Below are 288,358 nucleotides of genomic sequence, written 5' to 3'. Positions count from 1 at the left end.
TTTGAAAAAAAAATTGAGAAATCCAATTGGAAGCATGATAATGTAAGTTAGCGGTGTTTTTAGTCACTGGCCTTATTCATTCTTATTTATTTATGTATGTATTAATCATAGATTCTAGAAAACTGACTGGCTTAGAATTATTAGTTTTTAAAAACTGGAGTTAAAAGCGAATAAAAAATTTTTGTAATTTGGTAAAAAATGCAATTTTCTTCAGAATAGAAAGATTAGCATCAGGGATACGAAAAAATGTTTCAATATAAAATTGTAGGGTATATAGTTCCCAAGAATCTGGTTTTAAAAAAAAATTTCTACAGCAAAAATTGAGTGAATCGTAAATGAGTAAATCGAAAAACATTGATTTTTTCTATACAAAACTAACACTTTCGATGGCGAATAAATCGAAAATTATTAATTTTATCAAAAAAATGTATAGAACATTTTTTGCTTAGAATGAATGTTCTTATCAACTTTTGCGGTCAAAATATAATAAAAAATTTCCACCCCCAGATAGGGTGGCAACCACCCCATGGTAAAAGCGCCTTTCGGAATCATATAAATTTTGATCCTTGGACTCTCTACTACCTATTCTCAAATTTTCAAGCAAATTGATCCATTCTGTAAAAATTGCGAGGTGAAATGCTTCGGTTCCTGGCCTATATCGGAGATTATTTCGTCGGCTGTATGCAATAGTGGCTTAACTCAAAAATTGACAAAATTGAGTTAACATCACTCGAGGGCTAGAAAAAGCCTTATTTATGACCTGCAAAACTGGCACAATAATAATAGCAAAAATGTCCGTTAGACGTCACTAGTGCCACTATGACATGTTGTCGGTTGAAATAAATTGTTTCTTGCAGTACTGGCCCTTTTTAGTTGTGCAGTGGAAGTCGAACCGTATCGATATCAAGTTTCTCTGTAATACCGGCACTTTTAAATTGTGCCACTATAGCAGACAATTTTAGATATTTTCAAACTGTATCAGTGAGAATTTTAAAGTTGTGTCACATTAAATAAAAGGATTAATTCGAGTAGTGAAGTAAAAATAGCCCTGGAAGATGCTTATAATAACCATCATAAGGAGAAAAACTTAAGCCGGGAGCTAAAAACACTTGACAAAGATAATGTAACCAACTTTCAAAAAGTTGCTTGTTTTGACCTACAAGCTGCTCTACCGACACCGAAAAAAGACGTTTCCGCTTTCTATTATAAATCTAAGCTGTCAACATATCATTTCTCTATATGTCAACTTCAGAAAAAGGGGCTGGGAAATGTGCACATCTATGTTTGACACGAAGGAGAAGGCAGTAAAGGTGCCATAGAAATTGGTTCGTGCCTGCTGATGTATCTGGAACAGACATCTCTAAACATTGATTCTGACGATTTGAAATTCATATTTTACTCAGACAATTGTGGTGGTCAAGGAAAAAACAAGTACCTAATTTCAATGTATCAGTACGCTGTAACTCATTTCCAAATTTCTTCTATAACTCATCGCTATTTAATTGTCGGAAATACTCAAAATGAGGGTGACAGCCAAGGGCGGTCATAAGGGGGGCCATGGGGGCCATGGCCCCCCAAAGGTGGCAATGCACCTTAAATAAACTTGTCTAGTAACACAGGATAATGTTATGTTAATATATTTTAAATTATTTACTCTGTAAATTAATTATTTTGAATGGATTCACATACGGATTTTGAAATACCTAGATACTGCAATCTGTAATAATGATAATTAATCATAATGCCTGTCTCTTCAACTCTGGTTACGCCAATGCAAGTGCATCGCCTCCCGCGCGAATCCCGACACCGGCGACGTCCAGTGTAGAAACAGAAACATAAGAATGCCTATGTACATATTTTTTTATGGAAGTTATATCGTTGTGTATTGTGTAGAAATTTGAACGTTCTGAAGTATCTATCGTCTACCCGATATACACTATCGTATCGTAGTTATAGAGGTGACATAGGTGCAGTGCACTATATATATTGCCGGATTGTAATCATCATTTTATTCCAGGGTGACAGGTGAGTAAAAATCCATAGATAGGTTAGGAATAATTTTCTGTTTGCTAACGGAACGAATACATCAGCAATGAGTAAATAATACTCTGCAGTTTTCTCTCGTCCAGCGCAGATGTTCGCTATGTAGGATGCTATTTCGAAATACAAAAGTTAATAGATTCCGATCTGAACGAAAAGTGACTGCAAATTATTATTAGGCTCAAATTAAAAAACCTGGGCATATGCATCTCTCGTTTGGCTGGAATCACAAATGTTCTTTTTTTTTTCAGAGAATGAAGAGGGCAAACAATACGAATACGTTGAATTCGTATTTTTCTGTTGTTCCGAAGAAAGTAATTAAAGATGTGGGTGATAATGGGTCATCCCGGTCATCTTCCTCATCGTCTTCTCAACAGAATCTCGTAGCGCCAGAACGACTTACAACAGTATCAACATTACAAACATCAGTTAATAATGAAAATACTCTAAAGCAAGTCGCTGTAGAAAAGTCCAATGAAGTTAGTAACTACGACATTGGTCGAGTTGTTGATGGTTTGAGTGGTTTGGGAGACTTTCAAAAATATAATTATTTGAAAAATACGTGGGTTCCGGAAAAAAACTACTCATTTCCATTTTCTGAACATAACAAAAATAACAAGTTAGTTAAGCGGTACTTGAGGTACGATCATCTCCAAAAATATGACTGGATTGCGTTTTCGGACTTGAAGAAAGGACTTTTTTGTAAGCACTGTGCTATCTTCGCAAATTCAGGTGGTAAAAATAAAGCAACAAGTTTGCAAAGTTTGCTTACCACACCAGTTACAAAATTTGCAAAATTATTTGGAATGGATGGTGTGCTAGATAAACATAATACAAATCGATATCACATTGAAGCGGTTTTATCGAGCGATAATTTTATAAAATGTTACGAAAACCGATCTTTAGATATAAGAAATTTGATAGACAGTGCTCGAGCCAGGCAGATAGAGGATAATCGAAATCGGCTCAAACCAATCATTCGATCTATAATTTTTTTAGCCAAACAATGTATACCTTTCCGTGGCCATAGAGATGACGGGCCATTGTTAGAAGAAAGCAATGTGACAAATAATGAGGGAAACTTCCGAGAGCTTCTTCGATTCAGAATCGAAGCAGGAGACAAAACTTTAGAAGAGCATTTAAGAAACACGTCGCCACGTGCCACATATATTAGCAAAAGAACGCAAAATGAGTTGATTGAATGTTGTAAAGACGAAATTTTGTCTGTTATCGTGAAAAAAATTAGTGATGCTAAATATTACAGCATTATGTTTGACGAAACTACTGACATAGCACATGTTTCCCAAATGTCGATTGTTATTAGATACTTAGAAGGTAACAACGTGCGGGAGGATTTTGTGTCATTCATAGATTGTCATTCTGAGAACTATGAGCTCAGTCCCGATACGTTGGAACCGGTTTTGAATGGTACTATTTTAGGAAAATCAGTGATAAAACAAGTTCAAAAATTTCGTTTACCATTGAAAAATTGTGTAGGAATTTGTACAGACGGATGCAGCGTAATGACATCAAAACAACAAGGAGCCGTCCAAGAAATTCAAAAAGAAATGAATATAGCTGTACGATGTCCATGTTTCAATCATGCTTTAAATTTGAGTTTGTCGAAATCATCAAACGTTCAATGTGTGAGAAATGCTGTAGGGGTAATGAAGAAAATAATATCTTTTTTCAAAGCCTCTTCTAAACGCAATTATGTCCTCAAACAAACATTGGGTGATCAGCTCTCTGGATTGTGTGAAACGCGATGGGTAGAACGGCACGACTCCGTTCTGCAGTTTAAAGCATCGATTGAAAAAATTTTGCAAGCTTTGAATTTGATTTTCGAATGGAACGAAAGAGAATCTTCCAGTAAAGCTAGGACGCATATACTTGCGATCTCATCAAATTGCAGCTTTATTATCACTTTGTTTTGTCTAAATGAAGTACTCGCAATAACGTTACCTCTGAGCAAATTATTGCAAACAAAAAATTTGGCTATAAGCTCTACACAGAATGCTGTTCTAAAAACGCTGCTTGTTTTGAAAGACAAACGCAACAATGCAGAAACAAATTTCAATGCTTTGCTTAAAGAAATAATGCCATGTCTAGAAAATTTGAATATAGATTTATGTATTCCAAGAGTGAATAAATTCATGAAAAATCGACCTAATCCAGATATTCATTCCTCCACAGAATACTTTCGAATAACGATATATATTCCTTTACTTGAAAGTATCATTTCCGACATTGAGTGTCGTTTCCAGCAAGAAACCATGGATGTATTTAATCTGCAAATATATGTTCCTGCTATATTAATTCATTCAAATGAAGATGACATCCATTCCGACGTAGAAATTTTGATTGCAAAATATGGAAGTTTGTTTGAGACAGTTAGAGACGTGCTGAAGTCAACTTTTATTGCAGAGCTACATTTATGGAAAATGAGATGGAAACACAGCAAAGAATCGGAAATTCCGAGCGATGATCTAAATGCTCTCATACAATGTGATGAAATGATGTATCCAATCATTAATAAAATTTTAAAAATATTGTGTACTCTTCCAGTAAGTGTTGCATCTGCAGAGAGGAGTTTTTCAGGACTGAGAAGACTTAAGAGTTGGCTGAGGGCCAATATGGGTGAAGAACGGTTAACTGGCCTTGCACTAATGCATGTTATTGCATTGTTATTAACGAAGACAATATAATAGAACGTTTCGCTAAAAGTGGAGTGAGCCGAAACATAGAGTTCGTCATGTAGAGTATTAGTTTTTTGTTTATAATTTAATTTCATTCGAGTTATTGTTATTTTCTCTTTTCAATATATAAAACATCCCATTCTGCGTTTTGTGTCTGTATTGAAATTGAGAGCTAATATCTAATTGTACAAAATGCCCCCCCCCCCCTGAATTAAGATATATGACCGCCCTTGGTGACAGCTGCCACTCTTTGATAGAAAGAAATATCACGAAAGCTTTAAAAGGGGAGCCTATTTATCTACCGACTCACTACGCTATGCTAATTCGAACTGCTCGTTGCAAACAACCATTCGAAGTACACGAATTATTTCATAATGATTTTTTTTTAACCTGAAAAAGTTAAATGCTAAAGCAGCGACAATTTTCAATGAAGATGTACAAGGAAATACTTTTCATTTCAACGATATTTGTGAAATTCAGGTAAAAAAAGCTCTGGTACTCACTACTATTTTAAAACTTCATTTGCACAAGAGGAGTTCAGATCAGTTGATACCACTAAGAAAAAAACAAGAAAAGGTTTAGAAAGCATGGATATTATAGCACTAGAAAAGGCTTACACTGGCAGAGTGCCAATAACTGAAAAGAAGAAAAAAGACCTGATTAGCCTTTGTGAAGATAGTTCTCCACCAATTCACGCTGATTTCTACCGGCAGTTAAACCAGTTAAGTTTTAAGGCACTGCAGATAGGCACTAATCGGAATCCTGCTTATTCTTCTGAATGGTAGAAATCTAGTTTTACTTCCAATCTGTTTGCCAGTATTCGAGTAAAGAGTTTCTATAAGTGGTTTAGAACTACGACAACAAAGCTTAAAAGCAAGTAAAGCGGCGGGATCTCTTAATGATACAATCTGGAAGAACAAAACACCTAAGACAAGCCACAAAAGCAAGAATCTATAAAGCAGCAATTAGACCTATATTGACATAGGTACACGGCGAATACAAGACCTGGCACATCTAAAACGAGACGACTACTAGAAACAACAGAGATGAAAATACTTCGACGAATATCAGGGAAAAGTCTGTTGGATAGGGAGAGAAGCGAAAGCATAAGAAGAGCATAAAATGTAGAAGCCATAAATGCACGGGCGACAAAACGGGAACAGGAGTGGAACGAACACATTAGTAGAATGGCAGAGGATAGGATAGTACGAATAGTACTACATAAGTCACCAAATGGACGAAGAATTGGCAGACCAAGAAATAGATGGTGCGATAATTTAAACAATTTAGAAGGCTAATATTGAAGAAGAACAGGGTTTAAAGCATGCATGCAAGAAAAAAGAAGAAGAAGAAGATGAAGAAGAAGAGGGTTTAGAAAGCTAATGGGCTTTTAGTTTTTAATATCTCATTTTTTATGAAGCTGTATTGTAACCGAATTCTTCCATTTATTTGAAATAGACATAGGTTAAAAAGTATTTGGACTCGAGACATCAACAGTGGGCCTCCTAGTTTAATTGTCTCAATGACTACACCACCTTCCCATGGAGCTCTATAATTATTTTTTATATTTTCGAACGCATGTTGTTTATTCATTGATAATGAATATAGCATGACTATATACTAATAATATCTGATAAATTTTAAGAATCAATATTCCCATCCTCAAATATTTATCTTTTATGATCCCTTGAACTTTTCCGAGACCTGCAGTAAATTTCGAACACTCCGATTCAAAGTTTAAGATAGACCTAGCTATTTCTCCGACCGCAAAAAACAACTTTTTGCCGCGTTCCTTACGAATACAATCACTGCCGGGAAATTTCCAATTTAAAGAGACTACTTTAGATATCCCACAAAGGGGTGCATTGATTTTCGGTATCAGCTTTTGTTATCTATTGCAAAAGCAAATAAACGGAATTCTTAGAAAAGGTAAACTGTATAAGTGAGGTCAGGCATAAATTAGTCGAGAGAGAGTCTTTGGAAGATAAAAGTTCGCAGATAATTTTCTCGTTTTCTTAGTAATTTATGCATGGAAACTTCAAAAGCTCGACTGCTAACCACCTTGAAAACTACAATTTAATATTCATTAAGACACAACGTACCTACTCAAGAAAGCTAATCAGGTTTCAGTTCTGTATTTTTTGTATATTTTTTTTTAATTCAGACCCCAGCTAGCAAGATAACGTTACATTAACGTTAAATTTAGGTTTTTTTATATTGTTACGTAACAACTATCAAAAAATGACGTTACTGTTACGAAATTTTAATACGTATATTATACGTATGAATTTATTCTTTTCTGAAACGTGACTCTTTGGTAGGTTTTAATGCGTATTAATTTATTCGTCTCTAACACGTGGCTTTTTGGTAGGTATAGACACGTATAAGATCTTGTTTGAGATTGCAGCGCCATCGCGTATTTATTTCGAACCTTTCATTAATACCTAACCTTACATTTCCGAATTTCCGTGATTAAAATCGTGTTTGTTTTTATGGAGTATGGAGTTATGTCAAAAAAATCAAATTATTATTGTTGTGTGCTTCAATGTGATTCTTGGATAAAGCGTACTAATAGTAATTTATCGTTTCATTCTTTCCCTGAATAGGATAAACAAAATAGAATTCTATTTAATGACAGTTTAGTTGAAAAACGAAATGTATGGAAATATCTTCTAAAAATGGGGAAGCAGCCTAGTCCGTATATATGAAAGTGTGCAGTTTACGAATGAAGATTACTTCAAGGGTATGTTTATGTATTGTAATATAAAGTAGCTATTAATAATTTTGTCTCTTTCTCTCACATAAAAGTCAAATATATAATAAATGTTTATTTCAAATATTTAATAAATGTGTCAGTATCATGTATGTGGTTTTATTGACACAATAATTTTAAGTCCTATTTATAAATATCATTTATACCGAAAATTCTCCTAAAATGTGACGTTTTTGTGACGTTAAAAAGGTTACGTAGAAATAACGTAAAATTGTTACGTAACATCGCTGTGACTTTTATACGTATATTTTAGGTAAAATTTGATGTAACTTTTGGCGTAACTTCTCCCAAAATGTTGACGTTTGTTTGACGTTATATATACGAACACTGTTAGCTGGGACGTTAGACACACTTTGTTAACATGATATGAAAACGCCATTAAATCTCCTTAAAAAAATATTTTTACAATTCCACTGTGTTTACCTATGCCTGTAATATAATTTACAAATCTTCTTCTTCTTCTTCCTCTTTATAAGCAATTTTGTTTGTTCATTGGCGGATTGATACCTCTGCAAAACTGTCACTCCATCTTTTACGCGGTCGCCCGATATTTCTTTAACCAATTAGTGATATACCTATCTGTTGCTATTTTGACTACACGTGTCTCCCCCATTCTGCTTATGTTGTTTGTTATTTTTTTCTATTTATTGTTCATTCGTTTATACATTCTACGTTTAGTGCGGCAGATTCGTGCAAATACTATAAAAATTGTGCATTTAATGAGAGAAGCATATAATTTGGACCACAGATACTACACATATAAAGGTTCAAAAAATTTAGATACGAGATCATCTCAGATTTTACCTTTTACAAAAATGGCGGGCATTCAAAATGGCTACTATACATGTGGCTACATATTATGTGACTAATAGCACGATAACTTTTAAATAAAAAGTCCGACTTCAACCAAATTTTTTGGGTTCTTTTTTTGATGTATAGGATCGAGTTCCTGAACCGGAAGAATCGGTTTACTAGAAGTTGTGTTTTTCTGATTTTTTATGTAAAAATATGTTGTTTTTTTTTCAATTCTGTCACCCTGTATACTATATTAGTTTTTCAAAAAGATAATACCGGCGTTGAAAAGAGCGTAAAAATATTTTTTAGGAAATATTTTGAACTTTTTAGTTATGTTAATTGATGTATAGCTATGTGCTGCAGATTCGTGCAAATATTATAAAAATTATTGGGCATTTAAAGGTAGAAGCATATAATTTGGACCACATATACTACACATACAAAGGTTCAAATTTAGATACAAGGTCATCTCAGATTTTGTCTCTTACAAAAATGGCGGGCATTCAAAATGGCGACTATACATATGTGACTAATAGCACGATAACTTTTGAACGAAAAGTCCAATTTCAACCAAATTTCGTATATAGCTTCTCTTTTTAATGTATAAGATCGAGCTCTTGAACCGAAAGAATCGGTTCAACAGAAGTTGTGTTTTTCCTGATTTTTTATGTAAAAATATGTTGTTTATTTTTTCAATTCTTTCACCGTGTATATCTATTAATTTTTCAAAAAGGTAATACCGGTGTTGAAAAAAGCGTAAAAACATTTTTTAGGAAATGTTTCGAACTCTTTAGTTATATTAATTACTATTTAATAAATGCATAACGTATCTTGACATGTAGATACCTATGTGCGGCAGATTCGTGCAAATAATGATATAAGAATTATTGTACATTTAATGGTAGAAGCATATAATTTTGACCACACATACTACACACACAAAGACTCAAATTTAAATATGAGCCCATAGGTACACCTGGTTCCAAAAAAAACTGATACGACTCTTGACGAGTATTTTGTAGAAAATTGAGCAGTGTATTTTGAAGGATAAATACTTAATATTTACATACTGTCAATGTCACTGCCAAATCTTAAAATATGTCAGATAGCTTATTCTGTTCCACGGTTATTAGACTTTATTATTAATCTTTATTATTAATACTTCTCCGCAACTGAGGGTATCTTATCAACTGTATTGTTTTTAAACAATAGATGATAAAATAAAAATATTGACAGTTCAAAAATGTGAACATTATTGCATTGTGTGTGGCCTAAGTTTGGGCTGAAAACTGAAATGTATTACATTTTTATAAAATTTTGGAATATGTTTAATTACGTAGACCAATTTTAACAGTTGTTTTCAATACAGATTTGAATCATCTACAAATAGTTTCTAATGTCTTTTGATGTCAAATAATTAGGGAAGCTGGAATTCAACAGTTTAGAATTTTACATTGAGTTAATGCAAAATTGTGACGCATGTCAAAATTCTCAATGTATTTTAATTGTATTCATTTTTTTTCGAATCCTGAGAAAGCTAATAAATATTTTTGAAAAATTTAAACTCAGAATGAAAGACTACATTATTACCGAGGGCTGAAAGTCCCTGAAAACTTCTATAATATTTATTTTAATAAGTTACAGGGCTGAAAATAAAAAAAAGTGTGATATTTAATTTCAAATATTTCATTCAATAGAAACTGCTTGTTTATTCTAAGGGGCTTTCCGCCCTCGGTAATAATGTAATCTTTCATCCTGCGTTTAAATTTTTCTAAAATACTTATTAGTTTTTTCATGAATCAGTTGTTTGTTGTTTGTTTATTTTATTATTTGTCTGTCATAATAAATATGTCAGATCAATCAAATACACTGCTCAACATGATGAAATCTTACTAAGAGTCGTATCAGTTTTTTTAGGAACCGGCTGTACATGTGAACATACATTATACATTTAGTAAATGGTAATTAACGTAACTAAAATGTTCAAAATATTTCCTAAAAAATATTTTTAAACTCTTTTCAATGGCGGTATTACCTTTTTGAAAAATTAGTATATACAGGGTGAGAGAATGGAAAAAGAACAACATATTTTTACATAAAAAAAAACAGTAAAAACACCTCTGGTAAACCGATTCTTCCGGTTCCAGACCTCGATCTTATTTATCCAAAAAAAGAACCTTGGTGCCAAATTTGGTTAAAATCGGACTTTTCGTTCAAAAGTTATCGTGCTATTAGTCACATATGTATAGTCGCCATTTTTTGTAAAAGGAACAAAAACTGAGATGGCCTCATACCTAAATTTGAACCTTTGTAATTGTAGTATATGTGGTCCAAATTATCTGCTTCTATCATTAAATGCACACTAATTCTTATATTTGCACGAATCTGCCTCACATAAGTATGTACATGTGAAGATACGTTATGCTTTATTACATGGTAATTAACATAACTAAAAAGTTCAAAATATTTCCTAAAAAATATTTTTACGCTCTTTTCAATGGCGGTATTAACTTTTTGAAAAATAAATCCATACAGGGTGAAAGAGTAAAAAAAAACAATATATTTTTACAATAAAGCCAGGAAAAACACAACTTTTGGTAAACCGATTCACTCTGTTCAGACTTTGATCTTATACATCAAAAAAATAATCATATACCAAATTTGGTTGAAATCTGACTTCTCGTTCAAAAGTTATCGTGCTATTATATAGTCACATATGTATCGTCGCCATTTTAAATGCCCGCCATTTTTGTAAAAGGCAAAATCTGAGATGGCCTCATATCTAAATTTGAATCTTTATATGTGTTGTAAATATGTGGTCCAAATTATATACTTCTATCATTAAATGCACAATTGTTTCACATATATCGGCTGCACTAGTATTTTCTTCTAATGACTTCACTCCTCTTTCGATCTCTCAGCATATTGCATGTAATTCTTCTCAGTACCTACTCTCATCTCTGCCGTTTCCAGTAGTCTTTGTGTTATGGATGTATTAGGACTTATTTCTGATCCTGTCTTTATTGGTCTTACACTGACTTTATAAAACCTTGACTTCATGTCGGTGTTAAAACGTCGGTTTCGACGGTCTTGTCATATTATATATTATAGTGTTATTAAGGCATCCTGCCAGTCTATTTGAGTCTATTTGCTTTTTGTACTTGATTTATCACATCTTTGTCTCCGTATAGGTGGGCGGTGTAATTTCATGGAGTTTTATTTCCATTTGTTGTTTAATAGGTACTGTTGCCATCAATTTCTATTTTACCAGTGGTGTCATGGTGTGGGAACGCGTGGGAACGCCGTTCCCGCACTGGTTAAGAAAAGAAAAAAAATAATAGAGAATTTAGGTTTTGTAAACAAAAATTAGCAGTGCGTTCCGGCACTGCGTTCCCGCACTGCTAATTTTGCCATGACACCACTGTATTTTACATCTGATTGGTTCTTTACTGATTACTATTGTTTTAGTTTTCGGAGTTGCAATTGTCATATTGAATTATTGTGCGGTTATGTTAAATCTTTGGACTAATCTTTTTCAGACTATCTTTATCTTGGTTTATCAATATTGAGTCGTCTGCGTACCTAACAGAGTATTTTTACTTCTTTGTTTCCCCTTCTACAATTTACTCTTTGCTTCCCAGTCTCTCTCTCTCTCTCTCTCTCTCTCTCTCTCTCTCTCTCTCTCTCTCTGTGTGTGTCTTGTTTGCCTCTATCTCTCTCTGTCCAAATCCCTATGTCATTGACCCGCTCCCTCCCTCTCTTTAAGTTAAGTATATGCAAAAGAGTGTATATTTCAAAAAGCTGACGATTTGAGCCGTGCGTAAGGAAATGAGTCCCAAAGTTTCACAAGAAAAAAGCGAATATTTCGAGAAATAAATGACAGATCGAAAAACCAAAAGATATGTGCTCAATATTTTTTAAAAATCTATCAAATGATACCAAACACGACTTCCCACGAAGAGGGATAGGGGGTAAATTTAATATTTTAAATACGAATCCCGCGATATTTCGCGAAATGACATCAGATCGATAACTGTAAAATACACTTATTCAATATTTTTGAAAAATCTATTGAATGGCACCAAACTCGACCACCCGAGGAGGTGGGGTGTGGGGTTACTTTAAAATCTTAAATAGGAGTCCCCATTTTTTATTGCAGATTTGAATTCCTGACGTAAAAATAAGTAACTTTTATTCGAAACAGTTTTTAGAATTATGGATAGATGGCGTTATAATCGGAAAAAACGATTGTTGGAAATGGAAAATTAAATTAAAAAACGGCAATTATGTTTTGACCAAATGATTATTGTTAAAGGATATCACTTATTATCTTCCTATGCTGTAATTGTTTGACTTTTTTGTGGAATTTCTTCTTCTTTATGTCTTCATCCGCGATGAAGGTTGGCAATCATCACTGCTATTCTAACTTTTGACACTACAGTCCGAAATAGTTCAGTTGATCTGCATACAAACCAGGACATTTTTTCTTCTACTTACGCTGCACCTTCCTTGAATCTTTGTTTGAATTATTAATTTTAAGAATTCTTATTTGTCACCACGTTTTATGTGACCCAGATATTGCAGTTTTCTTATTTTGATGGAATCCAATATATCTTAATGTTGTTCTCTACGCTTCTTAGTACTTTTCATTGGTTATTCTGTCGGTCCAGGAGATTCTCAGCATACTTCCATAGGTTCACATTTCAAATGCTTCCATCCTATCGAGACATTGTTTATTAAGGGTCCATGTCTCCACAACATACAAAAGAATAGAAAATACATAACACTTTAGTACCTGTTTTCTAAGATTTAGGCTGAGGTCTCTGTCTCTACTACAAAATATTTGTTTCATATTATGGAATGCACTTAACAATGAATTAATAAAACTTAATTCCACAAAAATACTTATTAGTGACTTGTGAAAAAGTGACTTATCACTATTTGGCCATAAAAAATGAAAAATGCATTTTGATCATTGTGTGATAACAAAACTTATGATAATCTGAGCAGGCATCAACAAAAAAATTTAATTACCATTGAATAGCCAATGTTTTCACTCAAATTATACTCGTCGTGCATTTAGCAGCCTTTGACTAAACGAAAACGAATGTTGTTTTGATTATTTGTGCACAATAAACACAAAATGAGTAAATATGCAGTTAGCGCCGTCTGACCAAATGGTACAGCAATATTTTTTCTTATTCCAAAAGTTGTTTTTTACATTTTCAGTTATCCAATAAATAAAAGTTAATTTACACAATAAGGTTAAGTTTTATTCTAAACCTTAATTTTGCTACATTGGCAGCATGAATTTTGACAAAAATTGCATTAAAAATGTCGAGCGGGAATGCGTAGTTGCATAATCTCTCTTGCATAGCATTAAAATTGAATACTGTAAAAATAGCTAATTCCCAATCCATAATTAGATAGTGTCGACGCAATATCAAGGTTGTATGTTCATTTTTACAATAGTTATTAACATTTATTCAAAATTAAAAGTTTTTAGGCGTATTATTAGACGCTCTTATAGGTCATAAGAAGAACGAGAATAAATTTTATTAGACTTTTATAAGCAACAAAAAAATGGTACATTTTTGTTCATATTTTAAAAAGTCCATCGAACCCATTTCAGGAAACATTCAGGACGTTTTCGACATACTTTTTTTATCTTATTTCTCGATTTTCGATGTCAGACCGTATAGTGCTGTCGCCAGGGGGTACAAGGGCCTCCATTATTTAGATGGACTTACCCAAGTTTTTTTTTGTATTTTGACCCGTAGAACAAGATTTTTTTCGGTAACAGTTGATCCGGATGTCGATAAGATTGTTGTAAATTGTAAACAAAGAACTTGCAGAATTACTTAACAGCGATTTTTCGCAAAACAAAACATTTTTTTGTATTTTTGGATCATTCTAAGTAAAAAATGTTGTTACAAGGTTGTTTAGTAGGATGCACAGTTTTTGCATTTTTCGGGTTAAAAAATTGCAATTTTTGAACCCGAATAACTTTTGATTAACAAATAAAATAGCAATTCTGCTTACCGCATTTGAAGGTTCAAGTCAAATTATACCGGTTTTGATTATTCGCATTTCTCAAAATTATTTTTTTATTGTTAAACAAAGCTATAAACAAATAGTGTTTGAGAATTTTGACGCGTGCCAATGCATGCTACTTAGATATGCCTGTTTGCAGGTGGTTGTTTTTGTACCTACTCGTTCGATTTTAAATGAGAGATGCATTGAAAACATCACTCAAGCACCATGTGTTTATAGTCCAGGGCGCATCTGTTTTGAGATGGAAGTTGAGAGGTGACTCAAATTTTTTTGCAGAGATTGCTTGAAAATAAATCAAATAATAATATTTGAGTTATCCTCCCTCTCAAAAAGGTCCGGAACATTGTTTAAATAATCAAAATGTAAAAAATTGAAGGAAAAATTCGAATTTTTTCTTCGTTTTTTTATTATAACTTTAAAAGTATTCATTTCCGAGAAAAGTTGTACTGATATAAAAGTTGCGTAATTAAATTTCCTACAATATAGAATTGGTTAAAAATTTAAAAAATAGTCACTCTAGTTGCAAAATAGCAATAATTGCGAAAAAAACATACAAAAACAAGTATTCGCATTTTACGTTTTTCAACCATTTATGCTACACTTAGGACCTTCATATTTCACCCAGAAAAACTCTATGATACAGTTATATAATACTGTAAATTTCATTAAGATCGGTTCAATATATTTTGCAAAATAAATTTTGCAATCCAGCTTTCGCAAAAAAATTCATTTTTTCAAAATGTTACAGGACTGAAAATAAAGCAGATAGCAAGTTGAAATTTTTTTTGCTTATATAAGTGTACTGTACCTTTCATTTGCAATTTTCAAAATTAAAATCGATTAATTACCATGGCGTCAGAAAATTTTTGAAATAAACAATACATTTTGGTGCTGCGCGCAGGACAGCGGTATTCGATTCACTCAAGTTGATTTCCACCAAAATTTCTTCCAATCTTTATCTAATATATTATTTTCTTACTCTATATTTTGTTGTATTTTAATATTTTAATTCCACAAAAATCAAACTAATTTTATTATTGTTTGTGAAATATTGTTTAAACAATTGCATATGTTTAAAAATAATAAACTTTTATTATTTAAGTTAAAATATATGAACAAATAAAGTTTTTGCTAATAAAAGTGTTATTTCAAAGGATAGAGTATGTGTTTTTATTTTGCAATAAACAAATTTATTTATTTATATCGAAATGTGATATAATTTAAAATGTATCAATCATTATCAAAGGTCATTGGAATGCCCAATCAGAGCAAACTATCCGCTGTCCTGCGCGTAGCACCAATAATTAATGTTTATTTAAAAAAATTCCTGGCGCCGTGGTATTAATCGATTTTAATTCTTCAAAATTGCAAATGAAAGGTACAGTACACTTCTATATGTAAAAAAATTTTCAACTTGCTATCTGCTTTATTTTCAGTCCTGTAACATTTTGAAAAAATGAATTTTTTTTACGAAAGCTGGATTGCAAAATTTATTTTGCAAAATCTATTGAACCGATCTTAATGAAATTTACAGTATTGTTTTACTGTATCATAAAGTTTTTCAGGGTGAAATATGAAGGTCCTAAGTGTAGCATAAATGGTTGTAAAACGTAAAATGCGAATACTTGTTTTTGTATGTTTTCTTCACAATTATTGCTATTTTGCAACAAGGGTGGCTATTTTTTAAATTTCTAGCCAATTCTGTGTTATAGGAAATTTAATTACGCAACTTTTATGTCAGTACAACTTTTCTCGGAAATGAATACTTTTAAAGTTATAATCAAAAAACCAAGAAAAAAATCGAATTTTTCCTTAATTTTTTGAAATTTTGTTTATTTAAACAATGTTCCGGACCTTTCTGAGAGGGAGGATAACTCAAATATTATTATTTGGTTTATTTTGAAGCAATTTCTGCAAAAAAATTTGAGTCACCTCTCAACGTCCAAATGTACTAATATTTTTACAGATGCGCCCTGGTCTATTATAGCTTTGTTTGACAATAAAAAATCTTAATTTTAGCAATGCAAATAATCAAAATCGGTATAATGTGACTTGAACTTTCAAATCCTGCAAGCATAATAATTGCTATTTTATTTTTTAATCACCAATTATTCGGGTTCAAAAATTGCAATTTTTCGATTTTTTTAAAGTTTAACCGCCTTTATCTCGAAAACTACGCATCCTAAGAAAAAACTTGCGACAACATCGTTTGCTTGGAATGTCCCAAAAAAATACAAAAAAATGTTTTGTTTTGCGAAAAATCGCTGTTATGTAATTCTGCAAGTTCTTTGTTTATAACAATCTTATCTACATCCGAATCAACTGTTACCCAAAAAATTCGTGTTCTACGGGTCAAAATATATAAAAAAAATTGCTGTAAGTCCACCTAAATAAAGGAGGCCGTTGTTGGGAAGATTATGCCGATAATACAGTACCCCCTGGCGACAACACTACTAGTATATAGATGTATCCAAGACATGCTGTTTACTCTATTTTATTTGATAACTAAGTGCAACTCGTATAATTGTTTGTTATAAATGGTACCCCTCCGATAATATAGACAAAATGCCCTAACTCCCAGATTTAACTTTTTTTTTTTTAAATTTATTTATGTTCTATAATCTATGTCATGTGATTAAAAATAAGGTCATGAATAATTTTTTTAGCTGGGACGTAAATTTAAAGATTTTAATAAAGTCACAGGCATAGTTGAGGCTTTTAAAAAATACGTCTATTTTTGCTAAGGGCTATTTTTTTTAACTTTTTATATTTTATATTTTATCAAAAACTATAATTTCTAATTTATTATATTCCAGTAGCGCACTGGAATAACTGGTTTTTATGGTATTTTTTTGGAGATTGTCCCCATTTTACAGAGTTCAAAATAAATCAAATCAAGGTTGTTTTATACGTTATATACATTGTTAGTCCCCAAAAAACCCTCCACGTTTTGGGGAGTTTGAACATGTTTCTCTCAGTTTTGAACATGCTCAGGACTCAGTTACTTCAAATTATATACGTTACAGTTCAAGTTGATTATCCAGTTGGAGTTGACTTTTACTAGTTGGAGTCAACTCTAACGGCTGGTTTCAGTAAAAGTTGATTATAACCATAAAATGAAGATTTATATTCAACATTTACTAGTAAAAGTAGACTCCAACTAGGAAAAGTATACTCTTCCCAATACCATTTAGTAAAAGTTGATTCTGATTCACACAAACAGCCGATTCTAGAAATTAAATGTTACTGAATATGTTGAAATTAGTCTAGGAGTCTAGGCTGTATCGTCGCCCCCGTTAAGTAAATTACTCAGATTCGAATTTTTTGCACAAACTTACTCAAAAAGAGGTCCTTATAACAAATCTACTGGGTGCCAGGCAGTACCTTGATCGATAAATTATTTAAACAATTTTTTTTTAGACAAATTCACAAAAATAATTTTTTCACTTCGAATAATTTTTTTTAGATCATTTGGGTTATTCTGAGCAAAAAAAGGTATTTTGTGATTTTTCTCTAAAATTGATTGTTGTCGAGTTATACGCGATTTAAAATTTGAAAAATGCGAAAATAGCAATTTTCAAGGCTTAATAACTCAGTTAAAATCCATTAATATGAAAGTCAGAAAGTGACCAAATCAAAGTTTATAGCCCCCTCTACAAGATCCAGCAGAAATTTTTGTCACTATTTTATTACTAAGCTGTTATCTTTAATTATTAACAATGAGCGCTAAGTGCGTATTAGGCAGCCGTCAATGGTGAGTGCTAAAGAGATGCACCATTCCGGCCGTCCAATGGTGAATCTAACTCGCACTCACATTGACGGCCGCCTCAATACACGCTTAGCGCTCATTGTTGATAATTAAAAATAATATCTTATTAATGAAATAATGACAAAAATTTCTTCAGGATATTATAGAGGTAGTTTCTGACTTTCATAATATATAATATCGTATGGCATTTTTGCCTTTCGGACAGTTGCGACGCCAATTACATCTTTAACCCTGTTTCAAGTAGCTAGTGTCGATGTACACTAGCCCAGGAGGACCGACGGCTTTACGTGCTCTCCGAGGCACGGAGAGACGGCTCGTGTCATTATTGGAAATGAAAATGGTTTGTCTTTGGCAGGGCTCGAACCCACGTGCACTGGCGTATGAGGCCAGCGATTATGCCGTTACTCCACGGCCGCTCGCTCGACTTTCACAATAATTATCTTTAACCGAGTTATTAAACCTTGAAAATGGTTATTTTGGCGTTTTTCAAATTTTAAGTCGCTAATAACTCGACAACAGTCAATTTTAGAGAAAAAACGGCCCAAAAGATCTAAAAAAAATTGTACGAAGTGAAAAAATTATAAAAATATTGAATGGGTTGCATATGTGAGTTCATATTAAATGTAGTAATGAAACAAAGACTTACTCACAATCATTTAATTATACTTTGACGACCGGTTTCGATCTCTACATTATTCAGATCATCTTCAGGTCGGCGTTACAAGTAGTTAAATGATGCCGTTACAAGGAATGCGTTGCCACTTAGTTGTTAACATGTTAATACGTCCAACTTATGCTAATAGATTAGCTGGGAGAGGTATAGGGCAAACAGACATGTTACGTAGGTCAAAACAGTAAATTTTTGAAATTTAAATGGATCCTGAAGGTAGATGCGTGCTGTGAAACAAAGGATGTTGTGTGAGACAGGAGAAAGACAATGCTCGAGTGGATGTGTTTTAAATGTAGCTAAGTTTGAAATCACTTTATTGTAGACTCTTGTACTAATGTGATGGTCTTTGCTCGCCGATGTTTTGCGATATGGGCAGAGGTCAAAGTATGGGAAATGACAAATAGGAAAGAATTTAATTAAATTAAAATGTCTTGTTCCCGGTCAAAGGAGTAAGGGATGTCACAAATTTAGTAAAAATTGTAGGTGCCCTGAAATCTATGAAATGTATAGAATTATAAGAAGGCTAATTAGATGAAAAATGGTAAAAAATTGTAAAAAGAGGGTGGTTAAAAAACTGTAAAAAATAAAAATTGTAAAAAGATCATAAAGAGGCAAGGTTATTTTGTTTGAGTTATTGTATGATGGAATATGTTCAGAGAGAAAGTTAATGGTAGGGTGTAGGCACTTACTTGAGAATAGTTTTTAAAAATAAATAAATTAATTAACACATAACACATAGGATTTTAAAAACACACAGGCATAACAGTGATTGGTCCCTCTCAATAACAGAAAAACCATACTTTAATTAAAAAATTAAAATTAGTTGTTTACTGAATTAGGGGAAATGTAGTGCTACCTCCCTTCAAAAAATTTTTACCAATCACTGTTATGTCTGTGTGTTTTTAAAATCCTATGTGTTATGTGTTAATTTATTTATTTATTTTTAAAAACTATTCTCAAGTAAGTGCCTACACCCTACCATTAACTTTCTCTCTGAACATATTCCATCATACAATAACTCAAAACAAAATAACCTTGCCTCTTTATGATCTTTTTACAATTTTTATTTTTTACAGTTTTTTAACCACTCTCTTTTTACAATTTTTTACCATTTTTCATCTAATTAGCCTTCTTATAATTCTATACATTTCATAGATTTCAGGGCACCTACAATTTTTACTAAATTTGTGACATCCCTTACTCCTTTGACCGGGAACAAGACATTTTAATTTAATTAAATTCTTTCCTATTTGTCATTTCCCATACTTTGACCTCTGCCCATATCGCAAAACATCGGCGAGCAAAGACCATCACATTAGTACAAGAGTCTACAATAAAGTGATTTCAAACTTAGCTACATTTAAAACACATCCACTCGAGCATTGTCTTTCTCCTGTCTCACACAACATCCTTTGTTTCACAGCACGCATCTACCTTCAGGATCCATTTAAATTTCAAAAATTTACTGTGTTTTGACCTACGTAACATGTCTGTTTGCCCTATACCTCTCCCAGCTAATCTATTAGCATAAGTTGGACGTATTAACATGTTAACAACAAGTGGCAACGCATCCCTTGTAACGGCATCATTTAACTACTTGTAACGCCGACCTGAAGATGATCTGAATAATGTAGAGATCGAAACCGGTCGTCAAAGTATAATTAAATGATTGTGAGTAAGTCTTTGTTTCATTACTACATGAAAAAATTATTTTTGCGAATTTGTTTAAAATCATTGTTTATCGCCAAACGTCACTAAAATCATTCATTATTGTACTCATTTGCCCTCATTTTCGGTAGTAAAATAACACTTTGTTGTATTGAAAGAAGAATGTTACTTTACCTGCCGCGATTATTAATCAAATTAACCGAGATTGAATGTAAGTGGTGAATGGCAGCAATCGATTATTTATTTGAGTGAAATTAAAATTTATTTACTTTAATTATTAAAAATATTGTACAAAATTTATCTTATTATTAATAAAATGTATGTCAAAAAGTAAAATTCTGTAGTGTTTCGCAATTATATTCATACAAAATAAATCAAAACTTTACAGATTTAGTAATTAGGTAGGTATATAATATTGATAACTATCGATTAAACATCAAAACCGGCCATCATGCAAAAGTCATGTCATTACTGTCAAACGAATGTTTTATTTCGTCTAAAATTAAAAAAATTTCCTCAAAGTTGTAAGTAAGTGTTAATGTTTTTTATGATTGACGATACAATTTTGTACACACCACCTCAATACTCTTTATCGAACGAGTCTGTTGCTCGCTTCGCTTCCTCTGCTCGTAATATCAGACTCCTTCGATAAAGAGCCACTTTACTGATTTGGTACATAAATAACTATTAGTATGCCTATCATTAATATATCATTAATACATAAATAACTATTAAACAATTTTTCGACCGCGGTACCGCATGATACCCTGTGTATTTGTTATAAGGATTGTTATACGGATGTATTTCTTTCGAGTAAGTTTGTGCAAAAAATCAAATCAGAATAATTTACCTAACGGGGGAGACGTTACAGACTATACTAATAAGTAGTTGAAACTGTCAAAACAAAGAAACGCACACTCATCAAAAATGCACTTGAGATTCTCGTATAATCAACATTTACTGAATTGATCCAGGAAGAGTCAACTCCAACTAGTAAAAGTTGATTTAAATTTTTAAAATTAACTTTTACTGCTCGTTTCAGTTGGAGTTGACTCCAACTAGTTGGAGTCAACTCTAACTGAGAATCAACTTGAACTTATATAATCTATAAAAAAAATTAAAAAGATTAAAAATATAGTTCTTGACAAAATACACAAAATAAAAAAACAGACCTACAGCAATCTCCAAAACAAAGTTATACACTTAATAAAAATGCATTTTGAGGTTTTGGACTCTCAACCTACGGGTCTATAAAAAATATACATGTTTTCTCAACCATGCGTGTGAATTATTTGAACATTTTAAAATAATTGATTGCACCCCAACCAAAAAAAAAATAAAAAAGTGACGATTTTGTTGGTAGGGGATAGGAGGTCTAGTGGTACAATTGCACTGAGTCTTATTTTTAAATAAAATTGACCGTAAAAATGAAAAAAATTGAATTTTGGGAGTGAGGGCATTTTGACTATCTTAACATGGGGTACCCTTTTCCATCGTATATCTCCAACGGGTCATTTAAGTTATTTTTGCAAACTGAGATGTAAAAAACATGTGTAACCAAATTTATTTAAACTTAAACTTATTCAAAAGCACAGCTTATACAAAACAAATCATTTTAAACAAGTCAGAGGAACATTGCCACAAAACTTACAAACCAATGTTTTATAAAAACATAGGAAACCTAACATAAACCCTTTTACATAAAACGCAACAACCAATTTATCAAAATATAACTAAACAAACATTAAGTATAAAATCAAATGCACTTTTTTGTAACTGCAAATTCCTCGAAAACATATAGGTACATCTAAACATTTTTCTTAATAGCTTCATCAACTTCGTCAACGAAACCCTTGAATTTCTGCCACTGTTCCATGGTTAGCATGATTCCTTTTTTACCAGGTTTAAGTTCACCGTCAGCATTGTAGTACTCTCTAATATTAACATACCAGGTATTTTTGAACTCGCTCAATTTAACGAACTTATTTTTACCCAGACTCCAGGAATTCTCTTCTTCGCCTGATGACTTCGAAGACTTTGACTCAGGCTTTTTGGTCTTCTTTGCTGGAACATCCTAAAACAAGAAACTTTATTACTAAAATGATCAAATAGACATTTGAAATAGTTTTTAAAGCTTTCAGTTGTAGTACTAAGAAGTACCACAACTTTTCCTACAAATGATTTAATGAATAAATTGATATTTTTTTTAGTAGTTGTTCATTTGGTCAATTTAACACCTTGGCTGCGTTACGGGACAAACAGACCTCATATTAGATTAACGGTTGGCTGCGTCGACTTTCTGGTAATGCGCTGTTGCAAATGGGGTATATGGGACATAAATATGCCTAGTAACACACTTAATTTATAAATATCACTAAACGCAGCCAAGGTGTGGATATATCTTAGCATAATATATCAAAGTTTTTGGATTGAAGGCTGCATCTAACGGCAATATTCTTAATGTAATAGTTTATGAAAATTCTAAATAAGTGGTGGATTTAACGATTTCTTGATGGAAATTTACTTTACAATATTCTATTTTCTATTTATTTATTAACGGGATAAACCCAATACATACAAAATACAATAAAGCAGAGCTTTTGTCGTAATAATGAAAATATAAAATTTAGATACATGTAAAATTACAACTAAGTATAAAACATAAACATAAAACATAAACAAAATATAAAATATTTTTAAATGATGAAAACAACTGAATCAATTATAACAGTTAGGTACCATGTTTGGGAGTTAATATTAAGTTGACACACGTGAATAAATAATCTGGAGATAATACGATACATGAAACACAATTTAGTCAAGAACACTTCTTTTTTTAAATTAAATGCAATAAACAATATCTATAAAACAAAATGAGTAAACAAAACTAACGAAAAAAGAAACCCAAAGGATCATGAGTGTTGTTCACTTACAATTATTTTGGAAAATTTTTATAAATCCTCATCTCCTTTATCGGAGTGGGATAGTTTTTATAAAAATTATGAAATTCCTTTGGCTTACCGTGATTCACAAGCAGAGTCGCAGGAAACTCAACACGCCTAGGATTTCTGTTAAGATCAACAGATTGGAATGTTTCCGAACTAAAATTAGAGTTGAAAAAAGTAATCCCAAATTATCGCTACATACTCCAGGCTGTTGGTGAAAAAACGTGATATAACTCAGGAATTTTTGAAACCTATCAGATGTTGTAAAGGACGATGCCAGGAATAACTTATACTAAAATGTAACCAAAAATTTTGTGCGGTTTTTTATTATGACGATTTTCATTTGTTAAATTTACAATTTTTAAAGATTTTTAATTTTGCAGCTTAGGATATTCATTTTAGAGAAAAACTTTTAAATAGAAAATTGTAGAAAATTAAAAAACCTACAATTTGAGCTATGGCAAGTTTAATTTCGTTAATACGTTATTGCAAAACAGCCTGCGAAAGGTCCAAAATGGCCGTTTTTTTGAAATTGCCTTATTTATTGTAAAAATAGCTTTTATGTATTTTTTAAGGCTCTAAGATGAAGATCTTTCAATACTAAACATAAAAAAAATTTGTAGTGCCCGATTGGTGAACTTGTTTAGATATTATAATTTGTTTATCCAAAGAGGTCAAATGTCCAAGGCTATAACTTTTTGAAAAAAAATCGAACAGAGTTAATCCAAGATCCACTCCCCTTCTAAAGACTTATATTTTCATATTCTGATATAAATAAATGCGTATAACATTTTTCAACCTATTATTTCGGGTTTGAAAATAAGGGGGCATATTACGTTATAAACATTTAGAACTGAAGCCGCCCCTGTACACCCTATAAGTTTTTAACTTGCAGGTTATTGTTGCTGAAGACAAAATAAAGATTCAAAACTAAATAAAAATTTTCTATGACCAACTGAAGCCGAGATAATTGTTTTTGTTTTCTTAAATCGTAGTGACTTTATTTATAACAATTAAGAATTTATTTCACAGTCATTGACTAAAGAAAGACTTATATTATCTTAAATTAAAAATTATTTTAACCGAAAATTACATTTAATTATTAAAAATGATTTTTAAAGTGTAATGGAGATATATTTTTCGTTACGACTATGATTTATTGTGTCGGTTGCCCTTAGCAACGGCTAGCAACTTATAATACATTGTATCACGGTTTTTGCTTTAAATTTTAAAGCATCGCTTGGATTGACATGAAATTTGGCAAATACATAGATAACATGTTAAAGAATAAAAATGATATTGGGCCTCTGTGTGCTTTTGTCCTGGGGGTGAGTTTCACCCCTTATGAGGGGTAAAACCCCTTTTCACCCCTTTTTTTTACTGAAGTACTGTCAACTTTTAATGTAATTTTAGACAATTTTAATTATTGCTGACCTGTAAAAGTACATTTGTACATTATTACCAATAAATACTCTACTCTACTCTACTAAAAAAATATATGTTCAAAATAAGTTCGGAAATGGATAAAACGTCTAATTCTAAGCACTTTTCGTTCTATAGCATTTTTTTACCAAGTTAATACCTTTTGAGTAATTTTCGAGTAAATACCTTAATTTTTCAACAACAAAAAAAACACGTTTTTAGGCGGTTTTTGACAAATAACTCAAAAAAATAAGTGTTTTATTGAAAAAATGGGTTTTAATAAAAATATAGCAAATTAAAAATTGAAATAAATGATGTATGCATGAAATCTCTAGACCCAGTATAAACAAAGTTCTAGCTAATGAAAAATAGGTTCATATCCGTCAAATTTCAAAGTGAATTATTTCAACGTGAAATAATCAAAAAATCATGCACTTTTTGGAGAAAAAACATTTTTTAAAGTATTTAAAAAAATATGTATATCTGTTTTTAAAAAATGTTTATAGCATCAAAAGTAAGCAAGTTGCTCTGAAAATAAAGTTGATCCCTTTTTTTGGGTGAAAAAACTCGAAAGTCAACCCCCAATTAGCATCTTAAATCAAATTAAGCATTACCGCTTCACAAGTTACTTTGCTCATGTAATATTTATATGATATGTAAGTATCATCGGTTCAAAAGGGCTTATTTAAAAAAAAATTGGTTTTAAAGTAAATCTGTTTTAATTTTTAAGTTAAAAAAAATGTTTTTTTCTAAATAACTTAAAATTTATTAATGTGACCAAAAATTGCAAAGAGTAAAAAATTTAGTTTTTGCTGTTATGAATATTTTGGATTTTTTGCTTTTTTTTGGAAGGCAAAAATTGTTAACATATGACTGTTCTAAATTTGCATACACTCGTGATTATTGACTAGTTCAAGTCCTTTTAACTACTGCCCCTTCAAAAATAAGCACTTTGAACCGATGAAACTTACAGACATAAACGACACATACACGAGTAAAACAACATTGAAGTAAAATTGATTAATTTCATTTTTTATGCTAATTAGGGGGTGACTTTCCCGAGTTTTTTGACAAAAAAAAAGAGATCAACTTTATTTTCAGCGTAACTTGCTTACTTTTGATGCTATAAACTTTTTTTTCAAAACAAATATACTTACATATTTTTTTAAACCTTTAAAAAGTTGTAATGATTTTTCTCCAAAAAGTGCATGATTTTTTGGTTATTTCACGTTGAAATAATTCACTTTGAAATTTGACGGATATGAACCTCTTTTTCATTAGCTAGAACTTTGTTTCTACTGGGTCTAGAAATTTCATGCGTACACCATTTTTTTCAATTTTTAATTTGCTATATTTTTGTTAAAACTCTTTTTTTCAATAAAATACTTACTTTTTGAGTTATTTGTCAAAAACCGCCTAAAAACGTGTTTTTTTTTTGTTGAAAAATGAAGGTATTTACTCGAAAATAACTCGAAAGTTATTAACTTGGTGAAAAAATGCTATAGAAAAAAAGGTGCTTAGAATTAGACGTTTTATCCATTTCCGAACTTATTTTGAACATATATTTTTTTACCCCTCATAAGGGGTGAAACTAACCCCCAGGACAAAAGCACACAGAGGCGCAATATCATTTTTATTCTTTAACATGTTATCTATGTGTTTGCCAAATTTCATGTCAATCCAAGTGGTGCTTTAAAATTTAAAGCGAAAACCATGATTCAATGTATTATAAGTTGCTAGCCATTGCTAAGGGCAACCAACACAATAAATCACAGTCGAAACGAAAAATAAATCTCCACTGCATTTTAAAAATCATTTTTAATACTTAAATATAACTTTCGGTCAAAATAATTTTTATTTTAAGATAATATCAGTCTTTCTTTAGTCCATGACTGTGAAATAATTTCTTAATTGTTATAAATATAGTCACTACGAATAACGAAAACAAAAACAATTATCTCGGCTTCAGTTGGTCCTGGAATATTTTTATTTGGTTTTGAATCTTTATTTTGGCTTCAGCAATAATAATCTGCAAGTTAGAAACTCATAGGATGTACAGGGGCGGCTTCAGTTCTAAATGTTTATAACGAAGTTTGCCCCCTTATTTTCAAACCCGAAATAAGAGGTTGAAAAATGGTATACCCATTTATTTACATCAGAATATGAAAATATGTCTTTAGAAGGAGAGTGGATCTTGGATTAACTCTGTACGATTTTTTTTCAAAAAGTTATAGCCTTGGACATTTGACCTCTTGGGATAAACCAATTATAATATCTAAGCAACAAGTTCACAAATCGTTTTTATATTTAGTATTGAAAGATCTTCATTTTAAAGCCTTAAAAAATACATGAAAGTTATTTTTACAATAAATAACGCAATTGCAAAAAACGGCCATTTTGGACCTGTCGCAGGCTGTTTTGCAATAACATATTAACAAAATTAAACTTGCAATAGCTCAAATTGTAGGTTTTTTAATTTACTACAATTTTCTATTTAAAACTTTTTCTCTAAAATGAATATCCTAAGCTGCAAAATTAAATATCTTTAAAAATTGCAAATTTAACAAATGAAAATCGTCATAAATGAAAAACCGCACAAAATTTTCTGTTACATTTTAGTATAAGCTATGCCTGCCATCGTTCTTTATAACACCTGATAGGTTTCAAAAATTCCTGAATTATATCCTGAAATCGACCTATTTTTCACCCACAGCTTGGACTAACATATCGTGGGCGTTCTGGGAAAATCCACTAACTCCATTTCAAAAGCTTGGAAGCGTAAGGGCGAACTTACTATGATAACGTCATGGTAAGTTCGCCCTTACTGTTCCAAGCTTTTGAAATGGAGTTAGTGGATTTTCCCAGAACGCCCACGATATATACTTCCAAGTGGACAACATCTGACATACGAAAGTCTGTATTCTGCTGAGTTTGTTCCTTATAATAAAAGGTGAACAGTTAAAACAGTTGTTGTTTTAAAGAGTCTTAAAATCCTTGAAGTCATTTAGTTTTACTTTTATTTATTTTCCACAAAATACTGAATACAGTAGCACGCCGCGGTTTTACATCATTCCATGGAGTTAATACTTTTATTTTGCTGGGTATTAAGTGTAAACGACTGTTTAGCTCGGAGCTACGGAGGGACTTAATACACTTTAACGTTGCCTATCTTCGGAACCACATTAAATAGGATTTTATATCGTATCGCATATGAAAGATGTGAAGTGTGTTATGTAGAAAGTGAAATAATACAATTTTTCAAAAAAATGGAGTTAATACAGTTTAGCTCTGAGGTACAGAAATACACACACCGGCAAAATTAGCCGAACATGTTAAAAATGGGACATGTTTGATCTCTCGTATTTCATAAACCAGTGGTCCGATTTGAGTGATTCTTTTAGTACGTTATAGCCTTATTATTTAAGAATATCGGTGTAATAATATTGTTGCTAGACAGGTAAATACCATTTTATACCGAGTGTACCAATCATACTGTGTTGTTTTCTTAAAGTTTGGAACACCCTGTGGAATATTCTAGCATATGTAAAATATTAGAATTAATACTCGATTGTAGACTTCTTAACATTTTCCTTTTTGATTCATTTACTTATGTGAGATAATAAAAAAGTTATGTGCGTTAACAACTATCCATGTTTTTCATCAATAAATCCTCATATTAGGGGAGGAAAGTATACTAAATTTGCAGTTACTCGAGCGTTATGGGGACCTATTGGATTGTGAAGAGTATGTGCTAAAATCAGAAAATGGTTAAGTTAAGTTTTCCATAAAGTGGGGGACTTTTCATTTTTTAATTAAATTTTCAATTTGAAACAATCATTTTTCTCCGATTATAGCGCTATTTATCCATAATTTGAAAAAATATGTCGAATAAAAGTTGCTTATTTTTACGTAAAGAATCCAAATCTGCAATAAAAATTGGGGGCTCCTATTTAAAATTTTAAATTAAATCCCCTACCCCACCTCCGTGGGGGCTCGTGACACCCCACGGAGAGGGGTGGGGGGTAAATTAAAAATTATAAATACGAACCCTGCGATATTTTGCGAAATGAACATCAGATCGTAAAACTGCAAAATACACCTATTCAGTATTTTTCAAAAATCTACCGAATGGCATCAAACACGACCCTCCACGGAGGTGGGGTGGGGGGTTACATTAAAATATTAAATAGGAGCCCCCAATTTTTATTGCAGATTTGGATCCTTGACGTAAAAATAAGCAACTTTTATTCGCAACATTTTTTCCTATTATGGATAAACGGCGCTATAATCGGAAAAAACGATTGGTGGAAATGGAAAATTAAATTGAAAATGGAGAGTCCCACACTTTATGGAAAACTTAACTTTTTTTGATTGTAGCACCCACTCTTCACAATCCACTCCAGGTCCCAAGAACGCTCGAGCAATTGCAAATTTAGCATACTTTTCTCCCCTACTATAAGGATTTATTGATAAAAAACATGGTTAGTTGTTAAATCACATAACTTTTTTATTTTCCAACATAAGCAAATGAATCAAAAAAGAAAATGTTAAGAAAGCATAATTCTACAAAAGAGTTTTAATTTTAATATTTTATATATGCTGGAATATTCCACAGGGTGTTCCGAACTTTAAGAAAAAAACACGGTATGCTTGTTACACCCGGTATAAAATGACATTTACCTGTCTAGCAACAATATTATTACACCGATATTCTTAAATAATAAGGCTATAACATACTAAAAGAATCACTCAAATCGGACCACTGGTTTATGAAATACGAGACATCAAACATGTCCCATTTTTAACGTGTTCTGCTAATTTTGCCCGTGTGTGTAGAATAGTAAGGAAGGATGTAGAGGCATAAGTACTATATTGCTTGATAGTAATTACAACTTGTAAACAAGGTCGTTTTTCAAGCTTACATCACAAAAATATCCAAATATTAATCACAGAATGCGTAACATATATTATATCATGAACTAAACTATACAGGGACCGCAGACGTTCGGAAACAATTAGCGTCTCTTTGCAAAGACAATGACGTCGACTTTGCAAAGTAACAAGACATTTACTCAACACACACACTACACATTACTCCCCTGACTTAGTAATAAGTTATACAATTACGTGGCTAAAGGTTCTAGTTCTAAACCAAAGCCAGAATCAGAGAAAAAAAAAACTAAACTATACTGTGATCACTGGGAACTATCAAACAATTATTTACATAGTTCTCGGAAATTATTGCAAAAAGTTAACATAATATAGTTAGAACAGTGAATGAACTTAGGCTTGTACAACTAATATGAACAACTGAACAATAAAAATTTACAGAAAGGGTAGACCTTGAAAATGCCAATTTTTTTAATGACAGCCTGAAAAGTGGAAAAAAAACATTTTACTCTTATCTTTGGGGGAAACTAGTAAAAGTGCCCCAAAATCAAAAAATTTAATACAAAATAGATGCTGATAAACTTCAAAATATAATGTACTTAGTCACATCAAGACTAAATATGTATTAGAATCTATTTGAAACAATACTTACATCGTCTGGTCCGGAATCTGAATCGGAAGTATCTCTCTTTGGCTTATTTTTAGGCATTTTGAATAGATCGAATAATAGACAGTAAAATTAAATTTAAACAAAGCTTGTAACTAGAAAAACTAGATCGAAGCGAAAGTTAAGCCGGCTGCCACCTTTGAGATATTTTTCAGAAATGGAGGTTAGAAAATGACGGTTGCAACAAATGCAGCCAATATAGATACAGATGTCACTAATACCAACGTAACAACTTCCGACAACGACAAGCAGCTGCTCAGCTGTTGTTTTCCAGACACAGGGTCGGCCTAAATAATATTCTTGATACATTTTAAAAAAACTTGTTTGTTTTGAGTATTTATAAACTCTTCGCACCATCTTTTAAAAATAAATTAAAAGAATACGATATTCAAAATCATTCATAGATGACTACTTAATCAAAACTATTATAAATTCATTCAATTCTTATCATATAAAGGGTAGGTAGGGGAGAGTTGGACAAAACCGAGTAGGTTGATAAAACCGGGTACCCCTTAATTCTTCTAACTGTCTGCTGCTATCTATTAGACAATGTTAAAATTAGTGTCCCTTTACCACCAACCGTCGTGTGTATTCATTTCTACCTCATTTGAGTAATCTGTGCCGGAGCAGTAAGACCTCACCTGTTTTTTGATGCAGGAAACTCGATTTTTAAGGTAAGTTGATAGCTGCTTTCTCCTCTAATAAATAACTAATGGCCATTTCAAAATTTAATACATGTAACCTAGTATATTATGTACCTTTAATTTGGCCAAAAATTTTGAATATTATATCGTAATTTAAAAATTTAAATAAAATTTAATGTCTTGTTTACGAGTTTGACAAAACCGGGTAGTCCGAAAATCGACAAAGCCGGGTGCCCGATTTTATCAGACCTCTTGTTACTTCCAGTTTCTGCAGTATTTTTTTTGCTTTTAGTTAACTACAACGTGTGGCTTCTTCTGTTGAAGAAGCTAGTAAGAAAGCTAGTAGGAAACATTTAAAAAAATCTCCAGTCGTTAAAAATTAAAACTAAATGAACTGGACAAAAAAAGAAAAAACGTGGTAAAAAGGGCTGCACCAAAAACAAAATTTTGGAGAGTTTGGAGGAAGAAGATAATAATGACGATGTGTGTCTATATTACAATTAACTTTTTTCAAATTATAATGCGAAGGAAGGCTGGATAAAATGTGTGTCTTGCACCAAATGGGCTTATGACGCCTGTAGTGCCTATGATGATGTAAATGAAGTTTTTATTTGTGACTTCTGTTCATATATTTTCGATTTTTGTTCACATATTTTTAATAAATATTTTGTTTTCTGTTTGACAAAACCGGGTATTTTGCAATATTTTCATAAAAATAAAACAAATTAAAAATCTAAGAATATTCTTAAAAATTAGCATTGGCATATCAAACTTAAGTCATTTGAGAATATTTCAATCTGCAGCAAACATTTGCTACTCTCATATTATTATAGCAAAAGATACAGACGGTTTTTGGAGTGGTACCCGGTTTTGTCCAACTCTCCCCTACAGGGGAAAAACAAGCTAAGTAAAATTTTATGATTTTAAGAAAAAGCAATTTTAAAGTTCAAAACGTTACAAACACTAAAGTTTTTGGAGTCAGAATTTGTTTTTTACCATTATGTTTTTAAAATATCTGAGATCCAAGGTTAAAGACAGAGCATTAAAAAAAATTTTGATAGAAAAATCAAGAACCAATTTTTATAGTTTTGCTTAGCCCGTTTTTTGATGAATCTAGGTATAACAATTTTGTTTTTTTTTTTTAATAATTTTAGTAGTCTTTTGTTTCACAAACAGTTTTACGTCTACAAAATAGTGTAACAAAACTGAACTGAAAAAATTCTTCAGTACCTATTTAGTCGAGGAAATCAAGCATTTTGGCTCGCAATTTGTTCGTCCAGCACGGATTTACTTGAAATTTTCACAGAAGGTAGGGAATAGTCCAAGGATCATTTTCTATATCATGCCGCTGTACGCTAAAACCTTGGGGGTGGTTGCAACCCCATCTCGGGGGCGGAAATTTTTTATTACATTTAACTATGCAAATCGATGTAAAAAGTAATTCTAAGAAAAAAATGTTTTTTACATTTTCTTCGTAAAACTAATATTTTTAGAGTTATTCGCGCTTGAAAGTAACAGCAAAGTTTTTCGATGAAAAAATCGACTTTTTTAGAGGGTTTTTTGATAATACCTCGAAAAATACGCATTTAATCAAAAAAACTGTGAATATCAAAATTGTATCTTTTAGTAACACAAACCAAATTCTTTTTCTGTAATATTTTTAAGACCAATACAAACCAAGATACGGCATGTTAAAATTAGCTTTTTTCGTCAAATGCATAATTTGAAATATTCAAAGTAAAATAACGGAAAAACTTTGCATTTTTCGAGGAAAACCTAAATAATATTTTTTCAAGTATACAGTTAGGCCTTTCAAGAAATAATAATAAAAGTTTCTAGCCTGAAAATTAAGCGATTTATGATCAAAAAAAATGTCGGTACCTACTTTTCTCTATGAAAAAATCAGTGAAAACACAACACCCTAACTACCCTCTTAATTAAAAAATGGTCTTTACGTTTCTGTAATTCCTTTTACATTTGTATTGTAAATACACGCAAGAAGTTTGACCTATTTAAAAGGCCTAATTTTAGAAAAATTGGAGTTTAAAAAAAAAATAATTTTTTGTAATTTTCCATTTTTCACCTTTTACTTCAAAATATCTCAGAAAATACAGGAGATACGAAAAAAATGATGAATTACTAAATTATAGATTTTTTAATAACTAAACTTCGCTTGTACATAGATTTTTATTACAGTAAACAATTAGCGAGATATAGCTGTTTAAAACCTCTATTTACGATCAAATACCCCCTTATTCGAGCCTTTTAAACCCACCCTAATTAAAAAGTAAGGGATCTTACGGAATTTAGTTTACACAGTCTCATAACTCTTTAAAAATTCTACAAAGTCATTTTTGAAAAACTTTTTATCGCCAAAAATGAAGGAGCTATAACTATTTTTTTTCGAAAAATTAGGATAGCTTATGGATAATTTTCAATGTACATATGTATAATATCACAGAACCGGTTCGTATACTGGAAGATGACTAAAAAAACTATTTGTACCTATTTGTATTTGTATTTGTACATATTTGTAAATTCGTATTTTTGTGTAAAAAAATGTTTTTGTAATTCTTTAAATCAATTTTTTTTGTCTGTATAGATCTATTAAAATATCTACTTATAAAAACTGTAATGTTATTAAGGGTGGTTTTTAAGGGTTGAAATACTACGATATTATATCCTAAAGTATAAAACAATCATTATTTAACCAATCAAAACCAAATTTTACCCATATTAAAGTTTACAATGTTTTATATAATTTTCGATAATAAGGGGTAGTTTACACCCCTAAAAATAATAAACGCCCTTAAGCATGATATAGAATATGAAGTACAGGGTGAGATGATCCTAATCCAAAATTTTTATGTAAATCGATGCAAGCCGAAATTATTATTTTAGGATAAGTATATTTTATATATATAGCTCCAACAAGGGTGGTTTTAAGGGTTGAAATATTATGATAGTATATCTTAAAGTACAAAACAATCATTATATAACTAATTAGAACCAAATGTTGACAATATTAAAGTTTAAAATGTTATGTTATAATCTTTTACAATTAGGGGTAGTTTTCACCCTTAATAAACCAAAAGCGTAAAACGGCTCAATATAGAAAATGAACTAGAGGGTGTAATGAGCCTAATCCCAAATTTTTGTACAAATCGATGCTGGACGAAAAAATTGCGAGGTTTTGCCATTTTTTCAGCTTCATTTCCTCGACTAATTCTGGCATGCAGCCGATTACTTAAAATAAAATAAAAAACGTGACACGAATAGACGCGAGGAACCCGACTTAGTCCGTAATGGAATTCGTTAAGAAAATGAAAATTAATTGTGGCTTATGATATAGTGATATATTATTTATAAAATTTGTATTCCCTAAAAATATACGTTTGAGGGAAATTAAAAATTTTATAACTTCACATTTTGATGAGAATGAAAAATATTTATTTTACAACATTAAATTAATTATAAAATAACAAAATATGAAAAAAATATTTTTAAGAAACGCTTATCTTTAGTTACGAGTCACTAAAATTAAACATATTATAAAAAAATCAACTAAAAAGCAAAAAATAAAAAAAAAATAAAAATCATTCGTCAAAGAAAAGCGTGGTGCGTCTTCATCGAATAAACGGTTTGCGCACCACGCTTTTCTTTAACGAATGATTTTTTTAAATTTTTTTTATTTTTTGCTTTTTAGTTGATTTTGTTATAATATGTTTAATTTTAGTGGCTCGTAACTAAAGAAAAGCATTTCTTAAAAATATTTTTTTCATATTTTTGTATTTTTTACTTTTTAGTCTTACACTTTTCAAACATTAAAATATATCGTCATGTTTATTAAAATATGTATAAAACATGATGTACAAACATGAAAAGTAGTAGGAATGGGCAAAAAATTTGACACTTTATTGTTTATTTATGAAGCATAACGTAAACAATTAACGTAAAAAGTGAAATTATGTACAGTTCATATATAATTAGCTAAAATCTGTAAAAGTTTCAAGTTTCTTGTTATTGACTATTCGTGTATTGTTCCCACGAATACATATGTCTGCAAATTTTTAGTCATTTGCATTGAAGAAAAGGCAGTCAAATTAACGTCCAAAGATTTGACCCAAACGATTGAACTAAAGAAAAGCGTTTATAATTAATGAATACGACAAAACGAATTCTAATGGTAATTGTAGTACAAAACGTCTCTACCGGTGGTTTTTCTAAGACTACGATAAAAACACGAATTTTTTGAATTCGAGTTTTGGTTGAAGTTTTGTTTCTTATCGTATTGAAATTTGACACGAATAAACGCCGATTTATATATAAACAACTATATGAGCGTTCAAAATTTTAAACTTTATTGTTTACTAGCTGACCCGGTGAACTTCGTTGCACCTTAGATAATGTGTCATAATTAGATAATGTGTCATAACTTTAATTCTAGATCAATTGGTCGAACGCAATTGCTAGAGATCAATAACTCAAAATCAACTGCTCGAAAATGAATTGCTCGATATAAAAATTGATCGAAATAAAAATTGCTCGAATAAAAAAGAAAATTATATGTCCAAATATTTATTCACAATAATGCAAAATTTGTAGGTATATAAGAGAGGTACATTTAATAGGACAAATTATTTAATATTCTACGTATATAATCACAGATATTAATTTGTGGTTCATAATATGTAATTGTTTATTAAACGCAATAACCGATCAACACTATCTCTATATCTTCTATGATCATTTTGAGGTTGTTTGCCACTTATGGATACTCCCCACATAACAATTTCATGTTCTTAGTAGATTCATAGAACATACTTTTCAGAAAAAGTATATACTTAGAATATGCGTAATTACCATTGCGAATGTGCAGAGCATATACTGAGTATATACTACATTACAGTACTTAAACGTTCTATGTATATACTTAGAATGTACTACCGCACTTCTTTTCAGTATATACCAAGAACATACTTTTTAGAAGATTCTAAGGAGGTGCTATAAACCTTCTATTTATATACTTACTAGAATGTACTATCGCACATATTTTAGTATATGGGAAGAATATTCCAAGGAAGTGCTATATACCTTCTAGTTATATACTTAGAATGTACTATCGCACATATTTTTAGTATATGGGAAGAATATTCCAAGGAAGTGCTATATACCTTCTATGTATATACTTAGAATGTACTATCGCACATATTTTTAGTATATGGGAAGAATATTCCAAGGATGTGCTGTATTTCTCAGAAGTATGTTTTCAACATCACCCAATCTCATAATATAGGTTCTACCAAAGAATACTAACACACCCACAGGGTGTGTTAGTATTCTTTGGTTCTACTAATATATTATATTTACATATTCTAATTGCATATGAGAATGTAGTTATTACATTCTACAATATTACGTAAAAAGTAAGTATAAAATATATAAACTTTAGTTAGTTATATAGGTACCTATGTATAATAAATATTATATGGGTAAGTAGCCTATATATAAAATATAAGTAATATATTTAGTTACTATGTGCACATCAAAATAAAAATGCTGCTTATATAATTATATAATAGCCAAATATATTATAATATGTATGTAAATTACTAAAATTTATAGGTATCTATATACATTATACATACTTTTACTTACTAGGTATTTAGGAAATATTGAAGTACCAATATGAATTTATTATTTTCAAACTGCTTTTTATGTTCTTAAAAATGTTTTAGTCCTTGTAGCTAGAAATACTTGATCCTGCCTAACAGCGTAGACATAAATGCATAACTGTACTCTGTACTGGAAACTATTTTCATATTTTGCTCTTTTGTTACCTACCCCCTTCCCTTGTGCAGGTATAAAATGCAATGCAAGGGTCAGAATGACAATGAATGGCCGTTTCCGGATTCCCGAAAATTATTTTACTTATGGTATAAACTCAAATCAAAATGGTATATTCATTTCAACTGAAAACGAAACGAGAATTTCTCATTTTTCTTCACAATAGAATTAAGTTTTAAACTTTTTACCATACAATTAAAACGGTTTAAAAAAAATGAATTAGATAGTTCAGTAGTACCTACTAAAATACATAAATTTTATTAATTATTCTTAACGCGAAGTTGATAATCTATAGGCTCACATTATTCTTCTTCCTATAGGTACGTACGTACATACAGTATATTATTTTTTAGATATTTTAAAAGTATATACAAGTAGGTATGTGTTAAGTATATACTTTTGCATATACTTACGCATATACTAAGAATATTCGATTAAGGTATATTCTAAGAATAAACTTTTACGAACATTCCGAGATGCTACGTACCCGAATGTGCTCAGTATATTCGGTGCAAGAATATTCTTTGAGGCACATGCAAAGAACATGAAATTTAGAATGTTTTTTATGGTACATGCTATGCTTGTACTACGCATGTACTAAAAAGGATATACTTCGACGAATGTTGGTAGGATATGCTTAGAACATGATGCGAACATCATTGTTATGTGGGTCGTTCTCAGAGGCATCTTTCAGTGCATCACAGGTTTTCGATTTCTTTCTAACGCATTAAGTTGGAAGTGACAGAAAAATGGTACGTCCGTGATCACAGTTTGTTATAACATTTATTCTAGTTGTTGATAGATGGCGCTATAATCGAACAAAAAATGATGTAGGAATTATATATACGACTATAATCTGTACAATTTATAAGACTATACAAATCAAAGAAAATAACATTTTATAAATGCAATAAACACAATTGATTTGTTTTTATACCAAATTGCAAATTAAAGGGTTAAACTGCAATACCCTTTTCATATTTGGCTGATTACGATTCTGACAACTGTCACAATTAACTTAAATGTCAGATTATAATAAATGTTATAAATGTGTATTACCACGGACTTACCTTTTTTGCGGTTACTTGTGACATACTGAAAAATGCCTCTGAGAAGGACCACACTGTTCAATTTTTAGTTCATTTAAACTTTGTTCTTGTTCTAGAGCGGAAATAAATTTCTGCCGTTATTTTTCTTATATTTCCAAAGCTCAAACATATTTAAGATTTATAATAAAGATGTTTTCAGCATAAATTAATATACGATTATATATGTGGAATATCATATAATTTGTTCTATTATACTATCTTTCTTATGTCTATATTTTGTATTATTGTGAATAAATATTTTAGATATACAATTTTCTTTTTCATTCGAGCAATTAACTTTGAGTAAATGTGACCTTTCGGCAGTTGCTTTTCTCTGTAATAATTGTATAAACTCTAAAAAACGTAGGTGTTCTACAAAATATTTTATAGAAAAATTTTTGATCAACAATAGAGTTTGATTTTATGCTTCTGTATTTTGGTAAAATTTTAAAAGCATTAAAAAGACTAAACTGACGGACGGACCTATTGAGACAGAGAGCGAAGTGTTCTTGCGCTAGTTTTTTGGGGAAAAATTATTATTGTAGTAGAGATACACGCCTTCGCCAAAATTTTGATTATTATACCAGAGATGCGCCTCTATAAAGGCATCTGCCAAAATTTTGATTATTATACCAGAGACATGGTCCTTCGGCAAAATTTTGAAATATTTTTGGTACATTAAAAATAGTAATCGATAAATTAAAAACTTCATAATTTCACGGATGTTAGTACAATTTTCGCCCGTTCTTCTCGTGTGCTTAATGTCGTCTCTCGTGCTCTCGTGTTGTCCTACGGGCTCGTTTTGTTATCTCGGAAACTAATTGAGCTAGAGAGACGATTTATATACCGTTGGATAGCGAACTCATCACGGAGTATAACTGCCAAATTTCATAAAAATCGGTCTAGTAGTTTCGGAGGAGTATGGCAACAAATACTGAGAAAGAGAATTTTTTATATATATAGATGTTAAATATTTAAATGGCTATTAAAAAATAACGGTTGAAGATAAAAAAGTGAAAATTTAGGATTGTGTGTATATTTTGGTTCTACATCGTATAAAATTAAGAAAAAAAAAATTTGGCCAAAAAAATTTAAAATAATTTTGGGGGGGCAAGCCCCCTTTTCATTTAGGTAGAACGTTCCACTTCAGAAACCATCCCGGGTTCATGCACAACAACTTTGATTAAGGTCATCATACGATCAAATGCATAGTTTGCGAGTCTATACGGAACATACATACATACAAACATTCATTTTTATTTATATAGAAGAGGTAATATTTAGATGGCTATTAAAAATTAACGGTTGGAGATAAAAAAGTGAAAATTTAGGATTGTATGTATATTTTGGTTCTAAATCGTATAAAATTAAGAAAAGAATATTTGGCCAAAAAAATTTAAAATAATTTCGGGGGGCAAGCCCCCTTTTCACTTAGGTAGACCGTTCCACTTCAGAAACCATCCCGGGTTCATGCACAACAACTTTGATTAAGGTCATCATACGATCAAATGCATAGTTTGCGAGTCTATACGGAACATACATACATACAAACATTCATTTTTATTTATATAGAAGAGGTAATATTTAGATGGCTATTAAAAATTAACGGTTGGAGATAAAAAAGTGAAAATTTAGGATTGTATGTATATTTTGGTTCTACATCGTACAAAATTAAGAAAAAAAAATTTGGCCAAAAAAATTTAAAATAATTTTGGGGGGGCAAGCCCCCTTTTCACTTAGGTAGACCGTTCCACTTCAGAAACCATCCCGGGTTCATGCACAACAACTTTGATTAAGGTCATCATACGATCAAATGCATAGTTTGCAAGTCTATACGGAACATACATACATACAAACATTCATTTTTATTTATATAGAAGAGGTAATATTTAGATGGCTATTAAAAATTAACGGTTGGAGATAAAAAAGTGAAAATTTAGGATTGTATGTATATTTTGATTCTGCATCGTATACAATTAAGAAAAAAAGATTTGGCCAAAAAAATTTAAAATAATTTTGGGGGGGCAAGCCCCCTTTTCACTTAGGTAGACCGTTCCACTTCAGAAACCATCCCGGGTTCATGCACAACAACTTTGATTAAGGTCATCATACGATCAAATGCATAGTTTGCGAGTCTATACGGAACATACATACATACAAACATTCATTTTTATTTATATAGAAGAGGTAATATTTAGATGGCTATTAAAAATTAACAGTTGGAGATAAAAAAGTGAAAATTTAGGATTGTATGTATATTTTGGTTCTACATCGTATAAAATTAAGAAAAGAACATTTGGCCAAAAAAATTTAAAATAATTTCGGGGGGCAAGCCCCCTTTTCACTTAGGTAGACCGTTCCACTTCAGAAACCATCCCGGGTTCATGCACAACAACTTTGATTAAGGTCATCATACGATCAAATGCATAGTTTGCGAGTCTATACGGAACATACATACATACAAACATTCATTTTTATTTATATAGAAGAGGTAATATTTAGATGGCTATTAAAAATTAACGGTTGGAGATAAAAAAGTGAAAATTTAGGATTGTGTGTATATTTTGGTTGTACATCGTATAAAATTAAGAAAAAAAAATTTGGCCAAAAAAATTTAAAATAATTTTGGGGGGGCAAGCCCCTTTTCACTTAGGTAGAACGTTCCACTTCAGAAACCATCCCGGGTTCATGCACAACAACTTTGATTCAGGTCATCATACGATCAAATGCATAGTTTGCGAGTCTATACGGAACATACATACATACAAACATTCATTTTTATTTATATAGAAGAGGTAATATTTAGATGGCTATTAAAAATTAACAGTTTAAGATAAAAAAGTGAAAATTTAGGATTATATGTATATTTTGGTTCTACATCGTATAAAATTAAGAAAAAAAAATTTGGCCAAAAAAATTTAAAATAATTTTGGGGGGGCAAGCCCCCTTTTCACTTAGATAGACCGTTCCACTTCAGAAACCATTCCGGGTTCATACACAACAACTTTGATTAAGGTCATCATACGATCAAATGCATAGTTTGCGAGTCTATACGGAACATACATACATACAAACATCCATTTTTATTTATATAGAAGAGGTAATATTTAGATGGCTATTAAAAATTAACGGTTGGAGATAAAAAAGTGAAAATTTAGGATTGTATGTATATTTTGGTTCTACATCGTACAAAATTAAGAAAAAAAAATTTGGCCAAAAAAATTTAAAATAATTTTGGGGGGGCAAGCCCCCTTTTCACTTAGGTAGACCGTTCCACTTCAGAAACCATCCCGGGTTCATGCACAACAACTTTGATTAAGGTCATCATACGATCAAATGCATAGTTTGCAAGTCTATACGGAACATACATACATACAAACATTCATTTTTATTTATATAGAAGAGGTAATATTTAGATGGCTATTAAAAATTAACGGTTGGAGATAAAAAAGTGAAAATTTAGGATTGTATGTATATTTTGATTCTGCATCGTATAAAATTAAGAAAAAAAGATTTGGCCAAAAAAATTTAAAATAATTTTGGGGGGGCAAGCCCCCTTTTCACTTAGGTAGACCGTTCCACTTCAGAAACCATCCCGGGTTCATGCACAACAACTTTGATTAAGGTCATCATACGATCAAATGCATAGTTTGCGAGTCTATACGGAACATACATACATACAAACATTCATTTTTATTTATATAGAAGAGGTAATATTTAGATGGCTATTAAAAATTAACAGTTGGAGATAAAAAAGTGAAAATTTAGGATTGTATGTATATTTTGGTTCTACATCGTATAAAATTAAGAAAAGAACATTTGGCCAAAAAAATTTAAAATAATTTCGGGGGGCAAGCCCCCTTTTCACTTAGGTAGACCGTTCCACTTCAGAAACCATCCCGGGTTCATGCACAACAACTTTGATTAAGGTCATCATACGATCAAATGCATAGTTTGCGAGTCTATACGGAACATACATACATACAAACATTCATTTTTATTTATATAGAAGAGGTAATATTTAGATGGCTATTAAAAATTAACGGTTGGAGATAAAAAAGTGAAAATTTAGGATTGTGTGTATATTTTGGTTGTACATCGTATAAAATTAAGAAAAAAAAATTTGGCCAAAAAAATTTAAAATAATTTTGGGGGGGCAAGCCCCTTTTCACTTAGGTAGAACGTTCCACTTCAGAAACCATCCCGGGTTCATGCACAACAACTTTGATTCAGGTCATCATACGATCAAATGCATAGTTTGCGAGTCTATACGGAACATACATACATACAAACATTCATTTTTATTTATATAGAAGAGGTAATATTTAGATGGCTATTAAAAATTAACAGTTTAAGATAAAAAAGTGAAAATTTAGGATTATATGTATATTTTGGTTCTACATCGTATAAAATTAAGAAAAAAAAATTTGGCCAAAAAAATTTAAAATAATTTTGGGGGGGCAAGCCCCCTTTTCACTTAGATAGACCGTTCCACTTCAGAAACCATTCCGGGTTCATACACAACAACTTTGATTAAGGTCATCATACGATCAAATGCATAGTTTGCGAGTCTATACGGAACATACATACATACAAACATCCATTTTTATTTATATAGAAGAGGTAATATTTAGATGGCTATTAAAAATTAACGGTTGGAGATAAAAAAGTGAAAATTTAGGATTGTATGTATATTTTGGTTCCATATCGTATAAAATTAAGAAAAAAAAATTGGCCAAAAAAATTTAAAATAATTTTGGGGGGCAAGCCCCCTTTTCACTTAGGTAGACCGTTCCACTTCAGAAACCATCCCGGGTTCATGCACAACAACTTTGATTAAGGTCATCATACGATCAAATGCATAGTTTGCGAGTCTATACGGAACATACATACATACAAACATTCATTTTTATTTATATAGAAGAGGTAATATTTAGATGGCTATTAAAAATTAACGGTTGGAGATAAAAAAGTGAAAATTTAGGATTATATGTGTATTTTGGTTCCACATCGTATAAAATTAAGAAAAAAAAAAATTGGCCAAAAAAATTTAAAATAATTTTGGGGGGGCAAGACCCCTTTTCACTTAGGTAGACCGTTCCACTTCAGAAACCATCCCGGGTTCATGCACAACAACTTTGATTAAGGTCATCATACGATCAAATGCATAGTTTGCGAGTCTATACGGAACATACATACATACAAACATTCATTTTTATTTATATAGATTTATGAAGCATAACGTAAACAATTAACGTAAAAAGTGATATTATATATAGTTCATCATAATATATATCATTAGCTACAATCCGTAAAAGTTTCAAGTTTCTACATTGTAAAAAACAAGAGTACTTGAGTATTTTTCATTAAAATCGTTTTTTTTTTAACAATTAATAAACATACAATTTTTTTTATTGACTATTCGAGTATTGTTCCCGCGAATGCATATGTCTGCAAATTTTCATTCATTTGCAGTGAAGAAAAAGTCAGTCAAATTAACGTCTAAAGATTTGATGCAAACTATTGAAGTAAAGAAAAGCGTTTAATTAATATGATTTTTAAAGTATATGTCAATAATTTAATTTCATTTCAACTTCCAAATTCGTCTATTTCTTCTGCATCAACTTTCTTTTCTTCTTAGTCGAAGGAGGACAATTTTGGCAGCTAGTACCAGTGCAAGTACCGCAAGTTTGATTGCAATATAATCAAAGTTTGCGACACACGCAAGTTAAGCCACATCATTTTTTGCAATAGCAAAATATCATTTTAAGTACCTATAGTTCTTCTGATGCAGTAATATCCGTCAGTTTGTTTGGTACTAAGGTGCCATTAACTTTTATTTTTAATAAATATGTATTATACATATTATATTATTTTTATGCATGTGTTGTTACATGTGGTATTCCAGATATGTAAATAACAAAGGAGACACTGCATGTATAAAAGAATAAATACTCCAAAAACATCCCTCCGTAATTTTCTAACATTATCTCTAGAAATCTCTAGAAAAATGTATTTGGTTTTTTAGCAATAACTCGGTTTCGTTTTGAGCTTTTTGCATTCGCCCACACATTATTTTTTAGGGAATTTCATAAGTTATAAGAGCATGAGAGTTGCAATCTTTCTAGACCCATTTGTTCAGATAATTTTAATGTTAAGTTGCTAAAAATATGCTCCCTCTGCATTGAAATCATATTTTAAACGTTTAATTTTTAAGCTATGTGAGTTAAAAAAAACAAATTTTCCGTAAGAGATAAGCTAAATTGTCAGTCAGAACACTTTTTTTCATAAGTCCAATACTAGTGGAGTCAATGAAGGTTTTCACCTCCGATTTCGTTGAACCTTCATCGATTTTCATGAAAATTGGTAAGTATGTAGAGGATACCTTAAGAAACAAAGGTGACATGGTGCTAACTTGCGCTTTTACCCTGGGGGGGATGAAGCCACTTCTCGGGGGTGGAAATTATTTTATTAAAAATAATACCACTAATCGATAGAGGGACAAATTATAAGTAAAATTTGTTATATAAAGTTATTTCAATAAATCAATAGTTTTTGAGTTATTAAAGATCAAAAGTTTTGATTTTTCCTGAAAAAAATCCATGTTTTAAAGCAGTTTTTCATAAATAACTCAAAAACCATAAGTTTCTTCAAAAAAAGTTGTTATTACCAAAATCGAAGATAATATAAAAATAAATAAGCTCCCTATTCGAAAAATCCTTTATTACATATACAAAGTGAGTTATATGCAATTGAATGTATATTTTTTTTCCGCGAGTACTCAAATCTTAGTATTCAAGCTTAAATAACAGGAAAACGATGCACTTTGTTAACTATAGATATTAAACATTTTAATAAAGTACTTAAAGGTAACTATCAAAAAGCTATATAAGAAGTCGATAGCATCAAAATTAAGCAAGTTATGATGGAAATAAGAGGACCCTTTCAGATTTTTTAGGGAAGAATGAAAAATGAAACATAGGTACGTCATTTCCACAAAAATTAAAATTTATAGTAACCCATTTAAAACTTTATTTATTTTAACATGAGTAATAACTTCAACAATTTTGACCGGTTTAGAATGCATATTTTTGAAAAAAAAAATACGATTAAAAAAAATTAGAATTTTTCAAATTTTCGTGAATTTCATTTTCTGTTGATAATAACTCCAAAAATACTCGATATACTTAAAAAATGGCACAGAACAAAATTTTAGTTTTAACTTTATTTAAGCTTTTTCTTTTTTTAATATTTTTTACGACAAAAAATAACCGAGATAGAAACATTTAAAACCTAAATTTTACTGCGAGAACCATGTAACCGGGGCCTTTTCACCTTGTATTTAAAAAAAATAAAGGATTTAGAAAATTATGTTTAATACAGTGTTATAGAACTTTTACTTAGCTTTGTAATGGTTTTTGAATAAATCTCATATTTCAAAATTTAACGGAGTTATTTAAAAAAAAACCAATAACATTTTCTTTGAAAAAATTTTATAGTGGAGATTTTGTATGTATACAGGGCCACCCATATTGACAGGGTGAAACAAAATTGTCTTTTGTTTAATGGAACACCCTATATATTTTTACATTTTTGGATTCTCCTCTATGTTTTATTTCTTAAAATATCAGGTTTTGTCATGTTATACGAAGTAGTTTAAAAGATAATTACGTTTTTATTTTAAAATTTCATAGCAATATTCACCCCCTGTATAATTGTAGTGATTTGACATCAGAAAATCAATTTATGTTCAAGTGATTTTTAATATAATCTATTATTGTTAAAAATTATTAATCTAGCAAAACGTTTAATTTTAGCTAATACAGGGTTGGTCGAAACTGAATGAGTGTTTTCTCAAAGTTTGAGAGTATGAGTTTTCTCAAACGGAGCAGCCTGTAATGCCTGTAATGAGCATTGTAATGAAATGCTATTGTATGGCACTTTATTATTTCCCACCCTGCCAGTGAGAACTGAATTTATTTTTGAAATCCCTAACTTTATGTCTTTAATTATTTTAAATATTGTAAACGATTAAAAAACAATCAAATTAAATTGAAATGAATAACCAGTGTATATCTTCCACATTTACTTTATATTTAACGTAGCCTGTACCATAACATTGCACAGATTATTATCCCTGTATAGCAACGATAGACCATGAATGTGAATTCATACTTGAGAAATGTCCTATATCCAGTCTCACAAAAAAAAAGGGATTCCTCAAACATAATATATATGCAGACAAAATCAGCCAAAGTGATTTGCGATATCTAATTAAAGGCCCTACCAAGTTGGTTTTGTTGAATACAGCATGGAAGCACGACGATACTTTAGCGATAAGCGTATTTTTCGTAGTAGCTAGAGTATGTTGTTTTATATTATGTATTACCTATATTAAATTAGTTTTAGTATGTTTCGTTTATCTAAAAACATGTAAAATAAACAAAAATTCTGTTTTTGTTGTAGTTGTTTTTTCGTATAGATATTGTTTTATATTGTAGTAAATTGAATTTAGTTTTAGTATGTTCCGTTTGTTTGTAGAATTATATTCAATTAGATTTGCTCTAATTACTAAAATAAATAAATTTTCAATTATGTTTTATGTATTTGTGGAAAAGGAAACCTAGCATTAGCGGCCACATTTCTATAACGGCCAATTGTTTTCTATTTTTAGTGGCCGTTATTGTCAGGTTTTACTGTACCAATAATATTTTATTAAATTATGAAATATTATTTAAATAAAAAATTTATAAAATTGATAAAAGAAAGTTTGCTTAGAATTTACTCCTCTATCTAATTATGGGGTTATTTTTAATAAAATTGTGTTCACCCATGAGAAGGGGTAACATCCACCCCCAGGATAAAAGCGCAAGTTGGTACCACATAATTTTTGTTTCCTGAGGTATCCTCTAACTACTTACCAATTTTCATGAAAATTGATGGAGCTTCAACGAAATCAGGGGTGAAAACCTTCAGTGACTGCCTTTTTGGAAATATAAAAGATTAATTTTTTTCGTGATTGTCGATTTGCTAATTTTCTGATTTTTGGTTGCTATAAGGTTTAAAAAAATTAATAAAAATTATAAATCATGCACATAAATGTAAAAAAATATTTATTTTACTTAATTAAACGAGATTGCTTGAGCCAGAATGCTGAAATCTGCATTTTTATCATTAAAAAAAAAGGTGGATTTCACCCCTAAAATGCAGAAAGCGCAACTTGGTGCCATATCACTTTTGTTTTTGAAGTATCCTCTAACTAATCAACAATTTTCATGAAAATCGATGAAGGTTCAAAGAAATCGTGGGTGAAAACATTCAATGACTACACTTTCAGAAATATAGAAGAATAAGGTTTTCGTGATTTTCGACTTGTTAATTTTCGGATTTTTGGTTGCTATAAGGTTTGAAAAATTAAAAAAAATGTAATTCATGCACATAAATATAAAAAAATATTTATTTTTCTTAATTAAACGAGATTACTTGCGCCATAATGCGGAAATCTGCATTTTTTACAATTTAAAAGTAGGGGTGTATTACACCCCTAAAATGCAAAAGCGCAAGTTGATGCTATATATCTTTATTGCTTGAGGTATCCTCTAACTACTTACCGATTTTCATGAAAATCGATGAAGGTTCAACAAAATAGGAAGTGAAAACTTACAGTGACTGCACTTTCAGAAATCTAAAAAATAATTTTTAAAAAAGGGGTGTATTTCACCCCTAAAATGCAAAAAGCGCAAGTTGGCACTATATCACCTTTGTTTCTTGAGGTATCCTTTAACCAATCACCAATTTTTATGAAAATCGATGGAGGTTCAACGAAATCTGAGGTAATAACTCATATCCACCTTCATTGACTCCACTATACTAGTTTTTGAGATATTTTGAAGGAATAACATATTTTTTGAAAAATCGAAAAAATAAAAATTTACCCACACCAAGTTTTTTCAAAATGTAAGTGTTCTAAATAATTCAAACTTTTGGAACGTGTTGCTGGAAAAGAAATAAAGTTATTTTTATATGGACTACGGTTAATATTAATTTTGCCGCACATGGCATACATTTTACCGTCATTTTTATTATATAAATTCGAGGTACCTACTTGACTAAGTTTCATCATGATTTACTTAATTTTTATGTTAGAGGCTTTTGTCAAAGCTAGAGTTGCACAAGTTTGACTTGAATGTTTGAACTTGACTTGAGTTTGACTTAATTTCAAGTCAAACTCATGTAAATCCTTCTGGCAATTAATTCAAGTCAAGTCAAACTGGTCAATGGTTCAGGTTTGAAAATTCAAACTGTTTGTCAAACTAGTTTGAAAGAGTTTGAAAATTAATTTATTTAGTAGATATACTTTTCTTCGAGATAAAAATGATTAGTAATTTTTCAGGAACGCAACTCATAAATACTGTCAATATCATTTTAAAATCTTCTACTTTAAAATGTATAATATATGTCTGAATTGCCGATATAAATGAGTCAGATTAAATAAATTATTAAAAGAATTTTTTACTAAGCAACAACATTTTTGTTTAGTTTAGTGATGTTTTGTATTTTGACAACGACACCCGATTTGGGCGTCGAAACTGTTTGAAATGTGGTGCCTACGTCGAATGCATAGAATATCATGGATGGAGTAATGCTAGTTCGCCTCCATGTGGTGCACCCTGGGTAACGCTAAATGAACTAGCAAAAATTTGGCGGCATACGAACGAAAAACAAAAACAATATCCTGCCAACATCACAGATCACAAACAGAAATCTTATCTATACGTAAACATATGATGGGAACAAATAAAGGTTCTTCTCAGAACCAACTGACTAGAGATCTCGGACCGTGTATCCGAGTCTGTCACCTTAACATCGAGGGCATAAGCCAGGTAAAATGCCAAGTGTTGCAAAAAATCCTACACGATAACGACATTGACCTGTTTGCCATACAAGAGACCCATACTGAAGACAAAGTCCAGCTTGATTTAAGGGGAAAGATACCTGGCTACGATTTACTGGGAGCCACCTATGATAAACATTACGGCGTCGCAACCTACATTCGCTGCAATATAGAAAATGGTTTCCTACTTTCTGCTTCCAATGAAAATAATATACATGAAGTAGTCACCAAGATTGGAGATATTACCGTAGTTAACATATACAAACCTCCAGCCACTACATGGAACCCAGAAGTGCTAAAGACTCATCCACATCCTACTATATACATCGGCGACTTCAACAGCCACCACGAAATGTGGAAGTACACCACGAATGATGAAAATGGGGAGGCACTAGTAGAATGGTCCGAAGAGCAAAACACATATCTAGTTTTTGATGCCAAAAACAGAGGAACGTTTAAATCAGCTGCATGGAGAAAAGAATATAACCCAGACCTATGTTTTGTCTCAAAAGATACCAATGACAGACCAGTAACAACTGCGAGAAGTGTCCTTGCAGACTTCCCACATACTCAACATCGTCCGGTGCTTATCACCATCGGAATATCAATTCCAATAATTAGATCATATCCTCGACCCAGGTGGAATCTTAGAAAAGCAAACTGGAAGAAGTTCTCTGAACAACTAGACCGGACCTTGAGCTGGGTCCCTCCAACCAGCAAACATTATGAGAGGTTTGTGGGCGCAGTAATAAGCAATGCCAAGAAAACCATCCCTAGGGGGTATCGCAAAGAATATGTGCCTGGATGGACTGAAACATGTGAAGACTTATACACGAAGTTTCTCGAAAGTGGTGACCGAGAAATAGCCGATGAGCTATTACACAACATCGATACAGCTAGACGCCAAAAATGGACAAAGACTGTCGAAAACCTTGACTTCAAAAAATCAAGCCGGCAGGCATGGTCCTTGTTGCGGAAAATTGGAGGAGCTAACCAGCTGGAATCCAGAGAGTCTAAAATGTCTCCTAACAAGGTTGCCTCCCATATAGTATCTCTATCCAGAGCTCCACGAGATCGAACACATACTACCAACGTGAAAAGAGACTTAAGGGCATTAAAACAAATGAACAGAACGAACTCCGAATATTCAGCAAGAATACTTATTTCTGAAATCACACATGCGCTGAAAGAAATGAAATCAGGTAAATCACCAGGCTTTGATGGTATCCATCCAGAGTTCTTGATACACAGTGGTGCATACACGAAACAGTGGCTTGCAATGTTCTTTAATGATATACTTCAGTCAGGTAACATTCCTTTCTCACTTAAGCGAACAAAGATAATTGCAATTCCGAAACCGGGCAAATCAAACGATAAGCCAGAAAACTACCGCCCCATAGCTCTACTCAGCATGGTATATAAACTATTAGAAAAGCTTCTCCTCAACAGAATTAGTCACAGGATACTAGAAAATGTCCCCATTGAACAAGCTGGCTTCCGCCCTCATCGAAGCTGTACGGACCAAGTGCTGTCATTAACAACTTTTATAGAAGCTAGTTTTCAAAAGAAACAAAAGACAGCAACAGTATTTATAGATCTAACAGCAGCATATGATACTGTTTGGAGACAGGGATTAATATATAAACTGGCCCGCATTATCCCCTGCAGAAAGATAATTAACCTCATTGACAACATGCTGACCAACAGAGCCTTCCAGGTTATAATGGGAAAGGAGACGAGTAGACAGATGAAACTTAACAATGGTCTTCCACAGGGTTCTGTCCTTGCCCCTTTACTTTTCAGCCTCTATATTGCTGACATGCCTGAAACCGAATCTCGGAAGTTTGGATATGGTGACGACTGGACCCTTGCAACAAGCTACCAATCTTTAGAAACTACAGAAATCACTCTCACGAATGACTTATCCATCCTCAGCGAATACCTTAAGAAATGGAGACTACAGCCAAGTACTACAAAAACTGAAGTATCAGCTTTTCATCTAAACAACAAGTTGGCAAACAGAGAATTGCGAGTGTATTTTAATAACAAGCTGTTAAAACACAATAAATACCCGAAATACCTTGGGGTTACTCTAGACAGAACGCTCACATTCAGAGAACACCTGACGAAAACAGCAGCAAAATTGAAAACACGCAACAATATAATACAGAAACTCTGCGGCACTACATGGGGGTCCACAGCATCAACGTTAAGATCCTCTGCTCTTGGCCTGATATATCCGGTGGCAGAATACTGTGCTCCAGTGTGGCTAAATAGCAGGCATACCCACCTGGTCGACACCCAACTAAACCGTACTATGCGTATGATAACAGGCACAATTAAGCCCACCCCTACAATGTGGCTACCTACCCTTAGTAATATAGCACCACCCAACCTACGCCGCGAACATGCATTGGTTAAAGAATATAACAAAATAATGGACAGTCGCCAGCTTCTAGTCCACAACGACATCCCCGATATTCTTGGAAACCGTCTCCGATCCAGGTTACCCCCTCTACAATCTGCTCAAGCGCTGCAGCAATCCAACTTTGACTTAAATATCCGATGGAGAGAAGATTGGGAAAGTAGGACAGATCCGCATTACCATAGTCTACCGGACATCATAGGGAAACCTGGCGAATTTGAACGTCCCCGTAAGATTTGGGCAGCCCTTAATCGAATTCGAACAAACTGTGGAAGATGCGCCGACTCCCTCCACAGATGGGGTAAACTCCCCTCGCCTTCTTGTGACTGCGGCGCTGCAAGACAGACGATCAGTCACATTGTTCAGGACTTCCCACGCAGAGCATACACAGGCGACCCTATAGACTTTGTAATGGCAACCGAAGGGTCAATCGAATATATAAAAAAATTGGACATCTGTTTGTGATGCATTGCATAATGCATAAATCTAAATATATTCTGTGATATACTTAAGCCATACGCTAAATAAATAAAAATCATGGATGGACAGAGTCAGAAATGAGGAAGTACTAAGAAGTGCGAGTTTACAGGATAGGGAACTTTTTAATTATGTTAAAAGTAAGAAGACTACATACTTGGGGCACATATTACGAGGAGAACGATACACTTTTCAGTAACTGATACTCGACGGAAAGATAGAGGGTAAGAGAGGACTGGGACGTAAAAAGATGTCATGGCTGCGTAATAGCCAATGGACAGGGATCCACAGCTATGAAATGCTTCGCAATGCTGCTAAAAACAGAATTATGTAATCCTGACTATCTAACGTTTCACCTGACAAGACAATGTACGGTGGACGCCTACGCAGAAATGCACAGCATCTTAAGAAGAAGAAATATGAATTTATAATTGTCAGACATTTTTGCACGTTTTGTGTATCTCAAAATATTAGTTGATAATGACAGATTTATATAAAATATTAATAAATACAACTTATCGTCAAAATTTTCAACAAAATAAAAAATACCTGGATAACGTAGGTACATGATACTACGACAACCTGGTTGTCATAGTATCATGATAAATTATTTTTGTTTTAAATTAAATAATTATAGAATAGAGACAGGACAAAATGAAATTGAAGTCGTATCAAAATTTGTACTTATATTTAAGAAAATGACATATCTTTATTATTTTGTCATTTTTTCCCTTGCAGAACACACATTGCATTTTCTAAGCTATTATTGTATTAAAATTTCACTAACAAGAAACAGGACAATAAACTTGAACACAATGTGTGACTGGCCCATCTTAAATACATGTGCGGGCAATATGCATTCCCGCATTTGTCTAAACTTGGGTAAAAATGGGTACCTGCCAGTACTAAAAGGTTCTTTGATATTTTACATTATTTGTTGCTTTATTGTTGTAACTTCTAAAAAAATCCTACTATACTTTAATTTATTATGAAAACGAATTGGCAGAACGATTGGTCCAGAAATACACTTTGGTAGTTTTATATTTGATAGATGACTAATAAAACTATTACCATTAAGAGTATAAAGTACCTGGTATTGATAGTTAAAGGAATCGTTACAAATAGTCAAAAATAACTTTTCCACCTTCCTCTACCGACAGTACTATTTTCTGGACCTGATTGTAGGGAGCAAAGTTGTACTTTTCCTCCCTAGGGAGGAAAAGTAAAAGTGACGTCATGGTATTTCATTCATAGATTCTGATAGATGGCGCTAAACGAGTAAGTCGTGTTTATGTCGAGATCCGAGAATTTTTGATTTATTTGTAATTAATTGCATTCTGTTACCCTAATAGCACACGACGTCCAATGGACGTCCAAAATAGGTCCATTTTTGGTCCTAACGTCCATGGACTATAAATGGACGTCCTTTGGACGTCCCACGTTGGACGTCCTTCGGAAGGAATAAATATGGACGTCCTTTGGACGTCCGACTTTGGACGTCCTTCGGACGGAATAAAAATGGACGTCCTTTGGACGTCCGACTTTGGACGTCCTTCGGAAGGAATAAATATGGACGTCCTTTGGACGTCCTATGTTGGACGTCCTTCGGACGGAATAAAAATAGACGTCCTTTGGACGTCCGACGTTGGACGTCCTTCGGTGGACTAAATATGTACGTCCTTCGGACGTCCGATGTTGGACGTCCTTCGGGTGGAATAAATATGAACGTCCTTTGGACGTCCATATACTGGACGAAATACGGACGTTTTATGAACGCTTCCCTAATAGCACACGACGTCCAAAATAGGTCCATTTTTGGTCCTAACGTCCATGGACTATAAATGGACGTTCTTTGGACGTCCGGCGTTGGACGTCCTTCGGTGGACTAAATATGTACGTCCTTCGGACGTCCGACGTTGGACGTCCTTCGGTGGACTAAATATGTACGTCCTTCGGACGTCCTTCGGGTGGAATAAATATGAACGTCCTTTGGACGTCCGTACTGGACGAAATACGGACGTTTGCTGATCGTCTATATTGGACATATTATACGAATTACGGGATAAAATAGCAAAATAATTCAATAAAATATTTTATGTTAATAAAATAGTTTACATCGAAAAGATAATTATATTTAATTCAAAATTGCACAGTTTAATATTCTAAACATGTTTTTGTTTTTTTTTTTTGTAAAGTGTGAAAATCTTATTTGTAAATTATTTGTTACAATGTTTTATTATTCTAGTTACCAAGATCACATAAGTTTGCTAATTAATTCTAGTAAGCAAAAATATAATTTTTATCAATGTATCCGTACTACAAATGAATCTTAAGAGCATCTTTTTGAAGTTGAATATACGTGCTCAAAATAGGTCCAGTCTTAGTCCTAATGTCTATGGACTATAAATGGATGTCCTTTGGACGTCCGACGTTAGACGTACTTCGGGTGGAATAAATATGAATACGGTGGACTAAATATGTACGTCCTTCGGACGTCCGATGGTGGACGTCCGATGGTGGAATAAATACGAACGTCCTTTGGACGTCCGTACTGGACGAAATACGGACTTTTTGTGGACGTCTGAAAATCACCCCCACTACTTGGTTCCTCTGTTGACAAAACTATAGCGATAGGCGATAGATTTTCGATTCACCCACCGATATCAGTATCAGTTCGAAGTTGGAGAGTTGATCTCTCAGTCGTTGTCGTCGTTAGGGCTCCGCGTAGAGTTTTATTCATTAACCACTGATTTTCATAATGTAAGAAATTATATTATATACGAATTAAAGTGTAATATACTTATACATATACTATATATTACGTAAAACTATGAAGACGCTGTTTCACAACATAACACAGAGTCCGACCGCCTCATCGGGCCATTTAGAGCATCAATGCATAAGTCCATCCAATGGATTATTATGTGCCCCTTTGACATAGGCGCACAACATTTTAATCTACCACCCTGAGGATTCCTGCTCCTGGAGATTTTCTGAAGTGCCGAAACAGTCTATGTTCCTGATTCCTCGATCAGATGAGAAGTTTTCGGAGCCATCAACCCCAGACAGCTACTGGAGCTCCACGTTGCAGCCAGTCACTTCTTGGTAAGTGAACGCCAAAGAGGAAGCATTCAGACTCTGCTGCTACCACCGTCTGGACATAGCCTATCGATTCCTGATGGCCTAGAGGACAAACTCGCCGAGAATGGTGGACAAAACCACCAGCCAGGACAACTGGTATCCAAACATTGGTATTATTTACGTTTTTTATTACATTTACATATTTTTTCATGCTCTTTGATATATTTCTTATGCTTTCTGGTATATTTTTCATACATTTTTCAATCTTATGGGTGTTTGGTAAAGAATGGGCCATAGCTTAACCTTGGATTACTGAGCTTAAAATAGGTCGATTTAAGCTAACTTACTTTAGTACGAAAGATGATAATAACCGAAATACAGGGTGTCAAATTTAAACTTTTATTTTATTCTTGATTATTTCCTGGGCAATACATCATTTTTGGTGTTGAATTTAGATTTCTTGTCCCAAAAAACCCCCGCTTACCAAATTTCGTGATATTATCCCATGCTTGTTAGGAAATATTCAAGAATAAATAAAATAAAAGTTTAAATTTGACACCTTGTATTTCGGTTATTATCAACTTTAGTACTAATGTAAGTTAACTTAAATCGACCTATTTTACCCTCCGAAATCTAAGGTTAATCTATGGCCTATTCTTTACCAAACACTCTGTATAAGTACATAATTGCATTCTAGCCAATCTTTTTGATTTTCTATAAAGTATAGACTTCCTTGAATTTTTACTGCAATGTAACTTCTTGGATTTGAATTTAAAATTTATTGTTAAAGGAAATTTCCGCTAGCTCGGTGGCCCCTTTGTTCGTCTTACTACGGTTCTCTACCCAACGGTTCTTTTGTCAAACAGATTGGGTTGGTATGTACCTGGTAAGCAAAAGGTATTTATCTCAGTATTTTATAATCTATTTATAATATTGAAATATCTAAGCGAAGGCGGATGAAAAAAAATTAGACAAAAGTTGAATGATTATTATAATATTATAATATAATATTACACTATATAATAAGTATACATAGATAGAATATTTTCTTTTTAAGAAATTGTCCATTATCTCCAAATGAGCAAGGTGTCGATTTGAAATATAATATGTATAATATACAGCCCATTACGCACCACCTTAAAAATTGAGCATTTTTGATGTCTCGAATTTCCTAAACCAGTTGTCCCATCTAGGTGATTTTTTTTATAATATCCTCCTTAAGGTGATACAGTAGCGATCAACAGGTAGCAAAAACGCGTTCCAAGATTGCGGCTGTAATTTTGAATATTTTTTCGAGATATTTGGCACACGTATTCGTAATATAATAAAGAATGGCGGTACAGAGCCCAATTTGAAAAATATATTAATATGTGGAAATTACTCTGTAATTAAATACAATATTCAAAAAACAAGCCTGTACCGCCATTAAGAAGAACAAAAAATACACTTTCTTCAAATAAACTTTTTTATGCGATGCCTAGATTTTGTGTCATTTTGGAACTACTAAATTTTTTTATTTTATTAGTAGTTCCAAAATGACACAACATCTAGGCATTGGATAAAAAAGTTTATTTGAAGAAAGTGTATTTTTTTGTTCTTCTTAATGGCGGTACAGGCTCGTTTTTTTAATATTGTATTTAATTACAGAGTAATTTTCACATATTATTATATTTTTCAAATTGGGCTCTGTACCGCCATTCTTTATTATATTACGAATGCGTGTGCCAAATATCTCAAAAAATATTCAAAATTACAGCCGCAATCTTGGAACGCGTTTTCGCTACCTGTTGCTCGCTACTGTTTCCTCTTAAGCTTGTCATGCACGGGGAGCTATATACTGTAATATATATTATATCACATCGCTCTCTATAGTAATGAGTGAGCCTGCACACACGGAACCATTAGTTCCGTGTGCCACATCAATGAGGGTTGTTTGTCTCGTTAATTTATTGACTAATACGAGATCTGGTCTATTATGCGCCACTGTTTGGTCTGTGAGCACAGTGGGGTCCCAGTATAGCTTGTAGTTGCCATCCTCAAGCATACTCTCAGGGACGTATTGATAATATGGGAGATGGTCGGTTTGGAGATATGGTTTTATTATTATTATTATTATTAATTATTATTGTAGTACCATTTAAACACAACGTTTTAAAAACTTTTTTGCCTGTTATTGCTTTTTCGAAAAGTTAATTTTTATCGAAATATTTTGAATATTTGTCAAATCCACCACATATTTGTATATGGTTAAGTACCATTATGGAGACTTGGTAATATTATGCAAACTTATTTATGCTTTACATTTTTAGGTATATTTTGAACCATATTAAAAAAGAAGCCAGATCTCGATAAAACGTGCCTTATCGAAAAAAATACAAAGAGGCAAAAAAGTTTTAAAAACATTCTGTTTAACTAATGGTACCTCAGTAATAGTTTAATTGGAACGTACACATTCAAAATTACTGAATAGAGAATTGAAAACCCTTTCAACTGAGGTGCCACACAACCCCTATTCCCATTTAAAAAAATCATTGATTACGTCATCACGCTCAGATGGATGACATCACTAGTATGAAATATATGTCAAAAAGTTGTAATTTAAACACAAAAATCGACCTGTTTCCGGATTTTTCTCTATAGTCGTCCATTTTAGAGAAAATTAATTTATTCCATAATTTAGGACCTCTCTGTATATATTATATCACATCGCTCTCTATAGTAATGAGTGAGCCTGCACATACGGAACCATTTGTTTCCTGTCTGCAGGCTCACTCATTACTATAGAGAGCGATATGATATAATATACATATATTACAGCATAGCTCCCTGTGCATGACAAGCTTAAGGAGGTAACCTATAGCCTAGGCTATAATATTATAAAAAAATCACTTAGATGGGACAACAGGTTTAGGAAATACGAGACATCAAAAATACCCCATATTTAAGGTGGTGCGCTAATTTCTTGGAGAAGTGTATTGTAATTTAATGTAAATAATGTAATATCCAATAATTGTAATTTAATATAAGATGTAATATAAGTTTCTTAAAAAATATATTTTTTATTTCCCACAATACATTCTTCACAGGTCTAAATATCAACTATAGACGTCCACCGAACGTCCTCCCAGGACGTTAGATGGATGTTCGGCAGCAAGACATTGGACCAAACTGGGACGCCCTATGAAGGCCCAATTGACGTCCACCGAACGTCCCCTTGGACGTTAGGTGGACCTCCATTGGACGTTTGGCAAAGTGGAATTTGGACCAAAATTGGACGTCCTGTTAAGGTCCAATTCACGTCCCCTAGGACGTCCGATTAAGGTCCGATTTACGTCCGATTAAGGTCCAATTTACGTCCAATTAAGGTCCCATTTACGTCCGATTAAGGTCCAATTTACGTCCGATTAAAGTCCAATTTACGTCCGATTAAGGTCCAACTTACGTCCGATTAAGGTCCAATTTACGTCCGATTAAGGTCCAACTTACGTCCGATTAAGGTCCAATTTACGTCCGATTAAGGTCCAAGTTACGTCCGATTAAGGTCCGATTAAGGTCCAATTTACGTCCGATTAAGGTCTAATTTACGTCCGATTAAAGTCCAATTTACGTCCGATTAAGGTCCAATTTACGTCCGATTAAGGTCCAATTTACGTCCGATTAAGGTCCAATTTACGTCCGATTGAGGTCCAATTTACGTCCGATTAAGGTCCAATTTACGTCCGGTTAAGGTACAATTTACGTCCGATTAAGGTCCAATTTACGTCCCCTAGGACGTCCGATTAAGGTCCAATTTACGTCCGATTAAGGTCCAATATACGTCCCCTCGGACCTTAGATGGACGTCCAATGGACGTTCGGTAGCGCGACATTTGGACCAAAATAGGACGTATAAAGGACGTTCCTCGGACGAAAACGGACGTCCAATGGACGTCCCTAAAGTACGTGAAGGACGTCCAATGGACGTCCATTGGACGTCCTTGTGCTATTAGGGTAGTGGTTTTAAGTGTTAATCCCTGTACAAACGTGTGTTTGAGTAATAATATGCCGACCACAAGGAACAATCCTGAAATGGACAGCAAATCAATCGCTACACGTGTCGCGAAGCTTGAGGAATTCCTTCAAAAGGGCATAATGGATTTAAAATCGCAGATAACCAGCAGTAATACAGGTACGCATTTTACCCAGATCAATGAATTCGAGAAAAATGCTTTGGAATTGATAGATTCTATTAAAGAGGAGCTAAATAAAGTTCAAAAAATGGTGCTACAGAACCAATCCGATATAGAGTACTTAAAACAAGACAAACGAAATAAATCTCTTGTTATAATGGGCGTTAGTGAAAAAGAGAAAGAAGACCTTCCTGACGTTGTGGCGAACTTAATTGGCAATAAATTAAAAATAAATATTTCACCAACCAGTTTTGATTGTTGTTATCGACTAGGAAAAAAGCGGAGCAATGATAGGAGACCAAGACCAATTGCTGTGGTATTTATAAACAAGTGGTTAAAAGAACATGTGTTCAATCAAAAGAAGAATCTTAAAGGCTGTGGTGTGGTGTTTAGTGAGATGTTATCACCCAGTGGTCAGGAATTACTTAAAAAAGTTCGATCAACTTTTGGGGTAAAGAATTGCTGGACATTTCAAGGTAAAATCTATGCTTTTCAAAATGGTTCTAGGAAACTCATATCATCTGAAAATGACCTTTCGACATAGTAATTTATAAATGCAATTAATTAAACATTAAATTTACATGGGACAATTGCTCGGAGCTTGACAAATCTCAATCTGATTTGTTTATCTATTTATCTATTTGTTTATGTATTTTTGTATCTATGCTGTATTTAAAATAGTATTTTTCTAATTTAATTGATACATTGGGCATTAGTTGCTAATTTTTAAGTAGGTATTGTTACTGGCAGTTAAAGTTTGCTTTTTGTTTTATTTAGGTTCGTATACTTGTTTACATTTCAGAGATTTATTATTTACTACAATTAGTACAGGTAATTTGGGGAGATTTTTTGTTAATTATAATTTATAAGCAGCCACTGATACTATTTGTAAGAAATGTTATTTAAATATATAATATATGCATCCGATTTAAGCAAATCATGAATAATCTAAAATGTGCTCACATTAATTCTAGATCTTTAGTTGCTCATTTCAATGATGTAAAAAGGCTTGTTCTGGATAATGATTTGGACGTATTAGGTGTAAGTGAGACCTGGTTAAGTAGAGGTGTTTCTAATCATATTATTGATATTCCTGGTTATCAGTTTGTAAGAGTTGATAGAAATAGAAATACTACGGGTGGAGGTGTAGGAGTTTATTTAAAGAGTAATATAAATTATAACATTATACAATCAACAAATGAAATAGAACAGATAAGGTTAAAACTTTCGTTTAAAAATGAAACATTAGCAATCGGTGTGTGCTATAATCCCAATGAAATATTTTATAAAACTTTTTTCGACTCTTTTGAAACAGTTGTATCTTCAATATTGCCCTTAGTAGATCATATCCTGTGCTTGGGTGACTTTAATGTTGATCTATTAAACTTTAGCAATTATTCTACACAATTCGTTATTGATTTATTAAATGGACTTGGGTTAAAACAGCTGGTAAATCAAGCAACAAGAATAACAAAATCTACATCCACCCTACTGGATTATGTGATCACATCAAGTGAGGATAAAATAATTTCAGTTGAAATAAAACATATTCCTGAAATAAGTGATCATGAAATGATAATGTTAAAGGTAAGTTGTGAGGTTAAAACCAATAAAACAAAATTTATTACTGGTCGTAACTTTAAAAACTTAAATTATAATCAATTTAAATCTGATCTGGAGTCCATACCTTGGAGAAATATTTATGACCTCACAGATGTAGATAGTAAAGTAACTTTTTTGTTTGAAAATATTGTTACATTGCTTGATATTCATGTCCCAATTAGGACTTACAGGATTACAAAGAAATATGCTCCATGGCTGACTGATACGATTAGAGCTTTAATGCTGGATAGGGACAAAGCATTTTTAAGTTACAAAATTTATAAAAATATTGCACATTGGAATAACTACAAAAAATTACGTAATTTAGTATCAGCAGTCACTATAAAAGAAAAAAAATCATTTTTTAAAAATATTCATGTTAGATCTGCCAAAGATATGTGGAGCAATTTAAAATATTTGATAAATGACGATAAGCATGAGAAAAGTTTTGATGTAAGTAGCAAATGGAATATAAATGACATTAATAAACACTTTATTGAAGTTATACCAAAAATTAAAGAGGACTTAGATACAAAAATGTTTTATCAAAACAATGTTAAAACTTATTTTAACAAATTGCTTAATTTTAAACCAGTCTCTGAAACTGATATTTTATATATAATAAATAAGATAAAGAGTAAAGCTGTTGGACATGATGGTATTAACATATTAACATTACAGTTGTGTATTTCCTATCTTCTTCCGTATATCACGCATATTATCAACTTTTTTTTAAAACATTCTGTTTTTCCTAATAACTGGAAACGTGCGCATGTTATTCCATTACCTAAAACTAAAATTCCTAATAGTTTAAATGATCTTAGACCTGTAAGTGTTCTGCCAACATTATCCAAAATTCTAGAAAAGGTAATTGAAAATCAGTTAAGTACTCACTTAAATAAGAATAAAATTATTCCTTCTATACAGTCCGGTTTCAGGTCTGGGCATAGTTGTCTGTCTGCTTTAGTAAACATTACTGATGACATCTTCAAAGCTTATGATCAAAATAAAATATCAATTCTAATTCTTTTGGATTACTCGAAAGCCTTTGATACAATTAACCATGATTTATTATCCTATATTCTACAGTTCTCTGGGTTAGATGAAGGAGCAGTCGAGTTAATGAAATCTTATCTATCAAATAGATATCAAGCTGTAAAACTTCATCAAGAAATTTCTTCTTTTTTAGAACTTAACAATGGTGTTCCTCAAGGATCGATACTAGGTCCCATTTTATTCTCTGTGTATACATCAAATTTTCCTTCTGCTTTTTTGTCTTGCACTCAACACTACTATGCTGATGATACACAACTTTATATGTCATTTAATTTAGACGAGTGTGAACAAGCAGTTCATGCAATAAATTATGATTTATTAAATATGCAGATTTTTTCTCAAAATCATTGCCTAAAACTGAATGCGTCCAAAACTCAGGCTATTGTTTTTGGTAGATCCTCTCATCGAAAAATATTTTTAGAAACTTACTCAAATAAACTGCTTTTAGAAAATGGTAACTTAATTTTTAGCAAAAAGGTAAAAAACCTGGGGGTTTGGTTGGATGAAGACTTAAGATTTACACACCATGTTAGTCTTTGTTTACAAAGAGCATACGGGGTACTTAAGCTTCTATACCAAAGTCGTAATATATTAAACAGTGCTACCAAATCCTTGTTGTGTGAATCTTTAATTTTATCAAAATTAAATTATTGCGATGTGCTTTATAACTCATGCCTTACTGAGACTGATTCTAGGAGAATACAGAAATTACAAAACTCCTGTTTGCGATTAATTTTTGGAATTAGAAAGTATCAAAGTATTAGCCATACTTTTACTTTAAATAAGTGGTTAAACATGAAAGACCGCAGAAAACTTCATGCTTTATGTTTCTACCATAAGATTCTTCGGGAAGGGGTACCTCCTTACCTATACAATAGAATAACTTATAGAACTGATGTCCATAACCTTAATCTAAGACATAGGAACACTCTCTCTTTACCACGTCACGTAACGCATTTTTTCAAACGCTCATTTTCTTTTTCAATTGCGAGTCATTTGAATAATTTTGATTATGATATTCGTACATTATCCGGACATAGTTTTAAGGAAAAAATGTTTAAATATTTGTTATCTGAGCAGTAATGCCAAGCCTACGATTTTTAGAGTACCTAATTTGCATACTATCTAGTAGTATCAGTATATGTAAGTATATTTATATACAAAATATAGTTTTTCGCCCTTCTATTAGGAAATGGGGGTTAGGTGGAAGAGCAGCTGTACATTGCTGTCCTTCAATGATGTACAAGCTGAACCTCGCCCTACAGACCAATTAATATTTTTGTTTTGTTGTATAATTTTTGGAATACTAATAAAGACATTTATTATTATCCAGATTTAGCCACACGGCTCACACTCCCTCTAAGGGGAAAATTGACTCATCCCAGATACCTACGGTATCAAAAGGATTGAGCTCTGGTGGGACTCTTTCCGTGTTATCGAGCCCTAGGTGACTTGGTATGCAGGTGTATCTCCCAAAAACTTTCGTACACATCTGGCCGTTGCGAGTAGTACAGCTTTCTGCATGGTCTTGTAAAGATGTTCATTTAGACCCAGCCTTTTTATGCTTTCGAGGAGGTTCTTCGGAATTACTCCAGTAGTAGACATAACAATAGGTATCGCCTGGGTACTTTGCATTCTCCATTACCTTCGTATTTGAATTTCTAGATCTCTGTACTTGGCGATCTTTTCAGTGAATTTACTACGTAGATTATTGTTGTTAGGTATCGCTACATCAATTAGTGTTGTTTGTCTTGTTAATTTATTAACTAGTACGAGATCTGGTCTATTATGTGCCACTGTTTGGTCTGTGAGCACAGTGCGGTCCCAGTATAGCTTGTAGTTGCCATCCTCAAGCATACTCTCAGGGACGTATTGATAGTACGGGAGATGGTCCGTTTGGAGAAGTCCCAGCTTGATAGCTATCTCTTGATGAAGGATTTTTCCCACTGCGTCATGTCGTTCCTTGTATTCAGTTGCAGCGAATGCCTGGCAGCCCCCTGTAAGATGTTGGATGGTTTCTTGGGCTTGACATCCATATCGGCATCTGTCGTTTTGAACCTGAGGGTCTTTGATGATATATTTCAGGTAGTTTCTGGTTGGTATAACCTGATCCTGAATGGCCAGTAATGAACCCTCCGTTTCAGGGAACATCTTTCCTGATGTCAACCAGTAGTTCGACGCTATATTGTCGACATAATCTTGGCTGACCTCATTGGGATGTCGCCCGTGCAAAGGTTTACCCATCCAGGCGCGCACTTTTTCGTCCTTAGTAAGGTGGTTTATGCGCAGTTCTGCTTCCCTCAGTTTGATCGGTGTTGTGTCATCTACTTCGCAGATAGCGCGATGTAGAGTAGATGTCTCAGCCTGCATCTGAAAATAAGTTCTTAAATTAGCAATTTGTTTATCTAATTGCTCACCTATATCCATAAGTCCTCTTCCTCCTAAATACCGGGGTAATGTCGTTCGTTCTACTGCACTTTTAGGGTGGTGTTTTTGTGCCTTTGTGAGGTGTGTTCGTACTTTTCGCTGAAGATTTTCTATATCCGTTTTTGTCCACTTAACAATACCAAATGAATAGCTAAGCGCGGAACAAGCGTAGGTGTTTAGTGCTTTAAACAAATTTTTACTGTTAAGCTGTGAACGAAGCAGCTGTTTTACCCTTCTTATAAACTCAGTAGTTATCTCAGTTTTCATTTGCTTATGGTCAATTTTCCGCGCCTGCTTTACTCCAAGATATTTGTACATATCGTTGTCGCCCATGGCCACGATGTTCTGGCCATTTTGCATATCGAATCCACCGGGCTGTACCTTTCCTCTGACTATATTCAAAACACGGCACTTGTCTAGACCGAACTGCATACTAATATCATTAGAAAATGTTTCTACAGTTTTTAGCATCTCTTCTAGGTGTTCTCGAGTGGAAGCCATTAATTTCAAATCATCCATATACAACAGATGATTGAGCTTCGCTACCACAGTATTATTGCTTTTAATGCTAAAACCTGAGTCAGTGGAGTTTAATAGCTGGGAAAGGGGGTTCAAAGCTAAACAGAACCACAATGGACTCAACGAGTCTCCTTGAAATAATCCCCGGTTGATTGCGATATTTTCGGTTTCGATATTGTTTTCACCAGGTATTTGGAGGTGAATTTTAGTCTTCCAATCTCTCATTATATGCCTTAAAAAGGTCACTATGTTATCATCTACTTTGTATATTTTCAATACATCTATTAGCCATTCATGCGGTACTGAATCAAAGGCCTTTTTATAGTCAATAAAAGCAGTAAAAAGGTTCCTTTTTTTAGTGAATGCCTGGTTAGAAATGACTGAGTCGATGATAAGCTGTTCTTTGCAACCCATGGAACCCTTAGCGCATCCTTTCTGTTGAGGCGCTATGATATTGTTTAGAGCACAGTGTTGGTAGATACGCCGGGTTACACAGGATGTGACCAATTTATACAAAGTTGGAAGACAAGTAATTGGGCGGTACTTGGATGGATCTTGGGTGTTATTTTGATCCTTGGGTATTAAATAAGTAGTTCCCTGAGTTAGAAATGATGGTAATTCCTGCGGATTAGAAATAACATGATTAATTAATGTTGATAAGCACTCATGAATACTCCAAAACTTCTTAAGCCAGAAGTTCTGAACTCCGTCTGGTCCAGGAGATTTCCAGTTATGAAGCTCTTTGATGACATTTGAGACTTCTTCAGTCGTGAATGGTTCGTAGTTAGCAGTGACGTAGTGGTGACAGTTGTGCGTCGTATCTTCTATCCAGCCAGCATTGTTGTTAAAAGCAGCTGGTGTGGAAAGTTGATTTCCCCAAAACTCATGAATTTCTTCTTGGCTTGGGTAAGACTTGTCGACACTTTCTACGGTGGAATTGAGTTTTCGGTAGAACGCCTTCTCAGAGTTCTCAAAAAGTGCATTGTCACATTTTCGGTTGTTACTAACTTTATACCTTCTTAATCGTCCTGAATAGACGGAGAGTTTTTGTTTTAATGTATCCAGACACTGTTGGGCTGTGTTATTTTCTGGATCGTATCTCGAGTGTCTTGCAGTGCTCCGCATTATTTCTTCAGCTCTTTTAATGACTTTTCTACTTGTTACACCTCTTATATATTCTGTGACTTGACCAATATCCCTGCGCAGTAATTCAATTTTTCCGAGAAGTCTTTTTTCCCAGGGTGCAATTCTGTTACCAGTCCTTCCGTTATTAGTACCCCGTCGTGTTCTGATCTTAACGCCCATTACATTGGCAATTGCTGTAGCCGCACAGTAGATTAGCATATGCAGATACTCCAATGTGTGGGCTTCTACGACATAATTGGGTAGGACTTCAGTATTCACAATTTGTAACAGGGCACCTAGTTTCTTACAAGAGCTTATTCGTGGTAGCGGTGGTCTGCTAAGTGGATTTGTTCCATTAAACTCTTGTACGGCACGAGCCATTTCGTTTTCTAGACTATCGCGCAACTCGTTGTTTTCTTGCTGTGTATTGTCAGGTTGAGTTTCTAGTATGGGCATCTCAGGAATCTGCTCATCAAGGATTTCATTAGGGACTTGATCTAAAACTAGCTCTTGGTTATTAATCTCCCGTTCGACTTCACTTTTGATCGTATTGCGTCTAGTCTCTGGGATAAGGTTGTTTCTTACGATTACCCGGTATTGATCTGATACTCTTTGCTCCGATACTTGAATATCTGGGTACTCCCTGCAAAATTCGGCATACAGCTGTAGTCTGTAGCCGATCGTTTCTTGGCCGAGGTTTGTCACCTTATAATAGAAGCGCAAAATGCTTTCGTTAATGGACACAGTCCATTTCATGCGCTGCCTCGGTCGTCCCGCTTGAGTGAGCGCCGGCTGATGTTCCGGCGCAGCACCTTCAGCGAGTGGAGCTCTTGCTGTTGTTTGGCTCGCTTGTGGTTGTTGTTCTTGTTGTTGGGCTGTAGCTGTTTGTGTGACAGGGGCCCGCCTCCTCAACACCCTGCCACCGACGTCCCGCATGCTGTCACGTCCAGCGTCGGCTCCAGACGTGCCCTGGCGATCCCCAGGCAGCGGCCCTAAACATAAACTATTACTCTCCATTCTCATGGGTGTGCATTTTATACCTACTGCCAGGTGTCAGTTTTTGTTCCACGGCAAGTATTCCTGCTACTCTCTGGGTATTGGCGCTACGAATACCCAGAAAGCATCCCCCATTCGCAGGGGGCCGCGCCTGATAGAAGAACTGACATAAAACTCCCACAGGTTATTATTATTATTATCCAGATTTAGCCATACGGCTCACACTCCCTCTAAGGGGAAAATTGACTCATCCCAGATACCTACGGTATCAAAAGGATTGAGCTCTGGTGGGACTCTTTCCGTGTTATCGAGCCCTAGGTGACTTGGAATGCAGGTGTATCTCCCAGAAATTTTCGTACGCATCTGGCCGTCGCGAGTAGTACAGCTTTCTGCATTGTCTTATAAAGATGTTCATTCAGACCCAGCTTTTTTATGCTTTCGAGGAGGGTCTTCGGAATGACTCCAGTAGTAGACATAATAATCGGTATCGTCTGGGTACTTTGCATTCTCCATTGCCTCCGTATTTGAATTTCTAGATCTCTGTACTTGGCGATCTTTTCAGTAAATTTACTACGTAGATTATTGTTGTTAGGTATCGCCACATCAATTAGTGTTGTTTGTCTTGTTAATTTATTAACTAGTACAAGATCTGGTCTATTATGTGCCACTGTTTGGTCTGTGAGCACAGTGCGGTCCCAGTATAGCTTGTAGTTGCCATCCTCAAGCATACTCTCAGAGACGTATTGATAATACGGGAGATGCTCTGTTTGGAGAAGTCCCAGCTTGATAGCTATCTCTTGATGAAGGATTTTTCCCACTGCGTCATGCCGTTCCTTGTATTCAGTTGCAGCAAATGCCTGGCAGCCCCCTGTAAGATGTTGGATGGTTTCTTGGGCTTGACATCCATATCGGCATCTGTCGTTTTGAACCTGAGGGTCTTTGATGATATATTTCAGGTAATTTCTGGTTGGTATAACCTGATCCTGAATGGCCAGTAATGAACCCTCCGTCTCAGGGAACATCTTTCCTGATGTCAACCAGTAGTTCGACGCTATATTGTCGACATAATCTTGGCTGACCTCATTGGGATGTCGCCCGTGCAGAGGTTTACCCATCCAGGCGCGCACTTTTTCGTCCTTAGTAAGGTGGTTTGTGCGCATTTCTGGTTCCCTCAGTTTGATCGGTGTTGTGTCATCTACTGCGCAGATAGCGCGATGTAGAGTAGATGTCTCAGCCTGCATCTGAAAATAAGTTCTTAAATTAGCAATTTGTTTATCTAATTGCTCACCTATATCCATAAGTCCTCTTCCTCCTAGATTCCGTGGTAATGTTGTTCTTTCTACTGCACTTTTAGGATGGTGTTTTTGTGCCTTTCTGAGGTGTGTTCGTACTTTTCGCTGAAGAGCTTCTATATCTGTTTTTGTCCACTTAACAATACCAAATGAGTAGCTAAGCGCGGAACATGCGTAGGTGTTTAGTGCCTTAAACAAATTTCTACTGTTAAGGTGTGAGCGAAGCAGCTGTTTTACCCTTCGTATAAACTCAGTAGTTATCTCTGTTTTCATTTGTTTATGGTCAATTTTCCGCGCTTGCTTTACTCCAAGATATTTATACATATCGTTTTCACCCATGGCCTCGATGTTCTGGCCATTTTGCATATCGAATCCTCCGGGCTGTACTTTTCCTCTGACTATATTTAAAATACGACACTTATCTAGTCCGAAGTGCATATTAATATCATTAGAAAAAGTTTCTACAGTTTTTAGCATCTCGTCGAGTTGGTTTCGAGTGGAAGCCATTAATTTCAAATCATCCATGTACAATAAATGATTAAGCTTCGCCACCACATTGTTGTTATTTTTTATGCTAAAACCTGCATCTGAGGAGTTCAATAGCTGAGATAGTGGGTTCATAGCTAGACAGAACCACAGAGGACTCAACGAATCTCCTTGAAACAGGCCCCGGCTGATTACGATATTTTCAGTTTCGATGTTGCTTTCACCAGGTATTTGAAGGTGAATTCTAGTTTTCCACTCTGTCATTATATGTTGTAAAAAGGTCACTATATTATCATCGACTTTATATATTCTCAATATATCTATAAGCCATTCATGCGGCACTGAATCAAAGGCCTTCTTGTAATCAATAAAAGCAGTAAATAGATTCCTCTTTTTGGAATATGCTTGATTAGAAATGACTGAGTCGATGATAAGTTGTTCTTTGCAACCCATGGAACCCTTAGCGCATCCTTTCTGTTGAGGCTCTATGATATTGTTCAGAGCACAGTGTTGGTAGATACGCCGGGCTACACAGGATGTGACCAATTTATACAAAGTTGGAAGGCAAGTAATTGGGCGGTATTTTGCTGGATCTTCGGTGTTATTTTGATCCTTCGGTATTAAATAAGTGGTTCCCTGAGTTAGGAATGATGGTATATCCTGCGGATTAGAAATAACATGATTAATTAGTGTTGATAAGCATTCATGAGCACTCGAGAACTTTTTGAGCCAAAAGTTTTGAACTCCGTCTTGTCCAGGAGATTTCCAGTTATGAAGCTCTTTGATGATATTTGAGACTTCTTCAGTGGTGAAGGGTTCGTAGAGAGTAGTAGTGTAGTGTTGGCAGTTCTGTGCCGTATCTTCTATCCATCCAGCATTGTTGTTAAGAGCAGCTGGTGTGGAAAGTTGATTTTTCCAAAACTCATGAATTCCTTCTTGGCTTGGGTAAGACTTATCGAGATTTTCTACGGTGGAATTGAGTTTCCGATAGAACGCCTTCTCAGCAGTCTCAAAAAGGGCATTGTCGGATTTTCGGTTGTTACTCACTTTGTACCTTCTTAGTCGTCCTGAATAAACCGAGAGTCTTTGTTTTAATGTATCCAGGCACTGTTGGGCTGTGTTGTTTTCTGGATCGTATCTTGAGTGTCTTGCAGTATTCCGTATTATTTCTTCAGCTCTCCTGATGACTCTTGTACTTCTTACACCTCGTATATATTCTGTGACTTGACCAATATCCCTACGCAGCAATTCAATCTTTCCGAGCAGTCTTTTTTCCCAGGGTGCAATTCTGTTACCAGTCCTTCCGTTGTTAGTACCCCGTCGTGTTCTGATCTTAACGCCCATTACATTAGCAATTGCTGTTGCTGCACAGTAGATTAGCATGTGCAAATATTCTAATGTGTGGGCTTCTACGACATAATTGGGTAGGACTTCAGTGTTCACAATTTGTAACAGCGCCCCTAGTTTCTTACAAGAGTTTATCCGTGGTAGCGGTGGTCTGCTAAGTGGGTTAGTTCCATTAAACTCCTGTACAGCACGTGCCATTTCGCTTACTAGGTTATCATGTAGCTCGTTGTTTTCCTGCTCTGTATTGTCAGGTTGAGTTTCTTGTATGGCAAGCTCAGGAATCTGCTCATGAACTTCATTGGGGACTTGATCTTCAATTACAACATCGTTATTAATCTCCCGTTCGACTTCGCTTCTGATGATATTGCGTCTAGTCTCTGGGATAAGGTTGTTTCTTATAATTACCCGGTATTGGTCTGATACTCGTTGCTCCGATACTTGAATATCTGGGTACGTCCTGCAAAATTCGGCATACAGCTGTTGTCGGTAGCCGATTGTTTCTTGGCCGAGGTTTGTCACCTTGTAGTAGAAGCGCAAAATGTTTTCATTAATGGACACAGTCCATTTCATGCGCTGCCTCGGCCGTCCCGCTTGAGTGAGCGCCGGCTGATGATCCAGCGCAGCACCTTCGGCGGGTGGAGCTCTTGTTGTTGTTTGGCTCGCTTGTGGTTGTGGTTGTGGTTGGGCTGTAGCTGATTGTATGACAGGGGCCCGCCTCCTCAACACGCTGCCACCGACGTCCCGCATGCTGTCACGTCCAGCGCCGGCTCCAGACGTGCCCTGGCGATCCCCAGGCAGCGATCCTAAACATACATTATTATTCTCCATTATCATGGGTGTGCATTTTATACCTACTGCCAGGTGTCAGTTTTTGTTCCACGGCAAGTATCCCTGCTACTCTCTGGGTACTGGCGCTACGAATACCCAGAGAGCATCCCCCATTCGCAGGGGGCCGCGCCTGATAGAAGAACTGACAAAAACTCCCACAGGTTATTATTATTATTATTCCAGATTTAGCCATACGGCTCACACTCCCTCTAAGGGGAAAATTGACTCATCCCAGATACCTACGGTATCAAAAGGATTGAGCTCTGGTGGGACTCTTTCCGTGTTATCAAGCCCTAGGTGACTTGGTATGCAGGTGTATCTCCCAAAAATTTCCGTACACATCTGGCTGTTGCGAGTAGTACTGCTTTCTGCATGGTCTTATAAAGATGTTCATTCAGACCCAGCTTTTTTATGCTTTCGAGGAGGGTCTTCGGAATGACTCCAGTAGTAGACATGATAATCGGTATCGTCTGGGTACTTTGCATTCTCCATTGCCTTCGTATTTGAATTTCTAGATCTCTGTACTTGGCGATCTTTTCAGTGAATTTACTACGTAGATTATTGTTGTTAGGTATCGCCACATCAATTAGTGTTGTTTGTCTTGTTAATTTATTAACTAGTACGAGATCTGGTCTATTGTGTGCCACTGTTTGGTCTGTGAGCACAGTGCGGTCCCAGTATAGCTTGTAGTTGCCATCCTCAAGCATACTCTCAGGGACGTATTGATAATACGGGAGATGGTCCGTTTGGAGAAGTCCCAGCTTGATAGCTATCTCTTGATGAAGAATTTTTCCCACTGCGTCATGCCGTTCCTTGTATTCAGTTGCAGCAAATGCCTGGCAGCCCCCTGTAAGATGTTGGATGGATTCTTGGGCTTGACATCCATATCGGCATCTGTCGTTTTGAACCTGAGGGTCTTTGATGATATATTTCAGGTAATTTCTCGTTGGTATAACCTGATCCTGAATGGCCAGTAATGAACCTTCCGTTTCAGGGAACATCTTTCCTGATGTCAACCAGTAGTTCGACGCTATATTGTCGACGTAATCTTGGCTGACCTCATTTGGATGCCGCCCGTGCAGAGGTTTACCCATCCAGGCGCGCACTTTTTCGTCCTTAGTAAGGTGGTTTATGCGCATTTCTGGTTCCCTCAGTTTGATCGGTGTTGTGTCATCTACTGCGCAGATAGCGCGATGAAGAGTAGATGTCTCAGCCTGCATCTGAAAATAAGTTCTTAAATTAGCAATTTGTTTATCTAATTGCTCACCTATATCCATAAGTCCTCTTCCTCCTAGATTCCGTGGTAATGTTGTTCTTTCTACTGCACTTTTAGGATGGTGTTTTTGTGCCTTTGTGAGGTGTGTTCGCACTTTTCGCTGAAGAGCATCTATATCTGTTTTTGTCCACTTAACAATACCAAATGAGTAGCTAAGCGCGGAACATGCGTAGGTGTTTAGTGCCTTAAACAAATTTCTACTGTTAAGGTGTGAGCGAAGCAGCTGTTTTACCCTTCGTATAAACTCAGTAGTTATCTCTGTTTTCATTTGTTTATGGTCAATTTTCCGCGCCTGCTTTACTCCAAGATATTTATACATATCATTTTCACCCATGGCCTCGATGTTCTGGCCATTTTGCATATCGAATCCTAACGAATCTCCTTGAAACAGGCCCCGGCTGATTGCGATATTTTCAGTTTCGATGTTACTTTCACCAGGTATTTGAAGGTGAATTCTAGTTTTCCACTCTGTCATTATATGTTGTAAAAAGGTCACTATATTATCATCGACTTTATATATTCTCAATATATCTATAAGCCATTCATGCGGCACTGAATCAAAGGCCTTCTTGTAATCAATAAAAGCAGTAAATAGGTTCCTCTTTTTGGAATATGCTTGATTAGAAATGACTGAGTCGATGATAAGTTGTTCTTTGCAACCCATGGAACCCTTAGCGCATCCTTTCTGTTGAGGCTCTATGATATTGTTCAGAGCACAGTGTTGGTAGATACGCCGGGCTACACAGGATGTGACCAATTTATACAAAGTTGGAAGACAAGTAATTGGGCGATATTTTGCTGGATCTTGGGTGTTATTTTGATCCTTCGGTATTAAATAAGTGGTTCCCTGAGTTAGGAATGATGGTATATCCTGCGGATTAGAAATAACATGATTAATTAGTTACGTATTTTTTATGGGAAATAAGCCACAATTTTACTAAAAAATTAATTTATTAACGTTTCGAAGCCCAAATCGGGTTTCGTTGTCAAAATACAAAATACTATTGGTATATATATATATATATATATATATATATATATATATATATATACCAATATACAAAAAAAGTATATATATATATATATACCTCGTATATATATATATTTTGACAACGAAACCCGATTTGGGCTTCGAAACGTTAATAAATTAATTTTTTAGTAAAATTGTGGCTTATTTCCCATAAAAAATACGTAATTATAAAAATGCCACAAGGAAATAGCTTCAGAACAACATGATTAATTAGTGTTGATAAGCATTCATGAGTACTCCAAAACTTCTTGAGCCAAAAGTTTTGAACTCCGTCTGGTCCAGGAGATTTCCAGTTATGAAGCTCTTTGATGATATTTGAGACTTCTTCAGTGGTGAAGGGTTCGTAGAGAGTAGTAGTGTAGTGTTGGCAGTTCTGTGCCGTATCTTCTATCCATCCAGCATTGTGGTTAAGAGAAGCTGGTGTGGAAAGTTGATTTCCCCAAAACTCATGAATTTCTTCTTGGCTTGGGTAAGACTTATCGAGATTGTCTACGGTGGAATTGAGTTTTCGATAGAACGCCTTCTCAGCAGTCTCAAAAAGGGCATTGTCGGATTTTCGGTTGTTACTCACTTTGTACCTTCTTAGTCGTCCTGAATAAACTGAGAGTCTTTGTTTTAATGTATCTAGGCACTGTTGGGCTGTGTTGTTTTCTGGATCGAATCTTGAGTGTCTGGGAGTATTCCGTATTATTTCTTCAGCTCTTCTGATGGCTCTTGTACTTCTTACACCTCGTATATATTCTGTGACTTGACCAATATCCCTACGCAGTAATTCAATCTTTCCGAGCAGTCTTTTTTCCCAGGGTGCAATTCTGCTACCAGTCCTTCCGTTATTAGTACCCCGTCGTGTTCTGATCTTAATGCCCATTACATTAGCAATTGCTGTTGCTGCACAGTAGATTAGCATGTGCAGATACTCTAATGTGTGGGCTTCTACGACATAATTGGGTAGGACTTCAGTGTTCACAATTTGTAACAGCACACCAAGTCTCTTACAAGAGTTTATTCGTGGTAGCGGTGGTCTGCTAAGTGGGTTTGTTCCATTAAACTCTTGTACAGCACGTGCCATTTCGCTTACTAGGTTATCATGTAGCTCGTTGTTTTCCTGCTCTGTATTGTCAGGTTGAGTTTCTTGTATGGCAAGCTCAGGAATCTGCTCATGAACTTCATTGGGGACTTGATCTTCAATTACAACATTGTTATGAATCTCCCGTTCGACTTCGCTTCTGATGGTATTGCGTCTAGTCTCTGGGATAAGGTTGTTTCTTATAATTACCCGGTATTGGTCTGATACTCGTTGCTCCGATACTTGAATATCTGGGTACGTCCTGCAAAATTCGGCATACAGCTGTTGTCGGTAGCCGATTGTTTCTTGACCGAGGTTTGTCACCTTGTAGTAGAAGCGCAAAATATTTTCATTAATGGACACAGTCCATTTCATGCGCTGCCTTGGTCGTCCCGCTTGAGTGAGCGCCGGCTGATGATCCAGCGCAGCACCTTCGGCGGGTGGAGCTCTTGTTGTTATTTGGCTCGCTTGTGGTTGTGGTTGGGCTGTAGCTGATTGTATGACAGGGGCCCGCCTCCTCAACACCCTGCCACCGACGTCCCGCATGCTGTCACGTCCAGCGCCGGCTCCAGACGTGCCCTGGCGATCCCCAGGCAGCGATCCTAAACATAAATTATTATTCTCCATTCTCATGGGTGTGCATTTTATACCTACTGCCAGGTGTCAGTTTTTGTTCCACGGCAAGTATCCCTGCTACTCTCTGGGTATTGGCGCTACGAATACCCAGAAAGCATCCCCCATTCGCAGGGGGCCGCGCCTGATAGAAGAACTGACAAAAAACTCCCACAGGTTATTATTATTATCCAGATTTAGCCATACGGCTCACACTCCCTCTGAGGGGAAAATTGACTCATCCCAGATACCTACGGTATCAAAAGGATTGAGCTCTGGTGGGACTCTTTCCGTGTTATCGAGCCCTAGGTGACTTGGAATGCAGGTGTATCTCCCAAAAATTTTCTTACACTTCTGGCCGTCGCAAGTAGTACAGCTTTCTGCATGGTCTTATAAATATGTTCATTGAGACCCAGCTTTTTTATGCTTTCGAGAAGGGTCTTCGGAATGACTCCAGTAGTAGACATAACAATAGGTATCGTCTGGGTACTTTGCATTCTCCATTGTCTCCGTATTTGAATTTCCAGATCTCTATACTTGGCGATCTTTTCAGTAAATTTACTACGTAGATTATTGTTGTTAGGTATCGTCACATCAATTAGTGTTGTTTGTCTTGTTAATTTATTAACTAGTACGAGATCTGGTCTATTATGTGCCACTGTTTGGTCTGTGAGCACACTGCGGTCCCAGTATAGCTTGTAGTTGCCATCCTCAAGCATACTCTCAGGGACGTATTGATAATATGGGAGATGGTCCGTTTGGAGAAGTCCCAGCTTGTTAGCTATCTCTTGATGAAGGATTTTTCCCACTGCGTCATGCCGTTCCTTGTATTCAGTTGCAGCAAATGCCTGGCAGCCCCCTGTAATATGTTGGATGGTTTCTTGGGCTTGACATCCATATCGGCATCTGTCGTTTTGAATCTGAGGGTCTTTGACGATATATTTCAGGTAATTTCTGGTTGGTATAACCTGATCCTGAATGGCCAGTAATGAACCCTCCGTTTCAGGGAACATCTTTCCTGATGTCAACCAATAGTTCGACGCTGTATTGTCGACATAGTCTTGGCTGACCTCATTGGGATGTCGCCCGTGCAGAGGTTTACCCATCCAGGTGCGCAGTTTTTCGTCCTTAGTAAGGTGGTTTATGCGCATTTCTGGTTCCCTCAGTTTGATCGGTGTTGTGTCATCTACTGCGCAAATTGCGCGGTGTAGAGTAGATGTCTCAGCCTGCATCTGAAAATAAGTTCTTAAATTAGCAATCTGTTTATCTAATTGCTCACCTATATCCATAAGTCCTCTTCCTCCTAAATACCGGGGTAATGTCGTTCGTTCTACTGCACTTTTAGGGTGGTGTTTTTGTGCCTTTGTGAGGTGTGTTCGTACTTTTCGCTGAAGATTTTCTATATCCGTTTTTGTCCACTTAACAATACCAAATGAATAGCTAAGCGCGGAACAAGCGTAGGTGTTCAGTGCCTTAAACAAATTTTTACTGTTAAGCTGTGAACGAAGCAGTTGTTTTACCCTTCTTATAAACTCAGTTGTTATCTCAGTTTTCATTTGCTTATGGTCAATTTTCCGCGCCTGCTTTACTCCAAGATATTTGTACATATCGTTATCGCCCATGGCCTCGATGTTCTGGCCATTTTGCATATCGAATCCACCGGGCTGTACCTTTCCTCTGACTATATTCAAGGGTCTAGGACATTTCGGCGTCGCCGTTTCGGCGTGGCCATTTCGGCGTGGCCGTTTGGGCGTAGAGCCGTTTCGGCGTAGGCCGTTTCGGCGTCGGCCATTTCGGCGTCAGAGATTTTATTTTAGTTGACTAAATACCTACATTGGAGTCTATTAGTAAGACATTATTTTGAAAAAAATCTTTTAATATAGTTATTTAAATAGATACATTGGAGTCCATTGATCACAAAATTTTAATATTAATGGTAGATTTGTATATGTCAATTTTATACTTATGTGTGTGTGCTTGTTATTTAGCTCATAGTTAATGTAATATCTGTAATTGGCTTCTAGCTGTAGATATTATATATAAATAAATGAATAAACAAGATTTTGGAAAAATGAATATTTTATTTTAGTTATTATTTACATGTTATAATTAGATATGTGCTAGTCCAATTAAAAATCCTGAAACATTTATATTTACATACAAAACATTTATATTTAACCTACAAAACTTATTCACGAAATATTAATTAAAATAAAGTATTTACATGTTATAATTAGATATGTGCTAGTCCAATTAAAAATTCTGAAACATTTATACTTACATACAAGACATTTATATTTAACCTACAAAACTTATTCACGAAATATTAATTAAAATAAAGTACCTACTTACATATTATAATTATGTGCTAGTCCTCTTAAAAATTCTAAAACATCCCCGTTTGCATCAAAATTTCCCACAAGCCGTGAAATGCGATCATCTGCATCTCTGTATTTTCTTAATTTCAATGGTGGGAGATTACCTGCCACAAGTTGCTCGAAATAGACATCTCGACCTTTCTGCACCTGACGCAGGCCATCTATAAATTTCCATATGGTTGGATGATCTGCTCCCAATTCCATCTTGAGTCTTCTATGGGCGGCCTCAGCGTGATTATTTGTCCGGTCTTCTCCATCCAGAGTTCTCTGGTAGAGGTTCCACATCCTTTGGGGAAATAAACTTGGTCTTCTGCCATTTCCTCTTCTGTTCATACGTCCAATATAGTAGTCTTCAAACCAGTCTACAAGTGGTTGGTGTTCAGCAGATAGAGCTTCCGCTAGAACGGCAAAGGCATCATCTAAATGTTCGATAGGAACAAATGCTAATGCTGTCAACATTCTGCAATTTAAAGCGAATTGTGGATCAGCATTATACTCTCTCGTATATCCCATAGCAGCCACTTGTTTCTTCATATTTTGTGCCAAATGGAAAAAACATCCATTGATGTCGACGCCTGGAAAACAATCTTCCATTGCCTTAAATGCCGCCTGTTCGAAATCGCAATGGATTGCTCTGGGTTGCAAATTTGGTACAATTTGTCTGATCAATTCAAACATACGGGTATATGTGGATCTTGTTTTATTCGGCAGCATGGCATAAAATATTGGATGGACTCCATTATATTTTGTGGCCATAACTGTGTATACTTGTAAAAATAGAGATGGTGCTATAGCAAATGTACCGTCACCATACCACACATCTGAGGTCTGTAGATGTTGCAGCCACGATTCTCTCCCGAAAATCAAAATTCTTTGCAATCCTTCTCCATCATCTGCTAATAAAAAATTTTCTTCTACACCATCTTGTAACGTGTAAACACGATAAGACTCGGGAATTACTAACTCTTCAACAGTTGTCGGATTTGATGGGGCTGCATGAACTTCGTTACGTTTTCGTCTGATGAATTTTCTCATCGCGCCAGTGTTTGGGAGCCGACCATGACAAGCTTGACTTGTATTTCTCAGGCACTCATTGATTACCACTATTGTCCCTTCGTTTGTTTCTGTAGCACGCTTTTTCATTTTTGTAACAACTTGTGCTACTTCCACGTCCATCGCCGAGGAGTCGTGAGTGTGAACATTTACTTTCTTGATGACTTCACCATCTCTTGTATGTATTCTTGCTTTGCACGTTTGTTTCCTCTCACACCTCCAAAATTTTAGGGATTCATCGCTTTTACTAACAGCGTCAAAAACATACATGAAACCATCAGTGGTAAATTTCTCTCTTCCTCTGGTCGATAAAATTTTTCGTTCCATAGCTTAAAAATTCTTCGTCTGTATATCGTATAAATACTACTATGAAATATTATAAGACACTACATAAACTCTTAAACTGATCTCTGTTTATATAGCTGTACCCTCAATAATCCAACCAATCAAATCAATAATAGGTAGGTACCTACTTAAAATTTCCCTTAAGATTAAAAATCAACAAATTACTTGCATCTCTCGTTAATGACATTATAATGTAATTTTTGAAATCAACAACTAATTTAGTTTTCGAATATTTAAAATCAACAAATAACTTGCATCTCTCGTTAATGACATTATAATGTAATTTTTGAAATCAACAACTAATTGATACATGATAATGTCATTTGGAATTAACAGGTAATTTAGTTTTCGAGGAAATGTTAATAACATTATTATGTGATTTATAGAATTTTGTATTTAAATTTTCGAAGAAACTGCAATAAATATAGGGATAACTATTATTATACTAACTAATGGTAAATATTTTAAAAGCAGATTCCTTTCAAGAAAATATTGTATAATTTAATTTTTTTTAAAAATATACATTCTGCAAATATTTTTGCTTAAAAAAGATATTTTAACAATATTAAAATTCTCCGTCTATATACCATATAATGTATGTCTAATTAAAGTTGAAAAATGTCAGTTATCATCTAATTAGCTCTGGGACAATTAAGAGAACAGCAATTATTATTAATATGCATTAATAAAAAATCCAATATAGGTATTTGCAGAATAAAATATAACAAAATGTTTATAAAAGAAATATATTTAGTTTATTTTTCTACTTGACCATTAATGTTAAAATTGTGTGACCAATGAACTCCAATGTATTTAAATAACTATATTAAAAGATTTTTTTCCAAAAAATTGCCTGACCAATAAACCTCAATGTAGGTAATTAGTCAACTAAAATAAAATTTCTGACGCCGAAATGGCCGACGCCGAAACGGCCTACGCCGAAACGGCCTACGCCGAAACGGCTCTACGCCCAAACGGCCACGCCGAAATGGCCACGCCGAAACGGCGACGCCGAAACGTCCCATTCCGATATTCAAAACACGGCACTTGTCTAGACCGAACTGCATACTAATATCATTAGAGAATGTTTCTACAGTTTTTAGCATCTCTTCTAGGTGTTCTCGAGTGGAAGCCATTAATTTCAAATCATCCATATACAACAGATGATTGAGCTTCGCTACTACAGTATTATTGCTTTTAATGCTAAAACCTGAGTCAGTGGAGTTTAATAGTTGGGAAAGGGGGTTCAAAGCTAAACAGAACCACAGTGGACTCAACGAGTCTCCTTGAAACAGGCCCCGGTTGATTGCGATATTTTCGGTTTCGATATTGTTTTCACCAGGTATTTGGAGGTGAATTTTAGTCTTCCAATCTCTCATTATATGCCTTAAAAAGGTCACTATGTTATCATCGACTTTGTATATTTTCAATATATCTATTAGCCATTCATGCGGTACTGAATCAAAGGCCTTTTTATAGTCAATAAAAGCAGTAAAAAGGTTCCTTTTTTTAGTGAATGCCTGGTTAGAAATGACTGAGTCGATGATAAGCTGTTCTTTGCAACCCATGGAACCCTTAGCGCATCCTTTCTGTTGAGGCTCTATGATATTGTTTAGAGCACAGTGTTGGTAGATACGCCGGGTTACACAGGATGTGACCAATTTATACAAAGTTGGAAGAGAAGTAATTGGGCGGTACTTGGATGGATCTTGGGTGTTATTTTGATCCTTGGGTATTAAATAAGTAGTTCCCTGAGTTAGAAATGATGGTAATTCCTGCGGATTAGAAATAACATGATTAATTAATGTTGATAAGCACTCATGAATACTCCAAAACTTTTTAAGCCAAAAGTTCTGAACTCCGTCTTGTCCAGGAGATTTCCAGTTATGAAGCTCTTTGATGACATTTGGGACTTCTTCAATCGTGAATGGTTCGTAGTTAGCAGTGACGTAGTGGTGACAGTTGTGCGTCGTATCTTCTATCCAGCCAGCATTGTTGTTAAGAGCAGCTGGTGTGGAAAGTTGATTTCCCCAAAACTCATGAATTTCTTCTTGGCTTGGGTAAGACTTGTCGACACTTTCTACGGTGGAATTGAGTTTTCGGTAAAACGCCTTCTCAGAGTTCTCAAAAAGTGCATTGTCACATTTTCGGTTGTTACTAACTTTATACCTTCTTAATCGTCCTGAATAGACGCAGAGTTTTTGTTTTAATGTATCCAGACTCTGTTGAGCTGTGTTATTTTCTGGATCGTATCTCGAGTGTCTTGCAGTGCTCCGCATTATTTCTTCAGCTCTCTTAATGACTTTCTAGTTGTTACACCTCTTATATATTCTGTGACTTGACCAATATCCCTACGCAGTAATTCAATTTTTCCGAGAAGTCTTTTTTCCCAGGGTGCAATTCTGTTACCAGTCCTTCCGTTATTAGTACCCCGTCGTGTTCTGATCTTAACGCCCATTACATTGGCAATTGCTGTTGCTGCACAGTAGATTAGCATATGCAGATACTCCAATGTGTGGGCTTCTACGACATAATTGGGTAGGACTTCAGTATTCACAATTTGTAACAGCGCACCTAGTTTCTTACAAGAGTTTATTCGTGGTAGCGGTGGTCTGCTAAGTGGATTTGTTCCATTAAACTCTTGTACGGCACGAGCCATTTCGCTTTCTAGACTATCGCGCAACTCGTTGTTTTCCTGCTGTGTATTGTCAGGTTGAGTTTCTGGTATGGGAATCTCAGGAATCTGCTCATCAAGGATTTCATTAGGGACTTGATCTAAAACTAGCTCTTGGTTATTAATCTCCCGTTCGACTTCGCTTTTGATCGTATTGCGTCTAGTCTCTGGGATAAGGTTGTTTCTTATGATTACCCGGTATTGATCTGATACTCTTTGCTCCGATACTTGAATATCTGGGTACTCCCTGCAAAATTCGGCATACAGCTGTTGTCTGTAGCCGATCGTTTCTTGACCGAGGTTGATCACCTTATAATAGAAGCGCAAAATGCTTTCGTTGATGGACACAGTCCATTTCATGCGCTGCCTCGGTCGTCCCGCTTGAGTGAGCGCCGGCTGATGTTCCAGCGCAGCACCTTCAGCGAGTGGAGCTCTTGCTGTTGTTTGGCTCGCTTGTGGTTGTTGTTCTTGTTGTTGGGCTGTAGCTGTTTGTGTGACAGGGGCCCGCCTCCTCAACACCCTGCCACCGACGTCCCGCATGCTGTCACGTCCAGCGCCGGCTCCAGACGTGCCCTGGCGATCCCCAGGCAGCGATCCTAAACATAAACCATAGTTCTCCATATCAATGGGTGTGCATTTTATACCTACTGCCAGGTGTCAGTTTTTGTTCCACGGCAAGTATCCCTGCTACTCTCTGGGTACTGGCGCTACGAATACCCAGAAAGTATCACCCATTCGCAGGGGGCCGCGCCTGATAGAAGAACTGACAAAAAGCTCCCACAGGTTATTATTATTATTATTATATTATTATTATTATTATATTATATTATTATTATTATTATCCAGATTTAGCCATACGGCTCACACTCCCTCTGAGGGGAAAATTGACTCATCCCAGATACCTACGGTATCAAAAGGATTGAGCTCTGGTGGGACTCTTTCCGTGTTATCGAGCCCTAGGTGACTTGGAATGCAGGTGTATCTCCCAAAAATTTTCTTACACTTCTGGCCGTCGCAAGTAGTACAGCTTTCTGCATGGTCTTATAAATATGTTCATTGAGACCCAGCTTTTTTATGCTTTCGAGGAGGGTCTTCGGAATGACTCCAGTAGTAGACATAACAATAGGTATCGTCTGGGTACTTTGCATTCTCCATTGTCTCCGTATTTGAATTTCCAGATCTCTATACTTGGCGATCTTTTCAGTAAATTTACTACGTAGATTATTGTTGTTAGGTATCGCCACATCAATTAGTGTTGTTTGTCTGGTTAATTTATTAACTAGTACGAGATCTGGTCTATTATGTGCCACTGTTTGGTCTGTGAGCACACTGCGGTCCCAGTATAGCTTGTAGTTGCCATCCTCAAGCATACTCTCAGGAACGTATTGATAATATGGGAGATGGTCCGTTTGGAGAAGTCCCAGCTTGTTAGCTATCTCTTGATGAAGGATTTTTCCCACTGCGTCATGCCGTTCCTTGTATTCAGTTGCAGCAAATGCCTGGCAGCCCCCTGTAATATGTTGGATGGTTTCTTGGGCTTGACATCCATATCGGCATCTGTCGTTTTGAACCTGAGGGTCTTTGACGATATATTTCAGGTAATTTCTGGTTGGTATAACCTGATCCTGAATGGCCAATAATGAACCCTCCGTTTCAGGGAACATCTTTCCTGATGTCAACCAATAGTTCGACGCTGTATTGTCGACATAGTCTTGGCTAACCTCATTGGGATGTCGCCCGTGCAGAGGTTTACCCATCCAGGTGCGCAGTTTGTCGTCCTTAGTAAGGTGGTTTATGCGCATTTCTGGTTCCCTCAGTTTGATCGGTGTTGTGTCATCTACTGCGCAAATTGCGCGGTGTAGAGTAGATGTCTCAGCCTGCATCTGAAAATAAGTTCTTAAATTAGCAATCTGTTTATCTAATTGCTCACCTATATCCATAAGTCCTCTTCCTCCTAAATACCGGGGTAATGTCGTTCGTTCTACTGCACTTTTAGGGTGGTGTTTTTGTGCCTTTGTGAGGTGTGTTCGTACTTTTCGCTGAAGGTTTTCTATATCCGTTTTTGTCCACTTAACAATACCAAATGAATAGGTAAGCGCGGAACAAGCGTAGGTGTTCAGTGCCCTAAACAAATTTTTACTGTTAAGCTGTGAACGAAGCAGTTGTTTTACCCTTCTTATAAACTCAGTTGTTATCTCAGTTTTCATTTGCTTATGGTCAATTTTCCGCGCCTGCTTTACTCCAAGATATTTGTACATATCGTTATCGCCCATGGCCTCGATGTTCTGGCCATTTTGCATATCGAATCCACCGGGCTGTACCTTTCCTCTGACTATATTCAAAACACGGCACTTGTCTAGACCGAACTGCATACTAATATCATTAGAGAATGTTTCTACAGTTTTTAGCATCTCTTCTAGGTGTTCTCGAGTGGAAGCCATTAATTTCAAATCATCCATATACAACAGATGATTGAGCTTCGCTACTACAGTATTATTGCTTTTAATGCTAAAACCTGAGTCAGTGGAGTTTAATAGTTGGGAAAGGGGGTTCAAAGCTAAACAGAACCACAGTGGACTCAACGGGTCTCCTTGAAACAGGCCCCGGTTGATTGCGATATTTTCGGTTTCGATATTGTTTTCACCAGGTATTTGGAGGTGAATTTTAGTCTTCCAATCTCTCTTTATATGCCTTAAAAAGGTCACTATGTTATCATCGACTTTGTATATTTTCAATATATCTATTAGCCATTCATGCGGTACTGAATCAAAGGCCTTTTTATAGTCAATAAAAGCAGTAAAAAGGTTCCTTTTTTTAGTGAATGCCTGGTTAGAAATGACTGAGTCGATGATAAGCTGTTCTTTGCAACCCATGGAACCCTTAGCGCATCCTTTCTGTTGAGGCTCTATGATATTGTTTAGAGGACAGTGTTGGTAGATACGCCGGGTTACACAGGATGTGACCAATTTATACAAAGTTGGAAGACAAGTAATTGGGCGGTACTTGGATGGATCTTGGGTGTTATTTTGATCCTTGGGTATTAAATAAGTAGTTCCCTGAGTTAGAAATAATGGTAATTCCTGCGGATTAGAAATAACATGATTAATTAATGTTGATAAGCACTCATGAATACTCCAAAACTTTTTAAGCCAAAAGTTCTGAACTCCGTCTGGTCCAGGAGATTTCCAGTTATGAAGCTCTTTGATGACATTTGAGACTTCTTCAGTCGTGAATGGTTCGTAGTTAGCAGTGACGTAGTGGTGACAGTTGTGCCTCGTATCTTCTATCCAGCCAGCATTGTTGTTAAGAGCAGCTGGTGTGGAAAGTTGATTTCCCCCAAACTCATGAATTTCTTCTTGGCTTGGGTAAGACTTGTCGACACTTTCTACGGTGGAATTGAGTTTTCGGTAAAACGCCTTCTCAGAGTTCTCAAAAAGTGCATTATTATTATCAGATTTAGCCATACGGCTCACACTCCCTCTGAGGGGAAAATTGACTCATCCCAGATACCTACGGTATCAAAAGGATTGAGCTCTGGTGGGACTCTTTCCGTGTTATCGAGCCCTAGGTGACTTGGAATGCAGGTGTATCTCCCAAAAATTTTCTTACAATTCTGGCCGTCGCAAGTAGTACAGCTTTCTGCATGGTCTTATAAATATGTTCATTGAGACCCAGCTTTTTTATGCTTTCGAGGAGGGTCTTCGGAATGACTCCAGTAGTAGACATAACAATAGGTATCGTCTGCGTACTTTGCATTCTCCATTGTCTCCGTATTTGAATTTCCAGATCTCTATACTTGGCGATCTTTTCAGTAAATTTACTACGTAAATTATTGTTGTTAGGTATCGCCACATCAATTAGTGTTGTTTGTCTTGTTAATTTATTAACTAGTACGAGATCTGGTCTATTATGTGCCACTGTTTGGTCTGTGAGCACACTGCGGTCCCAGTATAGCTTGTAGTTGCCATCCTCAAGCATACTCTCAGGAACGTATTGATAATATGGGAGATGGTCCGTTTGGAGAAGTCCCAGCTTGTTAGCTATCTCTTGATGAAGGATTTTTCCCACTGCGTCATGCCGTTCCTTGTATTCAGTTGCAGCAAATGCCTGGCAGCCCCCTGTAATATGTTGGATGGTTTCTTGGGCTTGACATCCATATCGGCATCTGTCGTTTTGAACCTGAGGGTCTTTGACGATATATTTCAGGTAATTTCTGGTTGGTATAACCTGATCCTGAATGGCCAGTAATGAACCCTCCGTTTCAGGGAACATCTTTCCTGATGTCAACCAATAGTTCGACGCTATATTGTCGACATAGTCTTGGCTAACTTCATTGGGATGTCGCCCGTGCAGAGGTTTATCCATCCAGGTGCGCAGTTTTTCGTCCTTAGTAAGGTGGTTTATGCGCATTTCTGGTTCCCTCAATTTGACCGGTGTTGTGTCATCTACTGCGCAAATTGCGCGGTGTAGAGTAGATGTCTCAGCCTGCATCTGAAAATAAGTTCTTAAATTAGCAATCTGTTTATCTAATTGCTCACCTATATCCATAAGTCCTCTTCCTCCTAAATACCGGGGTAATGTCGTTCGTTCTACTGCACTTTTAGGGTGGTGTTTTTGTGCCTTTGTGAGGTGTGTTCGCACTTTTCGCTGAAGATTTTCTATATCCGTTTTTGTCCACTTAACAATACCAAATGAATAGCTAAGCGCGGAACAAGCGTAGGTGTTCAGTGCCTTAAACAAATTTTTACTGTTAAGCTGTGAACGAAGTAGCTGTTTTACCCTTCTTATAAACTCAGTAGTTATCTCAGTTTTCATTTGCTTATGGTCAATTTTCCGCGCCTGCTTTACTCCAAGATATTTGTACATATCGTTATCGCCCATGGCCTGGATGTTCTGGCCATTTTGCATATCGAATCCACCGGGCTGTACCTTTCCTCTGACTATATTCAAAACACGGCACTTGTCTAGACCGAACTGCATACTAATATCATTAGAGAATGTTTCTACAGTTTTTAGCATCTCTTCTAGGTGTTCTCGAGTGGAAGCCATTACTTTCAAATCATCCATATACAACAGATGATTGAGCTTCGCTACTACAGTATTATTGCTTTTAATGCTAAAACCTGAGTCAGTGGAGTTTAATAGCTGGGAAAGGGGGTTCAAAGCTAAACAGAACCACAGTGGACTCAACGAGTCTCCTTGAAACAGGCCCCGGTTGATTGCGATATTTTCGGTTTCAATATTTTTTTCACCAGGTATTTGGAGGTGAATTTTAGTCTTCCAATCTCTCATTATATGCCTTAAAAAGGTCACTATGTTATCATCGACTTTGTATATTTTCAAAATATCTATTAGCCATTCATGCGGTACTGAATCAAAGGCCTTTTTATAGTCAATAAAAGCAGTAAAAAGGTTCCTTTTTTTAGTGAATGCCTGGTTAGAAATGACTGAATCGATGATAAGCTGTTCTTTGCAGCCCATGGAACCCTTAGCGCATCCTTTCTGTTGAGGCTCTATGATATCGTTTAGAGCACAGTGTTGGTAGATACGCCGGGTTACACAGGATGTGACCAATTTATACAAAGTTGGAAGACAAGTAATTGGGCGGTACTTGGATGGATCTTGGGTGTTATTTTGATCCTTGGGTATTAAATAAGTAGCTCCCTGAGTTAGAAATGATGGTAATTCCTGCGGATTAGAAATAACATGATTAATTAACGTTGATAAGCACTCATGAATACTCCAAAACTTTTTAAGCCAGAAGTTCTGAACTCCGTCTGGTCCAGGAGATTTCCAGTTATGAAGCTCTTTGATGACATTTGAGACTTCTTCAGTCGTGAATGGTTCGTAGTTAGCAGTGACGTAGTGGTGACAGTTGTGCGTCGTATCTTCTATCCAGCCAGCATTGTTGTTAAAAGCAGCTGGCGTGGAAAGTTGATTTCCCCAAAACTCATGAATTTCTTCTTGGCTTGGGTAAGACTTGTCGACACTTTCTACGGTGGAATTGAGTTTTCGGTAAAACGCCTTCTCAGAGTTCTCAAAAAGTGCATTGTCACATTTTCGGTTGTTACTAACTTTATACCTTCTTAATCGTCCTGAATAGACGGAGAGTTTTTGTTTTAATGTATCCAGACACTGTTGGGCTGTGTTATTTTCTGGATCGTATCTCGAGTGTCTTGCAGTGATCCGCATTATTTCTTCAGCTCTCTTAATGACTTTTCTACTTGTTACACCTCTTATATATTCTGTGACTTGACCAATATCCCTACGCAGTAATTCAATTTTTCCGAGAAGTCTTTTTTCCCATGGTGCAATTCTGTTACCAGTCCTTCCGTTATTAGTACCCCGTCGTGTTCTGATCTTAACGCCCATTACATTGGCAATTGCTGTTGCTGCACAATAGATTAGCATATGCAGATATTCCAATGTGTGGGCTTCTACGACATAATTGGGTAGGACTTCAGTGTTCACAATTTGTAACAGCGCACCTAGTTTCTTACAAGAGTTTATTCGTGGTAGCGGTGGTCTGCTAAGTGGATTTGTTCCATTAAACTCTTGTAAGGCACGAGCCATTTCGTTTTCTAGACTATGGCGCCACTCGTTGTTTTCCTGCTGTGTATTGTCAGGTTGAGTTTCTGGTATGGGAATCTCAGGAATCTGCTCCTCAAGGATTTCATTAGGGATTTGATCTAAAACTAGCTCTTGGTTATTAATCTCCCGTTCGACTTCGCTTTTGATGGCATCGCGTCTAGTCTCTGGGATAAGATTATTTCTTATGATTACCCGGTATTGATCTGATACTCTTTGCTCCGATACTTGAATATCTGGGTACTCCCTGCAAAATTCGGCATACAGCTGTTGTCTGTAGCCGATCGTTTCTTGACCGAGGTTTGTCACCTTATAATAGAAGCGCAAAATGCTTTCATTGATGGACACAGTCCATTTCATGCGCTGCCTCGGTCGTCCCGCTTGAGTGAGCGCCGGCTGATGATCCAGCGCAGCACCTTCGGCGGGTGGAGCTCTTGTTGTTATTTGGCTCGCTTGTGGTTGTGGTTGGGCTGTAGCTGATTGTATGACAGGGGCCCGCCTCCTCAACACCCTGCCACCGACGTCCCGCATGCTGTCACGTCCAGCGCCGGCTCCAGACGTGCCCTGGCGATCCCCAGGCAGCGATCCTAAACACAAATTATTATTCTCCATTCTCATGGGTGTGCATTTTATACCTACTGCCAGGTGTCAGTTTTTGTTCCACGGCAAGTATTCCTGCTACTCTCTGGGTATTGGCGCTACGAATACCCAGAAAGCATCCCCCATTCGCAGGGGGCCGCGCCTGATAGAAGAACTGACAAAAAACTCCCACAGGTTATTATTATTATTATTATTATTATTATTAAATATAACTTATTGACGCCCTGTACACAGAGCCTATTTTACTTCAAATCAGGCCCGAGGTACTACACAATTTTCGGGCCCCTAAATATAATTTAATAATAATAACTTTTTTAAATGTATTAATTATTTAATAGAAATATAGTTGCACAAGAAAATAAAATTTATAATATTTACAACTAAACATTGTTTAAGGGGATAGGCTCAAACTTTCGGGTTCAACGCTATTTAAATGCATTCGTTCGTTTTCTCCGACATCTGAGAAAACTAATAAGTATTTTTGAAAAATTTAAACGCAGGATGAAAGATTACGTTACTACCGAGGGAAAAAAAGTCCCTGAAATCTTCGATAATGTTTATTTTAATAAGTTACAGGAGTGAAAAAAAGAGAAAATTGAGTGTGATTTTTAATTTTAAATACATATCTTATTCAAAAGAAACTTTTTATTTATTCTAAGGGACATTCGGCCCTCGGTAATAATGTAATCTTTCATTCTGCGTCTAAGTGTTTTTAAAATATTTATTAGTTTTTTGAGGATTCTAAAAATGAATGCATTTAAAGGGCATTTATCATTGCGTGTTCTTATAATGAAATAATTTTGAAAATTTGTTATGTTATTGTAATAAACATGTTTTGTTTGGTGATCTCTCCGGGCCCCATTCAAATACGGGCCCGAGGCAGGTGCCTCACGGGCCTAATGGTAAAATAGGCCCTGCCTGTACAATATCTATTTCCTATTACGTAAGTATCTATAAATTTTAACGTTTATTTATAAAACACCCTGTATTTTGCAGAATGGTAAAAAACAGTAAATTGTTATTTTGATTTAAGAATGTTTACATTAATAATTTAACTTATATTTGACAGTTGACAGTTATATTGTACCTACTTGTTAGTTTTAGTTCTAATAAATTTTGTTGGTTAGTTACATAAATAAATTACTTAAGTAAAAATGAAAAAATGACTTGTTATTTGAGGAAGGTGGAAAACCCATATGTATAACATGGAAGTAAAGTGCCTTTTCAACCCTTGAATGATTACTGGAGGAAAAGTAGCACTTTTCTCCCTTGTTATACAAATAGCTATTACGTCACTGCTAAATATATATTATTTGTACGCTTTTAAATCCATCTGGCTGGTGACTAAAACCGAATTAATGTCTGGTAGTGCACTTATTTTTGTACGTATACAAATAAAATAATATTACAATTACAGACCTACTAAAATAATTAATTGTTTAATTAAATTTTACCATTAAATATATTTTTCATAATTCATTTTTTACTTTCCTAAGTTGAAATTTTGAACAAGTACTTAAGACTTGCATATGAGTCACCTGTTGCAAGAAAGCGGAGGGTTAGCAGCATTCTTTCTTTAGCAGTAATTGATTTTTGTAAATTTGTATCATTTTTAGAAATGCTAGGTCCAATCAAATTCAACAAAATCTTCCATAGACATTCTACAAAAATTTGTAACTTGGCCTAAATTGTCAGTAATTAAATCACATAACAAGGCATCACCTCCTCCTTTTTATCCCTTTTGTAACAAACTCGAACACCACACTTTCTTCTTCGTTTTTTTTAAACTAGCAGCGCTAACGATTATATCTTCATCTGTATCCGACATTGGTTCGCTTCAATGTAAATGGTCCTAAAGGCTGTATGACACTATGCATTTTCTTGTATCATTTCTAATATCGTTTCTGATATCGTTTCTTGTATACATTTTCTTGTATCATATCTTGTACGTACATTTGTGCCCTGTATGACACTATGCAAGTTCTTGTATCGAAAACTGTATGAAATTCGGCACGTGATTGGTCGAAATTTTGTTTGTCACCCTGTCACGTTACATTGGTATGGTATGGTAGTACTGCGTCTACAGCTGATTTTAAGGATTTTATAAAATTTATAAACTTTTAAAAACAAATATTTTAATGTTATAATAACTAGAATTTTTACGTTGACTTGATTATTTGTGTTTTTTATTTTGTTTTGATATTTGTGCTAAAATATTTGCATTATAATTATCTTCAGTTTGATCCAAATTGGAACTATTGTATTTTCCTCTATTAAAAAATTATGCAATATGAAACCCAAAGTTATTCTAAATAAATGGTTATTAGTAGAACAGTAGTCCATACCAAACGGTATATTAAGTATCAATAAAATATTTATAAATAATACCTACAAAACACAAATAAATTCATCAAGATATAAATCATATGATCTCATTTTCAGCCGCCATTATGACATTTAGAAGTTTTACCAGCAGGTTTTACGTTTTTGCTCTCTGCGCAGAAATTGGCGCAGTTATTGTACAAGAATCTGTGCCTGACACAAATTCTTGTATCGTTTCTGATATCGTTTCTTGTATCTGTGTATGACACTATACATTTTTTTGACATATCAGAAACGATATTAGAAATGATACAAGAAAATACATAGTGTCATACAGCCTTAACACAGCATAGTAAATTTAAGATACACAGCATAGTAAATATAAGTATATATTAGATTAGTATATATTAGATTTTATTATGCTGTGTATAATTAGATTTTATTATGCTGTGGTCCTACTTTGTAGCGAACGAATAACCAAGCGAACACCTACGAATTCGTTCCTTCGTTCGTTCGTTCGTGTTCACTTTGATTTAAATGCACCTTCAGATGTTTTAAAGAACTAGTTCCACTATGTCATTTTTATAACACTGTTTTTATTTTTACATAATGTGCACTTTGCAATTTTCATTGTTTTGGAATCGCCTGCCGGAACATTAAATAAATCAGTATATTACCTACATATTTATTTTTCTTGTTAATTAATTCTGCCTCGTTTACAGATTTTTTTCTCTTAATTTTTGCAGTGCGGATATTTTCAAAATCAGACTCACTTTGTTCTGGTACGTATTCTGAGCGGAAAAAAGTTCAGGTTCAGACATTATTGCACAAAGCACACCTTTCAAAACTAACGTATTACAACAAACAAGCAAAGCATATGCTTCTAAATATAAATATAATATGTATAACTAATTTACGGAGTATTTAGCAGAGTACCTACTGGTTCAGATCTGTCCAAATAAGTCAACACAAAAGGCGGTATGCTCTCAATTAGAATTAAAAATAAACACGTTGCAAGATATTATGATATTCAAACTTCAAACTGTTTGAAGAAGTTTGATTTCAAATCAAACCTAAAGATATCGAAATCAAGTCAAGTCAAGTCAAGTTTGTTGAGTAAAATCAAACTAGTTGGACTTGATGCATCTCTAGTCAAAGCTTATTTTGAAGGTCTGAGAAAGTACTTTAAAAATGTTTATTAACATTTTCTATGAAAAGGTAATCATTTCCCGTTATTTGAGCTCAAATCTTTGCATTTTGAAATTATTCTTATATCTCTGAGATATAATATTTTTTCTGATGCTTCAATCGGTTGTTTATATCTAACCCTATCATAAGCCTTATTATAGTTTATAAAACACACGTACAGTTCTTGATTCATATCTAGACATCTTTGCGACAGGACATTAAGTGTGAATAGTGCCTCCCTTGTTCCTAGGCATTTACGGAATCCAAATTGTGAATCACTGATGTCTATATCTAGCACGATTTTCAGTGCGTGACTCATCAAACTTATTGTACGATAGTCAGAGCAACTCTTGGCATTAATCTTTTTTGGAAGTGTTACAAACGTTGATACCAGTCATTCATTTGGTATTATTCCAGTTGTAGGTATATATGATGTCCATTAACTCTACCAAAACATGAAGTTTGTCCTCCTCTATTAGTTTGAGATTCTCCTTTTAAATTTTCAAGGTTATAGTTTGTCTTTCCTTATCTTCGAAATAAGTTGCATAATGTATATTTTTTCCATATTTCTAGCTTCTGATCTGTTTATGTGACTATTTTTCCATTGCTGTCAAATAAATACATCAAACTTTTTTGTCTACTAATGCCAACGAGTTCTTTGATTGTTTTGTGTACATTGGAACGTTTAAGTTTTCTGCGTGTAGCATGAAATGGATAGCACCAAATTCTCGTCTTCTTGTGAATTTTTATCGACATCTGCGCGTAGAGGTGATGTGAATCCACATCAAATTAAGTTCCCAAACCATAATTAATGTCCTTCGCACTTTAAGACACTGTGTTTTTTTTTTAATCTTATACCTGTTCTGTGTAAGGGAGTGAACTATTATAAAGGTTTATTTTGCTGAAAAGGTTTACTGACATTATAAAAAGGTCATCCTTTTAATATTAGTCGGAGAGATAGAAGCGGATTTTGTGCGTGATAAGTAATATGGAAAAACTATGCGGGGGTATGTTGAATTAGTTGTTGTAACGTTGAGTGATACTCATCGTCACTTTATAATATGCATTTCAAAATATTTATTAGGAAAAGCAACTCCCAATAAGTATGCAACCAAATATACTTCAGCGTGTAGTAGGTATTGCCTAGATTTTAATAAGTATTTGGACAAAGTTGGTGACTTTTAGGGGAATTCGTAATCTAGAAGTTGGTCCGTGTGTCGATACGGCTTCCGGCTGACGTGTTTGTCATTGCTTCGGGGAGAGCAGGCCAGCACTTAATTTTCAACTCTTGTACAGAAGACATCTGATCTCCCGATCTCCGGTGGCCATTGCCAGAATTTACCTTTTAGTTGAAAAAGTTATAAGATTAATTTACGTTGGAGGAAGTTTTTATTTTGTTTTGGGTTTTGTGAAGAGTTTGAGGAGAAGAGTTTTTGTTTCCAATACTTTTTTGAAGAGCAATGGCCACTGGAGAAAAAGGAAATTAAGTCACCATTTTTGTTTTTGTTGGATATGGAATAAGCAATCAGTTTGGGGTTTCTTTTGGTGTGGATTGGGATTTTATGTTTTTTTGGAATCAACATTGATTTTTACCGGTACTAGTAAGTACCTCCTCATCGGACCATCCGTATTGTGGTTGAGTATCTCCCCAGGATTGGAAACCGGAGGATACCTACCTGGCTCTCCCATCGTCAACCTCTCAAGGAGTTTGGAGAAGCCTCCGTCCCTACTTTTGTAGAAGCGACAGGTTTTTATTATAAAATATACATTTTCAATTCTTTTAAATAACTGCTTGCAATATTAATATTTTTTCCAATAAATTAGAAATAACCTTAATAATAATATAAACTCAATTTTTCTAAAATCACCATTTGTAATATTCAATCATTTTTTTTCAACAAGTTTTATCGTTCACTGTTCGTACCACTCATTTAAAATAGTCCGGGAATTATAAACTATATGTTAAGGTGTTGTATACAATATCTACGGTTTTAATTCCTATTTAATAACCTTTATTTCAGTTCAACAGGTATGGTACTCAGGGTTATCACTTAGGTCAGATACGAGATTGTCAACCAATACTATAACCAATATCCATAATACATTTTTGTTTAAGTAAATAACTTGTGATTCCCAATAACTGTCTTGATCTAACTAATTAAGTTCTTTGTTTTAATTTTTATTGCGATCTCATTGTCGACAGGAGCGTACTTTTCTAGTACAACAGGTACTGATTAGCTAGTTTGTATAAAATTGTATATAGGGGTTATAGGTTTTTTTTCATTAAATTTGTTGGTTGTACATACTTATATGTTTTATTATCCTACCATTTTAAATAGTATTAGTTAGGTACAGCAATATAGGTCACGTGGAGAAGAATTTATAAAATCCTTCCCTGGCGCTCAACACTACTTCTGAATATTTTCTGGGTCAGTAGTTCCTTTTTTTTTTTTACATTTCTTTCCTTATTTTACTTTAGTTTCTTAACACTCTAGTACTTCATTAGGTACCGTCTTATTTCGGGCGTGCAAATACGGCCTGATCCTCTCCTGAGTCCACTTGATACAGTCTCTTAAATATCCAGCTAGCCTATTTCTGTAAAACTTAGTCATTTATTAAGCTACCCCATTCAAACAGAAAAATCATACGTTACAATTGGCGCCCAACGTGGGGCCCGATTTTCAGTAAGACAGTACCTTTCTGTATTTTGTTGCTTATTGTAAATTTTTCTAGTAAGTATCTTTCTGGTTCATAGTTGTATATTTTGTAATTATATAGAGATACATTTTTGATTCCTTTTGTACGTTATTTGTAAAATACACTAGTGCACTTGTATTGCTGTATTGGTACTATTTTAATTTATTTAAAATAATAATTGGAAATCGTGAGTAGGATAATATTTGAACAGGTATATTGGTTGACATTTCGGTCTGGTCGGTTTGGTGATACCTGGATATTTATTTTGAAAAATTTTGAATGATTTATTTTTTTTTGATATCTAGGTACATTACTATTTCTGATTTAGGTGCAGCCACAATATACTACAGTTAGCTAAATTTTTGCTTACCATACCTATATATAATTTATAAAGTTTCATTTTTTTTATATACATTTTCGTTTAAACAATTACTTAAATTATTTTAAATATCTACCCCAAATATATATCTCGGTTATATTTGGTTTGTCGGTTTGTTAGGTCGTTAGTTTAGCAGCTCGTCGGTAGAGCAGCTTGTTTAGTAGATTGTCGGTTAATTGGGTCGTTAGTTTGTTGGGTTGGGTTCGGTTTGTCGTTGTTGGGTTGGGTTTATTGGTACTAAATTTTTCCTACCACCATGTGTACCTTTCAGCCAGAGCATTTATTAGTTAAGGAGGTAGATTATGAGTTGAGGATAAGAGAAATAGAGGTTGAAGAATCCGCTAAATGTGATAAAAAACGCAGTCTATTGCGTGGTGCTCTTAAACAAGAGCAAGGAAATAGGAGTTTCCGGCAAATTTCAGCTGCATCTATTCCTTTCCTGGAACAACAACAGGGAATAAATGAGACAATTGAGGATCTTACTCAAAAGATATCCAATTTTAGAGGGACTGTCCATGATAGCATGTATTCTAGATACATTTCACGTCTTGCTCATATCTCTGGTCGTGTCCACTTATTATGTTGCTCAGATGAGGAGCAACAACTTTACAAACGCTCTATGTCCATTAGGATTCTCAGTCTAGAAGGTGAACTCGATTCTCGAGTAAATCCTCTAGCCACGTCCACTCCTGTTTCTTCGGTTCAAGCCTCTAACTCCTTGTTACATCCCAAGCCTGTGCAGGTACATAAGTGGGGAGTTTCGTTTTCTGGTGAAGGTCATTATGACCAAGTAATTTCATTTTTAGATAGGGTAGAATGTCTTCGTGTTTCGAGAGGTGTGAGTGAGGAAGATCTTTTTTCGGCTTCTGCCGAATTATTTACAGGCCATGCTTTTACGTGGTTTATGAACAACCGTGGTAGCTTTACCACTTGGACTGGTTTGGCTCAGAAACTAAAATCCGATTTTCTGCCTTATTCTTTCCAAACTGATCTCTTAGACGAGATCAAGAACCGCAAGCAGAAACCTGGAGAATCAGTGACTATGTTTATTAACACTATGTTGGGTATGTGTAGTCGTTTAGATACTCCTTTAACAGATAATGCAAAAATTAAGATAATTTTAAAATGTTTGCTACCTTTTTACCATGCCCAATTGGCACTTGTTGATATAGCCACTATCGAAGACCTGACAGATAAGTGTAAACGGTTAGAAGAAACTCTATCCTGGTCTTTTCATCCTCCTACAACATCTAATTCTGGTGCTGGATTTACCTCTCACTCCTCGAGAAATCGTTCTTGGCAATCTAGACCCTCTACACCGAATGTGTCTGTGACTACTCATTCCTTTTCTTGCTGGAATTGTCAGTCGATTGGTCACGCATTTCGGGATTGTTCCAGACCCCAAACCCGGATTTTCTGCCACGGTTGTGGTAAAGATAACACACTGAAACGAAATTGTTTTAAGTGTTCGGGAAACGAGCATGCAGAGGCTCGTACCCTGAGCGTTCCTCAAACAGCAGCCCCATCAGGGAATATGACCGCAGCTGTAGACGAAGCTTCAGGTCCAATACCCGCCAGCAGCTCAAACACACCCTCTCAGGAAGGAAGAAACACTTCCAACCGGAGACCAGCACGCAAACCGAAATCAGGGAAAAAGTAATTGTTGGTAACACTTTAGTTGACTCGTACGGTTCGCTTGATGGTAGATTATTCCCTCCAGTCTTAAACTGGAATTTTAGTAATAAGCATAATCAAGACGAGGAAACAGTTCCAAATTCTATACCAGGTTGTACGGTTGTAAATAATAAGAATATGTCTATGTTAATACCAGATAATTTTGAAAATAAATCAGATATTTTGGATTTTGATATAAATTCGTTATTAGTTAGGAAACATAATGATAACCGACCTTATCTTGAAATCGAAATTTTAGGACAATCTTGTTTAGCTCTATTAGATAGTGGCTCTAACATTTCTTTAATAGGTTCGTATTCGCTGAAATTGTTAGAAAACACTGATATTAATGTTATGCCTATTTCTTCTCTGCAAGTCTCTACCGCAAATGGTGCAGTCCAGTCAATTACAGGTAAATTTGACACAGAAATTGTAGTTGCCAATATTCGGAAAATGATTACATTTTATGTTATCCCTTCAGTTAAAAATTCTATAATTCTTGGCATGGATTTCTTAAATGCATTTAATAGTACATTAAACTGTACAGATTTTTCGTTGTTTATATCTTCCTTTAATGTCGCAACTGTAAGTGCCATTCGTGAGTTCTCTAGTTTGTCTAGCTTAGAACAAAACCAGTTAGAGAATATTATCTCTAAATTTTCTTCTCTCTCTTCCAAAGATAAATTAGGCCGTACACATTTAATATCTCATACTATCGAAGTGAACACTTCAACTCCGTTTAGACAATATCAATATCCCATACCTCAGGCATGGCAAGCAGATTTAGGTAAAGAAATTGATTCGATGCTCTCTCTAAACATTATCGAACGTTCAAATTCTTCATATTGTTCGCCGTTATGGATGACGAAGAAGAAGGATGGATCATTCCGAGTATGCTTTGATGGTCGCAAACTTAATAGTATCACTACTAATCGAGATGCTTATCCCATCCCTCTGATAGATATAATTCTGAGCAAACTTCAGAATGCCAAATATATCTCTTCGATCGATTTATCCAAAGCCTTCTTACAAATTCCGTTAAGCGAAGAGAGTAAGAAGTATACTGCTTTCGCTGTCAGTGGTAAAGGGTTATTTCAATTTGTCACAATGCCTTTCGGTCTAGTTTCAGCTCCACAAACAATGTGTCGTCTAATGGACTTGGTTATTGGTCCACAACTTGAACCATTTGTATTTTATTACTTAGATGACATTATAGTTGTTACTCCTGATTTTTCCTCACATATTGAGATATTAGAGAAGTTATTTTCACGCCTTAAAGAGGCTAATCTCACTGTTAATTTAGAGAAATGTAATTTTTGTCGTCCTAATTTGAAATTTCTAGGATATGTTGTTGATCATCAAGGTTTGAGAACAGACCCTGATAAAGTAACCGCTATTAAGGACTTCCCCATTCCTAAAACTACTACACAATTACGTAGGATCTTGGGCATGTGTGGGTACTATCGTCGATTTGTGCCTTCTTATTCTACTTTATTATCACCTCTTACTGACCTCCTTAAGAATAGGAAAATGGGCCAGACTATCACCTGGACTCCTGAAGCCGATGATGCTTTTCATCGCATTAAGGAAGCTCTTACCAGTGCTCCGGTCATGACTTCACCTGATTTCAGTGAACACTTCTACCTCATGACGGATTGTTCGAATACCGCTTCAGGTGGCGTACTCTTTCAGATGAAAGATGGTTCTGAACACCCCATAGCATATACTAGTAAGAAGCTTAATAAGGCTCAGAAAAATTATTCCACTACAGAGCGTGAACTCCTTGCTATTATTCATGGCTTGGAGGCTTTCCGTTACTATTTAGAAGGTCGTAAGTGTACCCTTATTACTGACCACAGTTCATTATTGTGGATGCATTCTATGCGTAACCCATCCCAACGTTTGTCTCGATGGATTTGTAAGTTGTCAGCCTTTGATTATAATATCGTCCATCGTAAGGCAAATGGTGTTGTAGTAGCTGATGCTTTGTCTCGAACGTTTGATGTCAATCTTCTTGACTTATCCACTTTAGTTCCGGATGCATGGTATCAGAAAATGGTGGAAAAGGTTACCCAAGAACCTGATCAGTATCCTGATTTTAAAGTGGAAAATAATATCCTTTATAAGCATGTTGTTAGTTCAGTAGAAGCTTTGTCTAATATGTCTGATTGGAAAATTGTCGTCCCAACAGCAAACAGGGATGAAATTCTTCGTACTTTTCATGATAATGTGACATCTGGTCATTTCGGTTCCTATAAAACATTTAGTAGGATAGCAGAATTATATTATTGGCCTGGCATGCGCAACTATATTAAGAGATATATATCTAGATGCAAAGTTTGTGCTACTTGCAAGCCAAGTACTATGCCACAAGCTGGATTAATGGGTACTTTTAGGAACATTGACTTCCCATGGCAGATGATATCCATGGATCTGATTGGACCATATCCTCGTAGTTACAATGGCTATACCTATTGTTTAGTAGTTGTGGACTACTTTACTAAATTTCCACTAGTTTTTCCTCTTCGGAATGCTACTGTCCCTGCCATTGTGAAATATTTGGAGGAACAAGTCTTTTTGTTGTTTGGTGTTCCCCAAATTGTGTCTTGTGACAATGGTCCTCAATTTGTGTCTAAGGCCTTTAAGGATCTTCTAACCAAGTACAAAGTTCAGAAGATCTTTTATAATGCTGCATACCATCCGCAAGCTAATCATAGTGAGCGAGTGAACCGCAGTATTGTAACAGCCCTTAGATCGTACACAGAGCTTGGGACCAGTATATCCACTCCATAGCTCAAGCCATAAGAACTTCGGTCCATGAAGTTACTCAATGTTCTCCAGCTTATCTGAATTTTGGTAGAAATATTGCTTTGTCTGGTGATTATTTTGGTTTAATTTCAGACAATTCCACAAATCTCCCTCAGATCTCTGAGAAACTTCATCGTTTAGATGATGTTCAGACTTTGCCCCCAATATTTGCAGACATCAGGAAGAAGTTGAAATCTTCTTACCTTAAGTCACAGAGTCAATACAATTTGAGGAAAAGAGATTTGCGATTCTTTGTTGGTGATCGGGTATTAAAACGTAATTTTGTTAAGTCAAGTAAAGGTGATGCTATTTCTGCCAAATTTTGTCAGAAATATGTCCCATGTGTTGTCAGTAAAGTAATCTCTCCTTTAATATATGAATTAAAAGATAGTTCGTCCAACCGAAAGCTTGGTCGATTTCATATAAAGGACTTATTACCAGATAATACTGTCAACGACTTAGCATCTTCGTCGTCAGAAGAAGAAGATTAACTTAACAATATTGATCAAGTTAATTCCTCTTTCTAAATTTCAGAAATACTCGATTGTGCAATGAATAGGTTAATGCTTGGATTTTGATTTTAGTCACCAGATAGGGACTCTATGTTTTATCTATTATAGTAATCTTTCTAGCTTTCCATATTCTATGTATCTGAGATTTTATTAGTTTATTATTGAGATTTAGCTTAATTTGGCTTATTATTGAACTGGTATGGAACTGTTAACACCTTGTATGTGATTATGCTTATATATGTCATCACTTATAGATTAGTGTATCTACATAATAGGTTTGGATTAGGATTATCTCGTTTTGTATTTGATTTTGTAGTTTCTACTGGAAAGTTATTTCAGTGCTTAGCATGATTCCTTGGTACATTAGCTTATTTTTGTCTAAAGAAGTTATTGTGATATTTGTTTGGGTAAATGCAATTTTAGTATACAGTGTGATTCCAAAGTTATACTTCATGTGTCCAAATTTTGATAAAGTTAATTGAGATTAAATTTATGATAAAGACTATGAAACCATTTCATTATTTATTGTAGTGAACATTTCTTAGGAAAGTGGTTTGCCTAGCTTGGCTATGCAAATACGTGGGTTCGAGACTTGTTGCTTATCGACTGTGCACCTGATAGGAAGCAGATTTCATTGCTCACAGTTGCCTAGTTCCAAGCCATACCTCAATTAGTTCAGATGCTGAATCTTTATGATAGAATGTTTAATCATCATTTTAATCATGCACTAGGCATTCTTATTCGATTTTCAGTTTACATTCATTCTGAAGAAACTTAGTCTTAACTTGTATGTTTATCTATCCTTCTTAAGCTTACTATTTTGTTTGTTCTGATAATAATGGTAACTTCTTAAAGATCAGTCCTATGAAAATGTAGCTTTTGCCTACACCAAGGAATTATTGTGTTCGAACATCAGCTTTCCTGGAAACTCATTATTTTTTGTTTGTATTTAAATTAGAGTCAGGATCAACATCCTATTGTCTGTGAGTAACTAGGGAACATTTTCTTAATCTGCAGTTTCTTTAGAAATTGATTTACTTGTTCTCTAGTATTTCCTTAATTGGATTTATTTATAAGAGTTATAATATATGACTTCTTGATTTATTTCATGTGTGATGACTTCGAAATATTGGTTAGCTTCTTCTGGCCATTCTTATCAATCTGTTGGCTATAGCTACAGTTAGAGAATCCCAGAATGAGCTAACTTCTGTTATGTCGACTATTCGATTAGGTACCTTTAGGAAGATCTTCCATGGTATCTGATACAATTCGGATGATCAGTTGAATTAGGTTCATGGTACCCAATATGTAATCATTATTAGCACATTTAGTGCTAGGTTGTAGCGTTGCTCAATTAAATCTGCCTGGTTGTTCCACTTTGGATATGCTTCAATATAAATCTGTTGTCCACTGTCGGATCAATTTAGGATAAAAGGCTTGCTACAATACTTTCTTTTCTTACCAATAACTCTTATATTTATTTTCATATATACTATGATCTATGTTGGCTTATTGCGAAATGGCTACGAAATCTACTAATTGTTCACTTTGGATATGCTCTATTTAAATCTGTTGTCCATCGATAGAACAATTTTGTATTACTCGTCCCATTCGACATTTTTTTTGAGATTAGGATTTATCTGAATTATGTACTTTAGAAACGGGTTATAATAACTCTTAGGTATGTATGTATGTTGATATGGCATGTGATGTATTCGCCATTTAAGCAACCCATTTACACGACTCATAATTTGCGGTTAGGTATAATCGATCGAGTCAGCTGTAAGTGTGAGTAAGTTAGTCGTTGTATAGGTTATATTGAGTTTGTATTCGAATATTGTTGTTATGGTGTTCTTGTTGACTATAATTTGGGGTTTTATTTAAATCTACTAAATCAACTTGAACACAATTTGGTCTTTAGGGTATATGTCACAGAGGACTGGTACTATGAGTTTGGACGGTGTCCAACGATAGGTTAGTTTATAGTAGTGTAGTATTCGTAGGTTCTTATTCTATTTTAGATATTTGTTTTGTTCACGCCTGTGTTGGATCCCACAGCGTGTGATTTTTCTCTGTGGATACTTGAGTTGAGTATCTATATGGGTATATATATATATATATATATATATATATATATATATATATATATATATATATATATATATATGTGTATGTGTATATATGTGTATATATATATATATGTATATGTATATATATATATTGATACATGTATCCATGTGACTTCCAAAGTAGATTCTCGTAATACGTTGTTACTTCATATATACCGTTATGACTTCCGATTTCGGAAGTCACAACGTTTTGCCTATATTTTTACGAATTTGGCTACTAGATGGTATCAGACGGCTTATATTAAAAATTTCGCTGGAAGTCATATCGTATCTAACATACTCATAAGATCAGATTTTAGTTCGACGGTATATCACCAGCGCTAGTGTCGCTCCCGTGCTACTATACAGGTTATGTACACAACGCGTAGCGTCTTCCGTATACCACACCGCTCGGTGTGACTTCCGTTTTTTGGCAACCCTGTGTAACGGTTTCCAGACATTTATCTGTTGTAGATTCGCGGTCCTAATCGTACTTAGTGTTTTGTGTGCCTTTTGTTTTTAAACATGAATAATAGCAGATCTGCTTTACTTTTAAAGTTAGCCTTAAATGAAGGTACAATAAGTGATTATATATCTCTATAATTATATATTTTCTGCACTTATTTTAATCTATAATATTTACTTACCTATTTACTTATATAAATTTATTTTTCTCGTGTTTTTGTTTACTTCCTTTTTTACAATGAACTTCTAATTTAATCTACACTCACCGGCGCGAAAAACGGGCACCCCAAAAAAATGGGTAACTTTTGAAGTCTCGTATCTCCCAAACCTGTTGTCCGATTTAAGTAATTTTTTTAATATGTTATAGCCTTATTCTTTAACAATATAGCTATGATAATATTGTTAATATACAGTTAAATTTTCATTGTATACCGGGTGTACCAATCAAACTGTTTTTTTTTTCTCAATTTTCACAACACCCTGTGGAATATTCTAGCCTTTATAAAATATTTAAATTAAAGCCTAACTATAGCTCCAGGTTTTATTAACATTCTGTTTTTTTATTCATTCGCTTACGTTGGATAATAAAAAAGTTAAGGACTTTAACAACTAGCCATGTTCTTTATCGATACAGGTGTTTCTAAATATAAGTGCGATAAATTTTAAGGGTTAATTTATGCATGAAAAAATAATGATCGTTTGGCAAAAGAATTTTATATTTGCAAGCATTTGCGGACATAGCTTTATCAAGTAAACGATCATTATTTTTTCATGCAGAATTACCTCTTAAAGTTTGTCGCACTTATTTAGAAACACCATGTGTTGATAAAGAACATGTTTAGTTGTTAAAGTCCCTAACTTTTTTATTATCCAACATAAGCGAATGAATAACAAACAGAACGTTAAGAAAACATGGGGCTATAGTTGGGTTTTAATTTCAATATTGTACAAAGGCTAGAATATTCCACAGGGTGTTCTGAAAATTGAAAAAAAAAACCAGTTTGATTGGTACGCCCAGTATACAATGATAATTTACCTGTCTAGAAACAATGTTATTACAGCGATATAGTTAAAGAATAAGGCATATTAAAGAAATATTTAAATCGGAGAATAGGTTTAGATAGATAGGAGATATAGTTAAAGAATAAGACGTATTAAAGAAATACTTAAATCGGAGAATAGGTTTAGGAGATACGAGCCATCAAAAATGACCCATTTTTGGGGTGCCCGTTTTTCGTGCCGGTGAATGTATCTATTAAATAATCTAAATTATTTTTAAAAATCTTATTAAAAGCTTAAATACAAGAAATGTAGGTAAATGTTCTCATTTAACGAAATTTCCGAAAATTGCGTATTTTTTTGACCCAAGTAGGCTGAAAAATCGATTTTATAGTTATTGTTATTTCGAAAGTAATAAAACGTGTAAAAATATACAAAAAAATTGAATGTACAATTACAATTGAATGGAATTAAATACACGAAAAAATGAATCAAGAGCGATAAAAAGTTTAAAGTAATAAATTCTAGTAATAATATGAAATACAGTAAACTCTCTCTTAAGGGGGTAGGCGCAAAATCTCGGTCCAATGCTATTTAAATGCATTCATTTTTAACGAATTCTGAGAAAACTAATAAATACTTTTTAAAACTTACACCCAGAATGAAAGATTATTATTGCGGAGGACCGAAAGTCCCTTAGAATAAACAAAAAGTTTCTTGATAATGAAATATTCGAAATTAAAAATCACACTAACTTTCTCTTGTTTTTTTATCCCGTTATCTTATTAAAATAAACATTATACAGGGTGTCCAGAAACTCTACCGACAAACGAAGACCGGAAATTCCTCAGATAATTTGAAGATAATTTAACCCAATTCACCTAGTAAGAAAACGCTTCCTAAGGGAGCTAGAGCTCTTTAAAGATGGCGTTTTGTAAATAGTTTTTTTTAATAGCTCCAGAACGCTTCTATTTATAAAAACTAAAACTCGTACGCCTATTTATCTTCCAAATATACATCGATTCCATTAATTGCGAATTTCTAGTACTGGTCATAGGCGTCCGTTTTGGGTAGGAAAACGGTTATTTTATCATATAACTTTTTTGTCTTTAACTCTTAAGCATTTCGGCCACTGGATTATTAAATTGTGAGGCATTATAGTACTAAATGGTACTCTTGCTTTAAGTCGGTAGGATGCACCGTTTTCTAGAAAAATTGATTTGAAAATTTTTCGTGTATTTAATTTGAAAAAAAAAATTCACAAGAAAACTATTTAGAAAAACGAAAACTGGTACGTTTATTTATCTTCCAGAAATAAATCGATTTCCTTAATTGCAAAATTCTATTACTGGTCATATGCGTCCGTTTTGGGTAGGTAAACGGTTGTTTTATCGCATACCTTTTTTGTCTTTAATTTTTAAGCATTTTTGACACTTGATGATTAAGTTATGAGGTATTCGAGTACTAAAACTTACTCTTACTTTAAGTAGGTAAAATACACCGTTTTTATATAAATTTCTTTTTCAAATTTTTTTAAAATTAAAAAAACGAAAAATTTTTAAATCGATTTTTCTAGAAAACGGTTCATCCTACTCAATTAAAGCAAGAGTACCTTTTAGTACTAGAATGCCTTACAATTTAATAAACCACTGTCAAAAATGCTTAAAAGTTAAAGACAAAAAAGTTATGCGATAAAATAACCGTTGCCCTACCCAAAACGGGCGCCTATGACCGATACTATAAATTTGTAATTAATGCAATCGATGTATCTCGGGTAGATAAATAAGCGTACCCGTTTTCGTTTTTCTAAATAGAAGCGTTCTGGAGATATTTAAGAAAAACTAATTGTAAGACGCCATCTTCAAAGAGCTCTAGCTCCCTTAGGAAGCATTTTCGGACTAGGTGAATTGGATTAAATTGTCTTATAATTATCTGAGGAATCTCCTGTTTTCGTTTGTCGGTAGAGTTTCTGGACACCCTGTATAAGTTTTCAGGGACTTTCGGCCCTCGGTAATAATGTAATATTCCATTCTGCGTTTAAATTTTTCAAAAATACTTATTAGTTTTCTCAGAATTCGAAAAAAATTAGTGCGTTTAATTAGCATTTTACCAAGATTTTGCGCCTATCTCCTTAACGCAGTGGCGGATCCAGGGGGGGGGCGATGGGGGCGATTGGCCCCCCCTCTCAATCCAAGTGATTTATGTTTTTTTAATTATAATATAAAGATTACAAGAACATTTATTTATTTTTTCAAATATATAATTAATTATACATGTCAAAATTACAATATTATATTATGAATTACATATAAATATATTTTATTAGTATGGGACTTGGCTAAAACGGGCCAGTGACGCCAGTGTATTTGGAAATGAGTAATTTATAATCCTTATAAATTAAGAATTAAAAATGATCACAATAAGCATATTTAAAAAATATGTAATCCTATATACTGTGAACGCAACATAAGCATCTCCACTCTCCAGGTACAATTATAAAATCGTTTGCAGATACATAACAGATTCGCCGAAAATCTCTCGAAAATTGCGCGCCTAGCAAAAACTATATTAATTCGCCGAAAATATAAATAATATGTTCACACGCCGATAGCTGACCACGAAAAAAGGAGACACTTAGTAATTATTAGTAATTAGTGCATTTTGGGTCTCGATGCAAGCAACATCTCTAATACTGATTCGTGCAGATCTTAGTTTGTAAATTGTTAGCGTGATTAATGGTATTTTGAGTTTATTCTTCTTTTTTTATATTAATATAGTTTGTGATTTACGAAGAGTTATAAGATGTCAAATAAACGAAAGGATTCACAAGCTTCTACCGAGAACTTAAAAAGAAAAAATTCAAATGTCGCAATATAACTGATTATTTTTTAAAAATCAACGTAATTTGGGTGATAATATTAATAGTAATGATGATAATAAATAAGTACAAGGTACATCTTATCAGATAGATCATACTATGAGACCTATTGATCTTGGATCAAATTTAAGTTCTGAGAGCATTCAAAACAAGTCATGCGATTTATGCAAGTCATGCAGTAAATACCAATTCTACTTTCGAGAGTTTTATGGAAAAAGGTATGTCATATGCATGAAAGTATAGAAAGTATACAGTGCTAGTCAAAAGTCCGTACCCCCCTCGTATCTTTTGAACGGTTATACCTATAATAGTGAAATTTGGAGGGAGGAAATAAACGGACGTAAGCTTCTTAACTAGTCATGACAGGTGACGTAATAGTGACAGATGACGTTACAGAGCCACTGTGACCGATAATTTTAAATGGGACCTTATGGGAAGTGATACCTCGTTTGAAAGGTATTAAAAATACCTATTCAGTCATACTATTTTTTGGGTTTTAGTTAATTTTAATTTTGGTGAATAAATTAAATAAATATTTATAATATTGTAGTTTCGCATTTAATTAATAAAAATTCAAATGTCCGCCTATGGTTTTTTTTGTCAAAAAAGTTGACGTTTTTTAATTCTCTAGTAGTTTTTACGTCAACGTCAACATATTTGACAAGTAACCATATGCGGAATTTTGAATTTTTATTAATTTATTTCATTTATTCATCAAAATTAGCTTGAACTCAAACAAAATTAGTATGACCGAATAGGTATTTTCAATACCTTTCAAACGAGGTATCACTTGCCATAAGGTCCCATTTAAAATTATCTGTGACAGTGGCGCTGTAAAGTCATCTGTCACTATTACGTCAGCTGTCATGACTAGTTAAGAAGCTTACGTCCGTTTATTTCCTCCCTCCCAATTTCACTATTATAGGTATAACCGTTCAAAAGATACGAGGGGGGGTATGGACTTTTGACTAGCACTGTATATTATATAAGTTTATTTATTTATATCACGTTGGACAGAAGTGAGTATTTCTCCACGAGTACGATAGATAGTCACTTATGTCGCGGCATGCAATCATCCACATATATAAAATTATGGTAATAAATTAAATTTTAAACTTCATATGGGAAAATACATCATGTGACACCTCATTTAAAAGCGTTTGAGATACTGATTACAAAAATATATAGGCAATACTTGTGCAAATTGTCGGTCCAATGCTTTTTAAATGCATTCATTTTTTTTATAATCCTGAGAAAACTAATAAGTATTTTTAAAAAATTTAAACGCAAAATGCAAGATTACCTTATTACCGAGGATCGAAAGTCCCTGAAAACTTCTATAATGTTTATTTTAAATTACAGGGGTGAAAAAAGAGAAAATTGAGTATGATTTTTAACACGTTGACGGACAGTGCGTCAAATGTATAAGCAACTGTTGTGACACTATATTGTATTTTGCAAAGTAGAATAGGGGAAAATGCAACGTCTATAGACGTTGTGTCACATTACATCAATGGAAATGAAACGTCTATAGACGTTCTGTACGTTAGCGTGTTAATTTCAAATATTTCATTCAAACGAAACTTTTTGTTTATTCTAATGGACTTTCGGCCCTGGGTAATAATGTAATATTTTATTCTGCGTTTAAATTTTTCAAAGATTCTCGTATAAGTTTTCTGAGGATCCGAAAAAAAAAATTAATGCGTTCAAAAAGCATTTGACCAAAATTTTGGGCATGTATTTGTTATACATGTTTGTAATCAGTATTTCAAACGATTTTAAATGAGGTGTCACATGATGTACTTTCCCATTACGAAATAAAATTAAAACTATTTCGACATGAATTTTTTTGCCTTGAAAAAAGTAAAGTATTTTGATTTTTTGAAAATTACATTCGGTTAATTCATTATTACATTTCCGAAACTACTGTAAATTGTTAACTTATAAAGTCTCATTTTGTAGGTTTTTTAAATTTTAATGATAATTCACTACATATATTTATTTTTATTTCGTCAATTTTATATATAGGGTGTCCCAACCCAAAAGTAGCGGAACCGTTGAATATTTCGCGAAATGAACGTCGGGTCGGAAAAATGAAAAATATGTGTTCAATGATTTTTAAAAATCTATCAAATAATACCAAATACGACCCCCTATGTGGGATGGGGGTAACTTTAAAATATTTAATGGAGACCCCCAGTTTTAATTGCAGATTTGGATTCCTTACGTAAAAGTAAGCAACTTTTATTCGAAACATTTTGTCGAATTCTGGATAGATGGCGCTATAATCGGAAAAACGATTTATCGTGATACCATGGGTAATTTATAGAAATTGTTTAATATCTATAGAAATACATTCTCAAATGAAAAATCAAAAAACACAAGTTAAATATTTTTCAAAATCCTATCGAATCGAATGCCACCAAACACGACACGATGTCAATCGATAGGTTTTTGAAAAATATTAAACACGTGTTTTTTAGTTTTTTCTTTGAAAGTGTATTTCTCGAGACAGACTATTTCTATATTATTCTATTTCTAGATCTAGAATAGAAAAAATGTCTCGAATAAAAGTTGCTTATTTTTACGTAAGGAATCCAAATCTGCAATAAAAACTGGGGGTATCCATTTACGATTTTAAATTGAGCCCCACCCCACCTCTAGGGGTTGGAGTAGGGGGTCGTATTTGGTGTCATTCGATAGATTTTTAAAAATTACTGAACAGCTATTTTTCAGTTCTTCGATCCGATTTTTATTTTAGCCAATCGGCCCCCCCTCTTAACAATGCTGGATCCGCCCCTGCCTTAACGAACACCTCCTCTATACGGACGGTATTTAAGACAAAACTCATTTGCCGATAACATTGAACCTGTACTCTTCAACGGACACTCCCTTAAAATGAAGTGTAAATGTGTAAATGAAAAAAAATACATAGGTATATTTTCCAAATATTTTAGAATACAAAACTACATATATTTTATCATTTAAAATTAATACAGAGATGTCAACGAGTGATATTTGATACTGTTTAATTTATCAGCAGTAGGCAATAAAAATATGTTTCTAAGTTTGATGTTTCTACTACATTCTTAACTGTTTAGCAAAATGTGGGATCCGTAATTAAAATATAATATGTGTGTCGGTCATTAAAAGAAACGTGACACCCTAACGTTGTTCTAATAATATTTAACATTGATATGTTGTGACTAAAAATTCTGCTTGAACGGAAATGTCTGCTTGAACATATCCAATAAAAATTTTATTTTCTTTTAAAAATGTTTGGGATTCAAGGGCGACTTGACTGTATGATAATAGTAGATTATACCACGAGTCAATAATGATGGCTATTATTCCCGAGGAATATTTACGAACCGAGCCGGCGTTAGCGGCGAGGGAGTAACATTCCGAGGGAATGAGAGCCATTATTGCGAGTAGTATACTCTACTTTATCTACGACAAATTAATTAATTTAAGATTTTTAATGAACAACTTTATTTGTTAAAAACATTAAAATTAGTAATAGTACAATTAATAAACTGAATTGGTTGAGAATCATCATTAACTTTAGTAGAGTTTTTAATACAAATATTTGGGATCTCGATTGCTGTAGAACAAGAAGATGGTACATTACTGTTTATCTCTTTAGCGATAGTATCTGCTGTAGTCCAGATCAACGTCATGGTTTATTCTCAACATAGATTTAATCATTGAATAGAATGACCATAATGAAGACGGTTTATATTTTGCACTTAATTCAGCGAAATAGGCCAGCAGAACATTTTCGGAACATGATTTCGCGTTGTTTCGAACACGCCATTCGTTGAAGGTTGCGTACGTTTTATTATAAATGGATTTCGATGTTTCAGGCATTAAGGTAGATGCTGTTGCTGTAGCTAGTTCTAGAATTTCTGGTGGTGTACAATTAAAAGATTCTTCATTTTCGTCCATCTCAACACAAACTGTCAAATATACTATTCGTTTGACAGTGACACTTTTTGAGGTTGATTATTTTGTTTCCGTGGTGAATTTTGTGATTGTTGTGCCAGAGGGATTAATAGCTATTAATCCCGCATTATTAATCCCTAAGGGATTATTATATGGCATTATATTGCAAACACCACAAGTATAATACATATATTATGTATCAGTCGTAGATAAAACAATAATTATACAAACAAAACAATTGTAATTATCAAGATTTTTGCTGTAAACTCGTGGAGAAATACATCAAATTAATAGAGCTCGGGAAATATGCACTTAAAAAAACCTTAAATTATGCAAAAAACAGTTGAATAATTGAAATATGCACTAAAATATTATGCTTTTATACATTTATAAAAAACGCAATGATTATTGGTGTATTGAAAGTAGGTATTTTATTTTACCTAGTCCAGGTTGTATCTTAGTCGATAGGAAAAATATTATGATTCGTTTTTTACGATCTTACCGAAATACATTCGAACCCGCTTATTGGAATAGCCTTCGTGCCAATCAAAAGTATTCCTATAACCGGGATATTCTAATAACCGATCATTGGTCGCTAGTAGAAACGTTTCCGGACCGCAAATTTCTATTCCTTGAACTGGGATATTCCTTTAAGAGGTATTCTAATAAGCGGGTTTGACTGCAGTATAGTTCATTAACGGTTTTTGCTCCAAATTTTAAAGAACGGATTGACGTGAAATTTAGCATACACATAGGTCACATGTCAAAGAAAAAATTGAAAAGAAAACTTTGCCCTGGGGGGCGAGTTTCTCCTCTTCTCGGAGGTGAAAAATATACGTTCAAAATAAGTTCGGAAATGGATAAACTGACTAATTCTAAGCAACTTTTGTTATATAGAATTTTTTCACTAAGTTAATACTTTTTGAGTTATTTGCGAGTCAATATGGCAATTTATCATCAAAAAAACACTTTTATACTGTTTTTTTGCCAATAACTCAAAAAGTAAGTATGTTATCGGGAAAAACATTAAAAATATAGCTTATAAAGTAACAAAATTGATGTACGTATGAACTTTTTAGAATCAGTAGAAGCAAAGTTGTAGCTAATGTAAAACAGGAAACAGGTTCATATTCGTCAAATTTAAAAACGAATAATTTCACGTGAAATAACCAAAAAATGATAGCAACCAAAAAATGATGCACTGTTCTGAGACAACTTATTACAACTTTTTTAAAGTTTTAAAAAAATATTTTTTATGTTTTCTAAAAAACTTTCTAGCATAAAAATTAAGCAAGTTACGCTCAAAATAAAGTAGGTCCTATTTTTGTTAAAAAAAATCGAAAAAGCACCCCTTAATTGGAATCTCATATGAAATTAATACTTACCGCTTCACAAGTTACTTAACTTATGTAATATTTATATGATCTGTATATCTTATATGATCGGCTCAAAGGGCTAATTTTTGAAAAAAATTGGTTTTAAAGTAAAATTTTTTGCAGAAAAAAATGCTGTTTCAAAATGACATATAATTTATTAGTGATACTAAAAATTACGAATAGTAAAAAATGTAGGTTTTGCTTTTCTGAATATTTAGGATTATGTGTTTTTCTTTGAGACAAATATTGGTTAAGATATGGCTGTTCAAAATTGGCTTACACAGTTGGTTAGTGACTAGTTCAATCCCTTTCAATTACATCCCCTTAAAATAAGCATTTTGAACCGATGAAGCTTACAGATCATATTTATAAACAATACATACACGAGTAAATCAACTTCTGAAGTGGTGACTATTAATTTCATTTCGGATGCTAATTAGGGGGTGAATTTTATAATTTTTTACAAAAAAAAGGATTTTCATTTTGAGCGTAACTTCCTTAATTTAATGCTAAAACTGTTTTAACCTTTTTTTAAACACTACAAAAAAGTTGTAATGAGTGTTCCCCAAAAAGTGCTTTAGTTTTTGACAGTTTACGTTGAAATATTCAATTTGGAATTTGGCGTGTATGAACCTATTTTTCATTAGTTACAACTCTTCTCTTACTGGGTCTAGGGATCTCATTCATAAGCACACCATTTTTTTTACTTTTTTATGGGCTATATTTTTCCTAAGAATGGTTTTTTCGATAAAATACTTACTTTTTGAGTTAATTGCCAAAAAAACCGTTAAAAAATATTGTTTTTTTTGTTGAAAAATAAACATATTTACTCGCAAATAACTCGAAAATAAGTGAAAAAATGCTATAGAACAAAAGTTGCCTAGAATTAGTCAGTTAATCCATTTCCGGACTTATTTTGAACGTATATTCTTTCATCCCGAGACGAGGTACAAGTCACCCCCATGGCAAAAGCACACATCGGCACAATAGCAATGTGCTTCTTTGACATGTTATCTATGTGTATGCCAAATTTCATGTCAATCTAAGCGGTTTCTTAAAATTTATGGGTTTTGCAATATTTTACCGTCAGCGAACGGACTAATAGTAGAGGATCCGATATAAGGCCGATCTGCATCGATCTATTTAATGGATAACGTGTGCGTGAAGTAACAATGTATTTTAAACGGGATTTACTTTTTCGCACTGTTTTTGACACACTTTCGTATAATCAAATATCCTTAACTTTAGCGTTGTCATGGTGATGACATAATGAGCAATAAATTACAAAAAAAAATTTGACAGTTTTGTGGTTTGAAAGAAATTAGAATGTTTAAATAAGTTCTAAAAATTGTAGAATAGGAATGAATTCCATTGATGGAGAGTTACAGTTATTTTATTTGTTTATCGTAGGTAAAATATTGTATGAAACTGTGCGTGAAGTACTTTTTGCGAACTTACGCGATGTATAGCACTCGCTCCGTTGTCGCTCGTGCTCTAAACATCACGTGCATTCGTAAAAAGCATACTTCACGAACTGTTTCATAAATAACTATTTTCATATATTAAAAAAAATGTTTCGACCCGGGTAGATATTATTCCAGATTTTCAGATTTCAGCACAGTGTTAGATGGTTGGGGCATATATGGAGAGCAGGTAGCGTAACAACTATAAACTCAATTTTACAATGGAAACCCGGAGTTAGAAGGAGACGCGGAGGAACTAGAATAAATGGTTACAGGAAGTAAAGGAAAATTTATATAGGGCAGGAATTAGAGACTAGCAGAAAAAGACAGAGGATAGAAAGAAATGGAGAAGCACAGTCAATAGTATCGAGTAGCAGACTGGGACTAATCTGCTCTAAAAAGATGGATCTAGATAGCTTTTTAGCGGCTCAACCCCACCTGGTGTATTTAGCCATTTAATTTTCTTATTACACATTATTATTGGTCCATCAAAAATTAAAAGGATGGTCCCTGTAATAAAATCTAAAATTTAAAATTTAATCAAGAAAATAATAAATATTAAAATTTCCTATACGTTCAAATTTATTTATTAAAATTTTTGATATAATTTTCATAAATAAATTACTTACTAATAACACTTTTTTAATTAATTCCAAAAAATCCATTTTGCAGCAATAATAAAATATTAGTATTTGTAAAATAAATATCAATTATATCATAAATAACACAGGTTTACAAAAAAAAACTAAATTTCGGACTATTTGAAGAAACCATATTACAAAGGGGTTTTTGGGGTGGCTGATCACGAATCCGGGGTCCGCTCACCCCTTTCACGCCAGGTAAAGGTCATTTCAAGGTTATTTCAAGGTCAAATCAAGATAAATCGACAGTCGCTCTGAGAAAGTATATTAGGGCGTTTTTGGTGTCGCTGATGACGAATCAGGAGTCCGCTGACCTCTATCACGTCTAGTTCAAGGTCAAATCAACATAAATCGACACAATCACTCTGAAAATATAGGGGTTTTGGAGTCACTGATCATGAAAACTGCGGTCCGTTGAGCTCTACCACGTAAGGTAAAGGTCATTTCAAGGCCAAATCAGGACAAGTCCACAAAACTGATTTGACTTTGAAATGACCTTTACCTGTCGCGGTTGAGCTCAACGGACCCCAGTTTTATGATCAGCGACCCCAAAAACCCCCTAATATACTTTTTCAGAGCGATCGTGTCGATTTATCTTGATTTGACCTCGAAATGACCTTGAGCTAGACGTGATAGAGCGTCAGCGGACACAAAATTCGTCATCAGCGACCACAAAAACCCCCTAATATACTTTTTCAGAGCGACTGTCGGTTTATCTTGATTTGACCTTGAGATGACCATTACCTGACGTGATAGAGGTCAGCGGACCCCGGATTCGTGACCAGCGACCCCAAAAACCCCCTAGTCATATGGTTTCGTCAAATATTCCGAAATGTATTTTTTTTGTAAACCTGTTTAATCAAAAGAATATCAATCTTTTAATTTAAATAGACAACTGTAAAACATAGAACTGCATTCACAACTGTATTCACAGTAAAAGTTTCAAAAGATCACACATTACGCTTAAAGTAAGAGGTAAATCAGCAGACGAGTCGTTGTGACTTCCAAAATATGACAACACCGCTGGAAGTGACAACGCACCTTGAACTACCCTATATATGGAAGCCATAACGTATGCTGTACGCTTCGGTATATACGTATATATATACAAAATTTATTTTGGTAAATCCTTTCCCCTCAATAGGTAGACCCATTTTATAAGCCCCCCTTTTACCAAATACACAATTTTTAAAAAATAATTCCTAGTAGAAAAGGTGGAAGTCGGACAGCCTCTTCTGTATACCGGAAGTCACAACTTAACGCGCATCAATATATATATATGTATAATAAAAAAAAATTGTTCATAAGATCAATTTTTTTTCTTACAAGTAATGGAGGAATGTAACGTTGAGTGATACTCATCGTCACTTTATAATATGCATTTCAAAATATTTATTAGGAAAAGCAACTCCCAATAAGTATGCAACCAAATATACTTCAGCGTGTAGTAGGTATTGCCTAGATTTTAATAAGTATTTGGACAAAGTTGGTGACTTTTAGGGGAATTCGTAATCTAGAAGTTGGTCCGTGTGTCGATACGGCTTCCGGCTGACGTGTTTGTCATTGCTTCGGGGAGAGCAGGCCAGCACTTAATTTTCAACTCTTGTACAGAAGACATCTGATCTCCCGATCTCCGGTGGCCATTGCCAGAATTTACCTTTTAGTTGAAAAAGTTATAAGATTAATTTACGTTGGAGGAAGTTTTTATTTTGTTTTGGGTTTTGTGAAGAGTTTGAGGAGAAGAGTTTTTGTTTCCAATACTTTTTTGAAGAGCAATGGCCACTGGAGAAAAAGGAAATTAAGTCACCATTTTTGTTTTTGTTGGATATGGAATAAGCAATCAGTTTGGGGTTTCTTTTGGTGTGGATTGGGATTTTATGTTTTTTTGGAATCAACATTGATTTTTACCGGTACTAGTAAGTACCTCCTCATCGGACCATCCGTATTGTGGTTGAGTATCTCCCCAGGATTGGAAACCGGAGGATACCTACCTGGCTCTCCCATCGTCAACCTCTCAAGGAGTTTGGAGAAGCCTCCGTCCCTACTTTTGTAGAAGCGACAGGTTTTTATTATAAAATATACATTTTCAATTCTTTTAAATAACTGCTTGCAATATTAATATTTTTTCCAATAAATTAGAAATAACCTTAATAATAATATAAACTCAATTTTTCTAAAATCACCATTTGTAATATTCAATCATTTTTTTTTCAACAAGTTTTATCGTTCACTGTTCGTACCACTCATTTAAAATAGTCCGGGAATTATAAACTATATGTTAAGGTGTTGTATACAATATCTACGGTTTTAATTCCTATTTAATAACCTTTATTTCAGTTCAACAGGTATGGTACTCAGGGTTATCACTTAGGTCAGATACGAGATTGTCAACAAATACTATAACCAATATCCATAATACATTTTTGTTTAAGTAAATAACTTGTGATTCCCAATAACTGTCTTGATCTAACTAATTAAGTTCTTTGTTTTAATTTTTATTGCGATCTCATTGTCGACAGGAGCGTACTTTTCTAGTACAACAGGTACTGATTAGCTAGTTTGTATAAAATTGTATATAGGGGTTATAGGTTTTTTTTCATTAAATTTGTTGGTTGTACATACTTATATGTTTTATTATCCTACCATTTTAAATAGTATTAGTTAGGTACAGCAATATAGGTCACGTGGAGAAGAATTTATAAAATCCTTCCCTGGCGCTCAACACTACTTCTGAATATTTTCTGGGTCAATAGTTCCTTTTTTTTTTACATTTCTTTCCTTATTTTACTTTAGTTTCTTAACACTCTAGTACTTCATTAGGTACCGTCTTATTTCGGGCGTGCAAATACGGCCTGATCCTCTCCTGAGTCCACTTGATACAGTCTCTTAAATATCCAGCTAGCCTATTTCTGTAAAACTTAGTCATTTATTAAGCTACCCCATTCAAACAGAAAAATCATACGTTACATTGTGTACATGACTTTACCCAACGGCCGGAAACCATAGTGGGAGACGAGGGTAGTTATAAGGGGTCAAAGTCGCGGTTTTTATTATTTTTTTGTGACACTCATGATCGAGACAGTGCACCAAAATTTGGAAATAAGTAGACCATGACATAACTAAGTAAAATCTCTAGGGACGGAAACCAGAGTGGGGGACGAGGGTATTTATAAGGGGTCAAATTCGCGGTTTTTATTATTTTTTTTGTGACGCATCACAACATTTGTCCCCCACGCAGCGTTCCGCCCCTGGAGATTTTACTTAGTAATGTCATGATCTACTTATTCCCAAATTTTGGTGCACTATCTCCGTCATGAGCGTCACAAAAAAAATAATTTAAACCGCGAATTTTACCCCTTATATCTACCCTCGTCACTCACTCTGGTTTCCGCCTCTGGGGATTTTACTTAGTTATATCATGGTCTACTTATTCCCAAACTTTGGTGCACTATCTCAATCACGAACGTCGCAAAAAATCCCTTATATTTTTTATATTCACTCCTGTCCCACCCCTTTGTCTGCCGCCCAAAGTGCCACCCCTGGATATTTCAGTTAGTTACGTCATGACCTACTTTTTCCCAAATTTTGATATCCGTCATGAGCGTCACAAAAAAATTAATAAAAACCGCGACCTTGATCCCTTATAACTACCCTCGTCCCCCACTCTGGTTTCCGGCTCTAGGGATTTTACTTAGTTATGTCATGGTCTACTTATTCCCAAATTTTGGTGCACTATCTCGATCATGAGCGTCACAAAAAATTTAATAAGGACCGCGACTTTGACCCATTATAACTACCCTCGTCCCCCACTATGGTTTCCGGCCGTTGGGTATCCCCTTATATCTTTTCCATATTACTTATAACGCACAAAATCAGCTCCCAGCTCTTAGACTATATGGTTCATTTTATGTCTTTATTGAGTAATTTTTATTTTAAATGGGTGATCATTTTTTAAACTATAGACATTTTCATTATGTATTTTTTTTGTGGAATTACTATAATATTTATAATTATAGAAACAAAAAAAGCTTTTTTTATTGTCGAATAGATGACGAAATATGAGCGTCAATTATCTATTTTAAATTTTTTTGAGCAATTATTCATTTTTTCTGTATAGTAAGTAGAGTCATTAGAAATTATAGTCATCTATTCTATGTCGTTTATTATCGGTCTGTGTTGTGTTGACCAAATAATATTAAGTCAATGTATTTGAAGTTTTCTTTTTTTTTTAGTCAACAATTTTATATAGTTATTTCTCTCTGTGTGTATTATGTAAATATTGAGTATTACCTTATTGAGAATACCTTATTGAGTATTTTAATAAATGTTACATTGAAATGTACGATGTTGCATTTTATTTCATTATTGTTTACAGCTCAAGACTAGAATATTGGTGTTTTGTCGTAGCAGTGTTGCTAATTTTTCTGTTGTTGTGTTATGTTTCGTTAATTATTCCTTTGAGGATTTAGAGGTAAAATCCCAGGCGCCCAATTTCGTTTGTATATTCAGTAATTCCGTTTTCTTAGAGTCCATGAGTCAAACCATCAGTTGTTAATGTTATCTATTTAACTTTTGTCTATCGTCGTTTCATTAGCTCTATTCGCATATTCGCATATCGTTCTTAATTCATTTAACATCTTTCTTTGCAACAGAAGCCCAACCCAAAGAACCACGCCCACATCTCTTCCGACTGAGCAACGTGGCCTTTGTGTTGTCAATGTAGGCGACTGGACCTTTCCATCTTCGGTCATTCCTTATTCCATCTAAGGATAATATCGTCCTAATCCTTCTGGTTCAGCCTTTATGACCTCTTGTCTTTCCAATCTTTGTTTGTGTAAAAAAGTGTCACTTTTTTTCACAAGACAACAAGTAGATATCCAAAGCAGGCCTCACTATCAAGATAGGGAAATCAATGTGTTAAAGAGAGAATTACCTTTTTAGTAAGAGTGAGATAAATGCCTTCGCTGTGACGTCATAACGTCACAGCGAAGGCATCTACCGTCATAGTTCAGCTATTATCCGCTAGATGCCGCCATTTTTAGTCCATTTCGACATTTTTAATTCAATTCGCCATTTTTAATCCAATTCGCCATTTTTAGTCCAATTTGCCTTGACACAGACACTACGTCGAAAACATCTACCGTCATAGTTCAGCTATTATCCACCATTTTTAGTCCAATTTATTTGCCTAAATTACTATACTAGTGCCTAAACGGCTTAATGTAGAGAGGCATGGAGTAAAGAAAGACATGGACAATAAATGTTGTAGGTATCTAGTGCCTAAATGGCTTAACGTAGAGAGACATAGACAATAAAAGTTGTAGGTATGTAGTACCTACCTAAACGGCTTAACGTAGAGAGGCATGAACAATAAAAGTTGTAAGGAGAGACATGGACAATAAAGGTTGTACTCTTTCTGTGACCTCACAGAAAGGTTATAATCTTCTTCTTCTTAAAGTGCCCTCTCCTCAATGGAGGTTGGCTTAAGTTGGCTACTTCAATTGCAAACTCTTTTCTGTCTTCAGCTGTTCTTATTAGCTGTTCAAAATTTAGCCCTGTCCATTGTCGGATATTTCTGAGCCACGATAGTCTTTTCCTTCCTAGTCCGCTCTTTCACTCGATGTTTCCCTTTACTATGTTGAGCATATTGGCACGTTATTTCTCAGTATGTGGCTTAAAGGTTATAATATAGACATTATTAAGAAATCTGGGCTGAAAGAAAAACTTTCATCTGTGATGAGCGACAATATATTTGAAGAAAGTGAAAAAAAGAGAAGTATATTAAACTGTGTAAAAATATTTAATTTCCTTAGCTAAGTGCTTTCGACATATGTGTCATCATCAAAGCTAATGGTCAAAGCACTACTTCAACCCGAAGTAGCCGGTACTTTTTTATATTCTTTGACCATTACCTCTGATGATGACACATATGTCGAAAGAACTTAGCTAAGAAAATTAAATATTTTTACACACTTTTCATTTCTTCATTCATTCAAGTGTGTACAAAACTTATCAGTCTTTCAACTGACAATATATGTCTTAGGTCGAGTGGAAGGATGGCTAAGCGCCCACTCATATTGAACTTAACCTTACGTCTTTGTTTCATTCCGTTCTCCCTTATAAGTATTTCGCTAATTTCTTTAAACCTTCATCTGGCATCTGGTGGTTGTTGACTTTCAGTCTAGTAGGTAACTACTACTTTATAGGGCACTAATGATTACCTCTTCAAATTTCTGAACTTTTTGGTTGAAGTTTATGGTTAATTCCCATTAAAGAGAGTAAACAATATTAAACTGTCAGAAGCAAATAGCCTCAGGAAAATATCTGGAACTTGTTTTACAATAACATACTTGACATTATGTTCCTGCTTTGGTTTGGACATTGTATTCCTTGGTTATTTTCTTCTTATACAAAACCAAATAAAACAAACAGAAATCTATTATATAAATTAATTTATTTACATTTAAAACAGGTAACAAATAACAAATAAACAATAAACACTCACACGAATATCAGTCAAAAGTTGTCTATAATTATTAGTATATACAAACAAATAAGAACAACAAACAAAACAACAAGAGCAATTGCAGATCATCCTAACCTCTACTATATAATTTCGAACAGTTTCCTAATGCCTATAAACCTTGGATAGACTTATATTTCAGTATCTTTTAGCATATTCTGTATATTTTCATAATTTTCAGTACAAGGTACCTATATATGGCTTTTAATTATTGAATGAGATTCTGGTACTGACTTCTATTGATTTTTATTCTGGTAATATCTTTTACGGAAAGACAGCTTTCGATTAAATTCGATTCGCGGCCACCACCATCGGCTGACCAAGGTTTCTGCTTTTCAGCATCTTCAGAGGCACCTGTGGTGCGGAATGGGACGTTTCGGCGTCGCCGTTTCGGCGTGGCCATTTCGGCGTGACCGTTTGGGCGTAGAGCCGTTTCGGCGTAGGCCGTTTCGGCGTAGGCCGTTTCGGCGTAGGCCGTTTCGGCGTCGGCCATTTCGGCGTCAGAAATTTTATTTTAGTTGACTAAATACCTACATTGAGGTTTATTGGTCAGGCAATTTTTTGGAAAAAAATCTTTTAATATAGTTATTTAAATACATTGGAGTTCATTGGTCACACAATTTTAACATTAATGGTCAAGTAGAAAAATAAACTAAATATATTTCTTTTATAAACATTTTGTTATATTTTATTCTGCAAATACCTATATTGGATTTTTTATTAATGCATATTAATAATAATTGCTGTTCTCTTAATTGTCCCAGAGCTAATTAGATGATAACTGACATTTTTCAACTTTAATTAGACATACATTATATGGTATATAGACGGAGAATTTTAATATTGTTAAAATATCTTTTTTAAGCAAAAATATTTGCAGAATGTATATTTTTAAAAAAAATTAAATTATACAATATTTTCTTGAAAGGAATCTGCTTTTAAAATATTTACCATTAGTTAGTATAATAATAGTTATCCCTATATTTATTGCAGTTTCTTCGAAAATTTAAATACAAAATTCTATAAATCACATAATAATGTTATTAACATTTCCTCGAAAACTAAATTACCTGTTAATTCCAAATGACATTATCATGTATCAATTAGTTGTTGATTTCAAAAATTACATTATAATGTCATTAACGAGAGATGCAAGTTATTTGTTGATTTTAAATATTCGAAAACTAAATTAGTTGTTGATTTCAAAAATTACATTATAATGTCATTAACGAGAGATGCAAGTAATTTGTTGATTTTTAATCTTAAGGGAAATTTTAAGTAGGTACCTACCTATTATTGATTTGATTGGTTGGATTATTGAGGGTACAGCTATATAAACAGAGATCAGTTTAAGAGTTTATGTAGTGTCTTATAATATTTCATAGTAGTATTTATACGATATACAGACGAAGAATTTTTAAGCTATGGAACGAAAAATTTTATCGACCAGAGGAAGAGAGAAATTTACCACTGATGGTTTCATGTATGTTTTTGACGCTGTTAGTAAAAGCGATGAATCCCTAAAATTTTGGAGGTGTGAGAGGAAACAAACGTGCAAAGCAAGAATACATACAAGAGATGGTGAAGTCATCAAGAAAGTAAATGTTCACACTCACGACTCCTCGGCGATGGACGTGGAAGTAGCACAAGTTGTTACAAAAATGAAAAAGCGTGCTACAGAAACAAACGAAGGGACAATAGTGGTAATCAATGAGTGCCTGAGAAATACAAGTCAAGCTTGTCATGGTCGGCTCCCAAACACTGGCGCGATGAGAAAATTCATCAGACGAAAACGTAACGAAGTTCATGCAGCCCCATCAAATCCGACAACTGTTGAAGAGTTAGTAATTCCCGAGTCTTATCGTGTTTACACGTTACAAGATGGTGTAGAAGAAAATTTTTTATTAGCAGATGATGGAGAAGGATTGCAAAGAATTTTGATTTTCGGGAGAGAATCGTGGCTGCAACATCTACAGACCTCAGATGTGTGGTATGGTGACGGTACATTTGCTATAGCACCATCTCTATTTTTACAAGTATACACAGTTATGGCCACAAAATATAATGGAGTCCATCCAATATTTTATGCCATGCTGCCGAATAAAACAAGATCCACATATACCCGTATGTTTGAATTGATCAGACAAATTGTACCAAATTTGCAACCCAGAGCAATCCATTGCGATTTCGAACAGGCGGAATTTAAGGCAATGGAAGATTGTTTTCCAGGCGTCGACATCAATGGATGTTTTTTCCATTTGGCACAAAATATGAAGAAACAAGTGGCTGCTATGGGATATACGAGAGAGTATAATGCTGATCCACAATTCGCTTTAAATTGCAGAATGTTGACAGCATTAGCATTTGTTCCTATCGAACATTTAGATGATGCCTTTGCCGTTCTAGCGGAAGCTCTACCTGCTGAACACCAACCACTTGTAGACTGGTTTGAAGACTACTATATTGGACGTATGAACAGAAGAGGAAATGGCAGAAGACCAAGTTTATTTCCCCAAAGGATGTGGAACCTCTACCAGAGAACTCTGGATGGAGAAGACCGGACAAATAATCACGCTGAGGCCGCCCATAGAAGACTCAAGATGGAATTGGGAGCAGATCATCCAACCATATGGAAATTTATAGATGGCCTGCGTCAGGTGCAGAAAGGTCGAGATGTCTATTTCGAGCAACTTGTGGCAGGTAATCTCCCACCATTGAAATTAAGAAAATACAGAGACGCAGATGATCGCATTTCACGGCTTGTGGGAAATTTTGATGCAAACGGGGATGTTTTAGAATTTTTAAGAGGACTAGCACATAATTATAATATGTAAGTAGGTACTTTATTTTAATTAATATTTCGTGAATAAGTTTTGTAGGTTAAATATAAATGTCTTGTATGTAAGTATAAATGTTTCAGAATTTTTAATTGGACTAGCACATATCTAATTATAACATGTAAATACTTTATTTTAATTAATATTTCGTGAATAAGTTTTGTAGGTTAAATATAAATGTTTTGTATGTAAATATAAATGTTTCAGGATTTTTAATTGGACTAGCACATATCTAATTATAACATGTAAATAATAACTAAAATAAAATATTCATTTTTCCAAAATCTTGTTTATTCATTTATTTATATATAATATCTACAGCTAGAAGCCAATTACAGATATTACATTAACTATGAGCTAAATAACAAGCACACACACATAAGTATAAAATTGACATATACAAATCTACCATTAATATTAAAATTTTGTGATCAATGGACTCCAATGTATCTATTTAAATAACTATATTAAAAGATTTTTTTCAAAATAATGTCTTACTAATAGACTCCAATGTAGGTATTTAGTCAACTAAAATAAAATCTCTGACGCCGAAATGGCCGACGCCGAAACGGCCTACGCCGAAACGGCTCTACGCCCAAACGGCCACGCCGAAATGGCCACGCCGAAACGGCGACGCCGAAATGTCCTAGACCCCCTGTGGTGTATCCCGAAGTGAACTGAATCCAGTTGTCGAACTATGTATATTAATAAAATATATTTTATTAATATCTTTTAGTTATTATACATAGGTACTATTATAATCTCTCATGTTTCCTTTAAACACAGAAAAAGAGAGAAAACGTTATTTTTGTTGATCAAGCCAGACAATTTACCTTGAAGTGTCAAGGTATTGTATTGTGATAAACATTTTTGTATACTTATTCATTTTTGTAGATACTTAATAATATTTTCATAAATCATGCATATGCAGAATTTTCTTAAGCATTTATATCGTTTTGATTCCATATTTGTACAATACCATAACTTTTTATAGAAATCAAATAGAAGTTGTTCCATACAAAAGCTTTCCGCCTTTTCCCAAATTTGACTAAATTTTGTACTCTCTATTTAAAACATAAGTACATGCCTTAAGTTGTATTGTCTGACCATTGTCTATTATTCTATCTGTGATGATGATCATGGTGATCTGGAGTTGGGAACCATTCCTGAATAATAACTGGTTTCCAGATTTCTTTCCAGTCTGGTAACCAAATGTCTTTCCAGTACGGAACCCATATTTGCTTCCACGCCTCTTTCCACTCAAGTTTTTTATCGGCAACCCAAATTTGCTTCTTTTCTGTCCTCCATATTTGTTTCCAAGCCTCTTTCCATTCAAGCTTTTTATCTTCTACCCAAATTTGCTTCTTTTCTGTTCTCCAAATTTGTTTCCACGCTTCTTTCCATTCCAATTTCTTGTCTGGTACCCAAATTTGTTTCTTAGCTGGCTTCCAGATCTGTTTCCAAGCTTCTTTCCATTCGAGTTTTTTCTTCGTTATCCAAATTTGTTTCTGTGCCGGTTTCCAATATTTTTTCCAAATCGGTTTCCAGATCATTTTTTTCTTCCATATATCATGGGCTATGATTTCTGCACCTTCGTGATCTTTTCCAAGATGATGTTTTCCAGGTACATGTTCCTTAACCCAAGCTGGAATCCATAGCTGTTTCCACGCTGGTACTTGAATTTCTTTCCATGCAGGTACTTGTATGTCCACCCATATTGGTTTCCATATTTTCTTCCAATCGGGGACTTTAATTTCTTTCCAAGCTGGAACGTGAATTGTCTTCCATACCGGTTTCCACACCCTCTTCCAATCTGGTACTTGGATTTCCTTCCAAGCAGGTACTTTTATGGGTTTCCATACAGGCTTCCAAATTTTTTTCCAATCGGGTACTTGAATCTCTTTCCATGCCGGTTTTTTCGTCGGAACCCATATCGGCTTCCAAATTTTTTTCCATTTCGGTTTCCAAACCTGCTTCTGACCTTTTTTCCAAACCTTTTTCCATCCCTTCTTCCACGTTACCTTCTTTTTCCAGTAACCAGGATCGTGATGATGATGATCGTCGTGGTGAACTTCGTGGTGTTCTTCGTGATGGACATCATGAACATGAACGTCATGATGATGTTCTTGAACGTCCTGATGTACGTCTTGAACGGTTTGATATTGAGTATTTTGATAATTGTCATAACCTCCTTGTCCTTGATAATCTCCCGGATGAAACGATTGGTCTACTTGAGGTGCACCATAGTTGTATCCTGGACCACTTACATCAGCGGGGCTATAGTCGTAGCCAACTTTCTTCTGTGCTGTCCTAAAAGAAACAATTTACTATTAGTTTATTGTTTTATAACACGAATAGTAAGAATTTACATATAATATAGATATATATCTAATGTATTTAGCAGGTATAAGACAATCCAACAATAGTAACACCCTGGTTAATACGAATGGTAAAATAATATCTGATATCAAGCAAACTAAACAAATGGAGAAAATACGTTCAAGAATTATTTAAGAACGACGCGACAGGACAAAGACACAACAAGATAGCATGAACGATTGCGAGGAACATGATATAGGTCCAAATATAACTATTTCCTATAATTTCCAAAACACCACAACAAGACATTTTAAACATACAAGGGGTGCCACTAGAAAAAGTTAAAAAATACAGATATCTTGGTACAATTATCAATGAAAATAACGAGTATACAGAAGGAAAAAAAAATGAGAATTGGACAAGCTAGAGTAACATTTAACAAGATGAGAAAAGTATTATGCAGTAGAGATTTTAGTTTGCAACTCAAAATAGAATATTACGATCTTATGTGTTTTCGGTGCTGCTGTATGGGGTGGAGGTCTGGACCTTAAAGAAAGAAATAAGGAATCGACTTGAAGCATTCGAGATGTGGACCTACCGAAGAATATTAAAAATAAGTTGGGTAGACCGAATAACAAATGTTGAGATCCTCTTCTCTTCTTCTTCAGGTGCCATCTCCGCTACGGAGGTTGGCAATTATCATAGCTATTTTAATTTTTGAGGCAGTAGCTCTAAATAGTTGTTTTGAGCTGCATCCAAACCATTCTCTCAGGTTTTTCAGCCATGAAATTCGTCTTCTTCCGATGCTTCTTCTGCCATCTACCTTTCCTTGCATTATGAGTCGCAGAGTGCCATACTTCTCGCCCCGCATCACATGTCCGAGATACTGTAGTTTTCTTTCATTAATTGTAAGTTCAACTTCCTTCTCTTTACCTATTCTTCTCAGTACTTCGTTGTTCGTAACTCTATCTTCCCAGGAAACCCTCATAATTCTTCTATATGTCCACATTTCAAAGGCGTTAAGTCGTCTCATTGTTTCTACATTTAACGTCCATGATTCCACTCCATAGTATAGTACACTGTATACGTAACATTTTGTTAGGCGTACTTTAAGAGCTAATGTTAAATCTTTGCTACATAGGACCTTTTTCATTTTCATAAAATTAGAACGTGCTTTTTCGATTCTGACTTTGATTGCTGCAGTGTAGTCATTATTTTCTGTTATAAGTGTTCCCAGGTAAGTGTACTTTTTAGACAAGGCGAAAACGGCGGGTTCGTTAAGAAAAATATTCCCATGAGATTTTTTTGCATAATTACATTCGTGAGACATCCGAGAATAAGGTTCAAGAAGTCGCCCACGTGAAAAGTGGGCCAAATTTTGTTTAACAATTTTTTTTAATCAAATTGCAAAAATCAGTATTTTTGGCCCGGACAATTTTTTTGTAGGTTTTTGGACCATTCTGGATAAAAAAGGTTTCTTATAATTTTTCACTAAAGTTGATCGTTTTCGAGCTATAAGCAATTTAAAATTGAAAAAAAAAACGAAAAATGGCGATTTTCAAGGCTTAATAACTCGGTTAAAAGTTATTATTATGAAAGTCAGAAAGTGACTAAATCAAAGTTTAATGCCCCCCCCCCCCTACAAGATCCCGAAGAAATTTTTGTCATTATTTTATTACTAAGTGCACTATTTTATTATGCACGTGGTAGCCGGCCGTAAATGCTTAGTGCGAGCGAGATGCCACTCCGGCAGTCCAATTGTGCATCTTACTTGCACTCACATTTACGGCCGCCTACCACGTGCATGGCGCTCAATATTATTACTTAAAAATAACAGCTTAGTAATAAAATAATTTTTTTTTATTTATTTAACATCCCAATTTATTTACAATCTGTAAAACAAGTTACAATGAGTAAATGTGTGACCACTAGTGTAGGTGACTTGGAGAAAATGATTCATTAATCATTTTCTTTACAAATATTTTACATAGATATAAAATTGTTTGTCTCTGGGAATTACGACACATATAACTAAAATCGCGATGGTAAATCACTAGGTGTATTTCGTCTAAGTCTTCGTCTGACTGCTTGTCTCATCAGGTTTCTGGCTAGTACATTTGGATGTTGTGTCAGTCTGTCTTCGTATTTCTGTGCGAAATTAGTAATTTCTTCTTTTACTGTTGCAATTTCTAGATCGCGTCTAATAAAATAATGACAAAAATTTCTTCGGGATCTTGTAGGGGGGGCATTAAACTTTGATTTAGTCACTTTCTGACTTTCACAATAATAACTTTTAACCGAGTTATTAAACCTTGAAAATCGCCATTTTTCGTTTTTTTCAATTTTAAATTGCTTATAACTCGAAAACGATTAACTTTAGAGAAAAATTATAAGAGAACTTTTTTATCCAGAATGGTCCAAAAAACCTACAAAAAAATTGTCCGGGCCAAAATATTGATTTTTGCAATTTGATTAAAAAAAATTGTTCAAAAATATTTGGCCCACTTTTCACGTGGGCGACTTCTTGAACCTTATTCTGGGATGTCTCACGAATTTAATTATGCAAAAAAATCTCATGGGAATATTTTTCCTAACGAACCCGCCGTTTTCTTCTTGTCTATTTTTACTCTTTCGATCTGTTGGCCCTCTACTATTAAGATTTCGTTAGTATTATGATTGTTTTTACTAATTTTCATAAATTTCGTCTTTTTGATATTAAGAGAGAGTCCGTACTCCCTACTACACCTTACTATTTTACTCATGAGTCTTTGCAGGTCTTGTAAACTATCGGCTATTATTACTGTATCATCTGCATATCTGATGTTTTTAACTAAGACTCCATTTACTTTTATGCCGACTGTTTCCTCTTCCAGAGTTTCTAGCATTACCTCTTCAGAATAAGCGTTAAATAATAGAGGTGATAGTATGCAGCCTTGCCTGACTCCTCTCTTTATTTCCATTTCTTCAGATGTTTCTTTTGAAACGAAACGATGTTTCTTTATGAAAAAGGAAATGGAAATCATGAATACGATTAAGATAAGAAAGTTACAATATCTCGGCCACGTTATGAGAGCGGATAAATATGTGTTGCTACAAACCATAATGCAGGGAAAAATACAGGGAAAACGAAGTATTAGAAGAAGACGCATCTCCTAGCTCAACAATCTGAGAAAGTGGTATAATTGCAGTTCCATCGACTTGTTCCGAGCTGCAATCTCAAAAGTGAGAATATCTGTGATGAGTACAAACCTCCTTAGAGGAGACGGTACCTAAAGCATTGACAAGAAAGCTCCCTGCATCCCAGGAAATATACACAGCAATGAATCGATATTCGAGAGGACGACCCCAGATGAGATGGGGAGACGACACTAAAAAGATAGGAGGAACGCACTGGAAACAGAAAGCACTAAACAGAAGCGAATGGAGGAAACTGGGGGAAGCCTATGTTCAAAATTGGACGAATTAAAGGGCAAAAGAAGAAGAATCGATATTACCTCATTGAGAAAGATTTTAGGCGAAATAAATATGAAGAAGATGGTTTTAGTCATATTTGCTATTAAAGCGAACAGCAGAAACAATTGAGAAAGTTTCGATCTATAGTGTTCCTCTGCCTGAAAAATTATTATTAGTACAATAAAAAGAAGAACATAAAGTTAACCATTCTGATATTTTTCTATTTTTATTAAAATTGATTTGGAACAAAATCGGACACTTGAAAACAAAGTAAAAGCGTATAGCGTATAGCATATAGCGACTGAATCCTAATCGGAGGTTGGATATCATCATCGCTAACTTCACTCTATCTGCCGCTGATCTGAAGAGTTATATAGAACCGCATTTAAACCAGTCCCTTAAATTATTTAACTAGGACAATCTCCTTCTCCTTTAATTTCTCCTCTTCTTATTCATTCTATAGTTCTTTTGGATCTTCTAGTTGTTTTTCAATGTTCTTTGTTCAATTGTCAACTGTTGTTATTGTTAAACTCTTGGTTTAGCGTTATCTTTTATGCTTGTATCGTCAAACCGAAGTACCTACGTTGTTTTTAGTTTTTGTCGCTGGATTCATTTTAGACTTAGTTTAATGTATGTGACAACGGGATGGTGATCAGATTCCAACATTTGCTTCTGAAAACGTAGGTACCATTTTGATGATATTCCGAAAGTGTTCACTTACAAGCATATAATCAATTTAATTTGTTGACGTTTCTGGCGTCCCTGGATTTACCACGAGGCCGACTAGTAGAAACAAAAGGGGGCCGCAGTGTTTTGTAAAAAAAACTTTTTTAGGAGGACGCATTTAGTCTGAGAGACAACGTTGATTCCTATGAAAAAAAGAGGAGAACAGTTATCTAAAAATGAAACCTTACTATATTCTTGAAATAAAAAACGCCCGAAAAGAAAAGCTCTCCCTGGCGAAGGCAAAGAAGATGAACCCAATGAACCCACTGAACCCCACTTTAATGGCAAAGAAGACTTAAAGAATTAATACATTCAATGTTGTAATTGACAGGCTTTATTCAGAATTGAATGAATGGTCCGAAGTTTATTTCAGTCTTAATGAAGAATTTGGATTTTTAAACAACTTATCGTCAATTTCCAATGAAGAAATCAGGGGAAAAGTTTCTATTTCGGCTAAAAAGTATCGAATCGACATAGATGATGACTTTGGAGAAGAGTGAGTACAGTTCAAAGGCTTTGTTGAAGGTATATTTGATGAAGAAAGAGAACCTCATGATAACAAGATTACCAAGCCTCCGAGGAATACACTTTTGGAGTATCTGAAACTCATTCATGAAAAACAGTTAACAACATTATTTCCGAATATGGACACGGTTTTGCTCATTGTACTATATGCATGATGACATATAACGCATCTGAAAAAAGATCATTCAGCATGTTGAAAAGAATCAAAAACTACTTGCGGAAACTCGATTCTAGATTGTCTAGTTTGGCTAGTTTTGTTTCAAATGCTGAGCTTTAGACTTAACGATTTGATTAAAGATTTTGCAGCAGCCAAAAAGCAGTGTTTAGAGTTTAGATATGAGATTTATTATGATTATGAAGTGGTGTGAGTGTTAATCACTAATCCAACTTTATCCAAATTAAGAACATGACATTGACCTTTTTCGGTATGAGAGAATAATGTGAAAATTGAACGATCCAGAAGTTTATTTGTTGTAATCTTAATATTTTTGTTTTTCAGTACCGTAGCCTATTACTAGTGCAGTTCACATTATTTTGTTTGTTCCCTTACTTACAATGTCTTTTCAACTCGGCTTTTTTATTCTTTTGTTGTCATCTGTACTTTTCCCTCAGCATGAAACAAATGATATTTAAGTTTGACAATTAACTGCAATACTAATTTAAAATATAATAATATCTTCTATCTTATTCTTAAGGTTCCTTCTCCATTACGGAAGGTTGGCTATAACTACAGCAACTTGCTCTCCATTTTGAGCGGTTCTTAGTATCGAATGTGTACCCATGCCTGTCCAGTCTCTTACGTTCTTCAGCCAGGAGCATTTTTTTCTTCCTGGACCTCTTCTTCCTTCCACTTTCCCTTCCATTATAAGTCGTAAAAAGTTATATCTTTCTCATTTGTAAATATGTCCTAGATAACTCGTTTTTCTCTTTTTTACAATATTTAGGAGTTCTCTCTTACTTAGTCCCCATTCTTCTCAGCACCCCGACCTCGTTGTTGGTCACATGCTTTGTCCAAGAGATCTTCAGCACCCTTCGAAAAACCCACATCTCAAAGGCTTCTATAAATATATAAATCTTTCTATACATTTTTTTTATTAGAAATTTCTATAAATATAGAAATTGTTGTAAGAGCTGCTTTTGGGATTTAGTTAGCCAAATTTGCAAACCAAGATTATTTAATTAGTGAATACATTTCAACCTATTTATGTACCGTCTTCAAATAGAACATTAGTGGCATTCTTATTCATTTATGTTATGCCTTGTATGTTGTACCAGTTTTAAAAAGTAAAATTAAAATAAACATTATAATATATTAATATGAAATGTGCTTTATGATTTAATTACATAATCGTGAAGTTCTCGGGAGCTTCTCGGGGTAATTTGGCCTAGGGCCGCAAGTATCCTAAATCCGGCACTGCTTGCTGCTATCATCAAATGGAGAAGACTATGATTACATAAATGAAATATGTATCATAAATAAGGTTGTCACTTACGGCTCCCAAACATGGGCTTTCACAAAGGAGAACATCGACAGAATATCCAAATCACAAAGAGCAATGGAATGACAAATGCTGGATATCGGTCTTAAGGACAAGAAAAGAAACTCATGGCCTAGAGAAAGAACAAAGGTGAACGATGTATGAAGACTGGTTGCAAAACTTAAATGGAACTTCGCGGGCCACAATCTGCGGCAAAAATGAAAGATGGAATAAGCGAATTCTACACTGGCGACCATGGGAACAGAAAAGAAAAAGATGAAGACCACAGATAAGTTGGACGGGCGACCTTAAGAGAACGGCAGGAAAGGACTGGAGGCAGATTGCCCAGAATAGAGACCAATGGAAATTAACAGGGGATGCCTATGCCCAGGAATGGGCCTTTAAGGCTGTTTAGATAAGTAGATAGACTAACAGGAATGAAAAAAACACTTCAAACTAGGCAACTAAGAGATGAAAGTGGTGCACTTATGACAGATATAAACCAGCAAATGCAGAGATGGACACAATATATAGCACAGCTTTTTGAAGACAAAGAGAGAACAGAAGCACCAAAAGAATTTAAAGATGACACTGAACCTGACATTATACGAGAAGAAGTCGAATATGCAATGAAACAAGCTAAAAGTGGTAAATCTTTCAGCCCTGATGAAGTTCCTATCGAATTACTCAAAATTGTGGATACTGAATCTATTGACCTTCTTTTGGATTTATATATTGTTATATTTCTATTTGATATGAAAATTAAATTTTGATAATTATAAACAAAGTTCAATTTAATATAAAATAATTTCAATTTTCTCAACCACGGGCATATAAATTTAAAACAACCTGTATACAACAAATTGTTATATGTAATTTTAAGAAGTGATTAGAATAAGCGTACGAAACTCGGAACAATGTGCTTAGATAAACAAAGTGAATGACGCGTACCATTATCGTTCTTCTCGGAAGGTCGATCATTAGCCTATGCTAAATAAAACTCAGTGAAATAGATGATAGTTCATTATCGTTTTTCGCGGAAGGTTTCGATCATTAGCCTATGCTAAATAAGACTCATTTGAAAGAGAGAATAGGTCATTAAAATTTGTAAATAGTTAGAAAGTATTTTAGAATGGGAATTAAATATTTTCTTTTGAAATCCATTAAGCATATTTAGAAAGATTAAAAATTGGTTTTGAGGAATATTACGAATGAGAGTTGGTGGTGGAAAATTGATTTGTGAATCTGGAAGGGATATTTAGAAAGTAGGGGAATGGATGACAAAGTGAGAGCAGAATGTTTTGAGCTGTCGAGAAGTGAAGTCGAGTAGTAGACGGTGGTGTACGGAGAGTGAGAAAGCCGGTGTAGTTCCGTGAGTGTGGAGTATCTATCGTGGAACGAGAAGTAGGCCAGGTCGAGAGTAAAAGAACCTCCTTGAGCCAAGAGTGTCCCGGTAGCTGATAGCAGTTTCGAGAAAGGTAGAACACAGCATCACGACAGACGCAGGAACGAGAGCTATTCGAGCTAGTTTTTCAAAGGAGAACATTACTGGAAGCCAGGACGAGATTTGATCGCAGCCAAGGATAGCAGGAAACGGGTCTTGTGTGAGGACATTTTCAGTTCACCAGGAAAAGGTCAGTCTCATTTGTTTGGACATGAATGTTTCGTATTAAATTCCACATAAAAAATTGAATAACACAATCAATAATATCAGAAAAGCTTCATCAAACTTAAATAGAGTTGTTCCTAATAACTCCTAATAGTTAAATGGTAATAAAAACTTTCAATTGAAAACCAAAAGGAAATAAGATTCCCATTTGTAAATGTTATGTTTAAGAATAATAAGAAATAGCAAATATTAAGCATTGATTGCCTTTTAAATAAAATAAAAAATATTTTAATTATAATTGTAACCCATATGTGTATTTTTTTTACTCTTTTCTTTTCTATCCCGATTAGGAACCATTAAGAAATATTTAGAAGCCACGGAAGTAAGTAATTAATTTATAATTCGCCCTGAGATTGAAAACATATTGATATTTGATCTGGTTAATTAATTAGATTAGTATTAATACATTGATTAAATTAAGTGACATATAAGAATATTATCTCATATCAATAATCAAGATCACATCAACTGTCGTCCAACGTGGAAAGCATTGTAAAGTATTTCTAGTGGCAAATTTGAAGGATAGAAAGAGTAAAGCCGGTATTTGAAAATTTATATGCCTGTGGTAAAAAGTGAGATACTTACATTTGATAACATAAAATTTTAGATCTCTTTAGGTACAAATTTTACATAACTGATTTAATAATTTATTTTTACGATATTTACATTTGATATATTTATTGACAATTTATAATATTTGGGTGAGAAAAAGTCGTCTTGGTAACATACTAGTAAAATTTCATATTTGGCGGGGACAGTACTTCTTGAAAACAAATGTCTGTGACAAGAAGCCAAAGCAAAGACAACAAAAAACAAAAAGAACATTCAGACCAAGAAGATATTTTAGACACGACAATCATGGCATCAGAACAGCAAGAATTATCAGGAATAGATAAACTATTACAACTGATGCAACTCCAGTCACAAAAACTGGATGACAATCAAAGAGAAACAAAACTAGCAATGGATGAAGCAAAAAGGACAATGGATAAAAATCAGGAAGAAACATCAAAAAAAATGGATGACAATCAACAGGAAACAAAACAAGCCATAGAAGAAAACAACAGAAATATAGAGAGTATTAAGAAGGAAATGGTTAAAAAAATAGAAGAGATTGCAGAAAAGAGCGAGAAACAGGAGTTAGAGATTAAAGAAATCAAAATCAAAATAAAGGAGATAACGAATTGCCAGAAAAAAGAAATGGAAAGTTTGGAAAACAAGTTGCAAAACGCTATTCAAGCAGACATAGAAGAAGTGGAAAGAAAGATTGCGAAAATCAATACTCAACAAAATGTCGGAGAAAGAAGAGAAATGGTTATACATAGCACAGATGACGTGAAGATAAGGTTTGGCGGGGACGTAAGAAGATTACACCCAGTGCCGTTCATAAATAGCCTGAAAAAGAAAATACAGCACATCGGAAATTTCGAAACAGCAAAAGAAACTATCAGAAACCATCTCAAATATGAAGCAAGCCTATGGTTCGATAGTAAAGAAGAAGAATTCGGCAATTGGCAACAATTTGAACAAAAATTTTTGAATTATTTCTGGGGAAAAGTCCAACAATTGGAAATTAACAAGGAATTGCAAAATGGGAAATACAATGATAGGATGGGTGTATCAGAAAGGACATATGCTTTGCAAATTTACAATAATGCAAAACATTTACAATATAATTACTCATCGGAACAATTAGTCGAACTGATTGCAAGACATTTCGAGGAAACGCTGGAAGACCATATCACATTGCAAAATTACAAAGACATAGATAGTTTATGCCAATTCCTACAAATAAGAGAATCACGTCTAAGAGAAAGAAAATCAAGAAGGTCGCGAGAAGATTACAGGCCCCGAGAAACACAAGATTACAGAGATAGAAATCAAAATAGGAGGGACTATACAAGACGAGATTTTAATCCCAGAAGGGAAAACGAAAATAGAGACAACGGAAGAGGAAATTATGAACAAAGAAATAGGCAATGGAATGAAGACAGAAATCGAGAATACCAGAATAGAAACACCACACGCTCAAATCAAGAAAACAGAAATAATGGTAGACAAAATGAACAGGGATATCGAGAAAACCGAAACAGATCCGACAGACCAAGAGAAAATAGAAGAGAAGTAAATAATACCCAGACAGATGAATATGACGGAGAGAGACATTATGACGAAAATATAAACAACGATGAGCAACCGGCGTCTTTTCACGACGGCGCTCACTAAAAACCAAAAATCAAACAGGAATCTTTTGTCACCCCAAGGAGTTTATTAAATTGGCAGGAAACAACGAAAAGAAAAATGGAGTTAATTTAAAATTTGTGGATGGATTTATCAACGAGAAACCAATTAAAATTATGATAGACACTGGATCTGAAATAACATTGGTCAACAGAAAACTAATAGAAGAAGTTAACTTAACAAATTTAATTTATAAAATACCTAGGGTAAATTTAGTGGGCGCAAACAAACGGACATTGGCAACTATAAATGAAGGCATACGAGTAATGGTACGACTGGGCAAGAATATGTATGCACTACAATGTGTAATAATGCCAAACATGTCACATGACATGATAGTAGGAGTGGACGAATTGGCAGAAAAACATGTAGTGATAGATTTTAAAAATAATACGATGAAACTAACAGAAGAAAAAGAAAAAGAACAGGACAAGGAACATGAGAAACAAAATACGGACGAATCAGGTAAAGAACAAACAGTGGAAATGAATTTGGCAGCGAAGCAAGGACAAAGAAAAAAAAGGAGAAAAGGTCAGAAAAAGATAAAAGAAAATGAAACCTGTGGCTCCTCAAAAGAAGAGTTGAGCCCAGAAGAAGAAAATTTGAGAGTATCAGAAACAAAGGAAACCTGGGATTCCTCAAAAGAAGAGACGAGCTCAGGAGAAGAAGAAATAAAGCAAAAAAATGAAAGCGAAAAAGATATGATCGAAACAGTGGCATTTGAAGAGGAGGCATATGAAAACGAGGATGCAGAATACACGATAAAAGTATGTGAAAAATCTGAGGAAAAAGACAGAAGATTAATATGGGAAAAAGGGAAAGACAACATAATAGCCGACACTCTAACACAGGATGAGGACACTGAAAATAAGGAAACAATTACTCTACAGGTGGGACTAATTAGAGTAATACAAGAAGAAGGGGTATAAGACGTAAATTAAAGTAAGGAAATATACAGGGAGTTGGTTTTGCCTCGAGAAAATTTATTTAAAAATGCAGATAAATTTTATCGAATACAAGGCGGGGATTTGTTATATTTCTATTTGATATGAAAATTAAATTTTGATAATTATAAACAAAGTTCAATTTAATATAAAATAATTTCAATTTTCTCAACCACGGGCATATAAATTTAAAACAACCTGTATACAACAAATTGTTATATGTAATTTTAAGAAGTGATTAGAATAAGCGTACGAAACTCGGAACAATGTGCTTAGATAAACAAAGTGAATGACGCGTACCATTATCGTTCTTCTCGGAAGGTCGATCATTAGCCTATGCTAAATAAAACTCAGTGAAATAGATGATAGTTCATTATCGTTTTTCGCGGAAGGTTTCGATCATTAGCCTATGCTAAATAAGACTCATTTGAAAGAGAGAATAGGTCATTAAAATTTGTAAATAGTTAGAAAGTATTTTAGAATGGGAATTAAATATTTTCTTTTGAAATCCATTAAGCATATTTAGAAAGATTAAAAATTGGTTTTGAGGAATATTACGAATGAGAGTTGGTGGTGGAAAATTGATTTGTGAATCTGGAAGGGATATTTAGAAAGTAGGGGAATGGATGACAAAGTGAGAGCAGAATGTTTTGAGCTGTCGAGAAGTGAAGTCGAGTAGTAGACGGTGGTGTACGGAGAGTGAGAAAGCCGGTGTAGTTCCGTGAGTGTGGAGTATCTATCGTGGAACGAGAAGTAGGCCAGGTCGAGAGTAAAAGAACCTCCTTGAGCCAAGAGTGTCCCGGTAGCTGATAGCAGTTTCGAGAAAGGTAGAACACAGCATCACGACAGACGCAGGAACGAGAGCTATTCGAGCTAGTTTTTCAAAGGAGAACATTACTGGAAGCCAGGACGAGGTTTGATCGCAGCCAAGGATAGCAGGAAACGGGTCTTGTGTGAGGACATTTTCAGTTCACCAGGAAAAGGTCAGTCTCATTTGTTTGGACATGAATGTATGGGTTTTTCGTATTAAATTCCACATAAAAAATTGAATAACACAATCAATAATATCAGAAAAGCTTCATCAAACTTAAATAGAGTTGTTCCTAATAACTCCTAATAGTTAAATGTTAATAAAAACTTTCAATTGAAAACCAAAAGGAAATAAGATTCCCATTTGTAAATGTTATGTTTAAGAATAATAAGAAATAGCAAATATTAAGCATTGATTGCCTTTTAAATAAAATAAAAAATATTTTAATTATAATTGTAACCCATATGTGTATTTTTTTTACTCTTTTCTTTTCTATCCCGATTAGGAACCATTAAGAAATATTTAGAAGCCACGGAAGTAAGTAATTAATTTATAATTCGCCCTGAGATTGAAAACATATTGATATTTGATCTGGTTAATTAATTAGATTAGTATTAATACATTGATTAAATTAAGTGACATATAAGAATATTATCTCATATCAATAATCAAGATCACATCAATATATATATATATATATATATATATATATATATATATATATATATATATATATATATATATATATATATATATATATATATATATATATATATATATATATATATAGTCTTTTAAGTCCCTTTTACTTTTCAGTGTCGGGACTAATGTCTATTCACGTGTGCACAAACTTTGACCATTGTTTTCTATCCTGTGCCAGTCTGCTTGCTTCTGCTACGGTTTTCCCTTTCTTTTGGATAATCTTCGCAATGGTTGTATCCCAGTTTTCTGATGGTCTTCCTCTGTTTCTTTTTTTCTGAATTCTTGCTTCCCATACTTTCCTTACTGGTATGTTTCTTCTCATTCTTTTCATGTGGTCCCACCAACTCAGCTGTTTTTCTTCGATGTATTCTAGGAGTGGTTTAGTTTTGAGCTCCGCTCGTATATCTATATTTCTTAGTCTGTCTCTTTTTGATACTCCTTTTACTCGTCTTAGGTATTTCATTTCCAGTGCCTGGATCTTACTCTTCATACTTCTTGTTAATACCCAAGACTCGCACCCGTATGTAAGTACTGGTCTGTATATCGTGTTGAAGACAGTTATTTTGGTTTTTCTGGATATTTCTTTTTTGTTTAAAAATTTGTTGTTAATTGCGTGGAATATTTTAGACGTTTTGTTAATCCTTTCTTCTATATCTTTGTGTTGTTTTCCGTTGTTTTCCACTGTTACTCCCAGGTATTGAAAGTAGTTTACCTGTTCTATTGTTTCTCCATTGATTTGTATGTTTAGTACGGGTTGTTCTTGTGCTACTACCATAATCTTTGTTTTGCGTGTGTTTATTTTCATCCCATGCCTATTTAATACCTCATTCCATGTTTGTAGATTATTTCTTAGATCTTCCTCTTTATCTGCCATGACAATTACATCATCAGCAAATGCACATTCTGATATTCCTATTCTTTCTAGGTTTCGGTAACCTACATGTAGCTTTTTTAATTGTGGTATACATTCTTTGATTATTTCGTCCATGAAGATGTTAAAGAGTGTAGGGCTCATGACTCCTCCTTGTCTTAAGCCTTCAGATGTTTTAAATTGTTGCGATTTCATATTTTTATGCATTATGTAATTCGTGTTTCTTTTATATAGACTTTTGATGACTTCTATTAGTTTTCTATCAACTCCTCTTCTAATTAGACTGTTCCATATGGTTTCTCTTTTCGCTCTGTCGAATGCTTTTTCTAGGTCGATGAAGGCCATGTACGCTTTGGTTTTAGTCAGTAGTGTTTTTTCTGTTATTTGCTTCACTGTGAATATGTGATCTTGCACCCCTCGTCCTTTCCGGAAACCACTCTGGGCTTCTTCTAGTGTCGTTTCTATTATATTCTTCAGCTTTTGTTCTAATACTGTTTCATATACTTTCAGTGCCGTACATAATAGTGTAATTCCTCTATAATTGTTACATTCTTTGATATCTCCTTTCTTATGTATGGGCAGTATTACTCCCATCTCCCAGTCCGACGGTATTTCTTCTTTCTTCCATGCCTCATTGCATATTTCTCTGAGCAATTTCCTACCTTCCAGTCCCATATACTTCAGCATTTCTGGTGTTATTCTATCATGTCCAGGAGATTTCCCATTTTTAAGTTTCTTTATTGCTGTTTCTATTTCTTCGTTTGTTATTTCATCTGTGTTTTCTTCCTGTTCTGTTCTTTCTTCATTTTCTTCGTTGTTCTCTTCTCTGTTTACTTCATTACTAGTTAGTAGTTCTTGAAAGTGTTGCTTCCATCGTTCCATTATTTCTTGATCGTCTGTTATTATTGTTCCATCTGTGTTTTTTATTCTTGTATCTCTTGTTGGTTTGTCTATTCTTATATTTTTCATTGTTCGATAGAAAAGTTTCTGATTTTCTTTACTGTTGTATTCCATCTGTTGTCCGAATTGTATCCAGGTCTTTTCTTTTTCTATTTTTATCATGTCTCTTACTTTCTTTCTTTCTTCTTTGTATCTATCGTAATTTTTCTCGGTTTTGTTCCCTAAGTACTTTTCCCACATTTTCTTCTTCATTTTTACATGCTTTTTGATTTCATCATTCCACCAGCTCGTTTGTTTAGTTTTGTTGTTTTTCCTGTACACCCCACACTCTTCTTTTGCCGTTTCAATTAATATATCTTTGAGTAGTTGCCATTTTTGTTCCAAATTGCTTACCTGTATTGATCTCATCAAGTTTGTTATTTTTAAGTTTGTCAGTTCTTCGTATTTTTGAGCTATTTGTTTGTCTCTAAGCTTATAGTTTTTAATTGTTTCGAACTCAATCTTTTTTCTATTTTCTGCTGCTCTAGTTTGGGGTTCTATCCTATGTTTTATTTTAGCTTCTAATAAGTAGTGGTCACTGCTTATTTCCGGTCCTCTTCTAACTCTTATGTCTTGGAGTGCCCTTCTATTATTGCGTTCTATCAGTATGTAGTCGATTATTGATTTTTCCGTTTCTCTTGGTCCTTGTCTTGTAAATTTATGAATATTTTTATGCTCATAATGTGTGTTTGTTACTATTAGGCTATTTAATTCACAAAATTCTATTAACCTTCTTCCATTGTTATTTCTCACCTCCTCACCATATTTTCCAATTACATCAGATGTCGACATATCTTTGGTTCCTACTCTACCATTAAAATCTCCAATAATAAATATATTTCCTTTACTGTTTTCTACGGCTATGTTGAGGTCTTCCCAGAATTTGTCCTTTATTTCCTTTTTCTCATTTTCATCTGGGCCATACACCGTGATTATGGTTAGGTTTTCTTCCCCTTCATCCTTCATCTCTACTGTAAGTATTCTTTCTGTCCAACTTTCCCATGTTTGTATGTGCTTTATTCTGTCTTTATGTATTACACATCCCACTCCCGCTGCTGCTCTTTTTTCGTTTGGCACACCGCTGTATATGAGAATATGTCCACCTTCCAAATACATTTCTCCATTGCCTTTCTTTTTGGTTTCTGTTATTCCTAGTATTTCTATTCTGTTTCTATCAAACTCATAGCTTAATTCTGCCTCTTTTCCATTTAGTCCTCTCACATTCCACGTTGCTAGTCTCCAAATTGTTTGTTTATTACTATTACCATTTTCATTTCCTGTTCTTTGCCTCGTCGTTTCCGTTGATGTCTTGCCATCTCTTTTCCATGTGGTTATTGTAGCCAGTTTTTTGTTTGCGTGTTATTGCTTCTTTGTTCTTGTATCAATTCATTATTTTTTGTACTCCATATCCATTTTTCTCCATTGATTATTAATTTTTGATATCCTATTTTTACTTTCTTGTTTTCTTCTCTCTTTTTTTCTGCAATTATTTTGAGTTTATTTTGGATTGCTCTTTCTTTTACAGTCAGATCATTATTTATATAAACCTGTTTGTGTTCTCCTCTCATTAGTAGTGTTTTATTTTTCATTATTTCCAATTTTTTTGGGAAGTTATCTACTTTGACCAAGTATGTTTTGTTCTTGATTTTTCTTACTTTTGCATTATTTATTGCAACTTTTAATTCCTTATCGACGAAGTTTTTGACATGGTCTTCCATTTCTTTTTCGTTAATATTTGGTATATCCAATCCGTTTATGATTATATTGTTTTCCTGTTTTCCCTATCATTCGTTTCTATTCTATTTTCTACTTCCTCTATGTAGTTCATTTTAGCTCGTATTTCCTTTATTTCGTTTTTCATCTGCAAATTTTCTTCTATTAGTCTTTTTATTTCATCCTTATACATCTGATTCATTTCTTTCACTTCTCTGATTAGATCTCTTGTTTCTTTCATCATTTCCTCTCCATTTTCGGCGATCAGTTCCTTTATGAATTCTTTAATTTCTATTATTTGTTCTTTTTGAAAACTCATATTTAATTGATAATGTTTTATTCAATAATTTACTATTGCTGAGTTTGTGTTGCATACGCTATCGGCGTACTTCACTCTTGTTTTGTAAGCATTATGTGTTGCCTACTCTATCGGCGTAATATATGTAACTATGTAATAATGTGTTCTGTGGTTACCGTTCAGTTTGTTTGCTCTATGCACACCAGGCGTAAGACATTTGACACACCTCAAAAGTGCGGATGTCAAAATATCTATTCCAATCTATCTATTCCAAAATAAATATTGGATTTATTTAACACCATATATATAACAGGTAGAATACCTAAAGAATGGCTCCAATCGACATTTATACTGCTACCCAAAAAAGCCAATGAAAAGGAGTGCAATGAATATCGCACCATAGCCTTAATGAGTCATGTCTTGAAATTGTTTTTAAAAGTGATTCACAATAGAATACATAAGAAATTAGACGAAGGCATAAGTGATATACAAATGGGATTTAGGAAAGGTCTGGGAACACGGGACGCACTGTTTGAAGTAAGTGTTCTTTCGCAGAGATGCCTAGATATGAATCAGGAAGTATATGCCTGTTTCATTGATTTTGAGAAGGCATTTGACAAAGTGCAGCATAATCGTCTCAAAGAAATTTTGTTAAATAAAAACATAGACAGTAGAGACATTAGAATTATATGTAACCTCTATTGGAATCAAGCAGCAAAAGTGAAAGTTGAAAATGAACTGACTGAAGATATCCAGATTCGCCGTGGGGTGCGCCAAGGGTGTATTTTATCACCATTGTTATTTAATTTATATAGTGAAGCCATCTCAGAATTAGCGTTGGCCGAAGTCAATGAGGGCCTAATAATAAACGGTGAGCCACTTAATAATATAAGATATGCTGACGATACCGTACTTCTAGCGGGAACACTGGAAGAATTGCAACACCTTGCTCAACAACTAAATATAGTTCATGGTATTTACAAAAGCACAAAACATCAGAGTTTGACTAGTACTGGATAATATAGAAATTGAGCAAATATCTTCGTACAAATACCTTGGAGCATGGATCACAGAAGACACTGATCAGACAAAAGAAATAAGATGCCGCATTGAAATTTCACGATCCATTTTTAACAGAATGAGGAAACTTTTCTGTAATCGCAATATCAATATAACGCTCTGGATAAGAATGCTTCGTTGTTATGTTTTCTCCACCCACTTGTATGGGGTTGAGGCATGGACACTAAAACAATCCAACATTAAAAACCTGGAAGCATTCGAAATGTGGTGTTATAGACGTATTCTGAAAATATCATGGACAGATCGTAAAACAAACGCACAAGTGCTCAAACAACTAGGAAAACAATGCGAAGTTTTAAATTCCATAAAAATCAGGAAGTTGGAATACTTGGCGCACATCATGAGAGGTGAAAAATACGAACTATTAAGGAATATAATGCAGGGCAAAATCAAAGGCAGAAGAAGCGTAGGAAGACGTAAAATCTCGTGGCTACGCAATTTCCGTGAATGGTTTGGATGCTGCTCAATTGAACTATTCCGGCGCGTAACCAACAAAATTATAATTGCCAGAATGATTTCCAATCTCCGATAGGAGCGGAACTTTAAGAAGAAGAAGATAAGTAGATATCATAAAGGAGGTAGATCAAATATGATGGAACACAAATGAAAAATTTATGGTGATCTGAAATTCGTTGCTGCTCTCTTAACCCTCGCAAGACCAACCTTTTAGTAGAAACATCGAGGACCAAGGAGGGTCAAAAAATGTCCACACATAAATTAATCAAAAACGTGCTTTTTTATTTAAACTAATTTAAAAATAACACTTTTATATTATTCCTAAACGTTAATGGAATAGTTAAAAGATACGAATTTATAATTCACCCGGAGTCTTCGGCTTCAGTGAAATTGGCATCATCGTCGGATACAGAAACATTTTTGACTTCTTGCTGTGCTTACCGCATACATACTTGCAGTTTGAACAAACTATGGTTATTTTTGCCCACTTATTGGCATTTTTTCTTTTAGATTTTGCTAATTTGACACATGAATGATATCGTCCCTTTCCATTTTGGGATGGTGTTGAAGGTATTCAAGGGGATTTTTTATAGTCCACTGTCAAGTTTTTATAAAAGTATGAGGAAATGAATTATATTATAGAAATGCTAATTATGCCATCTAATAAGACAGTAGTACGCCGACAATTACTAATTATTTGAGATTTTTAGGAACAAAGGTATTTAGAAAATCGGATGTAATGCAATGTTATGGATACTTTTTAACCCTCCTTGATCCTTCTAGGGTTAAGAATGCCGTTGGACTATACAATACGCTGTTGTTTTTTATGTTTGTATGGTGGAAGAGAGAGGAAGTCACATTACATGAAAGCAGACTAGCCTGCAAAAAATCTTAACCCGTTTCTTCAATTAGTAATATCTAAAACATTATCTCCTTAATTTAGAACTCTTGAAACATAGCCTAAAGCTGATAAACTAATGTTGTTATCATATTCGGTTTTCTCAACATAAAATTATTTAACTTTGTCTCATGAAGTGAAGAAAATCTAACAAAAATTTTTTCGTAGGACAGTGTAGTCTTTTGGAGCAGTATATTCAGAATAAGGAAGTTTTGATACAACATATTACAAAATAGCGTGTGTTAAACGTCTGTTGTCATCAGTTTCGCAAATATTTTAATATTTAAATATTTTAAATGTAAATATAATAAGTGACAATTAAAAATGTATGTCCCCATTTCACGCTTTACGATAAATCAAATTGGAATGTCTAGATTTTATTATAGTCCATGTTGTTAGGCCGCTCCCGTATGACGAAATTTCTGATTCGGTTTTTTTGCGGATTCCTTTTAAAAAATGTCCCGTTTAAACAAATCAGAAAGGTGCCTGGTGATTGTTTTTAAGCATAAAAAACAATTTTTTTAAACAAATTCAAAAAACCATCTTTTTTGATCCGAAAAATATTTTTTTTGGTTTTTGGGTAATTCAAAAAGGGAATCTCTTCATTTTTCTCAAAAGTTTATAGTTTTCGAGTTATAAGCGATTTAAAATCTGAAAAATACAAAAATGTGCATTTTCGAGGTTTGAAAACTCATGTGTAAATTCTTATTTTTGCGCTTGGTAAGTACCTAAATTGAAGTTTAAACATTAAATTTTAAAATTCTGACGAGTAATCTTGGCTTATTTCAATATAGAGCGCTGTTTTTAAATTGTTAATTGTGCGGGTCCACTCGAGTTTTAAGCCGCGTCGCACTATATAGTGTGACTTATACATATTATACGTACTTATGTGAAATATTTCCAACAAATGCTTGACGTTTATTAAAATTTATAATTTACTATTAAACATAGTTTTTTTAATAATTTATTTATTTATTCAATTAATTATTGCCAATGTGCTAATTAAATACGCCAATCATATAGTGCGACATAGACGCACCACATAGTGCGACGCAAGGCGCCGCGATTTGGTGACTTAAAAGTCGAGTGGAGGCGCATAATTAACAAATCGACGGTTAAACTACAAAACATAGTAAGTCGATTTTTAATCCATTATTACTTTTATACTTTGTTGTTTATACTTTACTTTTACATATCTTTTAAACTACGAAAGCTTGTAAGTCAATATTTAAATTTAATTGTACTAGCAACATCTACAAAAACGTCATAAGTAAGATTTTAAGTTACAATAACTCGTAAGTTGCATTTTTATGAGACAAAACCTCGTAAGTTTAATGATAGTTTAAGATTTTAAGTAACAAAACCTCGTAAGTCGCTCTTTGGCAGAAAAACAATATTACTGAATTTTACTTAATGGTAATGGAATTTTTACCTAAAAAGATCCCTACACACACAAAACGAATAAAGTGAATCTTACATAAAGAAGCCAAAATGTTTTTCGTCTCTCTTCGAAAGTTAGATAAAACTGACTTACGAGGTTTTGCAGTTTAACCTGTCGAAGTAAAAAAACGATGTTAATTGAAATAAGCTCCACTACTCGTCAGAATCCTGAAATAGAAGATTTAAACTTCAGTTTAGGTACACTTCAAAAATATTAACTTTTGAGATAAATGACAAGAGTCCTTTTTTGTTTAAAATGACTTAAAAAACCTAAAAACGGTGATCTTTTGAATTTAATTAAAATAGTTATTTTCCTAACTAGTGCGGAAAGTGATACTTTCACGCACGAGACTGCCGTTGACCCGAACGACGCGATAGCGGAGTTCGGGCAAGCAGTCGAGTGCGGGGAAAACACTTTCCGCATAAGTTAGGAACAATATTTTTTCTAGGGCCGTACGTTTGAAAAAAAGCCACAAAAAATAGAGTTATATCAATTTTTATTTAGAAGTGAAAATACACAAATTAATTCTTTGACAAGGTTGTCAAAACCAAACTTTCAATATAATGGGTTACCACGACGACGATATTGGTTTCCACGACGACAATTCAAAAGCATTGTAATTGTCTACTGATCTGACTTTTAAATATTATGTCAAAATAATTTTATTTCATCGAGTTATCATTAGTAATTGCACAAGAGCTCTAAAATTCTATAATAATTTTAGAGATCGAGTGCAATTTGTTGCGATTATTTCATGAATAAAACTGTTCAAAAACAAAATTTTATTGTAATTTATTTATGTAAGTACAAATTAGTACAATTAAACACACAGTTGTTATAGATATTTGGCGGTTGAAAGTCACCAGTTTTATAATTTTTAAAACATTAATTGTCATTAATGTCACTGAATGTATTTTTTCGTAGCAACGAAGGGCATCTGACGTAATATACTTGACGACGAGAAATTGTCAAAAATTATCAGTTTAATTCAGATTTCTGTAGCTTTCTATTGGTCAGAATCTCCTATGAATGATTATTAATCGCGATTATTTCATTCATAGGAGATTCTGACCAATAGAAAGCTACAGAAATCTGAATTAAATCGATAATTTTTGATAATCTCCCGTCGTTAAGTATATTACGTCAGATGCCCTTCGTTGCTACGAAAAAATACATTCAGTGGCATTAATGACAATGTTTTAAAAATTATAAAAGTGATGACTTTCAATCGTCAAATATTTATAAAAACTGTGTGTTTAATGGTACTTACATAAATAAATTACAATAAAATTTTGGTTTTGAACAGTTTTATTCATGAAATAATCGCAACAAATTGCACTTGACCTCTGAAATTAATATAGAATTTTTGCTCTCGTGACACTTTGACATAATTTCACTCGCCTTGTCAAAGTGTCAATCGGGAAAAATTCAATAATTTCAGAGCTCTTGTGCAATTACTACTGATAATTTCATTAAAACATGAACATAATAAGATAAATTTGAAATAAATTAGTATCTAAATATTAGTTTATTTTATGTATTATAATATATTATAATGCCATATTACGAGGTATTTTACTTTCCCGCACGCCGTGCGGGAAAGTGCATCTTTCAAAAACGAAATGCGTTCGTGAAAGTGGCTCTTTTAGCATGGTCGTAGAAAAAAAATTTTAAACAATGTCTGCCCAAAAATTTGTTTCGGCACCCTTCTGATTTGTTTAAAGGGGACATTTTTTAACAGGAATCCACAAAGAAACCGAAACAGAATTTTTTTCATAGGGAAGCGGCATTACAACATGGACTAAATAATAATTGGTAAAGTAGGCAGTAAATGTTATTAAAAATATACTCACTGTTTTTGTGTGGCAACTGCTTTTTGTTCGATGGGTACACTTTTTGAAACGGCGACAAAAGTTAGTGCCCAAACGGTTACCTGTAAGAAAATTAAAAACCAATTAAAATATATGTACATTTATAAATATTAAATGTTTGGTTTAAAATTAGAGACCTATAGCATCTTAACTTAAAAATCATATCTGCACAGAGTTACAGTCGTAGGTTTTGCAGGAGACATGAAACAATTAATGGCGCTCCATTTTTTATAAAAATCTTTACGTACTGTTGACAGATCTTTATTTCATCATCTTAAAAGAACAACACAAATTAGCTAAGTACCTAACTGATATATTTATGTTAACTAAAACATAAAACTAATAAGTATATTATATTCCAGTATAAAATCACGATATTGCGTTGAAGCGCCAATTTCCTAGTTTGACGATGAGCTAAGGAAAATGCTATAAAATCTTTCCACGGGAAAATAATTGCCAGCGTTATAAGGGATTACGACATTATATAAAAAGTTTAAAGGCACTGTCAATCAAAAATATCATTACCTAAAGAAAAAGCCTGGACCACTATGTATTATACAGTATTACAATTTGGAGAGTTTGAGTTAACAAATTAGCGAGAATGGTTTCCACAAATGATTTTATTCAAATCCAAAAATACACATATGAGTATGAGAACGTCTAACAAGAAAGACGGCTATTTCTATAGAAATAAGTTAATGCCGGAAGCATATTTACAGATGCTTGCGTGTGTAGACACCAGGGTGTTGAAATCAGTTAGGGTTTGGAGAAACGGTACATTTACAGATGCTAGCGCGTGATGACACCACGGTGTTTGAACCAGTTAGGGTTTGGAAAAACAGTACGTTTACAGATACTAGCGTGTGTTGACACTAGGGTGTTCAAATCAGTTAGGGTTTGTAAAAACAGTACATTTACAAATACTAACAGATTTGGACACCAGAGTGTTGAAACCAGCTAGCTTTTTTAGTGGTTATACATGCATAGATGCTAACGGTTATTGACTTTGATTTTATATACCTACTGTTGTGGAAAAATATTTAAGTGATTTAGGTATTAATAAATAATTAAACTTTATTGGGATATAAACAATAATGTATTAACACAAAAAACATATTAACATAAAAGATAATGTTGTTCTGAAGCTATGTGCTTGTGGCATTTTTATAATTAACTATTTAGATGGGAAATAAGCCACAATTAAATTAAAAAAAAAATAATTTTATTAACGGTTCGACGCCCAAATCGGGTGTCGTTGTCAAAATACAAAATACGTACTACTAAATTAAACAAAAATGTTGTTGTTTAGTAAAAAATACTTTAAAATGTATAATATATGTATGAATTGCCAATATAAATGAGTCAGATTAAAAAAATTATTAGTTGAATTTTTTACTAAGCAACAACATTTTTGTTTAATATACAGGGGGTGTTTGGTAAAGAATGGGCCATAGCTTAACCTCAGGTTCCTGAGGTTAAAATAGGCCGATTTAAATTAACTTACCTTAGTACAAAGTTTATAATAACCGAGATACAGGGTGTCAAAGTTAAACTTTTTTTTTATTTATTATTGAATATTTCCTGACAGATATGAGATAACCACATGAAATTTGGTATGTGGGGTTTTTTGGGTCGAGAAAACTAAATTCCCTACCAAAAATTATGTATTGCCCAGAGGGCGCCACATACGCCTTTCAGCACTTATTTATTACGTTAAATTTTTTTTATCCCTCACCAGAGTGAATTTAATTTAAAAAATTTTTTATCCCTCACCAAAATTATACAGAATAATTTTGACATTAACATTTTTATTCTCCTATTAGTTTTACTTAAAAAAGCTATACTTCTTTCAGCTCTCTAAACTCAACCGTTTTCGAGATAAACGCATTTTAAATCTGCGATACACCATCATTTTTAGCATAATATCATTGTAGTTACACCCGAAAAATAACTTAAAACCATAATAATTGTGCCAGTTCTCAAATTTATGGCATTGCATCGCAAATTCCATTTGAAGAAATTTGCGATACATTTTTGGATAATTTTATGGTTTTAAGTTATTTTTCTGATGTAACTACAATGATATTATGCTAAAAATTATGTTGCACCGCAGATTTAAAATGCTTTATCTCGTAAACGGTTGAGTTTAGGGAGATGAAAGAGGTATACCTTTTTTAAGTAAAACTAATAGGGGAATACAAATTTTAATGTCAAAATTATGCGGAGTGACGGATAAAAAAAATTGAACGTATTAAATGAGTGCTGAAAGGCGTATGTGGCGCCCTCTGGGCAACACATAACTTTTGGTAGGGAATTTAGTTTTCTCGTCCCGAAAAACCCTCACATACTAAATTTCGTGTTGATATCTCATGCCTGTCAGAAAATATTCAATAATAAATAAAAAAAAGTTTAACTTTGACACCCTGTATCTCGGTTATTATAAACGTTGTACTAAGGTAAGTTAGCTTAAATCGGCCTATTTTAACCTCAGGAACCTGAGGTTAAGCTATGGCCCATTCTTTATAAAACACCCTGTAGTAGTATTTTTTATTTTGACGACACCCGATTTGGGCATCGAAACGTTAATAAAATTTTTTTTTTCAATTTAATTGTGGCTTATTTCCCATCTAAATAGTTAATTATAAAAATTCCACAAGCAAATAGCTTGAGAGCAACATTATTTTTTATGTTGTTCTTTTGTCTTAATATATTATTGTTTATATCCCAACAACGTTTAATTATTTACTAATACCTAAATCACTTAAATATTTTTCCACGGCAGTAGGTATATAAAATCAAAGTCAATAGCCGTTAGCATTTATGCATGTATATTAATTACTAAAAAAGCTAGCTGGATTCAACACTTTGGTGTCCAAATCTGCTAGTATTTGTAACTGTACTGTTTTTCCAAACCCTAACTGATTTCAACACCCTAGTGTCAACACACGCTAGCGTCTGTAAACGTACTGTTTTTCCAAACCCTAACTGATTTCTACACCCTGGTGTCTACACGCGCTAGCATGTGTAAATGTACTGTTTTTCCAAACCCTAACTGATTTCAACACCCTGGTGTCTACACACGCAAGCATCTGTAAATATGCTTCCCGCATCTTTGACCTGGTCATGTATCTGACAAATTTTTTGACTTTTTGGATCTCTTTTATCTAACGGATTTTTTTATATATTAACAATCTGAAGCTAAAAATGCATCCTTAATGCAATCTCCCTCAACGCGCGTTAAACGCGTGTAGAAACCGATCTTGCGCCTCAGAGCGCACTATTAAAATGTCGATATTAATTGTGTTTTGAAACTCATTTGCATGCGTAGAAACGTAATTGCACACATGATATCGGAAAATATCGATATCAAGTGTGTTGCTAAAGCTCATTTGCATGAGTAGAAGTCGATTTACGATCGAAAAAGATTCGAAAAACACTTATTTTTCAACGTCCATCAAGTTAGCAGAACACAGTTATTATTATACCGCAATTAAATGTAAATAAAATTTATTGCTGTTTTTTTATTATCGCATGTTCTGCCAACTTGATATCAAGCTAGCGGAACAGTAGTTCAACAATTGATAAATCATCAATTAATTGAATACCAGAGTATTCTCATTGAAACACACTCAGTGATCAAAAGATCAAAGGTTAGTGGTTTAACGACCACTCGTACGAAATCAAACAGATGAAATTGTTTTTTGATTGGAATGTGTCTAAAGATATTCAACCTCTCATCTTTACTGATGAGCCCAGAGAGGTTGAAGAGGGCGAAACACATTTCTAAGAACTGGTGTTTGGATCTTTGATTCTATTCAAAAAAATTTTCCCAGTCCGAAGTGGTGGATGTGTGAATTGTTCGTAAGGGTATTTTTCCACATTCTCTATTTCATCTGTTTGATTAGGGTATTCTCTGATTTAAATGCAAATTTAATGTTCCAAGAAAAATTGTTTTGCTCTTTTTTTAAAGAAGTTATAGCTTGTTCTGCCAACTTGATTTCAAGCTAGCAGAACAGTAGTTCAACAATTGATATAATATTATCAAATAATTGAATACCAGAGTATTCTCTGAATTAAATGCAAATTTAATGTTCCAAGAAAAAATTCATGGTTCTTTTTTAAGTTATCGCATGTTATGTCAACTTGATTTCAAGCTAGCGGAACAGTAGTTCAAAAATTGATAAATCGTCAAATAAATGTAAACCAGAATATTCTGTGAATTAAATGCAAATTTAATGTTCCAAAAAAAGATTTACTGCTCTATTTTTTAAGTTAATGCATGTTCTACAAGCTTGATTTCAAACCAGCTACTTTCATTATTTTGAAGTTGTTCAAAATGATAGGTCCGGGAAGGCCGAAATTAATCTCAACAAAGTCATTGAGGTAATATTAAAATTGAAAAGTGAAATAGTGTTACCGGGTGATAAAGTTGTAACGTAGGTATATACACATGTCCTGGGAAAGGTATCGCAAGAGTTGGAAAGGAAAAAAAAGCTAAAATCCCTACATTCTTACGTGTGCAACAACACAGATTTCGTGTGAGATTTGTTAAATAAGAGAAAAACGCACAAAGACATGCAAACATATTTACAAAAATACGCATGTACATACGAGTACCTACCGAAGATGATGTGAATTGTACTGATTCAGATTATTCCAGTCATGGAAATAAAACAGTAAGACATATAACAATTTCAATGAAAATGACTTTGTTTGAGAGACTTGTCGTGAAGAAAACCTATAAAGGTCGTGGGGTACTAAGGTTGGAACCGGTTGTATGGGAACATGAAATATCTGAGCAATAAATTTTTTCTTGGAACATTAAATTTACATTTAATTCAGAGAATGCTCTGTATTTAATTATCTGTTCTGCTAGCTTGAAATCAAGTTGGCAGAACATGCGATAAAATAAGTTAAATAAGGGAAATAAATTTTTTCTTGGAACATTAAATTTTAATTTAATTCAGGGAATACTCTGGTATTCAATTATTTGATGATTTACCAATTTTTGAACTACTGTTCTGCTAGCTTGAAATCAAGTTAGCAGAAATGCGATAACTTTTTTAAAAAAGAGCAAAAAACTTTTTCTTGGAACATTAAATTTGCATTTTATTTACACTTAATTATGGTATATTAATAACTGTGTTCTGCTGACTTTGTTCTGCTAACTTGATCGACGTTAATTTTCAACCATTTTGAACTAATTTTAAAATATTTCGAGTTTTAATTATTATTATTAGGTAGATTAAAGTTTAGTGAATGCTATTTTTTTTTATTTCTCAAGGAAAAAATTTTACTCACAATCGGTTAGTAATTTATGGATTCCTAACCTTTGAAGTAATCAGGAAGCGACTTATTACTTACTTTACTTTCCCAGCTAGCCAGGAAATACTTTCCCGGCTAGCATCTGTCACTTTTCTACCTGCAAATGTCAATGTCATTTTTGATTAAAAGATGGTTTAGAAAGAAAAGAATCAACTCAACATTTATTTAATTAAGAAACAACAACAATAACAAAAAGAAAACTATTTGGAATTATAAATATTAATAGTTACATTTTTGTAAAATAAATACAATTTGATTATATGTACAATTAATGGCGTCGTGTATCGCCTAAATGTCAGATTCAACAAACTTGTTTTGTTACCTAGCAACGATCTCACAGGTTACTTAAAATAATTCATCTTATCACATAATGGAAATATATACAGATATTTGAAACGAAATTATTATTGGTAGATTGTGAGTATTAGAAATCCATAAACTACTAACCGATTGTGGGTAAAATAGTTTACTCACAATCGGTTAGTAATTTATGGATTTCTAACCTTTGAAGTAATCAGGAAGCGACTTACTACTTACTTTACTTTCCCAGCTAGCCGGGAAAGTACTTTCCCGGCTAGCATCTGTCACTTTTCTACCTGCAAATGTCAATGTCATTTTTGAATAAAAGATGGTTTAGAAAGAATAGAATCCACTCAACATTTATTTAATTAAGAAACAACAACAACATTAACAAAAAGAAAACTATTTGGAATTATAAATATTAATAGTTACATTGGAATTATGATTACTATTAACGGTTAAAGTAAGACCGTGTTGCTCAAAATTATGAGTGTCAGAAATAGATGATGACGCCGACGTTTCTGGATTTTCTACATGAGACAACATATTAGCAATTTTTATTTGTCCATGTAATGAATTCTCCACATATCCCTCTGCTATATATACATAATATGTACAATTAATGGCGTCGTGTATCGCCTAAATGTCAGATTCAACAAACTTGTTTTGTTACCTAGCGACGATCTCACAGGTTACTTAAAATAATTCATCTTATCACATAATGAAAATGGATACAGATATTTGAAACGAAATTATTATTGTAGATTGTGAGTATTAGAAATGCATAAACTACTAACCGATTGTGAGTAAAATAGTATACAAACCTCGCGGGAACTCATTCTAGCCTCGCATCTAGTATCATAAATAGAGTACTTTCCCGCTAGGTATGTAATATACTATTATTTGAAATTTGTTTTCTCTTTTAATTTACGAGCTAGAGCCTTATGGTAGGGGTGCCCAAGCGGGGATTTTTGCAGTTACTCGAGCGCGTCAGATTAATACATGGGGAGAAACCTTTTACCATGAAATTGTACCTCTACCATATATTGGCTCTTAATGCAGGAGAGTTCGTTAAGGGGGGGGGGCGAAAATAAAAACAAAACTCGAAATCGTCAGATTAAGATATGGTAAGTTAGGTACATGCAAAAGAGTGTATATTTCAAAAATCTGACGATTTGAGCGGGACGTAAGGAAATGGGTGTTCCAAGGTTTCACAAGAAAAAAGCGAATATTTCGCGAAATGAATGACAGATCGAAAAACTAAAACATACGTACCTACTCAATATTTTTCAAAAATCTATCGAATGATATCAAACACGACTTCCCACGGGGTGGAAGGTAAATTTAATATCTTAAATACGAATCCAGCGATATTTCGCGAAATGAACATTAGATCGAAAAACTGAAAAATACACGTATTCAATATTTTTTTGAAAAATCTATCAAATGGCACCAATCACGACCCCCCAACCCCCCCACGGAGATGTGGTGGGAGGTTACCTTAAATTATTAAATATGAGAACCCATTTTTTATTGCAGATTTGGATACCTTACGTAAAAATATTCGAGCCATTTTTTCGAATTATGGATAGATGGCGCTATAATCTAAAAAAACGATTGTTGGAAATGTCAAATTAAATTTAAAAATGGAAAGTCCCCAGTATAATGGAAAATTTTACTTAACTTTTTTTGGTTTTAGGATCTACTCTTCACAACCCAATAGGTCCCAAAGCGCTCGAGTGACTGCACATTTAGCATACTTTGTTCCCCTACCATTATAAACAATTTAATTGTTTATAACAATTCTTTGACGAGGCGTATCGAAGTCCACGCTCGAAATTCGTAATAAGCAGCCAAAAATATATTCTTGGGTGAACTCATCAGAGTCGAAAAGGCCACGGTGGTCAAGTTGGGTCCTACATTAGTTACTACATATTAAATACCATCTATTGGCAAGTAGAAAACTATAATTCTCTGAATAGGAACGTGTTTCGCATAACTGATACCATAACAGTAAATTAATATTATATCTAGTCACGATCACAACTAATACCGACACCGACCGGAAAAACCGGTAAGAAAATAAGGAAGGAAAACATTATGGACGTAACATTATCGACCAGACCAGTAAAAGTGAAAATATCGCCGTGTTTAAAGCCATTAAGAAGTCCTAAAACGAAACCCGCCTATAACTCGGCGCTCGGCTTGCCATACTCACTATAATCGTTTATAATGATATCATCTACATTCACTTACGGTATTAACAAGTTCATTGGCAAGCAACACTTTCACTCACGTGAAGTTACGAATTAAAAAACAAACGGTAACGCCGGATTTTCACCGTATGCGTAACTAAAAATTCCACAAATTTAGACGCAGATGCAGTTAGGAAAGAAATTAGCGGTTTGGTTATTTCACTTTTTTGTAGAGATGCGGTTATCTTTATGGCGTTTTCATGGGCTGTTGTGATAATTACCTTCTATGAATACAGTTTTTTTTATAATAATTTATGTACTCGAAAGATTCTATAGTCCATGTGTGAAGCCGCTTCCGTATGAAGAAATTTCTGATTATGTTTCTTTGGATATTCTTGTTCAAAAATTTGATATATACAGCGTGTCTACTTAAGTTGGAAACATATGGGAAACTTTTTTGTTATTCATTTTACGAAAAAAAGTTATTCTTTATAAAAAGTTCTGCATGCTCTAAAACCTAAGATTCAATCATAAGATATCAAATTTTGTCAATATTATACGAGGTAAGTCAAAAAATATAAACTTCGTTCAAGAGTAAAGCACCTTTATTTCTCTCAATTTCGAAAATTCTTATTATGAAAAGTTGTTTGGAAATAAAAACTAAGGTCAAATATGCAATTACATGCTTCTAATTGGAATAAAATATTTTCCAAATTTTTCTCAAATTTATTGATACTGAACTTCGTTTTTATTTATTACACATACGATAACTCTTTTATTATTACTTTTACGAAAGACGGTATTCTTTATAAAAAGCTCTGCACTCCCTAAGACCGAAGATGCAACCATCAGATATCACATTTTATTAATTTTATACGAGGTATGTCAAAAAATATGAATTTCACTCAAGAATAAAGTACCTTTATTTTTCAGAATATTGAAAATGGTTATTAAAAAAAGTTGTTTAGAATTAAAAACAATGTTTCAATATGCAATTACATCCTTCTAATTGAAATATTGTGAAATATAAAGGTACTATTATCTTGAGCGAATTTCATATTTTTTGACACACCTCGTACAAAATTAATAAAAGTTGATATATCATGGTTGTGTCCTAAATTTTAGACCATGCAGAGCTTTTTATGAAGAATAAGTTTTTTTCGTAAAATGGATAATAAAAGAGTTAATAATTAAAAACGATGTTGGGTACCTACCCATAAATTTGAGAAAAAATTTTATTTTTTTTTTTTCAATTAGAATCATGTAATTACATATTTGATCTGAGTTTTTAATTCCAAACAACTTTTTATAATAAGATTTTTCGATATTGAGAGAAATAAAGGTACTTTACCCTTGACCGAAATTCATATTTTTTGACATACCTCGTATAATATTGAGAAAATTTTATATCTGATGACTGAATATTAGGTTTTGGGGCATGCAGAACTTTTTATAAAGAATAACTTTTTTTCGTAAAATTAATAATAAAAAAGTTTCCCATATGTTTCCAACTTAAGTAGACACGCTGTATATATATATATATATATATATATATATATATATATATATATATATATATATATATATATATATATATATATATATATATATAAACAAATGAAATAGAGAATGCGGAAAAATCCCCTTACGAACAATTCACACATCCACTACTTCGGGCTATATATATATATATATATATATATAATGAGCGAGTCTTCTACAGCTGTCGCCGCTTCTCGCATCCTAATTTCCAGCGATTTCTGTCGAAGCAATCTTCAGTTTCTAAGTCTCTGGCGGTCATTGCATCTTCGACATCTTCTCTCCAGGATCGTCTTGGTCTACCTCGTTTTCTTCTTGTGGGTGGAGTCCATTTTTCTATTTTTTTCGGCCATCTATTTTCAGGCATTCTCTGAAGGTGTCCATACCAGTTAAGTCTTTTGGCTTCGATTGTGTCTATTATATCTAGATCGATTTCCATTTGTCTCCTAATATCTTCGTTTCTCACCCTATCAAGTCTAGTGAGTCGGCAACATCGTCTCCAATCGTTCATTTCCATCGCCTTGATTTTTGACTTGTTTCTTTGGTTGATTTCCCAGAGTTCAGCGCCGTACAACCCAATACTTTCTATTATTGTTTTATACATTCTTTTTTTATTTTCTTTTGTTATTTTATTACTCCACAATAGTCCGTGTAGCTGTCTGGTGGCTGATCTTGCTTGGCCAATCCTGGAATGTATTTCGTCGTTACTCCCTGCTTTTGAAGATATTTGGACTCCTAAGTATTTGAAGACTTCTGTTGGATTTATAGTTCCCATTTCAATTTGTAGGCGTTCTGGTGTTTCTCCTACAACTAAGTACTCGGTTTTTTGTATATTAATTGTAAGGCCCCACTTAGTGTACTCCTCTTCCAGTTTTCTGAGCATATAGTCTATATCACTCTCGTCTTCAGCTAGAATGGCTTGGTCGTCAGCGAAGTGTATTGTGTACAATCTATCGTCATCGATTGGGATGCCCATATTGCAGCACTTTCTTCTCCACAGTGAGAGTGCCTCACCCAAATACATTTTAAAGAGTGTAGGTGCTATGCAGCAGCTTTGCTTTAGACCCTTACTAATAGGAATTTCTCTCGTTAATTTGTTTCCAGTTTTAATGTTTACCGTCATACTTTTGTAAAGCTGTTGTACTGCTTGTATATTTTTTTTGCTTATTCCCTGCTCTTCCATTGCTATCCAGAGCATTGAAAGTGGTACACCATCGTATGCCTTTGTCAGATCAATAAAAACTATATGGGTGGAAAGGTTGTGGGCCAATCTTTTCTCAATAACTTGCTTTAGAGAAAATATGCTGTCCATACAGGATCTGCCTGCACGAAAGCCATTTTGTTCTTCTACATCTGTCATCTCTTTTTCAATTTTATTTTTTATTTGATATAAAAATTTGATTAAACCTTTAAGGATCTTTAAACAAATAAGAAATAATCAGAAATAAAAAATCATGGTTATGGTTATATCAAAGAAAAATATTAGAAACATCAATCTACAAGTAAATAATAATACGATAGAACGAGTTCAGAACTATAACTATTTAGGGACAAACATTAGTGAAACAAACGATTATACCAAAGAAATCCCAATTAGAATAGAAAAGGCTAGAAGTGCATTCACTAATATGAAACAAATATTATGTAGTAGAGACCTCAACCTAAATCTTAGAAAGCGAGTTCACCTGACTATAATCCTAAGAATCTTTCTTCGCCTATACACTCCCTTTTCCTTTATCCTGTTAGTGATGAAGAAAAAAAAGTATAATTAAAGATATCTCAAAGAATCCTCGGCTGGACTGGATGAGATCCCGTATTCTATGTTAACACATGTATCTCATAACATTTATAAACAATTGACATTTCTAGTAAACCTTTCATTTCAGGAAGGGATTTTTCCTCAAATTCTAAATACTGCTTTAGTTGTGCCTATACATAAAAAGGTGACAAATCAAAATTTGATAACTATCGAAGCCTATCACTTTTATCTGTGTTTTCAAAAATATATGAGAAGGCATTTCACACACGTCTCCTCTCGTATATTAACAAGCACAACATTATAGAAAAGTCTCAATTTGGTTTCCGTGAAGGTATAAGTGTGCAAGATGCACTACTAGCGCTATGCAATCATATTTTATCGAACTTTGATAAGGGTAATAAAGTTATCTGTTTGTTTTTTGACTTAGCACGAGCTTTTGAAACTGTAAATCATCCAATACTGCTGGAAAAACTTTATCATAGTGGTGTTAGAGGAACTGCGTTAAAGATCCACACCTTTTTATCGAACAGGTTTCAAAAAATTAAGGTCAATGTGAATGGAAATATAATATTTCTTCAGAAGAAAGTGTCCTCTCCGGAGTTCCACAGGGAAGTATCGTTGGCCCTCTTTTATTTTTGATTTTCGTCAATGATTTAAATCAAATGATAAACGATAGCTCAACATGTTTGGTTCGGAATCCATTAGAAATTATTTCTCATGCAATAAGCCTTCGAGTAGAAAACGTGGAACAGCAATCTGGCTGTTATGTCACTCAATTTGCTGACGATACCACAGTTGCACTAAATTCCAATAATTTTTTTCATGTAGTACAAAAAGCAAACTGTCTTGTAAAAAGTATGACTCATTACTGTTTAAATAATGCCCTAATCTTAAATGGATCAAAGACCAATATGGTAACCTTTTCACCTTCTACTATGCAGATGCAGATGAGTGCATTAGTAAAACTTGACAATGGGTCAGTGGTAAATAGCCACTCCACTAAGTTGTTATTTGTTTACCTGGATTCTAATTTGTCTTGGAGCTCTCACGTTGATTATGTAGTGGGAAGATTGTCTGTGCACTGTTATGTTCTATGGATACTTAGTAATTTTGTCTCCCTAGATATTTTAAAACTTTACTATTTTGCTCATGTACAGTCAATTTTGCAATATTGCTTAGTTGGTTGGGGAAATTGCTCGCGAATTAATGAGATGCTTGTTCTTCAAAAAAAAAATTATTCGTACCATGACGTTTAGAAGGCACTTGGATTCCTGTAGACCAGTTTTTAAACAATTAAATATTTTAACTGTAATTTCGCTGTATATTTTCAGTTGTGTTGTTTATGTAAAGTCACATAGATGCAATTTTATTTGCAGAAATGATGTTTTCTTAATGAATGGCTACAATTTTCGTTTCAGAAATGATTTGGTGATCCCTGTTCGCCAACATGCGTTCGTTTGTATAATAAATTACCTAATTATGTTAAAGAGTCAAATATTTATGTATTTAAGAGAACAGTTAAGGACTTACTTCTGGAAAACACTTTCTATTCGTTAGAGGAATACTTGCAGGCATCTTTTTAACAATTTGTATGTTTTTGTGTATATTTTATATGTTTTTCTGTTAACTGTTTTTATGTACTTATAGTTTTTACTGATTATAGATTGTATTTGACGCATTTCAATACTTGTAAAAGTCAGATTAAATAAAGAATATTGATTGATTGATTGAAAATGTTATGTATTTTCTGTTCTTGGTATGGTGTGGAGACATGGACTCTCAATAAACAATGCCTCAATAGATTGGAAGCATTTGAGATGTGGACGTATCGAAGAATGCTGAGAATCTCATGGACAGACAGAATAACCAATGAGGAAGTACTAAGGAGAATACAGAACAGCAGGGAGATACTGAATTCCATCAAAATAAGAAAACTTCAATACTTGGGTCATATAACACGTGGTGACAGACATGAACTCCTAAAATTAATTATGCAGGGAAAGATTCAAGGAAGGCGCCGTATAGGTAGGAGAAAAATGTCCTGGCTGAGAAATCTCAGAGAATGGTTTGGATGCAGCTCAACTGAACTCTTTCGGGCACTAGTTGGAGTGTCAAAAGTGAGAATAGCAATGATGATTGCCAACCTTCGTCGCGGGGATGGCACGTAAAGAAGAAGAAACAAATCAGAAGGGTGCCGGGCGAAAGTTTTGGACAGTTTGGTTGTTGGGCAAACAATTTGTTTAAACAAATTCCAAAAAAATCGTTTTTTTGTCCCGGAAAATATTTTTTTGGGTTATTCTTTTTTGGGCAGAAAAAGTCTTTGTTATTCCTCTGAAAAGTTGATAGTTTTTCAGTTAAAGGCGATTTAAAATCTGAAACATGCGGCGAAAATACGCATTTTCGAGGCCTGAAAACTCATACATAATATGTAAATTATTATTTTCGACGTTGCCAAGTGTCTTGAGGTTGCCAAGTGAATGAAGTTTAACATTCAATTTCAAGATTCTGATGAGTAATCGAGGCTTATTTTAATTTAGACCGTTGTTTTTTAATAATTAATAATTATGCGCATCCATTAGACTTTTAAGCCACCGCCTGTCGCTCTATATGGTGCGTCTCTATAGCACTTATACATATTATACGTACTTATGTGAAAAATTCTCAACAAATCATTGACATTTATTTAAATTTTAGTATTTATTCTTGACATATTAATAATTTTGTTAAATTTATTCCATTAATTATTGTCAATTTACTAATTAAATACGCCAATCATATAGTGCGACAAAGACACGCCATATAGAGCGACGCCTGGCAGCTTAAAAGTCGAGTTGACGCGCATAATAAACAATTAATTTAAAACAAAGATCTAAGTTAAAATTAACCGCGATTAGTAGACAGACTCTTGAAACTGAATGTTTAAACTTCAATAATTTAGACACTCGGCAACCTCAAAAATAAGAATTTATACAGGGTGTTTGTAAATAAGTATGACAAACTTTAAGGGGTAATTCTGCATGAAAAATAATGACATTTTGTTCTATATAAACGTAGGTCCGTAACTGCTCGTTTCCGAGATACGAGGCGTTGAAATTTGTTTTACAAACCGAAAATTTATGTATTGCTCTGAAACCGGTTGATATATGCAAATGAGATTTGTTGGGTTTTAACAGGTAGTTATTGCTCATTTTTTGACATACTATTAATAATTTTATATTTATCACTGTCGTGCATACGCGTAATGGTCTGAATTTTTTAAAGAATAAACTAGTATGCCCCTGAGATATTTCAAGTTAAAAATCATTTTTGAATTCCTCGTTCAATTTGTGACTAAAAATATATATTCCTTTTTTCAGATGGGGCGCCATTTTTATGCAAAAAAGTAAAATAACGTAACGCTTACAAAGTATTCGAAGTAAGTTTTTAAAACTTATTTCAAATACTTTGTAAGTGTCAAGATATTCTATTTTTTGCATAAAAACGGCACCTCTTTTGAAAAATAAGGCAAAAAAGCTGAAACGTTATATTCTGTGCTCTGATTGAGTAATTACAATGACTTGTCAACAATAATAATTGTTCAATATGTCGATTATTTTATTAATACGTCAATGGTTATGGGTAAACAAATGTGTATATTAGTTTTTATTGTTCTGAGGACACAGACCAAAGCAAGTTTATAATTTTATTGTAGTGACTTTTTAAATAGTTTTTAAAAGCAACAGGTAGGTACGTAATTGTAAATGTTACAGTATTGTAATAAAAGAATTACATAGGTACTTACCTACTTGGAAAATGGAAAATAGGTATTACCTACCGAAGTAGTAGGTAGTAGGTAATACTTTGATTGAAATAATTTGATTACCAACAAAATTTCTAGCAATCTTGATCTAATATATTGTTTTCTTACTCTATGTTTTGTTGTATTTTAATATTTTAATTCCACAAAAATCAAACTAATTTAATTAAATTCAGAACTGTCAAACAGTAAAACGTTCAGTTCGCCTATCTTCCCACATATGACAGATATGTGTGTAGATGGTTAAATGAGTAGAGGCTTCGAATACAAATCTAAGCGCGCTAAAATGCGCGGGTTCGAATCCCACTGCGAGTTTTTATTTTTGTATACATTTTATGATTATAAGTATATATTATATAATTTTTTTGTTCAGAAAATGCGTATTTAATTAAAATTTTTGTCAACAATTATTGTTCAGAAATCATTTCTTGTGGCATTTTTCAACGTGTTTGTGTGTGTGTTTTATTCTTTTATTCTTTTAATTCTTGCTATTGTTTTAATAAAAATTTTTGGAAAGTAGTAAGTATTAAAATTAGTTTAATATTTAAATAAAATATAAATAAACTGTTTAAAGTACATATGTATATCAATTTCGTTGAAATCACATAGAAGTAAAACTTCTTACGTGCGTACAAAGTACACACACATTCTTTTTTATCATAAATTAAACGAGATATTTAAAAATAATTTTTAATTTGAAATATCTCAGTGCCGTACTATTTTTTTTAAACAATTTAGACCATTACCCACATGCGCGGGTTTAATGATAAGTTTAAAATTATTAATTGTATGGTAAAATATGCGCAATAGCTACCTCTTAAAACCCACAAAACTTCATTTGCATATCTCAACCGGTTTCAGGGCAATAAATACATTTTTGGTTGGTAAGACTCTCAACACCCCATATCTCGGAAACGATGCATTTGCGGACATTATGTTTATCGAACAAAATGGCATTATTTTTTCATGCAGAATTACCCCTTTAAGTTTGTCATACTTTTAGAAACACTCTAAATAGGTGTGAGTTCAAGCCTCGAAAATGCGTAATTTCGCAGTTTTCAGATTTTAAATCGCTTATAACTTGAAAACTACCAGCTTTTGAGAAAAACGGCAAAGGACACGTTTATAAATAGACCAAAAAATTTAAAAATAAATGTTTTTCAGAGCAAAACATTGTGATTTTTTGAATTTGTTTAAAAACAGTTTAAACAATTTCTACCCAAAAGTTTCTCGTGGCACCCTTCAGACTTGTTTAAGGGGGACATTTTTAACAGGAATTCACAAAGAGACCGAATCAGAAAATTTTTCATACGGGAACAGCCTCACAACATGGACTAAAATTTAGACGATTCAGTTTCAAATTGGTTACGAAAGAAATTAGCGGTTTAGGTTATTTCACTTTTTTGTAGAGATGTGGTTATCTTTATGGCGTTTTCATGTGTTGTTGTGATAATTATCTTCTACGATTACAGTTTTTATATAATAATGATTTGTGTACTCGAAAGATTCTAGGAACCGAACTAATTGATGAATTTCTCTATAATTAGGTACTGATAATTAACTATCTTTCTCTATATTCTAAGAACATTTTGATGGCGAGAATTGTCACATGCATTATCACAGCTCTCGCAAAATTTAAGTTAAGAGTGTTCAAAAATGTAATAGGGTGTAAAGTGCTGTTTGCTCCAATATACCCCACGCAATGAAGCCCTAAACCTACCATCAACAAGATGAATCACTATGCAACTTTGAGAATTCGATTCGGGAAAGTGTCAGGAAAGTTTGTAAACAAAATTCATGTATTGTGAATAAGGAAAATGCATTTTCACAATTTATAGAAAATGAAAATTTTCGGCTGGATTCTTATTTGGTATTGGGCACTCGAAAGCATATATTTAAAAATCTTTTGCTACTTAGCCGAGCTGATGGAAGTTTGCTTCCTTTTTTGAATATATTTTTGTCAAAAAATTTTTTTGTATTAAGAAAGTGACATTTTGATGGATGATTTAATAGTAACAACTTTTGTACATGTACATCTAAGAAAAGTGCATATCTAGGTATAGTTCACCCTAATGTACCCTAGAAACTAATTTACCCCTTTCTCAAAAACGCACCCTTTTAAGTAATAGCACTCAGCGGTATTTTCATATTTGGGCGACTATTGAACCTATGAAACAATAAATCTAAACAACCAAAACAAAAAAAAGAAAAAGAAAAAGAAAAAGAAAAAGAAAAAGAAAAAGAAAAAGAAAAAGAAAAAGAAAAAGAAAAAGAAAAAGAAAAAGAAAAAGAAAAAGAAAAAGAAAAAGAAAAAGAAAGAGAAAAAGAAAAAGAAAAAGAAAAAGAAAAAGAAAAACAAAAAGAAAAAGAAAAAGAAAAAGAAAAAGAAAAAGAAAAAGAAAAAGAAAAAGAAAAGAAAAAGAAAAAGAAAAAGAAAAAGAAAAAGGAAAAGAAAAAGAAAAAGAAAAAGAAAAAGAAAAACAAAAAGAAACACAAAAAGAAAAAGAAAAAGATCTATAACGTCGTAGTGAAAAGCATTATAACATATAGCTGCGAAGTATGGCCTATGAAGGAAAAATCAAAACGAATGTTAGAGGTCAACGAAATGGATTTCTGGAGAAGAGCTGCAGGAAGATCAAGAAGAAAACATGTCACCAATGAACGGATACGAGAAATAATGAAGATCATACATACAATAAACGACGAAACCAACGAAATACAACTACGATAGTTTGGTCACGTACAAAGAAGGCACGAAGACAGAATCCCAAAAGAAGTACAAAACTGGAAACCGCAAGGTAGAAGAAGAAGTAGACCGAGGAAAAGTTGGCAGGCAGGAATAAACAAAGCCATAGATGAAAGAGGTCTGCAAGTAGATCAATGTGCGGACAGAGAGGAATGGCGAACGGGTATCGGAAGACGGAGAACGTTGTAAACATGAAATATGTAAACATGTAAACATGTATATATGAAACAATAAATCGATTTTTACGTTGTAGTTCCTCTTGGGCATCTTTTTTTGGACATAACCAACAGCCTATAAGAAGGACTAGTCTTTCTAGAGACCCGTGACCCGTCTTCTGTTTTTTTATCTTATATTCGTTGTATTTCGTTTCATTCATTTTGTATTCATTTCAGCGATGTCAGTATAATCTCTACTGTTATTGATACAACCCAATTGCATTAATTTTTTCCCAAACTCAAAGTAACACATCTCTATCGCATTTATCTGTTCCCACGTTAATTGACTGCATCTATTGTGTAGCTCGTGGCATGCTTTACCATTCAAGAACGTGATCCATTAGTTCCAATTAGTCGCTTCATTGAGTCATCAGAGCATTAAGCGTATCAATCTCACCTGTTGGCGGATAATTTGTTGTTACTTTTTTTTAGATACTTCAGCGATAAGTATCAATAATTGAATGAACGAACACGGTTGTTGACTACTAAATACTTAAAACAATTATTAATCTGCACTAATTACTACTTGTTATGATATAATTTTCTACGTAAAGTTTAATTGATCCTATATTTTTACTTAAATAAAAAATAAAAAAATATGAGGAAATGCTGATAACTAAATAGAAAGTCTTCTTTTTCTTTTTTTTTTGTACAGACATGACTCTGTCTGTTTTTTCAATGTGCCTCTAGTAAGTTGTCGTTTCATCGTTTTCCCACTGATCGTTTTCCTATTGGGGAACCGTCTCTCACCGTTCTTACTCTATTTGTTGTCATTCGGCTAATGTTGTCATTACATTTTATGAAGGTTACTCTTCTATTTTTTATCTAGTTATTAATGTTATTCACCTTGCATCTCTGTCGTACATTTGCACTTCTAGCTCTGTTCCATAGTGTCTTACCATCGATTTTTCGAAGGGATTTTTTCTCTGCTGTTTCTAGCATTCTTTTTAATCTCTCTGATTATTAGTCTGATGAGTGTTTTATAAATTCTGCCTCTTATTTCTTTTTCGATATTTTTTTTGTCCATATTGTTTCATGCAGGCCACCTTAGGCTCGATTTGATTTATGCACTTGATCTTAAACTTCTGTTTCGAGCTGTCCATAGCTAGATAATGTGATGCCTACTTATTATATATTTATAAATTCTATGACTTTTTCTATTATCTGACCCTCTAGCTCTAATTTACATCTAATAGTAGATTTGTTGTTATAACCATGCATTTGGTCGTTTTTGGGGAAATCAACATGTTCAATTTTCTGACGGTTATATTAACTTGGTCGACTTGGTGCAGCATACATTGTAAATCATCTTCACTTGAGAGATTAGTATTGCATGTCAGATTATTTTAATTTTTTTTCTCCCATTTGTTATTCTTGTTTAGTTCTTACTTTTTTTATTATTTATTTATCAGATTGAACAATAGTGTACTAAGGGAAATGCCCTATGTTATACCATTGCCAATTTCAATTGGGTCAGTTAGTTTTTCTCCTACTTTTACTTTTATTGTGTTGTTCTGTGGATAATTTTACCCTGTAAAATGCCTTCTTAAGGTCCACGGAACACAAATATACCGGTTTATTTTATTCTATTGTCTTCTCTTGAACCTGACTCGTTATAAATATAGCGTCCGTGCATGTTCTTCCCGGCCTAAAACCTTGTTCCTCTGTCTGCTAATATTATAATTTTATTGAGTTTGTTATCACTTTGGTTGTTAATTTTAATGTTGTAATTAATAAATTAATTCCTCTGTAATTCTCCGGGTCCCGGACAATTGCCCGAAAACAGTTTCCCGAAAGACAATTCCTCGAAAGCAATTCCCGGAATGGACAATTCACCGAATGGACAATTCACCGAATGGGCAATTCCTGAATGGACAATTGCCCGAATAGACAATTGGCAGATAAACAATTGCCCGAAAAGAGAATTGACCGAAAAATATATTTAAATAGTTATTGCTTTATATAAGTTATTACTGCTTAGATTGTGTTCGACCTAGCTATCCGTTAATTGATTTATTATTATAATATATATTTTTATTCCATGTTCCCTTCACACTTTACTTAGGCTTAGTACTTGCAGCGTACCGTTGGCATACCGTTGACAAATTGGAATAAACATCAAATTTGTCATTTTTTAAGATTTTTTATTTTTTTGAATTATTTTTGCAGTTTATTTTATTTTTGTTAATTTTTTTTAATTTTTTGAATTTTTTTGAGTTTATTTTAATTTTATTGATTTTTTAAAATTTATTTATGCACATGATCTTTATATTATGTATTTCCTATATACTAATACGATAAATTATGTGCTATTCACCGCAAGAATTCGTAAGTGTGCGCAGGGTCGTAATTGTTTACCAGACTTGCAATCCGCTCTGCACAATCTATGTATTTTTTACGTGTAGGAGGGCCCTCCAAGCCTCCTATATACTGTTCAATTTGAAGTTCATGTAAGCTCTGCTCCAGCTCAGTGCCTTTAATAAATCTCCGAATGTTTGGATCATTTGCGGAAATCTGTTGTTCAAACCCTCGATGCCATCCTTCTATGGAATTGTTTGTTTTTGGTAAACTTTCTTGGACCCCATCATAACAATTTCACAGATCATGTGAAAATAAGGTCAAACGACATTTTCTACCTCTTTGTGGACGCCCGATCCAGGTATCTTCAAAATAATCAATTACTGACTGGGCTTTTACTGTCAACACATCTTGATCGCAAATCGTTTCAAATACCTCCACTACGTCTGCAGTAGGAACGAATGATAAGGCCGCCAATAATTGGACCTTTAAAGCAAAATCTGAATCAGTTTCATATCTTCTTTTTAAACCGTCTGACTGGATTCTTCTAAAGAGACATTGAGTGAAATGGAAAAAGCACCCACGATGTCTTGAGTCGGGATATTCTTGTCTTATAGCACTTATCATACTTTGGATGTTTATTCCAAGTTCTAAACACGCCAGCGGTACAACTGTGAAGGGAACATCGAATAAAAAAATTGATATTATAATAATAGATTAATTAAGGACATAGCTAGGTCGAACACAATCTAAGTAGTAATATGTAACTATTTAAATAGCACGTATGTTACCGTATTAGTATATAGGGAAATAAAGCAATAACTATTTAAATATATTTTTCGGTCAATTCTCTTTTCGGGCAATTGTTTATCTGCCAATTGTCTATTCGGGTAATTGTCCATTCGGGGAATTGTCCATTCGGGGAATTGTCCATTCGGGGAATTGTACATTGGGGGAATTGTCCATTGGGGGAATTGTCCATTCAGGGAATTACTTTCGGGGATTTGTCTTTCGGGAAACTGTTTTCGGGCAATTGTCCAAGATCCTAATTCTCCGGGTCCGATTTTTCTCCCTTTTTTGTAGAGAAGTATTAGGATGCTTGACTTCCTTTCTTGTGGTATTCTGTTTTGTTCTATTATTTTCTGGATTAGTTTTAATAGATGTTTGGCCAAATCTTGTCCTCCATACTTTAGGAGTCCATTCGATATTCTCTCCTCTCTTGATGATTTTCTATTTATTAATTTCGTTTATGCTTCCTTTACCTCTGGTTCTTCAACGTTTATTTCTTCGTTTGATATCACTTCAGGTGTTGGCGGTTCATTATCGTCACCTTTTAGCAAATACAGATCGAAAGTCGTCTGCCTACGTTTACTTCAGAATGCGTTTCGTTTTTATTAGTTCGTTCATCTCTTTTTTGTCCTATGATCATTATTCATATTTCCTTTTGTGTTCCGTAGAAGTCGTGTTCCATTTGTTCTGAGAAGCTCTCCCTGTGTTCTCTTTTATTTGTCTGACTAAAGTATTCGTTCCATTTCTTATTCTTTTATAATGGTTGTATTACTGTTGTGTTTGTTTTGTTCTGTATTGTAAAAAGGCTTTCTTCTTTTTTTCACATTTTATCTTCACTTCCTAAAGGGGAAGAAAGACAGTAAATGTAACAGAATAAGTAATTATTATTCTTTTCCTTCTTCTTCCTCAGCATTTCCCTCTTCAGCGGTACCTTCCCTATTTTCCCTCTTCTTCTTAGCCACCCATTTCTATCCATCGTGTGTTCTTTACTTAAACCTTTCTCTCAAGTTCTCTGCCACACCAAGAAACCAAGAAATCAAGGGCGGCTATAGGGGCAAGACAGAAAAAGGAAGACAAAACAAAAAGTAATAGAGAAACGTATTACTAGAAATCTTGCTACTTATCTTGTCCTAATAGATTTCGAGATTGCATTTGACACAGGGCAAGACAGAACAAGTAGGGCAAAACAAAAAGTAATAGAGAAACGCATTGCTAGAAATCTTACTACTTATCTTGTTCTAATAGATTTCAAAATGGTATTCGACACAGTGCCATTAAAAAATCTATTTAAAGTTTTAATAAGAACGGGCCGAAAAATCTTATATCAGAGCTCTACACAACATCTATAAGAATTAATTAAATGTTGTTAAGACAAAAAATTCCTTTTCAGAACTAGTTTCAGTAACAAAATGTCTTTAACAGAGATGTTCCCTATCCCCTTGTTTATTTAAAATTTAAATTCAACAGGCATTACAATCACTATTACAATACAAGAAATGTTGAATCTTTACGAGTTCCTAAACACAGAACATCCAAATTTCAAAATAGCTTCAGATATATGGGACTGACCTTATACAACCATTTGCCAAGAACTGTGAAAGAAATACCACTTTCCACTAAATTTAAAAAAAATGTTAAAGATTTACTCTTAAGAAAAGCATATTATTCTATAAATGAATATCTGGAGGACAAACTGCAGTAGCTTCATATTTTACTTGTAGAGATGTTATTTTATATATTTTATGTTTTGTCAATTTTGTTACACTGTGAATATTGTATTATACACATTAATGTTTTTTTATTCGCTCCGAGCGTTAACAAAGTGTCAAAGCAAAATCGACCGACCTGCTCATGGTGGCGGTTTTTTGAAATTTTATAAGGACGCTTTGTGTATGTTTAAATGAGACATTTAAAAAAATGTCGTGTCACGCTAGTGATATTATGTATTAATATAAACAGAAAATAAAAACGCACTATAAATTCTTCACTTTCCAATATTGATTATCAGTTTGATTTTGTATGCATAACCTCACTATCGCAGTTTATGTCAATAAATATTTATTAACGAAAAAGAAAATATTTTGTTGCACTATAAATTACAGTATAAATTAATAACTAATGAATTCTAACAATTGTATTCGGTTATTATCACTACAAAATAAAATATTCAAGTTTAACAAAATAATCCCATAAGACTCAATGTTAAAACGTCCTTACAAAATCTGACAGCGTATCACGTGACTGTACGTAGAGGGGAGACGCACGGAGCCAATACTGAATTCTGTAGTGACGTATCCTATACATTTATTTTGAATGTCTTAAAGGATCAATAAAGTATGACTATGACTATGATTACAAAAATTGGAGCCAAAATCGGCAAGAGCTACCCGACGACATTATTCTTCGCTGAAATGATAGAGCTGAAACTGAAATAATAGAATCAAGACAGTTGATGTGTTATGGGCATATGAAGCGTAAAAGAGCATAGATGGCCAAGAAAAGCTTTTTATTAAACTCAATCAAATAGGAGAAAACGAGGAAGGCCATCAACATGGATTAACGGAATTATAATCTCAAGATCAAATAGCACAAAAATCCGTACCATCAGAGAACTACACTTCCCTCTATTCTACGTTGCGAATATAGAGGGGGTCACGGGGTCATGACCCCCCCCCCCCAAATATTCGGAAACTCACTTATCCTATTGGTGGTAAGACTAAAAGTGACCTTGCATCAGAGAAAAGTAATCACCCTCAAGATCCATGACCCCCCCCCCAAAAAAAATTTCTGGATCGACCTGTGATTATACAACAGAAAAAAAAAACACAATAAACCATAAAAACGTTGAGAGATTGTCATAAAATGAGAAGAAAGCAAATGAGATTTTGACTAGCTCTCGTAGACTGAAATGAACATGTTTGGCAGGTCTTTTAAATTATGTAAGTATAACTCCATTTCACATAAATCTATCCATTTAAATGCATCTAGAATACCAATTCACTTTCATTAGTAGTCTTTGTATATGTATGTATGTACATTATTTTTAGATCTCTGTTCAGATAATGATGAGTCGAGAAAGTGATTATCTTATTTTGAATCATTTTTACGGTTGGATTACTTTCTACTACAAAAAGAAAATACATAATTTTGACGGTTTTAAATCTTAGTGTGCGTTGTTCTTAAAATGTTTCGTTTTTTATTAGTGTTGTTTATTACTTAAGAAATATTTATAGTCCGATATAAAGTCGACCTGAACCGATATGTTTAATGGATAAAAATTATTTTATATGTAATTTAGTACGTTCAAGATTATAAAAAACAAGGCGTACACGATATAATTTTATCCTGACTATATTTAATTAATAATTACAAAAAATGACTTTTTTATATAAAAAAAAATAGTGTGTATTTTGTACGCACGTAAAAAGTTATAATTCTATTAAATGGTTTCAACGAAATAAATATGCTTTAAACAGTTTACTTTTACTTTATTTAAATATTAAACTAATTTTAATACTTACCATTTTCCAAAAATAAAAAAAGAATAGGAATGGTCCGAATTTGAACCCAAGACCTCTCTATCTCTAGCCGAATGCTATACCAATAACGCTACGAGCTTTCTATTTACATAGTACATAATGACAATTCACGGTAACAAACAGACAAAGTGAAGTATAATAAATATAAATGTTTTAATAATACTTATCACTTTTGAAGCACAGGAAAGAAATGCTAAAAGTCTAATAGATTACATCGTCATTCCTGCAGAAATGGATATTATCAAAAATATAAAAACAGAACAATTTGCAGAACTAAACACTCAACACAAGCTACTCGTAGCCGAAATGACTACAAAGAAAAAGCAATATATAGTCGATAAGTCATACACTAAGATAAATATTAAGAAGCTGAAAGAAGAAAAAGAGAAAAATGACTATAAACAAGATATATATGAGGAATTGCAAAGAATAGAGCTGGAAAGAGACCAATTGGATATGGAAGAAAGATGAAAAGTACTAAAAGACACACTATATATAAAACAGCAGAGAAAATTTGTGGAAAAAAGTCAATAAATAAATATCATAAGAACAGAGAATGGTGGAGTCAAGAAATAAAGAAAATAATAAAGGAAAAGAAGCAAGCCTGCAAAAAATATCAACAATGTAGAGATGAAAGTAACAAAGCAGAATACATGGAGAAACGTAATAGAGCAAAGATAGCAGTAATGGAAGCGAAAAAGCTGAGCTGGGAACAATTCGGAAAAGAATTGGAAGCAAATTACAAAACAGATAACAGAAAATTCTGGAATCGTATAAAGGGTTTAAGAGGGAAAAAGGTAGGGAACAGTATGAAATCAAAGATAAAAATAACCAATTGAAAATAGAGACTACAGAACAATACTACGAAGATAAATTCAAACACGAAGAAGTAGAAAGAAATGAAACAGGAAGAAATAGACCAGAACTGGACGAGGAAGAGGAACCAGAGAGTATAAGGAAGGAAGAACTGGAAGAAGCTATAAACAATATTAAACTTGGAAAAGCGGCAGGAGAGGACCAAATAGATCCAGAAATGATAAAATGGATAGGAGAAAAAGGAGAGGACTGGCTATTACAGATATGCAAGGAAGCATGGAGTACAGAGAAAATCCCAAATGACTGGAAGAAAAACCTAGTTCTACCAATATACAAAAAGGGACAACATAATGAATGCGAGAATTATAGAGCAATATGTTTGTCATCGGTCGCCTTCAAGGTGACGAGAATTATAGAGAAGCGTCTAAGATCAGTGATAGAGAAAGAATTGGAAGACGAACAGGCTGCATTCAGATCAAATCGTCAAACAAACGATAACGTCTACATTATAAGGAATATAATAGAGAGACAATGCCGTAAAGGGGATGCACTATTTCTTATGTTCGTTGATCTGAAGGCGGCATTTGATACGATAAACAGAGAAATAATGTGGAAAATATTGGAAAGCTATAATATACCAATAAAGATGATAAAATTCATAAAATCTATATATGTGGAAGTAGAAGGCCAAGTACAAATAAATGGAGAAAGATCAGGCAATTTTAAATGGGATAAGGGAATTAAACAAGGAGATGGACTAAGCCTTCTCTTGTTTATAATAGTCATGGATACTTTAATCAAAAATACCAAAGATCAAACAAGAAACCTTCAATGCATAGTAGGATATAAAAACTTAAATGCAATAAAGATCAACTCCCTTCTATACGCTGACGATATAGTTTTAATCACAGACACACTAGAAGAAATGCAGAAACTAATAGATATTTGGCAAAAAGAGATACAGAAATTAAGAAAGGAAATGAATCTCAACAAAACAAAACTTATGATAATAAATGAAGATGAGAAAAGAGAAAGGAATACTAATATAATAGTAAGGGAACAAGTAATAGAACACGTATCTACTTTTGAATATTTGAGAAATATAATAACAGATGATGGGAAAACGGACATGGCAATAAGTGATAAACTAAAGAAGGCAACTAACGTGTATTACTCTTTAAATAATTCAATTTTTGGAAAGTCAGAAATAAACAACAAAACTAAACTCCGAGTATATAACAGCATAGTAAATCCGATAATGACATATGGGGCGGAAACATGGATTGTGCAAAAGAAACATGAATCAGTGATAAACGCGACCGAGATGAAATATATGAGAAGAATAGCCGGAGTTACGAAGTTTGATAGATTCAGGAATGAAGATATAAGAAGAGAGCTGGAACAAGAACCGATAATGAGGAAGATCGAAAACAAACAATTAAGCTGGTTTGGACACATACAACGAATGGAGCAAAAAAAACTTACAAAGAAGATACATAAAGCCAAAATGGGAAACAAAAGAAAAAAGGGAAGGCCGAGGAAGACATGGATGGACCAGATCCAGGATATAGGTGAAAGGAGACACATGAGTATGAGGGATATGAAGAACCTGGCCACCAATAGAAGCGATTGAAAGAAATGGATAAAAGGCCCGACATCCGACGCCCTGAGGGGCACTAAGGATTATGAGAAAGAAGAAGATAATACTTATCTTACTCCCGAGGAAGACAAATCCAATGACACAAAAATTATAATAAATATATTTACTAAAAACACTAATATATTCTTTTCACGCCTTTTTTGCACTGATATATTTATACATATCTTGAAAGATTTAGCAACGCCATACTGTCTGTGTGCGCATGCGCGCAAAATAATAAAGAAGTATAACTTCAATAACAAATTCGGCCCGGGCAGATATTATTTTTTGGATCATTCGAAACAAAAAAGGTATTTTGTATTTTTTTCTTAAGCTGATCATTTTCGAGCTATTTATAAACAATTTAAAACTAAAAAAAAAAGGAAAAATGACGATTTTCAAGGCTCAACAAGACAAGTAAAAAATGTTATTTTTGTAACCATCAAGTACCTAAATTAAATTTCATATCTTCTTATATCAGGTCTCGATAGGACTTGTTGCCATGTTTTATTCTAAAATATTTTTTTTTATTGTGAATAAGGATGGTTCCTTATGGAAATAAATAAGTCCAACTGATCAATACTGATACAATAAGTCCAACTGATTCTTATCAAGAACTGATAGAATAAGGTTTGAACTTGAATTTAGGTACTTCGTAATTTCAAAAATTATATTTTTTAATTATGTTTTTGAGCCTTGAAAATCGTTGTCTTTAGTTCCTTTTTTAATTTTAAATTGTGTAAACTCGAAAACGATCATCAACGTACGAGAAAAATTACAAAAAACCTCTTTTGTTTCGAATGATCCAAAAAATCTAAAATAATACCTGTCCGGGACGAAAATTTTTTATTAAATTATAGTAAGGATCTTAGAGTATGGAAAATTTTTTACCCTCTCCCTGGAGTGACCGCAACGAGAACGAAACTGAAGCCAAAACCAAGTTAGTAGAACCAAACACGAGTGCCAGTGGCGTATCGCGTAGGCCAGAAGAAACTATATAAAACTACATAATTAAATAATATTGCTTTTAGTTCAATTTACTATTTTTATTAATTACACAATATTATGCATGGCTTACATAGAAGGATTGAAACAAATAACAGTATTTTAGTATGTTGAACTTTTATACCCACTCAAAATAAAACAGGATTAGGAATTAGGGGATGTGACGAAAGCAAACTTTTTGAATTATTGATTTATGATAGATATCTTTATTTCACATAGGTCGCAAAATTTCGGCTCCAATACTATATTTAAATAGGATTTATTTTTTCGAATTCTGAGAAAAAAGTTACAGGGGTGAAAAACTAAGAGACAATTTAGTGTGATTTTTATTTTCAAAGATCTCATTCAAAAGAAACTTTTTATTTATTCTGGGGGACTTTTAGCCCTCGGTAATAATTTAGTCCTTCATTCTGCGTTTAAATTTTTCAAAAGTATTACTTTTTTCAGTATAGGGCTTTTCATTCACAGTCATTTGTTTCGAGCTTCTGTCATGTGTCACATAATATTAATATATTTACGTCATACGTTATTGGTATATAACAATGATACAAACTAGAGACGTATGACGTAGATATATTAATATTATGTGACACATGACAGAAGCTCAAAACAAATGGCAATCGATAAAAAGCCCTATAGGGCTTTTCATTCACAGTCATTTGTTTCGAGCTTCTGTCGTGTGTTACATAATATTAATATATCTACGTCATACGTTATTGGTATATAACAATGATACAAACTAGAGACGTATGACGTAGATATATTAATATTATATGACACATGACAGAAGCTCGAAACAAATGGCAATCGATGAAAAGCCGTATAGTGCTTTTTATTCACAGTCATTTGTTTCGAGCTTCTGTCATGTGTCACATAATATTAATATATCTTCGACATACTTTATTGGTATATAACAATAATACAAACCAAAGACGTATGACGTAGATATATTAATATTATGTGACACATGACAGAAGCTCGAAACAAATGACAAACTATGAAAAGCCCTATTGGAAAAAAATGAACACCATGTCAGTGGTAATATTTTCCAAATTGAATATTCGCTATCTTTGTCGTACAACGCACTCAGTCGAACAGAATGTGCTGACAAGACAGCGGCAATTTTAGATATTTGACACGGCTTTAGGAATAATAATAACGTTTGATCCAAAATTATTGTCACCATAGGTGGCTCTCAACGACAGAGATAGATATACAGTGCATGTCTGTTCTTAATTCAGATATACTACTTTCCAGTTTACGTCAACTTTGCAGTGCACGTCAACTTAACAAGAAAAGTTAGGTTATGTAGAGATGTTGGTGGTGAACATATACAGCATCCTGTTTGATTTTATTTATTATTGTTACTTATAATTGTGTTAATTCTTTTTATTTTAGATTAAAGTTCTGTGTTAAAGGCTTTGACTGATTTTTTATGTTTTATAACGTTAATCAAAATTAATTGATAAAAATTCAGATTAAAACAAGACATACGTAATTTTTTGCACGGCTAGCTTTGATCCAATAATTGTGTATCGCTCGTTATCTTGAGTTGTTTATTAAATAATATTGATAGTGTATTGGCTAAAGAATTTAAGACGTGACATTAATAAAAAGTTATTTATTGTTTATTATTTATGGAAGATCCCAAGCAGAGACTACACCAGGATATATATTGTGATATAAGCATTTTGTTGTTAAAGATATTCAAAATTTATCTAAGCGTTCCATAGTAACAATATATTATTAAAAAAATCACTTTTCCTCTTTTCTCGATTAAGTATTATCTTTTATGGCATAGTATATAAATTATTATAATCACTGAATACATAGTTAGTGAAAAATTATCATATTAATTAATTGAATTAATAATTTAAGCGATGATACAAGTAACAGTTATCCAAGAACATTCAAAAGTCATCTCAAGTTAATGGTGACAATGTCATTGTCAAGTAATGTTTATGTACGTATCCATACCAGTGAAAACTTTACTACATATAATTTGCCGTGTAAAAAAAAGAAAAAGTAGAGATAGCCGTAAAATATTTGCGCCTGTGCTCTTAAATAATTTTTTGACATATAAACAAAATAAAATCAAGCAATAAAATGTTTAACAACAAAAAAAGTCAATATACGCTATTAATTCCATTTTCGAAGTTGCCACAATATATTTTAAATTTCATTTATTTCGTACCGTTTCGTACCTACACCACTGGTAAAATGGTGAATTTTTATGTTACTTTTAATTTTACATGTAAATTTTTCTCATTTTATAACTTAACCATGTAATTTTAATTATGTAATAAGGTACATTGAAGTGCTAATTTTCAAATTATTAACCATTTAAGAGGCAATATCTAAGAATATAGGAGTATTTATTGAATTTTCATCTACGCACACATAACACAAATATTTATTTACCTGTAAAATGTAATTCGCACTTATTTCCTGCTGCTGTCGCTTTTACAACCGTAAGCCGAACACATCACCACTATAAAGAGTTAAAAAAATTGCTAGTTTTCACTCAGAAATCGCACAAAAATCACTAATAAAACAAGTGATGTCAAATCTCAATGAGAACCAACCGTATTAAAATAAGGATTCACTTTCGTTCGAAAAACAGATTGCGTGTTAGATCTCCAGAGAGAGAAAAAATTTTCCATGCTCTAAGGTAAGGATAAAATTATATTGGGAACCCCTTGTTTTTTATCATCTTTAATGTACCAAATTATAATAGCAAATATTTTTTTTTCTACGAGCGTGCAAAAATGTCTACTTTCGCGCACGCATTTTAGTTTAGAAAGTTTCACTTTTCCGCACGCGTGTTACTTTTCCGCACGCGTGTTACTTTTCCGCACGCGGTTTTTACTTTTCCGCACGCGTGTTAATTTAGATATGTTAATATGGCCTTAAAGTAATTATAATACATGCAATAAACTAATATTTAGATATTATTTACTAATTTATTTCAAATATATCTTATTGTGTTCCTGTTTTAATGAAATTAACGCGACAATTCGATGAAATAAAATTATTTTGACATAATATTCGAAAGTCAAATCGGTAGACAATAACAGTCGTTTTGAATCATCGTCATGGAAACCAAGATCGTCGTCATGCTAACTAATTATATTGAAAGTTTGGTTTTGAGAACCTTGTCAAAGCATTAATTTGTGTATGTATTTTCATATTAATTAAATTAATTGATTAAGATTTGGTAATTTTTAAAGACTCTTAGAAAAAATATTGTTCGTAACTCTTACAGAAAGTCTCTTTTCCGCACTCGACTGCTTGCCGAACTCCCGCTTCGCGTCGTTCGGCAAACTGCAGTCGCGTGAGGAAAAGAATGACTTTCTGCACTTGTTAGGAAAATAACTATATCCAATAAACAGATCGGTGCAGGTCGAACTTAATATCGTACCTTATTGGTACAATTTGCTATTTTTATTGGGAATAAGCCACAATTTTACTTTAACATAACTTTATTTTGACATTTCGGTATCCGCTTCGGAAATGGTTCTCAACCATTCTTCAAAAACAAAACATTAATAAATTAAACAAATTTGTTGAAGTTGAAGCTGAACGAAGTTGAAGCTTCAGAACTTTACCACTAGTAAAAATGATTACGATGATAATGATAATGGTAGGTACCGTTTGTTTATGAGAAGTGTTCAAATAATTAATAGTGTAGGTAACAGAGGTTGAACCCCGCAAAATGGACACAAGTCCGGTTTTTTTTTCTGGTATATCAAGGGGTGCTTATTATGAGACTAACATTTTCTTAAAAAATTTCGTCCCGGAACCCCCCTTTTCATCCCTTTAAAGGAGGTAATTTGTGGTTTTTCGAAATGTAGCACTTCCTGTATGTTTTGCAAAAAATTTATTTAATAGTAAAATGAAGAGGACTATATTTCCTACTATTTATTTCCCCACAGCATATGTGTATCACCCACCGTTTAGCGGCAGTGGCGCCCCAAACTTGCCAAAAATTTTTAAAAAAGATGTTTTTAAAAAATATTTTCCCTAACTGTAATGAAAATTAAGAAAAATCCCTCCGGAAATTAATCACAAATAAGTGGCTGATTTTTTGGTATAGGTTTCATTTCAGGACAATTGCAAATTTTTTAATTACAGGGTGTTACATTTTAAAAAAAACCCCATTTTATACCATCTGAACCGCCTATGCTAGAGTAAAAAAACTTTTAGCGATTATCCATGTACTGGTGTTATTTACAAATTTGTATAATGCACTCACATATTTTCCCCGAAACCACCCCAAAAAAGGAGAACTAATAAAGAAAATAATCAAAAATTTATTTTGGGCCACCACTGTGGCTTTAGGGTGCAAAGAAAATAAAATGTGCATAGGTCATAATGTGTAGCAGACAGTGTTTTCTTTTATTTTCTATAAGCATGTTACCCATAAAATGAATAGGTGACGAAAAAAAAAACAAAAACTGCAGCCCGCCAAAGCATTTCTGAGGTGTACGGCGCCACTGTGCCGTAACGGTTAGGACCTTGTTTGTAGAGAAAATAGTGGTCTTTAATTCTGTATAAGTTTTGTTTTAAAAAAATGCATAGGTAATAAGAAAATCGTCAAAACATATTCTCCAGGGGATAGGGGTAGTTTCTGCAGTTTATTTTCGAGGATAGAGGTGGTTTCCGCAGGGATGTTGCAATAATCATATATATTTATGAAAAACCCCATTAATGGAGCATATGTTCATATGGGCCAAAAAGCAAAAAAAAATTTCAACCCTCTCTTTATTTATTATTTCTTTTTTGGCTACAGGGGTTGCAATAAGAAATCGATTTTGGTGTCCATGCATGGGTAATAAGAACGTGCACAAAATTATATATGAAGAATTTTAATAAAGGGCCTGGTGTGTGAATGATTCCAAGAAAATCGCTTTCTTTATTAATTCTTCTTTTTTTTGGGTGGTTCCGGAAAAAAATGGGGATGCATTCTAGAAATTTGTAAATAACACCAGTACATGGATAATCGCTGAAAGTTTTTTTCTCTAGCATAGGCGGTTCAGATGGTATAAAAAGGGATTTTTTAAAATGTAACACCCTGTAATTAAAAACGGGCAATTGCCCTTAAATGAAACCTATAACAAAAAATCAGCCACTTCTATGTGATTAACCTCCCTAGGGTTTCTTCTTAATTTTTATTACAGGTAGGGAAAAATAGTTTTTTCTAAAATATCTTTTTTAAAAACTTGTCAACTTTGGGGGCCACTCCCGCTAAACGGTAAGTGATAGACTAAATTTTTTGCAAAACGTACAGGAAGGGCTACGTTTCGCAAAAACCACAAATTACCCCTTTTAGAGGAATGAAAAGGGGGGTTCCGGGGCGAAATTTTTTAAGAAAAAGTTAGTCTTATAATAAGCACCCCTTAATATACCAGAATAAAAAATAAAACCGGACTTGTGTCCATTTTGCGAGGTTCAACCTATGTTTTCTACACTATAAGAAATACCAATCGCAGAAGAAAAATCCTGCAGAAAATCGGGCAGGTTGGAAAGATCCTAGGTGGCGTCTCCACCATACGATACACCTAGCTATACATTGGTTGTATGTACTGTATAAACTACAAATACCCAGAAGCATCAAACTTTTTCTTCTCCTCTAAACTCCTTTTACCGCTAGGGTTTTGGTTTTCTGATTGTGTGGGTGTCTAGTCACTTTTCCATTCTTTCTCGGTATCATTTTTATTTTTATTTATCCAGCTTTTTCTTGGCCATCATCTCTTTCGTTTCTTTACTCTTTTAGTTTTTAATATTCTCTTTGGCCATCATTCTAAAAGTTTCTAAAAATTAAATAATTCTTCTGTAACCACAGCTTACCTAAAATTACGCCAAACAATAATTCTGTGGCTTGGTTCTAAAAGGGACAATGTCAAATTTTTGTTTTTTTGTACAGCTCTGGTTTGAATTTAATATTGACCAAACTAAATGCAAAAAAATGGAATTGGCCATTTTAACACCAAGTCACATAATGTGGCTTAATGCTAAAAGGGCCAGTGTCAATTTTTTGCATTTTCTTTGGTCAATATTAAATTTAAAAGAAAGCTGTACAAAAAAACAAAAAATTGACATTGGCCCTTTTAGAACCAAGCCACAGAATTATCAAATGCTATATTTGGTAAGTGTTGTTTACATTGCACTGAGACCTGGACTCTGAAGGCTGATACGATAATCGCCTAGAGACATTTCAGATGTGGTTGCATAGAAGAATGCTTCGAATACACTTGACAACGATGCATGCTAACGAAATTGTGTTAAATGAAGTAAATTCCGTTCGTGAGCTGTTAAAAACTATTAAAATAAGAAAGAGGTTATACCTGCAGCATGCTTTTAGAGGAGACTGCTACAGAATCCTTTAACTTATTATGACAGGTAAAATCGGGGAGGACAGAATAATTTGAAGGAAGCGGAGGTCATATCTCAAGAACATTCACGATTGGACACTAATATGGCACCGAAAGAAAGAGAAGAAAAGTCTGCTTTATTTTCAGTCCTGCAACATTTTGAAAAAATGAATTTTTTTTGCGAAAGCTCAATTGCAAAATTTATTTTGCAAAATGTATTAAACCGATCTTAATGAAATTTACAGTTTTGTTTTATTGAAATATGAAGGTCCCAAGTGTAGCATAAATGGTTGAAAAGCGTAAAATGCGAATACTTGTTTTTTTATGGTTTTCTCGAAATTTTTGCTATTTTGCAACAAGGGTAACCATTTTTGAAATTTTTGACTAATCCTATATTGTAGGAAATTTAATTACACAACTTTTAGGTCAAAAAACGAAGAAAAAAATTGAATTTTTCTTTGATTTTTTGATATTTTGATTATTTAAACAATGTTCCGGACCTTTTCGAGTGGGAGGATAACTCAAATATTTATTATATGAGTTATTTTCAAGAAATTTCTGCAAAAAAATATGAGTTACCTATCAACATTCAAATGTACTAAAATTTGTACAGATGCGCCCTGGTCTAGAAAGACTTAGTGGTAGGGATGAGAAAAACCTACCGGTTGTAACCTGAAACCTGTTTTTTTCCTCAACAATAATCGGTTTCTCCGGTTGTTTTTTTGACCCGGTTATAACCGGTTTTTTCTTTTTAAAGTAATAACCGGTGAAAAACCGGTTAATGGAAAAAATACTGAATTTAGAGAAAAAATTGGAAAATTTTTCGCTCCCGCGCGTAAATGGGAAATTTTAAGCTGACTGAAACCGATTTTACAACACTGATGACTGATCTCTATACCGATATAGACTGATATCGATTCAATGATATCAATGTAAATGTAACCTATTATGTATTGGTTATGAATAAAAAAAACCAAACACCGGTTTATGGAATAACCGGTTTTTTGACTGGTTATAACCGCCAGGTTAAACCGTAGGTAGAAAAAACCGGTATAACCGAAAACCGGTGTTTTGTCAATAACCGCTATCCCTACTTAGTGGCCATCCACATGATTTCGCGAGTGAATTGTTAAACAGGGAACGTGAAATTCGTAGACTGAAGCGTTATAAACCAACAAGTAGATTTTAGAAAAATTATAGCTATTATAAATGTTTATTTATTTTATTAAGTACCATCTATACATTAGTTGGAATGGAAAGTTTTCATTGGAACTCTTATCTAAGTACATGTCCTATTTTAAGAAAGTCAAACCTTTAACTAATTGATTCTAACGGTACAGGTTGTTAAATAAAACGGAGTAATAAAAAAATATAAAAAAGTAATTAGTAATACACTACATATTATGTAATATATTTGCTTTTGTCATGAAATAAATGTAATAGAATGTATTATGATTTCTTTTTTCTTTTCTTATTCAACGCTTTTCTTTAGTTAAATCGTTTGGGTAAAATCTTTAGACGTTAATTTGACTGCCTTTTCTTCAATACAAATGAATGAACATTTGCAGACATATGCATTCGCGGGGACAATACACGAATAGTCAATAAAAATTTTTTTATAAATGTTAGGATATAAAGAGTCTAATGCTCATAATCTTATTGAAGGTTTTTATTTAAAAAGTTTGCGGGCGACCGGTTTCGGCGTTTACAATTTATACGCCATCATCAGACCCTTCAGCAACAGAACACGATATCAGTACAAGAAATATACAGTTTACAATGTGGTGTTAGATTGAAACATTGAGCCCAAGTGTCTTCCTCGATTTCAAACTCACATGAGTATCCAAATATGTAACTTAGTTGCCTAGGTGTTCTGATTTTTCTCTCACTAATCAAAAGTGGGTGTGAGAGAGGTCAAAAGTTGGTTATTTTAGTGCAATGCAATAAAAACACAAAAATATATGACAAAAAACAAAGTTGGTTCTTGACTGCACAGACGAAAAGAGACTAACAACACATATATCCCGATGTAAAAATAACTATGTCTTTTGTAAAAAATGATCTGACTGGATAATTTTTAATAATTCTTCCTAAATGTAATTAAAAGGATTTTGCCTTTTAATTGCACAATTGGCACTACATATGTAGTTATTTTTACATCGTGGTATATGTGTTGTTAGTTTTTTTTTCGTCTGTGCAGTCAAGAACCAACTTTGTTTTTTGTCATATATTTTTGTGTTTTTATTGCATTGCACTAAAATAAACAACTTTTGACCTCTCTCACACACACTTTTGATTAGTGAGAGAAAAATCAGAACACCTAGGCAACTAAGTTACATATTTGGATACTCATGTGAGTTTGAAATCGAGGAAGACACTTGGACTCAATGTTTCAATCTAACACCACATTGTACACGGTATAATATCATGTACTGATATCGTGTTCTGTTTCTGAAGGGCCAGATAATGGCGTATAAATTGTAAACGCCGAAACCGGTCGCCCGCAAACTGTTTAAAAAATAAAAACCTTCAATAAGATTATGAGCATTAGACTCTTTATATCCTAACATTTATATAATGTGCTCATATCAGCAATATGTTCCACCTTTTTTGTGTTTATTAATTGTTTAAATAAAAAATTCTCTTGTTTTTTACAATGTAGAAACTTGAAACTTTTAGAGCTTGTAGCTAATTATATGAACTATACATAATGTCACTTTTTACGTTAATTGTTTACGTTATGCTTCATAAATAAACTGCATTGAGCCGAGTGCGATCATTATACGGCTTGCGCATCGATGAACTGCATTCCGAGAAATTAACAGGGTCTACACCGTGCAATAGTAAAGCATTAGAAGAGATGGAAAGACTGCGAAAACTGTAATAGGTGTAAATAATGATTTTGATTTAAGAAATGTATGAATAAATTACAGAAAATGTACAATGTATGTATCAAACGTTGAAATTAATGCAAAAAATGTGTCTATCATATACATCCATTTATTAACATGACATATTTTAATGTTTGAAAAGTGTAAGACTAAAAAAGAAAAGTGTAAAAAATAAAAAAATATGAAGAAAATTTTTTTAAGAAACGCTTTTCTTTAGCTACGAGTGACTAAAATTAATAATATTATTAGAAAATCAACTAAAAAGCAAAAAAATTTAAAAAAAAAATCAAACTCGAAGGATTAGTCGAACAAAAACTGTTAGACAGATTAAATATACAAAAATCTCACACATTCGTTAAAAAATTTAAAAAAATCTAACACATTCGTTAAAGAAAAGCGTGGGGCGCGTGTTCATCAAATAAACGGTTTGAGGATAGATACTTTTTTTAATGCGAATCCATATAATATTGTGTGGGACAAAAAAATTGTCATAAAAGGGACAGTTTGAAAATAATAATGTGAAATACAAACGCTATAACTTGACTAAACTTGACTCATAATCTACAAGTACGACACTTATACTTTGTTATACATTTTGCAGTAAAAAAGTATCTATCCTCAAACCATTTATTCGATGAAGACACGCCCCACGCTTTTCTTTAACAAATGTGTTAGATTTTTTCAATTTTTTAACGAATGTGTGAGATTTTTGTATACTTAACCTGTCTAACAGTTTTTTTGAATACTCCTTCGAGTTTGAATCTTTTTATTTTTTGCTTTTTAGTTGATTTTTTTATAATAAATACTTTTAATTTTAGTCACTCGTAACTAAAGAAAAGCGTTTCTTATTTTTTTTTCATATTTTTTTATACTATTGTTAAATCAAATATTATAAGAGGACCACCATAAAACATATTCATTACCCAATTTTAATTTGTACGTAAAGCCGATATCAAGTTCTTACTCCTGTTCCTGCATACCATGGGATCACATTTGCATGAAACCCTTTTTCAGATTAACATACAGGGACCAATATTTCAACAACGGCCCTTGAAACCGAGTGGAATTATATAGAGATTTAATTTTATCACTTTTACATGTCGGATAAGGATTTCGCTTTGTTTTCGCATAATTTCACTCATGGAGTGATAATGCTTCTTTAAATTGAATTAAAAGGGGAACTGATATATTATCACAAAAATCTACAAAGTACAAAATATGTATGTTGGGAATGAGTGACAAATTGTGAAAAATATTTGATATGTAGACTTTCACCAGATGTTTTTTGAGTCAATAAACAAGTTTCGTTTGTTAACTATTGCTACAATACTCTAGCAATAAAACAAATAACACATACCACCAATAGAGAGATATGAAAAACAACATAAATTTTCAGATAAGAAGATTGTTGGCCTTTCGTGTTGAATTTTGGATTCTGTCCCCATCATCCCCCATCATAAATCCATATTTTTAATTCGTCTATATTTTATTTTTATTTTTAATGTCCTTTCGACGAATTAGAATAAAATAGACGATACGGAATATTTTGCCAATTTTAATCTCAGTTTAAGGAAATAGCTTATAATATAGCTATAGCTTAAGTAATTGTTGTTTTATTTTCTTATTCCGGGTCAGAATGGAATTTCCGGGTATGATGGAAGACAGAAGAAAGGCTAAATATAATAAGAATAACTACAACAAAATAAATAACGAAATAAAAAGGGCTATTAAAATAGCAAAAGAAAATTGGTTAAGCTCGAAATGTACAGAGATAGAGTCATTACAACAAAAACATGATTCGTTTAACCTCCATAAAAAGATCAAAGAAGCTGCAGGCTTATATAAACACAAGAACATTGGATTTCTGACAGATAATCAGGAAGCATAGTATTGAAAATAGAGCAAAAAAGGGATATTTGGATTAAATACGTGGATAAAACTTTTCAAGATATACAAAGTAGCACTGGCATCACAACAAACACCAATGGCGAATCTGGACCTCCACTTACAGTCGAAGAAGTAAAGTATGCCATCAAAAGTACCAAAGATGGTAAAGCAGTAGGCCCTGATAATTGTCATTCCGAATTCTTAAAACTTATGGACTACGACGGCATAAAATGGTTGACAAATGTATTTAAAAATATATATGACACAGGCATAATTCCCCAAAAATGGCTAGAATCTACTTTTATAAATCTCCAAAAAAAACCCAATGCGAGAAAGTGCAGACTATAGAATTATAAGCTATACGATACATTTACTTAAAACATTTCTAAAGGTCATTAACAAAAGAATATATACAAAGTGCGAGGAACAACTAACAAGAACACAATTCGGATTTCGTGATGCTCCGGGAACACGGAAAGCCCTTTTTGCTGTACAAGTGCTATTTCAGAGATGCAGGGATGTAAATTTTGATATATACGTATGCTTTATAGATTACCAGAAAGCATTTGACCGAGTAAAACATAACAAATTAATAACTCTAATGCAAGAAATTGGAATTGACAACAAAGATCTGAGAATTATCAGAAACATTTATTACAATCAAACGGCCAAATCAAAATAGAAGACCAGTTGACTGATAAAATTGCAATAGAACGAGGAGTACGACAGGGCTGTATTTTATCTCCACTAGTATTCAATATTTACTCTGAATGGATATTTAAAAAAGCTTTAGACGGTTGTGCGAAGGGAGTATTAATAAATCGTGAATGATTGAATAACATTAGATATGCAAATGACACCATAGTTTTTGCCGATAATCTGAATGATTTACAGATATTAACAAATGGTATAACCGAAGTCAGCAACAGATACGGACTAGCTCTATACACAAAGAAGACCAAATTTATGACAATTAGTAAAAAACCAATACTAAACGCTCAACTTAAAATCAACCAACAGAATATCGAAAGAGTTGAGCAATATACATATCTGGACACGAATTTAAATAGCCAATGGGACCACTCGACAGAAATTAAACAGCGAATAATAAAAGCGAAAGCAACATACGTTAGAATGAGACCCATTTTCAACAGTCGAGACATATCATTAAAAACAAAATACCGTCTGTTGAAATGCTACATATTCACAGTTCTGCTCTATGGAATGGAAGCGTGGACACTAACTGTTGCATCTATAAATCGACTCGAAGCTTTCGAAATGTGGTGTTATAGGCGTATCTTACGTATATCCTGGGTTGACCGAATTAATAATGTGGAAGCCTTGCGTAGAATGGGAAAAGAGTGTGAAATTCCCATAACCATCAAAATAAAAAAATTAGAATATCTAGGACATGTAATGAGAAATCAAGAACGTTACGGCGTTCTCCAACTGATTCTCAAAGGGAAGGAAAATGGTAAAAGAGGACAGGGAAGAAGACGCATTTCGTGGCTTCAAAATTTACGAAAGTGGTATAGCACGACTACCACTGAACTGTTCCGCGCTGCGGTAAACAAAGTCAAGATAGCCATGATGATCGCCAACATCCGGAACGGATAGGCACTTTAAGAAGAAGATTCCGAGTCAAGTCTGCAGTTAATTCCATAACTCTGGTATTTGCATTAATTTATCAACTTTATGGTGTTTCCATTTATGCTATTTTCTTACCCATTTTCTTTACCAATGAACGACAAGCATCATTAAGTGGATGTAAGACTTTCTGAATAATAACAAGCTAATAGAGTATTAGATTATCGTATTATTGTATGCTAGAAATTTGTGTTCTAATACTTTTTACCCCTTTAGGAACTTTTTCCAAAGTTTTCTTGAACAATGTCTGGTTTTTAATAAAGGTTAAACACAGCTTACCTTTGCCCCGTCAATTTGAGATCTTCATTATCTTAATTACTGTTTGGCAGAGAATATTATAGAAGAGCGCTTCTAAAATGCTGTCGAAAACATCAGAACATTTTCAGAAACTACATAAAGTTAAAACGAATTCAGCGACAAAAACCGAGATCTTACCACCTCGGAATAGATAATTAGGATAGTTTAAATACTTTGGCTCCTACATAACGGAGAATGGGATAATACATCGAGAAATTGTCCTCAAAATACAGGCTGGTTGGTATAACTGGAAGCGAATGCGTTTTTGAATGCGAATCAAAACCCTGTGATCGAAATATTGGGAAAGAGCTAAAAGAAACGATATACAAGAGTGTGGTGAGACCTGCGTTGGTGTACGGCGGTGAAGTGTGACCAATGAAGATTCAGAAAAAGAAGATGGAGGTAGCTCAAATAAAAATGTTACGGTTGATGCTGGTTAAGGGAACTGGAACAGAAACGACTTGATTAGAGAAAGGGCCAGGGTGACTACAGTTTCAAAAAATATTCAAGAGCAAAGACTGCAATAGTTTGGTCATGTTATACGTAGAAATTAAAAGTATGTAGAACTAAGAATAGAGCTGTTAGAAGTTGATAGAAGGGAGATGTAGGAAAACCGAGGAAAAGATGAAAGGACTCTGTGGCAGAGGACTAGAGAGAGAAAGATTTAGGTGAAAAAGACACGATGGACAGAAGTGAGTGGCGAGGAGGAGTAAGGAACAGCGAAAGACACTCATATCTATTCGCAGTAATTTGGTTACTTTACCAACACTGCCCTGATAAAATCAAGCAAATAGAGTGCATACTATATAGGCGAGCGGCAGCAACCCCTAAAATTACGTTATACCGACCACGAAAATCAACTTTAAGGTGAATGACCAATGTTATTTTTCGACCCATTATTTATGTTTTCGAGGTCGCTGAATCCGAATATGAAGTTTATTTTTATCTAGAATTGGTGGAACATGTTCCAAAATCAAATTTTATGCAAAAATGCGAAAAATCAATTTTGATGATTTTTCAATTTTACCTCGCTGTATCTTTGGTCGCTGTAAATATTTTTTTACTGTATCATCTTTGAAGTATTTAGATAACAATGAGATTTGTCCAAAATGTTTAAACAAATTAAAAGCGGAGTTGCTAATTTTTAAACGTTTCGTCGTCAGATTTCGTGTAAACAGGTTCATGTTTACTTAAAAAAGTTGAGAAACAAACTTTCTAGTTTATAATTTTAACCAACACAGCAATAAAATATATTTCATGAAGAAGTTTCTTGGAAAATTTTTATTCAACATATACGATAGGAAAAAATTATGTGACTTTATAGACGAGCGGCACACACCAAAAAGCGCTTATTTTTCGAGATACTAACCACGGGGTGGTGAATGGCTAATTTTCATCATATTTTATATTTTTGATCACGTTTTTTACGTTTAACTCGCTACAACTCTGTTCCATTTTAATATTTTTTTCTGAAATTTTTATAGTAGATATACAGGGTGTGGCAGATAAAAGTCCTATTAGAAATATCTCGAGAACTAAAGAAAACAGAATCATGAAAATTGGAATGAAGGGGTTTTGAAGAGTGATCTCTTTAATGAAAATATTTTTATCGATTTGCTACTTCCGGTTATACTGGAAGTGGCTTATAACTTCGTTTTTTTTTTTAAATGGAACATCCTGTATATTTTTACATTTTTGGATTCTCCTGGATGTCTTCTTTCTTAAAATATGAGGTTTTGTAATGTTATACAGGGTAGTTTAAAAGATAATTACGTTTTTTTTTTTCTTAATTTCCTAGCAATATTCACACCCTGTAGAATTGTAGTAGTTTGACATCAAAAACTCTATTTATGGTCGAATGATTTTTAATATAGTCTACTATTGTTAAAATTGTTAGTATAGCTAAATGTTGAATTGTACTATACAGGGTTGGTCGAAACTCGGAAAGGGTATTTTCTGAGTTTTCTTAAATGAAACACCCTATATTTTATTTTTGTAATGAAATGATTATTTTATGCTACTTTTTTATTTCTTAAGCATTCCCTATACCTAACTGCTTTAATTTGTGAGTTATTGATGATTCAAGCCAAACATTAATTTCAACAAAAAATACGTGAAATTTTTTTAGATTGGCCGTGAAAATATTTAATCACAAATAATTTTTCGGAAATAAATACATATTAATCTAGACTGACCTTTAAAATTGCCAATAATGGTTTAGCTATCAAAACACCTACGTAGTTAACATTCTTGGCGCGATTAACAATTAAGCACAAATTAAAGCATTTAGGTATAGGGAATGCTTAAAAAATAAAAAAAGTACCATAAAATGTCTTTTCATTGCAATACTAAAATACAGGGTGTTCCATTTAAGAAAATTCAGAAAATCCTCATTCCGAGTTTCGACCAACCCTGTATACTAAAATTTAACATTTGGCTATACTAATAATTTTTAATAATAGTAGACTATATTAAAAATCATTTTAACATAAATAAAGTTTTTGATATCCAACCACTACAATTCTACAGGGTGTGAAGATTGCTACGATATTAATAAAAAAAACGTAATTAGCTTTTAAACTACCCTGTATAACATTACAGAACCGCATATTTTAAGAAAGAAGACATCGAGTAGAATCTAGAAATGTAAAAATATACAGGGTGTTCTATTTAAAACAACGCAGTTTTAAGCAACTTCCGGTATAACCGGAAGTGGCAAATTGATGAAAATATTTTCATTAAATAGATCACCCTTCAAAACTCCTTCATTTCAATTTTCATTAATCTGTTGCCTTTAGTTCTCCAAATATTTCTAATAGGCCAGTTATCTGCCTCACTCTATATATCTCTTACTTTTCTGAAGACAATGGGGTCTGTTTCAATATTTCTCTCTTATTATAATAAAAGTTATGAATTGTTTAGTAAAAGGTTCAGATTCCTGAATTGCAAAATTTAATCGCAAAAGTTGAGTGACAATTTGAAATTTAGCTGTTTAATCAAGTTTATGTTAAAATACAAAGAGTACAAAGAATAAAATGTTGTATAGAAATAAAATGGCGCAACTTTTAATTTTAAGAAAAACGTGATTTCAATTTTTTCGTTAGGGTAAAATTGCGATTTTGACAATGTTCCGCCATCTAAAATTCGAAATAAACCTCATTTTCGTTTTCAGCACCATCAAAAACATAAAGTATGATCAAAATCAGCCATTCACCACACTGTGGTCAGTATCTCGAGAAATAAGCGTTTGGGGGGGGGAGAGTGCCACTCGTCTATAAAGTCACAACTTTTTTCTATTGCATATTTTGACTTGAAGTTTTTCAGAAAACTTCTTCATGACTTATGTTTTAATCATGTGTTGATTAAAATTATAAACTAAAAAGTTTGTTACCCAACTTTTTTAAGTAAACATGAAACTAACGAAATCTGACGACAAACTATTTAAAAATTAACAAATTCTCTTTTAATTTGTTTAAACATCTCGAACAAATCTCATTGTTATCTATCTAAATTCTTCAAATATGACACACTAAAATTTTCAAAAAGAAATATTTACATCGACCAAAGATACAGAGAGGTAAATATGAAAAATCATCAAAATTGATTTTTCGCATTTTTGCATAAAATTTGATTTTTGAACATGTTCTACCAATTCTAGATAAAAATAAACTTCAAATTCGGATTCAGGGACCTCGAAAATATAAAGAATGACCAAAATTTGAAACAGTGTTCGAGAAATCGAAATGCCTTTTTCAGATTTGGATTCGGGAGACAAAACTATATGATTATCCATCGGTAGATCGGCTAGAACGAACAGATTTTGCGAATTTATAAACGAAAACAAAATGTTCTTTGAAAATGTTTTAGGCGCTGTTTAGGGTGCCTAACCTTGATGTCATATTTTTATAATATAGACCACTCATCAGAGGCAAAAAACTTTAAAACCGTGGAATTTTGATAATCAACACCGATTTTAATGAAAATTTTGGGTTTAAGCTCTGTTGGCCCCTTTTCTTCAAAATCTACCCTATGCTGAACTGCGCTTTTGACCTGGGGGTAAAAACAACCCCTTCTAGGGGATGAAATTTTTTTTAATCAAAATAACTACGGAAATCGATAGAGTGACCAATTCTGAGTAAATTTTGTTCTATAATTTTTTTTTGCAAAATTGACACTATCCAAGTTACATATTAGCGATTGAAACTATGCATTTTTCATTTAACCTTTAACTACACGCGCTGGCGTATTTTGTACGCCAGATATAAGAATTCTACTGCAAATATATTTAAAAATTTAATTTTTGACCCTGTTTATTTCTCTAACCTATTACTGGAATGTGCATTACAATTTGGTTTTAGTTTTGTTATAATCGGCGTTCTGGGAAGATCGTAATTTACAGTTTATTATTTGTTGTTTCCGATGGTGGACAATATACGCCACGATTATATAAATATAAGTAGTAATATAAGTACATATTTCAATTGTTCTTTAGTCATTATGGCACAAAATATATTTTTCTTTATAAACAATACCTTTTCTCCTGTAAAAAATCACATTTCAAAAAATTTTTTATTAGTACTTTTATTTATCATGGAATCCAGTTATTCCATGATTCCAGTTATTAATCCCAATTGGCTTACTGAGAAGGAACTCCAAGTATTCACTTATGCCTAAGAAGGTTTATAACAAACAACTAAGTGTATTTTTTCAAAAATAGATAAATAAATCCGCTGTTTTTAAGTGTATTTTCTTGTGGCGTATAAAGTACGCCACGCGGGTAGTTATGTTATAACTTGATGCGCGGGTAGTTAAAGGTTAAAAAAACTCACGTTTTATAACCGTTTTTCATGAATAACAACATTTTAATTTTATAGAAAAAATCATTAAGAACAAAATTGTGGCTAATAAAAAAACAAAGAGACTCCCATCGGAAAGACCTATAGAAACTTCTTCATGAACTATATTTTATTGCTGTGTTGGTTAAAATTATAAACTAAAAAGTTTGTCACCCAACTTTTTTAAGTAAATATGAAACTAACAAAATGTGACGACAAACTGTTAAAAAATTAATAACTTCTCTTTTAATTTGTTTAAACATATCGGACAAATCTCATTGTTATCAAAATAAAGATGACACATTAAAATTTTCAAAAAGAAATATTTACATCGACCAAAGATACAGCGAGGTAAATATGAAAAATCATCAAAATTGATTTTTCGAATTTTTGCATAAAATTTTACTTTTGAACATGTTCCACCAATTCTATATAAAAATAAACTTCATATTCGGATTCAGCGACCTCGAAAACGTAAAGAATGACCAAAATTTGCCATTCACATAATATCATGGTCGCTTTCTCGATTTCAAAGCCTCAAATCAGGGGTGTGCCGCTCGTCTAATAAACTTGTACCATTATTAGTTAAATAACATTTTATCGGAGATTTGACGATGAGCTAAAATTGTACAGCTCGAAACCAGTTATAATAAATTGTAAGTATTTTTCATTTTACCTTTTGATTCACATTTGCAAATAATTAATCATTGAAACGTTTATGTTTATAGTCTAAACCAGAAGTTTCCATTAAGATTAACTAGAATTAATAATATGTATTACAGACTTTCCAATTAAATGGTACCGTAATAGCAATTTCTAAAGCTCATCGGTAGCAAATTCTACTTAATACTTATTGAAATTCATTTGCATTCGGTAACCCAATACCTGAAATAATTAATTATATTATTACGGCATATATAGAGTCATATAATTATGTATTAAATGTGAAAGTACTTTAATTTTGGACTATGCTGGGATTTAATCGAAGAAATATGTATTTATATTAAATATTCAATGCTTGACACAATACCGGCTAAACAGGAAACGGTTTGTAGATTTTTGGTTAATAAAGCTTATCGTAGTCCGTTCACTGACGGTAAAATATTGCAATGCCTATAAATTTTAAAGAACCACTTATATTAGATTGACATGAAATTTGGCATACACATAGGAAACATGTCAAAAAAGAAAAGTTATGTTATGCCGGTGTGTGCTTTTGTCATGTCAATATACCTTCAAAATAAAACCGGAAATGGAGAAACCGACTAAATCTAAGCAACCTTTGTTCTATAGTCTGTCTTTTTCCCTAATTAATACTTTTTTAGTTATTTGCGAGTAAATATGTTTTTTTGACCAGAAAAAAGGAACCAACTTTACCTATTTTGAGCGTAACTTGCATACTTTTGATGCCAGAAACTTTCTTAAAACACTAAAATAGTTATTTTCCTAACTAGTGCGGAAAGTGATGTGATATTTTCACGCACGAGACTGCCGTTGACCTATCGGGCAAGCAGTCGAGTGCGGGGAAGATACTTTCCGCATGAGTTAGGAACAATATTTTTTCTAGTGCCGTACGTTTGGAAAAAAGCCACAAAAAATAGAAGTGAAAATACACAAATTAATTCTTTGACAAGGTTGTCAAAACCAAACTTTCAATATAATGGGTTACCACGACGACGATATTGGTTTCCATGACGACGATTCAAAACCATTGTAATTGTCTACAGATCTGACTTTTAAATATTATGTCAAAATAATTTTATTTCATCGAATTATCAGCAGTAATTGCACAAGAGCTCTAAACTTCTATATTAATTTTAGAGATCGAGTGCAATTTGTTGCGATTATTTCATGAATAAAACTGTTCAAAACCAAAATTTTATTGTAATTTATTTATGTAAGTACAAATTAGTACAATTATTAAACACACAGTTGTTATAAATATTTGACGATTGAAAGTCATCATTTTATAATTTTTAAAACATTAATTTTCATTAATGTCACTGAATGTATTTTTTCATAGCAACGAAGGGCATCTGATGTAATATACTTGACGACGGGAAATTATCAAAAATTATCAGTAGTAATTGCACAAGAGCTCTAAAATTATTGAATTTTTCCCGAGTGTCACTTTGGCAGTTTTAATTTCACGAGCCGAAGGCGAGTGAAATTATGTCAAAGTGTCACGAGGGCAAAAATTCTATATTAATTTTAGAGTTCGAGTGCAATTTGTTGCGATTATTTCATGAATAAAACTGTTCAAAACCAAAATTTTATTGTAATTTATATATGTAAGTACCAATTAGTGAAATTAAACACACAGTTGTTATAAATATGTATTTGACGGTTGAAAGTCATCACTTTTATAATTTTTAAAACATTTGTCATTAATGTCACTGAATGTATTTTTTCATAGCAACGAAGGGCATCTGACGTAATATGCTTAACGACGGGAGATTATCAAAAATTATCACCTTAATTTGCATGTCTGTAGCTTTCTATTGGTCAGAATCTCCTATGAATGAAATAATCAGTTTAATTTTTATTTCTGTAGCTTTCTATTGGTCAGAATCTCCTATGAATGAAATAATCGCGCTAATTTCATTAAAACATGAACACAATAAGATAAATTTGAAATAAATTAGTAAATATGTAATATCTAAATATTAGTTTATTGCATGTATTTTAATATATTATAATGCCATATTACAAGGTATTTTACTTTCCCGCACGCCGTGCGGGAAAATTTACTTTCACGGACGCCGTGCGGGAAAATTTACATTCACGCACGCCGTGCGGGAAAGTGCAACTTTCGGAAACGAAATGCGTGCGTGAAAGTGGCTCTTTTAGCACGGTCGTAGAAAAAAAGTTTTTAAACACTAAAAAAAGTTGTAATGAGTTTTCCCAAAAAAGTGCATCGTTTTTGGTTATTTCACGTTGAAATGTTCGCTTTGAAATTTGACGAATATAAACCTATTTTTCATTAGCTACAACTTTGCTTTAACTGGATCTATAGAGTTCATGCATACAATGTTTTTTTTTTCACTTATTCATAGGCTATATTTTTACAAGAATGTTTTTTCGATTAAATATTTACTTTTTGAATTATTTTCAGAAACCGTATAAAAATGTGTTTTTTTTTTATTGAAAAATGAACATATTTACTTGCAAATAACTCGAAATAGTTATTTTCCTAACAAGTGCAGAAAGTCATTCTTTTCCTCACGCGACTGCAGTTTGCCGAACGACGCGAAGCGGGAGTTCGGCAAGCAGTCGAGTGCGGAAAAGAGACTTTCTGCAAGAGTTAGGAACAATATTTTTTCTAAGCGTCTTTAAAAAATTACCAAATCTTAATCAATTAATTTGATTAATATGAAAATACATACACAAATTAATTATTTGACAAGGTTGTCAAAACCAAACTTTCAATATAATTAGCATGAACGACTGTTATTGTCTACCGATTTGACTTTCGAATATTATGTCAAAATAATTTTATTTCATCGAATTGTCGCGTTAATTTCATTAAAACAGGAAAACAATAAGATATATTTTAAATAAATTAGTAAATAATATCTAAATATTAATTTATTGCATGTATTATAATTGCTTTAAGGCCATATTAACATATCTAAATTAACACGCGTGCGGAAAAGTAAAACGCGTGCGGAAAAGTAACACGCGTGTGGAAAAGTGAAACTTTCTAAACTAAAATGCGTGCGCGAAAGTAGACATTTTTGCACGCTCGTAGAAAAAGTATTAAGTGAAAAAATGCTATAGAACAAGATCTGCTTAGAATTAGTCAGTTTATCCATTTCCGGAGTTATTTTGAACGTATATTTTTTCAACCCCTAGAAGGGGTGAAACACCTCCAGGGCAAAAGCACACATCGGCACAATATCACTTTTCTTCTTTGACATATTACATATGTGTATGTCAAATATTTTATGTCAATCCAAGCGGCTCTTTAAAATTTGGACCAAAAACTGTGAGTCAATGGACTAGCGGTGATGCGCTCAAAGTTTTACCAAACATACTTTACAATGGATTATACAAGTGTGAACAAAAGTGGAGTATGACTCGTTTGGATTTAGATGCGGAATTTGGACAAGACAGGCATTTTTCTCTCCAAGAAGCATCACGACCAACAAAAATTTAAATACGAATAAATGCGTAGATTCTCCTCTTCTTTACGTGCCATATCACAATTGTTCGACGTTGGCGATCATCATTGTGCAGACTTCTCGGTCTTTTACCACACGAATAATTGTCTTGAATTTGTTATCTGAGTCCATTCATGAATATTTTGGAACATATACCAAGGTATGATGCCTATCGAAGCAGGTCATCCCCCAACACGTTGGACTGTCGATCTAAAACATTGCCATAGGAATTGGATGTAAGAGGCAAAATATCGAAACAGATGGAAAATTATTAGGGAGATCTATGTCTATTAGTGGAGAAGCGAAGATTGATGAAGAATTCTCTCTGTTTGTTGACCCTCCTTAGCACTTCCTCGTTAGTTTTTCCTTATATAGTTCATTTTCCTTAGAATCCACATCTTCCATTCATGAATTCGGTTCATGCTTGATATTTTTAGTGTACACGCTTCTGCTTCATATAGTAGTGCAGGTAAAGAGATATTATAATATGATAATTATTTAGAGATATTATATAGAGATATTATGATATTATAATATTTTATTCATATATATATATATATGCTTCATATAGAAGTAAAGAGAACTTTTTCAGTGAAAGTGAGAAAAACATCATATCTAGTCCACATACTGAGAAATAATAAGTACCAATATCCTCAACTAATGGTGATAGGAAAGATCGAGAGAAAGTAAGTAAGGTAAGTAAGGTATGCTTTATTGTCAAACAATTTTAACAATTTGTGGACAAAGCTTATACAAAATAAAAAATACAATAAAAAACAAAAAATAGTAAAAAACTACAAACAAAACAAAAACAGAAACAGACACCAAGTAAATGGCGTGAGTTATACTACTTAATATAATTTTACAGTTATTAAGTACACATTAAAAAATTAAAAATTTTGCAAACAATAAGTATACAACGTCAGAGCAAAAAGAAGGCAAACGAGGAAAAGGGAAAGGGAAAGTAAATCAAAAGTTCTATGCCGCTGCAAATATGTACACAAGTACTCGAAAGTAATAATCCTACAAGTCAATTTGCTGAATTCAAATCGTTTATAAAAAAGTCGTTCACTGTATAAAATGCTTTCTCCAGCAAATAAGCTTTCAAGGCCTTGCGAAAAGCGGGAAATGCTGCAATAGATTTGATGTTAGATGGCAGGTGATTGTACATTTTTCTCGAATTGTATAGTATAGAGCACTTAACCAGCTCAGACCGTGGGGTTGGCAGATAAAGATTATGATCCATGTTTCTAAGGGGATAGTTATGAGTGGGTCTCTCTGGACCTTCTGATGCATGTTTGCGGATTAAACAAACGGATTCAAAAACAAACAAAGAAGGAAGAGTTAATATTTTAAATTTTTTAAAGAATTCTTGGCAATGAACTCTGCTATTGAGTCTCAGGGAGTAACGAAGAGCTCTCTTTTGTAGTTTAAAAATACGCTCAAATTGAGTCGCACAACACGTACCCCAGAATGGAAGGGCGTACCGAAGATGAGACTCAAAAAGGGCATAATAAACGGTCCTAGATGTTGACAAATTCATTTCCGTAGCAACTGATCTTAGCGCAAAACAAGCAGAACTTAATTTTTTGTGTAAGGTATCAATGTGCAAGTTCCATTTTAGAGACTTATCCACAATAATCCCTAAGAACTTCACCGATTCAACTACCTCTAGACTGTTGTTATTAAGTACTAAAGGTTGCATCATACTGTTGTAAGGTAGGACTTTGGTTTTAGAAACGTTAAATAACAGGAGATTCGAATCGCACCACGATTTAATGGTGACTAGGTATGTAGCTATGGTATTGCGAAGATCCATAATATCCGTGTTACTCCAAGTAATACTAGTATCATCTGCAAAGAGACATATTTTACCTTTAATGTTCAGACTAGAGATGTCATTTATGTATATCAGAAACAATATAGGGCCTAGAACTGAACCCTGAGGTACCCCACATTCTAATGGCATGCAAGAAGACGTCTTCGTGTCAACCCTTACAAACTGACTTCTTTTATTAAGATATGATTTAAGCCATTTAAGAGCATTTCCCCTAAATCCATAGTGCTGTAATTTGTCAGTCAAGATGTTATGGTTTACACAATCGAATGCTTTAGAGAAATCACAGAAAATTGTTGCTGTAGAGTGATGGTTGTTTAGACTGGAGTAAACATGATCGAAAAGGAAGAACATAGCATCATTCGTGCATTTGTCACTCAGGAATCCAAATTGATGTGAAGTAAGCAATTTGTATTTCAACAGAAAAGATAAGATTCTTTTTTTTACCAGACTTTCAATTATCTTCGACAACGTGGGCAGGAGTGCAATAGGGCGATAATTCGAAGCAAGATCTTTATCGCCTCCTTTATGTATAGGAATAATTATCGCTGTCTTAAGGCAGCTTGGAAAAACTCCAGTTTCGAATGACCTGTTTATTAAGGTAGTAAGATGGTTTAAAGTGCAATCAGGTAGAGCAGAAAACATTTTAAGAGTGAGGCCATCAGTCCCAGATGACGATTTATTTTTAGAGAAAGAGAGGACTAGGAAGGAAAATACTATCATAACTAAGAAACATCTGACAATGGACAAGGCTAAATTTTGAACAGCTAATAACAACAGCAAACCAATGGATTCAATATCGACACATACCATCTTTTCGTAGATTTTAAAGCGGCCTATGATAGTGCCCTAAGAAATAAATTGTATGAAGCCATGGATGAATTCCACATCCTTGATAAACTGATAAGATTGGTTAAGGCTACAATGCGTAAAGTTGTTTGCAAAGTCGAAATACAGGGCGAACAATCACAGACTTTTGAAACAAATGTTGGGCTGCGACAGGGAGCTGCGCTGGCGTGTCTCCTCTTCAACATAGCTCTGGAAAAGGCGGTCAAAGATGCACGAATAGACAACAGAGGAAATATTTTTAATAAATTATCCCAAATTTTGGCATATGCAGATGACGTGGACCTAGTTTCCTGCACAACACGCAAACTAGAAGAAATGTATACCACCTTCTCAAATGCCTCAAAAAATATGGGTCTGAAAGTAAATGAGGAGAAAACTAAGATGTTGGCATGAACACCCAACAATAGAGCCAAAAACATCGGTCATCAATTCACTGTTGATAACTCTATCTTTGAAGTGGTGGACAAATTCACATACTTAGGCTCCCTGATCACCAAGGAGAACGTCGTGACGGAAGAAATCAAGCGAAGGATAATCCTAGCGAACAAATGCTATTTTGGACTGAGTAGACATATGAGAAGCAGAAACTTAAGCCAAAAAAACAAAAATAACCATATACAAAACCCTTATACAACTAGTGTTGACATATGGATAGGAGACATGGACCATCTTCAAGGCAGATGAAAACCTTCTACTTATATTTAAACGAAGGATCCTGAGATAAATATTCGGTGCCATCTGTGAAAATGGTATTTGGAGGAGGAGGTACAACTACGAGGTATACCACAGATAAGCATACATTTGGTGGTAACGACGTAGGAGCTCTCATAAGAATAGGAAGACTAAGTTGGTCAGGACATCTAGCAAGATCACAGCATAACAACCCTCCTAGAAGAATACTTATGTCACAACATGTGGGAAGTAGAAATAGGGGTAGGCCAAAACTTAGATGGAAAGATGGTGTAGATGAGGACGGGAGAAAAATAGGCGAAGCAAACTGGCAACGGTTGGCAATGGCTGGACTGACTGGACTATTAGACTTGGGAAGGTCGAGGCTCTTTCATAGGGCTGTAGCATCATTGATGATGATGATGAATAACAACAGCTGAAGGCAGAAGAGTTTGCAATTGTAGTAGCCAACCCCCATTGGGGAGAGGGCACTTTAAGAAGAAGTAAACAGAGACAGACTAAAACTAAATCAAAACTACATCTAGGAACAAACATGAATGCCTCAACAGAAAATAAGCACACATTTTCAAAAAAAAAATTTTAATAATTTATTTTAACTAAAGGCTTTAAATAAATGTGCAAAAACTAGGGAAATAGTGTAAAGTAAAGAATCAAATGCTCAACAAAAAATGATGCCGTTACGTAGCTTATTGCAGAATACATAAGTTTGTTTTTACATCCGTTATAACCGTTTAATCAGAATAACAAATAGTTTCAATGAAAGTCAATTTGCATTCAGAATTTTCCAGTCAGCTTTTACGTAACATGTGATTTGTTCTTTCTATTATGCCTCGATGACTTAATCGTGGGTGTTAAAATATATCTCCATATTCAGTGACTCAGTCATTTGCCTTCAGTTTATATTTGGCTTTGTTACATTAGTAACTATGTAGGTATATCATCCATAGATGTGAAAGGGAGAGTGGTTTCTCAACAAAGAAATGATGATGATGGTGCTATTGGTATCTACTACAAATTTCTTTTGTGTGATGAAATTTATATCTATTTAGGTATACTTACATAATTATTAAGGTAAAGTCACAATGTAAGCCTGAAAACCCTTTAAATGTAATAAATTTACACGTTGTAAAGAGTTGTAAAAAATTTACATGTTTATATGAAATTTAGTGCATAAAATCTTTAAAAATAATATTTGTTAAGAACTGAGGTTTTCTTTAATGGCGTAGACATTCATCATTCAGCAAGTCGCAGTCAGGTTAAGCTTATCACTAACTCAGCGGGGGAGCAGTGTGTGTGTTGAGTATATATTATCTTAAATACAATTATTAAACTTTTTATGCAAATCACAGATTCGTATTCAAATGAATACTGAGGTAATGCACATTTTGTTAACGCTAAGTACCAGTGTCATATTTATAGATCATTAAAATAAAACTTATAATGACGATTGAACAATAAATTATATGGCCGAGATTTATTCATGAATAATATATACAGTGAGGACGTTTGAGTTGGAATAAATTCATTATCTCGAGAATGGGTGAATTTGGCAAGAAATCCTGAGACAGGTCGATTTTTATTTTTAAATTGTGACTTTTTGGCATATATATCATATTAGTGACGTCATCCACCTGGGCGTGATAACGTAATCGATGATTTTTTTAAATAAGAGTAGGGGTTCTTTAATTAGCACTTTAGTAATATAAACAATTATAGTCGGTTCGCTAAACTCAGACGCAACTGGCTAGATATTTTAGTCGGTAATTTTTTTGTTTTTTGCCAATTTTGCAAAAATTGGCAAAATTACTAACTATTTAGTAATTATTAACTATTTAGTAATTATTTTTTGCCAATTTTACTAAAATTGGCAAAATTACCGACTAAAATATCTAGCCAGTTGCGTCTGAGTTTAGCGAACAGACTATACCTAATTATTTATACAGGAGGGCCAAAAAAACTTTTTATTCTTTTTAAATTTATTTACACAAAAAGAAGAATGTGAGCAATTTATTTTATTCAAAATACATTTTACTGCTACCAGGAAACCGGTAAAAACGTTTATTTCACAAATAAACATACTTAGTTCTTCACTTAAATTCAATGTTCAAACTGCTAAGAGACAGGTGGAATGCAGCTTTAACATTGAATTTAAGCGAAAACAATATTTATTTGTCAAATAAACATTTCTTTCTGTTTTCTGACAGCATTAAAATGTATTTTCAATTAAATGAATTACATACATTCTTCTTTTTGTCTCAATTAATTTAATTAAAAATTAATTTCTTTGGCACCCTGTATAAATAGTGATGTTTCCGTTTATATTACTGGATAGAGAATTAAATAACCTTTCAAATAAGCTATCACAAAACCCCTACTCTCAGTAAAAAAATTCATCGATTACTTACGTCATCACGCCCAGATGGATGACGTCACCAGTATGAAGTATATGCCAAAAAGTCAAAATTTAGAAATAAAAATCGACCTGTCTCAGGATTTTTCTCCATATTTGCCAAATTTTAAGATAATGAATTTATTCCAACTCAAACGTCCTCACTGTATCTATAGTTTACATTAAACATTAATCAACAACAATAATCTAGTAAACGAAAAAAGGACCGATATAAAACAGAGATTTATGATTAAATGTGTAAATCTAAACGAAATCTGCACATTTATCCGATGTTTGAATTTTTATTGTTGCGAGGATATTGGAGAAATGTTACAAAAGAAATTATAACTCAGTTTACTACATCCTAAAATATTTATGGAAATTTTTTCTTTAATTTTAAACAAATTCTTAAGGGTAAAAAGATTCAAATTCTTAGTGCTCTATAAATAGAACGCTGGCCTATAATGGGTTAATAACAGTCTTTGTATTTAAATTTATAATCATTAGCATAAGACCACGATTTCAAAGTTTGTTTCCTATCTTCCAGCATGCATAGATGTTAACAGACTCAAATCCGAACGAAAATAGTTATTTATGATAATATAAGTGTTAAAAGTATCTACAATTTTAAGGCACGCATTTGAAGGTTTGAAGAATGTGCGAAGCGAATTCTGCAATTTACATGAGTGCCTTAAAAATGTACTTTTAACAAGTACAGTAAGGTCTCGTTTTATGCGGTGGATACGTTCTACAGAAAAGCGCATATAAAGAAATCGCATTAAAAAAGACTTTACTTGCATTGAAAAAGTATGGATACGTACCGTAATTTTCTAAAATCACATAAAATCAAGACGTTTGTCCACCGAAATTTCAAATAAAATTAAAAAAAAAATAAGAAAAAATAGACTTAGGATGTTGAGATGGCAAAAACCTCTTCTAATGAAAAGTAAAACTTTACGACACTCACTTTAAACGTTTCAATCCAGAAATCAAAATGTGCTGCATATAAAGCCGCGTCCTCAGTGGTAATTTTTTACGTGCGTATTGAAATAAGGGTTTGTCGTAAAAATTTGCGTCGCGAATTTAACTGCTCGACCATCGAAAATTTGTTTATCGTTCGTTCACACTGCAAACCGTATGCGACGCAAATCCTTTTACCTTCGCTCAAAAACCGACGACCGATGGAGCATATGCGTTTTGTTGTTATGCGACGAACACGTCCTAGTTAGCACAATCTACCTCGAGGACGCAAATATTTGCGACGAACAGATGGTTCGTTGCAAATTTTTACGTGAGGACGCGGCTTTATACTGCAACTTGAAATCAACAAAATTTAAACTAGTCATTTATAAAAATGAACGAAGCACCGCTAAGAGAAAATTTAATTTCAAAACAACTACAGGTTATACCTTTCAATGTGAAACTCAGAATGATGTCATAGCAACATCATTTAACAAGTGGAATCCCCAAATCAAATTGCAAACGCTCATCTTACTGATATCTGGATGTGAATAGTTAATATCAATTATAATAGTTGTTAATAATAGAAATTTTTGAATGAAATACAAACCGCACAACTTCAAAATCGCATTAAAAAAATCCGCATATAAAAAGACCTTACTGTATATCATACAATATTTTTTTCTACAAACGCAAATTCTTTAATTGCGCAAATTGTACTATTAATATTAAGAGCACACAGTAGCGATCAACAGGTAGCAAAAAACGAGGTTCAAGATTGCGAAAGTTCTGCGAACTTTCAAAAGTGAGGCAACAGTGACACATAGGCGCGAAATGTTGCCAAGTCAGTGACGTTCGATTTCTTTTTATAAAAAAATCGATTTTTAGTAGTTCCAATGTGACACAAAATATAAGCACGGGATAAAAAAGTTTATTTGAAGAAAGTGTATTTTTTGTCTTTCTTAATGGCGGTACAGGCTTCTTTTTTCAATATTTTATTTAGTTATAGAGTAATTTCCACATATTAACACATTTCTGAAATTGGGCTCTGTACCGCCATTCTTTGTTATATTACGAATATGTGTGCCAAATATCTCGACAAAATATTCAAAATTAGAGCCGCAATCTTGGAACGCGTTTGTTGCTACCTGTTGATCGCTACTGTTTGCTCTTAATGTTAAATGAAATATAAATATTTTGACGTTTGCTTTCAAAATTTGACATTTCACTTTTAACTGCAGTGCGTTAAAAATTTTAAAGCACCCAGTGCTTTAAAGTGGCGTTTTTAAGACTCCTATGGAGTGCTAAAAATTGCATTTTTAACACGTTTGTAGAAAAAATATTTTATATATGCATATTTCGAAAATAAATAAAAACATGTTAAAACGGGATAGTTCCCGAGAGTTGGCTGAGATACCATATAGTTAAAAATCTTTAACATCGAAGTAAAAACTCCTGTGGTAGTTGATATGATTGAACTCAAATTTAAAAACCCAAATGGATTACATTAACATTCACAACGTTATCGTTGAACTTTGAGGTAATACTTGCTAAATAGCCTCCAGAAGCAAACAGTGGTTGGATTTAAAGTATTAATTCAATTTTAAAAAGTTGGAAAATTACCCGACTAAATGCCGATGGAAATTGATAATTTTCCAGGAGCACAAGGCCCCTACTCGAAAAGGAAGATTACCTACATGTATATCTTGGTCTACGAATGCCAGCCAACTCAAGGTTGAGTACCCCGAAGTTCCCGGAAGATTGTATGCCAAATCCGAAAACGTGTTGAACATTAAGATAAAAATCCATTTGGATTTTTATATTTTAATTCCTACTTAAAATTATATCGATTACAACAGGAGCTTTTACTTCGATGTTAAAGTTTAAAAAAAATGTTGTACTCCTAAAATAATATACATATTGTTAATACGTATATTATTGTTAAAATTCATTCAATGCACTATTTTTTTTAATGCTGACTTGCTATGTAATTATTTTGAGAAATGTCACCGCTCTTACATGTTTTTTAATGGTAATATATTGATTTCTATATTACACCAACAATGGAATCATTAAAAACATTCCGCTGATAATACGAGTCTATAGATTCTACTTTTCCATTCAATTAGACACAGTGAAGGACATTTTAATCGTTCGTAAAACAATTTACAATTATTTACTATTACTAATTAGAAGAATACTATTGTTGCCGTTGAAAGAAACGATAAAACATTTTCTAATTTTTCTACATACCAAAGAGCACCGATATTTCCTGCCTATTTAATTTTTTTCTCACATTAGATTAAAGAAAATGCAGTTGAGTATTTAGAAACTTAAAAAATGTCGTCATGTGTGGCAAGACGGGAAAAGCAATTATGTCTTTTTAAAGAGTCGAATGAAAACGAAAGTGATATACTGTAATTATTGTGTTATTGATCTTATTAAAGTATGCAGAGTCGTTAAAAAGGAAAACGATACTGAGACGCCTTAGAACGTGGTAAAATTATGGGTTTACTATAGTTTGCGCAATTGCTTAAGTTGGCAATGTGTTACCAACGAAAAATAATGACAGCGGTATTTAATATAATTAATAACATTATGTATAATTTAAAAATATTAAAGTCAGAATTTGGTATTCGTTTTTTGAAAGTAAATTAAATGTAAGACCAAATACTTACGATGTCGGGATAGTATCACGAGGTTTTTTCCTGGTTTTCCCTCGCGATTTACTATGGAATCTCTAACGCGAGAATTTTACTGTCATCGTTGCATTTGGTTGTCTTTTTAAAGACAGATCACGTGCTATGATTTTTTTGTGACGGATATTCTTGAGTTGGGATTGATTTCATGTAATCGAATGAACTATCTTTTAGTAAAGTCGTCCCAGGAACGCAACTCATAAATATTGGCGATATCATTTTAAAGTCTTCTACTTTAAAATAGAAGTCTAAAGTAGAAGACTCTAAAGTAGAAGACTTTAAAATGTATAATATACGTCTGAATTGCCAATATAAATGAGTCAGATTAAATAAATTATTAGGAGAATTTTTTTACTTAGCAACAACATTTTTGTTTATTTTAGTAGTATTTTGTATTTTGACAACGAAACCCGATTTGGGCTTCGAAACGTTAATAAAATCATTTTTTTTTTTGTAAAATTGTGGCTTATTTCCCATTAAAAGTAATTGAACTGAATTAATAATTAAGGCTCACAGTTATCCAAGATCATTCAAAAGCCATCTTTAAAGTTAATGATGACATTGTCAAGTAAAGTTTACATATCCATACCAGTGAGAATTTTACTACACGTAATTTGCCGTGTAAAGACAGAAAAAGTAGGGATAGCCGTAAAATAATTGCGAATTATGTACCATGTACCGATGGCCTTAAGGGCATAGGCGCAAAATGTCGCCTGTCAAAATGTTCAATGTGTTTTAAATGTATTCATTTTTTTCGAATCCCGAGAAAACTAATAAGTATTTTTGAAAAATTTAAACGCAGAATGAAAGATTGCGATATTACCGAGGACCGAATGTTCCTGAAAACTTCTATAATGTTTATTTGAATAAGTTACAGGGGTGAAAAAAAAAGAGAAAATTTAGTGTGACTTTTAATTTCAAATATCTCATTCAAAAGAAACGTTTTGGTTATTCTAAGGGACTTTTGGCCCTCGGTAATAATGCAATATTTCATTCTGCGTTTAAATTTTTCAAAGATGCTTATTAGTTTTCTCGGGATTCGAAAAAAATTAACACATTTAAAATGCATTGAACATTTTGTCAGGCGACATTTTGCGCCTATACCATTAACTGTAGATGTGGACAGTTTTACTACAGGCACAATTCACGACGTTGGTAAGTTTTGTGTAAAATCTCAATTTTTAATAATTTCTAATAATAATCATTTTGAATTTTCTAATTGTTTTAATTTTTGTTTTAATAATTATAACAGCTTTGAAAAATTGAAAAAAATAAGCGAAGTCGAATTGTGAGTTTTAGTAAATACAATAAAATTATTGTTATAAAATTTCACAGAATGGGTACACATTAAGGAATATTCAAATTGAAATAATTTTATTGCCTATTGCATTATATAGTAAATAGTAAAGACTGGTCGAGACAGCTTAAACTACTATACAGACTGAGTCTGTAATTTGTAACCAATTCAATATCTCAAATATTATTCGTTTTTTTTTTTTGAAAAATGCTCAGACCCGTCGATTAGTATTTCAAATTGTCCTTTTTGACATACAATAATAATGTATACAGGGTGTCCCAATTTAGAGATATGACGTCATCGTTTATTCTCTTAAATGGCAACACTGTCATTTTGATAGCTATGTTGATAGGGTGTGTAAAGTTATATATATATATATATATATATATATATATATATATATATATATATATATATATATATATATAATGTTCTTGAACTCCTAAGTGGAGCATAGAGCTTCAGTGAAAACGCGCCATCGGGTTCTATTTTGCGCTAGGACCTTCACCTCATTCCAAGACTTTCCTTGACTTCTTATCTCGTCCATGATGGATCTTCTCCAAGTTTGTGCTGGGCGACCTCTTTTTCTCTTTCCTTGGGGATTCCACTCTAGGGCATTTTTTGCAATACTGGAACTATCTTTTCGGAGTGTGTGACCTATCCACCCCCACTTTCTGTATTTGATTTCATTTTCTACCCTCTTTTGTTGGGTCAGGTGTAGCAGATCTTCGTTTCTGATGGTGTTTGGCCAGAAAATACGAACAATTCTTCGTAGACATTTGTTAACAAAGACCTGCAATTTGTCTGTAAGGTATTTTGTCACTTTCCAGGTTTCACATCCATAGAGTAGAACAGATATAACATTTGACTGGAATATTCGGATCTTTGTCCTTGTAGTATATTCTCCAGACCTCCAAACAGGGTTAAGCATGCTGAAAGCTTGTTGAGCTTTTCGTATCCTCATACGAATATCGTCTTCTGTACCTCCGCTTTCTGTTATGACACTTCCAAGGTACGTGAAGTTCTCCACATTTTCAATCTGCTTGTTGTCGATATTAAATAGCGTGTTGTTCCTTGCATTTATTCTCATCGACTTGGTTTTACCAATATTGATTTTTAAACCTATTTTATTGGCCTCAGTGGATAGTGTTTCCAATTGGTCGGCCACATCCTGGAACCTTTGTCCTAACAGGCAGATATCGTCGGCGTATTCCAGATCACTTAGGCGTGTGGTTAACGTCCATTGTATCCCTTTTGTGTCGAAGTCTAGTTTGGAGAGAACATAGTCCAGAGCTATGTTAAACAGAAACGGAGAAAGCACACATCCCTGTCTGACTCCAGTATCAAAATCTGTCAGCAAAATATCAAATTTTTATTCTCTACCATTTACAAGATAATAAAAAATAAAAAAGATATGTCTGTAATTTGGAATAAATTCAATAATTCAAATATTAATTGTTTTTTTGAAATTACAGACTCACTCTGTATATTATATTATAAGATTTATATCTTATATAATCTGAAAATTTGTAAAGCATTAAGGACATATTATATATTTTAGTATTACTCAAATTAGACGGAAATTATCTTGTCAATAGTACATTGTTTACCGGGTAGGAAAAGCTTAACATTCCTGGACGACTGTGAAGATTGCTAAGTCGAGGCGCAAGCCGAGACTTAGCAACACAGAGTCCAGGAATGTGGCTTTTCCTACGAGGTAAACATACTATTTTTCCGCAAATCGTTTAAAATTCGACAGATATTGATTGATTTAAAAAAAACGCGATAATTTTATTCCCAAATAAATGGTGCTTTGAAATTCCTAATAAAATTACTTGGGTTACTATGGAAACGTATTGAGGTTGAATTGTCAAACTTGACGCTTATAAATTTAATTGCTGGTGTTCACGAAAGTAAAATGATAAGTGATGATGAAATTTCCATTCCTGGGACTCCTCCAGAGCTGGTTGAGGCAGTGAATACTGCTTCATTAGAATTATTGCCAAAGAAATCAAGAGAAAAGTACGAAAATGCATACAGACGTTTTATGGATTATCGCATGAGTAAAAATACGAGTTCTTTCTCAGAAAATGTTGTAATGGCATACTTTCTAGACCTTTGTTTAAAGATGAAATCTTCAACATTATGGGCCAATTATTCAATGCTGAAGTCAACCCTTGCACTTAAACACAATGTAGATATATCTACATACTCAAAACTTCGTTCTTTATTGAAACGGCAAGCTCAAGGTTATAGGGCAAAGAAATCTAAGATTTTAACGAAGGAAGAAATTGAAAAATTTATCCAGGAAGCTCCAGATAAAGAAAATTTAATGATTAAGGTAATTTACAAGGTTTTAATAGCAATGTGTTTTCTATCATTTATGTAGAACACTAACAACTGTACGGAAATATCATTTCCTTACAGTAAGGAAATGACATTTCCTTACAGTAAGGAAGTCCTGACTTTTTCTTCAAGAAATTTTGACAGGAATGTCAAAATTTCCTGGCGATTTGCGGAAAAGCATATTGTTTATATTATGTCTATACTATAATAGTTATTTATTCATTCAGGTGCAAAAATAACAAATCTTATCGCATTACATGAAAGTTAGACGCTAAATCATAAGAGAGTTAACATCTGCATTTTACGCCTGGTATAATACAATTTTTTTTTCAAAAACTCGCCAAAAACACCATAAGTTTCAACAATTTTGCCATAAAAAATAAAAATAGAATATCAAGAAATAATCACGAACGTAGGGTCCGATGGGACTACCGCGGTTTTTAAAATGTTTTTGGTAAATAAACACTAATTTTGACAAAATAATCAAACGGCAAGGCTGTGCATATGTTACGGTTAGTATGATTAATTGGGAATTATTAATAATTACCGGTTACTATTAATACAAACCGAATAGCTAGGTAAAAGTAATAAATATGCCAGAATTTATCACATCGACCGGTAATTATTAATAAATCCCGGATTAGAACGGTAAATGTGATAAATTGCAATATTGTTACATGCGTAGAAGCTTGCGGAGTATAGGGATGTTTATTAGTCACTGTGACATACCCAAGTTAAATACGGCGCATAGCGCATACCGCAGTGTAGTTCCGTCGACGAAGATTGTGTACCGCATTCTGTAGTGTAGATTTTGTACCACAATCTGTAGTCGGAAGCAGCCACTGTGTAATACACTATTTAATGTATTAAATACATAAGGCTAAAGTAGGATTAAAAACATCCTTACCTCCTTGTACTTTATCCGAAATCAGAAGAAGATTGAGAAGCGACAATAGCAGAGCATTCTAACGACGCTGATGATGGAACAAAGCACCCTGGTGATATGGAACTCAACAGTTCAACCGAGGATTCCCAGTTAGCGAATATTGAAGATAAAGGTAACACTAACAGTCCAATCGAACATATTGCATGTGCGATAATTGCTGTCAATGAGGAAGACAATGCCAATATTGGCGTTAAAGAAAATGAGGAAGACGAAGATCATGGCACTGCAATTATTGACAAAACTTTAAAAGAAAATTCAGAAGACTCGGCAGCTTGCTAAACAGTCACTTATAAAAGAATCTGACAGAATGTTAAAACATTCTAATCACAGGCCGACATGATTTTTGGTGTTTTGAGCTTGACAAGTGTCCTTAGCTAATACGGGTACGCTGATTCTGAATATGAATTCGGTTTAAGCCCATCACGTCAAAATTTTTCACAAAATTAAAAAATCCTGTGAGATATTATGTACTAGCTCAAACAAGTACCTTATTGATATTTTGTAAATTGCATTAAAATTATTTCTTTAAAATACTTGATAGATCGATTGAAAATATTTTAATACAATATGTGAATTTTATTCGAATAGCAACACTGCCCATTAAGTCAAAATGTTTCACAAAATAAAAAAAAACCTTGAGATATTATATACTAGTGCAAACAAGTACCTCATTGATACCTCGTAAATTGAATTCCTCATTCCCCCACCTTTTCTTTACCCCATCCAACAGCAATCATCAGATGAAATTTAAAACGAAAAATCAGATGAAGACGAATTCAATCCTGATATAGACCAACCTCCAAAGTTCATCCAAGCTGAACTAAATGACTTAGTGAGAGACTTGGGCCTATCGAAGGCTGCTGCACAAATCTAAGAATCACGACTAAAGGATAAAAATGTATGGGCTCCAGGTACCATATTTTCATGGTATAGGCATCGCGAAAAAGATTTCGTGGAATATTTTTGTCAAGAGGGCTCACTGGTGTATTGTACTAATATTCCTGAAGTAGTCGAGAAACTGGGAGCTGATTACGATTCCATATCATGGCGGTTATTTATTTATTGTTCTAAGAGAAGTCTGAAAGGTGTCTTGTTGCACAATGATAATACTTATGCCTCAGTACCTGTTGCTCAGTCTGTGCATCCCAAAGAAACATAATATGAGAATCTTGAGCTGTTCCGAAATAAATTAAGGTATAATGGATATTGTTGGCATCTATATGGGATCTCAAAATAATATCCATGCTTTTGGGTCAGAAGTCTGGATTCACAAAGTATCCGTGTTTGGTGTGTGAGTGGGAGCACGAGCACGAAATATTTAGCTTATGTTAAGAAAGAATTGCCACAAAAAAATGTGCAGCGTGATACTCTAGTTGACCCAATGAGTTCCTTTTCCTCCTCTTCACATAAAGTTAGGATTGATGAAGTAGTTTGTCAAAGCTTTAAATAAATAAGGTGACTGCTTTAAATACCTGAGCGACAAGTTTTCTGCATTTTCTTAAGCTAAACTTTAAGAAAAAATTTTTGTAGGCCCTGAAATTCGAACCTTAAAATCGGACAGATTGTTCCAGAATACAATGGCCCAGGATCAATCTGAAGCATGGAGTTCTTTCGTAGCAGGCGTAGACCGTTTCCTTGGAAACAACAAGTCCACAAACTATAAACAAATTGTAGCCAACATGGTCGAAAATTATAAAAACTGGGATGCAATATGAGTGTCAAGCTTCATTTTCTGGACTCCCACGTTGACAGAAGAAGAGCAGGGAGAGAGGTTCCATCAACATATAAAGGAGATGGAAAGACATTACCAAGGAAGATGGGAAATAATAATTATGGCTGATTACTTCTGGACCTTGAAGAGGGACTCGACCACAAAAATTCATAAGAAAACTACAAAACGCAGTTTTCACGGAAAAAGAAAAACGATTTTTTTCAAAAAAACCAACGATTGTCTAACATAGGTTATACTGCATTGTTTGTGTATAAACAACTCAATTTTGCAGCGTAACTTTGTATTAAATAAAGTTTCAATAAATATTTAATCAGTATTTTTGGCAGTTTCTATGAAAAATTTCAAACACACTTTTCTTGAAAACCTGACGTGCTGGAAAAAAAACTAAGCACAGATTCGTGATCAGCAAATCCCATTTACTATAGGACACCTATCAAACTTAAAACACTTTTTCATGAAAATAAAAATGTAGGCTTGTGATAGATTCCCTATTGAAAAAGTAGGTCAAAGTGTTAGAGTGCGAATTCCAGAAAATGATAGAGCTAAAGTCGAGAGCCGAAACATTATTGCCATTATTATTTCTGTTATAGTCCTGTCGCCAGTAGGGGTACATCGGCCTCCTTAATTCAGATGGACTTACCCAAGTTTTCTTTATGTATTTTGACCCGTAGAACACGAATTTTTTGGGTAACAGTCGATCCGGATGTCGATAAGATTGTTATAAACAAAGAACTTGAGGAATCACATAACAGCGATTTTTCGCAAAACAAAACATGTTTTTGTATTCTTTCGGTCATTCTAAGCAAACAATTATTTTACAAGTTTTTTGGTAGGATGCATAGTTTTCGGCATAAACGGGGTTGAACTTTCAAAAAATCTAAAAATTGCAATTTTTGAACCCGAATAACTTTTGATTGAAAAATGAAATAGCAATTATGCTTACCGCATTTGAAAGTTCAAGTAAAATTCTATCGGTTTTGATTATTTTCATTGCTAGAAATTAATTTTTTTATTGTTAAACAAAGTTATCAACACATAGTGATTGAATGATGTTTTCAATGCATTTCTAATTTGAAATCGAACGAGTAGGCGCGCATACAGAATTTCTACGTACATTACGTCCATTAAAACGCATGCATTGGGCCCGGGAAACACTATGTGTTTATACCTTTATTTAACAAATAAAAACTTATTTTTTAGCAATGCAAACAATCAAAACCGATGGAACTTGACTTGATCTTTCAAATGCAGTAATCAGAATTGCTATTTTATTTTTTAATCAAAAGTTATTCCGGTTCAAAAATTGCACTTTTTCGATTTTTTGAAAGTTTAACCGCGTTTATCTCGAAAACTACGCGTCCTACGAAAAAACTTGTAAGATCATTTTTTGCTGAGAATCACCCAAAAAATAGAAAAAAATATTTTGTTTTGCGAAAAATCGCTGCTATGTAATTCCTCAAGTTCTTTGTTTATAACAATCTTATCGACATCCGGATCAACTGTTACCCAAAAAATTCGTGTTCTACGGGTCAAAATACATAAAAAAACTTGGGTAAGTCCATCTGAATTAAGGAGGCCGTTGTACCCCCCCTGGCGACAGGACTATTATAGATGAAAAGCTATACAAGCTAGGCAATAATCATGGTATTTTAAACCAACTTCATGCAAGAAACCAATTTACCACCTGCAAGGAAACACTTTTTCAGTAAATGAAGCGCCTGATACTGAAATAAGTCTCAGTGAATGCGTTCGTAAAGATTCGAATTTAGACAGTCAAGGATTCCGCCACTGCAATTGTAGTGGCCAATAATGCAATTAAAAATGCTGCAAACACAAAAAATTAAGCGTTTTTTGTAATTCTAAGTGCCACAACAGCCTTTCCTATAAAACAAGTAATTATACTAGTAACTTAAAGCCTAATGCGTTTGTATGAGTTTGTTTTTACTTATAAGGTATCTAGTTGAGTTTTTTTATTGATAAATTCTATTTAAGTGGTTAAGTTTATTATCAAATTTCATAAATATACAATAGTGAAGCCCAAAATGCGTTTTTATTACATTAACCAGAATTGTTAGGAAAGTATTAATAATAACCGGTAAATCTAATTATAAAGGCATTATTAATCACATTGACCAGCTGCTAAGGTTACTATTAATATTTATCGGTAATTATTAATACAGACCGGATTTATCACATCAACCGTAACATATACAAAATACTACAGTATAATATATAACACAGGCCTACAGTGTTTTTGGTGCCAAAGTGTTTAGAGCTGATTTTAGGTATATTTGGGGTGCTGATTCCGAATATGGCTTTAGTTTTGCCCTACCAGCTCTAGTTTTCAAGATAACGTAGGTCGTGCCAGCTATTATGCATTAAAATACAAATATGCTGATATGGATTTACTAAATTGGAATAAAAATCACACAATTAGAAAAAAAGTATAGTTTAAGGCATTTAACTACAATAAAACCATTTGTACAATGAAACAGATATACAATTAGTTTAGAGAAAAAAACTAACAAAATAGAAAAAAAACTTTACTTGACGTAACAATACAGTCTCCTGCGCGATTTCCTGGAATGAACTTTTAAACAGTTTTTTTCAGACTCCAGCAAAAACCTGCCATTATACGGGTGTCCCATCATCCTTGGTACGGGTCCTCCATGGTTTTTATGTCTTGGTGAAATTTCTCACCTTGCACTTCACTTGTGTCACCTAAGTTTTCAGAGAAACGGTTCAGGTGGCTGTAAACATAGTGGACTTTGATGCTTATATTACATCCGTAATTGGAAATTATTCAGCAAACGGTCTACCAGCTCAGCATAGTTTTCACTTTTGTGATTTCCCAGAAAATTTTTCATAATGTCCACAAGAAAGCCAAGCTTTTTTCTCTACCTCATTCATTGACCCCACAAAAGACGGATCTTTTGTAAGAATTCTGATCTGTGGTCCATCAAGGATACCAGTTTTAAGTTTTTCCGTACTTATCTAGGGGCAGCTTCCTTTCTATGTAGGTGAAGCATGGTCCATTAGAATCAAGTGCCTTAACGAATTGCTTCATAGGCCTAGCTTAATATGGAGGGGTGGTAACATTATTTTCTCTGGTTCGACTAAAGACTAGGCAATAATGTTCTTTCTTGCATAAATAAAGCATAATACATTGAGAACAACAAATATACCGAGGAAGAAGTTTAATTAACAATGTATATTCCTTTGAATAACATATTCTTCATTATCTCACATATTAAAACTACTAATTTCGGAATGTGCCATATCCATAAAAATAGAGCTGATACAAAAGAACGGAATCCATATTTCGATTTATCGCCCTTAATATAGTAAAAATCAGCTTAAAGATTCACGGCACCAAAACAAAAGTTTTTTTCTGTAGGCCTGTGTAATATATAACATTGGCCCGTAGAGTAACACATATAGTCCAGAAAGCCACTGCGCATCCGCTAGGAAAAATATTCTAATTCGGATTTTTTGCACAATCTTACTCAAAAAGGACTCCTTTTAACAAATTTGCATGTTGCCAGGACCAAAAGGTGGTGAAAAATTTTTTAAACGTTTTTTTTTTTTTTGTTTTTTTCCTAAAATTATTTTTTTTGCACGGAAAAAAGTTTTTTAGGTTTTTTGAATCATTCCAAATAGAAAAGGTCTTTAGTGATTTTCTCTAAAAATGATAGTTTTTGACATATAAGCGATTAAAAATTGAAAAATTGCGAAATCGGTCATTTTTAACCCTCAAAAACTATGTGAAAACTGAAAATTTAAATGTTGCCAAAGTAGGTAGATAGTCTTTAAACATCGATTGATGAAATCCCGAAGAGTTTTTGCAATACAATATTCAAAACTCCTTTGTTTTTTAATTGCTAATCAAGCGTGCGCGACACTATTTTCCACCGACAGTATGGTGCAAATGAAAGGAATAAATTCGTTATTTCGTTAACCGGCGACTTTAGGGAAAATCCCGAAACAGGTCGATTTTTATTTTTAAGTTATGATATTGTGGCATATATGGTATACTAGTGACGTCATCCATCTGGGCGTGATGACGTAATCTAAGATTTTTTTAAATAAGAATAGGGGTCGTGTGCTAGCTCATTTGAAAGGGTCTTCGATTTTCTATTCAGTAATATAAACATTTATATAATTATTTATACAGGGTGTCCTTCTACTTCTTTTTTTGTCAAATAATTTAATTTAATAAAAATTTTTTGGACACCCTGTATAACTAATTATGTAAATGTTTACATTACTGAATAGAGAATTGAAGACCCTTTCAAATGAGCTAGCACACGACCCCTATTCTCATTTAAAAAAATCTTCGATTACGTCATCACGCCCAGACGGATGACGTCACCAGTATACCATATATGCCACAATATCATAACTTAAAAATAAAAATCGACCTGTTTCGGGTTTTTCCTTGAAGTTGCCGGTTTACGAAATAACGAATTTATTCCTTTCATTTGCACCATACTGTATACACATGCAACGGTGTCGCGCACGCGTGATTAGAAATTAAAAAACAAAGGAGTTTTGAATACTGTATTGCAAAAATCTTTTCTAGATTTTATCAATCGATGTTTAAAGAATATCTACCTACCTTGGCAACATTCAAATTTTAAGTTTTTCACATAGTTTTTGAAGGTTAAAAATGGCCGATTTCGCAATTTTTCAATTTTTAATCGCTTATATGTCAAAAACTATCAACTTTAGAGAAAAGTCACTAAAGACCTTTTCTGTTTGGAATGATTCAGAAAACCTAAAAAAACTTTTTTCCGTGCAAAAAAAATAATTTTAGGAAAAAAACAAAAAAAAAAACGTTTAAAAAATTTTTGACCACCTTTTGGTCCTGGCAACATGCAAATTTGTTAAAAGGAGTCCTTTTTGAGTAAGATTGTGCAAAAAATCCGAATTAGAATATTTTTCCTAGCGGATGCGCAGTGGCTTTCTGGACTAATACGAAAATACGTCTATCGGGGAATGTGTTTAATGTTGCATTCTTGGTAATACATGTAGACTTTGATCTGAGATGTAAATCTTGGCTAGAATTCTTGTCGCTTCCGGAAAAAGCTCACGCAAAAACAAATCTAATTTATCATTCGTTCGAACATAATGTACCTAACTATCTGACTTAATTGTTTTTTTATTTATGTTCCGTGCTGTAAAACATTATTTTAAATTATGCGATTCTTTTATAATCGCCTTCTTACGCAATGTGGTAGAAGTGAAATTTGAAGTATTAATGAACCAATTAGTCTAAATTTCTGTACCGTGTTTAATATGAGCATTTACTTCGATTAATTTTAATATAGACGTTTAGTGACTTAAGTATGGTAGTATACTACTATAAATTAGTTGAAATACATGTATTTGAGTTGAAAATGAAGTGAATTTGTAATTAAAAATTTACTATACCGTATCGTCGAAGTAATTTAGACCAGTGATTCCCAACCGGGGGGCGATTGCCTCCCGGTGGGCGATTTGAGATTTTCAGGGGGGCGATAGAGCGAAGGGGCTATATGGAGGGCGACAGAGAAAAGGGGGCGATAAGGGGAGCGTTTAACATCCAGGAAACGAAAAATGGATAATTAAGAAAAAAAATACAATCGATATTTTCGATCAGATATCCATCGGATAATAAAAAGTAAATATGTATACACATCTCGTCTAGAAACAGAGGGCTATACATCATAATACAATTTAATTCTATAGGTATAGCCGCCTCGCAAATCGGCTAGCAAATTTAAACCGATTATAAGAAAATTTAGTTTGGCCAAATTGTGTGAAGGGAACACGGGAACACTAGAGGGGAAAAAGATAAATATGGCCAAAGCCAAGGGAATAGTCGGATCATTTCCCAACTTGAAATCTTCTTGTGGTGATTCTGAGGATTTTCACCGGCCTTCACCGTCAAACAATGAAAGAAGTTCATCTTCTTGTGCATGTTCTTCTCTTCAAGAGAGCGTGATTGACTTGAAACATTATGTTGAAATTGAAAATCTGTTTCGGTAGTGTTGGGGCAGTGTGGGTATGAAAGATTTTGGCCGCGGATAAAAGAAGTTTATCCAATCTTGTGGAATGCAATCAAATTACTATTACAATTAGCATTCCCCACAACATATCTAGTGGAGAAAGGTTTTAGTTATGTGTTTATATTGGAAAACAAACAAAGAAATAGGCCCGACATAATAGAAAGAGCGGATTTGAGGCTGCTATTAACCAACATTGAGCCTGACATAAACAAATTATGTGAGGGACACCAGACCCAAGGAAGCCATTAACAATTCTTTTAAATATAACCATTTATTATTTTACGAAATGTAAAAATAAATAAAATTTAATGGGGGGGGGCGATTGGAGTATTCACAACTGGTAAAACCTGTCTAAGGGGGCGATCATGGGAAAAAGGTTGGGAACCACTGATTTAGACCATGGAAGTGACGATTTTCCCAAGACGCTCTGTGAGTCTTTGATACGGGTATCTAACAACTTCTTCTTCAAGTTTCATCTTCGTTCCGAAGGTTGGCGATCATCAGAGCTATAAGTATTTTCGAAACTGCTGACCGACACAATTCGTTGTTGCTACAGCTATACCATTCCCTTAGATTCTTTAGCCAGGAGTTTCGTTTTCTTCCTATGGACCTTTTTCCTGCTATCTTCTCCTGCATAATTATTCGAAGCAGTTCATATCTTTCGCCTCTTGTAATGTGCCCAATATTGGAGTTTTCGTTTTTTGATCGTAAATATTACTTCCTTTTCTTGATTCATTCTTCTCAAGACCTCGACGTTTGTGACTCTCTCCGTCCATGATATTCTCAAGATTCTGCGGTACATCCACAGTTCAAATGCCTTTAATTTTTTGGTATCAATTTTTTTCAACGTCCATGACTCCATTCCGTAGAACAGCACAGAAAGTACGTAACATATCATCAGGCGAAGATTCATTTCAAGGCTCAAATCTCTTCCACAGAACACTCTCTTCATTTTAGTGAATATGGATCTGGCTTTTTCTATTCCTATTTTGATTTCTGCTGAGCTATCGTTGTCTTCATTTATAAAAGTGTCTAAATATTTGTATTTGCTAACTTGATCGATAATTTCATTGTGTAAATATAAATTTTGGACATTTCGTGTTGATTTCGATATTACCATAAATTTAGTTTTCTTTATGTTCAAAGATAGTCCATATTATTTGCTGCAGTCTGCTATCTTATTCACCAATATCTGTAGCTCTTCAAGTGTTTCTGCGATCAGAACGGTGTCCTCGGCAAATCTCAGATTGTTTAATCTAACACCATTTATTTTAATACCTATGGATTGCTCAGAGAGTGTTCTATTCATTACGTCTTCGGAATAGAGATTAAACAGGGTTGGTGACAGTATACACCCTTGTCTCACACCTCGCTTTATTTCAATTTCTTCAGTGGTATTATTCTCTACTCTCACTACTGCTTTCTGATTGTAGTATATATTTGCTATTAGTCGGATGTCTCGTTTATCTAAATTCTTTTCTGCCAGGAGTCTGATTAGATGATCATGCCGCCCTTTATCAAAGGCCTTGTTATAATCTATGAAACACATGAATACATTTTGATTTATGTCAAGACATCTTTGAGACAAACGTTCAGTGCAAACAACGCCTCTCTTGTTCCGAGTCCATTTCGGAATCCAAACTGGGTATCATTGATGTCCATTTCCAGTTTTCTGTGTACTCTAGTGTGTATAATTTTCAGGAATATTTTCAGTACATGGCTCATCAAACTGATTGTACGGTAATCACTACATTGTTTGGCATTCATATTTTTTGGTATAATAACAAAGGTGGATAAAAGCCATCCTTGTGGTACTTTTCCTGATGTATAAATGCTATTGAAAAGTTCAACTAAAATGTGGACCGAGTCTTCTTCTATCAGTTTGAGGATTTCCGTTGGTATTTCATCTGGACCTGGGGCTTTACAGTTTTTCAATCTTTTTAGTGCGTACGTTACTTCCTCTTCCGTTATTTCTGGACCTTCGTCTCCTTGTATGTTACTTAGTTTAGATTGTTGTCTATCATCTGAAAAGAGTTCTTCAACATAGTTTTTCCATGTCTTCAACTGTTCTTCTAGTTCTGTTATTATGTTTCCGTTGACATTATATAGGATATTTGGCTGCTTACGTTTTTGTGTACCTGCAAGTTCTTTCACTTTTTTATGTACATTAAAAATATCATGTTTTGCCTGCAATTGCTTTATTTCTTCACATTTTCTTTTATAAAAATCTTCCTTTGCTATTCATCTAACACTGCTATTGATAAATTTGATGATAACTATTATTAGTCTAAGATCCGAATCTAGGCCAACCTTCACCCATCTGCTTTCCGGGTGAAACATTTTTTTACTAAATTTCATACATAGACAAATATGCCTATCAAAATCTTGTCATAATTATCCTTAAAGGGGCGTAGGGTTTGAAATCAACATTTCAAGCACATGTTTGTGATTTTTTTAATTATTGTAAAATTATTTTATTTTTAAATTAAATAAGAATATTCAGTACAATTCATAGAATAATACAAATCAAAACTCAAGAAAAAATATTGAAAAATAAGCCAACGGTGGCATATTTTTAAAGACACCTCGAAAAACAACTGATCTGGCGGGGACATCAGAACTCATCATCGAATCATGCTAAACAAAAAATTCAAAAAGGTTTTATTAGCTTAGCTGTCGAAGTTTTTTAGTTTTTATCAATTTTTTACTTTTTGTTGTCATTCAGAAATCAAAACAACGATTTTTTTTATATTACATAATAACATATTTATTATTGTTAAAAAAAAATAAGCATAAAAAATATCTCGACAGCGTTACCTGATTAAATGCCTAAAGAAAATATATACAAAATTCCAGGTGGATCAATCAAGTAGTTTTAAGTTAGAATGTCTCTCGCCTTCGAAGAAATCAGTTTGAGAAAAACGTGTTTAAAGTATTGTCACTTTTACTTTCAATTTCCTTTCTGTCTGTCAAATCGTAATGTGATGCATACCGGAATATGTTTTTGAATCGCGAATTAATTTACAAAGAGAATGGAAACAGCTGTTGACCGTTACTCACTACGTTCAAGCTAAGCGCGCTGGCGCGAACCTGCTGTAAAACGAGTCGAAGGTAGGGATATAAAACACGCTGTATTTTCGGTAATTTTGCTCCAATGAATTTGAAATTTTCAGAGAGTATTATTGAGGCTATGTCCTTTTAGTTAAAATATTGAAAAAAATCGAAAATTTTAAAGTTTTCAAAGCGCCCTTAATTAAAAAAACTTTGTTTAACAAGTTTCACTCATTTGTAAATGTATCCAAAAAAATGTACCCATCAAATTTTATTAAAACCAAAAGTTTTGGAACTTTTGGTTTTAGACATTTCATGAGGTAACCCTGTCAAAATATTTTTTATTATATGCTTATTTTTTGTTTAACAATAATAAATACGTTCATTTTCACCCTTTTTGCAAAAAAAGTCGTTGCAAATCGTTGTTTTGACCCCTGAGCGATACCAAAAAATCAAAAATCGTTAAAACTAAAAAAAATCGCAACACCATTACTTCGAGAAACTCATAAGCTAATAAAATATTTTTGAATTTTTTGTTTAACATGATCCAAAGATGAGTTCTGATGTCCACCGCAAAATCCATGATTTTTTGAGGTGTCTTTAAAAATTTGTCACTGTTGGCTTATTTTTCTCTATTTTTCGGTATTATTCTATTTTTTTTATACGTTATGAATTTTTGCTAAATATGCTTATTTAATAATTTAAAAAGAAAATGATTCTACCATACTTTCAAAAAAATTCACAAAAATGTGCTTGAAATGTTGCTTTCAAACCCTAGGTACCAAACTAGGTAAAAATTATTAAAAATGGTGGAAAAGAAGTAAAACAAAGAATATGCAAATGAATAGAATGAATATAGATAGGTCCACGAAAAGATATCCGCAGAATGTAACAAGGGATTCATAGTGCCAATACCTAAGCAAGACGATCTTTCTCTGTGTACAAAGTAACAAGCTTTTACATTATTGAATGTCACATATACAATATTATCTACACTTCTAAAAATCAGGCTGCCAGTATATACAGAAAATACCATAATATGTGACTAAATTATAACCAGACCTTTGATTGACTAAAAACGATTACGATACGAAAGTGCTGGACCAAATAAGAACACCAAAAGACTTTTGAAGGTTTAGAAAGAAGATATAGAAATGAAAAGAGAACTATAGAAATATTACTTATAAAGAAAAACAAATGTTAAATATACTCAAAAGAAAAAATGTTAGAATGATTATCAGACCCAAAAGAGTCAACTAAAACGAAATAAGACCATTAATCAATTTTAAGCTAGGTAGGTACATACGTAAGGTAGAAATCTTTGTGAGAATAATAAAAGCGTAGAGGATTAAGAAAAAAAAACTGCAGTTCAAAGAAGATTAACGGACTTAGACACCAAGAGGAGAAAATCTAAAAGAGAGACCCAAGATACGATGATACGACCAAGATGAAAAATATTTAATAATACTGGAAATAAATAATCGGACACAGACACTACTGGCTGGAGCAGCTTGAAGGCAAGTGGTTGACAAGGCCAGAAATTATCAGAACTTGTAAGCAGATGTACCGAATGGAAAAGCCAATGGACTGATCCACCAGGACAAAGAGATCTGAAAAGTTCGTCAGAAGAGCTACAGTTGCTTCAGAAATGTTAGCTGTTAGCTTGTAAATAAACAACACAATGAAAATAAATAATTCTAATATCTGGGTGATGATTAGAGGAGATAGATTACAAATACTCGGATTAATGCAAATAAAGATAAGAGGGGCAAGATGGGGAGTATCATATTCTCTGCTTGGATCTTTCATAAATAATAAACAATAAATAACTTTTTATTAATTTCACGTCTTAAATTTATTATTTGTCAAACACACTATCAATATTATTTAATACACAACTCAAAATATTCCTGAAGCCGTGTCAAATACTTAGTAGTCTATCACTGTTTTGTCACCACATTTTGTTCGATTGAGTGCGTTGTATGACAAAGATAGCGAATGTTAGATTTGGAAAATATCACCGCGGACATGGTGTTAATTTTTTTGGGTCTTGGAAAACTAATAAATATTTTTGAAAACATCAATTGTAGAATAGAAGATTACATCATTACCGAGGGTAGAAAGTCCCTTATAATAAACAAAAAGTTTCTTTTGAACGAGATATTTGAAATTAAAAATCACACTCAATTTTCTCTTCCTTTTCACCCCTGTAACTTATTAATATAAACATTATATAAGTTTTCAGGGACTTTTTACCCTCGGTAATGATGTAATCTTTCGTGCTGCGTTTAAATTTTTTTAAAATACTTATTAGTTGAAGACCAGGATGAAACACAATTTGGCTTCAGAAATGGACTGGGAACCTGGGACGCACTCTTTGAACTAAATCTATTACTGCAGAAATGTCGAGATCAAAGGAAAGACGTCTTTGCTGTATTTATCGACTATGAGAAGGCCTTTGATCGAGTAAAACATCACAAATTAATTAAAATATTAAAGAATAAAGGAGTTGATAGTCAAGATGTACGATTAACTATTTAGATGAGAAATGAGCCACAATTAAATTGCAAAAATAATTGTATTAACGTTTTAAAATAATTTTAAAATAATTTTATTAAACTAAACCCGATTTGGGCTTCTAAACGTTAATAAAATTATTTTTTCAATTTAATTGTGGCGTATTTCCCGTCTAAATAGTTAATCATAAAAATGCCACAAGGAAATAGCTTCAGAACAACATCAAGATGTACGAATCATAGAAAAAGTATACTGGCGTCAAACAGCGACTGCATAAATGGTATAATATTAGACTAATAATAAGGAGAGACCGGTATAATATTCTTCAACTTATTATGATGGGTAAAATCGAAGGACGCAGAGGAATTGGTAGAAAGCAGGCCTCTTGGTTGAAGAATATCCGGGAGTGGACAGGAATAAAGAAAGAAGAACAACTATTTAGAATAGCTCGAAACAGACAGTTTCGCCATGTTAATCGCCAATGTCAAAGGGACTTGATAGGGTACGTTAAGAAAAAGACTTATTAGTTTTCTCAGTATTCGAAAAAAAAAATAAATGCATTTAAATAACTTTGTAGCCGAAAGTTTGAACCTATCTCCTTAATCGTGACTAAATCGTTCCCGTCATGTAACTTTATATCCAGACAGCAATGTATTTTGCATGTCTCTTTTCTTTAAAAAAATTCTCAAAGCTGCATAATATCTAAAATATTTTTCAGCAAACTGAAAAAACTTCTAATAGATTAATGTCAGTTATACATTAATACAGGTCATAGATGAACTGTTCGATGATGAAGAGGAGACCTGGAAAACATAGAACTTACTTCAGAAGAAATAGGTCCAGATATGTATCACAAAAGAAGAAATAGCACATGCATTAAGAACAATGAAGAACGGAAAAAGTCCTGTGCCTGACATGCTTCCTATCGAATTAATAAAAATTATAGATGAACAGCACATTGCTGTTCTAGTTATACTTTTGAACCAAATTTATAGCTCATGCATATTACCCAAAGAATGGTTAACGTCGATCTTTGTGTGTCTCCCCAAAAAGAAAAACGCAAGAGAATGCGCTTGATGTCCCATCAAACCATCAGCTTGATGTACCATGTGCTGAAGTTGCTACTGAAAGTCATCCATAACCGAATATATCATAAACTGGACATAGATTTTAATGATACACAATTTGGGTTTCGCAAAGGCCTAGGAACGCGTGAAGCTCTTTTCTCACTTAATATCCTAATACAAAGGTGCCTAGACGTCAATCAAGATATATATATGTCTGTTTTATTGACTATAATAAAGCTTTCGATAAAGTACGACATGAACAATTAATGAATGTCCTGAAATTAAAGAAGATAGACTACAATGACCTCAGGATCATATCTAATTTATACTATAAGCAGCGAGCAAAAGTACGTGTTAACGAACAGTTGTCAGAGGAAATTGAAATTAGACGTGGGGTGAGATAGGGATGCGTATTGTCGCCAGTTCTCTTTAATGACTACTCGGAAGAGATCCTCAAACCAGCCCTTGAGGGTGAAACAGCTGGAATACAGGTGAACGGAGTTCCCATGAACAACATTAGATATGCGGATGACACTGTCGTCTTAGCCGAAAATATTGAAGATCTTCAGAGACTAGTTAACAGAATAGCGACATATAGCCAAGAATACGGTCTAACAATGAACATCAAGCAAAATTTATGAGAATATCTAAAACTCAAAGAAATAACGAGAATCTCCTCATAAACGTAACCAACGTCGAACGAGTAGACCAATATGCATATCTTGGAACAATTATCAACTCCAGAAATGATTATTTCCAGGAGATTAAAATTAGAATAGAAAAGTCTAGAGCGAATTTTAACAAAATGAGAAAAGTGCTCTGCACAAGAGATCTTAGTTTAGAGCTAAGAGTAAGGTTGGCTAGGTGCTACGTTTTCTCGACTCTGTTGCGGCATCAATGAAAAAACTGAAATCATTCGAGATGTGGGTACCAAAAGAATTCTAAAAATATCATGGACAGAACACGTCACAAACAAAGAGGTTCTTAGAAAGATGAATAAAGAAATGGAAGTCTTAAATACAATCAAAACCAGAAAATTGGAATATCTCGGACATATATTACACGTGGAGAGAGATACAGCTTGCTCCAAGTCATCAAGGTAAAAATCAATTCAAATCAATTAAAAAAAAAACTGGCACTTGATTTAGTGAAACCGCAAAAGGAAAGTTGTTTGGAATGTTCGATGTGAACTTCCCGAAACTATTTGCAATGTACTAAAAATACATAATCCAATAAAAGTACCAACATGACCGGTTGCTACCACAGGTAGATGTCCATTTAGTCCCAGAAGCGAAGTTTACAATTCCAGAGTTAGCTGTGCCATATGAAAAAAATAATGTGTGTGTGTACTTTATACGCACGTAAGAAGTGATACTTCCATTATACGATTTCAAGGAAATCAATATATTTACTTTAAACAGTTTTTTGTATTGTATTTAAATATTAAACTAATTTTAGAAAGAACTAAAAGAATACCAAAAATAAAAAAAGGATATGAATTGTTCCGGATTTGAACGCAGGATCTCTCGATCTCTAGGCGAGTGCTCTACCGATGAGCTACCACCGTTGTGTATAATATAACACTTATATATTATCTTACTCCCGAAGAAGACAAATCCAAAGACACACAAATTATAATAAATATATTTACTAAAAACACTAATATATTTTTTTCATACCTTACTTGCGCTGATACATACATAACTTGAATGATTAGCAACGAACTCCATACTGTCCGTGTGCGCATGCGCCCAGAATAATAAAAATTTACTCTCAATCGCGCCTAAAGAAGTATAACTCCAAAAATTCATTTGTTTGCATAACAAAAAAAATATGCCCAACTTGTGGATAATAATATAATAAAATATTTTGGTATACAAAATAGACTCTTAACATGTTATCCTTACGATTGTTTTTGTCATACGTTCTATAATATACATATATAAATATTTTTAGGTCGATTTTATTTGGGGTACCTCCGTACCCCATGTATCAGATTGAGTTCAGAAAATAAGTGTAGCAATCCAGGGTTAATATTGATGAAAATCGAAAATAACATTTTTAGCGTCGCGTATAAGTGTTGAGAAATTATTTAAAGATATGTACATACAATCATAAAAATACAGCAAATAGACAGCAGTCAACAATAAAAAACAGTCACTAAATCGCTACTTTTTACCCTCGCATTACTCTTTTACGCCTCTAGGTTCATGAACCTCAAAAAACCCTTTAAATTACTCAGACTAACAGACTTTTGTTTTAGTGAGTTGAAAGGAAACGGCAACAAAAGACATTCCTTGCAAATGGCACCTATTATTCTAATTTTTGGTGTAAATTTTACAAAATGAGAATGCCACATTAATCTATTAAAAGTTTTTCAGTCTGCTGAAAAATATTTCAGATATTATGCAGCTTTAAGAATTTTTTAAAAGAAAAAAGACATGTAAAAGACATTGAAAGTTAAAAGAAAGTTACCTGACGGGAATAATTTAGTCACGATTAAGGGGATAGGCGCAAACTTTCGGCTCCAAAGCTATTTAAATGCATTCATTTTTTTTTCGAATACTGAGAAAACTAATAAGTATTTTTGAAAAATTTAAACGCAGAGCGAAAGATTACGAGGGTAAAAAGTCCCTGAAAACTTCTGTAATGTTTATCTTAATAAGTTGCAGGGGTGAAAATGAAGAGAAAATTGAGTGTGATTTTTAATTTCAAATATCTCGTTGAAAAGAAACTTTTTATTTATTCTAAGGCTACGGCTCCACGGGTGCAAAATTGACGCTAGCAGTAGCGGTAAAATTACGGCAGCAGCACAGCTGTAAAATCTTGGCTCCACGAGAACGACAATTTACAACATGCATAGCGCCGCATATTCGTTTGTAGTGGCTCCATGCAGGGTCGGCGATAACGGGGTTGCAATGGATGCACTGCAGGCGGGCGCTCCTATTTGAGGGGCTCCAAAATGAGCTTTTTCTGTATACATGTTAAACAAAATATTGTACTAATTAAAAAAAAACCGAAGGGCGTCTATGCTAATTTTGCAGACGGGACCTTATGCCCTGGCGCCGGGACCGACTCCACGAGCTTCAGTATGACGCGGCTACGCTCTGCGGCCAGTGGTATCTTCTTGTGCGTATTCATACCGATAATAATAATATAGTACTTATGGATAATCTATCATTTCAACAAAAAGTTGCTTTGATATTTAGTTCAGAGAAATAAGGGAAAAAAATATCGTGTTGGTGACACAACCCCCTCCAGGCCGAAACCAAATTTTTCGAGTAATATGGTCATCTACAATATTAACCTATATGTTTCCTGCAGCCGATTTTGATGATATACATAGTTATAAACAAATGAAAATCAAAAAACGGTAAATTTTCGCTTTTTTCGTCTATTACTAAAAAATTGGGCATTTTAAACAAATTTGAGAGTAATAAACTCATAAACCGTATAAAAAACTTCAATATGGCGTTCGCTGAATATGTCTATGTCTATCCTTATTGGTTGCTTAGAAAATTGCCAAATAAATCATAAATTTTGAGTTTTTATAAATATTCATAACTCATGTAAAAATTAACTTAGAACCTTCTTATTACACGGAATGCTGAGACTTATGGTGCTTAAATCATAACCTAAATTTCAAAGTAATTGGTCAAATAGTTTAAAAGTTATGTAATTTGTTTATCCAAAATTAATTTTTTTTGCAACACTGTAAGTCAGAAAATGATGAAGTTAGAGTAATATTTTGGATAGTTTATGAAAGAAGAAAATTTACAGTATTTATTTAATTTAAAAAAAATGACAAAAAATAATTATAAATATTGCAAAATAATTTTGCAAAAACATGTGAATTAAAAAAATGGGGGGGCTAACTTTGTCCCTAAATGTCCTAGAACAGTTGTTTTTCTTTCTAAATTTGTATAAAAATTCAGTCTTTCTAAATGTGAAAAAATAATTTTTCTACGGGTAACGGTTAAAAAGTTATTCTAATTGTTTATAAGTAAGCAAAAAATCGACATGTTTTTGCAAAATAATTTTACACTGTTTAAAATTATTTTTTGTCATTTATTTTTAATTAAGGTAATAGTATAAATGTTCTTCTTTCATAAACTGTCTGAAGTATTATTGTAACCTTGTAATTTTCTGACTTATAGTGTTGCAAAAAAAATAAATTTGGGATAAACAAATTAAATAACTTTTGAACTATTTGACCAATTGCTCTGAAATTTAAAATATAATTTAAGTACAAGAAGTCTCGGCATTCCGTGTAATAAGAAGATTCTAAGTTAATTTTTACCAAAGTTATGAATATTTATAAAAACTCAAAATTTATTATTTATTTTGCAATTTTCTAAGCAACCAATAAGGATGGACATATACAGCGAATGCCATATTGAAATTTTTTATACGATTTATGAGTTTCTTACTCTCAAATTTGTTTAAAGTGCTTAACTTTTTGCTAATAGACGAAAAAAGCGATAATTTACCGTTTTCCGATCTTCATTTGTTTATAACTATGTATATCATCAAAATCGGCTGCAGGAAACATATAGGTTAATAATATAGATGTCCATACTACTCAAAAAATTTGGTTTCGGCCTGGAGGGGGATGTGTCACGAGAAAAATCTTATTTCTCTGGACTAATTGGCATTGCGCCATCGACGGAGGCTTAAAAAGCAATGAAAATGGTGGATTCATCCTTTACTAGTATGTACATAGAAAGACAGAGGGAAAATTTGTTCTTTTACAGAACAAACTAAAAGAATATCCTGATAAGTTATAGCAAATAATATCCTATTACAGCATCAATGTTTAGAACTTTACGCGATCCTTCTTCAGGTGACAGGCATAAATTTGATTTTTTAAATGGGAACACATGTGACACCTCATTTAAAAGCTTTTGAAATACTGATTACAAAAATGTATAATACTTTAATCCTTTTTGAAAACGTAGGTGCAAAATTTTGATCGAATTCTTTTTAAATGCATTCATTTTTTTTGAATCCTAAGAAGACTAATAAGTATTTTTGAAAAATTTAAACGCAGAATTAACTATTACAGTATTATCGAGGGTCAAAAGCCCCGGAGAACTTCTACACTGTTTATTTTAATAAGTCACAGGGGTGAAAAAAGAGAAAATATAGTCTGATTTTTAATTTCAAATATATCATTTAAATGAAACTTCTTGTTTATTCTAAGGAATTTCAGCCCTTCGTATTAATGTAGTCTTTCATTCTGCGTTTAAATTTTTTAAAAATACTTATTGGTTTTCTCAGGATTTGAAAAAAATGAATGCGTTTAAAAAGACTTCGATCGAAATTTTGCGCCTACGGTCTCATATACTATTAAAGTATTATCCATTTTTGTAATCATTATTTCAAAAGCTCTTAAATGAGGTGTCACATGATGTACTTTCCCATTTAAAAAAATCAAAGTTATGCCTGTCACTTGAAGAGGGATCGCGTAAAGTTCGAAACATTTATACTATAATATACTATGATTATTTTAAAAATCGACCTGTCCCAGCGTTTTGCTTATGTGCTAAAATAAATAAGTTAATAAGGGAGTACCACTTATTCCAGCGCACTGTATGTATTACATTTTATATATATATATATATATATATATATATATATATATATATATATATATATATATATATATATATATATATATATCGGTTTTAAAACGTTCTCCTACGTCTTCCGATGCCTAATAGCCATTCACTTCGGTCCATCCAAAGGTCTTCATCGAATTCTCTTTCTCTCATTTCTCGATTTATGCCTTCTCTCCAACTAAGGCGGGGTCTTCCTCTTTTTCGTCTACCATGAGGGGTCCACGTTAGGATTTGTTTCGGGAGTCGTTCTTTGGACATTCTTTGTACGTGTCCATACCATCTAAGCTGTTTGGTACTAATGTCATCTACTATTGTGTGTTTCACATTCATTATTTCCCTAATTCTGTTGTTGGTTACCCTTTCTAATCTTGATTTTCCTGCTAAGCGCCTCCAGAAATCCATTTCTGTTGCTTCAAGTTTTCTCTTGTATCTTTCTTTTATTTGCCATACTTCACTGTTGTAAGTGATTATACTCTTAACAATTGTATTGTATATTCTATGTTTGTTGTTGTTTGATATTGACTGGTCCCACAGGATGCTATTGAGAAGGGTAATTGCTTTTCTTCCCTGGTTGTTTCTTTCTTCTATCGTCCGGTCTACGTTTCCTTCTTGTGTGATGGCCATACCCAGGTATTTATATGCGTCGCAATGTTTAATAATTTCGCCATTCCCCAGTGTAAGGTCCTGCTGTGTCCCACCGATACACATATATTCGGTCTTCTTTATGTTTATTTCCAAACTACCTTTTTTGTACTCCTCTATTAATTTCCTTGTCATATATTCTATATCATCGTAGTCTTGCGCTAGTACAAGTTGGTCGTCTGCAAATGACAAAGTGTATATTGTACTGTTGTTGATCGGTAATCCCATGTTTTTGCATTTGCGTTTCCAAAGTTTTAGAGTTTGCTCGAGGTAGATCTTAAATAATGTCGGTGAAAGGCAGCACCCTTGTTTTAGGCCTCTGCTAATTTGGAATCCTCTCGATAGCCTGCTTCCAACTTTCACCCTTGCTGCAGTTTTGGTATACAATTGTTTCGTCGCTGTTATTAAATTTGCGCTTATATTGGTTTTCTCTAATGCTTCCCATAGTTTGTTTTGTGGGATGCTATCATACATGCTATAATACATTTTATATTTGATTATCATAAATGCATAACCAATAAAATACTTACAAATTAAAAGCTATTACAAGGTAATTAGAAGGATTACGATGCCCGGGATTCAATTCAACCATCTAAATATTTTGACCCTTCTTAATTTAGATATATGGGACTCAATTTACCTACGCCCCTGTAAATTACTGTAAAAATAGGTCTGGACTTATCCATCTGCGACTTGACCTTGACGATGCGTCTTTTACCGATCTTGAGCGACAGTTTACAGCATCGTGGAGCCGCTCAGTATTATCGCTGTTGGTTTCATTTATCACTCTTCATTTTACCGCTACTGCTAGCGTCAATTTGCGCCCGTAGAGCCGTAGCCTAAGGGACTTTCTACCCTCGTAGATTACCCTCTACCCTCGTAGATTACGTAATTACGTAATCTTTTATTCTGCATTTAATGTTTTCAAAAATATTTATTAGTTTTTTCAGGACCCAAAAAAAAATTAACACCACGTCCGCGGTGATATTTTCCAAATCTAACATTCGCTATCTTTGTCATACAACGCACTCAGTCGAACAAAATGTGGTGACAAAACAGTACTACTAAATATTTGACACGGCTTCAGAAATATTTTGAGTTGTGTATTAAATAATATTGATAAATAATTGATTTAAGACGTGAAACTAATAAAAAGTTATCTATTGTTTATTATTTATTGAAGATCCAAGCAGAGAATACACCAGGATATATTCTGTGATCCAAGTATTTTGTTGTTAAAGATGTTCAAAATTGTAAGCGTTCCATAGTAACAATATATTATTAAAAATATAACTTTATCACGTTTCCTTTCTTCTCGATTAAGTATTAGTTTTTATTGTATAGTTTGTAAATTATTGTAATCACTGAATACATAGTTAGTGAAAAAATAATCATATTAATTAACTGAATTAATAATTTAAGCGATTATACAACTAACGATTATCCAAGAACATTCAAAAGCCATCTTTGACAATGTCATTGTCAAATAATGTTTACATCTCCATACTAGTGAGAATTTTACTACACGTAATTTGCCGTGTAAAGAATGAAAAAGTAGGGATAGCCGTAGTAAAATATTTGCGCCAACGCTCTTAAGAAAAGGAAACTTTTTGAAATCTGAATAATTATTCAAGTTCTAATTGGTTTATAAAGCAAATTACTGCTTACTGTCTTTATTATCAAGATGAGTACCCATTTTAAGATGACGGAAATATATTATCTTAAAACAAATACTAAGGAGATTGGACTACAAATAGATCTAAAATAAACAAAAACACTAACAAGGACAAGGACAATAGTAACGTAAAATGGAAACCAAATTAAAATAAAGAACAATAAAAAGGAACCACAGTAAAGGCAGTTCTAATAAAAAAAGAAGAAACATATGTCAACTGATGGTGGCGGCCCCTGAATCGAAATAAATCTCATTCTGTCTTTCCTTATTTCAGTTTACTCAGGTTTGAGTAGTAAGGAAGCAAAATTTTGTTTGATTTTTATTGGTCTTTGAATCGGTCTGTTTGTTTTAAAAATTGTAAAAACCTCAGATTATAGATTGTTACCAAGAATTCTGCATTCCGACCAATTTTTTCTTTTGTTTCAATAAAAAGCTTCACATATTTAGAAGCCTAACTCGATACGTAGGAAACAGAAGAAGATAAAATTTAAAACACAATAAAAATGTGTACAGAGCTTGTTTCTTATTAACTCAAATATTTTACTCTAAAACCGTTCACCGGAAGTCGCACATCAAGATATAAAAATCATTATTTTGATTAATAGTAATGTTATGTAAAGAGATATGGATGAGACGCAGCTGAGACAAAGTGCATGCTGCGACTCCTGACAGTTCAGATACACTTCAGATGTAGAATCAGCCAATATGCAAACGAAAATCAACCACGAAAAGAAATTATTGATCTGGGAAAAGAGATAAAGGGGAAGCTAACTGAATATGAAGGAAATGAAGAGAGAACACTAGAAGACCAGTCGAACCTAATATGTAGAAACACATTAACTGTAGCAAAATCGATACTAGGAACTAAAGAAAGGAGAGCTGACCAACGGTTTGGTGATGAGTGTTAGGCGGCAATTGAAGAATGAAATGAAGCACGTAAACGAGCACATATTTTACTAGACGAACTAGAGAGACAAAAATGGCATTTGATAACAAAAGACGAATAGCCTTAGCAGTGCATGCAACAGTTTGGATCCCAAATAAGAAGACAAATTACATTGCTTTCAACACGAGAATGTTGAGTATATCCAACTTCTTAATTGTCTTGAGACTTTTAATCAAATCTGTGCTGAGGAAATATTGATCTGATAAAGTCGAGGTTAAAAGCCTTTAAAAGTATTGAGTCTTTTAAATCAATTAAGTAAAAAAGCGGAAAGCAGAGAAACGTGAGTGATAGTGCATGTTGAATTTGTGTAATAAATTGCAAAGAGGTACTACTGAGCAGTGGCGGCTCGTCAGGGTCGGCAGGGTCGGCAGTGCCGACCCACACATTTATGGACACATTATAGATTTTTTAAATATTTGATTTAATCGGAGTTGATGATATTCGTTTCTGTGAAATAAAAAATATATCTGTGAGATAATACAGACTAAATTTTATTCATTGTTTTTAAAAGAATTCGATCCCGATACGTTAGTTAAGTGATCCCTGTGCGCTGTGCGTAAGAGACTTTTCAAATTAATGATCCTATAGCCATGCACCCGCACCCGATTGCGATTGTGTGAATTCTTATTATAAAGCCCGGCTCGGCATGCCGTCCCCAGATAGAAGATTTGCTTATAATAAGGAGCTATGGAATATTAGCCGATAGGCAACCAATTATACATTCCCCGTATTTATTTGAATGGCAAGTACGGCAGCGGGTACCTCTGCCGAGCGTTGAGAAAGGCACGTACGTAGCGTATTGCCTTGCTAGCGCGCCTGGGATTTACGTCGTTTAATTATTATTGATATTGTAATTCTTTTAAGTTGTTAGGAATTACCATGGGATGTACCGGACAGGATGCATCGGAGCATTCGTTAAATCAAGTTAATTATAGAGAACAAATAAAATTTTACTCGAAGAATATAGCAGCGTATCTAAAACAGCACAGAATGAAAGAATCAATTAGTAGTTACATTTTGATCCTTTTCGGTAGAAGTAGACGAAACTACTGATAGAGGTAACATGTCATTCACAAGTATCAATAATTGTTTTTCGATATGCGTTACGTCTAATATTTATGAGAGGTTGTTAGGTTTTCAGACGTGAGTAGAAGCCATAAGACAGAATATATTTTTGGTGTTTTAATTTAAAGGACAGATTCAAATTTTTTGATATCAAAAATAAATTGGTAAGGCAAATTTATGACGGGGCTGTCTTGATGTCCAGTGAATTGTATGGTCTCCGGACAAACGTTAAAACAATTGCACCAGGCAAAACTATTATTTACTCACTGTTATAAGTCATTGACCTCTTTGACTATTCAAAATTTAAAAGTTACGCCAAAGAATTTTCAAAATATCTATTAGACAAGTTCATTAAAAATTATCATTTTTTAATCAAATAAAATAAGAAAATGGATTAACAGTTTTATATTCTGATCCAAATATTTTCAGAAGGTGGAATAAGTTACAGACTATGTATAATTGTATATACTGCAATTCATTAGGTACAACAAACTGTTCCCGAAATTAATAAATTATTGTGCTCAAATGTGGGCAAATTCTGTCTCAAATGAACGGGATTTCTCTTGTCTCAAAAGAGTCAAAACTTATTGTCGAAACACCATGGAGAGAATGTCAAACTTGTCTCAAATGTCGATAGAAAAAAACTTTTAAAATCCCTCCAAAACAATAATAAATTTTACAATTACGTTATAACCCATTTTGCTACTTCGAAACAACATAGACTAGAGTTAATTTATAAACAGGTATAGTTTCTAAATTTATAGGAAAAAAACAAAAAAAACAAAAAAAAAATAAAAAAAACAAAAACCAAAGATCTCCTATGAAATTGAAGTCTTTGGAGACAAAGCCTTGCCGACCCTGTCCCTAAAGCCACGAGCCGCCACTGCTACTGAGGCTGTGGTTAGTTTCTTAGTAGTAAAGTAGGTTTTTAGAAAAATTGCTTATATGTATATATCAACGCTGATCAGATGGTAAAGTTATAAATATATTTTGCTATTTTGCTAATAATTTAAGATTTTTAATCAAACATTTAAAAACTGGAACAAGAAATGTAGACAGATGGGGTAAAAATTGAAGACAACTACGTATATTCATAGTCTGTTGTTTGCCTATAATCAAGTAATTTTAGCAGAAGACAAAGACAAATTTTATCTACATGATAAAAAAGCTGGGAGAAGAATTTATAAGTTTGAATTTGAAAATTAATGATGATAGAACGCAATACATGGTCATTGTAAACACTAATCAGATGAAACAGATATCATAAATAAAAATAAGAAAATAAGGACAATACCACGACAATAAAATTAAACTCGATTATACCCCCTCTGTGTCTCAGTAGTAAGAGCGCCTACCTTTGGATCAAAAGATCCGAATGGTCGTGAGTTCGAATCTCACCAGGGTAGAGAATTTTTCGTTTATTATAAATTAATAGATGAAAATAATTTCTATCCTTGTGGGATCTGTACTCACCGGAGGGACCGCAGACATTCGTATACAATTAGCGTCTCTTTGCAAAGACAATGACGTCGACTTTGCAAAGTAACAAGACACTTACTTAACACACACACTACACATTACACTAGGTACCTAACTGGAAAAATCCATACAGTACCATCACCATGCCAATGGCCATTAGTTGTTGAGGCATTAGCTAAATAAAAAAAAACCGATTATATGGATCGACGATATTACAAGCAAAACTAAAGACGAAATCTTTAACACAATAGTTAGGCGACGCAACGAAGCATTAAACCTATAAATTTTGTGCAGTAAGATGAATCATCATGCAACTTTTTGCATTCGATTCGAGAGAGTGTCAGGCAATTTTGTGAACTAAATTGATCTCCGGCAAAAATTTTTGTGTGCATAAGAAAATGCAATTTCAAAGTGCATCTCGAAGAGATGGAATATGAAAAATTTAGAACTCAGGAAATATTAACGGAAATGAGTTCAATTTTTATACTTGGGATTTTGGAGGTCACTGAACACGAATTTCATGACGACGATGGTCTCCGAGTACCTGGTGCCCAGGATGGAACTCGTTGCCTGGGACGATCGAATAATTTGCGGGACGATTGAATAATTCGCGAAATGAAGATTGGATCGAAAACTGAAAAATATTTAAAAATCTCATACAGAAGTAAAAACTTTAAGTTGTATACTGGTATAAAATCGTTTATTAAAAAACTTCATAAAATGTCATCAAAATGGATTGCAAAACGCTTTCATTCTAATTCAGAACATCTTCAGTGCATACTGCTGAGTAATTGGAAGTAGCACACTATTTAAATTGGTAACATCATGATATATGGTTTACATAATATAGTTTAAGAAATATGGTGACTACAAGACGATGTTAGTAGATTAAATTAAATACGTGCTCTAAGGGCAACATGTTTCCCTGCTCGAAAATACTAGGTTCTTGCCAGTTCAATGGGCACAGACCAACTGAGACCAACTGAGTTGGGTGGGGGGATAACTTTAAAATATTAAATGGAAACCCCCATTGGTTATTATAGATTTGTATTGCTCACGTAAAAATAAACCTTGTATTCGAGACATTTTTGAAATCGTTGAACCTATACTATGCAATGAACAATAAATTCATAAATAAAAATGAAATAACAAGTGTGTGTGTGTTCAAGTCAATATATAGGCCTGTATTAACCTTTCGTTGCGAGCCGTAGGTTCTAACAAAACGACAAAAGAGTAAAATACACACAGTAGAATTGAAATACCTGACACAAGTCCGAGGAGTTACCAAAAGAAATAGACTACGAAATACACAAATTAAGAAAAGTTTTGGAAATAGAGTCACACTTGTACTATATAGAAAGAAGACAACTCAGTTGGAGGGGTCACCTTCAGATAATGGAAAACACAAAATCGATGAAAGAAATTTGGCAGGCAAAGCAAAGAAAGCAAAAAGGTAGTCCACGAAAAGCATGCGATAGAACAATAGGAAACATATTCGAAATAAGGGGAGCAACATTCACATAAGCAAGGACGAAGGCCAGAAATAAGAAGGAATGGGTCAAATTTGTACATAATTTAAATATATAGCAGAATTTTAGTTAATATTAAGATTTAATTTGATATTAATATTGAGTTGGTTTTGTATTGTATTATAATGTATTGTCGCCCTACGGCACTATGTGATGAGGATGGGAGAGGATTTTTAAAAAAATGTTGTATATGAATTAAAATAATTTAGCGCCTTCTATTGAACACTTAATAGTCGAGGAAATGAAGCATTTTGGCTCGCAATTTTTTCGTCCAGCATGGATTTACTTGAAATTTTCACAGAAGGTAGGGAATAGTCCAAGGATCATTTTCTATATCATGCTGCTGTACGCTAAAACCTTGGGGGTAGTTGCCACCCCATCTCGGGGGTGGGAATTTTTTATTACATTTTAACCATGTAAATCGATGTAAAAAGTGATTTTAAGAAAAAAATATTTTTTACATTTTCTTCGTAAAACTAATATTTTTCGACGTAGAATGAAGTAAACACTTCTGTTGTATATAGGTATATTATAATAATAATATACCTATATACAACAGAAGTGTTTACTTCATTCTACGTTGTCTTAACAAAGGTATACAGCCAACTACAGGGTTTACCCTTTTAAAGTTTTAATATTTTTCGAGTTACTCGTGGTTGAAAGTAACAGTTTTTCGACGCAAAAATCGACTTTTTTAGAGGGTTTTTTGAGAATAACTCGAAAAATATGCATTTCATCAAAAAAACTGTAGATATCAAAATTGTATCTTTTAGTAACATAAACGAAACTATTTTTCTATAATATTTTTACGACCAATACAAACCGAGATACGGCATGTCAAAGGTTAGCTTTTTTCGTCAAATGCATAATTTGAAATAATCAAGGGCAAATAACGGGAAAACTTTGCATTTTTCCAGGAAACTTACATAATGTTTTTTCAATCATACAATAAGATCTTTCAAAAAAATAATAAAAAGTTTCTAGCATAAAAATTGAGCAACTTATGACCAAAATAGTCGGTACCTATTTTTTTCTACGAAAAAACAGTGAAAACAACCCCCTAACTACCCTTGTAACTAAAAGTTGGTCTTCGCCTTTCTGTAATTACTTTTATATTTATATTATCAATACACCCAAGAAGTTTGTCCTATTTAAAAGGCCTAATTTTAGAAAAATTGGAGTTTAAAGGAAAATTAATTTTTTACAATTTTGCATTTTTTATCATCTTCTTCAAAATATCTCCGAAAATATTGGAGACACAAAAGATATGATAGACTACTAAATTGTAGATTTTTTAATAGCTAAAATTTCCTTATGCACAGATTTTCATTACAGTGAACAGTTAGCGAGATATAGCTGTTTAAAACATCTATTTACGAGCAAACATCCTCTAATTCGAGCCCTTTAAACCCACCTCACTTAAAAATTAAGGGATCTAACGGAATTTAATTTACACAATCTTATTACTCTTCAAAAATCCTACAAAACTGTTACTGAAAAAACTTTTTATCGCCAAAAATGAAGGAGCTATGTTTATAAAACTATTTTTTTTTCGAAAAATTCGAATAGTCTCCTTAGAGAGCATTTTCAATGTACCTATATAATGCCACAGAGCCGGTTCCTATACTAGATCACTAAAAAACTATTTGTATGTGTATTTTTATATATTTGTAAATTCGTATTTTTGTGCAAATAAATGTTTTTGTAATTCTTTAATTCTACTTTTTTTTCTGTATAGATCTATTAAATTGTCTACTTATAAAAATTGCAATGTTATTAAGGGTGGTTTTTAAGAGTTGAAATATTATGATATTATATCCTAAAACATAAAACAATCATTATTTAACCAGTCAAAACCAAATTTTACCTATATTAAAGTTTACAATATTTTTATAAAATTTTTGACAATAAGGGTAGTTTACACCCCTAAAAATAATCAACGCCCTTGAGTATGATATAGAATATGAAGTACAGGGTAAGATGACCCTAACCCCAAATTTTTATGTAAATTGATGCAAGCCGAAATTATTCTTTTGGGATAAGTAAACTTGTCATATATAGCTCCAACAAGGGTGGTTTTAAGGGTTGAAATACCGTGATATTATATCTCAAAGCACAAAACAATCATTATGTAACTAATAAGAAGCAAATGTTGACAATATTAAAGTTTAAAATGTTATTTTATAATTTTCTACAATTAGGGGTGGTTTTCACCCTTAAAAAACCAAAAGCGTACAACGGCTCAATATAGAAAATGAACTAGAGGGTGAAATGAACCTAATCCCAAATTTTTGTACAAATCGATGCTGGACGAAAAAATTGCGAGGTTTTGCCATTTTTCCAGCTTCATTTCCTCGACTATAATAGCATACAGTAGCGATCAACAGATAGCAACAAACGCGGTCCAAGATTGCGGCTGTAATTGTGAATATTTTGTCGAGATATTTGGCAGGCATATTCGTGATATAATAAAGAATGGCGGTACAGAGCCCACTTTCAGAAATATGTTAGTATGTGGAAATTACTCTATAGCTAAATAAAATATTGCAAAAACGAGCCTGTACCGTCATTAAGAAAGACAAAAAATACACTTTCTTCAAATAAACTTTTTTTGTGTCATACTAAAAATCGATTTTTTATAACAAGAAATCGAACGTGACTGACACGGCAACATTTCGCGCCTATGAGTATAAAAATTATTATTTTTGATAGTATAAATGTCACTGTCAGTGTCGAATTAACAACGCACTGTTGCCTCACTATTGAAAGTTTACAGAACTTTCAAAAAACAAAAATATTGATGACGCGCTACTGTTTACTCTTAATTACATAACTGAATGAAGAAAAAATAATAAATTGATAACACTAACCACAAGGCTCCTGTAATTGGGCATCCTTAAAAGAGGAGCCTCCACGGGCTAAATCTGCAGTTATTCACTAAGAAACTAAATACAAACTATTTAGATAAGAACTAAGTGTCTATATATGCTTTCTTCGTTTGGTCGATGCAAGTGGGGTCCCTCTGCGAATTACTTTCTCCGACACCCTCACTCGCTTCATCGAGATGTTGCTTAAGACAAGGCCAAGGTACAAGACTTCTTCTGATGCTTCGGCCGTGGTGAAAACGGTGCGTGTCTATAGCCGTGATTATCGCTATTACAGTAGCGCATAACGAAGAAATCATAAAAAATACCAATAAAGCATACCAATTAAGTGTAATTATGAATCGTAGATATTTTGTTAGTTTGTTAACGAACCAAATAATAGAATGAAGTAATGTTTTTAAATTAATTATTAAATATTAATTATTTACGTGCATTTCTAACTTTTAACTACTTAAAAATACACTGCTGAAAAAAACTTGAGATATTCGAGACTAATAAATCTATAATTGGTGTCGTTGCAGATGCGGTCGTAGCATTTGCGATCACGGCTATTATCGTTGCATTTGCGGTCATACAAAAATATGTTGATTTTATCGTTGCATGTGCGGTCATTGCCTAATAAACAAATAAAATTTTTACCTTTTTCTACCACTATCACATGAATAATTCTATAACCAAATTTTTGTAAGATTTAAATAATATTTACTATAGACGTTGATAAGAGGAGAAAATGCTTACTAATAATTTTATTACGGCAAAAAGTATTTTGATATAAAAAAACATGCTTCTTTTGAAAGTTTAGTGAGATTGTGTGCACTATTTAAAAAAAAATTAAGATAGTTGATTTAATAAACCTTAGTGTCACATAAATAAAATATTAGCGAATTGATGATTATTTCTATATAAATTGGCTACCTTACTGTTTGTGTCAAATGTTAAAAAGTGTTATAAATTTAAAAATGGGAGTTCCTTCCCTAAGATGCTTTCATGTCTTTTTATATTTAATGTGTATTAGTTAAGTACAAACGTTTAAAAAAATCCTTCACATTTTATCCAGGCTTAGGACTGGCTATATAATGAATCATAGGCATGTTTAATTTTTTAATCTTTTTTTTAGCTTTTTTATCTATTTTTTCTGTTTTTATCTTTGTTTTTTTGTCATTTTTTTTATTATAATGTGTTTTTTTAGTGAAATTTTTGAATATTTTCCACGGACACCAAAAATGATTTTATATCACAAGAGCGCTGCAATAGTTCTGTTGCACTCTTTATCCTATTATCCAGTTGAATATACATTTTCTTTGGTTTCTTATTTTCTAGGTTTAAGTCCATTCTATTTAATATGAAATCAAAAATTCTGGTTCTTTTCTTAAATTTTTTATGAGAATGTATTTGTTTGGATGAGGTTTCTTTAACATTCTGTTTAACCGATTGTTCCATCCTTCCACGGCATTATTTGTTCGGTGTCGGAGGCCATGGCAGTGCCACATATTAATGCTAATCACTGGATTTTCTAGCCATTCTTTAACGAAGTAATCATAAAATTTTGTCAAATTTTCATCTTCCGGAGAATCAGATTGAATAATTAGCCACCCGTCTTCTATTTGCTCCAAAGGTAAGTATGCCAATGCATAACACATTCTTAAATGAAGTCTAACGTTATCGTCGTTAATGTATTGTGTTGTCAGTCCGATCGACTGAATGTTCCTCCAAAGCGACTGATTAAAATGGTAGTTGAATCCATGCAGTCTAACATCTGGGAAAACAGTTTTGAGAGCTTGAATAACAGCATCTTCAAAATCAAGCGTCACTGTTGTTGGTTTCCATCCGCCTAGTTTTTTGGTCAGTATTGTAAACAGCCTTCTATACGTTTTCATTTTTTTGTTTGGTAGAAGCGCATACAACACAGACACAATTCTTGTTTCGTCGTCAGTGCTGCCCATATCAACATGCATGGTAAACTGTTTGGAGGAGCTCTTAAATGTACCATCGACCAAAAAATCTGTTTTTGTTGCTAACGTTTCCTTTGCTTTCGAAGTCGAAAAACATAAAATTCTTTCTCCCTCTTCAGTGTCTCCAAAACACAAAAAACTTCATCTTCTAATGTCAACATTTCCAGTGGGATATCTATTTCAATAGACGACGCTGGTTCTGGTCCGACACCAGTTTGTAAATGTCTTGGACGAAAAAGTGTAGACTTACGTGCATACAAAGGAATTTCACTTACAAAATCGAGTCCTTTTGTAAATAGTTTTTCGAACTCTTCCCTGTAAATGTCTGGGGTTGGAGTGTCTTCTTCTCGAGCTCTCTTTTTTGAAATGTAAGTAGCCTTTTTTACTTCTAAGAGAGCTACATCGGGGACACAAATGTGTTGGTTGACTTCTAGTAATTCCGTCAGTTTTGTCTTCATCCTCCCTTTAGAGTTGTCGTGACGTTTTTTACACATACCCAAGTTACAACATCTTCCTTATTCTTCCTATGCTTTCGATACTGATATCCAGCATGAAGAGCAGAAGGTTTTCCCTTGGTGGTTTCAATCACTTCAAAATTTTCCATTATTAAAAGTTGTTACGTACTGCACTAAACAATTTCTCAAACTAACAATATACAAATAATATGAATTTGTTTTTATATTTAGATTTTGGTAATTCTCCCCCCAACCTTTATAATTAGGCAAATACAAACTTTCCAAAAATCCGTAATGATGGGATTATTGTGGTTTAGTCATTACTGTTTTCATTACCTATTGTTCGAAATATGTATAGATAAGCGGATTAAAATATTTCAATAGGGCCAACCGGGCTTGCTAATAACTCGGGTGGTTACTAATTTACGACGTTCTTACATTTCTAGCTTTTAAGTAAAATGTCTGATCGCAAGTGCAACGTTACCTGCCAAAATATTTTGGATTGACCGCTTTTGCAACGAAAATTACCTTGACCGCATATGCAACGACCGCATCTGAACCTATTTCTCTATAATTGATGGATTCGATCATTACTTGATGGAAATTCATTTTATTTAACAATAAAAAACACTGAAAACTTTGGTTTTTAATACTTCCACAAATTTATTATAACTTAGTGTAACTAGAGCCGGCACTGGCGAAGCGTCCATGTAACCATTGTTACCATTGGTAACAGTTAAAATTTGCAAATAAATATTTTATGACTACTATGAAATAATTCCATTTATATTTTTTAAAAATAGAAACATTTATTAATCGTATCTACCTAATTCAGTAAAATAGCCAACTAGAAGCACGAAAATATCAGCGAGTTTATGTAAAATCGGTTGCACGTTATTATAATACGCCCTCACCACAGTATAGAGAGGTTCCCTCTTTATACTGCCCTTACCGTGCGCCGCGCCTTTACCACTTCTGTGAGTGGCAACGATGGTAGGATATTTATATCGGTCAGGACTGGATCGTCTCTGAAAATTTTGCGGGCACGATGGCTCTGAAACCGCTGTGGATTAGTATTCGTGTTGCCAAATTTTAATTTGGTGACACGGCTAGGTAAGGGCCGGTAGGTACTTTAGCCGATTAGCTAACCGGGACATAAAGTAATATTCTATCGGGACAGAAAATACCGACCGTAAGAATATCAGACTTAATAAATGCAATTTTAATTATTATTATAATTATAAGTAATAATTATAATTCCATTTATGAAGTCTGTTATTCTTAGGGCCGGTATTTTTTCGATTAAACTCTGGTTAGTTAACCGTACCGGCCCATTGGATTCGATTATTGCATAATATGCATTATTAATTATTAGTTTATAACTTGTAACTGTACTTGCTTACTATACAGATAACATATCTATACCTTTTTATCCTATATAAATCATATTAATCGATTTTAATTACTTGTCGAAATATATTAATTAACAACAACATTATTATATGACATATAATAATATTGATTATACAGTACATTGTAGTGTATAGTCAATAAAATAAAAATTATTTAATATTTTAGGCTAAAAATGACAAATGAATGTACTAATTAGTAGGTATACTAATTATACAATTTGGATTTTTTAATAAAGTATAAAGGTGATATAATACATATTTTACCTAAAAACAACAAATATGTTTTTAGTTTGTAGATACTTTATATAATTTCTTAAATTTTTAATTTTTTAATTTTATTTCTGTATTTCATCTATTTTTATAATAGACCTGGATCGCGCGTACAAAAAAAAGGTTGATTAATAGCAAGCTGAAAATTCACGGTGTCTAGTCGGACAAACTTTGATGTATGGGAACACTGTATATATAAAAATATTTATAAAATACATTATATATATATATATATATATATATATATATATATATATATATAAAGTGTTATTTATCAGGTTATGCGGTCACAAAATGAAAACGATTCTATTTTCTTGAAAACTCTATATTTCGCCAATGGTTATTGGCTTCCTCAGGAGTACACTACAATTTTAATTAAAAATAATAAATAATTGAAAAATACTTACAAATAAATCAAAAACTTACAGAGCGAAATCGTTAAGATAAATGCCAACACATTATAGGATTAAATTTTGAAGAACTATTAACTATTTTGTTAGATATTATCGTTTTAATTTTTATTTAGAGGTAAACTTATGTAATTATTTTTTTTGACGTTATTATGAAGTTTTCAAAATATTGCAATAGATATTACTAAGGTTACTCGTGTCAGTTTTATAGTTAATAGAATTTGTACTTTGAATAATATGATACATCTCGAGAAATAGCCTATCTTTGTAATTTGTTAACGATTCTAATATTTTTACGTTTTCATAATCAAACTGGTGGCCTGTTTGTATAAAATGTTCGACAACAGCGCATGTGTTGTTTTTTCTTTTGCAGTCACTTTTATGTTGACTAATGCGTTGTTTTAACCACTGACTTGTTTGTCCAATATAACATCGCTGGCAACCTAAACACTGTAATTGATATATAACATTGCTGTTATACATGACTGGTGCCTATCTTTAATTTTAGAAAATATGGTTTTTGATTTTAGGTTGCTGTATTTGCTAATTTTTATATTTGGGTAGTTTTTAAACAGGGAAGTTAGTTGATTAGTTAAATTTGGAATATACGGAAGTTTTTTATATTTAATATCTTGTGGAGGATGATCTAATTGTCCATCATAAAATCGTGTGTTGAATATTAGTTGTTTTAAGATAGATTTAGGGTAACCGTTATTTAGAAACAATTGAAATAATTTGTTTTTGTTTTGGTATAAAAATTGTTCATCACTGATTTGTTCTATTCTATTTTTCATGGCAATAACGGTATTAAACTTTTGACTTTTAGGATGATTAGATGCAAAGTTTAAAAACCTTCCTGATGTTGTAGGCTTTTGATACCAGTCTAGAATAATATGATTGTTTGCTTTGCGGATGACTTTGCTGTCTAGAAACGGTACACTATTGTCTTTTTCGATTTCAACAGTAAACTGAATGTTTTGGTTAAATGAATTAAAAACTTGTAACGTTGTTTGTATATGATCTTGTGAGACAGCGCAAATTATATCATCAACATATTTATATAGGAAAGGTAGCTTAAAAGGCAAATTAGTGACAACTTCTGTTATTAAATGATCTATTGATAGGTATAAGCGGTCGTTCGGTTGATCGACGTTCGGATAATCGACGCTCTACTGTACATTTATTTTCTCAAGAATGGGGATTTTAGAGAGAAATCCCAAATTAGGTCCGATTTTTATTTTTAAATTATGATTTTTTGGCGTAGATTTATTTATCTAGTAGGTATGTAATGCTTTGATTTACATACTTAATTTGATTACCAACAAAAGTTCTACCAATCTTCATCTAATATATTGTTTTCTTACTGTTTTGTTATATTTTAATATTTTCTTCCACAAACTTTAAACTACATAATTTAATTATATTCAAAACAACTGTCAAACAGTAAAACGTTCAGTTACCCTATTTTTCCACATGACAAATAATGTGGAATTGGACGAGTGAGTCTAGGCTTCGCTTACGAATCAAAGCGGCACAAAATTCACGGGTTCGATTCCCGATGCAAGTTTTTATTTTTTTATTTTTTTATGCATTTTATGATTGTAAGTATATTTGTTATATAATTTTTTTTTCAGAAAATGCGTATTTAAAATTTTTGCCAACAATTATTATCGTTCAGAAATCATTTTTTCTTTGTGACATTTTTCAATGTGTTTGTGTGCGTTTTATTCTTTTATTTTTTTAAATTTGTGGTATTGTCTTAAAAATCACATAATATGTAGTAGAAGTATAACTTCTTACGTGCGTACAAAGTCCACACACATTCTTTTTTTAAATTAAGGGCACAAACAATATTATGCCATAAGTGGTTTCCATGATTTATATTTTCAAAATTTCACCCTCTTTTATTCATAATACACCCCCTACATTATATACTTAGTTGAAATGAAGTTGTTAACCAGCTTCCAAAAATATAAAAATATACAGGGTGCTCCATTAAAAATAAAGCTTGTGGATTTTGCTAGGCTTGCATGAATCACCCTGTACACTTAAATTTATGTTTCAAAAGTGCACATATATAAAAATTGACGGGTATCAACGTTTTTTATAATTTTTTGACACAATGACAGAAATAATTTTATTCCATAAGTTCCTTCCACACTGTATTTATATAGGTAATTCCATCATTATTCTGAAGCTATTTCTTTGTGATATTATTGTAATTAACTATTCTAACTGGGAAATAAGCCACAGTTTATCATTGTTATGGCACCAAAGCAATAAATATTAATAAAAATAGGCTGTCTATATTATATTTTTAAAAATGACTCAGCAACTCCACTTTCATCACACCGTAAAATCGTATTCGTCAATCTTTTTTCCTTTTTGCGTAACACCTTTTGGCGGTGTAAATATTTTTATTCACGTCCATTCTATTAGGTGGAGCTCGCATCTTGTTTTGGTTCTGCGTACACAATATTTGTAATCTACGTACCTATTAAATATCGGTTAACATAAATCTTGTGTAATATCTATTGATGAAACGAGAAACCAGTCCACTGACAGAATAATTATGAAGTTCTTGTTACGATGACGCTCCCCCCGAATTTTCAAAAGGGAACGCCAAACGTGCTGAAAACAGACGGTAATTAAACGCACCTCGGAATATATGACGCTTAAGTTTAATAACTATCATAAATTATGAATTATGATACTTATATTATGATACCTAAAGTATTAAAGGAGTATTGTTATAAAATATATTGCTTTATATAAGTTGTTATAGTCCATTGAAAAGTTACATTTTTTAGACCTTAGCGTGAATTTTTGAGAGGACGCAATTTTATTTTTTTTTTGTGTGTGTAGAGGTTTTGGTGTAAGCTTAAAAGCACACAGTAGCAGTCAACAGGTAGCAACAAACGCGGTCCAAGAAAGCGAAAGTTCTGCGAACTTTCAAAAGTGATGCAACAGTGCGTCGATAATTCGACACTGACAGTGACGTTTATACTATCAAAAACCATAGACTTATAATATTATCATAGACATAGTGTCAATCGGAGCGAAGTGACAACACCATCTTTTTTATTTGGATTAGTGCTGTTTCACTCTTACGTATAGTAAAGCTGCGCGACAGTTGTCCTTCCCTTCCGTGCCTATCCTCACACATAATGTCATTAGTTTCTCGATACAATGTGCTAGAAAGAGATACCGCAAACCAGTCCATGAGATCTTATCGTCAAGAAGCGCGGAGGGTAAGCCACTCTATGTTAATATATACCTCTATGTCAAAAACAATAATTTTTATACACATAGGCGCGAAATGTTGCCAAGTCAGTGACGTTCGATTTCTTGTTATAAAAAAATCGATTTTTAGTAGTTCCAATGTGACACAAAATCTAGGCACGGGATAAAAAAGTTTATTTGAAGAAAGTGTATTTTTTTGTCTTTCTTAATGGCCGTACAGGCTCCTTTTTTCAATATTTTATTTAGTTATAGAGTAATTTCCACATACTAACATATTTCTGAAATTGGGTTCTCTACCGCCATTCTTTATTATATTACGAATATATGTGCCAAATATCTCGACAAAATATTCAAAATTAGAGCCGCAATCTTGGAACGCGTTTGTTGCTACCTGTTGATCGCTACTGTTTGCTCATAAGTTCAAGTTTGTGGAGTCACTACCTTTGTCCCCCTTTCGCCATGTTGGAATAAGGGGTGCAAAGAGTCTTCGCGCTGTATCTCGTAAATAGCAACCCACTCTTCTTCTTCTTCAAGTGCCCTGTCCGTTGCGAACGTTAGCTATTAACATGGAAGTTCTGCTGATCTTGCTTACCTATATAGTCCAGGGCGCATCTGTTTTGAGATGGACGTTGAAAGGTGACTCATAATTTTTTGCAAAAATGGCTTGAAATTAACTCATATAATAATAATTGAGTTATCTTACCGCTAAAAAGGTCCGGAACATTGGTTAAATAATCAAAATGTCAAAAAATGAAGGAAAAATTCGATTTTTTTCTTAGTTTTTTGATTATAACTTTAAGAGTATTCATTTTCGAGAAAAGTTGTACTAAAATAAAAGTTGCGTAAAAAAATTTCTTACAATACAGAATTAGTTAAGAAATTTAAAAATTGTCCCCCTTGTTGCAAAATAGCAATAATTGCGAAAAAAACATAAAAAAAAACAAGTATTCTCATTTTACGTTTTCCAACCATTTGTGCTACACTTAGGACCTTAATATTTTACCCAGAAAAACCTTATGATAAAATAAAACAATACTGTAAATTTTATTAAGATCTGTTTAATAGATTTTACAAAATAAATTTTGCAATCCAGCTTTCGCAAAAAAAAATTCATTTTTTCAAAATATTGCTGGACTGAAAATAAAGCAGACAGCAAGTTGAAATTTTTTTTATATATAGAAGAATACTGTACCTTGCATTTGCATTAAAATCCATTAACTATCACGGCGTCAGGATTTTTTTTTAAATAAACATTAATTTTTGGTGCTACGCGCAGGGCAGCGGTGTTCGATTCACACAAGTAGATTTCCACCAAAATTTCTTCCAATATTTATCTAATATATTATTTTATTACCTACTCTATGTTTTGTTGTATTTTAATATTTTAATTCCACAAAAATCAAACTAATGTGATTATTGATTTAGGAAATATTGTATAAACAATAGGGAACTTGCACATTTTTTTTATTAGATAATAATGTTCAGTTTTGTTTAAAAATGAGATTTCCAAAATATCACAATTCAAAAACTCGTAATAACTTAGAAATACATATTTAAAGTCTTCAGCGGTATAAAATAGTTCAAACGGCACGTGACGTCACATAGTTTTGCATTAGTTTTTATTATGGTTATATTTCGCTGTGTCTAGGTACACGCTAACGTGTACGCAAATAAAAAAGTTAGGTAGACGCGAATTAAACTTCATCAAGCCAGTGACGTCATTATTTAGCTTGCGCAGTTACTATATATTTTGGTACATGCTATTTTGATATGTTTAGTGTTTGTTTGATGGAAACATATTTGTTAAGGGACGGGAAGCAGAACTATTCAGATGTTTCAAACTTAATTGTAATAAATCAATGTGTATATATAAAAGTATATATTTAGGTTAGCAAAATAATTATATGTATTTAGTTGACATGACATGTAGGTACAAAATATTGTTAAAATAATTTTTATACATAAGTGAATTATTATAATCAACTATTCTAAATGCAAAATAAGCCACAATTTAACTAAAAAAAATATTTTATTAACGTTTAGACGTCCAAATCGGATGTCATTGTCAAAATACAAAAATTAGTCAGATTAAATAAATTATTGGAAAAAATTGTTTACTAAGCAACAACATTTTTGTTTAATTTAATAATATTTTGTATTTTGACAACGACATTCGGTTTAGAAGTCGAAACGTTAATAAAATCAATTTTTTAGTTAAATTGTGGCTTAGTTCCCATTTAGAATAGTTGATTACAAAAATGCCACAAGGATAATAGCTTTAAAACAAGTTAATTATTATTGTGAAAGCTTTAGGTCTTCCTTTTATTTTAATCTTTTACGGTAATACTATTTCATTTCTAACTAAAAAATATATATTAATTTATAGTCTCTTATCTTTTGCGTACTGTTTTAAAATGTTCTTAAACTCATTAAAAGAACTAAATAATTGTCCGCACTCCGTAGTTAATTTAAAAACAAACACTAAACAAATAAAAAATAAGAAATCACTGACACTCGTAACTTTTTTATTTGCGTACACGTTAGCGTATACCTAGACACAACCTTATATTTAGGTATATTCTTCTTCTCATTCTATAGTTTATTGGCCTCCACCTACTTGGGTATTTGGCAAGCGCATCGTCGTGGAATAAGTCAAAAATATTTATATTCTAATGACATTTATCGTATGTCATTGTAATAATATATACCAGTTTGTTAAAATTGTAGTTTTATACTGTTTTTGAAGGAAAGGAACGAAGATTTACTATTGAAAATAAAACCATTTTGTAAAAGTACAAATTTTCTATGAATAGGTCAAACGATCAAAAACACTTGTAACGTCACATAAATGTATTTTCTACTGACGTTTATAACGTCTAATTTAAAATTTTGTTTACTTTATTGGAAAAATGTAAATGTAAAACCAAGTGACGTCACGATGCGTTTTGGACCACCTGTTTGAATTTGAATTTTTAATCGTCTTTAGGGGCCAAACGAAAGACAAACAAAACTTTTTTATCTTTGATACATGTTTTAAATTATGTTCTGTTGTGATTTATAACATTTTTTTCGAATTTAAAAATTTATGCAAGTTCCCTATTGCATATGTTTTGAAAATAATAAACTTTTTTCTCTAAGTTAAAATATATGAACAAAGGAAGTTTTTGCTAAAATTGTTATTTCAAAGGACAGAGCATGTATTTTTATTTTGCAATAAACAAATTTATCTATTTATATCGAAATTTACTAAAAATTAAAATTTATCAATCATTATCAAAGGTCATTGAAATGCCCAATCAGAGCAAACGTATCCGCTGTCCTGCGCGTAGCACCAAAATTAATGTTTATTTAAAAAAATTCCTGACGCACGCAATTCAAATTGCAAATGAAAGGTACAGTATTCTTCTATATGCAAAAAAATCAACTTGCTGCCTGCTTTATTTTCAATCCTGCAACATTTTGAAAAAATGAATTCTTTTTGCGAAAGCTGGATTGCAAAATTTATTTTGCAAATTCTATTGAACCGATTTTAATTAAATTTACAAAATTGTTTTATTATATTATAAAGTTTTTCAGGGTAAAATATGAAGGTTCTAAGTGTAGCATAAATGGTTGAAAAACGTAAAATGCGAATACTTGTTTTTTATGGTTTTTTCGAAATTATTGCTATTTTGCAACAAGGGTGACAATTTTTAAAATTTTTAACCAATCTTATATTATAGAAAATTTAATTACACAACTTTTATGTCAGTACAACTTTTCTCGGAAATGAATACTTTTAAAGTTATAATCAAAAAACGAAGAAAAAATCGAATTTTTCCTTAATTTTTTGACATTTTGATTATTTAAACAATGTTTCGGACCTTTTTGAGTAGGAGGATAACCCAAATATTATTATATGAGTTATTTTCAAACAACTTCTGCAAAAAAATATGAGTCACCTCCCAACATCCAAATGTAGGTACTAATATTTTTACAGATGCGCCTTGGTCTATACAGCACATAGTTCGACCGATGTGAGCCCGAACCACTTCCCCATATTTTGTTACCATACGAGTATCTTCTCTTGCCTGGCCTGGTTTACTGTCTATTTTCCCCTGAATAATCAATTGCAGTAAACGGTACTTATCGTGTCTCAATATGTGGCCTAGATATTATTCAAGTTTTTCTTGCTTGATTGTGCTCACGATTTCTTGCTCTTTTCCGATTCTGTGGATTACCTCTATGTTGGTGACATGTTCGGTCCAGGAGATACCAATAATGCGTCGGTACACCCTGGTACACCCACATTTCGAATGCTTCTAGTTTTTTAGTGAGCGTCTCTGTCAACGTACAGGCCTCCACACCATATTGGCTCCGTGCGTCTCCCCTCTATTTACAGAAATTTACAGTCACGTGACACGCTGTCAGTTTTATAAGGACGTTTTAGTATTGACTCTTATGGGATTATTTTGTTAAACTTGAATATTTTATTTTCTAGTGATAATAAACGAATACAAATTGTTAGAATAGGGCTTTTCATCGATTGTCATTTGTTTCGAGCTTCTGTCATGAGTCACATAATATTAATATATCTACGTCATACGTCTTTAGTTTGTATCATTGGTATGCCAATAACGTATGACGCAGATATATTAATATTATGTGACACATGACAGAAGCTCGAAACAAATGACTGTGAATAAAAAGCCCTATTCATTACATTCGGAAAAATGAAAGAATACCCATGAACGATCACATAAATCACTTATTTTGTATTTGCTGTCATTTTCTATAACAAACGTTTGTTATTTGTATAAAAAGACAGCAAATACAAAATAAGTGATTGATGTGATCGTTCATGGGTACCTATTCTTTCATTTTTCCGACTGTAGTTATTCTTTTATAATGTCATTTATAGTTCAACAAAAATATTTTTTGTCGTTAATAAAGATTTATTGACATAATTTGCGATAGTGAGGTTATATAGGACATACCGTATCATGACCGTATGCGTACTTTTTGAAGTCAATCGGATTTATCAGAGCTAAAAAGTGTATGTAATATATACAGAACTTATAAAAACGTAAATAATATTATTATATCATGTGTATATTGCCACATCCTTTGTATATATAGAAAAAGTTAACCTCACTTCATCCTTATAACAACGTTAATTAATTTTATTCTTTGATCTAATTTTTTTTGGGAACGATTAAAATAAAAGTATTTCACATCACTAGATTTCCATGTATTTTTACAGTGAACAACACAACAAATAACGTGATATGGCATTTTTTTAAATGTCCCATTTAAACATACAATAAAGCGTCCTTACAAAGATTCAAGCAACCGCCATCATGAGCAAGTCGGTCGATTTTGCTTTGACACTTTGTTAACGCTCGGAGCGAATAGTAAGATCGGAAAAATGTAGCATTTAACTAGACGTAGTTTTAGGGGAAGAGACAAATCTTTACCTATGGGGAGCTTTTTCATATTGTTAAATGCTGCTCTAGCTCGTTCTCTTCTCGCTTTAATTTATGTGCCCTGTTCCCATTTTGCATTTACGTTGGTGCCAAGGTATACTTATACAGTGCTAGTCAAAAGTCCGTACCCCCCTCGTATCTTTTGAACGGTTGTACCTATAATAGTGAACTTTGAAGAGAGGAAATAAACGGAGGAAAGCTTCTTAACTAGTCATGACAGGTGACGTTATAGTGACAGATGACTTTACAGCGCCCCTGTGACAGATAATTTTAAATGAGACCTTATGGCAAGTGACACCTCGTTTGAAAGGTATTGAAAATACCTATTCAGTCATACTAATTTTGTTTGAGTTTAAGCTAATTTTGATGAATAAATGAAATAAATATAAAATTTTAGTTTCGCATTTAATTAATAAAAATTCATAACTCAGCCTATGATTACTTGTCAAAAAGATTGACGTTGACGTAAAATCTACTAGAGAATTGAAAAACAACAACTTTTTTGACAAAAAAGCCATGGGCGGACATTTGAATTTTTATTAATTAAATGCGAAACTACAATATTATATTTATTTAATTTATTCACCAAAATCAAAATCAACTTTAACCCAAAAAAATTAGTATAACTGAATAGGTATTTTCAATACCTTATAAACGAGGCATCACTTGCCATAAGGTCCCATTTAAAATTATCGGTCACAGTGGCGCTGTAACGTCCTCTGTCACTATTACGTCACCTGTCATGACTAGTTAAGAAGCTTACGTCGCGTCCGTTTATTTCCTACCTCCAAATTTCAGTATTATAGGTATAGCCGTTCAAAAGATACGAAAGGGGGTACGGACTTTTGACTAGCACTGTATAAGCAACCCTACAGAAATTTTTTTAACTTGTTCTTGTTAGCAAATTAAATTTAACTTTATTTCTATTAATTTTTATCTTCTTCTTCTTCTTCATGCACCTTGTTCTTTCAAAAGGTTGATTACCATCATAGCATCATAGCATATCTTAATTTTATACACTGTCACTAAATAGTATGCTTGTATCAATACCATACCAATCTTGCAAGTTCTTAAACCATTGATTCGGTTCAGGAGCTAATTCAGTATCGGAGATGAATGTTTGCGGAAGAACAGTAGTTAAAATTGACGTCATTGCGGGTAATTCATCTTCGAATTTTTCGAATGTTTCGATTAATTTTGATATCTTCATAATGTTACTGTAGGCTTCACCAGAATAATTGAGGCACACTGCAGAGCACAGAAACATAATGATAACCGACCTTATCTTGAAATTGAAATATTAGGACAATCCTGCTAAGCTCTATTAGATAGTGGCTCGGCCATTTTTTCTTTAATAGGTTCTTATTCGTTGAAGTTGTTGGAAAATACTGATATTAATGTTATGCCTATTTCTTCTCTGCAAGTCACTACTACGGATGGTGCTATCCTTTTCGATAATCTAGAGTTTCCCTTGCATCTGCAGAAAATTAATTTCCGAAGTTCGGAGGGTGGGGGTGCTGGAGTTTTAAAAGTTTGAATTAGTATCCAAATTTTTTCATGCTTCTTCCAGCTCCAGTCTTCAGAAACTTAATAAGTATCATACATTATGAATTATTATACTTATTATATTACGATAAAGTATTAAAGGACTATTGTTATAAAATATACTACTTTGGATATAGGATTTAGCATGCTTTTTTGAGAGAACGCACTTCTTTTATTTTGATATATTGGCCGACTGCTAAGATGTGCAAAGGGTTTTCGCGCTCTATCTCATAAACTCACAACCCTACAATAATTTTTTGTCATTATCTGTAGGAAATTAAATTGTCTACAACTTTATTCCTATTATTATTCATCGTGAAATACAAAATTAAAATTAAAACACATATATGTGATAAAAAAATACCAGAATACACCACCAAGATAAAAGTTGGAAGCTTACAGGGTGACTGCACAAGACACCTATTCCAAAAAAGAATATCAGAAAGAAGTAGAAGCATATAACATAGAAAGTGACGGAGTCGGAGAAAGCTGGACAGTGTAAAATTAAGTCTAATACCTTAGCCTCGGCGAACGAAGTTTGTGGTAAAAGAAGTTCGTAGCTTCCAAGGTAGATTGTTTTGTACACAAGTAAAAGAAAAATGCAAAGACAAGAAAAGGGTTTACCAGAAATACATCTTAAGCAAGACACAACAGACATAAGATAATTACAAGACAAGAAGAAACGAAACACATTCACTTGCAGGAGAATAAAAAATGATCACTGAGAACATTTTTCGAAAGAAATGAAAGAAAGAACATGACTTTTGTAGTCTGCAAAAGGAAATATGGCGCTTTATAAGAGGTCAAAGAACGGAAGTAAAGGAACTTAGTAGAACCGAAACACATAGAAAACCATTTATGGATTGACTATCTAAAAATAGTCTAAGAGTTAGTGAACCCTCCGACTAACGGTCGTCCTGTAAGGCTAGAAATTTGTCTAGTGATAATTCATAGCACACCAAGGCTAAAAACCATGACCTGGCAGGCATCAGCGGTGCACGTGTATCTACTAGGTGAATCGAAAAGTGCAAATTTAGGGGGTAAAATAAACTTTCTTTAAATTTAAGTATGTGTTTGAGTAAGTCATTTAGAAGAAATGTGTACAATGACAGGCGATTCTGAAGAGCATAAGACCTTGCCAGGAGAGGGGAAAGATTAGTGGTTTTTCCTAAAATTATTCTTTTGGCATCGAACAAATTTTTTTTAGGTTTTTTGAATCATTCCAAACAGAAAAGGTCTTTAGTGATTTTTCTCTTAAGTTTTTGTTATATAAGCGATTGAAAATTTTGGAAATTGCGAAATCGGCCATTTTTAACCCTAAATCGGACATTTATCTAAAAATTTTAATGTTGCCAAGGTACGTAGATATTCTTTAAACATTGGTTGATGAAATCCCGAAGAGTTTTTTGCAATAAAATATCGAAAACCCCTTTGTTTTTTTAATTGCTAATCAAGCGGGCGCGATACTGTAGTAGGTATAAGTGAGGACGTTTGAGTTTGCATAAATTCATTATCTCGAGAATGGGCAAATTTCAAGAGAAATGCTCAGACAGGTCGATTTTTATTTTTGAATTAGGACTTTTTGGTATATATATAATACTAGTGACGTCATCCATCTGGGCGTGATGACGTAATCGATGATTTTTTTAAATAAGAGTAGGGGTTGTTTGATAGCTCATTTGAAAGGTTATTTAATTCTCTATTCAGTAATATAAACATTAACATAATTATTTATACAGAGTGTACAAAAAAAATTTTTCTTCTATTTTTCAAATTTAATCAAAGTTAATTTAATAAAAAAAAATTTTTGTACACCCTGTATAAATAACTATGTTAATGTTTATATTAGTGAACAGAGAATTAAATAGCCTTTCAAATGAGCTATCACACAACCCCTACTCTCATTTAAAAAAGTCATCGATTACGTCATCACGCTCAGATGGATGACGTCACTAGTATATTATATATATGCCAAAAAGTCCTAATTTAAAAATAAACATCGACCTGTCTGAGGATTGCTCTTGAAATTTGCCCATTCTTGAGATAATGAATTTATGCCAACTCAAACGTCCTCACTTATACTACAGTGTCGCGCCCGCTTGATTAGCAATTAAAAAACAAAGGCGTTTCCGATATTGTATTGCAAAAAACTCTTTGGGATTTCATCAATCAATGTTTAAAGAATATCTACCTACCTTGGCAACTTTGAAATTTTTAGATAAATGTCCGATTTAGGGTTAAAAATTGCCAATATCGCAATTTTCAAAATTTTCAATCGCTTATATAACAAAAACTATTAACTTAAGAGAAAAATCACTAAAGACCTTTTCTGTTTGGAATGTTTCAAAAAACCTAAAAAAAATTTGTTCGATGCAAAAAGAATAATTTTAGGAAAAACCCCTAATTTTTCCCCTCGCCTGGCAAGGTCTTATGCTCTTCAGAATCGCCTGTCATTGTACACATTTCTTCTAAACGACTTTCTCAAACACATACTTAAATTTAAACCTTACAGGTGAAAGTTTATTTTACCCCCTAAATTTGCACTTTTCGATTCACCTGGTAGATACACGTGCACCGCTGATGCCTGCCAGGTCATGGTTTTTAGCCTTGGTGTGCTATGAACTGGTGTGCTATCACTAGAAAAAATTCTAGCCTTACAGGACGACCGTTAGTCGGAGGGTTCACTAGCTCTTAGACTAAAAGCTTTACGCGCCATACATGAAATTACCATACATGAAGAAGTACACAGGAAGTTCTAAAAAACAGTTGAAAAACTGAAGAACAGAAAAGCTGCGGGTAAAGACAGGATACCAAACGAATTACTGAAATGTTGTGGAGCAGCTAAGACAGAACAATTAAGAACACCAATTAACAAAATTATAAGACACAATAAAATACCGGAAGAATAGAGAACGAGTGAACTAATTCTACTATTTATAAAAGGAGATAAAAACAGCTAAAAAACTAGAGGTATCTACTTGTTAAATACTCCCCTTAAACTTACAACTAAAATTTTACAAGAACTAATGAATCAGAGAAAATAAGAAAAGGAAAAGGAAAAAATTGACAATAGAGTTTTGGTACTGGAAGATCGTGTACAGATACAATATTCGTCATAAAGCAAATTACTGAGAAATCACTAGAGTATAAAGGACCGGCAATTCTATATCTGATTGACTAGAAAAAAACATTTGACAGAGTAAAACTCAAAGATGTAATCCATTTTCTGTATAATAGAAAAGTTTCCATAGATATCATAACAACTATTGAAAACATGTACAAAAACAACAAAATGGTAGTCAGACATAAACAACTTACACAACATATAGACATCTTCTTCTTTAAGTGCCATCTCCGCGACGGAGGTCGGTAATCATCATAGCTATTCGTATTTTAGAGACGGCTGCTCTAAAAAGTTCATTTGATGTACATCCGTACCACTCTCTCAGGTTGCGCAGCCACGATATTCTGCGTCTCCCTATGCTTTTCTTTCCTTGTATCTTTCCCTGCATAATCAATTGGAGCAAGCTGTATCTCTCTCCACGTGTAATATGTTCGAGATATTCCAATTTTCTTGTTTTTGTGGTATTTAGGATTTCCATTTCTTTATTCATCTTTCTCAGAACCTCTTTGTTTGTGACGTGTTCTGTCCACGATATTTTCAGAATTCTTCTGTACACCCACAGCTCGAATGATTCTAGTTTTTTTATTGATGCAGAATTCAAAGTCCAAGCTTCCATTCCATAAAACAAAGTCGAGAAAACGTAGCACCTAACTCTTAACCTAACTATTAGCTCCAACTTCAAATCTCTTGTGCAGAGCACTTTTCTCATTTTGTTAAAATTTGCTCTAGCCTTTTCTATTCTGATTTTGATTTCCTGTAAGTAATCTCCTGTGGAGTTGATCATTGTTCCAAGGTATGCATATTGGTCGACTCGTTCGATATTGGATCCGTTTATGAAGAGATTTTCGTTATTTCTTTGAGTTTTCGATATTCTCATAAACTTTGTCTTCTTGACATTCATTGTTAGCCCGTATTCTTGTCCAAACTCCGCAATTCTGGTCACCAGTCTCTGAAGATCCCCAATATTTTCAGCTAAGATGACAATGTCATCCGCATATCTAATGTTGTTAATGAGAACTCCATTTACCTTTATTTCAACTGTTTCACCCTCAAGAGCTTTTTTCAAGATCTCTTCCAAGTAGGCATTAAAAAGAATTGGCGACAACACGCATCCCTGTCTCACTCCACGTCTGATTTCAATTTCCTCTGACAGCTGGTCGTTAACACGTAGTTTTGTTCGTTGTTTATAGTATAAATTCGATATAATCCTGAGGTCATTGTAGTCCAACTTCTTTGATTCCAGGACATGCATTAATTGTTCATGTCGTACTTTTTCGAATGCTTTATTATAGTCAATAAAACACGCAGATATATCTTGATTGACGTCCAGGCCCCTTTGTATAAATATGTTGAGTGAAAAAAGAGCTTCACGAGTTCCCAGGCCTTTGCGAAACCCAAACTGCGTATCATTAATGTCTATGTCCAGTTTATGATATATATTCGGTTATGGATGACTTTCAGTAGCAACTTTAGCACATGGGACATCAAACTAATGGTGCGGTAGTCGCCACATTCTCTTGCGTTTTTCTTTTTAGGGAGGCAAATAAAGATCGACGTCAACCATTCTTTGGGTAATGTGCCTGAGCTATAAATTTTGTTCAAGAGTACCACTAAAACACCAATATGCTGCTCATCTATAATTTTTAAAAGGTCGATAGGAAGCATGTCAGGTTCTGGGCTTTTCCTGTTCTTCATTGTTTTAACGCATGTATTATTTCTTCTGCAATATCTGGATCTATTTCTCCTGAAATAAGTTCTATGTGTTCCAGGTACCCTCTTTCATCATCGAACAGTTCATCGATGTATTCTGTCCAACGTTGTACTTTCTCATCGGTCTCTGTTATAGCAACCCCGTGTCTATCCAATAGTGCATCAGTGAGATTTTGCTTTCTTAGTCCAGCCATTTCTTTGACTTTCTTTTTGGAAGTCCTCGTATGCAGTTCGTGTTGAAGACATTCTTTTACGTTGGGTATATAGACATAAGCAGCTGAATAAGGCAGGGAGACTCATTGAGCCCTAACCTCTTCAATTTAATCATGGATGAAATTATCAAAAGCGTCAACAAAGGAAGAGAATAGATAATGAGAAACAGAGAAGTAAAAATACTCTGTTACGCAGACGACGCAATATTGATAGCCCAAAATGAACATATCTGCAAAGATTAGTCCACCGATTTACCCATAGAGTAAAATAATTCAATGTGACAATCTCATCTCAGAAAACTAAAACAGTAGTAATCAGCAAAGAACCAATCAGATATAAAATAGAAATTGATGGCATCAGTATCGACCAAGTAATGAAAATAAAATACCTTGTTAGTACACTTTCCAACTACTGAGACCTGGATAAAGAAGTGCTAAATCAAGTACAAAAAGCAAATAGACCAGCAGGATGCCTTAAAAGCACTATATGGTGAAACCGACACATTAACGCTGAGATGAAATCAAGAATTTATAAAACCAGTGTAAGACCAATGATGACATATTCATCAGAGACAAGACAGCCCCAACACAAAGACTACTGGAAACGGCAGAGATGAGAGTAGCGAGAAGAATTACAGGAACTATGCTGAGAGATCGAATGAGTATTAGTGAAAACATTGGAAGAAAATATAACGTACAACGTACACACGAATAGACATTAAATAGAACAAAAGAATACAATAACTACATAAGCAGAATGGTGGAGACCCGTTTGGTCAGTTTAGCAAGAGATATATCGCCAATTGGTAGAAGAAGTATCGGCCGATCGAGAAAAAGATGGAGTTTAAGTTTATTAATTTATCTCGGTTTTACAAAAAAAACGAACCATTAGGCTTAGTTTTCTTTATACAGTGATGAACGCGCTAATGTAGCGCCGGTGTAATGTAATGGGGGTGTACGAGTGTGTTATAGGGGTAGCACCTTTTATTGGAACGACCACATCAAACGTCATCGACGGGAGATTGTTTTTTGATAACTGGTCCTCATAAGGCACTCAACTCTCACTTATGGCTCCACGTGCCACATCCCGGGCAACTGCATTGGTCTGCAAGCTAAACTAAATGAGGGTAGCCAGACATGGTGATAGGTTGGACAGTCGCAGCTGACTGTTAAAACACTGACCATGCGGCCAGAATGATAGCCACACAAACGGCATATATACAGCGGTGCAGAAGGCAAAGGGAAACCACTGCACTATTTTCCCAAGAGAATTTCTTCCCATAACGATGTCAATCTCAGTAAGTGAAGATGGAATGTGTATCGACCCGACTCACGCTCGGCGCCATCTCGGTTCCGGGTCGGATGGTGTGAAATTTGCTACCGGCTGCCAAGGTGTGAGGGACCAGGCACCTGGCAGAAATTGTGCGACTGAATCCAAATTTTCATTTAATTTAAGAAAATGTCAGCGAATTGGTACATGGAACGTCCAGGGACTGATCCAAAACCCTGGAAAGTTACACATAATTGAAAAAGAAATGGCAGACCACAATCTTTCGGTACTGGGACTGTCAGAAACTCACTGGAGAGGAAAAGGGCATTTTAAAACAATTTCTGGCAACGTCGTCTATTTTTCAGGCCCAGATAACAAAAGTACAAATGGAGGCGCAATAATTGTACCCTCTAAACTTAACGACTGCGTAATTGGATATAATACTATTGATGACAGGATAATATCCCTTAAAATGAGAATATCCACCAATACCCTACACCTTGTTCAGGTATACGCTCCTACAACAGCTGCACAAGAAGAAATCAACAGGTTCTATGGTCGTCTAGAAGAAACTGTTTGCGCTATTCCGAATCGTGAACTCGTCATAATTTTAGGAGATTTTAACGCCAAAGTGGGGTTATCTAATGAAAATATTGAAGGAGTGCTGGGCAAAAATGGACTGGGACAAAGAAATGAGAATGGCGACCGTCTAGTGGAGTTCTGTGTAGAACAACATCTTACAATTAAAAACACGTTATATCAACATCATCCACGGAGATTATACACATGGCGCAGCCCAGATAGACTGCATCCTAATAAGATCAAGATGGAAGTCGTCGTCCATCAACTGTAAAATATAGGTATCCTGGTGCAGACTGTGGAAGCGATCATAAACTCCTGGTATTGAACGTTCGACTTCATTTTAAAGTCCCCAAAAGAAGACCCCAGAGAAAAGTCATGTCTCTAAATCCATCAAAAATCAATGACTTCCAACAAAACCTAGAAGATGCTCTTTCTCTAGACCAAGTAAATAGTGATCCTGAGAGCACTTGGATCTATCTCAAAGATAAGGTAATCGAAGCTGCAAGAGACTGTAAGGCAGCGGTTTCCACTGGCCGTAAGCCATGGATATCCGATAATACGTGGACTGTGATTCAACGCAGAAAAGAACATAAAACTAGATACGGAACAAACGATGAATACAGAGCGTTATCGAGAGAAATCAGAAAACAGTGCCGCAAAGATAAAGCTGATTAGATCTCTCAAATATGCAGAGAGATAGAGGAGCATGACTGTCGAAATGAACCGAGGGACTTATTCCAGAAGATCAAACTCCTTACCAGAGAATTTAAACCTCAAACGTGGTCTGTAATAGATAAGGAAGGTAATTTAAAGACCGATACTGATGAAATATTGGAAACATGGCGAAACTACTGTGGCGAGCTATATAAAAATAACGAGGTATCAGCAGAAAATCAGTGGCCTTCTGACTACCCTAGAGAACCTACTGTCTTACTCGCTGAAGTCAAAGATGCAATTAAATCACTAAAGAGAAATAAATCCCCAGGCATTGATTCAATACCATGTGAAATACTACAGTTACTAGGTGACAAAGGATTACATATCATCCATTCTATCTGTGTCGCTGTTTGGAATTCAGGAAAATGGCCATCTGATTGGTATACCTCACTTTATATCCCACTACACAAAAAAGGAACTACTACAAGATGTGAAAACTACCGCACACTGTCACCAATAACACATGCTAGTAAAATCTTGTTGCATATCATCAAAAACAGATTAAAACCTATCTACATTAATTACCAAATACCTCAGGAACAAGCGGGGTTTGTAAAGGGTAAAGGTACAAGGGAACAAATCCTGAACCTGAGACAACTCATTAAAAATCTAGAGAATTTGAAGTACCTATGATTATATGCTTCGTTGGCTACCAAAAGGCATTTGATTGTGTAAACTGGATAAATCTGTGGTCAATTTTAATAGAAATGGGCGCACCAATGCACCTGGTGACACTTATTAAAAATCTGTACCAGTCTAATATAGCGACAGTACGACTAAATCAGAAGTTCTCAAACCAATTCAAGACCGAGAGAGGTGTTAGACAAGGATGCGTGTTGTCACCTGACTTATTTAACATTTATGGTGAACATGTCATGAGGATGGTTTTAGAAGGATGGGCCGGTGGAGTAACAGTAGCTGGTAGGAAAATCTCCAATTTACGATTTGTTGATGACACTACACTTATAGCAGCAAATGAGCAAGAAATGTTTGATCTTCTGCGAAGAGTTGAGTACGAAAGCAATAAAGTTGGTCTGAAAAGCAATAAAGCTAAGACAAAAATAATGGTAGTCGACAGATTTGACACTAATCAACTGACTAACATATTACAGGAATACCAGATAGTAAACACCTTTGTCTATCTCGGATCTAGTATAACTAACGATGGTAACTGTGAAGCAGAAGTTCGAAGACGTATTGGTATGGCAAAAAATGCGATGAGTCGCCTAACTAAAGTTTGGAAAGATAGATCTATCTCTCAAAATATCAAGATGAGACTGGTGAATGCACTTGTACTCTCAATATTTCTATACGGAGCAGAGACTTGGACTCTTCGCGCATGCGAGCGCCAAAAAATTGATGCCTTTGAGATGTGGTGCTGGAGAAGAATGCTGCGCATACCTTGGACAGCTCATAGGACAAACGTTTCCATTCTAAACCAACTCAATGTTAAAAAAAGGCTGTCCACAATATGTCTGCAACGAATTCTGCAATTCTTTAGTCACGTGGTTCGCAGAGGTGACGACAGTTTGGAGAGATTAATTGTTTCTGGAAACGTTCCGGGGAGAAGATCAAGAGGACGATCACCAACTAGATGGTCTGACCAAATAAAGCATTCAGCTGGAAACTTATTCTGCGAAGCTCTTAGAGCAGCTGAAGATAGAGACCAATGGAGAAACATTGTTAGGAATATTGGAAGAAATCACGATCCTCAGTAATGGGGAAACGACAGGAGAGAGAGATAACGCGCTAATAATTGGCAAAATAACGCAAAAGATGGAAAACCTATTAAATTGAGAGATAAAAAGAAATAAAACTAGTAGAGGTGTTAAATTTACCGATAGTAACCTATAAATTGGCATTGATTGTTTCCCACCTTTAGACGTATCAGAGAAGTATGTCAACTAAAACTGTCGCTGTGAAAGTGGTAATTATGCCTAATCCACAGACAATTTGCAGGCGAGAAAAAGAAAAAAAAAATAATACCTTCAAAAACACAAATAAATTCATCAAGACATAAATCATATGATCCCATTTTCAGCCGCCATTAGAAGATTTAGATGTTTTACCAGCAGGTATTACGTTTTTGCTCTTTGCGCACAAATTGGCGCAGTTCTTGTACAAGAATCTGTGTCTGACACAAATTCTTGTATCGTTTCTGATATCGTTTCTTGTATCTGTGTATGACACTATGCTTTTTTTGACATCTCAGAAACGATATCAGAAATGATAGAAGAAAATGCATATAGTGTCATACGGCGTTTATGTTGAATTATACTAACGGCATTATTGTTCTCAATTGTTGAGTATAACGGCATTATTGTTCTCATTGTACATTTGTTGTATCATTGTTGTCCATTCCATTTTCTCTTAGCATTTTGCATAGTTTCTGTATTGGTACTTTACCTAAGAGTTTTTCTTGGTCATTTTCTTTTTCTCATATAGGATTTTTTAGGTAGTATAAATATATTTATATTCTTGGAAAACTCGTCAAATACCTGATTATTGCGAAGTCCTGAGAAAAACTGATTTCTCTGAATTATTTGTCAGATTACCACAGAACATTTTTGTACCTATATTACGACTACTGTGTTGTTATACATTATGAAATTCAGTATAACTAAAATTTCTGACATCACTATCGAGTTTCTTATAAAAGTTATATCATTCACCATTCGTTACCAGTGCATTCGTTGATTTGATAACTATTCGCCCTATCAAAATCTTGTCAAAAATCTATATTTTCTAAAATATTTAATATTTATTATATTCAAAATCAAACTAAACTGTTTCAGTAGGTTAATGCGTATAATTAATACTAAACATTTATTTTAGGTTTTTCTGGCCACTCCTTATGTAATCGTTTAAATCATAAGAACTCGGACCGTTTATCATAATGACATAACGTTAACGTTCTTCATTGCCCGGCATCTTCCGTTTACATTTGTCTTAGGTTACGTCTAAAACTGCAATAAAAATATATCTCAAGCATTCGTCATTTTTTCAATTCAAGTTTTTTACTTTGAATTTATTATCAGGAAGCATGTGACATGTTTCGCACTTGCTGATTTCCTGATTGGATCTGCAAATGAATGAAAATTATGAATATTTATTTTTATATTGAAAGTATATTTTTATAATCAGTTACTACCATTTGGCATGTTAAATACTCATAAAACCGCGAAAAAAAAAGTAAAAATAAATAAATAAATATACATCTACTAGTGATTTTACTACTAGCGACGTAGGATCAAATCAATAGGGCTTTTCATCGATTGTCATTTGTTTCGAGCTTATGTCAGATGTTGTATAATCTGTGTATAATATTAATATACATAGATTATGCGACAAATGACAGAAGCTCGAAACAAATGACTGTGAATGAAAAGCCCTATTGCCAGCTGCAGTCACTTCACTCAATTTTTTCAAACTTCAAACAACAAACTTTAAAAAAAACGATAAAATCATTTATAAAAGGTATATTTGTTAAAATCCCTAAAAAGGGCTACATCACACAACAGAACAAGTTTTCGATCGGATGATATGTCAATCTAACATGCTAACCACCAAAATACAAAAATATGTGGGTAAAAACCCTTTACAATTGATCTTTTATGGGAAAATAGATAAATAATAGGCACTCTGTTGTCCTGAGACCGAGAAATCGGTCTCAAAGGCGGAGGGACCAGGAAATGGTCAACGGCATCAGGATGTAGAAGGCCAGGAGAAACCACTACATTAAAGATATCTCTAGTACAGCTTCCCATGACAGATAAGGAAACTATACATACATTTAATGATCATGGACTTCGAAATCCAAGATCCGGCAGGGGAGGAAAATCACAACCAGACCACGGGGCCTCTCAGGTCGTCAACACACGAAAACCCCGTGTCGTGGAAATCCACAAGATAGCTACGTGGAACGTAACAACTATGTTTGAAGGTGCAAAATTACAAAATATTCAGCTAGAAATGGCCAGACTAGACATTCCTATCCTAGGTATATGCGAGACTAAATGGCTAGGGTCAAACATATTTGAGAGTAATGGATACATTGTATACCACTCGGGAAAGACAGAAGGACCCAGACGTAACGGAGTCGCAATCATTGTTAAAGAAGAAATTCGTAACTGTATCCGAAATTTCGTCCCCTTCAATGATCGTATCATGATGATTCAGCTGCAAAATAAACTGCTGAATATTAATATAATACAAATCTATGCACCAACAGCTGACAAACCACATGAAGAAATTGAGCAATTCTACAGCGAAATTAAACAAATTCTCCGGATCACAAAAAAACATGAAGCTACAATTATTGTGGGAGACTTCAACTCAAAAGTTGGTGCCGAAATCACACAAGATATTATAACCGGAAAGTATGGACTTGGAGAAAAGAACGAAAGAGGGCAAAGACTAATACAGTTCTGCCAAGAAGAGAAATGCATTATAGCAAATACTTTGTTTCAGCAACCTAAAAGACGACTATATACCTGGAAATCTCCAGCTGATCAAGAGGGAAAGATAGTCAGAAATCAAATTAACTACATTATCATTAATAGAAGGTTTAGAAATAGTATTACATCTGAAAAAACATACCCAAGTGCAGACGCAGCAACTAACCATAATCTGCTCTGTGCTGGATTCAAACTAAAACTAAAAAGAATAAAAGCCCCAACAACGCAGAAGAAACCTAATACTCGACTCCTAAGAAATGCCGTAATAGCAGATGAGTTCGGAAATAAGATAAATCGTGAGATTAAAAAACAGTTAGAAAGATCTGAACAAGAAAATATCGGTCAAAATCTAGATATCATGAATTCCGCCATGGTCACCATAGCAAACGAAATTTTGAAACCAGAAAAAGACCCAATAAAGAAAAAGGATTGGATGACCGATAAAATACTAGACCTTATTCAACAAAGAAGAAATTTGAAAAACAAAGACGAGATTCGGTATAGAGAGATATATCGACAAATAAGATACGAGGTTAAGTGAGCAAAAGAGGACTGGATGGAACAAAGATGTCGTGAAATGGAAGAACTACAAAGAAAACATGACGAGTTTAATATACATAATAAGCTTAAAGAAATTACCTACACTCAGAGAAAAAGAACTCCTCACTTTATGAGAAACTCCAAAGGTAACATAATTCTCGACTTGGATGAAAAAAAGGAAGAATGGACTAACTATATAAAAGAGCTCTTCCTGGATACGAGGCCACCACTTAACACCACAAAGTATACGAATACTGGTCCTAGTATTTTAAAAGCGGAAGTAGAGAAAGCCATCAAACAGAGCAAAAATGGGAAATCTCCAGGCCCTGACCAAATACCATCAGACTGGCTCAAACTTCTGGATGACGACAATGTCTCACAATTAACAAACATTTATAACCATATATACGAGACTGGAATGATGCCACAGATATGGTTGGAGTCTACATTTATTCCACTCCCAAAAAAACCTAATACATCGTCATGTAAAGACTTTAGACTAATTAGTCTCATGAGCCACTCTCTCAAGCTACTTCTTAAGATAATTCTTAATAGAATCAAGCAGAAATGTGAAGAGACAATGGGAAACAAACAATTCGGTTTCAGAGAAGGATTGGGAACAAGGGAAGCTTTGTTCTCAATGTTAACATTACTTCAACGATCATGGGAAGTACAGAAACCAATTTACGTCTGCTTTATAGATTTTGAGAAGGCGTTTGATAGAGTTCAACATGATAGGTTGTTTGAATATCTAGAAATGATTGGAATAGATGATAAAGATATGAGACTTTTACAACATCTATATTGGAATCAAGAAGCTTCTATTCTGGTAGATGGCAAAGAAACAGACAAAATTTGCATTCAAAGAGGTGTCAGACAGGGTTGTGTGTTATCCCCAACTTTGTTTAACGTATACTCAGAAATAATTTTTAATGAAGCCTTGGAAGGACAATGTGGAGTTCGAATCGGGGGAGAAACTATTAACAACATCAGATATGCAGACGACACCGCGATCATGGCTGAAAATATCGAAGATCTTCAATTCCTTATTGATCGAGTCACTAGAGAATGCTCCAATAACGGACTTAACATAAATGCAACAAAGACAAAGTTACTTGTGGTTAGTAAACAAGACGTCGGCCCTATGCAACTAATTGTCAGTGATGAATCAATAACAAAAGTTAACCATTTAAAATACCTAGGATGTTGGATAAACGAGACACTAAATCCGGATGAAGAAATTAAAACTCGTATAGAAATTTCAAGAGGCGCATTTATGAAATTTAGATCTATTCTGAGCAACTCTCAGCTGAACTTACAACTAAGAATCAAGTTCCTAAAATGTTATGTGTGTCCTGTATTACTATATGGATGTGAAACCTGGATCATGAAGGTTAACATGATGAACAAATTAGAAGCCTTTGAGATGTGGTCGTATCGTAGAATGCTAAGAATATCTTGGGTTCAACGCATTTCAAACAGAGAAGTCTTAAACAGAGTAGGTCAAGGCGAAGGTGACTTAATGAAGATGATAGAAAAGAGAAAACTGAATATCTGGGGCATATAATGAGAGGTAGCAGATACAGGATGCTGCAGTTAATACTCAATGGAAAGATCGACGGAAAAAGAGGAATAGGTCGAAAGAAATATTCATGGCGCCGAAACCTTCGTCAATGGACTGGCTTATCAGCAGATCAATTGTTACATGCCGCACAAGATCGAGAACGATATCGGCAAATTGTTATGGAAGCTACCCACGCCTAAAAATTTGGGCACGATACTTAAAGAAGAAGAAGATAAATAATGTGAACTTACACATGGATGTCTAAAATATCCAATGTATTTTATGTTCAAGGTACCATTGAGCTCTAAATTGACTTGTTCACATGATGACTATATGGTAGCAAGTGAACAAGGCAATTTCGAGCTCAATGGTACTTAGAGCATAAAATACATGGGATATTTTTTGCCATGTGTAAGTCACATTATTCATAGATTCATAGGTATATATTCCCATGAAGGATCAATTGAATCGCTTATTGTATAAAGGGAACAAGTCCACTTCCGTACGAAATTAAAGTGAGATATACATTTTGTTAAACCAACGTCGACGGATCGATGAGTCTATAAAGGAAATTTGTATCTCTCACCGTACGCGAAATATCGCACGATAAAATTTTTGTTGAGCGTATAACTAGTCCGGAACTGATTACCTTTATACAATAATTCTTGTGGCGCGACCATCGTTTGTGGCACTGTCGCTTATTTTATTACTTAGGTTAGGTTATGTTAGTTAGTCTTACGATGTATTTTAGGTCTTGTTTTTAATAATAAACCTTTTTTATAAATAAATTAATAATTTAACTGTAGAGAAGCAGCACTATTTCGTCATTTATTCATTGATTATATAAAGGAATCAAGTCCCAGCATTTAAAAACGATTTTTTGACCTTAATCGTTTTCAAATCCAAGTTTGCTGTATCACTTGTCACTCTACTAGTCTCCTTCTACATTTCATCTGTAGAACAAAATTTGATAGATCATCAAGTTTCTAAACTAAATAGTTTTTTTCGTTTTTCTCAAAACGAAGTATTGTGGACTTATACCCTTTATACAATAAGCGCTTCAATTGTAAAGGATTTTTACCCACATATTTTTGTATTTTGGTGGTTAGCATGTTAGATTCACGTAAGCACTGATGATGATCGGTCATCTGATCGAAAACTAGTTCTGTTCTGTGATGTAGCCCTTTTTAGGGATTTTAGCAAATATACTTTTTATAAGGAATTTTATTGTTTTTGTAATATGAACTTTTTCCAACTACAGAAAAACTTTTTCCTCGTGGATTTTTAAACTTTCAAAAAGTTGAAAAATAAATTTTTAAAATAATAAATGTCTTGCACTTAAACCCAGTAAATATAAAGTAACATAAAGGTTTATAGTTATTAAGGTACCAAAGGTATAAGAATAATAACGCTTGAGTTCAATGGTGTGTATATCGTAGTTTCTTAGAGAATCAGCCTCTAAGAAACTACGACATATTAGTCTAACGTGCCTATTAGAATACCGATTATAGGAATATCACTATATTATATACACGGTGTAACGAAAATACAGGTCATAAATTTAATCACATATTCTGGGACCAAAAATAGTTTGATTGAACCTAACTTACCTTAGTACAAATGTGTATATAAAAAAAGTTACAACCCTTTGAAGTTACAAAATGAAAATCGATTTTTTCCAATATATCGAAAACTATTAAAGATTTTTTATTGAAAATGGACATATGGCATTCTTATGACAGTAGCATCTTAAGAAAAAATTATAGTGAAATTTGGACACCCTATAAAAATTTTATGGGGGTTTAGTTCCTTTAAGCCCCCCCCCCCAAACTTTTGTGTACGTTCCAATTAAATTATTATTGTAGTACCATTACTTAAACAAAATATTTTTAAAACATTTTTGGCTCTTAGTACTTTTTCGAAAAGTCAGTTTTTATCGAGATATTTTGAATATTTGTCAAATCCACCACATATTTGTATATGGTTAAGCACGATTATGGAGACTTGGTAATAATATAAAAATTTACGTATGATTTACATTTTTAGGTATATTTTGAACCGTATTAAAAAAGAAGTCATATCTCGATAAAAGTTGCCTTCTCGAAAAAATACAAAGAGGCAAAAAAGTTTTAAAAACATTTTGTTTAACTAATGGTATCGCAGTAATAGTTTAATTGGAGCGTACACAAACATTTGGGGGGTTTAAAGGAACAAAACCCCCATAAAATTTTTATGTAAACATATTAAAAAAGAAGCCGCAACTCGATAAAAACTGCCTTATCGAAAAAATACTAAGAGCCAAAAAAGTTTTAAAAATATTGAATTTAACTCATGGTACCACAATAATAATTTAATTGAAACGTACAGAAAAGTTTCGGGGGGTTTAAGGGAACAAAACCCCCATAAAATTTTTATGGGGAGCACAAATTTCACTATAATTTTTCTTTAAGATGCTCCTGCCATAAGAATGCCACGTATCCATTTTCAATAAAAAATCTCTAATAGTTTTCGATATATTCGAAAAAATCGATTTTCATTTTGTAACTTCAAAGGGCTATAACTTTTTTTGTGTGCATATTTGTACTAAGGTAAGTTAGGTTCATTCGAACTATTTTTGGTCCCAGAATATGTGATTTAATTTATGACCTGTATTTTTGTTACACCATGTATAATTTCGTTTTAGAGACAAAAATAAACTCATCTCGTTCCACATCAATCATACAAACGTGACGTATTTCCGTTTTATAATCGTAATAGCGTTCAATAAACGCTACCTGTATTCAAGACTGTATTTCTTCATTGTATGAAAGTCGAGAATTGTTGACAGTACTGATTTATCTGTATTTACTGAATTATAGGAGAAACTACTCGTCAACAAACATATAACACGATCTATAAATTGATATCTTTGTTTATTATCACATTTAACTTCTTTTAGGATGTACTACTGTGTTATTTAGTAAATATTATGTAAGGGTGAAGATGACGATGGTCAACATATATATGGGGTTGGAATAATCGTGTCTCCCCAATTACGTTAATATGTTACAAATGTGATACCTATTTCTGAAAAATTAATAATAATCCAACTGAATACTAGCCCCGTCAAATTAAATATATTACAAGTGTATGCCACCACGAGCGATAAGCCGGAAGAAGATCTAGAGCAATTCTATGAGTTGTTGATTAAACGACTTAAAAAAGAAGATATAACTATTATTATGGGTGACTTCAATGCGAAAATTGATAAAGGGAGAAGCGGTGGATTCATAGGTGATTTTGGTCTAGGACAGAGAAATGAAAGAGGAGACAGATTAACACTGTTTATAGAGGAAGAAGAATTTGCAATACCTAACACATTCTTCAAACTACCACCAAGACGTTTGTATACCTGGGTCTCCCCGCAAGATCAACCAGGAAACGTAATACGGAATCAAATTGACAACATAATGGTGAACAAGAGATTCCGTAATGGACGCCTATCAGTTAAGGGTTACCCTGGTGCTGACGTGTCATCAGATCATGTTCCTGTTTTTGGTAAATTTAGGGTTTAGATTCCAGAAGGTTGCAAAACTAAATACTAAAGACAGAGAATACTAAAAGATAAGAAAACAAAAGAGACAGTCGCACAGATACTTTCAGAGAAGCTAAGTAATATGGAGCAAACATATAATGCCGAAGAATCACTCCAAAATATATGTGAAACCTTCAACAACATCAGAGGAGAACATCTAATAGAAAAGAAAGAGATGAGAAAAAGTGGGATGAATGAGAATATACTACAACTTATGGAAGAAAGAAGAAAATCAAAAAACAACAAAATAATGTACAACACAATTCAGACACAAATAAGAATTGAAATAGGAAAGGCCAAAGAAAATTGGTTAAAATCACAGTGTGAAGAGATAGAGTCGTTAGAACAAAAACATGATACGTTTAACATGCATAAAAAGGTAAAACAAGCAGAAATCCAACACAGCTAGCAAATTGCGAGACCAACAAGGGAATATCATCACAGACAGAAATCAAGAAATCTTCATATGAACAAAATACATACAGGAACTCTTTGATGATACTAGATCCAAACAGCCTCCATCCTACATATGTGATGACCACTTACCAATTACACCAGATGAAGTGGAAAGAGCAATATCACAACTAAAAGATGGCAAAGCTCCTGAACCTGACAATGCATATGCTTCATATGAACAAAATACATACAGGAACTCTTTGATGATACTAGATCCAAACAGCCTCCATCCTACATATGGGATGACCACTTACCAATTACACCAGATGAAGTGGAAAGAGCAATATCACAACTAAAAGATGGCAAAGCTCCTGATCCTGAAAATGCATATGCTTCATATGAACAAAATACATACAGGAACTCTTTGATGATACTAGATCCAAACAACCTCCATCCTACATATGTGATGACCACTTACCAATCACACCAGATGAAGTGGAGAGAGCAATATCATAATTAAAAGATGGCAAAGTTCCTGAACCTGACAATGCATATGCTGAACTGATAAAACTATTTAACACCGACGGTACTCAAAGCTTATCCAAAATATTAACAACATATATATAAGCGGAGTAATACCAAGAACATGGTTGAAGTCGACGTTGTGACCTGGGTGTCAGTTTAGAAGGGAATTGCAGGAAATGAGGAAGCTGATAGCCTCTGAAAAGAAGGGGACAATACCATATTCCAAAGTCCAGAATCCTTCTGTGGACTACCAAAAAACCACATCAGAGAGGAACTCCGGACCAGGGAGCTCATTCAACTACAACTATACTGGTCTAACACACCAGGACAAAGGCAAGCAAAAAGGCTCATAAAAGTGAAGCCTACCTTCTCGAAATGAGTAAAAAAGATAAAAAGGGTCACTGGACTTCTCTCTGTTCACTGCCCTCTAAGATATCATCTCAAAAAAATGGTCAAATCAGATAGTGGCAACTGTCGTTTAAAGACTAAAATTTCTAGAAGAGGTCACCTTAACTCCCTCTGACATAGGAAACAAGTCACCGAGGATGCTAATCAACTTCATCGGAAGTATTGGCATCCTAGAGTTTAACTAGATTAAGGTATGCACAAAAGATCTTTATACGTCGAAATGCGGCGAGGCTCCATAGGCTTAACGACCTCACATAATCTAATCTAATCTAATATATCTGTGTTTATGAATTATAGGAAAAACTACTCGTCAACAAACATATTATAACACGATCTATAAAGTGATATCTTTGTTTATTATCATATTTAACTTCTTTTAGGATGTACTACTGCGATATTTTGTAAATATTATGTAAGGGTGATAAACTATTGTAAGCAAGATATCTGAAAAAATATAATTAATAAAATCCTAAAAGAGAGGTGGTTTTCCGAGAGATGCAAGAAAATAGATCTGCAAACAAATATAATAACTTCTACTTCTCTAAGTGCTGTCTCCCAATCGGAGGTTGGATACCATCATCACTATATTTACTCTAAATACCGCTGCTCTGAAGAATTCTATAGAACTAGGTACATTTATTCAAGTCCCTTAAATTTTTCAACCATGGCACTCTTTTTCTTGCTATACTCCTTCCTTCCTTATCTTTCTCTGTATTATCAGTTTTAACATTTCAAATCGCTGCTCCCTCATTACTTGTCACAGATATTGTAAGTAACAAAATTTTGTTTTTCAATTTATCTTAAATTAAATTAAATTAAATATCTAATTTATCTGTGTTTAAGACACAACAAACAACAGCTAACGCCAAGCTGCAAAAAGTGCAGCGGCTAGCTTGTCTGGGAATCACAGAGGCAATGTCAACCTGACCCACTGCAACTTTGGAGGCGATCCTGAACATTCCTCCCCTGCAGTTCTGCGCAAGGACGGAGACAGTAACCACCGCCTTAAAGATACGACAGACACAAATAATGAAACCTAGCGATCTAGTGGGCCATCTTAAAATCGTGGAAGAAGTTCCTTTGAATTATAAAGATAAGCCGACAGACGTCAGACGCCAGTCAAATTCGACTTCGAAAAACCATTTGAAATTTGAAGTGGTTATAAAAAACCACCAAATGGATGAAACAGTTGAATCGAAACTGGAGGAAGGTTCACTCGTATGGTATACGGGTGGATCTAAGATAGATGAAAGGGCGGGAGTGGGAGTTACTGAGCCGAATTTCAGGATATCTAAATCTCTTGGAAACGCCCCAACTATCTTTCAGGCAGAAATACATGCCAAACAGATTAGTGCCCAAGAATGTCTCAATCGAGACACGGGTAGGGCAAAAGTATTCATTTTATCAAACAGTCAAGCTGTCTTAAAGGCTCTAAAGTCATTTACTTGTGAGTCAAAGTTGGTTTGGGACTGTAAACAATCCCTTAAGAAGCTGGCGGAATGCAACAGAGTAACTTTGATGTGGGTGCCAGGTCACAAGGAAATTGCAGGAAATGAGGAAGCTGAGAGTCTCGCAAAATAAGGGGCCAATACCCCATTCCAAGGTCCAGAAACCTTCTATGAACTACCAAAAAGCCACATCACAGAGGAACTCCGGACCTGGGAACTCAATCAATTACAACTATACTGGTCTAACACATCAGGACAAGGGCAAGCAAAAAGGCTCATAAAAGTGTCACCTACTGCAACAAGCCGTCTTCTAGAAATGAGTAAAGAAGATATAAAAAGGGTCACTGGCCTTCTCACTGGTCACTGCTCTCACTTCTCACTGGTCATCTCAAAAAAATGGGCAAATCAGATAGTGAGAACTGTCGTTTCTGTTACAATGAAAAAGAAATGGTAGAACACATACTATGCAATTGCGAAGCACTGTTCTGTAAACGACTAACACTTCCTAGAAGAGGTCACCCTAACGCCCTCTGGCATAGGAAACAAGTCACCTAGGATGCTAATCAACTCCATCAGGAGTATTGGCATCCTAGAGCTTAACTAGGTTAAGGTATGCACAAAAGATCTTTATAGGTCGAAGTGTGGAGAGGCTCCTTAGACTTAACGACCTCACATAATCTAATCTAATTTAATATATCTGTGTTTACTGAATTATAGGAGAAACTACTCGCCAACAAAAATATTATGGTAGGGGAGCCCCAGCGGGGATTTTTGCAGTTACTCGAGCGCGTCAGATTAGCAAATGGGGAGAAACCTGGTACCCAGCAGATATACCTCTACCATACATTGGCTCTTAACACAGGGGAGTTCGTTAAGGGGGCCCGAAAAAAAATATATCCTTAAAAAAACTCGAAATTGTCAGATTAAGATAAGGTAAGTTAAATACATGCAAAAGAGTGTATATTTCAAAAATCTGACGATTTGAGCCGGACGTAAGGAAATGGGTGAGTCCCAAAATTTCATAAGAAAAAAGCGAATATTTCGCGAAATTAATGACAGATCGAAAAACTAAAAAACGTGTGCCTAATATTTTTTAAAAATCTATCGAATGATACCAAACAGGACTTCCCACGGAGAGGGGAGGGGGGGGGGGGGTAAATTTAATATTTTAAATACGAATCCCGCGATATTTCGCGAAATGAACATCAGATCGAAAAACTATGAAATACACCTATTCAATATTTTTGAAAAATCTATCGAATGGCACCAAACACGACCCCCCACGGTGGTGGGGTGGGGGGTTACTTTAAAATCTTAAATAGGAGCCCCATTTTTGTTGCAGATTTGGATTCCTTACTTAAAAATAAGTAACTCTTATTCGAAACATTTTTTCGAATTATGGATAGATTATAATCGGAAAAAACGATTGTTGGAAATGGAAAATTAAATTAAAAAATGGCAAGCGCCCACTAAAATGGAAAACTTTACTTAACTTTTTTTGGTTTTAGGACCTACTCTTCACAACCCAATAGGCCCCATAACGCTCGAGTGACTGCACATTTAGCATACTTTGCTCCCCTACTATTATAACACAATCTATAAACTGATATCTTTGTTTATTACCACATTTAACTTCCTTTCAGAAGAGTAGAATAAAACGACTACATGAGCCGAATGACAACAAACAGAGTAGTAAGGACGGCGACAGACGTTTCCCCAATAGGAAGACGATCCCCCAATAGGAAGACGATCAGTGGGAAGGCCACGAAAACGATGGAATGACAACTTACTGGAGGCACATTGAAAAACAGACAGTCATGTCTGCACAAAAAGGTGGAAAAAAAAGATAAAGAACTTCTTTTAGGATGTACTACGGTATTATTTTGTAAATATTATGTAAGGCCGTTATATTTTTTTGAACAAAAAAACTGAAAAAATATAATAAATTCTGGGAAACATCAGAAAGAAAATTCTAAAGATAAAAGAGAGGTGGTTTTCTTAGAGATGCAAGAAAATAGATCTGGAAACAAATATAATAACTTCTTTGTTTTTCTTCTTTTTTATTTTATCCCGGTTATTTATAGCGTCCTTCGCCTTCCCGTCCCAGTTTCCAGCTTTGTCGGTCGTTCCATTCGCCAGGGTGAAGATTCCTTTCCGACATTGCCTTCTGAATGCCGCCTAGTAAGGATTGTTTCGGCCTTCCTCTCTTCCTTCTTTCCCTTGGCGTCCATTTTAGAATTTGTTTTGGCAGTCTGTCGTCGTCCATTCTTTCTACATGGCCATACCAGATCAGTTGTCTCCTTTGAATTTCGTCTATGATGGTTGACTTGACTCCCATTATATTTCTGATTTCGTTTTTCTTCTTCTTCTTTAAGTATCGTCTCCCAATTAGAGGTTGAATATCCGCTGCTCTGAAGGATTCTATAGAACTGCATTTAAACCAGCCCCTTAAATTTTTCAACCATGACGCTCTCCTTCTTTCTATACTCCTTCCTCCTTTACTCCTTCTTCTTCTAATATTTCCCTGTATTATCAGTTTTAGCATTTCACATCGCTGTCCCCTCATTACGTGTCCCAGATATTGTAACTTTTTTATTTTTATTGTTCGATTTATATAATATAAATTCAATTTCTTGTTATAGATAATCGATTTTTAGTAGTTCCAATGTGACACGAAATCTAGGCATGGGATAAAAAAGTTTTTTTGAAGAAAGTGTATTTTTTGTTCTTCTTAAGGATCCCCCAAACCGACGCGAAACTTTTGCGAAGCGAATTTTCCGTTGCGGAACATTCGCAGGCGAAACGGTAGCGGACAAGGCTTTCCCACATTGGCGCGGAACCTGACGCGACTCGCGACTGTTCGCCGTACAAATATGAACAAATTATAATTTTAGGGCCGGTCTTTTCATCTCCGGATAACTTTTTTTTTATTTGTTTTTAAATACAATCTGTTAATCACAAAAAAGTAACAATAAGCATTTTTGTTGAACCAACAAATGTGAGAGGAGTTTTAGTCCAATGACTATCAACTCCTAGTAGGTTTATTACTAATAACTAACTCCTGATAACTAATTAACGATTCTACGATAACTACATAGTTACCGGGAGCACAATGGAAATAACGGCAACCGCATTGCTGACCAGCTATCTAGGAAGGCAGTAGGCCTAAGAGTTTAGGCCTGCTGATCTTTTTGGCTGGTTCATTACAACAATCGCGGAAATTGCCAAAATGTCACTCCCGCACGCAAACCATGAAAAAATGGGAACAAGGGCCTGGTCAGCATCAAAAAAGTACTTGAGAATGACCAGCAAAAACCTACGCTTGACAGTTGGTTTTTTAACTGATGTTATCTTTATTGATGTTATTATCTTTATTTCATAATCATTAATCAAATATTATTTCTGAGAATGGATGACTAGCAGTACCGGCGCTAAGGTATAAGGCGCCCGCCTTCAAAACTAGCATAGGCGACCTTCGGTTTCTTTTAAATTAGTATTTTGTATAGCACCAGCAGAAAAAAGCTCGTTTTTGGGCCCCTCAAACAGGGGCGCCCGCCTGCGCAGTGCATCCCTTGCAGTCCCGTTATCGCCGGCCCTGATGACTAGTTCATGAAAATTCATGCATTTTTACTAATTTAAAATATTCATTTTAATTCAATCATTTTCTCCTAATTCTAACCCTATACTATCCTAGATTTTATCCTTTTTTCTTATATTTTTCTAATCTTTACTTAAATCATATATTATAGGATATTGTTTCACAATATCAATGAGTTTTTCTGTAACAGCCATTTTAATTCACGCGAAACTACAACGGCAGCGGAAAAAACCGTGCATGCAGCGTTTCATGAAAACAACGCTGATCTACCGCGACCGCTGCGGATACCGCCCCAACTAGTGTGAACACGCTCATAAGTCGCCGTGCTTATCGATTCGACGCGACTCCGCGTAGGTTGCGGCTGCGAAAGTTTCGCGTTGGTTTGGGGGATCCTTTAACCTTCCGATGGCCAGCCTTTTTTTGTTACACGGATGACCAAGGGGGGGGGGAATGACCCCAGGTCAAAAATGTCAAAAATGACAATTAACAAAAAAATTAAGTTTTTTTTTTAATTTTTTTTTAAATTTCGTTATGGCATGGACTTTATGTCATTCAGCCAATCACAACATGAGTATTAGTGTCATGTGTAGTGTGTATGTTGAGTAAGTGTCTTGTTACTTTGCAAAGTCGACGTCATTAGCGTAAAACTACTTGGAATTACACATAATAGACGGTATTTTACTAAACATCAACTTCAGAATATATTTTTTATTCGTAAAATATAGGGAATTTTTTTTATTTTATTTAGAATGATATTAAAGTCAAATAAAAAAATAATTAGTTAAAAATTGAAAATACTTTTGAATTTATTAAAGAAAAACATACGCTGGGTCACAATTTCCCCCGCTTGGTCATCCGAAGGTTAATGGCGGTACAGGCTCGTTTTTGCAATATTTTATTTAATTATAGAGTCATTTCCACATACTAACATATTTCTCAAATTGGGCTCTGTACCGTCATTCTGTACTATACAGGGTAGCGAGAATGTATGGAAACATGGGTAATTTCTCGGAAACCGCTAAACCGATTTTTATAGATTTTGGTGGGTAAGGGTCTTTTAATGCCGCCAATATTATAGTGATAACTACTTTGTTGTCAAATCTTCCGTTTTTCTGGAAATCTAATGAACTTTCTTATTTTAAATAGAACAACCTGTATATTTTTACGTTTTAGTCCTTAAGAAATACTGATTATTTTTTATGTTATATTCCCTATACCTAAATGCCGTAGTCTCGGAGTTATTGGTACATTTATTAAAAAAAATTTAAACACATTATAAAAATTAATTTTTTCGGCCCGAGTAGACATTATTTTAGGTTCTTTGGAAACAAAAAAGGTGTTTCATAATTTTATTAAAGGTTTTTTAATTTTCTAGGTTTCAAAAACACAACTAAAAAATATTATTTTTGAAACTACGAAGTGCCTAAATTCAAGTACATACAAACCTTATTGTATCAGATACCGATAAGTGATTTGGTCTTATCTCATTTTAAAACATTGTTTTTTAGTTGTTAATGCAGCCCAATCGCCCGTCTCTCATATGCGCTTCATTAACAATTAAAAAAACATTGTTTTAGAATAAAACGTGCCAAAAATTCTTATAGGGAGCTGATAGAAGACAGATTGATCTTGAATTTAGGTACTTCGTAATTTTAAAAATTATTTTTTTCTTGTGTTTTTGAATCTTGAAAATCGTCATTTTTTCGATTTTTTTCAGTTTTAAATTGTAAACTCGGAAACAACTTAAAAGAAAATTACAAAAGACCTTTTTTGTTTACAATGATCCAAAGAATCTAAAATATTGTCTACCCGGGCCGAAAAAATTAAGTTTTATAATTTGTTTAAAACTTTTTTTTTTTAATAAATGTAGCAATAACTCCGAAATTACGGCATTTATGATTTATATATAGGGAATATAACATGAAAAATAGTCAGTATTTCTTAACGACTTCAAAACGTAAAAAATACACAGGGTGTTCCAATAAAATAAAAAAGTTCATTAGATTTCCAGCAAAATGGAAGATTTGACAACAATGTAATTACCACTATAATTTCGGCCGCGTTCTTCTTCTTGTAGTGCCTATCCGTTTCGGATGTTGGCGACCATCATGACAATCTGTACTTTGCACACTGCTGCTCTGAAAAGATTTGTAGTGGTGGTGTTGAACCACGTACGTAGATTTTTCAGCCACGAAATCCTTCGCCTTCCTGGTCCTCGCTTTCCCTCTACTTTTCCCTGTAAGACCAGTTGCAGCAGTCCATATTTTTCACTATTCCTCGTGATGTGACCGAGGTATTCGATTTTGGATGTTTTTATTTTGATTAACAGCTCTTTTTCTTTTTGCATTCTCAGCAAAACACCCTCATTAGTAATGTGGTCGGTATAAGATATCTTCAGGATTCGACGATAAAGCCACATGTCAAAAGCCTCAATTTTCTTGCAGGTGGCGTCTGTGAGAGTCCACGACTCAACTCCGTACAACAATATAGGAAAGATATAACGATATAACATCGTAGTAATCTGACTTTTATGGGTATCGACAAATCATGACATTTGAACAACTTTGCCATTTTTTGAAATGCAGATCTTGCTTTCTCTATCCTACATTTGATTTCTATATAATGTTCCCAATTTTCATTGACGTTCGTACCAAGGTAGGTATATGTCTTTACTCTTTCTATTTGTTGACCATTTACACTGACTCGTCCAAATTGCTGTTTGTTCTTAGAGATAATCATACATTTTGTTTTCTTAGTGTTTAGTGAAAGTCCGTATCTCTGTATTACTCACCAAAATCCATAAAAATCGTTCTAGCGGTTTCCGAGAAATTACCGTGTTTCCATACTCTCTCGCTACCCTGTATTACGGATATGTGTGTCAAATATCTCGACAAAATATTCAAAATTACAGCCGCAATCTTGGACCGCGTTTTCCGCTCGCTGATGTTGCCTCTTAAGTCCATATTGTAGTATAGAAATAGCCTAGAAATAACACAAGAACGAATGTTCTTAAAAATGTTAAAGGAGAAGGAGAAATTGTGTCAATGGACCAATTACATTTGACAACTATGCGTTAATATAGTGAGAACGTTTAGGTTGGAATAAATTCATTTTCTAGAGAATGGGCGATTTTGGAGATAATTCCCGAAACAGGTCGATTTTTATTTTTAAATTATGATTTTTTCATCCATTTACTCGTGATGACGTAATCGATGATTTTTTAAATGAGAATAGGGGTTGTGTGCTAGCCCATTTGAAAGAATATTCAATTATCTCCTCCTCCTCTATCTGTTCTCCTTCGTAAGGATGTAGTGGCGTCATGTAAGTCGTTTGACTATTTCTATCCAATTCTCTCTCCTGTGCGTGTTGTTTTGCTTCGGAGAACGAGTAACCACTCATGTCCCTTATTTGGTCCGACCATCGTAATGGAGATCTTCCTCTGGATCTTCTGCCCTCTACGTTGCCTTCAACTATCATTCGTTCCATGCCTTCCCTTCTTCTAGTTATATGTCCAAAATATCTCAGTATATTTTGGTTGATAGTTGTGCTGAGTCTAGTTTTTATGTTAAGTTCGGCTAATATTGAATTATTTGTGCGATGTGCGGTCCATGGTATGCGCAACATTCTCCGGTAGACCCACATTTCAAATGCCATTATACGTTTTGAATCTGCTTTTTTGATGGTCCAAGTCTCTGAAGCGTAGGTGGCGATAGGAAATATTAACGCTCGAACAAGGCGTAATTGTGTGTTTTTTGTAATGTCAGTATTCTTCCATATTTTTGTGAGTTTGGCTGTTGCCGATCTAGCCATTATGATGCGCCTACGGATCTCGTCTTCGCATCCTCCACTGTTAGTAATAACGGAGCCTAAGTAATTAAATTGTCTGAGCACTTCGTAACCTGCCAAGTCTCTTATCTCGAATGTCTCTTATAATTTGACGAATATTAAGAATGTGTTCTCTTGTTCCCCTACCTGGGACGAATCCGCATTGTTCTTGTGGAATTTGAGGTAATATAATGGATTTTAATCTTTCATTGATTATTGATTATTCAATTATCTATTCAGTATCTAATATAAACATTACCATAATTATTTATACAGTGTCCAAAAAAAACATTTTTTCTTAATTAATTAGACAGAAAAAGAAGAATTTAAGCAATTTATTTAATTCAAAATGCATTTTACTGCTGCCAGAAACAGGTAAAAAGGTTTTTCTACGGCCGTGCTAAAAGAGCCACTTTCACGCACGCATTTCGTTTCCGAAAGTTGCACTTTTCCGCACGGCTTGCGGGAAAGTAAAATACCTTGTAATATGGCATTATATTATATTATAATACATGCAATAAACTAATATTTAGATATTATTTACTAATTTATTTCAAATTTATCTTATTGTGTTCATGTTTTAATGAAATTAGCGCGATAATTCGTTGAAATAAAATTAATTTGACATAATATTTAAAAGTCAGATCAGTAGACAATTACAATGGTTTTGAATCGTCGTCATGGAAACCAATATCGTCGTCGTGGTAAGCCATTATATTGAAAGTTTGGTTTTGACAACCTTGTCAAAGAATTAATTTGTGTATTTTCACTTCTAAATAAAAATTGATATAACTTAATTTTTTGTGGCTTTTTTCCAAACGTAAGGCCCTAGAAAAAATATTGTTCCTAACTCATGCGGAAAGTGTCTTCCCGCACTCGGCTGCTTGCCCGAACTCCGCTATCGCGTCGTTCGGGTCAACGGCAGTCTCGTGCGTGAAAGTATCACTTTCCGCACTACTTAGGAAAATAACTATATTTCACAAATAAACATTGCTTTTCGCTTAAATTCAGTGTTCAAATTGCTAAAAGGCAGGTGGGTGGCAGCTTTAACATTGAATTTAAGCGAAAATAGTTATTTTTCTACGGCCGTGCTAAAAGAGCCACTTTCACGCACGCATTTCGTTTCCGAAAGTTGCACGTAAAATACCTTGTAATGTGGCATTATAATATATTATAATACATGCAATAAACTAATATTTAGATATATTATTTACTAATTTATTTTTATCTTATTGTGTTCATGTTTCAATGAAATTAGCGCGATTATTTCATTCATAGGAGATTCTGACCAATAGAAAGCTACAGAAATCTGAATTAAATCGATAATTTTTGATAATTTCCCGTCGTTAAGTATATTACGTCAGATGCCCTTCGTTGCTACGAAAAAATATATTCAGTGACATTAATGACAATTAATGTTTTAAAAATTATAAAAGTGATGACTTTCAATCGTCAAATATTTATAAAAACTGTGTGTTTAATGGTACTTACATAAATAAATTACAATAAAATTTTGGTTTTGAACAGTTTTATTCATGAAATAATCGCAACAAATTGCACTCGACCTCTGAAATTAATATAGAATTTCAGAGCTCTTGTGCAATTACTACTGATAATTCGATGAAATAAAATTATTTTAACATAATATTTAAAAGTCAGATCAGTAGACAATTACAATGGTTTTGAATCGTCGTCATGGAAACCGATATCGTCGTCGTGGTAACCAATTATATTGAAAGTTTGGTTTTGACAACCTTGTCAAAGAATTAATTTGTGTATTTTCAGTTCTAAATAAAAATTGATATGCTTTTTCTCATGAGGATCTTTCAGTGCGTCACAGTTTTTCGATTTCTTTCTTACGCGTTAAATTGTATGTGACAGAAAAAAACGAAAGTCGGTGATTACATTTCGTCGGTGACATTTATAACAATTATTCTAGTTGTCAATAGATGGCGCTATAATCGAAAATAATATAATTTGCGAATTATATAATATATCTACGAATATAATCTGAACAATTTATAAGACTATACAAATCAAAGAAAATACCATTTTATAAATGCAATAAACGCAATTGATTTGTTCTTATACCAAATTGCAAATAAAATGTGACAACTGTCAGATTTAACTAAAATGTCATGTCACTAAAATGTATATTATCACGGACTTACCTTTTTTCTATCATTTGTGACGCACTGAAAAATGCTCATGAAAAGAAGCATATAACTCTATTTTTTGTGGTATTTTTCCAAACATACGGCCCTAGAAAAAATATTGTTCCTAACTCATGCGGAAAGTGTCTTCCCCGCACTCGACTGCTTGCCCGAACTCCGCTGTCGCGTCGTTCGGGTCAATGGCAGTCTCATGCGTGAAAGTATCACTTTCCGCACCATAGGCGTAACCAGGGGGGGGGTTTTGGGGGTTGTAACCCCCCCCCATTGGGATGTACTTTGAGCTCTATAAGCTTAACACCATAGCCCTCAGAGACCTTCCAGTAGTTGTAACCCCCCCTTTCAGGTAGTTGTAACCCCCCCCCCCTTAGGATCATCCTGGTTACGCCTATGTTCCGCACTAGTTAGGAAAATAACTATTTCCTAACAAGTGCAGAAGGTCATACCTTACTGCACGCGACTGCAGTTTGCCGAACGACGCGAAGCGGGAGCTCGGCAAGCAGTCGAGTGCTGTTGCAGTATTACGTCCTACTTATATATACCTTATCTATGGTATTACGTATATCGTACATTTGAGGTTTGAATCCTGAACAGGCGAAGTGAGCGGATGTAAACGGGAATGGAAAACCACTCACGCACCCATGCCTGCTATGTATGGAGCTGAAATTTAAAGCAAGAGTACTTAGAGGAAACAGTAGCGATCAACAGGTAGCAAACACGTGTTCCAAGATTGCGGCTGTAATTTTGAATATTTCTTCGAGGTATTTGGCACACATATTCGTATAAAATAAGGAATGGCGGTACAGAGCCCAATTTGAAAAATATATTAAAATGTGGAAATTACTCAGTAATTAAATACAATATTAAAAAACGAGCCTGTACCGCCATTAAGAAGAACAAAAAAATACACTTTCTTCAAATAAACTTTTTTATCCGATGCCTAGATTTTGTGTCATTTTGGAACTACTAAAATTTTTGAAGATATTCTTCTTTAGCGGCGATTCGATTGAGGGTAAAATTGTACATCGATCTGCGCGCCTGCGCACACAGACAGCATGTAGTTCATTGCTAATCTTTCAAGATAGGTATGTATGTATCTGTAACCGTGCAAATAAGTCATTAAAAGAATATATTAGTGTTTTTAGTAAATGTATTATTTATTATAATTCTTGTGTTTTTGGATTTGTGTTTCTCTGTAGTAAAATAATAAAATATGTAGGCATAACATTTTTACACTTTGTCGCCGTGTTGTGTAATTATATCCGAAACTTAGGTGTCAATTGAAGTGGCTCGATGGCGTAGTTGGCAGAGCGGTGGGTCAGAGAACGATAGCACACGGAAGGTCGCGGGTTCTAATCCTGGACGATTCATATTTTTTTTATTTTTCGTTATTTTAATAAAAAAAATTTGAAAGTGGTAGATAAGAAAGTTAGTTTAATTTTTAAATCAAATACAAATAACCTGTTAAGTATATTTACTTCGTTTAAATTACCTATATAATAGAAGAATATCTTCTTACGTGCATACAAAGTACACACACATTCTTTTTTTATTTCATTAGTAGTCCCAAAATGACACAAAATCTAGGCATCGGA

At 33.6% G+C, this 288,358-nt stretch overlaps 2 protein-coding genes across 2 annotated transcripts; both read right to left on the bottom strand.

The window, feature by feature from the left end:
* Positions 1–22,013: 22,013 nt before the first annotated feature.
* Positions 22,014–30,645, bottom strand: LOC114336477 (RNA polymerase II transcriptional coactivator). The gene is made up of 2 exons (XM_028286851.2): positions 30,375–30,645; positions 22,014–22,539 (listed from the first exon to the last, which is right to left on the bottom strand). Exons 1-2 carry the CDS (start codon positions 30,429–30,431, stop codon positions 22,273–22,275), a joined length of 324 nt encoding a protein of 107 aa, XP_028142652.1. The 5' UTR covers positions 30,432–30,645; the 3' UTR covers positions 22,014–22,272.
* Positions 30,646–123,744: 93,099 nt separating this feature from the next.
* On the bottom strand, positions 123,745–241,991 carry LOC114340003 (uncharacterized). The gene is made up of 3 exons (XM_028290709.2): positions 241,876–241,991; positions 147,546–147,625; positions 123,745–125,438 (listed from the first exon to the last, which is right to left on the bottom strand). The coding sequence occupies exons 1-3, from the start codon at positions 241,897–241,899 to the stop codon at positions 124,250–124,252; spliced, it is 1,293 nt and encodes a 430-aa protein (XP_028146510.1). The 5' UTR covers positions 241,900–241,991; the 3' UTR covers positions 123,745–124,249.
* Positions 241,992–288,358: the final 46,367 nt, after the last annotated feature.

Source organism: Diabrotica virgifera, chromosome 2, assembly GCF_917563875.1.
Source record: "Diabrotica virgifera virgifera chromosome 2, PGI_DIABVI_V3a".
Lineage (NCBI taxonomy): Eukaryota > Metazoa > Arthropoda > Insecta > Coleoptera > Chrysomelidae > Diabrotica > Diabrotica virgifera.
The sequence above is the reverse complement of the archived record's forward strand: the minus strand, read 5'-3'. Positions and strand labels throughout refer to the sequence as shown.

What these genes read in the sequence shown, in the direction of transcription:
- LOC114336477 (XM_028286851.2), bottom strand. Translation starts at nt 30,431, where the DNA reads ATGCCTAAAAATAAGCCAAAGAGAGATACTTCCGATTCAGATTCCGGA. An exon ending in CAGATTCCGGACCAGACGAT is followed by an intron (nt 22,540 to 30,374) that starts GTAAGTATTGTT and finishes TTCTTGTTTTAG; the next exon opens with GATGTTCCAGCAAAGAAGAC.
- LOC114340003 (XM_028290709.2), bottom strand. Translation starts at nt 241,899, where the DNA reads ATGCCCAATTACAGGAGCCTTGTG. An exon ending in CCAATTACAGGAGCCTTGTG is followed by an intron (nt 147,626 to 241,875) that starts GTTAGTGTTATC and finishes ATTTTCTTACAG; the next exon opens with GTAACCGTTTGGGCACTAAC. An exon ending in GCAGTTGCCACACAAAAACA is followed by an intron (nt 125,439 to 147,545) that starts GTGAGTATATTT and finishes TGTTTCTTTTAG; the next exon opens with GACAGCACAGAAGAAAGTTG.